The sequence below is a fragment of the Larus michahellis genome, chromosome 15, assembly GCF_964199755.1.
Source record: "Larus michahellis chromosome 15, bLarMic1.1, whole genome shotgun sequence".
NCBI lineage: Eukaryota > Metazoa > Chordata > Aves > Charadriiformes > Laridae > Larus > Larus michahellis.
In genome coordinates, this window is record NC_133910.1 from 2995954 (window position 1) to 3274908 (window position 278955).

General features: G+C 49.3%; 7 protein-coding genes and 2 non-coding genes across 22 annotated transcripts; 7 read left to right on the plus strand and 2 right to left on the minus strand.

Annotated features, from left to right (window-relative positions):
* Positions 1 to 1717: 1717 nt before the first annotated feature.
* On the minus strand, positions 1718 to 29726 carry LRSAM1 (leucine rich repeat and sterile alpha motif containing 1). Of its 8 annotated transcripts, none has more exons than XM_074608272.1 (25): positions 29657 to 29726; positions 25242 to 25425; positions 24582 to 24638; positions 22904 to 22948; positions 22363 to 22440; positions 21448 to 21516; positions 20620 to 20704; positions 19049 to 19170; positions 17778 to 17868; positions 16157 to 16287; positions 15490 to 15519; positions 14356 to 14478; positions 14127 to 14266; positions 13626 to 13670; positions 12544 to 12614; positions 11661 to 11760; positions 10668 to 10755; positions 9856 to 9930; positions 8217 to 8297; positions 5877 to 5972; positions 5201 to 5299; positions 4248 to 4379; positions 3725 to 3806; positions 3280 to 3428; positions 1718 to 2762 (listed from the first exon to the last, which is right to left on the minus strand). In XM_074608272.1, the coding sequence occupies exons 2-25, from the start codon at positions 25311 to 25313 to the stop codon at positions 2637 to 2639; spliced, it is 2187 nt and encodes a 728-aa protein (XP_074464373.1). In that variant the 5' UTR covers positions 25314 to 25425; positions 29657 to 29726; the 3' UTR covers positions 1718 to 2636. The 8 variants fall into 8 exon arrangements, with proteins under 8 accessions (XP_074464373.1, XP_074464372.1, XP_074464374.1 ...); XM_074608271.1 differs by having other exon boundaries at positions 22363 to 22489; positions 29657 to 29697; XM_074608273.1 differs by lacking the exon at positions 29657 to 29726 and adding an exon at positions 27343 to 27454.
* RPL12 (ribosomal protein L12) lies at positions 29715 to 32698 on the plus strand. The gene is made up of 7 exons (XM_074608280.1): positions 29715 to 29982; positions 30095 to 30168; positions 30562 to 30660; positions 31342 to 31423; positions 31891 to 31977; positions 32405 to 32517; positions 32606 to 32698. The coding sequence occupies exons 1-7, from the start codon at positions 29946 to 29948 to the stop codon at positions 32609 to 32611; spliced, it is 498 nt and encodes a 165-aa protein (XP_074464381.1). The 5' UTR covers positions 29715 to 29945; the 3' UTR covers positions 32612 to 32698.
* LOC141751859 (small nucleolar RNA SNORA65) lies at positions 31057 to 31185 on the plus strand. The gene has a single exon (XR_012590119.1). It is a non-coding gene; the product is annotated as a small nucleolar RNA SNORA65 (small nucleolar RNA).
* On the plus strand, positions 31617 to 31745 carry LOC141751858 (small nucleolar RNA SNORA65). Its single transcript, XR_012590118.1, has one exon. It is a non-coding gene; the product is annotated as a small nucleolar RNA SNORA65 (small nucleolar RNA).
* A 9366-nt stretch (positions 32699 to 42064) lies between the features above and the next one.
* ZMYND19 (zinc finger MYND-type containing 19) lies at positions 42065 to 53457 on the plus strand. 2 transcript variants are annotated; one of them, XM_074608809.1, is made up of 6 exons: positions 42065 to 42240; positions 42432 to 42491; positions 43993 to 44099; positions 49149 to 49289; positions 50309 to 50489; positions 51560 to 53457. In XM_074608809.1, exons 1-6 carry the CDS (start codon positions 42190 to 42192, stop codon positions 51701 to 51703), a joined length of 684 nt encoding a protein of 227 aa, XP_074464910.1. In that variant the 5' UTR covers positions 42065 to 42189; the 3' UTR covers positions 51704 to 53457. The 2 variants fall into 2 exon arrangements, with proteins under 2 accessions (XP_074464910.1, XP_074464911.1); XM_074608810.1 differs by lacking the exon at positions 42432 to 42491.
* Positions 53458 to 58181: 4724 nt separating this feature from the next.
* On the plus strand, positions 58182 to 66915 carry DPH7 (diphthamide biosynthesis 7). The gene is made up of 9 exons (XM_074608723.1): positions 58182 to 58448; positions 59017 to 59153; positions 59591 to 59678; positions 60396 to 60490; positions 61784 to 61950; positions 62462 to 62534; positions 63353 to 63418; positions 63619 to 63791; positions 64872 to 66915. Exons 1-9 carry the CDS (start codon positions 58311 to 58313, stop codon positions 65492 to 65494), a joined length of 1560 nt encoding a protein of 519 aa, XP_074464824.1. The 5' UTR covers positions 58182 to 58310; the 3' UTR covers positions 65495 to 66915.
* A 1854-nt stretch (positions 66916 to 68769) lies between these two features.
* MRPL41 (mitochondrial ribosomal protein L41) lies at positions 68770 to 69295 on the minus strand. The gene has a single exon (XM_074608724.1). The coding sequence runs from the start codon at positions 69293 to 69295 to the stop codon at positions 68888 to 68890; it is 408 nt and encodes a 135-aa protein (XP_074464825.1). The 3' UTR covers positions 68770 to 68887.
* A 218-nt stretch (positions 69296 to 69513) lies between these two features.
* Positions 69514 to 207065, plus strand: PNPLA7 (patatin like domain 7, lysophospholipase). 3 transcript variants are annotated; one of them, XM_074609343.1, is made up of 37 exons: positions 69514 to 70012; positions 73162 to 73227; positions 73654 to 73741; positions 74382 to 74464; positions 77478 to 77566; positions 77931 to 78071; positions 79433 to 79592; positions 80646 to 80726; positions 85833 to 85961; positions 87333 to 87413; positions 88016 to 88160; positions 88715 to 88807; positions 93842 to 93942; positions 94936 to 95082; positions 99332 to 99409; positions 100256 to 100461; positions 106579 to 106710; positions 107909 to 108032; positions 123293 to 123406; positions 136819 to 136879; positions 139758 to 139907; positions 145194 to 145265; positions 149856 to 149919; positions 150457 to 150625; positions 151793 to 151975; positions 153062 to 153180; positions 171217 to 171373; positions 179849 to 179965; positions 185900 to 185969; positions 187741 to 187857; positions 190258 to 190406; positions 191911 to 192063; positions 194779 to 194886; positions 200177 to 200261; positions 204860 to 204963; positions 206245 to 206370; positions 206472 to 207065. In XM_074609343.1, exons 1-36 carry the CDS (start codon positions 69953 to 69955, stop codon positions 206323 to 206325), a joined length of 4077 nt encoding a protein of 1358 aa, XP_074465444.1. In that variant the 5' UTR covers positions 69514 to 69952; the 3' UTR covers positions 206326 to 206370; positions 206472 to 207065. The 3 variants fall into 3 exon arrangements, with proteins under 3 accessions (XP_074465444.1, XP_074465446.1, XP_074465445.1); XM_074609345.1 differs by lacking the exon at positions 145194 to 145265; XM_074609344.1 differs by lacking the exon at positions 145194 to 145265 and having other exon boundaries at positions 206245 to 207065.
* A 21960-nt stretch (positions 207066 to 229025) lies between these two features.
* Positions 229026 to 276801, plus strand: NSMF (NMDA receptor synaptonuclear signaling and neuronal migration factor). 4 transcript variants are annotated; one of them, XM_074609304.1, is made up of 15 exons: positions 229056 to 229339; positions 238079 to 238140; positions 249415 to 249894; positions 254512 to 254587; positions 257354 to 257422; positions 261637 to 261689; positions 263733 to 263822; positions 265471 to 265592; positions 267199 to 267282; positions 267974 to 268007; positions 268618 to 268688; positions 269823 to 269902; positions 271554 to 271656; positions 272049 to 272124; positions 273932 to 276801. In XM_074609304.1, the coding sequence occupies exons 1-15, from the start codon at positions 229233 to 229235 to the stop codon at positions 274027 to 274029; spliced, it is 1605 nt and encodes a 534-aa protein (XP_074465405.1). In that variant the 5' UTR covers positions 229056 to 229232; the 3' UTR covers positions 274030 to 276801. The 4 variants fall into 4 exon arrangements, with proteins under 4 accessions (XP_074465408.1, XP_074465405.1, XP_074465406.1 ...); XM_074609305.1 differs by lacking the exon at positions 263733 to 263822 and having other exon boundaries at positions 229088 to 229339; XM_074609306.1 differs by lacking the exon at positions 257354 to 257422 and having other exon boundaries at positions 229120 to 229339.
* The last annotated feature ends 2154 nt before the right edge of the window (positions 276802 to 278955 follow it).

A 278955-nucleotide genomic window follows, 5' to 3' on the forward strand; every position in this document is an offset into this window, starting at 1 on the left:
TGGGGGGCTCGGCCCCCCCCGGGACCCCAATACGCCTCGTAGCAGATCCCGCACTCCCCGCCGGCCTCCGGCCCCGCCGCCATGGCACTCCGGGGGAGCTCGGCCTGGCCGCCGCTGCTTTTGAAGGCGGGAGGCGGGCGATGGCCGTGCCAGGGGGGGCGTGGGGGGGGCGAGGGCGGCCACCCCCCGCTGAACTTCAGTCCGGCCCTGGGGTGCTCGGCGGGCGCTGGACCGGCACCGCACACTCCTCCCCGCCCGCCTCGGAAAGGGGCTGCCCAAAAAAAAAAAAAAAACCACCAAAAAAACCCCCACCTGCTTTTCTTCCCCTTTCCAAATCCATTAGAGTCTTATTATTTCCCAAGCATGATGCGCAGATTTTTTTATTATTGTTATTTTATTTTAGGGCGAGCTCACCAGCAGCGGACAAGAGGCCTCCCCCCCCCACCAAGTGCATTCATGTCACACCAGACGTGGGGCAGATTTGTCCCATGGCCCCCATCCTGCTGGCCCCCCGCCCCCTGAGCTGGTCGTGCTGAGCAAAGAGCGGCTGCGGCCCACGGCGGCCCCGCACGGCTTGGGGCTGGGTGTGGGCAAAGGGCAAGGATGCTTTAATTTTTAATTTATTTTTTTATTTCCCCCACCCGGTCAGTGAAAATGCCCAAGCACAGCCTGGGGCGACCCAGGGCACGGCTTGGTGGGCACAAGCTGGGCCCCCCTGCCCACCCCGTGATGCTCCAGCCATGGTGGTGTCCCCGGCCATGGCGGGGCTGGGGACACGGGGCCGTCCGCCCCCTGCCAACGCGCCAGGAAAAGCTGGCACTTATTTACGGGCGGGGGACCTTGCCCCGGGCTCCTGTCACTCATTACCCCCCGGGGCACGAAGGCGCGCGCAACCCGCCGGCGGGACGGGACGGGACAGAGGGGACCATTTGCAGCACGGCTGCTGCCGAGCCAGTCTCGGGGCGACCAGCAGCACCGGGGCGTCTCTGTCCCTCTCCAGCCACACACGGGGGGGCTCCCGGCGTGGTCCCTCGCTGCCCTGGGGGTGTGGGGGGGGCTCCCTGCGGGGCTGGGACCCTCCCTGCTGTCCCGTCCCCCGGCAGGTCGGTGTCTGACTCCCTGCCGGGGCTCCCCTGGCCGTACCCCGAGTGCCAGCAGCCCCCGCGTGCCCCCACCGTGCCACGTCCCCACCCAAGCACCCAGCAAGTCCCTGGAAGGGACGTGCCAGCGCCCACGTGCTCAGCGTCCCCAGGGCTGTCCCCAAAGCTCTCGGGCAGGGCCAGGCAGCCCCATCCCCCGGGGTTTCTGGTGGCACGTGGCCCTGCACAGCGGCCACCTCCACGAGGCCGCACACGTGCCCCGCACGGGCGCAGCGCACACGAGGCGGCCCCAGCCGAGGGCCCAAGGTCTGATCCTGCTTGGAAAACCCCGGGGATGCTCTGCAGGGACCAACAGCTTCCGAGAAGTCCCAAATCCTCAAATTCTTCCTGGTTTGACGTGGAAGCGGAGATGACTCCAGCACAGCCGGGCACGTGGCGGCTCTGCCATCGCTCCGCAGCCCCCGGTTTCCCAGCGTCCTCCCCCCCGCCGTAAGGAAAAAGGCAGCAAACAACCACCAGCAGAAACCAGCTGCTTTTCAATAGCTTCTGCTGGGGGAAGGGCTGCGGTAGGACCGGGCTTATCTCTGCGTTTTATCCTTCAAGGTCAGGAGACGAAAGACTGACTGGGATGTTATTTATTAATGACACTGGGGAACAACCCGCACGCCAACGCGCAGAGGCCATGCAGAGCGGCGCCGGGCACAGCCCCAGCCCCCACGGCTCCCCGCGGGACTCGCACCGGCTGCCGGGCAGCAGCCCCGCTTCCCGCTCACAGCCTGGGGGCCCTGGGTGAGGGATCCCGCTGGGCTCCTCTGGCCAGAGCGGGTCCCTCGAGTCCTGGACCTGGGGCCATTGCAGACTCTCCCCTACAACAGGAGGACGAATGAGGGGTCGGGGAGCCCCTCGCTCTGCCCTGGCACCCGCTGCCCATGGCTGCAGCCCACCAGCGTCCCAGAGACGCTCCCCTGCATCACCAGAGCGGAAACCCCAGACCTTTGGTGTCACACACGGTCCCGTCAGCAACCCCAGAGCATCGCACGCCCCTGTCCGAGTCCTCCCACGGGATAGTCACCCACCTCCGGGCAGCAGCGCTCGACACAGGAGCACGGCACTGCCCCGGCCACAGCGGGGGAGCTGCAAGATCACGGTGGCTTCAGAGATGGCACTAACTGCGCCCCCGCTGAGCGAGAAGCGTTTCTGAAGGCAAATACATCAGCCAGAGAGGAAGGGGCAGAATTGCACCCAGTTCCATCACCCAGTGCTCCCAGGCAAGAGGCCGCTGGGCGGGCAGGCAGGAGGAGGGGATGCAGATGAAGAAGGAACCCGAGGCGGAGGGTGAGAAGCCATCGGGGAATATGGAGGATGCTGAGACTCCTGGGTGCAGCCGGCAGCCATCCTGGGGCCGTGCACGGGGAGGGCGGTGCTGGTCATGCTGTGCGAGTGTCTCTCTCATACTGACACGGAGCAGAAGAGGAGCATCACCGGGGAAGGGGTGACGGAGGCGGTGCCGGGCAGCCTTGCCCTCCTCTGCCCTGCCTAGCTGCTGTAGAAGATGCGGATGCGCTGGGTGATGTCCTTGCGGCACAGGGGACAAGTGTGCAGCCGCTCGCAGCAGGTCTGGCAGCAGCAGACGTGGCCACAGGGCAGGAAAATCATTTGGGTCTGGGGGAAGAGACAGAGGAGAGGACACGGTGAGTGTTGCTGTCCCCTAACACTCATCCCAGCAGCACTCTATTCCAGCACAGGAGAAAACGAGGCTGGGGGAGATGGGGATCGCCCGGGGGTGTCACAGCGTGGGAGGCAGCGCCCCGCACCCCGACCTCCATCCCCGGCACAGCCCAGCGCGGTGTGTGCAGACAGCAGGAGCGCAACAGGCCTGGGGGAAGGACTCGGGTCAGGGCTGAACCCAGCAGCCCTGCGAAAGCGTCCCACGGCGGCTCTGCGGACAGTCCAGTGCCGGAGCCCAGCAAACTCCTTCCCAAGCCCACTGGGAGCCCTGCCCTGCCTCCCTCCCTCCCTCCCCGCTGCGGTGCCTAAGCCAGGCCGTGCTCCAGAGCTGGAGGGATGAGCACCCAGGCACTGCCCAGAGCCAGGCTGGGGACACAGCTCCCGGGGATGTGCTGGATGCTGCCCTCACTCCACATCCTGCTCCAGCACCACGTGCATGCCGGGGTCTCACCTCCTGCTCCATGCAGACAACGCACTCTGACTTCTTCTCATCCCACTGCAGTGGGGGAGCCGTCGGGACCACAGGGCTCGGGGGCTCCTCGAAGGGAGCGCTGGGCTCTGGAGCTGCAGGGACCTCGGCATCCACCGTCCTCAGCAGCTCTGCAACCACAAGGTCTGAGCACCAAGAGAGCTGCCCATCTCCCACCCACCCGGCGCGCACGGGGATGGCTGCAAGCAGACAGGAGCTCAGGGCTCCGATAAGTAAGAAAGTCGATGGTACCAGACTGACAGTGCAGCCCGAGCTCCGCCAGCGGCCCCTGCCTCTCCCACTCACACACCAGCCCTGCACGGCTCCGCTCCCCAGAGGGAAGCATCTGGCCCCACAGATCTCCCCGTTCAAGGCTCAAGTACCTGCTGCGAGCGTCAAACACCAGGTGGAAAAGAACGAGTGGTACCTGGGATCGTCTTGGCCACAGCCAGGATCTCCTGGGCTCGCTTGAGGATGGCTCGCTGCAGGCCAGCCTCCGCCACGCCGATCTGCGGTGCAGGAGGAGGGCTGTTAGCTCTCGGAGGGGAAAGGAGGAGACACATGGCCCCAAGGGGACACTGCAAACTCTTGGGCCTTGCTGGCAAGACCCAGCCATGCCAAGGGAAACACCTCTGCCAGGTGTCAAAGCCAGATAAGGGAATTCCCCTGGTGCCTTTTCTACTACAAAGAGCACCTGAGGGATGTCGAACGCCAGATCCAAACCACAGCTGACCCTGCAAGTGCTCTGGGAGAGCTCTCGCCTCCTTGGATGGGGCACAGAGCAGCAGTGACACCTCTCCCTCCTGGGAGGTGACACACCAGGAGCACCAACACTCCCTCCTGCCAGACCGTGGGCGTAGCCACGAGCACAGCCGGGCTCAGAGCACGGGCAGGTTCAGTCCCAGCGCAGAGTCGGTCCCAGCCTGCACTGTGTATCTGCTGTCTCGTACCTTTTCCAGGTCACTGGCAGTCATGGTGCTGAGCGCTTGCAAGGATATTCGATGGTGCGCAAAGACTGGCATGTACCGTTCCGCAGACAGCTCGATTAAAAGGTTCACCAGCTGCCTCTCCAAGCCCTCCTCCTGCAAAACACCGGGCGAGCTCCCAGACGTTGCTCTCGAGACAAAGCACGGGGCCAGGCAGCAGCACGGCTGGCAGCACGGCCAGGCAGCGCGCTCATTCCCCCCCTCTGCCCTGCGTGAAGCACTTCTCACCCCCGAGGACACTAAAGCTCGAACGCCCAACAGCTGGAGGAGCTCTGCCCTAGGCCTTTCCTGAGCACAATTCAAACCGCTGTGTTTTGGGAATGAAACGTAACAGTTTTGGCAGCCGATGCCTGCAACAGCGCCTGCTTTGCAAACTCGAGCCACTCTGCGGCACGGGCAGAGCTCAGACCCGTCCCTTTGTGGCCACCCCCGCGGGTGTTTTAACAGCACAAAGTCCTGACTCAATATGTTAGGGCAGGAACGGACAGGAGTTGCTGCATTCAAACAGATTTGCAGGGGAATTTGGGGAGCCAAGTGGAGCTGTTTGGGGGTTTAGCTGGAACAAAAAGCCCTGGCTGGAAGGTGCTCAGAGCCCTCTGCTCCTGGCAAGCATCTGATGGTGGGATGGCAGCTCCCGCTGGCAGGGAGCTGAGGGGTTGGCTCCTTACAGACCCAGGCAGCCCCGTAACCTCCAACCCACAGGAATGAGAGAGGGCCGCTGGGCAGCCCCGCTCAGAGCACGACGGCTAAATGCAGGGCAGCCCGGGCTCTCTCCTGGCTTGTCAGCCTGTGTGAGGGATCTGTGCCCCGCTCCCTGCCTCGGCTGAGCCTGCGGGCCCAGGCAGGGCTGCCTTCGCTCCCCTGCACCCTGCAGGGCAGAGCACAGCTACGGTGAGAGCATTAACTGCAGCACCGACCTGGAGTTTCAGCGAGAGGGGCTTCTGGTTCAGCAGGCGTTGGTACTGGATCAGCCAGTAGTTCTCCTGTTTGGTTTCGCTCTTTGCCTCCATTTCCAGCTGGAAGACAAACTCATTCATTCAACAGCCCGAGATAACGCTGCAAGTGCTATTTAGGGAAGCCTGAGCTGGACGCATAGGAGGGGAAACCACCAGCCTTCAGAGCGCTGCCATGGGCACAGTCACGGTATAATGGGCATTCCCGGCCTTCTGCCGGCTGGTCCCACTTTGATCCCCACATCCAGTCTAGGGTTGTGCATCCCTCCGGTCGCTTTGCCCCAGACACTGGAGCCTGCTCTCTTGAAGCTCAGGAGAGTCTGGAGGTCTTCAGGATTACAAAACCACAGGCAGGGCCCTTGGGGGATTGCGCTCATTCCCCCGCCATGACTCCCTTTCCTGACGGGGGAGACTGACAATGATGACGGTGCCTCACACAGCACCAGGGACTGGCAGTAACTGTGCCCCTGAGAGTTTACCATTAGCACTTTCTGAAATTAAATTAGTCTCTGGACCCGGACACAACCCCTCAGAGCCCTCCTCTGCTCCCCTTTATCCCTGTGCTGACCCACGGACTCTCCCCCTGCAGCCAGCCCATGCGCTTCCTCATCTACGGCACCTAATTAGGGGCCTTCATTACCAGTATTTGTTGCAGTTCTTCTTCCCTTTGCTTCTTTTCTTTGAGCAGCTGCTGCAGCAGGTAGCCGAGCGCTTGGCGTTGCTCCATGATCACCCCCTGCAACAGAAGGACTCCGGCATCCACATCTCCGTACCGTCCAGCTGCGAGCAACCAGCCTGCCCTCACTTCCAGCAAAGCACTCACCATACCCAAAACCAGTCCCAGCAGATGTGAAGCCCAGTGCTCCACAGGCCCTCGGCCCAGCTGAGCAGACAGCCTGAACCCTCTCCCAGCAGCTGGCAGGGCAGAGCCAAGCTGAACTCATTTCTTTTGGTTCTGCACTGACCGTTATCCAGTGGTGCCAACCCCCAGCACACCCCAAGCAGCCCCAGGCCGTGTTGGCCTGCAGCAGCTCTTCATCACTCCACCAGATGTTCAGTCAGTGGCAACCCAAGTGTTCACGGTCCCCCTCCTGAACTGAGACAGACCACCTGAAACTAGGTCTGGAAGCCTGCAGGAATGCAGGACAGGTAAGGTAGCCACCTCCCCATGCCTTGCTTTCTCTCGGGTCCCACACCAAGCACCCCCGGGTCCTTGGTGTGAGATGTACTTACCGCAAGGCAAGTCATCACTGCGGTCACACCGCTGGGGAACGAGGAGAGGTTAATTGTCTCAGGAACCTCAGACCATGTGGCATCTCTGCATGGTTCAGTCCCAGGTAGCTCATACCAGCTGGGAAGACCATTAACTAGCAGAAGCCAGTAGTCATCGGCCACAAGGATTTCAGATGTCCATGGACAAAGGGATAAGGACTCTGTTAGAAGGCTGACCTCCTAAAGAAGTGTGGGGAAACCTTCAGTGATTCGCATCTGGACCCTACACAGGGACAAGGTCCTCTGTCTAAGCAGGAGACAGGAACGCCTGTCTCTCACAGGCAAAACCCACCAAAGATCAGAGATGCGTTGCCCTGATGGAGGCAGGAAAGCTCTTCTGCGTCAGGACCTCCGCAGAGGTCAGAGGGACGACTAACAACACAAGGGACCTGCTCCAGATGAGAAACCTGGGCAGCTTCAGCTCACCTTGAGATGAGCCGGGATTGCTCTCTCCCAGACTGACCTTGCCCCAGAGACCTGTGCAAACGCCCCCCTTTCTCAGGGTGCTTTTGGTTCTTCCCGCTTTCTGATGACTTATCAAGTTCGTTACTAAGGCACCTGTATACTGGGGGAGGAAGCAAGAGCCTCCTTCACGGGGGGTATCAAGCATGACCACAGAAAAGCACTTTGTGGGCCCTGCAACCCCCACCATGCACTGGCGGGGGGCGGGTTCAATCACAGCAGGGAACCTTTGGGCTGTAGATGGCCAAACAGCCGGGGGGTAAACAGAGATGAAGCTGTCTTACACCTTGCTTCCCAGCATCCAGTGCTGAAGTTGCCAACGTGCTGTGCTGCCTGCTGGGCAGAGCCCCACCTTCTGCACTCTGCTGGAGCTCCTGTGGTCACTAACAGGAATCACCTCTGCCATGTGAACTACGTCTGCTGGGCTTCCTTCGTCTTCCCTGCATGAACTTTGGGCAGTCCCCCACCATCAGGCCTCCGACACTGCAGCGTTGTATGGAGGAGCTGCATGAGTTACGGCAGCATAACCCAAATTTTACACTTCAAGGTGACCAGCACAGGCCTCAGAGTCAATCTGGTCTTAAGTCAGCGCTTACCAGCCTGCTGGGTGCACTACTCCTGGAAACCACCTGGGGTTTGCTACTGATTTTGGGCTCACTAAACAGATGACCTAATCTGGCAAACAGCACATACAAGAAAACAACTGATGCAAAGGCATTATAACAAAATTTAAAGCCAAGCTGCTTAAGCCAAACTTGATATTTCTCAACGTGTGACTGCTGATGAGGTCAGCCCATCGAATGTGGGATGGTGGGGCAGAGCAGCCTGGGAGACGAGGCTTAGAAATGAAGGGGGAGAGCTGACAGCCACCACTGGCAGGTATTTAAAAACAAAACACAACACAACAATGTCAGAAGACATGCGATGCGCGGCAGGCAGGTGTTTCTGGGACAGCCAACAACTGGATCGCAAAATACCTTCCCCACCCAGCAAACCTGGAACCACCCATTGCTACCAGCGCTGGCTCGCTTGTCTCTCCCCTGAAAACGCACCGGGGTGTTTAGGAGCAGCAGCAACGTTCCCATGTTAGCACGACAAAGAGGGTTTTGTGGTGTCCTGGGGGGAAGTACCCTGCTGCCTAAGCATAAAACCATCTGGAAACCGCAAGGAGCAAAAGAAGCAAGTGGAGCTTTTGCGATCCCAGAGCCGAGAGAGAGTGGTGGGGCAGCCCCAGAGCCCTACATACCTGCAGCGTCTCTGTGTCCAGTTCTTGCCTCTTTAACTCCAGCTGTGTCAACTGCAATAACTCTGTTTCTATTAATTTAATCTAAACAGAAGATGAAACATTTTTTACTGACATGTGAAATGACTTTAATTTATGCTCTTTTAAAATGAGGTCTAACTGCTGCCCTGGGAGGGACGGCACTGCAGAGCTGCCCAGAAGTTTGGGGAACCTGCCAATGCCCTTCCATGATGCATGCTCTTAGGGTCGCTCTTCGTCTCTTGCCTGAGGAGCTGTGTCCCCCACTCTCTATTTGTCTCTCTACTCTAAACACCTTCTGTTCAAGTCTAGAAGCGAGCTGCAATCAGTCTGTTAGGCCAAATGTTTTGCAGCCACTCTGGAAGGCAGCAACTGATTGTCAAAGTCCTCCTAGCACCACCTGCAACTGCAGATGAACTGGGGCAGGGTCCTGGTTTCTAGATGCTCCAACAAATCCCATAATGATACGTGCTCTTTCAGGTGGGGCAGCTGAGACACAGAGAGGTGAAGTGAGTTGCCCAAGATCCCCCAGCAAAGCCAAGATGAGAGCCCAGCTCGCCTATCTGCCAGGCCACCTCTACCATCCCCAGGCCGTGCTGCTTAACGTGCGCCACCAACCACGAAATTCCTGCCCACACCGGGGCTCTGCAGCAGGTGGAACCCAGGGCTCCTGCCCGTTCGCTGCCTGTGCAGGCTGCTGGTGGGATGGATTTCAATAGGAAAAGGTCCAGGGTCCAGCCACGGTATCAAGGAACAAACTCCCTTTGTTTACAGAGCAAATGTGAGCAAACTGCAGGGCTCTTATTGATGAACTCAAGCAACGGAGGGCTGTTAGACTCGTCTCCTGGGTTGTCCATGCACAATCCATAGGCTTCTAGCACAATGCAGAGTGGTCACTGAGTGACTCAATATATCCAAGCTCTTAAGTTTATCCACCAACTCCTGACCTGAGACTTTCCTGCTAGTGTCAGATCAGGAGAGGGAAGATTCTGGAGCACTTTGTCAGAAACGAGCCACCCATTTTCATGCATCAACCTCCGCTATCTTCCCATACTCTTGCATTAACCACCGTTACTTTCTCCACCAGCTCTCGCTCTTCCCCCTGAGTATCGCATTGCACCTTCTGCAGAATGGAGCTCAGAAAGGCAGGCTAAGAATGGGAAAGAAAAAGTGAACTTATGGCTCAAGGTGCAGTTCCAATGTGCTGGATGGAGATGCAGTGGACTCATGTGGAAACAGCAGCCCTGCTAAGTACATAACCTGAAGGAAATAGCAGCTGCAATTGCAGATGACGCCTACAGAGGCAATGCAGGTCTGTCCTCTAGTGACCACTCTCCAGCACTTCATCCACATTCGTGCTGAGATGATTGAAGCAATGGCAATTCCACTACTTCCACGAACCTAAAACCTGCATTGTCACTCCCTCCTACGGAGCTGGGAGCCTGTAGTTTAACCCACCAGCACTGCCCAATGCTCTGCTACAGAGCTCTTAGCAATACAAGAGCTCTTCATTTCCTCCAGACCCTGCTCTACGCTCACAGCCCTTTGATCTTCCTCAGAAGCGTCTCATCGAATGGTGTATGAGCTGAGTAGCTGGTTGCTCTTTCTTCTGTCGCTGACTCACCTGGTTCCTGATCTGCCTGTGCATAAGATCCTTCTTCACTTGGAGAGCTTCAAAGGCAGCCTTCTGCATCTCAATCTAAGGGACAGGCAAAATCCTGCTTAGTGAGGTTGCTGATGCAGCTGCAAATGGGCTGAGAACCCTGTTACCTTGCAGTGACTCATGCTGAAGCACCCGAAGAGTGCTTACCCTGGGCAACCGCGTCCTCATTACACCATGACTTAGAGCCCACAGTCCCGAAAGGTAACACCCGCTTTACAGACAGACACAGAAGTTATATTCATGCTCTTCAAACAGACATTTTGAACGCTCTGTAGGAACCCCACCTCTCATTTTCAGCAGCGCTGAGCCTCCAGGCTATGCAATAGTGCCCAGCACTTCTGAAGAATGAGCTGCAGAGGTCCCAGGTTCAAAATGAGGTATTCAAAAGGAGCAGAGGCCTTGAAAATGCTTCCTGCAGGCAGCTTGCCCCAGCTCACCCAGGAAACCTGCCCAAAAGACAGGACTTCTGTTTCAAAATCCTCTCCATTAATCATCAGACCAGTTTTGCTTCCCATGGTCTGTGCTGCTGTCTTTTCTGAAAATGTTTCTGTCTAGTTAAAAAATAAATACATGTTTCTTTCAACCACCCAAGTCAGTTTGTTAGAATACCAGAGATTCTCAAAATTTAGTGTGTGGTGTTAAATAAAGTAACTTTTGCATACAGCCCAGCCCAGCCACCATTGCTCCTGTGACCCACCCTTGATGCTGCTTTCATGTGCAGTTGCTTTCCCTTGATCCCCCCGACCCTGCAAGCAGTTCGCTCCCTCGCCTACCTGCTGCAAGATCTGACTGACAGCTTTGTTCTGATCCAGCTGTTGCCAAGCCAGGATTTGCTGGAACTTCTGGTCCATCTCAGCCAGGCTGCAAGAAGAAGGATTTGCCATGGAGTTACCGCTGGGTCTGAGACTCTCAATGCAAACAAGAGGAAAAGTGGACAACAGGGAATCCAGGAATGGAGAAATTTGTTACTGAGCAATGTTCCTGAAGGCTGACAGATTTAAAACCTCCATCCCTACAACCAAACCAAACCTGCGCCACAGACCATGCCAGAGCAGAAGCACCACTGCTGCCTGTGCACAGCTCAAAGTCCACCCAGGGGCTGCTGCTGCCCCAGCAAGTGTTCAGGTGATGAATTTGCACATCAGTGTTCCGCACTGGAAAGGGTGTGCTGATGAAGGAGACCCGGACAATGTGGCCATATATTGCCTGCACTTGCAGTCAGGACCGTGTCTGCCCACTGCCCTCCGTAGGGCAGGTCACAGGCACACAAGGGTGTTTCTGTTCGGTGCCAGACGCTGCCAGATTAAAATTTCTCACCATCTTGCAAATACAGAGAGACAGAAGTTTTCTGTACCTACATCAATGCAACAAGTCCTACATATATACAAACAGCATCCTTCAGACAGCCCTGGGAGGTGAGGAAAGGAATTCCGTGCTAGAGTTTGACACTGAACTGGCTGGGACACAGGAACAAGACCAGCCTGATTTCATTCTCCATATTTAGCAGGACGTGTAAAGTAAAATAAACAGCGTAAAAAAGTGATGGTTAATCCAAAGTGCATATTCTTGTGGTTAGAAGGTGGTTCATTTAATCAAGTTTGACAGTTTCTTTAAATTGCATTGTCACCCGCTCTTACACGGCGGTGCTGCTGCATTCCAGCAGCTGCAGGAGCTCCTGGGTGCGCATACGGGAATTACACCGGGGACTGCTGGAAAGAAAGGGACTTTACAACAGTACCACCAGCCCCAGACAACTCCCACTGTACCTGGAGCAGGCCTGGTTGACAAGGTCTTGCCGACGAGACTCGTAGGTCATTTGGATGAGCTTGTTCTTGTAGCTCTCAGCCAGCATTTGCTGCATGGCAGCTAGGAGACAGAAGGGCTGTCAGTCTGCGTCAGGAGCGGGTGTCTAGAACAGGCACTCATCTACCACTGCTGCTACAATCACTCGCGATTAACAGTGCCTTCTCTCTCATTTCCAACCTGTCCTCATTTTTTCCATTTCATTCATTTCAGAGCAGAATCATTCAGCTGCAAGAATCATAGCTATTTATTGGGAAATTAGATGAGCAAACTCCTCTCTGCCTGTGCTTGCATCTCTTCTGAGCTCAGAGGAGCCCAGTCAGTGCCCCCCTACCCCCAGACAGGCTGCAGCTCTGCCCATCCCACTGCGAGTAACCCATCCTTGGGGCGACAACACACACACACCATTTCCCTTGCAACCCCGGCAGATCTGTTGACGATCATCATGAGCAGAAAAGGCTCCCTAGCACCATTCTTCTTTACCAGACACCTCCTGCCTCGTGAACTTGATGAGTTAACATCTGTTTGGTACCTCTGAAATATGAAGCACTTTGTGTGCTTGTTTCCAGCCTCACAAACTCCTTGTGTGACGTGCTGTAGCTACGCAGGGAGCATAGCTTGCACCTCAAGGAGGACCGGCAGCGAGGTGCGGGTGGAAGCAGTGGATCACCTACAGTACACATGCAATGCTACCCCCTGCAGCTCTGCCCCACCGTACCACGCAACGCAGCAAGGGTGTGCATGTGACAGAGCACCTCCCACATGCTTGTCACCTGTTCAAGCATATCGCCAGGGGAAACAGGTCTTTCTTGCACCTTACCACCCCAAAATGTTGTCTGGACTTACAGGCCACTTCCCTTCTGCGTAGATGTTCTGTCTCCTCCTGTGTTATTGCCATCAGCTGTTCCATCCTTATTCTGCCAAACAAACAAGAAGAATTCAGCCACTCCTTCAACCAAGCACCATCTCCCTCCTCCTCCACCCACCCAGCTCGGAGCCCAAGGGCTGGGCAGATTCACCCTGCCACCTCCTCAGGAAAGCCATGTGCTTATCAGAGACACAAAAGCCTCAGCGATTTCTTGGCAAGGGGCCTCTAAATCCATGGGAGACAACATCAGTCTTGCTCAAAACCATGAGGACAGTTGCTTCTTAGACTGGAAAGCGGATCTTTCTGAGAAACAGAATATCTATACAACATACACACACTCTCACCAAACACAGTGCCAGCCCCTTTTTTTACCTTCCTTTCTCTTGAGGCTTCAGCACTTTAAAGCTGACCCAAGTGAGCAGTGTCAGAGCCTGGCCTCCATTCCCACCTCCCGTGTCCTTGTCCCAGCACAAACCCACATGACGCCACTTAACAGATCAGGAACCGGGGTGGCTGAAAAACTATCATCTGACCTACAAAGGGGTTCTTTTTCAGCCAGGTCAGTCCCCCGCCATCCACTTTACTGTCACAGCACAAATAGTTGGCTGAAGGGAGGGGGCAGCATATAGGCAGGGGACAGTTGGGGACAACCACTTTTGGTGGCAGAGCCAGCTCAAAGTGTTGGCTGAACAACCAGCCTTGTTTTCAGTGTATTTCTCCCAGCCTGTACACATTCCTTCATAAACATCTTGCTTTCCAACAGATACGAGATTTCTGTTGGTCCTTGTCAGTTGAATACAGAGGTTTGTTCCCATACTCCTTAGCTAGGGCCACTCAGAGACGAAAAAGAGGTAAAATCACTATTCCATAGGGTTTACCAGATTGGGTAAGACCAGGCACATCTAGTACAGTGTTTTGCCTCCAACAGTGACCAGAACCAGCTGCAGGTATGAGATGAACCTTCCCTGACCTAAGGTGGATTCAGACTGAAAGGAAGGTCCCAGCCCTTTTCCCAGCTTCTTGCCCTTTTTCTAAAAGAGTTTATTTCAAGGAGACTCACCTCTCATTCTCCAAGGATTTCAGAATGTCCGCACTTTGTTTTTGCCTAAAAAAGATACAACAAAAGGTTTCCATCAAGCTGAACAGGACAGCCCCAGAGGGCAGAAAATGACTTTGCTTTTCATGCACAGAGGAGCAGCTTTAAGCAGGCTGGTAACCTTGCGTCGACACCAGCCCAGCGGGGGATCCAGCAGATCTAGGTCAGCGGTACCTAAGAACCAGTGTTCAAATATGCACCTTCCATGAGGAATTCTAATTTTTTCCACGGCACTGCAAAACTCTAACAGCACACATATGTGCGAAACACAATTTTTTAAGGTGCCAAATTCCACTTCCTTTAAATGGGACTTTGGCAGTTCAACAGCTACGGCACCACCTACAGACATCAATCCTGACCAGTTCCATAACGCTCAGAAAGGGTAAAATGAACCACTCAGAACGGGACCAAATAACATGAGCCCCTGAGGGACAGAGATCACTGCAAGACACTCTGGGACCCTGCCTCTGGTTGTCCTCCAGCAGCTTCTGGATACGGCCGGCAATGCCTTGCTCCGCTTGCTTCAACTGCTGCAGCAGCTTCAGGCGCTCCTCCTCCAAATAGCGCTGGTGCTTTGTCAGACCCTCCTCCAGCCTCATCTGGTCCTAGGCCAAAGCAAGAGAGAACCAAAGGAGAACGTGGTCAATTTAGGAAAGGCAGTGTCTTGTACGGGGCCGGCCCAGAGAAGACCTACCTCTCTCACTGTCTGTAGTATCTCACCCTTCTGACTGTTGACCTGCTGAACAAGCAGAGCATGTTCTCTTTGCCCCATGTTCAGGCGCCGCTCAAATTCCAGCTTCTCCTGCATTTTTTTTTCCTGAGAGGAATAAGAAGAAAGACGAATGCCAGAAATCAGTAGACTGCTGGCTCCGCTCCTTCCCAAGCAAGAACAAATTCTGGCAAAAACGTAAAACAAGGCACAGTAATCCCCTTAACTACAAGAAAGGAAGCCAAATGGCTAATAGCAGGCTTGACTACGGGATGGAAACGTTATCTCCTTAGGAACCCAAAAACTGTGATGCAGAAGCTGCTGCTCTCTTTATGACAGTCTCCAAACTCCCCACAACTCATTTCACAGTCATGACGCCGAAGTCCCTGGGCATCAGCTCATACAACTGAAACAGCCAGCACAGACACCCGGAGGGAAGCCCAAAATTAAGGATGTGTTCAATTCCAGATGGCAAGGGGACTCCCTTGTCTGAAGACAACAGAGCGAAGGCAGCAACCCGCTACAAGCAGCTCTAGCCACAGGGAGAGGTGAACTGCATGACAGGAGCTTGTGATTATTTAAAAGTGAGCCTTGCATGGGGGAAGAGACAGAGAGCAGTGAAATAAAAAGAAAAGCAACCTAAAAATGCAGGCAGGTGAGGACAGAAACAAGGATTGCTAGGAGAGAGCAGGACTGGTAGCACCACGAGCCAAAGGGACGTACTGAGCAGCCTGTGCCTGGACTGCTCGCACACGTCTGCCCACCTCGTGTGACAAACAAACCGAGCTTTCAGCACAGAGAGGCAAGAAAAAAGCCACCTGGTGTGAAAGCCCCCAGATCCAACTCCGCAAACCCAGACTGATTTAAACTGGAGCTGCTCGCTCATGAGAGAGCCGGCAGCTTGTCGGCTGCGTGTGTCAGACGAGTCAGCCACAGCTTCCCCCACGCTCTCGCTTGCAGCGAGGAGTGAGCGGCTCTGGCAGAGTGGGGGGGGGTTATGCAAGAAATCAGTTCTCAAAACGTTCAGTTTTGGCTGAGAAACTGGATAAAGGGAGGGAAAAAAAGAAAAGAAAGTGGAGCTGTTCTGCAGGCAAAGCATTTGCAGGGGTTCATCCTTACCTTCCTCTTCTCATAATCCAAGAATTTGTTCTGAAAAATAAACAATATCAGCAGACATTTACTCCAAGGAGCCACTTTTAATAGATATTATTACCCTATGTTATATTTTCCCCTAACTGAGTAAAGACATCAACCAAAGGCACAAGATTACACAGCCACAAAGTCCAGTCATTCATGCTTCTCCAGGGTCACAGCCATTCACTCTGCACTTGCTAATCAGCACAGCTTACCTAACGACGCACCTTGCCTTTCCCAGGAAGGGCCGGACATGCCTAGCACTTGGCAGCGAATCACAAGGTTCTTCTGCAGTTTGCTGTCCCCCCAAAAAACCGCACGTGTTACCACGCTGCACACACCGTGTCACCTTGCCACCCCTGCCCCTCGACTGCACCATGGCTTTCAAGGATGGAGACAGTTCTTTGCGATGCGTCTTCCAGGAGTCACCAGTGGTAACACCATCCTCAGCCCTCAGGAAGGTGACGAGCCACCCACGCCCACAGTGCTGTGCCTGGTTCTGAGCCCTGATGCTCTCTTGGTCCCAAAAGACGCATCTCAGGGAGGCCAAGGTGATGAGGGATGATGTGCTAACTGCTGTGAGATCCACTGATGGAGTGGAGAGACAAATCCAAAACCCTCTCACACAACTTCACACACAGCAGAGCCTCACCTGCCACTCGCTCTCCTCCTCCAAGTACTTGTGCACTGCCCTGTCCACCCCATCCACTGATGTTCCTCCTCCATCATTCTCCAGCACGGGGAGCAGATACTGCGAGGGAGGGTAGTACGCAATTCCACACTCTGGAAGGTATCAGACACAAAACAAGAACATTTGGTGCTTGAAGACCTCCTTGGCAGCATGGCTGTGGGCTGGCTGATGTGTGAGACTGCTCCCAACTGTGCTCGCTCTCCCCATGCACAGACGAGCATCCAAAAGAGCTCCCTCAGCTCAGGCAGGTTTAGCAACAAGAAGCTCTGAGAGGAGATAGTGCCACCCCACCCCACCAGGAAGATGATCAAAGCTGAGAGAGAAATGCTTCCTTCACGCAAGTTCAGGCACGTTGACTTCTGCAGGGCTGCAAATGTTACTGCCCATATTAAACTAAGTTCTGACTGTCCTTTTATTTCAGGGATTCGCACAATGTCTGGCAAGGCACTTCCCCTGCATAAAACGTCTACCAAACCTTCCTGTCTATATTAAAAACTCAGTGTTTACAAACTCACAGTACGTTATTTTTGTCCTCTGAGTTTTCTACCCGGTTTCATCTTTCTCTTAACACACCATCAGTTTGCAGGCCCCAAGTTCTTTCTCATAGAAAATGAGGGTAGAAGGGACCTTGAATGACTACTGAGTCTATCTCCTTGTCCCAGGGCAGCTCTACCTGGATGATGCCTAATCACAGAATCATAGAATCATTCAGGTTGGAAAAGACCCTTGGGATCATCGAGTCCAACCATCAACCCCACTCTACAAAGTTCTCCCTTACACCATATCCCCCAACACCACATCTAAACAAGCCTTAAACACATCCAGGGACGGTGACTCCACCACCTCCCTGGGCAGCCTATTCCAGTGTCCGACCACTCTTTCTGGGAAGAATTTTTTCCTACTGTCCAGCCTAAACCTACCCTGCTGCAGCTTGAAGCCATTCCCTCTTGTTCAATCCTCCCACTTGAGAAAATACACATGAGAAAACAAAACCACAGAGAGATGCAATGACTTCTGATAGTCACTCAGACAGTTTCTGACCCAGCTCTTCCGATGTTTTAACAAAACCATTATAAATTTCAGTGTGACAGTAAGAGGCAAGTCTAAAAGAAGGACTCCTGTTTTGCTGTCTGCCAGCAAACACGCATAACCCACCCAGCAGCCTGCCACACGTGCAGAGCATCAGAAACCACCCCAAGCAGAGCCAATCCGATGTTTGTCATAGAAGCAATCATAGAATCATAGGACACCAGGTTGGAAGGGACCTCAGGGATCATCTGGTCCAACCTTTCTTGGCAAAAGCACGGTCTAGACAAGACGGACCAGCGCCCTGTCCAGCCAAACCTTAAAAGTGCCCAATGGTGGGGAATCCACCACTTCCCTGAGGAGACTATTCCAATGGCTGATTGTTATTGTGAAAATTTTCCTCTTGTGTCCAATCAAAATCTCCCCAGGAGTAACTTGTACCCATCAACGCAATTGTCCTTCATAAATGCAATCTTCGAACACGCCGCAGCACCTAGTCAGAGCACAGCGCAGCCCTCCAAGTTCTCACTGCCGTCCACAGGCCCTTCGTGCTTACCTTTGCAGAGGAACTGCTGAATGGACTCTGTACCTGCGCTGCAAATATCAGGTGATGGGTAGCTCATGGAAGAGGCATCCAGGGTCAGCGTCTCCAAAAGAGAACACACAGAGCTCCAGGTTATTCTGATGGCCCAGGCAGAGTCCAACCGCGGTTATCCTTGCAGCTCCCCAAAATTTCACTTATGGAGTGATAATTTCATGTTACCGTAAATCCTGACCTAAATACGAGGTTGCACTGAATTTCTGCTGGGTGTTTGACACCTTTCAGAGGTGTCCCTTATTTGGGAGCTTCTGAGCTGGCCCTTCAGTGGAACTTCCCCCTCATGCGGACACGTCTACTTTGTGTTTAAATACAAGAGGGCACAGGACTACTCAACTACAGAAATCTTCTACTACATTTCAGTGTGCTGGAGCCCTTACGCATGACACATGGAAGGGATGGCGACACAAAGGGCACAGAGAGGGGTACTATAAAGAACGAGTGGAAGGACCGCTTGCTGTTTTGCCCTACAACATTGGCCACCAAAAGGACCTAATGTTGCCTCCTGTAGAGAAGGGCTTAGCAGGAAGGGCTAGAAAGGAACCACTTTATCAAGGACAGGGGAGCAAGCTGCGCAGAGCCCTCATCTCAGAGACTGCCCGCAAGAGAAGTGAAGCCTAATGTCGTGTGTTTGAGACAGGAGAGCAATTATTCACATCCTCCGTGCTGGTGTCTGAGTCAGCCCTGTTGCCTGACATTTGCGCCACTTTAGTACTGACAAGTTTGGCAGCCAGAATGTAACACATCCATAAAAATCTCGATGCTTGTCCCATTTTGAATGTGCACTCCAGGGAGCCAGAAGCCCGCGGAGGCTGACAATGAGTCAGAGATCTGCCACTGCAACGGAGGCACAAAACTCATCGGAAATATCCCATCTGCTCCTTTAGAATCAGCCTTGGTGGAAAGTGGCTGAGTCAACCTGAGCCCACAAGCACAGTTCGTGCTCTCGAAGCCCTGGCAGATAACACCTGGGGGTTCGCTCCCTGTGGATTCCTTTTGTCATGATTAAGCCATGTCAAAAAGTAATCATAAAAGACTAAAGCAGGAAGGGTACGTAAAAGCTATTTCGGACTCCGTGAACCACATATAGCCTTGTTACAATCCCCCACAGCACATCCTGCCCAAGCCCTAAAAATTCACTTTCTATGCTAAATTTATTATCATATTGAGCAAGTAGGAAAGGAAGCAGCCTGGGAAGGGAAGAGAGACGCGGTTGGCTGTGTGTGTACCTCCAGCGTGCGGACGTGAGCCAGCACCCGCGGCAGTTCTTGCAGCATGTTCTCACTGATATCCAGAGTGCGCAAACTCCGCAAGCCACTCACAGTAGTGGGCAGCTCCTTCAGCTTGTTACCTAGAGGGAGAGAAAAGCCATTTAGTACCACATAACTTTTCCAAAGCAGAACCCAGCAAGTTCATCTGCTGGAGCACCAAACCATAATCATACACATGACTCATTTTCCATACTCTTGCTACAGGGATGGGGCTGTCCTGGGTCACACGAGGACTCCAAAGGCTGCCATTGCCCACCAAGGCAAATGGGGATCAAGATCTACCTGCACTCAGCCCAAGCGCAGCGGTCCAGCAGTGCTTCCCCATGCTGAAAGGACCTTCTTAGCTGAGGTCACTGCTGCAGGTTGGATCTGTGCTCTTTATCGGGAGAATATTCGTAACATGAAGTCTTCTTGGCAGTGCTAGGTTAACGGTTGGACTTGATCATCTTAAAGGTCTCTACCAACCATAACGATTCCATGATCCTTTCCTTTGGTGCAAGTACCAGAGATGGGAGAAAGGGGACTGGTGTGGGACTGCACATCTAGGGCTCAGAGGCCAGGTGCTGCAGACAGCTCTGGCAATGAACTAAGCTGTACTGCCAAGTTCCTCGCCCTCCATTTCCTTCCCTGTTTCAGCAACAACTCCCTGTAACACAGCCTCCTTTTCTCCCAAATTTATGGCACTGCGTATCTAGAAAATGCCCGGGAATCTTCACAAGAGGTACAGTTATGACCTTTGTGTTAGGGCTGTGCAAAGCTGGCAGGGCTACACAGGCTCACAGGACTGAGCTCTGGGTGCGTGTCCATGGACTTAATTGCAATTCAGTTCACCCAGGCTGACTGCTCTGCCTGTGTTACTGAACTGCTTCTGCCAGAGACCTACTACTTTTCTTACACTTGAATCTGCATTCTTAGGTTGGTCTAAATCATTATCCAGAGGGGGACAAGCCCTGGCCTGGGACTCCTCTTGCAGGACACACACAGCACTCCCAGCTCAAGGTGGGTCTCACGCTCCCGGAGGAAGACGTGTGCCTCCAGCCCTCTCGGCACCCTCGACACTGCAGGCATGAGGCAGCTGGGGCTCTGAAACGCTGCCCACGTGCAGGCACACAAGTACGCTTCCAGCTGCTGAGATCAGGCACGATGACCCAACAGCCTCTCCGCTGAGAAAAGGCAATGGGCTGAATGAAAACATCATCCAGAGCAAGTTTAACCCAAGAGCCATGAGCTGAACCACACGGCAGGAACCACGGCAGAGAGTGTGTGCATTTGCTAAGAAGCAGCCGAACAACCCTAGTTAACTCCAAATAACTCGGGGAATTTTTAGGAGTCATTTTCAGCTTAGATGATTTACCCTGCCTTGACAACTATTTGAATTCAAATCCTTCTTGTGTTCTTCCTTAGCATTCATAGTGTAAACTACTCGGTGCTTGCTTTGGTTGAAAGGAGTAATTACAAATGCAGCTCAACACAACCCAGATAATAAATGGTGCTTTGCCCAGAGCACCGACAAGAAACGTGTGTCATACCTTTCACATTGAGCATCTGGAGCTGGGCAAGGTCTCCTATAGATTGTGGAAGACATTTTAAAAGATTCCTTTCAAGGTTTAGGACCTAAGGTATTAACAGAAAAGATATTCAAGATATTCTTTATACAAGCCTCAGGCTGTCTACACATCTCCGCTGTTGGGACTACTCTCAGGCCCAGAAGGGCAACTTGAAATTGGATTTAGGCTTTAAAAAAAAAAATAATTTTCTAGAAGCCCTGGACACAGAATATGTCTAGCTACCACATGCAGCAAGAAACCCTATTCACAACCAACAGCAGCAGCAGGTGCTGAAGCCAGATGCAGGAACTGGGCAGCAGAGTGTCCTCCCCTCCAGGGCAGCGCTCCCCCTCCCCAGCTCCCACAGGGAGCGGTGACTGAACCTAAAGCCGCACGCCGAGCAGAGAGGACCCTCAGCGTGCACTATGACCCGCTGCACTGAGTTCTCCACATAATCACACCAGGGAGAATGGTAAAACCTGAGTATTTTGGGAGATCAAGAGGACTGGAAGCTCCAGCTCTGCTTGCTCACAGCACTGGTTTGGCAGCGTGAGCCATTTGGGCTGACGGCCCTTGCACTGAGCTGGGTCTATATAACTCAGTGTGCCTGCCCTTCTCCTGCTCTTCTCCTGCTCTCCCTCTCCAACAAGCCCGTTCAAGCAACAGCCAAGTCAATGAGACAGATCTGACATTCTGAGGACCATCATTTAAGTTGTGATTAATTAAAAACAAATAGCAGTAACCCCATATTCGTGCTGTCCTGTAACGTGCCCTTTACAGACACTTGGGATGCAGCTGCAAATCTTTTACCTGAAGAGATGTCAGCTGACCGATATCAGCAGGAAGCGATGCCAGCTGGTTGTCGTGCAGGTCTAGAACCTGGAAGAATAGATGGTTTCATCAAACAAGGTTGGGAAAAGAAGTCATGGTGCAAGAATGAAAGGTTATGAATTATCTAGCAATGAAAACTACTTCACTTCTAATGGGGCTTAGAAAAGTGGCTTAAGTTTTCAAGGAGACATAGGCACTTAATTCTTGTAGGTCTTTAGAAAACTCAAACCTGTATATATTGATAAAGACACAAAAGACTAGGGAGAGCGGTGACACCAAAGGAGCTGTTCCACAGAACTGGACGAGCCAACTGGATAAATCACTTCCATGGAGCCAGCCTGGCAGAAAAGGACATTTTCTGCAGGATCGGTGAGCTGAAGTGCTCCACGGAAGCTGCACTGCTCCAACACCAGCGCAGGGAGAGGGCAGGACTACGCCTGGAGACCTCCCTCCAAGGGGAGAAGTGAGCTGCTGGAATGACTCTGCCTCCTGTGGAACCACAGCACGCAGGTGGCGGAGCTGAAAGCCCTCAGCGTTTATATGACAGGTACGGCAATACAGCCCATCACACTCGGTCACCCATCACCAGTTTCGGTCCCAGTCAAACGCGCCACCAGTGCAGGAGAGAGACGGATCTACCCCACAACACACCGACCACCACCGTGAGAGGCCGTTGAGGGGGCAAGTATGGGATTGTGAAGAGGATAAATGAGTCCTGGGACCGATTACGATTTCATACAAACCGCTATTTGTCTACCTGGGAGGGAAAACTAGGAAAGGCGGGTTTCACTGATTCTTGGCAGACAGAAGGGATTTATTTGGGTGTCTGTGTTTTAATGCAGCTAGAATGCATGGAAAATAGGCTTCAGATTAACTCTTAAGAATCACAATTACCTTCACAGTTATGAGACTCAGGAGGCTGCAGGACTTTGGAACTAAAGATGTCAGATTATTCGTATGGATAATCAGCACCTGAGGAGGAAAAATCCCTTGGAAACAGGAACACAAGAGACACTGCTGTCTAGAACAAGCACATTTGTTGAGATTTAATTATGGAGGCTGTATAAGAGCACAACATCTTATTCAGTATGATATAAAATATTAAAATAATACAATTAAAACAAGAACCTAGCTCCTTACATGAGAAATATCATTAGATAGGCTACGAGAGAAACAACCATCTCGTCTTTCATGACAGAAGTTAGCTCTGAAGCACACAGACAGGATTCGCCCTACCCAAACTGCTCTCTACGTAGTAGCGTACAAGTGGCCAAATTCATTACAAGCAAACTCCTTCTGAAGCAACATATAAACAACCACATACGGTCATTTCAAACACCACAAAAGTATTCACCACATACAGTCATTTCAAACACCACAAAAGTATTCAAGCATAATAATAGAATTATCTAATAATTTCTGATTGCAACATTACCTTTTTTTGCAAGACTTTACAAGTTGCAAAGGCCCCATAAGGAACCTAAAAACAATTAAAAAACAGTCGTGTCAGACTTCTCAAGATATTATATTTGTAAGCACTTCTACAGAATCCACCTGTAAAGTGTGAACAACTAACTTTAATGAAAACACAAGTGATACTTAAAATTACCGGCCCCTGGTTTTGGCCCAGGATGCCAGTACTTCCCAGTTAGCTTCCATTTAAACGGCTGGCAATGGCTCTCCACAGTAAGCCAGTGTCGTGCATAGCAGAGAACAGACTGAGGTTTAGGCAGAAGTTCAGGTCTTGCGTGATTTAATATTCAATGTGCAGATGACTCAAGAGTTCAGGCGTATTTTCAGTTCCTCATCATACAAATGTATTCTATGGTTTTGCAACCTCGGCAAACACGCTGCAGGGGGCTAAACGAGAAAGGTGAGCAACAGGCGGGACTCGGTGTCCTCGTATGTGCCAGGCTCTGCAGGAGAGGGGCAGACAGAAAAGGGATGTGCCACCAAATACAGCCCACGCCGGCCAAGGCGGAGCACCGGGACCTGCTCTGCAGCATGGAACCAGCATCAGCCAAACTCTTGTCCAGAGTTAATTTTAAGACCAAACTGATGTCTCACTTTATTTATTGAAACAACAAAGGCTAAAAAGAAACAACAAGGTAGAGTTTTATGGTACCAATCCAAAAGGAGCCGCTGGGCACCCAAGACCAGCTGCAGCTATGGATGGAGCTGGCTCAGTGCATCCTCTGTCTGCCAGCCTTTTACCCAGACGGGCTCGCAGACTGTCCCACACAGCTCGCAAACCTACACACAAGATGCTCTTGGCTTCTGATCTTGGAACAAAACATGCCAAAGTCTCAGCAAAGCCATTTCATACTGCACAGCAGACAGCTGTCCGCCCCAGGATGGTCCCAAATCTCTCCCCAGAGAGCAGTGTAGTATCTATTAGCTTGTTTGGTAAAGGCATCCTGTGACAAAAGGTTACACGGGTACAAATGTGTTTTAGAAACACGGGACAATTAATAAAATCTGAAAGTGAAATAAAAATGGGCTTCTGCTTAACAGGATTGCCTGGCTGCCAGAATGAAAAGCTGTGTCCCCTCTGAAAGTCTGGCAATCTGTCACTAACGGCTCACACTCCAGCAGACAGCTTGTTTCTAATTTAGCTGGCTGCCATAAAAGAAACCAAGCTGGAAGTGAGATTTCCATCCTTAACCAGCAGCCTGGAACCAGGAATTTTCACTTATACAGAAAAATAAGTACAGGTGGCAGACTTTGTAGCTCTAAGATTAGAAACAGTCAGACTTTGGCAAACAAATTCCCTTATGACCAGCAAAATTAGACCATGAGGTCCCAAACTAGGGTCCTGCCAAGGTACTGGTGGAGGATACTCTGCTATTCCCACCTTGTCAAATGAAAATGGATTCCCAGGACAGAAATATCGTTGAAGCATCAGGTAGGACAGGCAATCTCCCACTAAAAAACGGGGAAGAAACCCTCACCTGAAAGCCAGAGCTCAGCAGACATAGGAAGAAGTGGACCAGTAACAAGGCCGTTTCTGTCTCAAGGCTCACAGACGTGATACTAAATCTGACAGTTGTTAATAAGAACCAGACAGAGAATTCAGACCTGTGAGCTGATAGTGGGAGTTGTGGCGAACGTACCTCTGAGAGTTCACATTTGGATATGTCAAGAATGTCACCAGCACCAGCTTCTTTTGCCTGGAGAGAGAAGACACGCATCCAGAGAATTAGACCGTGCAGGAATACACGGCCTCTTGCTCATATCGACTAAACCACTCAACTGGCCCCTCCCTAGAAAACGCAATCACAGTTCTCTGCCGCAGCTATGTAATTCAAAGATGACTACACCCAATGCAGCTGCTAACAGCAATGAAACTGGACACTGGACAAAATGAAACTCACCATAAGCAGCATTGCATCTCCGGAATTATTTTCTTTAAAAGGTACTGCAAGAGGCAAGAAAACCTGCTTGTGCTGGTGCCTCTGTTAAGTCTTCAGAACTCAATATCCTGAACCTAAACTAAGTTCATGCAATACAGAACTAATCCTGGAACAGACAGATTAAGCTATATCTCCTCAACCCCACAGGAGCTGATCAGAAACCCTCCAACTGAATAAATTCAATAAAACCGGTTTCATTATTGGTACATAACAAAGCCTTCCTTTCCAAAACACCTTACAGACATCCAACAGGCATAATTTTGCCACTTGTAAAACGCAGGTGCCTCTGGTAACGCAGGGGGCATACCAATTCACCCGGCATCCACGACAGAGAACAGAAAAGACCTTGGCGCTGCTTACCAGGCACATTTGGTATTCAAGGCGCTTCCGAGCATCATCGCTGGGTTTCTTCTTACGGAAGAAGAGTGGCATCTTTAGTTTTGACTATAGTTCCGTCTCAGTGGCACAAATGATCAGCATAAGTAAAGGCAGTGGGCTCCGGGAGCATGCATTTGCTGGGGAGCCTGGACTCCAGAACTGCGCTCTAATAAGTGGGGGGAAAAAAAGAAAAAAAAAGAAAAAAAATCACTGTCTCAGCAATTGTCTTTGTTTAAGCCCTTCCCTGGCTTGATCAAACAGGCTGGTTCCAGCACACCTCCAGGGTGGAAGTGTTCGCACGAGCCGCAAAAGCACGGCTGTGTCTCTGAGACGCGCTGGTTGCCGTGGTCATCCCTGTGCCAGATAAAGTTAGTCAAGCTGGAACCGGTACGGAGAAAGGCTATTGAGCCATCAGGAAAACACAGGGTCCCCTCTAGGATAGGAACTAAAAAACCTGTAACTGTCTCAACAGATCAAGCAGTAGGGACAAAAACTATTTAAACTCAAAGTCAATTCTGGCACAATAATAAGCCACTATAAAACGTTCCAGAATAAAGTTAGGCTAGAAATGTGAAAAACTCCTAATCCTGAGAGCAACACAGCTGCCTTCCCCGTCCAGGGCAAGTGAGAACAAACAAGACCCCAGTGAGGTTCAAAATACAGATAACTGTTTGCAAGGGACTTGACGACTACGGAGTAGAGCAGAGCCTCCCCTGGCTCATCACACAGCCCGTCCCAGCCGCTTCCCGGGACGTCACGGGGACCCCACTCAGGCACCGAATTGGGAAGCCCAAGCTAAACTTTGCTTCTCAGATTTAGGGGTTGCCTCGAGGTAAGAAAACACTTGATTCATTTGCTTTCTAGGCAGAAATATTTTCACCATTTTAGCCACACAGTGAGATGAAAGGATTCTGCTTAAACACCTAATAGCTTAAAGTCAGATTTGTAATAAAGCTAAATCAATTTCCAATAGTCTAATAACTGCCTGCAAAGCTAAAAGAACCTCACTGCAGAAAAACTCTAACTACAAACCAGAGCCAAATGCTGCTGCCCCAGCCACATGCTGGGGTGAGCTATCTGCCCCCCCAGGCACTCAGGAGCTTCCCCCACACTCCGTGTCCCCAGGGCAGCCAGACCTTCCCCGAAACGGTTGTTCCAGGTCACTACAGGATTGAGAGCTGGAGAATGTTTTTCTGTTAATTCAACTGGGCTGTATGCAAAGCCACCAGCTGATTCAAGTGTAAAGGGAAGAGAAGGTGAACCAGAAAGAGGAAAGCATGGATCGCAGTAAGATGCCTCGTGAAATCAGAACTGCAGGTGGGTGAAGGGGTAAAAGAAACCGGAGTCAGCTCTGGAAGAGTACTCTGAATCAGCAGGGGGAAAAAAAGGGAGTGTGTTGGCAGATTTTGTGGGAAGGCAGAAAGCTGAGGCTGGACAAGACATGGGCACGCCAGCAGGTGATTAGATGGGTACCAGTTGGCGTGCTGGGGACCAGCTGGGCAATAAAATCAAGGAAGAAAAGGGGTTCGTCTGATGCTGCATGAGAGTAAGGGGCAAAAACTGGCAAAGAGTCCGAGTTGCGGCTGCTGGTGAACAACAGCTCACAAAGGGAGCTGATGCAGGGACTGAGTCTGGCTTGGTGATAAGACTGGGGTAAGATGGGAGAAGAGCAGAAGAGCAGCAGTGAGCCCGAAGGGGGAGACCTGAACTAACTGGGCAGGAAGCCTCGGGGTGCACAAGGAACGTAAGGAGCCATGATCAGCATTGCACGGCAAAGAGGGTGGGCCCAGGCAGGAGCTACGGCTGCCCGAAGTCCAAATTGAGATACACGCTATGAAGCTTGCACGGAAAGTTTCACTTTGCAAGGTATTTTTTAAACGTCATTTTAATAAGCAATTTTAAAAACAATACAAAAAAGTCAGTACATCACCAGTTCACCAGTACGTTCATCAGTGAATGGCACAACTATACAACACAGTTAATTTAGTGCCCAGTGAAGCTCATGTGTTGTACTTAAAAAAGCTGGGTCTCTGCCAGCTCCGAGTCTACAAACTGGTCCCAAACTATACTGAAAAGCACCTACCCACAGGATGCAGCCAGAGACGTTCCTCGCACATGGAGATCTCTGCCAAAAACTAAACAGAGCTTTACACAGATAAATCCTTAGTGTAAAATCAAAATAGAACTTCAGTCTAAATGCATCCAAGCAACTACCCTTCATTTCACTCCAGAAACAAGGGGGGAAGGATGTCCTGTTTCACTGTACTGCTCTCACCGCTCTGCTGGAACAAGCTACAAGACGCAGAAGGTGGCTACAAGCTCACTCTGTGCGTTAGAAACAAACCCTAACAGTTTCACGGCTCTTTCCCTGCCATCCCACTTTGCTGTCTTTCTAACTAGTTCAGACTGCCGAAATGCCCCTCACGCACACCTGCCAGGAGGCAGGGTGAGAGCAAAAGTTCAGAAGACTAGGCAAGAAGGGAAGTTCATTCTCAGGAAATGTTTGGAAATGCAGGAAAGCAATCAAGAGCCATAAGCAAGGGTCAGCCATCACACATAGAAACAAAGGGAGGAATTTTATAGATAAGAAACCAGAAGGACAAGGGTGCTTGCAGCAAGGTATCCGTAACTCTGCTGAACGGGTTCAACTCTCTGCTGAGGACTTATGCATCCCCTTGTCTTGTCTTCCCTTTCTCTATTACAGCTAGATACCTTTTATTAGTTGTGTGGATAATGGAAAATCATTAAAATTTCACCCAAGAAAATATATAAAGACATGAAGGCTAAAGGACAGACAGTAGAGCAGGGAAAGAATCGTATCAGGGGTCAAGAGATCAGAGAGTTGGATTGAACAGCCTTTAAATGTCAAAACTTGCCTCAGTGAAAAGACACATCGACTCTGCAACAGCAAAGCTGTTGACAAAGCTCTGTGACATCGTCTTTGGGTGCTCTGCTGAACATCATCAATTTTAAGGGAGACTAGCACCCAGCAGTCATTAACGAGAAGGGCCTTTGACATGTGACCATATTTTATATGATGTATTTTTTACTTATTAAGTTATTGAAAAAACTATGCGTAAGTGCCTGGGTCGGCACCCACCCTGCAGTAAGCGAACATCCATGAGCTGCAAACCGCGCGTCCCTGAGGATGCGGTCCCTAAGGTTCATCTTTGCAGGCACCTGCACTGCCTGAGCAGCAGCAACGCACAAACAGGGCAAGAAAGGGCAGGGGAATGGCCACTGTGTGTTTTACAGTCTGCAGCTGTTGGGATGCTGAGCATAAAATAAAAATAACCCCCTAATTTTACAAACAAACGTAACCAAAGCGAAATAGCAACACGGATGGACCCAAATCAAACCCCAATTCTTAAAAACATTCTGGGCATCATAAATATGGCATGGCGCTGTAACAGACAAGATAGGGGTCTGGAAGAAAGAGAAATTTTATTTTCCCTGGAAAACCATGCTCAGGAGCACAGCAATGGAGCTGTAAGCCAGTGTCTGGATCTGAGCAGGGCTCCTGCAGAGATGCCGTCTAGTCCTGGAAGACAGTGCTGTCCCCAGACACCTCTCAGGCAGCAGGTCCCGCTCACTGAGAGGGAGTTATCGAGCGATAGCAGCGGTAGCAGCAAGCCTTGCAGCCCAACATGCACCGGGACAAGATTCGGGATGAAGGCAGAAGGTGAACTGCAGCTTTGCACCTGACTCTCCCACAGCACGTTTGCTCTGTGTGCTGGAGAGCTGTCACAACAGTTGTACCACCCCCTGTAACAACCAGGCTCTGCTCGATCTGGACCTCTGCTGCCAATCATCGCCTGAAACAAATCTCCTCTCTTCTTCACCAGCTCCAGCTCTGCCTCTCAGTCCTTCCTTCCCCTTACTGTCACTATTCTTCTTCTTCTTCTTCTCTTTAGGGATCCCCTGCAGCGTCCCCCTCACACAGCTTCCAAAGGCTATCTTTCTCGATCCTCCTCTTCTTTACTCTTTTATCAGCCAGGACGGAGCTGTGCTGTGCCTGAAGGCCCGAGCACCGCCCGCACCGGCCCCGGCACTTGAGGAAAGCAGCAACAATGAGCAAGGGCGGCGTCTCCTCCCGCAACAAACACACCGGCAACTTCGGGCACCGCCGGCTCCCAAACCCCGCCGCCCCTGCGGAGGCAGCAGAAGCGCTGCACCGTGCCCTGCGCCTTCCCTCGCCCTCCTGAGGAGCCCGGGCGCGTCCCGGGGGATCTCACACCCTCACGGACCCTCGGGAGGGGCAGAGGCCACCGATCCGCCGCGACACCCGGCCCCGCCAGGCCCCGCGTCTCCGCACTGAGAGAAGAGCCCCACACACGCTGCCGAGGCCCCGGGGGGGGCCGGTCCCCCCCTCTCCAGCCCGGCACGGCCCCGCTCACCGCTCCCCGCCGCCATGACACCACACCTCCCCTCCCGCCCCCTTCGTGGGGGTCACGTGACCTCCGGGCCACGGGCACCATCGAGCAAAGCGGCCAGAGCGCCTCGCTCCGACCATAGAGTTTTGCGCAGCGTCCCCGCGGCCCGCGGGCGGGAGTGTCGGCCGCCCCGCCCCTCTCGCGAGATCTCGGCGGGTATATCCGGTGCCCGCGCGCCGCCGGCCCTCTCTCCGCCGCCGCGCCGGGCCGCAGTCGCTGTTATCCGCCGCCATCCGGGCCCGCCGCTGCTGCCATGCCGCCCAAGTTCGACCCCAACGAGATCAAAGTCGGTAGGTGCTGGGCGATGGGCCGGGGGAGGTTGGAGGGAAGTGGACGGGCCGTGAGGGCGGGATGGGCCCGGGTCCGGCGGCGCGGGGCTGACGCGCGTTGCTGTGCCCGCAGTTTACCTGCGCTGCACCGGCGGCGAAGTCGGCGCCACCTCTGCTCTGGCCCCCAAGATCGGACCCCTCGGTCTGGTACGTACCGCGGCACCGGCAGGGGGGGACACCCGCATGGGGACTGGACCGAGACCGAGGGGTGGGGGGAGACACACGGGACCGGGGCACCGGGGCCCCGCACACGGGGATGGGAGCGGGACCGAGGAGTGGGGGAGACACACGTGGGGACGGGACCGGGACCGGGACCGTGGCGGGGGGGCAGGGGGCGGACACGTGGAGACGGGACTGGGACGGGAACACACAGGGGCGGGACCGAGGAGGTGATACAGACGGGTACGTGAGGGATGATGACATGGCACATGGGGACAGGACTGGGGGTGGTGGCCCTTCCCTCCTCCAGAGGGATGGGGCGGGGAGGTGGGACCGCTGCTGTGATGGATTTTGTGACAATATTGTGTGCTTTTGTCTTAGTCACCCAAGAAGGTTGGCGATGACATTGCCAAGGCAACGGGTGACTGGAAGGGGCTGCGCATCACGGTGAAGCTCACCATCCAGAACAGGCAAGCACAGGTACCCAACGCCAGAAGGGACGGCCCAGTGGTGCAAGCGCCCAGCACAAATGCACCACGCTTGCTTGAACCACAGCTGAAATCCCGGCAGGGTCGACTCAGCCCTTCATCCTTCCGAGGTGGATAAAATGAGTTCCACACAGCCACTGTGTGGGGGTCTTCTGGGAAAGACCTTAAAACACTTGCATGAGCCTTCGCAGCGCTGCTGGCTTGAATCTGTCTGTGTGTCTGCAGCTTGGGGATTGCCTGGCTGAAGGTTCCTAGCCTGTGAGCAATGGGAAGGGATCTGCTCCCGTGTAGAAGTTGTTCTTTTATCCTGTTGCAGATAAATTGTTCCTTCTACAGACCATCTGACCAGGATAAAACTAGACCAGAGATTACAAAAACCCTGTAGCCACCTGCCACTATACCTGTCCTGAATCCTGTGGCTGGTATATTCCAGTGGTGAGCTGAGAGGAAGCCCCAGTCGAGGAAGCAGTCCTCTTCTGGTTGTGGGGAGGCCTGTGCCGAAAGACTGGGAACAAGATTCTGCATCACAAAAAAGCCTCGTGTACTAGCAAGCTACCCAAAACCTCCGTGCTCTGGCAATTGGCTTTACAGGCACTGACCGCTGAGTTGAATGTCTCTATTAGTTACCCATCTCTACTTGGAGGGGGGGGAAAACTAATCTCTCTTCATTTAGATAGAGGTTGTTCCTTCTGCCTCTGCTCTGATTATCAAAGCTCTGAAGGAGCCTCCTCGTGACAGGAAGAAGCAGAAAAACAGTAAGTTTTCATCTGGCTTTAGTTCTGAATGTGTTTTGGGACTAAGAATGGAATGTGTACCTGCCTGTAGATTATTCAGCATAAACTGGGAAACGAGTGCTGTGGGGCTGTGTCTTGGGCAGCAGGAATTCCTTGAGTGTCAGAGCGTACACCAGCAAGGTTCAGTTTCTTGGAAGGTGGGGTAGGGCAGCCACCCGCCACTGTACCTGTCTTGTCATGCAGTGACTAGTGCAGTCCAGAGGTGAGCTGACAGAAAATGCCTGCTTAGGAAACAGAGTTATTCTTCTTGTGGGTAACTTTGTGCCGAAGTCTGCAAACAGGCGTGCTGATGGCAGCCCCTCTCTACCTGAAAACTCTCTGGGTTCCGTGTGGTCTGAGCACTGGGAATGGTCCTTCTGCCATGAAACACAGGGAACTGGAGGTACCCTGTGTTTACATGAACTGACTGGTGCTGGTTTCCTTCCCAGTTAAGCACAGCGGCAGTGTCAGCTTTGATGAGATAGTGAACATTGCCCGGCAGATGCGGCACAGGTCCCTGGCTCGAGAGCTCTCAGGTGAGTAACTGGTGGTGGGATTGCAGAGTCCTCCCTCTGCTGGCTCTGAGTGCCTGAGCCAGGTTCTGCTTGGGTTCCTGGGAGGGCCCCATAGCTGTGGGGTGGTGGGGGAGCTCCTGGTGTCACTTGGCATTGGACACCACAGGGACAGTGTGGCGCTGGCTGTCAGCAGCCAGACTCACACCTTCGGTGAAGGTGGTACTGGATGGCGAAAGGTACATGTGGCTCTTTCTGGTGCATTCCCTGGAAACCACTACATGAGACCTGGCTTAAGTGGCTTGCTGTCCCCTGGTGAGCCCTGTGGCTACAGCCTGCAAACCCTGGAGGGAGGAGGGAGGGCTGAGGTGCGAGGGGTCGAGTCCTCTACGTGCTCTTCAGAGTTTTCCCCTGTGGTGAAGCACTGACAAGCCCTGTCTTCCTGCTGCAGGGACAATCAAGGAGATTCTTGGGACTGCCCAGTCTGTGGGCTGCAGCATTGATGGCAGGCACCCGCATGATATCATTGATGACATCAATAATGGTGCAATTGAGTGCCCAGCCGTAAGTAGCCATCTCTGACTGAAACTTGCTGTATTAGACCATTTACTAAAAGATTGTACTAATGAGCTCTATTTGCATCTTTCAACAGAGCTGAAACTGCAGAAGAGAAGTTGCCATGCGAAGGTTCCTTAAGTATTCTGTAACACCTTAAATACTCAATAAAAGACCCAGCTGTCTGTAACAGTGTTGCTGGCTTGATTTGTCCTTGTCCCACGCTGCATGAATAGTGGGTTTTGGCTGTGTTTTAGCAGGTTTTGCCCTCTGCATCAACCAGGGTGTTAATTCTTATACAAACTTCAAGGCCGGAAGATGCTCGCTTCCCGTTTGCTGCCCTGCAGCAGTGCTGCCCTGGCTTGCTGCGGCACTGAGCTTAGAGAAGTGGAGTTCCCTCCAGCCAGCACTCCAGTAAAGAGCGGCCTGTGTAAAGCTTTCTGCGAGCTCTGGTCTTGCCAGTGCCAAATGTGCGGCTCGGAGCAGCGGGTGTTTCCCTTCGTTAGGGCAGATGCTGTAGTAACGGGTCTGGCCTCCCCTGAACCTCCACACCCAGGACACAAACGCATCCTGAGGCTTGAAAAGGGCTTTGCGGGCTGCCTGCTCATAACCCTGGGTGAGAGGTGCTGTGTGGGGGTGCGGGATGGAAGGGCCCCGAGTCCCTCTGAAATGACACCCGAGGTGTGGCTGTTCAGCCAGCATCTGCAGGAGCCAGGGGAGAACGGCTCTGTGGGCCTGGCAGTGTGTACCATGGCACGTTATTGCCAGGAGGAACCTCTGGCCTTGGTGGCATTTCTGTTGTAGAACATACCCGATTTTCTGCTGCTCGGCTTTTTCTCCTGCCTTGAAGCAGAGGAAATACTGGATTTTCTACTGGTGACCAGGACAAGTACACATGTTCTTGAGCTGAATTTATTTTGTGCTTGATTCCCTCGCTGTAGAGGAGCAAGCGTCTTAATTCTGGGTGAAATCTGTGGTCCTGTTTCATAGAGTTGTAAAAGCCCCAGTCTCATGTTTCTTGGGTCTCCTGATTCCTTGAATGGTGACAGTGGGGGAGCAGGGTGAGCAAGCCCTACCGTCCCTCTCTGCATCGTGTGTTCTCTGAAAAACAAAGCTGTGTAAGTGCTGGTGTTTCCCTCATTATGGGCATTCTGTAAATCCAGTGCTGCTGCTTGTCAAGAAACGGATCCTAAAACCTGGCTGAGCCACGAATAGCAGTGAATATTCTGGCTGTTTCTGGGAGTAACTGCACCCTCAGGAGCGATGACCTGCTGAAGAGCTGCTGCACGTAGACAAAAGGAGTTTGCCTTGCTAATGGCACCCTCCTGAAGGAAAGGCAACTGCTCACTGGGGATGGGAAGGCTGTTACAAGAGGTGTCCGTGCCCACGATGGTGTGGATGGGGTAGGGATATAAGTACAGATATTGAAAAGCGTGGTGAGGAAAGAGCAAAAGGTTTAGCTTGGTTTATTCAAAATGAGCTTTTTTTGGCAAAACTCTTAAGGCGGGGGGGGAGGGGGTGGCTTGCAAACACCACCGTAGGGATGTCATCCAATGAGGGGGGGGAAGGAACTTCTAAGCTCAGCTACAGCCCGTTTAACCCCTGGAGGGGTTAAACACATTCTGCGCGCTTCAGGCTTCATGCTTGAAACCCTTGTACTTCACAGGTTTTGGCACCTGGTTCTCACCCGAAAGCTCTCGGCTGTCACGGGGGTAGGGCTGAGGCGTGGGTAGAACCAAAGATCTTGGGGAAACCTTGTTCTATTTTCAGCGAGGGCTGGATTTTCCCTTGGGGCAACACAGCGTGAGGGATGACGTGGTCTTGCAGGCTGTGGAAAGCTCTGTTAGAAGCAAAGAGAAATTACGCTGGTAATAAGAATGCTTTAGCTGACTTGGGTATTGCTAAAAGCCCTATTAACAGCAGCATTATGATCGCAGTTTGCTTCAGCCCTAGCAGAGCAACCTGGGAAAAAAAGAGGAGTCATGAACGTTAAGTTAGAGTCGTTTTTCCAAAGGGAAAGGGGATCAAATTCTTCCCAAGTTAATCCCAGAACGGTGGGGGTTGGCAGGGCCCTCTGGAGATCACCCAGTCCCACCCCCGGCCAGAGCAGGGTCACCCAGAGCAGGTGGCACAGGAACGCGTCCAGGCGGGGTTGGAATGTCTCCAGAGACAGAGACTCCCCCACCTCTCTGGGCAGCCTGTGATGCTGAGCTGTGCGAGCCTTGGTCTCTGAAAAATGTTCTGCAAGGTGTGTTTTCCTCCTCTGCAAAGTGCTGACAGCACTTGACCAACTTTTTTCTTCAGTTTTGCCAATAACTCTCACAGTTATTCTTGCAGGGCACTTACAGCCCCAGAGGGAAACTTCCCGGCCGGAGCTCTACTACAGCGAGCGGGGCTGTGAAGCGGTGAGCCTGGCAGGAACTGGGGAGGGAAAAACAGTTCTGCTACTACTTGTAGGGGTGTGCAGGAGAGCGCTGCTGTAGGTGCTCGCTGGGCTGCTAAAATTCATTAAAAGGGGTCTGGATTAGGTACCAGGATCTACCCGAGTCCTTTGCAGGAAGAAGCCCATGCAGCAGGAGGCTGCGGCAGGGAATTGACTTCCGCGGCGTCGGACACACCGGGTGCCGGATGAGCTGAAGCCTGTGTAAACGGGGAAACTCCAAATAAATTCCATCCCCAACTGAACGGGAGGAGGTGTGCACCTGCAGCAATGTTTATTTCTAAAGTATATGCAAGTCATGCGTTATTTTCCAGTATACAAAGCACTCCGCAATTCCTAAGCGGCTGTAGTTGGAGGCTGCTTAGATGCCGAGCAATGGTGTGCTGCTCTGGTGACACCAAACCTCTGGGTTTGCCGGAGCTCAGCTTGGGCACAGGGCAGCCATGTCCCAGGAAGGCACCTCGCACCGCTTGTGAGGCGCGATGGGTACGTTGTGTGGGATCTTCAGAAATCACCTCTATTTGCACAAGATTTAACACAAACTGCTGCTTTGACAAGACTTCAGTTTCCAGTCTGCCCCTGATGAAGTACCTACTGGTGAAGCAGGTAGAACCTAATGAAGGTGGAGGCCGGGAAAGGAGAATTCTCCCAGCCTGTCCTTGCAAGACCCAAAATACCGAGGCACACCAAGGCCAGCCCAAAGGAACTGTGAGTCCTGTCTGTTTTCCACCGTAGTCCTGCTGTCTGGAATATTTAATGGAGCAACGGCTCTGGAATTGTGCATTGAGCTCATGGCAGAAGGGAGATGCCGGGGTCTTTGGAGAAGGGCCGGGCTGGCGGTTCAGCGGAGGGGGATGTGTGGGCCAAGGAGCTCGGGCTGACCGGAGCGCTTAGGATTTCTGAGAAGATCCACTTTTGTCCTCCTTTCCCTGATGAAATGCGTGTACGTTGCCCCGGTGACTTGAAGGCCACGGAGACTGAAGACCGGCTGTAGTGAAATAGGGCAAGGGATGACAAGAAAAATGAGTTTTTACCAGATCAAACCGCCATGGCAGGCACCAATTTCACAGTACATCCCAACCTGTGACTCAGTGTGCAGGGAGGAGCTGGACCCTCCTCGTTCCTAAGGCAAAAGTGACCAAAGCCTGACCCAGGTGTCCCCAGAAATTGCGTCTCCCTGCGGAACCCACGAGGTTTTGTGGCTCAGCCCTCGCTGTCCGTCTCGGCTGCGTCCCGCTCACAGGCGGCGCAGGGGTTTGTGCGGCCCCTTCGGCGGAGAGAAGTGGAAAGCAGGAGAGTTCGTGGCTTTCCTCTTTCTCTGCTTTTTCTCCTGCTGCTTTGAGGGCCTTTTTCTGAAGCAACCGGGGAACGAAGCAGAAACAAGGCTGAAATCCCAGACGCTTGCCATCTTTAATTCCTTGGCTTGGAGTTGGCCGTGTTTCAAGCCAGGAACAGAGCTTGGGTGCTCCCTGAAGCAGGGGCAGGTGGGTTCCTCATGCTGTGTGACCTCTTGCCTTCCCCACCTCTCAAAGGACATGGATTGCAACAAATTCCGATAAGGTATAGCGGGGAGGGGGGGGGAAATCTTCTGTGACGCGTGGTCACAGACGGCCAAGGGGATGTGGTGGGATCTCCGTCCTCGGCGGTACCCAGAGCTCAGCCTGACGCTGTACTGGGAGAGCTGGGCAGGGGGTTGGGACCCTTCCCAATGAAGTTACGCAGCGATGCCATGACAAAGCTGTGCAAAGGCTTGCACTGCCCGAGGCAGGACAGCCTGCCAGGGGACTGCAGCACTCTTTTCAGCAGCAATTTTAGTTTAAAGAGGGTTAAAGTGTGTGTTGACCCCCCGCTTAGGTGTGAAACCCAAGAGTCTCAGGGGTCGCCAGCCTCGTGGGTGCCCGGGGCTGTCCACGTGCCACTGCACGCACACACTGTGGGTTTTCCCCCACTTGGCAGCACTGGAAATAATTGGAAAAATGATTTCTTTTGCTTAAGGGAAATCCTCTGGGGGCAGGACACATAACCTTTCCCATGCCACCTTGGGGCACGTGCTCTGGTAGAAGCGATGTAGTGCTCGGGAGCAGGGTACTACCCTGCCAATAATTCGTTTTTCCCAAACCAGGCTGCTTAGAAAGGAGGCAAAGGGCTTGGTAAAGATAGTAACAACCTACGTTAGCTTCACATTTAAAATCCATCTTCTTCATAACTTGGTTTGTGCTCCAAAGCCAGAGGTTTTTTCCCCACTCTGGTGACCTGCAGGAGGAAGGAGGGAAAGGGACACTGAGAAGTGCTGAGCCCTTCCCTTGGCGCTGGTGGCCTGAGAGCTTGGCATGCGTTAAGGGGAACGAACTTTCTCATTTCCCTGAGACAAAACAGGCCTTGAAAAGCCAACTTTTTGGGATTTGTGGCTTCCTGCATTACAAAATGTTAGGCTAGAAAATATGAATTTTGTTAGAGCTTGGTGTAGAGTACTGAAGGCCCAGGGGGCAGCTTCCCCCCTGCTCGCCTGCGACACCCGCCGTAACAGTGGGTGCAGTGGAGTTAGTGCTGCTCACTGTGGGCACAGTGGGGAAGGGAGAGACCCCCCCTCACAGCGCTGCCTCCAGCTCTGGGAGCACCAACGTGAGAAGGACACGGAGCTGTTGGAGCAGGGCCAGAGGAGGCCTCGGAGATGCTGGGAGGGCTGGAGCCCCTCTGCTGTGGGGACAGGCTGAGAGAGCTGGGGGGGTTCAGCCTGGAGAAGAGAAGGCTCCGGGGAGACCTTAGAGCCCCTTCCAGTCCCTAAAGGGGCTCCAGGAAAGCTGGGGAGGGACTCTGGAGCAGGGAGGGGAGCCATGGGATGAGGGGGAATGGTTTTAAAATCAGAGAGAGGAGATTTAGATTGGATCTCAGGCAGAAATTCTTGGCTGTGAGGGCAGTGAGCCCCTGGCCCAGGTTGCCCAGAGAAGCTGTGGCTGCCCCATCCCTGGAGGGGTTCAAGGCCAGGTTGGACGGGGCTTGGAGCAACCTGGGCTGGTGGGAGGTGTCCCTGCCCAGGGAAAGGGTGGCACTGGATGATCTTTAAGGTCCCTTCCAATCCAAACCATTCTATTCTATGCAACCTGGCATTGCCCGGTGAGTGGGAGCCATTGGTGGGCGCTCATGGGGGTGTGGATCCTGTCCTGTCGAGCTCACGAGCAGCACGGTGGGGTGGGAACCCCTCGCTACTGGCGCTCCTCTGCTGTTTCTGAACCCAAAACAGCCAGTGGAGCATGGCTGTGCCACTGGTGCTGTCCTCGGGCTGTCACTACCGCCTGGTCCGATGCCATCGTGCTCGGCCAGCTGCAGAGTGCGTCTGTCCCCATGAGTGGGAATTCGACTCTGTGCCCCCCCCAGCAGAAGACCCAGCGCTGGGCAGATGCCCTGCTCTTTGCAAAGGGAGGGGAGGTGGTCTCCATCCACCGCCACCTGCCGCCTCTGTGGCCTCGGGAGCACCATGCCCTTCTGCGGTGTCCCTGAGGGCAGGGAACCCCACTGAGAGGGTGTCATGGGACACACAGAGGGTGGCAAAAGGAGGAAAAAAAGGCCCAAATAGGAAAGGGAGCTTTTCTGGTGTAAAGGCGGGGGGAGCCTGTGTTCAGGAGGAGCTGCAGGCAGAAGCTCTGGCTGGAAATGGGTCTCGGGCAGCACACCCCCACGGCTCACCTCCCCTGGGCATCGGAGCCAAGCAGTGCCTGGTGCTCCATGGCCCTTCCCGGGAGCTGGGCGGGCTGGGGTCCCCATGGGGGCTAAACACAAGCAGCACCACCAGCAGACTTCCCAAACGGAGGCAATCCTGCAAACCTTGTGGGGTTTTTTTGGGGGGAGGGAAGATGCAGGGCTGAAATCATGAACCCGAATTGCTGCGGTGCCCTCACGTGCCCACTCACAGCCCAAAATAACCCCCGGTGCTGGAAGGGCTGACACTAAACTGGTCCCGCGGGGAGCCCTTCGCCGCGGGGAGACCTCACAGCGGCGTTTTGTCTGGGAGAAATGTCCTCCGGGTCTCCCACCACCCCTGGGGCTGGTTGCCCGCCCCAGGCAGGGCACGGTGAGTTCGGTCACCATGGCCCACGCCAGGTGTCACTCACCACCCCCAGGCACACCTCAACACGCATCGGCGTCACCAGCATCGCTCCCGATTTCCCCCTGGCCCAGAAAATCTCTTCTCCCCATCCACGGAATAAGAAGCCCCCGATTTCAGCCCAGCATCTCCAGCCCCCGCGAGGAGAGATGTGGAGGGGAAGCAGGGCATCCTCCAGCCCGGGTGAAGGCCCGCTGTGCCGAGCACCAGACACCAGCGCCGGCAACTGCGGTACCACGGGCTCGCGTTGGTTTTCTCTCTTTCAGAGGTACAGCCACAATCATCAAAACCCACAATCATCAAAAATGAAGCGATCCCCCTGATAAACCAATGTGCATGGTCATTAATTCACTGCGCGTTCCTTTCCATTCCAATTAGCAATTTACTTTATTTATTTTTTTTTTACACAGAATCCCAGACTGGCCGGGGTTGGCAGGGCCCTCTGGAGATCACCCAGTCCCACCCCCGGCCAGAGCAGGGTCACCCAGAGCAGGTGGCACAGGAACGCGTCCAGGCGGGGTTGGAATGTCTCCAGAGACGGAGACTCCCCCACCTCTCTGGGCAGCCTGTGCCAGGGCTCTGCCACCCCCACAGCAAAGAAGTTCCTCCTCATGTTGAGGTGGAACTTCCCCTGCTCAAGTTTGTGCCCGTTGCCCCTTGTCCTGTCCCCGGGCACCACTGAGAAGAGCCTGGCCCCATCCTCCTGACACCCCCCCTTTCAGTATTTATCAGCGTTGATAAGATCCCCCCTCAGCCGTCTTTTTTCCAGACTGAAGAGCCCCAAGTCCCTCAGCCTTTCTTCATCAGAGAGGTGTTCCATCCCCTCAGCATCTTGGTGGCCCTTTGCTGTCCCCTCTCCAGCAGTTCCCTGTCCTTGAACCAGGGAGCCCAGCACTGGACCCAGTGCTCCAGCTGTGGCCTCCCCAGGGCAGAGCAGAGGGGGAGGATGACCTCCCTCCACCTGCTGGCCACACTCTTCTTGATGCCCCCCAGGATGCCATTGGCCTTCTTGGCCACAAGGGCCCATTGCTGGCTCATGGTCATCCCGTTGTCCCCCAGGACTCCCAGGTCTCTTTCCACAGAGCTGCTCTCCAGCAGGTCAGCCCCAACCTGTCCTGGTGCAAGGGGTTATTTCTCCCCAGGTGCAGCACCCTGCACTTGCCCTTGTTGAATTCCATAAGATTCCTTACATATTACCCTTACATATTCTTTAAAAAGCAAAACATTCTTTTTATCACGTAATATTTTATTTCAAACTCAACGACTTGACTGTTGTTTTTCATGAAACGCGATGACTTTTGCCTGTCCTGTTGCGCGGGTTCTCCTCTCTGGTTCGTTGTCGTGACACAAGAGGTCGGGTTTGTGCCCAAACTGCGGGCGCGGGGCTGGCAGAGTCAGGGACTCCCTAGATCTTGTGGGCCAACCCGCCAACGGGGGACTGCTCCAAACAACTTTTCTGTGTTTAATTTCCCCTCTAGCCGTAAGGTGAACCTCTCCTGTGTGGGACTGCTCCCCCACCGGGATGAGAGAGTCAGAAAAGTTTTCTGAGATTCATCTTTAGATTTATTTGTCTCTTTTCGATGCTCCTGGCACCGGTTTAAACCCCCCCTCCTTGTTGCTCATGTTCTTCAGGACACGGTTGTCCCATTCTGCCCTAGAGATGTGTAGCTTTGTACACAGGAAGGTTCTCCATCCGCCCTCCTCCACCGCTTTATCCGTGGATTTGCACTTTGAATTCCCTCTGCTCCGTCTCTCAGGCGTTGGCTGAGGAAGCCGACGCGTCCATGGGGAAAACGCGGCAGCTCTCCAGGCGTCTGCCGGGACGGGCTCGGCTCCGGCCGCTGAGTCTCGGGCACGGAAAGCCCTGCAAATCCCTTTCCCCGAGTTTTGTGAAATACGGATTAACTTTTTGGTGCTGGCGATTTTTATTGTCTTTTAGACGTTGGTCACAATTAGCTCATGGAAATAAGTAAGCGCAGACTCATCCTGCTCCCAGGGGACTGTGAAGGAACTGAACTCCCCCTGTGCGGAACCTCCATGGAGCCCCCTCACGCCAGGACGGGCCAAGCAGGGCTCTCCATCCCCCCGTCCCAGGGGTCTCCCTGGGGTGCCACGGCTGGATGGAACGTGGGCTCCTGTCCCCGCAGGAACACCCCCACGGCTGCCCGATCCCCCCGGCCGTTCGCCTGCTCCACCGGAGATGGGGAAAATGGGCGGCCAGGCAGCCTGTGGCTGGGCCCTGGCGCTGGGAGAGGATCCCTGGCCCCTGAGGGGAGGATCCCATCCGCGAAGATCCCTGGGCCAGTGCAGAGAATCCCCAGCCCCACAGGATCCCATCCCGGAGCATCCCGGCCCTGAGGGGAGGATCCCAGGCCCTGAGGAGAAGATCCCCAGCCTCTGAGGGGAGGAGCCCCGGGCTGGGGGGAGGATGCAGGCCCCGGAGATCGCTGGCCCCGAGAGGAGGACCCCGTCCCGAGGGGAGGACCCCGTCCCGCAGGATCCCCGGCCCCAGAAAGGCGGGGCTGAGGGGAGGATCCTTGCTCCAGAGGAGGATCCCGGCCCAGAGGATCCCCGGCCCCCGAGGGGAGAAGCCCGCCCCGGAGGATCCCGGTCACAGAGGAGGATCCTGTGCTGCAGGACTCCCGGCCCCAGAGAGGATCCCTGGGCTGAGGGGAGGATCCTGGCCGCAGAGGAGGATCCCGGCCCCGGGGGATGCGGGCGTTCCCGGGTGCCGCGCGGCCCCTTTAAGCCCTGCCCCCACCGCTCGCGCCCTCCCGTGCTGGCGGCACAAAGCTTCCCGCGAACGTGACGTCACAGCCCGCGCCTCCCCTCCCGCCCGCAGCCCGCTCCCGCGCCCGCGCGCCGTTCCCCCACACCTCCCCCCGCCCCCCCGCTTTCCCCACGTGACCCTGCGCCGCGCCGCTCGCCGATTGGACGAACCGGCGTCGTCGTAGGAGTGACGCGACGGCGGCGCGGGGCGCCATTGGCCGGGCCGTCGACGGGTGGGGAGGTGGCGCGGCGCCCCGCCCCCTCCTCCCCGGCGGTGCGCGAGGCGGCGGCGCGTGGCAGCGGCGGCGTCTCGCGCTCGCGGGCTGTGAGGGGCGAGCGCGGGCGGCGGCGGCCCCGGCCCGGCCCCGCCATGACCGACTTCAAGCTGGGGATCGTGCGGCTCGGCCGGGTGGCCGGCAAGGTGAGCGCGCCGCGGCCTGAGGGCGGCGGGGGGGGGCGCGGCCGGGCGCTGCGGGCCGGGCTCGGCCGCGCCGGGCGGAGCGGAGCGGGGCGGGGAGGGGGCCCGGGGGTCGGGGTCCGGCCGGGCCGCGTTGCCGGCGGCGGGGGGCGGGAGGGCCGGGTCGGGCCGCTGACGGGCGCGGTGTGTTTCAGACCAAGTACACGCTGATCGACGAGCAGGACATCCCGCTGGTGGAGAGCTACTCCTTCGAGGTGAGGGGCCCCCCGTGTCCCTCCCGGTGCCCCCCGGTCCCCGGTGCCATCCCCCCGGTCCCCCTTCCCACCCACCACCCCTCTGGTATTCTGTGTTCCTCCGTCCCCCTTCCCGGTGCCCTAACCTTCCCCTCCCGGTGCCCCCTCGTCCCCTCGGTTCCCCGACCGACCTCCCGGTGCCCCCCCGTTCCCGTCCCGCTGGTGCTGCCCGCTCTCCGCCGCCGCTCCGCCTTCGCCGCTTTATTTTCCATCTTTCTTTACTCGCGGTACCGAGCCCACTTCGGTGTCCCCCCCCGCGGGGGCTGTGCCGCGGGGCCGGGCCGCGCTGCTCCGGGGGGAGGGAGCCGCGATCTGTTGCTGAAGGTTTGTCTTTTTTTTTTTTTTTTTCCTGTGTGACATGCCTAAATAAAACTGCTTGTGGAAGCATTCTGCCCCCTAACTTTCCTGCTTTAAGGGGAAAAAAAAAAAGTTTGAATCTATAGAAATACCAATGTGAATGCTTTCCAGCAGGAAAAGTTCTGGGTTTTTTGTTTGTTTGTTTTAAGCGAGCATTAGTTTAAAACAAATTAATTTATCGTACAGTTTTTTGGTTTAAGCTTTCTATTTGTATACTTTCTGAGAACTAATAAATTGTCTTCCCTAATTTGGTTTGGGAAACTCTAAAAATTTTCACTCTGCTCTCTCTTGGATGAGAAAAACGTGTTTTCTTGTAACTTACTAGGGGACCAGAAAAAATGTTTTCTCTTAACATCCACTGAAAGAGGGTAAGTGGATTCTACCAAGACTTTGAAAGGGAAAGAGTTCTTGGTTACAAAATCCAAAACTAAGGCTTTTTTAGAGGAGGGAGCATCTTCTGCTTAGTGCCTGCAGCGCAGCGGATATTTCAGAGCTGCTGTGAGAGTTTGAGCGCTGTGGGAATGCTGCTCCCAAAACCCACCGAGCTTTCCCGTTCCTCCTCTGTGGCAGCTCCCTGCGTGCTGTCACTGAGAGGGGAAATACACCACGAGTATCCTGACTTTGTCTCGTCCGAGTATCCTGACTTTGTCTCGTCCTTAGTGTGTGAGCATTAGCACCAGCACAAAGTTATGGAGTGGAGAAAGGAGGGCAGGACCACTCCTTTCACTGGCAACCCCTAATTAGATTGGTGTAAAGCACCACTGAAAACAAAGCCGTGGTGGCTTTCTGATGGCTGTATGGAAAATCCGTGCCAGAGCAGAGGATGGATCCTGGCCCTACAGGCTCACAACTGGATTGTTGCTGTTCTTTGTCCAAGCGGGACTCCCGCTGTGCACAGCCTCCTTTCTTCCCTTTCCCATCTTCAGAAACTACAATAGCAGAGCTGGCTGGTTCCCCTTGGAGGTTTGAAACAACTCGAATTCCATTAAGGTCAAGTGACCTCTAGGAGACAAGTGTTAAATGTTGAGTCCTTCTCGTGTCCCAGTGGAGCACGTGCTCTGCTACTCGGTGCTGGATGTTCTCACAGCCTTTCCCCTTTCTCTAGGCTCGCATGGAGGTAGATGCTGATGGAAATGGTGCTAAAATATTTGCTTATGCCTTCGACAAAAATCGTGGAAGGGGATCTGGTCGTCTCCTGCATGAGCTGCTTTGGTAGGTATCGTAAGGAGAGCTAAATACTTTTAAGGGTTCACTAAGGTGGAGTTTGCTGCCCCCAACCTGTATGTAGTTTATTTCTCCATCTATAATATTTTAATTCCTCTCAAGAGGCTTGCAGCTACGCTTGGGTGGAAACTTAGCACCGAGGGTGCCCATAGATCTTACTGTGGTTTGGTTTTGTAACAAGCCTTCTTCAAACAGCTGAGTCTCTTTGAAAATGTTATACGCAGGGAAAGCAGCGATAGGTGACTGTTATTCAAGTAGACACTGTGTTAAATTTGAGAAATGCTACTAAAACTTCAGTTGGGGTGGGGGAGCAGGGGACTGGCTCCATTTAATAGGTGAAGATTAACCTTTTGAGGTTGTTTGGGTTTTTTTGTCCTGTGATAATCAGGTACATCTTACTGACACCAGTGAGAACTGTCAGAGCACTGAAGAGAGAGAACCACTGATAACTTAAAACTTTCTGTTTTTTTCTTTGGCCTTCTGGAAAGCTGCCTGAAGTGGTGCTGGTGATGCTTCATATCAGCTGCTGCGTCTTATTTTCCATAGTCTAAGAACCATTACTTGATACACTCGGTAGCTGCCAGTTTAGATTCAGAGGCCAACTTGTTCTGAGAGATTAGTTCATCCGGTGAGCTAATACCTTGCTCTTTCTAGTTTATGGGTCTGTAGAAAAGATGGGGCATGCTAAAAAGAACGGTTATGTCTTTTAAAAGCCTTTTTTGAGAAATTAAGCATGTTTTCCATTCAGTTCCATAAACTATACTTATAAGTCACAGTGCCCAAGATACAGCGGTGCTTTCCCTATTGTTCAAGGTTACTTTTTCTTCCCCAAACCAGTCTCTGTACCAGAGGAGGGAGACAGGAAGACTATCAGAGACTATTATTATTATTTACAATCTGCTCATTAAATATGGATTTTAACCTGTGCCTGTTAATGTTTAACTTTGTTGCACATATAACTTCGGTGAAAATTATTACAAAGTTGGCCGCAGTATGTGCGGTAAATCACTGTCAGCTACTGCTAACTGTGAACCTCAGACGGTAATAGTTGCTGTCTGTAAGTAGCACTAAACAGCACCTTAAAATTATTGCAGCCGACTGTTCCAGCTGAAGGCAGCGTAGATGATGACAGTCCATCTGTTTGCCTATTACACAGCCCAGTCGTTGCCTCTTCTGGTTTGTTTTACTTAATTTAGGAAATTTAAGTAAGAATTGTAACGTATTCAGTTAGGTAATTCAAATTGTCTCACTCTAGCATGCGCTGGTGTTAAAAAATCTGAGATTGTGCCTGTAGTAGGGATTTTTGAAAGTCACAAAGGCAGGGTGTAATCTGTCAGGCAAGCGGAGCTGCAGTCCTGAAGTTATGAAGTCGAATTCTTGGAATAGAAAATACTTTGTATTTCAGATGTTTCTGTAAAGTCAGTTTGATCCCTTTGAGGCTGTACGTTTTGCTGTGGTCTTTCATCACAAGCTAATGCCATGCGGGTTAGTATAGCTTGCTGGCTGGGTCTCCGAATGTCTTTAGAAAGTCTTTCGGCTACAGGTGCAATGTAGCTACTGCCCCTCCTAAACAGAACAGCCACACTGTTCAGCTTTGCTTACCTGCACTGGGGGCTGCTTTGAAAACAAAACAGAAATGTACTTTAGTGGCAGGTGCTTCCCTTTGCGAGAAGGAGTAATGCTGAAGGCTTTAGAGCCTTTGGAAGACAGGAGGGATGGGCAGTAGCAGTCACGGCTCTTTCCAGTGCCAGCCTTACATCTCGGGTAAGTCAAAGTCAAAGAACTTGAGTCACTGCAGGTATAGGAGTCCAGGTTAACTGTTCTCCCCCATACATACCCCAAAAAACCTAGCCTGATTGTGTGCTTCTGGTTTAAAATGAAGTGAGTAGGCATGTGCTGGATGCTATTGCAAGTAAAGCAAATCTTTAATTTTTTTATTTTTTAAATTTAGGTATCTTTGCTCAGGTAGTGAGGCCCTCAATAGGAAGCTTGTGCCTACCAAAGCTGTGGCAATGACAGGGACTTTCTCCCACTCTTCCCCCAAAGCCCTCCTGACCTCTGCAGAGGGTGAACTGTGGGGACCAAGATCTGAAAGATGCCCACATATGCTGCAAGTATTTTTTCAGGAAGAACTCCCTGCAGGCTCTCTTGTGCTTGCTGTGTTTCCAGGACGGACTGTTAGCTCCTCCAAAGCAGGATTTGGATGTCTCTGGCTAGGGACCTGCAGAATAAGTCTGTCGTCTTCTCGCCCTGTTCCCTGTATAGAAATCCCAGCTTGCTGTATTTTGGCTGGGTGTAGTGATGTTCCCTGGGGAATAGCAGCATCAGGAGATTAGTCATAAGTATCACTAACTGCGTGTTCAAAAAGACATCTAAGACCTGATTTTTTTTTTTTTTAAGAGTACTTGCCATCATACTGCCTAAAACCTACTCAGTTATGGCTTCAGGTGACTTGAATTGCCGTTGTCTGTACTTGGCACTTCTGTTTCAGGCCTCGGTTCTTAAGTTAGCTGCTGAAATATGAAAAGAACAGTATCCAGTTAATTCTCTGAGAAGTTTTAAGTGTTTCGCCTGGTGTCTTGTAGGAGCTCAAGTGTGTTGGGGGAGGTAGAAGCTATGGCTCTGCAGGAGAGCTGGCTGCGTTATTGAGGCTGTTTCTGTTCTGTCCCCTTCTGCAAGGGAGAAGGCAGGTTCCTCCGTGAGCCCGTCCTTCACTGCACATTTCTGATTGACTTCTGGAGATGGTCCGTGCTGCACATGTTAGAAGTGTAGGTGTAGGGAGAGGAGTGTGCGCTTCTGCATTCAAAGGTTGCTTAATTATGTATGGAGAAAAGGGACTGTCCTGAATTTGCTAGTGCTAATTCTGGCATCTCAGTCAAGCGGCGTTGTGTTAACGCTTTTACCGGTCATCAGTGAGGCCCAATTTCCACGTTTGCTTTAAGACCTTTGTCACTAGAGGTAATAGAAGAACTGACACCAATGTAGAGGAATGTGGGTTTTTACAAAGTGAGGAAAGTGTGCTCACAGTGGTAGTGGATTTTAGCAATATTTGTTTTTCGGGGGGGGGGGGGGGGGGGGGTGTGGGTGCAGATCCAGACATTGTAGGAGCAGTGGTGGGCACATGCCACTCTGCCGTGGCTTCCTGCTGCCATGAACAATCTCTCGTAATCCTCTCTCTTTCCCCAACTCCAGCCTTTCTTAAACGCTCATTATCTGATCCATTTCAATAGCATTTCTTAACTTGGTCTTAGACTCCCCTCCTCCCTTCCCCCTGCTCCTGCTCTGAACTTCTCTCTCCTCCTCCCAGATTCCTTGTTGATATCTATCCCATCTCTCTTGTTGGCACTTTGTCCTAGTCCCAGTCTAAAAACCTTAACTCCTTCCCTGTTTCCATATCTGTCTGATGTTCACCTGTATCCGTTTGGGTCTGTGTACCTCCTGGATTCCTGCTTGTAGCCCTCAGGATTCGCAGTCTCCATTGCCGGACCCTCCGCTAGCCTTTGACAACTCACAAGTAGCTTTTCCTCCTTTAGGGCCTTTCAGCACATTCTTTTCCATAGTTTGCTTTGTATGACTTGCCCCCCCAACCCCCAAAAGAAGGATTTTATTCCTTTTCTATTCAAAGGGAAGAGCTTCTCCCTGTTCTGGGAGGCCCCAAAAGACTCCTTAGCAGGAGGCTCCGTACTCTGTTCTCGTACAGGAAGAATTGCTTTGCCTACGGACTAGAGCATGGGCTGCGTGTGGGTGCTGCGTGTAGCCTCTCCAAGGGAATTGTGCTCATTAAATTCTAGGAAGTTTTGGGGCATATGTGAACTGCAAGTGTTTTTTCTTTCCCCCAAGGTATATAATTTAACCATATCTGGATGGATTTTGACAGAGAAAACAAAAGACTACATTTTTCATTGTCAGTCACATTGAAAAGAATTTCCCTGCTCTGCTGGGTTACGCTAGAGCTTTGTAAAGGGGAAAAAAAAAAAAGTGGGAATTTTTTAACTTGGGCAAATTGTTTCTCTTCAAAATGGGATGAGCCATTTGAACAGAAAGGTTCGGTAAACCCTGAGCTGGAAGCAGCATCCCAAGGAGACTGGGTAAAGTTGTCAGTAGCTGTTGGAGAGGTCTCCTAGAAGGAGCCGCCGGGTAAGCCTTGGACAGCGCTGTCAGTTTTACAGCCGCGGTGTTCTCTCTGGGCTGTGGAATTAATCCTGGCACAGCAAACGTACCGAGGCACGATTCCTCTCTAAGCGTTAGCTCTCAGGTGGGATGGGGACTCCCGCAAGAAGTGATACGGAAACTTGTCCAGGCATAAGAGTGCTTGACAGTGAACTCGACACTTGATGAAATAGAGAACGGAGAGATGAAGAGAAGGTGTAATGGGAAATGAAAGCTGTTAGAAGGCAATAGGGAAGAATCGCAATGTGCAGCCGTCCTCCTTGCTCATAGTCCTGCTCTGGTTTTGAGCACATTTCGGTAGATGTCTCCTGGCCAGTTGTGGAGTTATCGCAGGCAATTAGAGTCTAAAAAGCATTTGCATACTAGGTGGTGAAACCTCTGTCCTGTTGCTTGTGAGGAGACGTTTCTTCATAAATAACAAACTCCGTGACTTCACGCCAGTACCAAACAGGCATAAATGTGTCTGATAGAATTTCCTATTAAAATAATAAAGCAGTATTGGCTCCTTTCAAGTCTGCTCTGTGGGACACAATAATTACACAGGTGCTCTTGCACTAACTGGAGTGGTAGTCTCTGAACTTTCTTTGCAATATTCTTGCAATTAAAATATACCATGATTGTCTTGTGACTCAACTCATTTATAGTGGAAATAACCTCCTGGAACCAAGTCTCTTTCTTCTGGGAGTTGATATATCCGAAGTAGCCACTGAAGTGTGTTGGCAAGCCAAGTTTTACTGTGACTGTTTCAGTGACACCAGACAGCAGGCTATAATGCAGCGTATCTTCTGGAATGAGTACGATTCTTTGCTTTTTAGCTGTGGAGTCTTGTTCGTCATTGACTTTCACGTTGTTTTTTGTCTTCTCCAGGGAGAGACACCGGGGGGGGATTGCTCCTGGGTTTCAGGTGGTGCATCTGAATTCAGTGACAGTGGACAACCGCCTAGACAATCTGCGCCTGGTTCCTTGGGGGTGGAAACCCAAAGCTGAAGAAATCTCTAGTAAACAAAGGTACGTCAATATTTGGCAGGGGTGTGCCATCAAAAAAGTTGAAAATGTCTTAAATTGCTGTCTCTTCCCTGCAGTGATTTTCATCTTGGCAGACCCTTCTTTATCTGACCTTGGGCTACTTACGCATCGCTGTATGTCTTGGTTTCCTCACCTGGGGAACAGAGTTAACGCTCACTGTCCATGCTAGCTGGGAAGGAACCATCTGACCCCACGGTGTTGTTATGTGGAGGTCCTGCTGTGCCAGATATTGTCACCGCAGTGGAACAGGAAGCCTGCGTTCCCTTCCACTTGAGTAGTGGCATCTGGGCACACGGAATTGAGTCTGCAGATTTTACTGGCTCGTGGCTCCCATCCTCAGGCACCAGAATTCTAACACAACCAGTAGAAGCCATCAGTGGCAAAATGCTCACACTTGTAATCCATGTATTTGGGTTGAAACCAAAAGGAGTTCTGGGATCAGCTTCCATCACCTTTCACTAGTGGGTTGTGGGAACTTCCTGCACGCCATGTGTTGCACTGGTGTTACTCAAAGCGTATCAAACTTGTAATGTCAGGGTGGGTTTGGTTAATCTATGATGTAATGCAGGCATGTTCATTTTTGGTGGGAGACCCATAGACTTAACATCATGCTAGACGCTTCTCTCGAAACACTTGCAGCACCCATAAGATGCTCAGAGCTTATTAGAGTGATTTTGAGAAGATGTAGTGAACAGCAGTGATGCTCCAGTGATGCTCCTAATGGTCCTGGGAGCTCAAGAACAAGAAACAGACTTCAGGCCATTTACACAGAAATAATTTTGCTTGTTGGAGATGTTTCTTCATAGATACTATTTAACTTTTTTTTGCCTTTAGGCTAAAATAACCCTAAAAATATCCATTATACTAGCAGTACATGTAGTCTGAAGCTTAACAAGCTAAATACAATATTAGCCCTCCTTAGTTTATTAATAAATTTGGAATCAGTTTCCCTGTATGCTCATTATGAACTTACGGACCAAATTTGTACTTGTTTTTTGCAGGGAACAAAGTCTGTATTGGCTGGCAATCCAACAGCTTCCTACAGATCCTATAGAAGAGCAGTTTCCTGTACTGAATGTAACACGCTATTACAACGCTAACGGGGATGTTGTGGAGGAGGAGGAGAACTCATGCACATACTATGAATGTCACTACCCCCCATGCACAATGATTGAAAAACAGGTGTGTTCAAAAGAGTTGAAAGTGCGCATGTGACGGCTCAGGCTACTGTGTGTGTCCAGGGATTTGTGCCTTAAAACGTGAAGCTTTACACTTGCCATTCAGTGGCTAAAAGCAATAATTCTTGTTCACTCCGATTTTCTTTGGCATGAATCTTCAGCCCCTACGATAGCTTTCAGTTTGAGAGAATGTAGTTGTGAATTGGAACAATAAATGACCTGCGGGTTTACTGGGAGGAGAGTGATTTCTGCAGAGTGTACGAAAAGACAGGTGGAAGCGTTCCTCTGGGGAGCCAGGGCTGGAATGAGCAAGCAGCCGCATAAGACAGGAGGAAGCATTGTAAGGGGGTTTGGGCAGTAGTGGAATCAAAAAAATAATATGCTTGACCTCTCATCAAAAGAGGGTGAATTTGAGGGGCCTTTATTCCGAGGGAACTGTGAGGAAAGGTGGTTCCAGTTCTTTACTGTAGGCAGGTGAAAGGAAGCAAGGTACATAGTCAGAGAATGAGACATCCAAGGCTGCGCCTCTGCCAGACAGGTGTCCTTAGCCATGAATAAGAAAGGCTTTGCTTGCGATAACAAGTGCTGAGTAGGCTAAAGTCATTGTGTTTCACTTTTTTCTTTGGGGAAGGGAATGTTTGCAAGAATGATCTTAAATGCCCTCTATTTGAAAAAGAGTGAGCCTTACCTTTTATTTTCTGCATATGAGAGCTGCCTGCATAACCGTAAGTTTGGCAGTGGCTGAGCTTGTGCAGCCCTCCCGATCATTTCTGAATTTAAGATTTTTGTATTTAAAAACAGAACTTAAGTTGGCAAAACAGTAGCAGTGTGAGAACAAATGCGAAGTGCTCAAATATTTTGTCTATTAAGCCCATAATATGATTTTGCAAGAGCAACTGCAAAATCAACAAATGCAATTACTCCGAAACCTTCTGATAGTCTGCCGCTGCTGGGGGGATGTTCCTGTTTGTGATAGGAGCAAAAAGGCTTGAGCAGAAACCGACTTGAGGAACGATGTTTGGGCGCTCCTTGGCGCTGCGCAGGCTCGCTAATGCTGTCTTGTCTTCTTCCTAGCTACGCGAATTCAACATTTGTGGCCGATGCCAGGTAGCGAGGTACTGTGGGTCGCAATGCCAGCAGAAAGACTGGCCTGCTCACAAGAAACACTGTCGGGAGAAGAAACGGACCTTCCAGCAAGAGCTCGGGCCAGAACGATGACCGGGTGGCACAGGCCTCTTAGCAGCAGGATTCCTTCTCAAAGGCATTGGACTCTTGCTTTTGCACAGTAATGACAGACTGCTTATTGAAGCCGGAGGCACTGAAGAAAAAAAAAAAAACCAAACCAACCCCTGTGATGCTTGAGCAGAACGGCTGACTGGACTAAGCCAGCTCTGACTGGTGCTGTGGAAAGGGATTGGGTCTACCCTTCCAGTATTATATTCTCAAGCAAAAAGACTACTGTGGAGGCTCCAGGCAGGAAGCTTCTCATTATTTATATGTTAATACGTTTGTAAACTCATGTACAGTTTTTGTTAGAAACTCTTGATAGGACTCATTAACTGTAATGTTCAGATGAGAACATGTTGTTGGCCTAAAAGTTTAAAAAAAAAAAAAAAAAGTCATGTAGCAAAAGCTTTTCCTCCCATGTGGCTAGAAGTATCTGTGGCTGTGCCAAGGCCAGAAGGCAGGCTCCGACATCGGCAGTTACTCTGGAGAACTCTGCATGGAAGTTATATTTAAAAAAAAAAAAAAAAAAAGGCAAACAAAGTAAAGGTTGGAATGAATCATTGTCTGCTCTCTAGCTTTCTCCCGTTCCCTTCCAGCTGCTTTCCGAGCTCGGTTGCTCTTGGATGGTGGAAATGCCTACTGTGTAGGAACCAGTGCGCCAGCCAGCAGAGCGTATGGGACCATCTGGGATCTGTGCGTGCAGGCAAGCTGCAGCGTGTGGCTGCCCTCCGAGGCCGTGCTTCAACAACCAGTATTTTTCGGAAGCTGAATTGGCTTGTTGTGAGACCTTTGTCTATAAAGTAGTTGTAGGGAAGCTCAGGTGCTCAGCTGTGTGTGGATGTGGTTGCCATTGTGGCTTCCCCGCAAGCATAGCAAATACTCTAGTGATGTGCAGGTATGTTTAAATGAGCTAATATTTGGTAATTTCAGTTATTTATTCATTTTTTTTAAAGAGATGCCGTCAATCCAAGAATCACTTTTTGAATTTTTTTTTTTTAATGTAGTGATAAGCAAAATGCTATGGGAGGAGGATTTGACTTGCGGAGTACACGCCTGTTTTTCTTTTCGGACAATTTGTCATGTATAATCTGAAAGTTTTTCATTTTTGCCTTAGAAATATAAGGAATATCAACTGGGTTTCCTGAAGAACTAAATGGATAATTTAGTGCCAGGTGTTAGTCCTGCTTCACAGTAGAAGATTGTGAGCTGCTGAATGCTTAATGCAGAGCCTTTCTCGGAGTGTTAAGTGAAATAAGTATTTAAATTTTTCTTGTAAAAGCCATTAAGAATTTAATTTTTCGATCGGGATTCACTTTGCCACTTCATGTTGCAATGTTGGTCTTGCTTGTATTCAATTTGTTAGAAAAAAATCAAACTGCTGTGGACCTCCAATCTTATACTATGTTTCTAATATCTGCACAGGAAGTTCTTAATTGTTAGTATTTGGGTGGGTTTTCGTACTTTGGCTTCAAGCATCTTGGGAAGTAACAAAGAACTTCTGAAGCTTCCTGCTGGAAGTTCACTTGGTAGGCACGTTGTCAAGTTGCAACTCTTAAATCATGGTTATACTGTAACTTTTCTCTTTAGGCAGTCTAAAATGCCCTGAAGTATGAAGAAGTCAAGCAGGACCTATTTTCCTGGAATGGGCGATAGGTTTGTTGTTTTTTTTTTTTAAAGAAACATTCAATTATTTGCTTTAAATGAACTGTACAGTGTTTGATGAATATAAAATGGGACATAAGGAATATTTTTTTTTTTTTAATTTGAGGTAATCCATTGAAAAAGGCAGAAGTATGGACTGTTTGTTTGGGTTTTTTTTTCCTTGCCTTTTTACAAGGCTGTTCTTTGTTGTGGCAATTTTCCATGGCATCACCAGTGATTGTGTTTAGCAAAGTGAAGTGCAGTCTTAGAGCATTTAAACACTGAGCGGGGAAAATGGTTCTCTCCTAATGGTAATGGTTGCTGCAAGGAGAAATGAGGACAAAGGCAGACTGCAGACAAAGCCCTGGGGGGGCAATGGGGGGTTCCTCTTGAGCAGCAGATGAAGGGAATGAAGGAAGGGCGAGACTCCAGCTAAAGAGTCTGCAGAACTCGGGTGGTGGGCGCTCAGGGTAATCCTGATCCCAATGAGTGTGGGAGGGGATGGGAGGGGAGGAAGGGGGTGAAGCTGGTGGGGAGGGCAGATGCCCGCTAAGGTAGAGGTCTGTTAGACCAGCAACAGAATGAAAAGTTACAAGTTGCCCAGACATCCCAAAAAGCCTTGGTGGAAAAATAACATGGGTTCTTACTTCAGCGTGTAACCTCTGTCCTTGTGCCTGAGGAGGGAAGTGGCTACAGGGGTTTTGACTCCTGGAAAGGTCCCGGGGACTGTCACTGTCTGCAGAACAGTTTTTCCCGATTGCTGTGAGAGGATGTGTGATCAATGATTCTGGCAGAAGGTCTTTGTAGCTTCAAGATCTTCCCTTTTTGTAACGTGTGTCAGAAAGGAACTGGTTACACTTGAACATGGCAGCTCTGCTTCATATAGCCTATGTGGCTTGTCAGAGGCTGAAGCTCTTGTAGAGGACCTCCGTTCTCCTCTTATCTGTGTCAGCCTGGTTTTGATATCCTCATATGGGCAAGTATTTGAACAGCACAGAGTTAGAGTGTGTGGTTATTTATCTTGTAGCAGCATTTATCTGTGCAGTGCTGGTAAATGAGCTGGCTTTTCAAAGACTTACCCTGATGGGACATACTGTCCACCTAAGATGTTTCCCTCAGGGGGAAAAAACCCTGCATCTGTATCTTTTATTCCTCGGTCCTCTGAAGCATGGAGTACTCTTTGTTTGTACCCACCCCTCATTCACCCGTGGACTGAAACAAGGCTTAATGAGTCAGGTTTCCTAGATGGGAACAACTGGAAGAGGCACTCCAGAAGCTGCCTGGGGGGAATGTGGTCACACTTGCTGGGCTATGGAGAGTATGGAGAGAGAGGAGGAGTGCAGTGGGTTGGGATTGGGGAATTCTGCCCCTCCACAGCCTCTTGTACGGCCATCTATCTCCAAGCTGTGATGCTGGTCCAGCTGCTTAATGGTCTGGTGGTTCCTGTGCTTTTGGGAGACAATTTGGCCGTTGAGGCCGGTGCAGTCCTGCTGGCTTGGCTTTGCCGCCGGCTGTGCTGCCAGTCCTGAACGCCCGTGGCAACTTGTGCAGCTGATGGGGATGTCCAGGCCTGAAAGGGTTCCCGCTGGTGGGCCAAACTGGTTGATCTTGAGCCACCGGCAGGGGGTGAACATGTGTATGGTGTAAGCCAGTTCCGGGAGGACCCCATGGGCTTCCAGAACCTTTGGAAGAGTCTGGAGAAAGGTTTCTGTCACAGTTGGCAAATCCAGCTCTTGCCAGGAAGCTGCAGCGTAACTGATGCGGGCTGTAACAGAGGGGTGCACACACCATGTAAACACACCATGAAATACTGATATTCCCCGGTACTCTGGCGTATCAGGACAGGGTGGTGTTACCAGTCACAACATTCAAGTCTCAGTTTAGATGGATAAAGATCGCGGCTGGCTTAAGGAACACAAAATCTGAAATAACATCTTGCAGGGCTCAGCGTTTACCTTTTGATATTTAAGCCTTTAATACACCCATGGGATTATATTTTCAAGTTTTCCTCTGTGGTGGTGGTGATTTAATTTCAAATGAAGGTAAAAGGGGCAGCCGAAAGACTTAAATGCGTGCAGGTGGCACAGAGACAGTGTCAGACACCCCACTGGGCCAGGAGCAAAGGGCGAGAGGGGACAAAAGGAGGCTGGTGTGATTAAAGAGCAGTGTTGTGGTATGCTCACGGACTGAGAAGAAATCCCTTATAAATGGAACTGGTGTCCAAATGTAGAACACGGGAAGAATAAGATTTGGCAGGTGAAATGTAAAAAATAAAAACTAAAAAAAAGAACCCCAAACCCAAACAACAACAAAACCACCAACCAACCGCAAAACAACACAACCCCCACCAAAATAATGCAAAGGAAAATGGAATACGAAGAACATTCAAGTCATGAAGCTTGCACAAATAATGTTATAAACATGAGGAGCGTGGAGACTGCCGAAGTCAGTAGATGTGATGCACAGTAAAGGGAAGGTCTGACCTGAAGATAAAGCCCCAGCAGAAAAAACCCAAGTGAATCGTTTGCGTATGCGTTAGCTGTGAGAGCGCTGGGGGAGCTCACACGGGAGTCCTTCCATATGGAAAGCTCAGCAGAGAATCTGTTTAAAACTGAAGTGCTTTTAGGAGAGATTAAAGTTCAGATAAAACGAGCAGTAACAAGTTGCTGGGACCAGACGGTGCCACCTCCGGCTCTAAGGGAGCTCATGGAGGAATAAGCCGAGGTACCAGCTGGGGTGGTCACCTCTCCCTCCGTACCGCAGCAAATGTGACAGCGGCCGCTGAAATGAGTTTCAGGGCAGATGGGGCAAAATACAGCCAGGTGAGCACAGCACAAATTCATAGGCACAGCATCAATGGCTAAACACTGGGGAGGAGTCAACGCAGTCTTTGTATAGAGAAGTCGGGCTTCAGAACTCTATTGGAATTGTTTTAGTGGCATCAACGAGCAGGGGATAAAGAGGATTTGGTCAATACTGTCTGCTTGAACTTCCAAAATGCACTTGATCGTGACTTTGCTCAAGGCACTTAAAGAAAAAAGCTGCTGTGGGAAAAGGGGAATGTTGTCACGTGGACAAACAACTGTTTAAAAGATGGGAAAGGAAGAGTTAAAGGGAGGGGTGTGTTTTGGTGGAGGGAAGTCAACAGTTGGATGCCCAGTATTTTAAAAAATATTTGGGAAAAAGTAATGAATCAGGTGACAACATCCACTGACGAGGTTATTCAGTGTAATAATAATATAATAAAGGCTGAATGAAGAATTGCAGAAGGATCTTGTGAGACAGACTAGTAGATGAAATTCACTGTCAATTAATGTGGTGTTGCTTATGGGAAAACATCAAGAGACCAGCACATGGTGGACTATTTTCACTCAGCAATGAGACCTTTGGGTGGTGAAACACAGTCCTGCAGAAATTTCTGCTTGGGGAACAGCAGGAAACCGGTCTCAAGGGAAGGATGTGAGAGCAGAGACCAGCACCAGGGCATAAACTGGCTGTGTGCCACGTCCTGAGGGTGCAGTCCTCACCCTCCATCTTGGAAAGGACTGTGAGGAAAGGGGAAAGGCTCAGGGCAGTGAACAGGATCCTTCTGTGGTCCGGAACATAGAATCATAGAATGGTTTTAGTTGGAAGGGACCTTTGAAGATCATCCAGTCCCAACTCCCTGCCCTGGGCAGGGACACCTCCCACCAGCCCAGGTTGCTCCAAGCCCTGTCGAACCTGGCCTTGAACCCCTCCAGGGATGGGGCAGCCACAGCTTCTCTGGGCAACCTGGGCCAGGGGCTCACCACCCTCACAGCCAAGAATTTCTTCCCAAGATCTCATCTAAATCTCCCCTTTTTCAGTTTAAAACCGTTCCCCCTCATCCTATGGCTCCCCTCCCTGATCCAGAGTCCCTCCCCAGCTTTCCTGGAGCCCCTTGAGGGACTGGAAGGGGCTCCAAGGTCTCCCCGGAGCCTTCTCTTCTCCAGGCTGAACCCCCCCAGCTCTCTCAGCCTGTCCTCACAGCAGAGGGGCTCCAGCCCTCCCAGCATCTCCGGCGCCTCCTCTGGCCCCGCTCCAACAGCTCCATGTCTCCCCTGTGCTGAGGCCCCAGAGCTGGAGGCAGCACTGCAGGGGGTTTTCCCCAGAGTAGGGCAGAGGGGCAGAATCCCCCCCTCGCCCTGCTGCCCACGCTGCTGGGGATGCAGCCGAGGATATGGTTGGCCACCTGGGCTGACAGTGCACGTTGCCAGGGCATGTTGAGCTTCTCATCAACCAGCACCCCCAAGTCCTTCTCCTCAGGGCTGCTCTCAATTCTCTGCCCAGCCTGGATTTGGGCTTGGGGTTGCCCTGACCCGGGTGCAGGACCCTGCACTTGGCCTTGTTGAACTTCGTGAGGTTTGCACAGGCCCATCTCTCCAGCCTGTCCAGGTCCCTTGGGATGGCATCCCTTCCCTCCAGCATGTCGACCGTGCCACACAGCGTGGTGTCATCGGTGAAGTTGGTGAGCCTCTGTGAAAGCGCAGAGAACATCTCTGCTCTGGAAGGGAGGTCAGGGACAGGGATGAGAGGGAGGTCTTTAAGAGGGAGGGTGCCAAGGGAACACCGGTGCTGGTTTTGTCTCTAACCAGCAGCTGCTGGGTTGAGGCCGAGCAGCGGTCGGTCACCTCACAGGCGTTAGAGCTGCAGGGTCTCTCCGCAGGATGCGGCGGGCGCCGGAGGCGGCGTTTGGGGGAGTTCACGGGATCCCCCTCCTCCGCGGCCGCTGGAGGACGGAGCTCAGCGCGGCCCGGACCCGCTTGTGCCGACAAGCCCGGCCTCGGGCAGCGGCGGGGCCGGGCGCGGCGGGGGCACCGGAGCCCCACGGGCCGGGCCGGGCCCGCCCCTGACCGGGAAGCAGACGGGCGGCTGTTCCGCTGCGCGCCGGCCCCGCAGCCGTCGCCGGAGCCGCCCCGCAGCATGAGCCCGCCCTGAGATGGCGGCGCCGTGCCGGACGCGGACGCTGCAGGTGGTGGACACGGAGTTCAGCGCCGACGCGGTGGAGTGGTGCCCGGTGGAGGGCTGGCACAGCATCCTGGCCTGCGGCACCTACCACCTCCGGCCGCCCGCTGCGGTGAGACCCACCGACCGACCGACACACCGGCACCGCGCCGGGGCTCGCCGGCACCCCCGGACAGCGCGGCCGGGCCCGGCGGCTGCTTCCCGCCTTCACGGCCCCCCCCAGGCCGGGCCCGGCTGGCGGGGCTGAGGCGGCCGGGGGCGACCGGGGGCCCTCGGCCGCCTCAGTCCCCCCGGCCGGGCCCGGGGTCGCCCCCGGCCGCCTCAGCCCCGCCAGCCGGGCCCGGGGTGGTTTCCCGCCTTTCGCCGGCCACCTCAGCTGCCACCGGTCGCCTCACGGCGGCTCGGGTGCCCCCCCGCCGGTCCTGTGGGGCCATGCCGTGTCCCAGCTGGGCTGGCTTGAGGTGGCCGCAGCGTGTGGGGCTGAGCGGGCCCCGCCGGCCAGCGTGGCTGGGGCTGAGGGAGCTGTGGTGGATTTAATCCCCCAACGGAGGGACTTGACAAACGGGAGCCCTCTGCCCTGCTCCCGCCGGCCGGTCATGGCATGATCTCGGGTGGGGAGAGGTCTGGGGGAGGTAGAATCGCTGCTAAACCTACTCTTTTCTTCCCAATTTTTGATGCAGACTGACTCCCGAGGAAGCAATGGGGCCTGTGACCGGACCGGACGCCTCTACCTGTATCACTACAACGAGGAGCAGCCGTACATCCCGCTGACCGAAATCCAAAGGATTGACACTGCCGCCATCCTGGACATCAAATGGTAATGCTGGTCCGTCGAGGCTTGGAGCTCACAGCAGTGTGGTCTGCCCCTCTGGGGTCCTTTTTGGCTGTCGGTATGGCAGCAACAGTAATATTTACTAAATGAACTGTCCCTGGCTTCTGGGAGGGAAATATTCTCCAGTTTGCTCCAGTGAGCAAAGGCTGCGCTCATTTCTGTTATGCTCTTCTGCTTGTTTATGAACAGTTGGTCAGTGACTGTGGAGTCTTTTGTTTATAGAATGATACATAGTAGGTTTCCCCTATATATAATCCCCTCTGTGCATGTTTGTGGGAATTTGAGGAGCCTTAGATTTTCTCTGTGAAATTTTTTTGGTCAAGTACCTGCTTGTGCATCCTGGAATAAAAGTTATGACTTTGCTTTCCTCCTAAGATACAAGAAAGGTGGACATTCAAGACTTGTTTAACTTGATGTTTTAGGTGCCATGTTCCTGTTGCAGAACATCCCATGGTTGGCATTGCAAATTCGACGGGTGCCGTGGAGTTTTGCCACCTGACTGGAAGTGAGGTAGGTGGCTGTAATACCTCCTGCTGTTGAAGCTGTGCCTAACCCAGATTTCATACTTCTCTGGATTTATTAGTAGTGTTCAGAGATTTGTAGGAAAGCTGTATCGTTTCCAGGGCTTCCCCAGTATGCTTAGCTTTTTAAATAGTTCTTCTGTCTTCTCATGTTTCTCATAAATCCCACAAATTTGTTCGTGGCACCAGAGAGACTGGCTGGGCAGAGCATGGGAGATGAGAGGCGTGAGGGGAGCAGAAGCAAACCCTGGAAACTGTCGCTTGAGAGTATGGGCTAACTGATGAACACAGCAGAAGATGCAAATTTGTTAAAAAGAGGGAAGAATTTTGGAGACGTGTGTCTTCCCATTGGTGAGAGAAGGGAGTAATCCGATCCATCCCCACAGAGCAAAGGAAGCGGAAGCCAGTCTATAAGGGAATTCAGCAGTCAAGTCATCACTACCGCGCTTCATTACTCACTGAGAAGAAGCAAAGTTTAAGGGGGATTTGTTGGGAGACGGGTAGGAAATCGTGGGGATCCCTTGTACGCATACATTTACCCATCAGCCAGGACTGAGCGAGTGGGACGTTTCATCTGTTCTTTAGTGTGGGCCCCTGAAGCGCTCGTCGGTCTCTGGAAGACACCTGCTGTGGGAGCAAGCAGTACCCGTGTTGTTGTATACCTGCTGTCTGCCCAGTCTTAACCCATTCCTTTTCTTTCCAGTAGAAGAACAGCTGCATGTTGGAGCCATGCTTCAGGGTCGATCTGGGTGCACAGCGTCTGGCCTTGTCTTTAGACTGGTCCACAGGACGAGAGCAATGGTGAGGATGCGAGACAAAGGCTGGTACCGGAGGGTGTTGTGTGTGTGGCAGCTTTCAGGCATAAGTTGAGGACTTTGATGAATGAACCTTTAGTGGCTTTTTGTGAAGTGGCTTAAGAGTTTCCTGGTCCCGGCTGTCTCCCTGCACCTTCTCTAGAAGTTACTATTTCCAGAGAAGGGTAAAAAGAGCATGTACCATGGCCACTGTAACAGAGATTAAACCAGCAACAAATGTGAGGTTGTGCTCTGGAGAATGGCGGCAGGTGAGCCAAGGACGTGTCTTCTGTTGCCTTTGCTGAAAGGAAAGACCAGAATGGGATGCAGACGGATCCACTGGTTCCAACTCTGCTCTTAGAACAGCTGAAATTTTAGTGTGAAGTTCTGTTTAATAACTGCTAATAATAGCACCCGTAGGAAGTTTAAACACGCGTTAGTGAGAAACAGGAGAGACTTAGTTTGAAAGTGGCTCCTTCCTCTCTTGAATGCTCGTACATTTGATTTCAGAAACAACAACATTGCATGAAATAACATGACTTAGCCATACCTTGAAGGAAGTAGAGTATGTGTTTTCTGCAAGTGCAAAACAGAGATTGGTGCCTTTGGTGTGAGGCTGGAAACTGGGGGAAGCAGGCAGTTGTGTGCTTAATTCTGCAGGGCAAGTATCTAGTGTCCTTTGCTAATTAAAGCTGTTTCATGTCAGGGAATGTCAGAAAATCTGTGCACTGTGAGCTGCAAAACGTTTGCCAGTGCTCCAAGAACATTGTGTTCAGAAACTGCAACTGTACTGTGCCCCAGAAGAGAGCAGGAAAGGTCAGGATCTGCCAGCGCTTCGATGTCTGTGATAGCAGGGAAAACATTTCTTCAGACTCCAAAAGAGGGAAGAGACTCGGAGAGGTCCTCGTCGGTCTGACTTGGCGGAAAAAAAAATTCCTCTTCACGTGGAATTTGTTTATTGATGTAGTATCAAGCATGTGAGAAGTCAAGTTATGCATCTGGGAGAAAGAAAGACCCGAGGCTGGTTTTCCTTCCTTCACATGAGTGTGAGGGGTTTACTCCCCTCAGGCAATGGGGATCATTGGTGTAGGCAATTTTAAGATGGGATGGGCTGAAGCTGCATAAATGTGTACATTCTTTCCACCGTACGCCCAGTTTCTGTCAATGTATTATTGAATCAAACCTATGTAGTATTATGTTATGTTATCTGTCTATGCTTTGGCTGCTATTTTTCACTCTAACAGCTTCTAAGGGCACAGACTTCAGTAATTTCTAATGTTTTCTCTGTATTCCACTGTAGTGGATGTCCTTTGAGAGTGATCAGCAGTGATTCAGAGGGGAAGCTGAATCTTTTCTCCGTAGATGAATCCGCTCCTTCTGTGCACGTCCTGAACCAGTGGGAAGCTCACAAATTTGAGGCCTGGATTGCTGCTTTTAATTACTGGGACACTGATATTGTGTATTCAGGTCTGTAAGGACTGGGAATATCATTTGGGGGCATGGGGAGGGGGCACCTTGTTTAGGGATGGGTGTTCCTGGGATTTTACCTTCCAGGGTTGTGTAAGGTGCTTGCATCGCACCTCTTGAAAGAGTTGGGGCCTCTGCTAGGGGTGAAAGGCTTCTCGGTTGTGGGAAGTGGTTGGAGTTAATTAGGAGAAGCTGTGCCTTTTAAACTGTACCTTGGCTGGCTATTGACAAAAGAGATGATAATCTCTTGGGGTGTGCAAAAGAGAGTCAGAGAATGTCTAGAGTCCAGTCTTTTTATCTTCCAATTTTTTTTTTTTTGCTTAGCAAAGTGAGAGTATTTGTTAATGTAGGTCTCTTCTGTGATAAGTACCGTGAGCCTCAAATGATGTTTGCTATGTCTGCTAAATGCCATGGCAGAAAAGCATCAGCTTGGTGTTAACTGCGTGGCCTGAGTGCCCTGCGCTGGCCGTTTGGGTGGTGTTCGGGGTAACAGTGTTTTGTCTTTGTGCAGGAGGCGATGACAGCCTGCTGAAGGGCTGGGACACCAGGTGCAGCCCGGAGACTCCTGTCTTCACCAGCAGGAGGTAAGCAAGGAGTCTGCAGCTGGACCTACAGCTATCGGCTGTGAACAGAGGGTGCTACTGTGCCCAGTCCCAAGCCAGGGAGTTCAGAGACGTGCAGTGACAGTGGAGCCCTGTTTCTGCCTCCCTTGGGAAATGCAGACATCTATTCGGGTTATTCATCAGGACAGCTTCAGGTTGACACTTTCTTCTGTGGCCTTCGACATAATACACCAACTGCTCATTCCACACATGAAGATGATGATAGCTTCTTTCTAAAAGAACGATCCTGATTTACACTTTTATTTGGAGAATTATTCTGTGTGTTAAATTTGGATATCTTATTATGGAATGTTTTTTAGAAAATATTTTGTTCTCCACTGTTCACTCATTTGAAGTAATCTCTCTCTTCTGGTGGCATAACCTATCTTTTAGACTATGACCAAAACAACATACGCAGCTCTCCAGTGAAATTTTATATATAACCTGGGGATTATTGCTATGGAAATATTAATGTTGGGAGTAAAGTCTCCTGGGAATGGAGTTGTGCTGAAATTCTTACGGGCTCTGAACAGCAGTTTATGGTACAACTATTACTAGAAAATATTTGCGCTGAGAGACTGCATGAGTGGAAGTCTTGCCCTGGGAAGGCTGTTGGACTGTGCAGATGGAATTCTACCTATGTGTTTTGCTGGACTGGAATTTGAGTTCACTTTACTCTCCTTTCCTGAGACACCTTGATGCAGTAATGTGAACCCCAAATCCTTGAAATTCAATGAAGAATTTCCTCTCAAATCGTACATTGCTGTCTCTTCCCTCTGCTCTGTGTTCCTCTTTTGCAGACACTCAATGGGTGTGTGCAGCATTCAGTGCAGCCCCCACCGGGAGAATCTTCTGGCTACTGGCAGGTAAATCCCTTCCAGCTGCTCTTCACTAGTGTGACCAGCCTCCTCTGTCATTTTGAATGCGCTACTGCTGCTCGAGGTGTGGTCTCTTCAGAAATTCAGTGTGGTGAAGAGCATGCAATATTTCCTAATTTTCTTCTGTACCTGTTGCACTGAATCAGCTTTGCTGCTTCTCTGCATATTTATTTGTCATGTGTCTCCAGCTATGATGAGCACGTGCTGCTGTGGGACACCAGGAACATGAAGCAGCCGCTGGCAGACACCCATGTTGAAGGCGGAGTCTGGAGGCTGAAGTGGCACCCAACCTGTGATTTTGTGCTGTTAGCAGCCTGCATGCAGAGCGGGTTCAAAATCCTGGACTGCCGCGGGAGCATGGGTGAGTGTTCAGTGGGACAGAGCTGCTCGTGCGCTGCTCCCCTTTCCTGCCTCCGGGTTAATGGGGGAGCTCCACCTCTGAGCTTGCTAGAAAGATCTCCATGTTGTTAATGGCCATAGACTTTCATTCCAACTTGAGGTAACTCTTCCAGCTTTCCCAGACCTGTCCTTGCCGTTGGCCTGATGGGTTGTGCAAAGGCACTGTCATTATTCAGGTGTAAATCTCTCGTAACGCCTTTTCATGGGAAGAAAGGCTGTTTGTTTTGGTGGGGAGGCATTACCTGTTGACGTAACCAGTATGGTCTGTATCCATCTCGGGGGTTCAGAGAGGTTCTGAATGTCAGGTGATGGTTTACTGTCAGCAGAAGTTACTGACCTGCTGCTGCATTGGTGATTGCCTCAGAAAGGAAGTGCCGTGCAGTCTGGTTAATCTCGAATAACACGAATAAGCTCTCCGTGTGAATCAGAAGGTATTTACATGATTAAAAGCTGTTTGCATCTTCATTACAAATACAATCTTGCATAAAATGGTTGCCTTCCTGGGTTTCTCCAGGCCTTGGGCAGATCCACAGCTTGCGAAATGACAATAACATTTCTGCTGTACAGGAAAGGAGGAACTTGATGCCCATTTAATATCAGAGTCAAATGTTGAAAGCTCACGGGAAGAACACATCTGCAAAGTTATTAATAACCAGAACCTGGTCTGGCAATCTCACCAGCTGCATTTATGGCTCAGCAGAGATCACTGTGTGACCTGTCTTGTCTTTCTTGGGCTGTTTTAGCTGTTTTGAATAATGAGGCTCTTAAACCTCATGTGTGTTAAACCCTCTTCTCCTGGCTGCTTACTGAACCCGGGAGAACCAGGGGTAATGAGAGGTGGCTGAAAAATGGTCAGAAGAGGCAGTACCTCATTTCTCCTAGAGCACTTATCTCTGTTGTGGAGAAGGCAATAGCCTGAGGACTATTCCTGTAGGACATCGCCAGGGGTAGAATGGCTTCTGAGCAGTCTGCAACAAACCATTTCACAACCTGATTTCTGCTCACTTATTTATTTTCTCTCTTTTTTTTTTTTTTTCCCAAGCGGAAAACATGGAGGAATGTATCATCCTGTCATCCTATGTCTTGCACAATTCCTTGGCCTACGGGGCTGACTGGTCAAGGCTGTGTCCAAGGGATTCCTGGACTGCAACACAGGACTCTGCCGCTGTGTGCCAGTCTTCAGAGGAGTTTGTGGGAAGATCAGAGGAAGGAGACGAGAGACTGAATTTGCAGGTCCAAAACCTGAAGATAATTTATGAGTCTCCTACAGCTACTTTTGATGTGATACTGGATGAGGAGAGTGAAGGCCCTGCCTTGCCGCTCAAAGCAGGGGGGGGTCCTAAGCTGTCTGGGGCTCCTGACCTGGATAGGGGCCCCGGTTTAAAGGGGAGTTTAGATTCAGCCATGGGCCCTGACCAAGGGGGAGATCCCCAGTCAGCCAGTGGTTCTGCCTTGGGAGTTCAGAGACCCAACGGGATGGGCCTGGAGAGAAGCAGTGGCTCAGCCAAGTCTCTAGACAGCCCCAAAGAAATGAGCATTGTAGCAACTTGTTCTTTCTATGACAATATCCTCCATGTCTGGAAGTGGGAGATGAGCCTGGTGAGCCCTTTGGGGACGTCGGGTACCACATCTCCGTCTGAAAGAGCAGCTGAAAGTGTGCATTGACCAGTCCCGGGGGAGAGGGGTGGGAAACTCCTGTACTGAGAGCGACAGCTGAGCTTACGCCCTCTCTAATTTCTGCTGGGCTTTTCCAGTGTTATTGCTGAGCTTGTGAGTCTTTTAAGGCCGATGCTGATGGAATAACTGGTGTTTTATTTTCGGCACTGAGGAAAGCCTTTGCTTGGAGGAGTGTGGTCAAGCACAGATGCGTTTATTTAGTTTTCCTTTAATGTACTAGCTCAAAGTAGGAGAGCCTTCCTCACAAAGGCTGCTTGTTTGTACCCTGTATCCCTTCAAGGCTGGTTTGCATTTGTACGATTGATCTGTTAAGCCTGTTCTCCTTCCATCACAAACCAAACTTGGCTGCGCTGCTACATGTAGACACAGGATGTGGTCTGAGTTTTCCTGAATGTCTCAGGAGAGCCCATGCGTACGGGCTTCGCTGTGTGCGCACCTCGCTGTGCGATCTGTAAACCAGTAGGTACCTTGAGAAGATGCTCAACGACGGTCCAGATAGTGCCAGTGCAATGTGCTCACGGTGATTTTTAGTAGAGAGAAATCCTTTTTTAGAAGGAATTCCAGACGGACGGGTACAACAGACAGCAGCTCGGTGTCAGGAAGCTTTGTTCTGAGCAGAGCCTTTCTTGTGGGGATTCTGGTCTGTCTGCACAGTCTGATTTTTACATCAGACTCATCACCTGGTTGCAGTCGTGCTTTATCGCTCTCCAAGTTAGGCACAACCTGGTTTAGCATAATTTGTGTCGCGAGCCCCGCTGTGTTTTAGTGCCGCCCTTAACCCCCCCATAGCCTCTTGGTAGCAAACTCATGTTTTCTGCTCTCCACAGGGAGATATACATTTAGGTCCAAAGTCAACATCTTTCAGTTTTATAACGGTGAACAGCTTTAAGATCAAAACCTCCAAAAAACATAAGCAGTGTCTCCTGACATTTTTTAAGTTCAGAATAAGTAAGTAAAGAAACCAAAATCTTAACAACATTGCCCTAACTACCTCCAGGAATGGCTGCAGAATTTCTCATGGTCGCTCCATTGGCTTTCTTTTTTCACTGTGAAATATCAGCAAAACTTCGTTTCTGGAACACTTTCTCTATTATCTTCCTAAAAACAGAAAAACAGCTTAAACTAGGGAAGTAACTTCTAGCTTTCATGGTTTCTCTTTGAGGGTCCTAAAGAATTAGCTGCCTGGAGGGAAAGAAACACCAGCAACAGGTCTATCTGTAACAGTGCTGCATCTAAAGCGAGGTACCAGCAGAGAAGAATTCTACTGCTTTGAAACTCCTTTTTGAAGGGTGAATGTGTATTTTAGAAAACATTCTTGAGCGCTGTTACATGAAGATTCATATTAGTATTGTGAACAAGAGTTTTGTTAAAAAAAAAATAAAAATCACACCCTATTTTTGGATGTTTCTAAAATAAAATCAATATAAGTGATTTATCTTTCTTGGTTGTTTTGATTTTAAAAAGCCCTGGATGGTCAGTCCTTGTGAGGACCTTCCGCCTTGTCCCGTGATGGCTCAGTCTCTTTGAGGGCATTTGGTGGCATTGAACATTCTTTGGGAGTCAGAGTAGACAATCCAGTTCCCTCACGCCTTGTGAGAACACGGAGGGTGTATCCTGCAGCGACACGGCTTTTGACTATGACTCGGTCTTAAAAGGTTGTAATGGCTTTTTTTATTGCCGTGTGAGATGAAGAGGAAACAGTCTGAGGTTAGTGGAGCTGGAGTAGTGTCACAGAGTGTGGCCAGAGTGGGGCCCTTGGCTTATGCACGGTGCTTGTCATTTGCCCTGAGAAATGAGGAGTCTCCATTTGTCATCTGCCTCTATGTAGGGAAGATTAAGGCAAGTGGCTTGTTCAAGACCAAGCTGTATTTGCGTCAAAGGGTAGGAGATCTCCTGCTCTCCAGCCTCATGTTCACCTGTTCTCCAGGACGTGAAGGGTTGTCCCCTCAGGGAAGTGCAAGGTGGAGCCTAAAGAAGTGACACCTCTGAAAGAAAGGGGCGAAGCATCACCTCTGCCACCAGCCACAGCACCCAGCCTCAAGGCAGAAAACAACCCCTTCTGTATAACCATTATTCTGATGAGCTGAAAAATAAGTTAAAAAGTTGTGCTGCTGTGCTGACAACTCCTTCCCGCGCAGTTCTCTGGGGCTGCAGCACCCCCTCCCTGCCAGCACAGCCCTGGACAGGCCTGAAAAGAGGTATTTTTTTAAACAACACTTTAAGGACTCATCTGCCAATCTTCACTACAGACTGGATGCTCACAGAAAACACAGTAAACATGCTTCGTTTCTCCACAAGTGAACATTTTCATTGCAGTTTAGTTCTCTAATGCTTAAGCTTTGCAGTAGTTGGTATTTGGAAACCTCATGGAAAAAAACAAAACTCCTGAGTACCTCTTGCGAGGGCAGCAGTCACCAGACACAGAACTGCCACACAGAAGAATCACTTTCTCAAAAGACTCCAGTGCTTAGGCGTCAGAGAAAACATTATTACCAAAGACATTTAGAATTTAGCAGTTTCTACTTTAAACAGTTGCACTCAACTATGTAAGTGTCACTTGTATCCATTTAATCTGACCAACAGCAAGACACTGCTCTTCTAGGGTGTCAAAAAATAACAATTCTTGAGATATGTTTCAAATGTAAACAGTTACCTTGTAACTTCAAGCAGCTGCACTAAAGAACAGATATTAAATGTACCTATTAACTGTATCTTGATTTACTCTAAAAGAAAGATAAGCTCTAAGGCTTGGGAAAGTCTGGAACAAAGTGGTGGCATTCAATGTAAGCCACAGTTCTCTGCTCTGAGAGAGAGTTATGGGTGCAGCCATGGTTTGGCCTGGTGGGCGTCTTGCTCCTGCCTTGATGGAACGTGTCACGGGGGCTGGGGGTAAATCACTGAAGGGTTCTGTCCCTTGGTGTGAGCTGGGCAGTGCTCCCAGGCTGGGGACAGCTTGCAGCAGCCGGCTTTCCCCAGCCAAGAACACCAGACTCTCCCAAGGAGATCAGATGTGCCCTCTCTTCTTCCCAGAAAACAGCAGTTCCTTCCCAGAAGGAAGGAAAGATGTTTTAGCAGCCTGAAGAGAAACTGCCTCCTGCTAATTGTCAGCGCCTGGTCAATCAGCTCCTCTCTGGGCACCCACATGCTCACACAACCCAATTACATGCACAATGCAAGACACAAGTAACACTTTCCTAAGCGAGGGATGCAAAATTAACCCCCGATTTCCCCACAGCAATTTAAATCAGACATTGCAGAAAGAATACATGGAAGGATTTGCTTTTAATAGCCAGTGACAGAAGCTGTCCCATGTTTGCTGGTGTGGGTTGTGTCTCACAGGACGATGATGCTCTTCACCCCAGGAGCCCTGCTGCTTGCTCCCTACCGCACATAGTTCTTGGGGAAGAGCTGGAAGAGCTTGCCCTCCTGCGTCGGCTCGAAGCCATACTTCTCCAGGTTGTTGGGGTCAAAAGCACCTTCCTTCACATCCTTCTCAATGCGGGGAGCCACCACCTCAGTGAAGAGCTGCTTGGCCGTCATGGGTGGCTCAGAGCCCGGGGGGGCGCGGTACGAGACGTAGGGCTTGAGCTTGAAACCTTCCAGGTCGGGGACGATGAACTGGGGCACCATCTCCTCGACGCGGATGAACTTTCTGCTGGAGGTGAGCACACCCGGCCTCCTGGCGCCCCGGCCCTTGTTGTAGCTGCGCGGGCCGCGCTTGCTGGTGAAGGGGGACATGCGGTCGGCGCCCCGCACCAGCCCGCGGGCCAGCTCGGTCAGCAGCCCCATGGCCGGGAACCTGCGGCCTCCACAGGGCGCGGTGAGACCGCTCTGGCACCACCACCCTCACCTCACGGCGCTCCCACCTCCCCACACACCAACACCGCCCGGTCTCATTGGCCGGCAGGCGCCAGCCAATCCGCAGCGCCCATCGTAACGCCGCGGCGAGCGCGGGCCATTGGCCGCGGGGGTGGGGGCTGTGCCGCCCAATCAGCAGCGAGCAGCGCGGGGCGTGGGCGGGGCCTGCCGCTTGCCCTCGGCGGGCGGCGGGGGTGACCTTTGACCCGGGCGGCTCCCGGTGTGGCGGCGGCTGAGGGGCGCGATAGGGCGGGCCGGGCCTGGTGGGACGGCTCGGCTCGGCTCGGCTCGGCTCGGCGGACGGCGGCCCGTTAGCGTCCCGTGTCTGTTTAACGGGAGGGACCGTGGGCCTGACTGTGGTGACCGGCGGTCGCAGAGGGGCTGTAGCCGCGCCCTGGAGCGTCCGAGGGAGGTCCTGCCGCCCCGCTCCCCGGGGACCTTCGGCAGCCGGCGGTGCCGGTAGCGCCGCCTGTGCCCGAGCCTCGCTGGGTCACTCGGCCGGGCCGGGGGGACGGAGCGGGCAGGCGGCGGGGCTTCGGGTCGGGGGTGCCGTCGTCTCCTAGCGCCGTCTGCTCCTCGTTCCTTGGCATGTCAGCTCCCGCCGTGCCCCCGGAGACGGGGGAGGAGGGCAACACCACCAGCCTGGAGGTACGGTGTGCTTTGCTGTGGGTTTTGACATGTTTATTGCCCCATTAGCATTTCAGAAGCTGAAAGCCACTGCGCTGCCCTGGTCCCAGCGACGCTGCGTTGATTTCTCTTTCAGTAATGTTACTTTTCAGTAAGGTCTTTTCTAACGCTTGGGAAAACTGCACTTCTAGAAGACTCTAGTGTCTGAATTGGTGAAAGTATTTACTTTGTCGCCAGCTCTGGTGTGCGAGTTTCAAGGTCTCAGTGTTTTGGAGCTCCCCAGGTGCGGGGACGAGGAGGTGCGAGACCCGGACACCTGACCCAAGCTGCCAGGGGGGTCATTTCATACCACGAATGGCACATTCCGTAGAAATTAGAAAGTTTGCTGAGGAGTTCTGTCTCCTGAGAACTTCTCACCCCTGCGCCTTCCCTTCCTCCCGAAGCCGCAGCCTCTCAGTGTCCCACGTTTGCTGGGAGTGCACAGCTTCCTGCTGATAGAATTGTCTGAGTATAATCCTTGTCTATTTTGTACGAGTATCAGGGTCAATATTTGTTCTTTAGTATTATTAATGTTAGTTATCTAGTCTTATTCTATTAAATCTGTTTATATTTCCACTCTTGGGTTTCCTTGTTTTTCCCGATTCCCCTTCCAGGGTGGGGAGGGGTCACTGAGTGATAGAATAATTGTCTAAACAACAATAAATTGTTGTGGCTTCTTCAAACCATAACATGTCCTTAATTTCATGACACTTGGGTAATGTCTTTAGATGCTTTTACTTGGAAAGAGCCTTTCCTGATAAGAGTTTTAGCCTTCCAAAAATGTCAAGATTGGTCCCGTTTTTTTTGTGTGTATATGTTGGTTTTTTAAATTTTTTTTACTGCAAACCTTTCACATTCTGCTTCAATCTCTATGCTGTTAGCAGAATTACACAATTTAAGTGTCTTTTGCTTCAACAGTACTTTTTTAGCCTAAAGATGGAAGAATTGTGGAATTCTCTGGCAGCTAGCTCTTCTTCATCATAAATAAGTTCTTAAATCTGTTCTTAATCATAAATAAGAAACTCGTAGTCCAACAAGGCATGTGGTGCTTTAGTAGTAATGACAGGAAACAGTTACTTTCAGAACTAAATGATATATACGACCTACTTGTATGCAGTTAAGAAATGTTTTGGGAAGATCCAGTATCTGAAGCCAAACGCAGGCGCCCGGAGCCATGTGCTTGGGAGCTGGGAGGACTCTGACATTCCGGGCGATCTGAATTTCAAGGCCCTGCTCTCGGCACCCATAAGTGTTTCCCACCCCTCCCTAAATGGGGAATGTCTCACAGTTTGCCTTTGATCGCCACGTGGAGTTGTTAAACTCTCAGCAGAGCTGCTTGTTCTGCGCTTGGCACTCTGGGTGAGCGTGTACAGCGTGTAGCTGTATATTTTTGTTAGTTGCTATTAATTCTCATTTTCTTAATGAGATGCCAACATCATTGGAAAAAACAGACAAATGCTTTCTAATAGATACTCTTAGCATGTCATTGCTCCATTTTCTGATGGAGAGAGGGTCTTTTCAGGGTTGTTCCACACGCGTTTTGTGTCTGAGAATTGTTTGCGGCTGCGTAAGGCGCCTGTGAAGTCCCTGGATGTGGGTGCCGGCTGTCGCCCTGTGAAGGGAGCTCCTGTGGGCTCGGGCTGACGGGAGGGTCCTTCAGCAGCAGTGGCTTCACCCTGACCTCATTCCTTGCCCAGATGCTGTCACGTAACAGCAACTGCTTACGTATCTCCAGCATCTGTATGGTTGTAACCTGCCTGCTTCCTTTCCCTGCTTTTCTGCAGGGATTGTCAGTGCTTGAGAATATCATGTTTTCACCGGGGGTTGTAAGAAACCTTGCAAGAACCTTCCAGTTTTCCTTGGAGGTCTGGGTTTCTTCTTTCCCTCGCTGCTCTTCTGTATTGAGGTGTGAGGGCTCGGGCTGTGCCTGTGTGTTTTATTCCTTTGCTCGCGAATTTGTTCTTCTCCTCGTGTAGCAGCAATGTGACTGGCAGTTGGCAACTACTGTTTTGGATGTTATTTGAGATCACACAGGCCTGGACAGTAGCAGAACTGTGCGTGTCCCTGACACCGTCAAGGGGAAATAAATTAAGTGACCACAATAGACTTATACCACTTATAGACAATAGACTTATACCACTCTGCTTTACCCGAATGTGTTGTATTTGTTGCTACGAAAATTTTCAACTTTTTTTTTTTCCAAATTCTTGCGACTTTCAGCTACAGTCCCATTAACAATAATCTCATAATGATAGAGTTAGTTTGACTAATGCTGGGAAAATAAATTGTCGATATGCTGTGTTAAAGCAACCTAAGATGACAAACCAGAGACAGCGCTCTGTTTGCGTTGACTGGTCAGGCAGGAGTTTTATTTGTGCTGTAGAACTGGAATCAATTTCATGAGAGAAACTTGTTTGGCGGCTTTCGGCATGCACTTCATTTTTCTCTCGGTGGCAAAGCTAAGTTAAGAAGTCATCCAGATCCGAAGCCAAGGGCAAAAACAGGGACCAGAAGTGTGTGTAGTACTTAAAATTCAAGTACTTGTAAGGTTTAAGACATACAGGGGGACATAGTTGTCCTTGTACTCAGTTTTTTCCTACTCGTTTCTATTATTTGGTTTGCCTTTTTCCCCTGTTCTGGTAAGTTTTGAGCTGTCTTTATGGGACTACTTTAACTGCCAGATTTTTTTCCTGAACAACAACAGTCGGCTCAGGTCCTGGGACTCTGTACCTGAGGTCAGAGCTTTGTCCCCCATATGCGTAATTTTCTTTTTATTGTGAATTCATTTTGCTGTTTTATTACTTACTTTCTCAGTCTCATAAACCCCTTTACGTTCAGTTCTTGTCCTTGTTGCTCTGAAAAACATAGAGTCATCAAAAAAGGTTATCACCCCACTGTTTGACCCTGTTTTATGACTATTTAGGAATGTGTTGAACTGATACCAGTGTCGAACTCCACCACTGACTCCTCTCCGCAGCGTGTCTTGTGTTTACACAGTGGGCCCTAGTTGAAAGAAAGAGACTGAAATACAATCGGTTTGCATTGCACGTGCCAGGCCAGGCGCGGAGATGTCTTTATGGAGGCTTTTTGCCAGTTGTGGGCAACTAATTTCACCTTCTTTTTGGTGCCAGGCTGTGTTACCAGCGGGTGGAATGCCAATTCTTCAGTTTGTAGAAGACAGAATACAGACCACTATGGTAACGTATAGCTTTGATCAATGGGATGAAAGGCTGTGTGTAAATAGTGTGTAGCTTCTCCTAAGTTCTAGGAACTCTACTAAGTCGCAGTCAAAGTGTGAGTGTTTCTTCGCTGTTGCTGTGCGTGAGGCAGGAATTAATTCCTGTTCTTTCATGCCATGTACGTTGAGTTGATCAGCTCTCAGGTCTTTGGGGGGAAAAAATGCTAAATGTTTTGCATGCGAGCTTATGAGTGAGATGCTGATGTAGTTTCAACTTCTTGCATGTGTGATGTTTTAATTAGAGATTAAGTATTTATGAATGTGCTGGACTTTTAGACATCTTTCTGAGCTAAGTGTTCTTCACCCCCCCCCCCCCCCAAAAGTACTTAATAATTTTCAACTTTAGAAGTTACTGACTTCTTTCCCCTCCCAATTCCTCTTACAGCTGACCGGGATTGCAATTGGAGCTGCAGTTGCATTACTTCTTATAGCAATTGTTGTGTTCGTCGTTTACAGAAGAGTGAGACAGTCTAGTAAGTACTCAATAACTACGTATGTTTTAAAAACAGTTTTCTCATCTATCTTCAGCATTTTTGTAACAATACGTGGTAGATTCTATGCTGATTTGCAATAACTGCTGGCTGTGAAGCTAGTGGTTCTTGCAGGAAAACAGCTTTAGAAGGATGAAGAACTTGTGTTAATTCACTTACCCAGGCCTGAACACAGGATTCGTAACTGTCACGTGCAGGATGCTCGAGGTTTTTATTTCTCTAGTGTATGTCAGCTTTCCTGTCAGTTGGCAGGCAAATAACTTCAAACCTGCTGCCATTTCACCATTAGAGTAATGAGAAACAGGTGAGTTAGAGGTTTCCTTTGTGAGATTAAGATTACCTGATCCTTGTATCTGTTTAGAGAGCCATTTTATCTCCCCCAGTGATTAGGTAGAGCCTCAAGGCAGCTCTTCCCTGCCCTGGTTTGGCTGACCAGGGTTGGGTAATGAGCCGTCTTGTATTGGTTTAAATTCCAAAGGCCGGCCACAAGAGCTTGCTGCTTGGTAGACAGGACCCACAGCTGTTATGGAGGTGGTCAACATTGATGGCCTGTGCTGGGTTTTCTTTGCCTTAGCATAGAGGTGCGGGCGGTTTCTGATGTGATGATGCTTCTCTCTTTCAGAACAACTTCAGCCGCACGTGCCTCAGTACAGATTTCGCAAGCGAGACAAAGTGATGTTCTACGGGCGGAAGATCATGAGAAAGGTAAGTGCATCTGGCGTGGTGGGAGGGAAGTAAAGATTAAAATCCAGTTCGGGAGGTGTTGTAAAGTTTGCGGTACTTCGCTTGTTTAGCCTAGCCCAGGGCCTTCAACCTATAAAATTTTACTGGAATTTTGGGATGTTCCAGAGCTCCTGCAATTCTGCCCGAGTTGCTGATGGAACAGCAGTCGCTTCTCTTTCTGGCCAAACTTTTCCTCTTTCAAGAATATTTGCAGACATTGAGAGTAGAGGGTAAATCTAACTCCACTGTGGAGTTGATGGGTTTTATATATCTATAGTAATCTGTCTTACGTGGAATCACAGGCTGCAGGGGTTGGCAGGGACCTCTGGAGATCATCTCCTGCCAGAGCAGGGTCACCCAGAGCAGGCTGGACAGAATCGCGTCCAGGCGGGTTTGGAATATCTCCAGAGAAGGAGACTCCACACCTCTCTGGGCAGCCTGTGCCAGGGCGCTGCCACCCTCAAGGTAAAGAAGTTTTTCCTCATGTTCAGATGGAATTTCCCGTGTTCCAGTTTGTGCTGGTTGCCCCTTGTCCTGTCGCTGGGCACCACCGAGAAGAGCCTGGCTGCATCCTCTTTCTCAGTATTTAGGATTATATTCGCGATATTCGGCACCTATATTCAGGATTGTCCTTTTCAGGTAATGATTTTCAGCAGTGCCATTACATTCAAAGTCGGCACCGTCTGTCCCATGGGAGTCTGTCTGCCGAGCAGATAGACAGATTTACCTTTCTGCCATCCCCTTGTGAAGAGCACCGAGCACGTCAGCATATGAGCTCTGCTCTTCTTCTACCGAATTACAAGTAGGACTCGTCAAACTGTCTCATTAGAGACTGTTCAAGAGGGGCTTATCCCAAGATGAACCTCTTTGCTTTGGATTGTCGCAAGGAATACAACCTGTGCCCTCAGCGTCCTGTTCTCATGTCGTTCCCATCTTATTGTTCTGAAAGGGCTCCTCAAGAATTTTCCATCAGTCAGGAATCTGTTTCTGCATCACTCCATTAAATCCTTCAGATCTGTGGCTGCCTGTTGGATGTTTAGTTCTATTTCTTGTTTGTTTTTTACTTTTGTCTCTGCAAGTGGCTTTTCTTGGGAAATTGCAATGAGAAGGCTTGAGGAAATCTGAAGACGGGTGTTTCCTTTAATGGATTAGGTTAATCTCAGGAGGCATGCTAGGTGTCCAGCACCGATCGCCTGGATTTCATTTAACTGAGGAGATTAATCTTGCTGTCTTTCTCCTTAAAACACGTAGTGTGTGTGGAATGTGAGATTGATTTTTTTTCTGGCTGACAGTTACCACCACGCTGAAAAGAACTCACCTTTGCAGGGATTCCATGAGCGGCTGTGTCAGTGCCGAGACTTCCCATGTGGGTTTGTTACAAGCTTGTGCAGTAGGTCCTGGAGGTGGAGGTGACTTCCTTACTCAACACTTCCCATACCAAAATATATGTAGCAACTTCTTGGAGCTCCACGTGCAGTTTTTTTTGTATATGATGCTGTTGATAAAACCTGGATCTGGAAAGCTGCCTCGTACTCAGGTGGGGACTCTGACCCCTTTTACAGTAGCAAATGGTTATTGCTTGCTTGTAGCTGCAGATACAGATGGTCGGTGAAGGAAAAGGCTATTTGGATGGTGATAAGTGCTCCCTGCCCGCTGTCCTGTAGAGTCACAACCAGCGTGCGGGTCCGGTGGATGCTCCAACCCCCGGGAGCTGCGAGGCAGGATTGGGACTGGCGCCCGTTGGGATCGTAGGCAGAGCTGGGGCGTCCTAGCTGTGTCCTGGGGATAACCCGCTCGAGTCCAGGTGTGCTCACGGTGCCAGGGCACTTAAAACAACACCCGTAGAAAAACAAGGTACAGGTACGTGAACTTCCTTTGTTGGTCGGTGCCTGGTGAGGAACACTTCCTCTGCCGAGCTGTCGCAGCCTTCTGCCTCGCACACCGCTGAGCTTTGTTGAGGTGAATACAAATACTTGGACTTAATAATTAGACGCTGTGCTGGTTTTAATAATCAGTTGTGGGGCTGTGTTTGGTTGTGGAGGGAGGAGATGACTCCCTGAACCTGGCTTTTGCGTTGCAGATCAGCCTTTATGTAGGACTTGGCCAAAAAAAGCCCCCAGTGAAAGGAAATGGTGTGTGTTGCCAGCAACTTCTTCATTTTAATATTTTTTAACACAGTTGGCTGTATGTAAAACACAGAAGTAAAGAATGCTTAGAATTCCATATGGCAAAATCATTTCAGGTAGTTTTTGCTTTGGGGTTTTAGACCTTGCTTTGATTCCTGAATAAGACACAGAATATTACAAACTAACTGCTCTTGATTGTAATTCAGGTATTTCTGATAAAATACCAAGATTTTGCTTTCTAAAAAAAACCTGAAAAAGTGAGTCTCCAAACGAATTAAAGTTTTGGGTCTTTTTGTTTTGGGGAGAGAAACCTTTTCCTGGGATTAAACTCCCTGAGAAACAGAGAACTAGCGATGTTTAGAAAGTGATGAGGTGTTTTCTCGCTCTTGCGGCTGCTGCATTTCCCCAGAAGGTGGCACTTGGTAACTGTTCCAAACCAGTAAAAGCCTCGCTGCGCCTCTCCGGTGCTGGTTGTCACCGACCCGAAAAGGAACGCGGCCCCGGTTTGTCAGCATCGCGGTCTGCCGTAGGAAGGCTGGAGCCTTCACTGTTACTTTTCTGCTTGTTGTTGAGTGTTTCTGAGTGAGAACCGTATAGCTAAGGGGTTTTCTTCCCCCTCTACCACCCATTACCATTGCAGTAGTCGCTTATTAAAATCAAAGTATACTCCACTTGCTTTCTAGCCAGAAGGTGTTGCTGGAGTAGGTGTTGTTCCAGTCCTCCAAGGTCTTCTGTGAGTGCTTCCCTGGGCTCACCTTCTGCTGAGTTGGAGCCTTTGGAGGGTTGGAACTAGTGGGTTGGTTTGGTGTTTTTTTGTTTGTTTGTTTTGGTTTTTAGTAAATAGGTTTGGTTTCATTATTTCCTCCTAGGTTACAACTCTTCCAAACTCTCTGGTTGGGAACACCGTGCCTCGCCAAAGGATGCGGAAGCGGGCAAAAGTTTTATCTTTGGCTAAAAGGTACTTGGGCTTTTGGGAAAGGGGAAATTCACGCCCCGGAGGCTGGGTTTGTGGGTTTGTGTTTGTGGTGTGGAACCTCTCCCTAGCATAGCACTTTTCCACAGGTGCTGTTTTTTCCCAGCTGTGCCTCGGCCTAGCGTTTTGCTGGGAAGTTTGCTGGAACGGAGTGCTTTATGCAGCACTGTCTCTGGTTTTGCTGAAGAAAGGCGGGAGGGTGGAACACTACTGTTTTATCTACTAGATAATGTGTAACTTGGTACGATGTGCCGTTAGTATTGCAGTCAACCTGTGGTGTCTGTGTAGAGCCCGTACTTAAGACAAATGAGGAGACTTCCTGAACTTTCTGACCTGATTTTCTCTGTAGGATTCTGCGTATTAAGAAGGAGTGTCCAACCCTGCAGCCAAAAGAACCACCTCCCTCTTTGCTAGAGGCGGATCTGACTGAATTTGATGTAAAGAATTCCCATTTGCCATCGGAAGTCCTATACATGCTTAAAAATGTTAGGTAATGTGAAATGGAAAAACAAGTCTGGATTTTGCTTTGGACGGATGTTCAAGTGATCTAAATATTTAGCAGTTTGTCAAGTCTTTACGTCAAGACCAGTTTTATCACTGCATGGTCAGAATCTTTAAGCAGTTGACTGAAAGCTCATCTGAGCATGAGGAAAAAATAAATGACTTCTAATCTTCTAGACACATTAAGAAAATAATCGAATGTGTGGTTTTTTTTTCTTTTTTTTTTTTTTTTTGAAAAGGGACATAGATTAGTGGCCTAAATTTGGGGATAATGATCATAAAGCTTTTCTAACATGAACAGATTTCTGTTAGTACATTTTTAAAATTCCCTTTGGACTATATCAGGTAACTTTTTGGTACAGAACGGTATCGTAATTGGTACGTGTTAATTGGATACCATATTGACAGCTCTCTAAACTGCAGAATCTTTTATTTTTGTGGCTAAAAAAGCTTGCAAACAGAATCAAAGTCAACTTAATCTTCTCAGCTCTTTGGTGGGTTGAGAGGAAGGGATGGGCTTTGTGCCCCTTCAGTCGAGTTTATATTGCTGACACGGCAAAGAGCGTGAGATCTTCAGACCTGTAATTCTGGTTTTGTTTGTGTATGCTCATTTTTCTCCCAGTTCTGATATGATTTAGTCCTGAAGGTCACACACACTGTAATAAAACTGCTATTTAAATCATCTAAACTTCCTGCTGTGGAATTATGATCTCCTATGACTAATTGATGCCGCAGTAGATTTTGATTGATTGGTCCTGTTAAGTGGGAGCTAATGGAGCTGTATGAAGGGCCTTTCTGGTCCTGTGCACAGAATGATCAGGTCGGACGCGTATTTCTGTCTGCCTGGAAGTGACTGACTACTGTCAGAGTTGCACGTTACCTGCGGGAGATGGAATATTCCAAACTTACAAGGACGTGCAGGTGACGGGGATTTTTCCCTTTGTTTCCAGTATTTCTCACGTGTTCTGATTACGTGGACAGGGTAGCTGTACCAAAAGGGAAAGTTCTGAAGGGCGACTTTTTTCATGCAATGTGTGAATCTATTGCAGGTTTTTGTATTTCTTCCCTTTCAAAAGCCATGTTTGCTTAAGGAAGAGTGGATACGCTTCCTTCTGGGCCTGCTGGCATTGCTACTCAAAAAGGAACTCCAGTATTTTCAGTTTTTGGCGTTTCCCAGAGCTCCTGCACTTCTGCGCTGGGGAGTTCTGCTCCTTCTGCCGTGCTGCTGGACCGCTCGGCAGCAGCTCTGGGGTTCCGCTGCTCTCTGCCCCTGGGGCTTTGCTAATTTGGGAAGGGTTTTCCAAGGGCAGTGCCGATTTTAGGTTTCCCTTTGCGTTTTCTTTCCTGCAGGGTCCTCGGCCACTTTGAGAAACCTCTTTTCCTGGAACTGTGCAAGCACATGTTTTTTGTGCAATTGCATGAAGGTGAATACATCTTCCGCCCCGGGCAGATGGATAACAGCATCTACGTTGTGCAGGACGGCAGGCTGGAAGTTTGCATTCAAGAAAGTGTAAGAATAAACTGATCTGCCGTTCTCGAGATAAAGCTGTTGGCATGAATCATTAAGGATTGATTAAACTTAGACATTTGAATCATAGTGATTTAGAAAGGATTACTTCCAACCCTTCAGGGCCATGGTATTTTTAAAGATCAAGGTTTTTAGCTGTGGTCCCCTGTGTCTTCGAAGAGAGAGCGAAACACAGTGCTGACCAGGCATTCTGAAATATCCTCATGTCCCGTAGTTGCATAGTTCTTGAGGGAGGACGGGGTGCAAACGGGCTTTGCACAGCGCTGGAAACGTTCTCCTTTTGGCTGGCAGTTACAGACGTAGGTGTAGAGAGCAGGACAGAGCAAGTTCGCTTCACTCCAGAATATTCTTGCGTGGTAGTTAGCGGGTTTGCCTGGGAGGTGGAAGATTCAGACTCACTTTTGGGTAGACAGGGAAGAGAAATGATGGCTTGTTTTATGGGTGAGTCTTAAAATGTTGAGTGCTAGCCCTTGCGATCCCTTCTGCCAATTTAGACTTTTTTTTTTTTCCCTTCTTCCCGACAGAACTGTGACTTTAGCTTTACTATGTGAACAATTTGCTGATGGCTGAAAATGCAGGGGGTTTGGGTTCATCAATTATCCCAAATTTGATGATTTCCGTATATTTTGGCATTTTGCTGTTCTGTGTTTTGTGCTGCCTCTTGACATGTAGTCCTGCGATAAAGGGAGCTAATTTTGTCTCAGCGTGAGGAAAACTTTTTTTTTTTTTTTTAAATTGATTGTTACATAGCAAAGACAAGCAGGTCACATCTCCCCTTAGACAAAAATGCCTTTCATTTTCTTTTAATTGAGTAGATCACTTTTCGAATGGTGGTTTAAAACTTTGGTGGTTTGAATTAGCACATTTCCATCAGAGCAGAGAGAAAACAAGCATCCAAATTATAATGGGGGACCATTTCTTTTCAGGCTGCTCAGTATCTGGGAGAACGAGAGCAAGTTAAGCTTTGTGAAATGCTCCATATGTGCCCGCTGCGCTGCGGTGAGCCGGCAGTAATCTTCTCTCCTCTGCTTGCAGGACGGAACAGAAGTGGTTGTTAAGGAGGTGCTGGCAGGAGACAGCGTCCACAGCCTTCTCAGCATTCTTGACGTTATCACGGTAAGTTCTTGAACGTGCAGGTTTCCCGCAGTGCCGCTTCGTGTCATGCAGCCTGTCGGGGGAAGCAGGCTTTGAATGTTGCTAGGAAAGAATCAAATGGAAAACAGCTCTTTGATCACTTCTTTTCCTCCTCCCAGGCCTTCGCAGCTGTAAACGTAGCTCTGTGCTGTGTTAGTTGGTTGTGAAACGTGCACTTGGCAGTGTAACACTGGCAATTTCTGATAGGCAATAGGGTTTGAATTATTCTTTTATGGCTGAAAAACTGAGGTATGGTTTGACTTGCTCAAGGTCACAAAGCAGTCAGGAGGAGGACGACCAGGTTAGGGCCCAGAAGTCCAGGCTTTTACGCTGTTTGATTAGTTACTCACTGAATTTATTTTTATTTAGACTAATGAAAATAAATCTGACAGTTGTTATTATTGTAATTATGCTGTGAAACCAGTTGATGAATTTAATTTTTTCCTAATGTGTTAATGTTGCTGGTGACCATCTGAAGGTTGTGCCCTTTGGCGGGCGACAAGATGAGCTAAATGCGAGCTGGGCGTATTTATCGCACAAATTAGCAGGGTGGATTTTGTTTCAGTTGGAATGACAACGTTGGGTTTGGTGAAATTGTCACAGTGCATCTATTTAGGAATACCTCAATTGAAGGTGGTGAATTCATCATCTTCAATAATACGCAAGCGCTTCAAGTGCTTACTTGAAGGGTTTTCACAGTGGAAAGGACGAAGATAATCTGATCAATAAGTTGTTCATATTTGACCTTGTGTCATGTTTCTCTTGTGCTCGGCTGTCTCCTTTCATTAAAGGCTACTGTTACTCTGTGTAAGTAGTTTTAATAATTCTGCAAAGTGTTCTTTGCTGCTTTTAGATGCAAGCAGCGGCATATATATATATATATATATACTATTTCCATAAAACCTATCGAAAGCGATAAACAGTTTTTAAGCTTGGTCACGCTTTCTTCTGTAGGAAGTAATGGCACGTGAATAATTTGGACTGCACAAGTCTAGTTCTTGCTGTCAAATCCATATTAATAGCAGGTTTAGCGGTATCTTTGCCCTTCTTACTTTTCTTAATGACAATATTCTAAAGAGCAGGACCACCACATAGGAACGTTAATACTAGTCATGTTTTTTCCTTTTTTTTTTTTTCTTTTGAATAAATAAGGAGAAATCCTTCTTGTATAACAATGGCTTGTGGTTCTGTTTTTTTTAATGGGTGGTTGCCATTCATTTTGTGTTGTGTTTTTTGTTTTGTTTCTTTTTAAAATTTTCATTCTGTCATTTTTTTTCCTCTCTCATTAGTTACACCACTGATAAATCAGAAATTAAAAATTATTGAAAGTGAGTTGAAAAAAGTTATCAATGTGCGGAAGAGTATATAACCAAAACGTTGCAAATTTTTTTTTTTTTTTTTTTGCTAAATTAACTTGTTCTCATTTGTTTTACAACTCTCTCTTCTTCCTTGTTTCCCGGCTTTGTGAACCGGTTGTTTTATTTCCTCTTCCTTATGCTCCCTGCTGAGTTTAGGTATAGGAGTAGCGTGAAAATGGGCAAGGAAAGAGAAAGTGGCATTGATCAAAATAGAGGAGACTTCTCAGGGGCATTCCAAACTAGTGAACGAGTCGTAGAACTTCCTGCAGGTACCGTAATCTTAATAAAGTTTCACCGTACCGCCAAATGCATGGATCTGACACAAAGAAAGGATGCATTCGGAGAGGATTTGAGTTGTCCAAGCTGGATTTGGGATTTCTTTGACTGATGTTGTAACATCTGACGTCAGGCTGGTCCCCCACTTGGGTGAGAGAAGTGCAAGAAGATTGAGGTTGCTGCAAGAAGTGGTGTGACCTCTTGTTGTTGGAGTGAAAAGAAGGGTCACACAAGAGGTACTTCCTAATTTAATTTTGCAGGTTTTTTTATATTGAAAAATACCCTTGGATCTACTAAATAGAAAGATACCAGCTCTGACTTAAGAGATTTGTGTTGTATTTCCCTCATTCTGAGAAGAGATAAGTGCTGCTTTCTCAAAACTCAGAGGAGAAATGGGAGGCTTTGAATCCAGGCAGATGCCAGCCCTTTCCTGGTATTTTGGAACAACTCTGCCTTGTAATTAATCTGACTCTGAATTGATACTGCCTCTAATATTAAAGAATTGTCTGAACTGAACGTTGTTGATGTCCATGCGCGTGTTTTCAGAAGCTGTTGCCCAGAGCTCGCTCCACCCCTGCACGCAGTCGGATCTCCTCCCGGAATGGTGAATTTTCCTTCGAGTTAAATGGGATGAATAGAGACGGCATTTGATGCCGATTGCTAGGGCTTTGGGGTTTACTCTTCCTTTGTCCTCCATGTGGAGCTGGTATTTGGAAAACCGTGAGCCAGTGGCATAGCTGGAATGAAAAGGAAGAGACTGGGAGGATAATGATCGATTGCCAGTGACCGAAGGGGAAAAACATGAAAGTCTGAGGATTAGAAGAGGCTGAAAAACCACTTGGATAAATGTGAGCTTGCAGGGCTCGCATCTGCTTAAAGGCAAAGTGGACAAGGTAGGTGAGGTTATGGAGAAGTAATCGATCGCTGCGAAGACTTTGGGCTGCAGCAGTGTTGATGTAGCGTGAAGGGTGGCAGGGAGGAGCAGAGGAAGACAAAACCCAAGCAATGGGAATAGGGAGAATGTCCTGGATTTTTGGGTACAAGAAGGAGTTACCACTCCAGGTGGGAGAATGTGAGGCACCTCTGTCTCTTGTAGCAGGTTTCTGAACCAGATTCATTTGGATTTGGCCACTGGCTGTCATCTGGATTCAACGGCAGCTTTAGCTGTGACGTTTGTCACCGGCAGCACTGAATTACTCCATGGCTATTCCAGCAAGGCAGACGTAAATAGTTATCTGCACTCAGAACAAGAAGTTCTCTGTTGAAAAAAAACCCTACTTCAGTACTGATTATAACTTAACTGTTCCTTGTGACCCCGGTATGCAATCGTAAAATATTATAATTTAAACGTGGTATTCTCCGTGTGTGGCTGATTACATTGTATTTGAGAGAACTGACAATTACGGGAACACTTCCTCTCCGCGTTCCTCTGACAGCTTTTAGCGTGTTCCAGACCAATTAGATGTGGTGTTGGCCCTTTCAAAAGCGGGCTGCGCTCACGCAGGGATTTCGAAAAGGAAAAATTATATGCTGGAAAAACTGGAGGGATGGGCTGTTCTTTGGAGAAAAAGGCTGCTGCATCATTATCTGTTATTATCCCCAAACTGGCTTTCTGCGAGCCTGTCAGCATTGGTCTATCCTCAAACAAGCACCGTTCAGGAAAAACCCCCAGACGCTGCACTGGGTAGAATGTCGACCTTGTAAATGTGATACGCGGGGCTTATTTTGCCCTTTTGAATAACTGTTATGGAACACTCTTAGACTTAATGCTTATCTTTTGTCCAGTGACTAAAGACTTAATAGATTTCCTTAGTTTTTCCCTGTGTATTTGGTACAGAGGTTGGTAGGAAATAGAGTTGATGGCAAGCTGATGTACTTAAAAGCATTTGGGTACAAGGAGAATTCCGAATGACTTCTTTGTCTGAAGCCAGGCTGTAAACTAGCCTGGAAAACAGGAATGTTGCATTTATTTTTGGTACAGCAAAAGGCACAGAAATGTAATTTGCTAATTTCTGTACTTAATTAAAAGAAACTCAGGAAAACTGAGGACGCCTGGTGGCTTTGCGCTGTAGGTCAAAGAGATGTTTAAAGTTTCAAATCCCTCAGGAACGTGAAAATCAAAGCTATTAATATCATCCCCAGATTTTATAAAAAGGTCAGCTGAAGTGGGTGTAATTAAGAAATTGACTCCAATTAATTTATTTTCATTTTAGAATCTGCTTCGCCGTGACTTCCAGACCAGCAAGGCAGACAGAGCTGGAGCTTTTATTTCCCAGAGTGGTTGTGGTTGTACAGAATGTCTCCTGTTTGGTTGTGCTGTCGTCTTTAGGCAGGAGTTCTTTTGCAGTGATTGTGTTCGGCTGTCTGATGCTCTGGAAGACTGGCGGGTTTTATCGGTTGTAATCAGCATTTAGCATCTGTGTGTTTAGTGTTTGGAAAAACTTGCCTTCTGCTGCTCCGGAGGAATGAAAGCTTCAGAAGCTTTGACTGTGTTGAAGTAGAAACTCCATTTCTTCCTTAGCTCCTGCTCCATAACACAAAAGGACTCCTTTTATCTTAGAGATATTGGATAAATCAGTTTTTCTTGTATTGTAAATGAATTAATGACTTATAGGTATTCTTTTCAGCATTTACTAATGGAGTAGAAGGGGTGTTGCCTGGAGTTTTTTATGCGAGTGTTTGGCAGTAGTTCTTTGTTAAAATATATTTTGATTCAAGGGGGGAAAATCCTAAACCAGAGGCTTGCCTTCCAGGGTAAAAATCTCTGTATTCTGCCCACTTAGAGTTTTATCTTTCACTGGTTTGTTAATTCTCCGTCTGTTCTTCAGGCGACTCTGGGTGGTCTAGACCCAGTTTATCTCAAGTAAAGAGAAGCTGTTTGGTTTTGTCATTTGGACAATTTCATCTGTATATATGAAGAGATCTATCTATCTACCTTAGAACACAAGGAATCTGCCTGGGTTTTTGCTTATTTCATTATGTATGTAATTACTATACCATTTCTTTTTATATTTTTTGCTGATTGTGTGAGTCTGTGATTGTTACTGCAGCAAATAGCTTGGTTGTTGGTACAGATAAAGTCAACGAGACCTCTTTTCTCTGCAGTCTTGAATAGCTGGAAGTTGAAATACTTCTGTAGTTTGGCTTTGTAATAAAACTGTAACAGAGCCGACAGAGCAGCCAGTCCCCTTAACCTGATAGCCCTTCCTGTAGCTCTTGTTTCTCTCCCTGGGTCTCTGTTTAATGCCGGGGAAGTTGCCGGTGTGGATTCCCCTGACCACGCCGCCCTCATTACACCGCCCCTAGGTCACCGAGCAGAAGTTCAAGGCTTTTTGTGGTCAGACGATGGCTGTCAAGCATATACAAGATCAAAGGAGAAATTTGGGAAGCGATGGGGAGGAATTGGGTCAGGTAATCAGTGGATTAACCTTCTGTCTCCGAAACTTTCTGTTAGGGTCACCCTGCTCCTTATAAAACGGTCTCAGCCCGAGCAGCCGTTCCCTCCACTATACTGCGACTTCCAGCAAGTGCCTTTCAAGACGTCTTCCAGAAATACCCTGAAACTCTTGTTAGAGTGGTACAGGTAAGCTTTGCTGTTAAGTGGAATTTGGGGAGGGGAAATTGCTGTAATTTCGAAGTTACAAAGAAGGCATTTTGAAGTTCAGCAAGCTCACGGTCCTGTTGCAGATATGGAACTGCTCAGTGTAGCTTCTTTCCAAGATCTGGAACAGTTCTGCTGTTCCTCTCGCTCTTAGAATCCTAGGCTTAATGATCTCAGCACTAATCATGTACAGGAAGGAATAATTCGTATATATATCTATATACACACACGCGTTGAATGAGTTTCTGCCTGCGGCAGGCTCTCGCGGGAGCCTGTCCTGCACTGCAAGCTCTTTGGTCCTGGTGGAGTCGAATGTGCTGGCCTGGGCTCTGCATCGTGGTTAAGCACCAACAAGGCTTCAGAACGACTTAGTGTGGACGGGACTGTCGCATCTTCTGAAACAGGACTGATGTACCCCCGGAAGCTGGCTGTCGAGGGGTGATGCTTTGCAAAATTAACAAAATCCAGACCGACGTGTGAATTTCTGCTTCAGAAGCAGCTGCCAGTGCCTGAGGAAAGAGCTGTGCCCCGTGTTAGCTTTCAGCTCACCTTCCTTCGCTTTGCAGGAGCTCAGACAATTTCCAAGTCTTGTACATCCTGCAAGTGGAAGCTGGTGCAGGGGCTGGTGTATTAATGATTTCAGTTTGGAGAGTTTGCCAAGGGGCGCGTTGTTCCGCGGGTACAACAGTCAGACGGGTGCACGTGTCCCAATCAGCCGTTCAGGGCTGTCCTTTTGTTTTACTGTCGCTTCTAAATCTTCTTGCCCTTGCAAACTCTTCTGGTATCTGGATGATTTATGAGTGACACATGAACCTCCTATCGCTGATGGCTGAGGAGAACAGATCATTACACCACTTTAATTTGCTCTGTGAGCGCTGATACAAAAAAGATGGTGGTTTAAGAGTGGGACTAAGCTGGCAGGGCAGAGGAAGGTGAGGTGGCAGCGATGTCCTGTGTTCGAGTGTCTGTAGGGCAGTAGCACAGGCTCTGTATGGGGAAAGCTGGAATAGTTTGTTTTTTTTTTAATGAGGGGGGAAAAAATGGAAGCAAATGCATTTATTTCAAGGCATGTTTATTAATAATGTTTACAGAAAACAAAAAGCATTATTTGGTGTTTGGGAGGAAGGCTTTGGATTCTTGTGCCGTCAAATGATTGTGAAGTCTTGGGTAAATCACTTGAATCTGTCTTTGCCTCAATTTATCGACTGCTAAGAAGGAATTTCAGCTTAGGGTACAGACCGTGTTTTATAAAGCGCTTTCAGGTACTCTGGTACGTAGCTGTATCTACATGCAAGAACGAGTGTGGGAGAATGCTAAATCCATTCCTGTCGCTTTTTGATATCTCGCTTCTAGATCATCATGGTAAGGCTGCAGAGGGTGACGTTCCTCGCTTTGCACAACTACCTTGGTCTGACGACTGAGCTCTTCAACTGTGTAAGTTTGGAGACATTTTATCTGCTCTTCCTCTGCAGCCTGTCTGCGTCTTGGCACAGAGAGGTTTGCCTTTTTTCAGAAGATCGTAAATCAAGCGTTACATATTAATTTAATAATGACAGTACTTGAGAAGTAAGGTGCTTGCTCTAACCAGCCCATAAAATCTAGCCTACGCTGATGCCTGGGGAATGGGGGTGGGGGGAAGACAAGCTTAAATTTCAAGAGTTTGCAGAAGTGCATCACTTCACACTGGTGTCTGCACATCACTCTGCGCGTACATCAGTGTGTTTCAGCAAATCCTGACACGGTAATGATCTGGAGTCACTTCTACCTGTAACAGCTCGAAGGAGGATGTGCCCTTGCTAGAAGAGGACCAGGTCAGGGAGCGCTTAGGCAAACTGGACGTACATAAGTCCGTGGGCCATGATGGGATGCACCTGGGAGTGCTGAGGGAGCTGGCAGGTGTCACTGCAAGGCCACCCTCGATAGTCTTTGATCATCGCGGGTGGGAGAAGCACCCCAGGGGTCGATGCAGGGTCCTGTCCTGTTTAACGTGTGTGGGTGCATGGTTTATGTTTGCCTCTTCACCTTGCTGCGTGCAGCAGAGCCAAGCCATCCCGCTCACCTCTGTGGCAAGTGTCACATCTGGAGGAAGTTCCAGCAAAGCGGTGAAAAGACAAGTGTCTAATGTGTCAGAGGAAGATCGGGGAGAAAAGCTTGAAAAGGCTGGGGAAGCACTGGAAATAGGTAACGTTTCTGGAAATGTGCAGTAACTGTCCTTTGTGACATTCTTTAATTGTTGTGTTATTCTTCAGATGATTTTTTTTTTTTTTTAATTAGAGTAGTTTGGGTTTATCTTAAATCAGTTTCAGATCTGAAGTTTTTGGATAGTCTTTAGCTTTAATAGGGAATTATTACTGTGGTGTTAATGATATCAAGGGGTGAGGGGAAGGGGGAAAAAAAGTGGGTCCTAATGTCGACTTCACAGGAGGAGCTGTGGAAATTCTGTGCTCTAGGTGCTAGCAGAAGCGTTGCTAGGTATGCGTAGGCTTTTGGGTTGAGGTGTCGGTATGCAAGCTGAACCTAGGAAAATAGATTGAGTTGAATTTTGTTTCTGAACCTGATTTTTTTTTTTTAAATTATATCGTAAGCAGGAAGCAGGTCTAAACAGAGTTTAACATTGGTGTTTCGAAACCTTTAACATAGGCTTTAAGTTTTAAGAGTGTGTAGCTAATGAAAGTTTATTTTATTAGGGAGTACTGTGTGTTGACATTTGTGTAACTTTTGTTTCTAAATTTCAGATACGTTGAAGGTTTCTGGTACAGAAAACTCTGAGCCTGTTTTCAGAAGAAGCCTTTCTTCACCTCCCTGCGCAGGGTCTGCGGAGGCTTCCAGTAAGTGGTGCCTGGCAAAATTGTGGGAAATGTGTATCTAATCGTGTAGGGGAAGACACATGCTCTCTGGAGCACTGGGTTTGATAATCTTCCTGTTTGTGTTAGATAACCATCTTGCAGTAGTGCTGCTTCCTAACTCATTTGTCAAAAATTTATTTTATGAAGTAACAAATGGACTATTATCTAAGAGAGCGTTCCCTTGCTGTCTTTATTAGCCAAGGGGAACAGTACGGTAATTTGGCTACTGAGAGACTTGCAAATGAAAAGCTTTATTAATTGATATAACTGAAACAAAGTGAGTTATGATGATATGCTGTCATCTGTCATGCAAAAGATGACACACGATTTTTTGCTTGGCTGATTGTTCCAAAGAGCACGTTACATGGCTTTGTTGCTTTTAGAGGAATGTTTTCTGAGTGGGTAATAAAGGTGATTTATCATTGAATGCTCTGATGAGACATTTATAAGGCTGAGCTGTTTTGATGCCGCAGCATGCATTTCGGTGAACTTCAGTCACCTGCACTGTAGACATCTTCCTCTGAGCCGGCTGTTGATGTCAGCTTCATGTCCAAGTTGGAGAAACCAGGAGTTCTTGGGTGAATCACAGAAGGCATCTGTCTTTGTTAGCTGAATACCAAAGTAACCATCTCGAGGGAGTTGTGAGGTCACGCTCGGATACTGTAGTCATTATGGAGATATTGTTAACAGAGAAGTCACATAAAGTTTGGTCAGTGGAATAAAGGTACCCTGGATACATGAGAAGACACACATACTGCTTACATTGAGTCTTACATGGTTTGGGAGATCAGAACACACTGTGAGGGGTTAGAGAGTAGGGAGGAGGGAGAGAGGATGGAGACAGGCTGAGGGGGCCTTTAGCGCTGAGGCCTTCCCCCACTGTAAGGTTTCTAATGCTTGGTGCTATCACGTTAAGCTGGTGGTACGTACAGAAGAGAAGAATGGGTAGTTGCTTAATTTCTAACAAGAGAGAGTTGATTCACTTCCTCTTCAATTCCTGCTATACAACGTCCCAGTTACAGCTTTTCATACCTCCCACGTTACTGTCCAGAGGGATGCATGTAGCAAAGAAATCGTATTTTGGCTAGTGATGAGTAGATCATCTTTCTGAACTAGAGAAACAAATTAAGGGAAAATATTGAACTGACCCATGGAAGTCTTGGCTTTATTTTCCTGTGTATTAGGTTGTTTTGCACTGTGCATTATAAAATGTACCAGCAGACCTGATTTGGTGGTGCTCACTTGAGCCTCTGAGCGCAGCCGCTTGCCCGTGGTGGATGTAGCAGCTCGGTGAGATCTGCCCCAGCAGCCCTGGAGCTTTAGGGCAGAGCCCGTGCCTGTTCCCAGAAGCTTTCGTGTGGAAGGATCCCTGTGTACTTAACAGTGGATCTGTCCGTTTCATAGAATCACAGAATGGTTCGGGTTGGAAGGGACCTTAACGCCCACCCAGTGCCACCCCCTGCCCTGGGCAGGGACACCTCCCACCAGCCCAGGTTGCTCCAAGCCCCGTCCAACCTGGCCTTGAACCCCTCCAGGGATGGGGCAGCCACAGCTTCTCTGGGCAACCTGGGCCAGGGGCTCACCGCCCTCACACCAAAGAATTTCTGCCTGAGATCTCATCTAAATCTCCCCTCTTCCAGTTTGAAACCCCATGTCCTGTCATTACACTCCCTGATCCAGAGTCCCTCCCCATCCTCCTGCAGGCCCCCTTGAGGGACTGGAAGGGGCTGGAAGGTCTCCCCGGAGCCTTCTCTTCTCCAGGCTGAACCCCCCCAGCTCTCTCAGCCTGTCCTCACAGCAGAGGGGCTCCAGCCCTCCCAGCATCTCCGTGGCCCGCTCTGGCCCTGCTCCAACAGGTCCATGTCCTTCTTGTGCTGAGGGCTCCAGAGCTGGACGCGATACTCCATCAAATACTCCATTTGTCCTTCCTTTCTCCTTTTATGTGTCATAAGAGTTATATCAGGGTACACAGAGCTTAGCAGAGAGAGCAAATTAATTTTTACTGACAGAAGAGTGTATCTAATTGGGTAATTATGATTTGCCTCCGTTAACAGAGCTGATTTCTGCTCACTGCACTGAGGTTACAGTCACTCTTTATCTTGCACAGAAAGTATCTTGATGTCTGTAATGAAAAGATCAAGATCTTCCTCCAGATTCTATTCCTTTCCCATAATGTGTGTTCAGACTCCATGGGAATATTGATTATGACGATTATTGATCCAGCGAAGTGAGAACTGTCTGTTATTAGAGTCATACAGGTGCCATTATCTCAGCATCTGTTTGATTTGCTTGGCTGATTTGAATTAACAAAAACTGCTAAAAATTACTTTGGGGAAAACATTCTTGCCTCGGTTGCCTCTGGGGTTGGGGTGTGAACTGGTTCTTCTGGTTTTTGTGTCGTTATCTAGCTTGAAATGTGGCCACTGTGTAGGTGAGGGCAGTAAGTGGTGAAATAGGGTCCCCTCAGCTCCTGCCGGGCTGCTCTTTAGGTACCATAACCCTTCACGTTAGGGTACTTCATGGAGGGGTAATGAGGCCACGTGGAGTATCTGGGCACAAGAATTAGATAAATGATATAAAACAATGGGATCTCTTGTATGTGATAACTTCATCGGTTTTATTGTTCTTGGAAATAAATATTCCCAACTTGACTGCCATTTAACCTTAAAAAAAATTATCTTTTATTGGTTGGTTTGGGTGGTTTTTTTGCTTTTCCCTCTTCAAAACTGAAGCCATCCAGACAGGCGCGTTGGAAGGATGCGTTCTAACAGGAACCCGCGTTAGGAAGAGCGGGTGTTTCGGTGAGCGCTTAGAAGGGGAAAGGCTGCGGGGACCCTGTCACCTGCCACTGCTTGTGCAGCCACTTCCACCCCAGCAGCGTGTGGGATGCCGGCGAGCGTGTGCTCATCGCACAGGACTGCGTTCCGCTCCCTGGTTTCCCACTGCCTTCTGTTCTTTTGACTCAACAGTTCTCGTTAAAGCTCGTTCCGCTGGATCCTTCCTAACTCCCATTTGAGCAACAAGACAGTTTAATTAATCACTGTGTGGGAAGCTTATATCTGTGACTGAGATGAAGACTTCTACTTTGAATAGAAGTCTAGTAGACATAAGCTTTCACTCTTAGAATGCCTCCTCTTTTTCCTCTCTCTGATTATTTTTTTTTTAATACGCAAAGCTATGTAGAGGATGCTTTTCGTGCCTACATGCCCATTATCAGATTATTTAGGTTGAACCTGAGAAGCGTGTGTTTAGATTTCAAATGCACTTGGTGTACGGGGGCTCAGTAATTACGCTGACACTGTGATTTGGGGGGCAGTGTAATTGACGGGGAGTCAAATCAGCCCATATGGAGCTCCGTGCTGCTAGTTCTACGGGCCCAGCTTTTTTTTTTTTGTTTATAACTAATTTAGGGTCTTTAGTGCTGCAGTGTGTATGAAATTGGGGTAGTAGCATCAACAGCTCTTTGGTGTGTGTCTTATGGCTTGTATGTTTTGCTGATGACAATCTTTGGGGCAACTTGCTGGCTTTCTTGGCTGGAGGCCGCTCGTTAGATGATGTTGTGACCCCAGTGGCAGATGTGGATTTACTCCGTGCAAAGATTTGCTCGCATTTGTAGATAACGTGGCAGAGAGTACTCTGAGGTGGATCTGAATCGTTGTGACAGCCGGATTCTCTCCTTGTCCTAGCTGGGGTGGAGATAGGAGCCAAGCTCCTTCAGAAATGAAATAATTGTATTTTTAAAATTAAATTTATAGACAGCTGTTCATGGGAGGGTAATATTTTTCACATGTATGTAACAAGGGTGTAAATACAGGGCAGCTCCATGCTTCCAAAAGCTAACTTTTCAAAGATCGGGGAAATTCTAGGCAAACTCCAGTGTGTGTGCGTAGAGAGGGGACGGGGGAGAAATTGAAAATTCAGAAATTTGAACCCCATTCAACAGTCAGCAAAGACAGTTGCTTTTCCTGAGGGCCTATCCTATTTTTGAGCAGCAGTTTGTATTTAAAAAAAGCAAAAGTATAAGAACAATGTAGTAACAGAAGGAAAAAGGCGTAAGGGAGAAAAGTTAAACTTTTCTGATCGCAGTGTATTTTTGACGTATATGAGGCATAGAAATATGATAGGAATGATTATAGGTTTATTTGTTAAAGGAAATTGCAATCCCTGCATGATTCTTAAACTCTCCTGTAAATCGTCAGGCAGGTATGTGGGTGTCCCATCCTAGGTAATTACTGAAGCCTTTCCCAGTTAGGGTTGTGTTATTGATTATCTCGGAGAAGTTCCTGGAAGGTGGACGGGACAGCCAAGGAGCTAATATAATATAATTAAGATGTATTAAAATTGGGAAATAGGGAATAGACGTTGTTAGTGACTTCAAATTCATGAATTAAATAAGTGAGAGCCGTAAGGGAATTCCTTACGTATCTCTCGGCACATGACGTGCACTGAAAATTTGGACAAGTTGTAGAGAAGGTCTGAAATTATTTTTGGCATTGGAGGGAGGATGCTTTCTATGGAGAGACTTTTAAGAAGTTGCTGATCATAATATTCTCCTTATGAAAGCTCCTGCAACATATCAGGAACAAAAAAACTTCTTTGATTTGGTTAATAAGGTTAACCGAGGTTAACCAAAGGTTACTACGACTCATTTCCTGCAAACAATGAGGAAAATCTGTTTGGTGGACTTGCCCCTTCCTGATAACCTTTGATCTGAATGACTCTGTTTTGTCGACTCCAAAATAATAATTGTTCTCTGTACGGGACTCGGATGTGGGAATTCTGGGACACGTTAGGACACGAGCTCAGATGAGAAGATGTAAAGTTCCCATCAGATCTTCCAGGTCAAAATGAAGTAGGGAATGAATAAGAATATGAAGATGCTGCTTTCTATTTTATCCTCAGCTCCAGAAACGAACAAACAAGCAAAAAGTTGCTCGACTTCATGGGCTATCTGCTATTTTTGAGAAACTGCAATAACGGAGGTGTTTAAACAAATGGTTTTTATATTGCTCGTAGATAACTCCAGCAGCGCAAAGTCAGACATGGGCATGGCGTATGACAGAGCCCGGGTGCACTTCGGCTTGGAGGAGGCGGCCAGCGCTCCTGTGGTGGGCAAGGTGGGTCTGGGTTCACCTGCTCTGGGTGACCCTGCTCTGGCAGGGGGTTGGACTGGGTGATCTCCAGAGGTCCCTTCCAGCCCCGACCATTCTGTGATTCTGGGTCTGGTCCTGCGCGGGCACCAGCGCGGGGCTCCCTCCCAGCCTCGCTCCCTCCGGCTTGTACGTCTCTTCTCCCTGAGTTGGAAACGCTGCCCTTGCAGCTCCGCACGAGTTGCGGTATTTGGTGGTCTTGTATCGGTGTCTTTTAACTTACAGCTGTTTCAGTTGATTTTTTGGTGAGTGTTCAGGCTTTTCAGTGCAGATCTTGAAATTCTGTGGAGATTCCCTTGGCAGGGAATGGGAAAGCCCTGCTGCAGCGTCTCCATTCCAGGTATTGCCTTCCTCTGTCTCTTGAAAAGGATTATTTGGAAAGGTAAATTTCTCAGACCGTGTTTTGTGAGAACTACTTTGCAGCAAGGAATTACAAACTTGTATCAGCCCGTGATTCCTGTAGGTTTTCAGTCATGGTTTATAAATCTGATTTTCTTTTTGTGGTCTGCTTTTTATGAATACTCACCTGGACGTTAAGAGCACAAAAAGGCTCTTGAATTATACAACTGCAACCCAAAATTCAAAGAGAAACTGTGGCTCAGTGTGACCTTGATGGACATTTTATCTTTCCCTCCATCTTTGTATACAGTGTTGATTGAGGTTTAGTTCTGTCAAGCTGGCAGCTGCCCACTTTCTGGAAAGTCTCTTGTTCTTCCCTTTCGCAAGCTGTGATGAGTAACTTTGTTTGACTTGAGCGTCAAGCTTTGCAGAAAAGTACGAGGATAATGAAGTTAGCAAGCTGTTGTTTTTTTGGAAACCTAGCCTTTTTTTTTTTTTTTTTTTCTTTTCTCCAGGCCACCAGTTGTGGTGGATGGAGAACACAGACGATACGGCGAGTTTGTGCTGGGCGGGTGCCAATTCTAATGTCTAACCCGATACTTGTGTATCTGCTCTTTGCAGTCCATACTGAAGAAGACTGTGACGGTGACAGAAACTCCTTCAGCAGTTTTCCATTACAGTGCTGCGCAGGATTCCTGCAGTAGCAAACATGTTGATGCCATCGTCGAAGCAGCAAAGAAAGACCTTTCCACCTTGATGAAACTTGACGTAAGTGATTGCAGGAAGAAATGGCTTTGGTTTTGCTTTTCGTCTCATTCTGCCGGGCACTAAAAAGTAAATTGCCTCCCTAGCACAGTGTAGACTAGCTGAATGTTTTATTCTCTAGGCACTTGAAGTTAATAGCGGGACTGAAATAAATCTGAATTATTCTGCCCTTTGAAAAGACCATACTGAAATGCACTGCTTGAATCTTTTTCTCGCTGTGTACACGTCTTTCCATGGGAGAATTAAACGTGAAATTTCTGCCGCCTTGTAATTTCGCGCTCTCGCGTACTATGTGAAGAAGTTATGTAAAGTTGTTCAGGCGATTGCTGAATCTGTTCCCCCTGTTGGCGTAGCATCCGAGCGCCTCGTTGGTTTTTGGGATGGACTCTCTGTGTTTGGCCTTTGGCCCTGAGCACGTCTCACAGCTGAGTGACCGCGTGTGCCCGTTCCGAGGTGACTGCCGGGTGCCCTCGCAGTCCTTGCTGAGCGCGGCTCCTGCTTCGCACCTTCATGTCGTGAGAAGGAATGAAAATGTTTGTTTTCATCGTTCCTATGAATTCCAGCTGCATTTCCTTACAGAGGTGTGGCTGTTCGTGCAGCTATCGGACAATCTGGGAAAATCGTACACCTGTCTGTATCGCTCACAGATATCCTGGTTTTATTACAGCGTGTGTTTCACGAACTTGAGCCTGTCACCGCTGCCAGAGGGCTGGGCACGGCTGCTGCCTCCTCCGCCTCGGCTGTAAGAGCTCTCGCCAAACGGCGCTTGCTAGAAATGAAAGGATTTTACTCTTGGATTTTAACATTCCCTGCTGACTTCCGCATTATTCCCCTTGCACCTTCAAAACCTTGGTCGTGATCTTTCAGCTGCCAGCGGAGAGGCTCCACATCCCGCCCTGTGTTGTCGCTGCATTGACTAAGGGTGCGGAACTGTCTGTGAGTCCGCAGGGGACGTAGCTTGTTACGTTAGTTTTCAGGTTTTTCAGGCGTTTATATCCTCCTGAAAAGGCTACGGACTATTTTAGAAGCAGTTCTCGTTACAGATGGGGTAATGTAGGACTAGGTGCTTTCATCTGTTCTGTTCCGCCTTCTGTTCTCCGTAGGACTGGCCTCAGGCTCCGCTTGTGACACAAGTTTGTATCCAATATACAACCGATGTCTTCCTTCTCAGACGTATCGGCTCACGAGCCAAAATTCCAAGATCACTACCCACTACAGCACCTTTTTTTTTTTTTTTTTTTTTATTTTTTGTAACATAGACTAAGTTTCTCAATAATTAATAAGTAAACAGATTAGAGTTGAAGATGAATTGGAACAGTATCCTTAAAATGCATCACCTTTTCATGTGTATATACACACACAGTATTTTTAACATGAAGATCTAAATAGTAATTAAAGAAGGCAGGCTTTTCAAACTTTGTTGTTACAACAGCTCTGTTTTTCACAAGCAAATAAGAATCTGTTGGACCACAGCCAAATGCTAGAAATCTCATTGAAAGGTCAACGTTAATTTTTATTTTTTTCTGTGCGGTATAGCAAAAGTCGATTCTTCTACAGGCAATGGAAGAAAAGTCTTATTGTGTTTAGAATATTTGTGTTCAGTACTGCTTACATAAAGGAAGAAAATGAATTCTGTAAGCTCTTCTCTTAAAAAAAAAAAAAAAAAAAAAAAATTAGCTCAGATCTTTTATTCCTTAGCTGGCTGGAGGCATTTTAAGATGTCATTTTTCAGAGCAGCCAATCAGTGTGAAGAAAATCAAGACCTTTTGACGGCAGATGGTGGTGGTTTGTTTTTTGGTTGTTTCGTTGTGGTTTTTTCCATGAGACTGAAAGAGAGAGAGAGAGAGGAGGGGATGATTTACGGTAGGGGAGAGGCAGTATTGTTTCAAATAACCCTTAGGTATCTGACTTCATAATTAAGATTTCCTTTTTTTCCTTTTGTTGTAAATAACTTGAATTCCTTGGGTCACCGTCATGCATGGTTTTCACTCTCATACAACTTTGACATGTTCTCAGCTTTATCTGCCGTTACGAGAGTTAAAGAACGCTGCAGAGCGTACGTTCTTGGGAGTTACGAGGGGATTGGGTCCCTGCCTTGGACAAAAAAATAATTTGTCTGTCCCAGTTCATTACTGCTTTTGTTTATTGTTTATAAGTGGTTTGTGCTTTTGCTTCTGCATCGTAACCCCCTGCTACCTTATTTTCTGTTATAGTAACCCAAAGAAACTCGCTGTGAAATGGGTTTTGTTGCGCCAGCGACTTCTTTTCCTGAGAGCTAGTGGCTGGAGGGGATCAGTGCGGAGTTATTTAGCTCAAACCGTGTAACCGTGCCACGCTGAGTTTGGGGGGGGTGGTCTTGCCCATTCAAGAGAGAAGATACAAGACAGGATGGATCTTGCCTGGGATCTTGTTCCTCAACTCCTTTGTTGCTTAATCAGGGTCGGAACAGCCCAGAAAAGTAGGATTTCAAGGGCTGCTTGGAGGTCGTTCAGTCTCTTCTCATGCCCAAGGCAGAATCAAATATTGCTAAGTCATTTCTGGCAGGTTTTTGTCTAAGCTGGTCTTAAAGATCTCCGATGCTGAGGGCTTCGCAGCTTTGTGTGCAATCTATTCCGAGGCTTCAGAAGCCTTAGATGTGAAGAAAATCTTTGCAATAATTTCTGTTAGAGCTAATGCCGCCAAAAAACCCACATTGATAAGTCAAGCTCGTTAGGGAGATTGTATTCTCTTGCTGTGAGATACTTTTCATAGTTAAAACTTTAAGTATAGGTAATACTATACAACCATAAATGTATAAATATAGGAAAAAAACCATTATAGAAATTAGTTGAGTTGATATTGCTGAACTGAAATATTTTGACAGGTGCTTGTCAGGTTCTTTGCATTGGCTACGTTCCCATGAAACAGATTGGTTTCAATAAAACTATTTTTTGATGAAAATCTGTTCTTTTTATCAGCTGTAGGTGTAAAGAATAATTCTGATGATTTCGCTTGCTCCTTTCCCACCCCCCCCAACTGAAAACGAACCGAAAATGTTATGCCAGGTTTTTCTGGCATAACAATTACGACGATAAAATGTTTACATCTCTGTGATGTTGTTTTCCTGCTGTGATAAGGTTAATGATTCTGGGCTGATTCTGCTGTGCTGCTTGCGCTGAATTGTACCGTGCTGTGCCTGCAGCTCTCGCTTTTAGCGGTTCTGCCCCCGTGGCCAAATGCTGGACACCGGAGCGTCCGCCTTTGCCCCGCAGAGGTGCTGCTCGGGGCCGGGGCTGCACTGTCCTCTTTAGCGTAAAGCAAGAATCACATAATTGAGCCTCCGTTTTTTTCCTTACCCATCTGGGTGATGATAATAAGACGTTGAGCTCTTGAAGATTTGCTGGTTTGAGTGAAAGTTTTGCCGAAGCAAAGGTGGCCTGAAGCGCGAGGGCTTGATAGGGACTGTCTGTGGGACACCAGATTGCGTGGGCAGATCTTTGAGAGGCAAGAAAATTCTCTCCGTGCCTGGTGGTGTTATGTATCTATCCCGAGATTGTGGTGGTGACCACCTTCGGAGCTGGGAAGGAGTCGGCTGACGCACGTGTAACCAGATCAGCGCCTTGCCCCACGGGCAGGGTTTGGGGTTGAGCCCAAGCCCAGGACAGGCTCTTGGACAGCCCCTGCATCCTGCGTGCTCTTCCATCGGGAGGAAAATTCCCACTCTCCTGTGCAGTCCACGTGTGCACGCACACAAAAACTCATTACTTTGGGGAAGCTTTTGGTCTACAACGTGTATGAAAATCTGCTGCGCCTGTGGAGCTGAGCTGTGTGACCAGGGAAGGGCTGAGATAACACAAATGGTAGATCGTCTTGTCCAGTTCCCCCATGGTGTAGGCAGTCTCTTCTGGCTTCACTGTCCTTTGAAAACAACTTCGTATTTCATGATTTTACTGACAGCTTATATAGGTCTCCCTTCATTACAGACCCTTAAAAGAGTCTGGGGGCAAAACTGACAAATATAAAATCCTTTACGAATCTAAGTCTGAGCAATTGAAATGTATTAGACCTTTTTTCTTCTGGAAGAAACATTTGTTGGGTAAAGAAATATTAAAATCATGCACCATATTTTAAAGAGATTCAAGTATTTGCGATGTCATCTTCAGTAATTATTATTACTTTATTTGCTTTATTTCAATGCTTCCTCACATTCTTGGATCTTTACATGTGCACAGACAAGTAAATTGTGTCCCCCCCCGGCCCCTTTCTTCTCCAGGACCCTTTGTTGCTCAATGGCAAAGTGACGCTGCATCAGGTTACTGCTGGGACCGTGCTGTCGCGGCAAGGAGATCAGGTGGGTGAGCGTCGTCTGGGAGCAGAGAGAACGTAAGTCTGGCTTAGCCTTTCCTCCAACCATAAGGTTTTATGCACATTGATGATGATAAATAACAAATCCCCCCCGACCCTTCCCGAGCCTTCTCTTCTCGAGGTGAAGCAATCCCGGCTCTCGGCCTTTCTGCGCAGATGGAGCCACATCGGAGCCAGCGCCGAAGGCTGGTGCCCGTCTCCGTTCGGCTTTCGTGTACCTTCATGTGAAGGTGTGGGGTAACAGACCTCCGTCCTTCCTGAGGGTGTATGGGGACCGCACAGCCCGTTCTCGTGCCCTGCACTGCAGCCTTTCCCTGATGGCACTCAGTTGCAGTATTTCTTTTTTTTACCCCCGTACAACAGAAATCCAGTGTTGTTTGTTTATAGCAAAGTGTCTTTCGGATATAACGAGATTCATTTCTGGTATTACAGTGTAAATAAGACAAGCTTATGCAAAGCAATTGAGGGGTGGCTTCAATTACGGTGCTGAAGTGAAGCTGCTGACCTGCGATGTCCCTCGTCCTGCTGCTGCAATTACCCCATTATCTCCATTTGCAATTCTGCTGTTATTTCTTGAGATCGTACAGATGCAGCCTTCATTTTTCATAACCATACAAAGAGAAACACGTTTTTCAATATTGTGGCTGCTTAGTTTTAAATATTCATAACCTGCTTTTAATAATTCACCATTGTGTCTCATTTTATCACCTAATTGTTCAAAAACTATAGGGAGCTTTCTGGAAAACAAATCGGTCATGGTAGTACTGTCACTGCGATAATTGCCTTTAAAACCTTTGGGGATTTTATTGAGCTCTCTTTCCATTTTCTGCAGGATGTTAATGTTTGCTTTGTGGTCTCGGGCATGCTTCACGTGTACCAACGGAAGATAGACTCGGAGGAGGACACCTGTCTCTTCATTACCCATCCCGGAGAGCTCGTGGGCCAGCTCGCCGTCCTGACTGGGGAACCGCTGATTTTCACCATCAAGGCCAACCGAGACTGCAGCTTCCTGTCTATTTCCAAGTCCCATTTCTATGAGTGAGTTCCGCCATGAAGCAGATAGGGATTTTTTTTTTTTATTTTTCATTTTTTTTTTTAATTTTTTATGGCCCTTTTGAACGAATGGGAGTGGTGGATGTATGTGTGGCATAGCACTGCTACGATACGCCCTGTAACAAACCAGACAGCTTACGCGAGGGTTTTAAGCGCCCAGATGAGCTCTGACCCATCTGTCAGATGGTTTTATCTCCAGCAAGAGGTAATGCAGGGAGCGTGGTCATTTTAAATGGTGGTATCTTTGTTCCAGGTTCATAGAGCACTTAACCCAATCAGGTGTGATTTATGACCCAAGGCTCATACACTTCACAATCCAAACTAAGAAAGTCTGGCCAGAGCCTGTGCTTTGCTGGTTAAGTGCTTCTTTGCCAGGCCCTTTCGCTTAGATCCATTATTCCTTTTGGCTGGACAACCACCCCAGTTCTGTCTCCAAACACAGCCCGGGCCGTTGGATGTGCTATGAATGATTGGTCTTGGTGTAACTGTAGGTTTTCAATGCTCACTAATAGAATAGGTCAAAGAATAAAGCCTGCAAGACACTATTTTTTTGCAAGGCAGGTTCCTTTCTGGACTTTGGAAGTAGTGTGTGACTTGTGACTTAATGCTTAAACAGGGATATAGGTATTTCTTAATTAAAAAACACACACTCAAATCTGATATGATGACTGTGGATAGCCTCGTTGTCCAATATTAATGCTTAATGCCCTTGATTTAGTCCATGATCCTGTTGTTAAGACTTACTATTTGTTCACGCGCTAAAAATAATCAGCGTCAAATACCTCTATTTCCTTTTCTAATCTCCTTTTTCAAGGAGGTTCTGCTTGAATCCGCCATCAGTCCTGGGTTAAGCGTGGGCCATTTTGAGGTTGTGTTTTCTAGGCCGCTATTACGTTGTGTATTTCTGTGTGCTTCTTACTTTCGACATAATTCTGCTTGTTTGTATTCCTGATCAACTCTACCACAGAATCTTATTCTGTGGGGCATTGGGGCTTTTTTTTGGTGTTTTGTTTTGGGTTTTTTTTGTTTTTTCACCTCAGGCAGAAGGCTGTACGCTGTAAAACTGAACACGCTGTTCTCAGCAGTGGGCTCGGGTGATTAGCTGGGTTTTTCCAAGTCTCTGCGGTGGATGTCAACGCTTTGACCTAGTTCCTGATAGATGCTCCCCACTTGTGCCGTTCCATGCGGTATCAGATCTGTTTCTTCTAAGCTCCTGCTTTTTCCTTCTTTCTTCTTCTCCTGTTGTTTTCCTACTTGTTTCTGGCTTTAAGTTTCATTATTTTGTCTCAGCCAACCAGGCAGATTCCACCTTTTCCTCCTCTTTTTCTTTTTTCTTTTTTTTTTTTTTTTTTTTTTTTTCTTGTTTTGGTACTCAGTCCTGGATTAACTCTCACTTGCTTAAGCCCATTTTCCTAAGTTTTCTCTTCTCTCTCAAGAATCGAGTTATCTTTTGTTTATTCCAACGTAACCTTTTTGCTTCCGTTAATCCCTTACCAGCCAGTGATCTCGAACCCATCCGTGTATCATCTCCTCTTAATTTTTGGGACCCTTCCGGATTTTTGTTTTTCTCCTTTAAAAAGTCTGTTGCCGGTTCTCTGCGTTTTATGAGCTCTGTGATCTTTCAGCGTTTCATCTTCACAATTTCTCCTGAAACCCGAGCTTCACATCACTTCTAACTCCTGTTCCCATGTTTAAAGAGTGCCATTGTAGAAAGTCTTTGAAAAGCATGAGGTTTCTTCAAGTTTGTTCATTTTTGCTTTGAGCTCTATGAAAGAACTCTATGAATGAACTCAAAGAAAAACTTATTGATAAAATTAGAAGTTTTATCTTCTACTTTTTGTGCCAAATTCTGTGCTCATAGCCCTACAGTGCCAGGCTTTCTCCTTCACTTGGAATCTCCTAGGAATGATTTTTTTTTTAATTATTTTTTTTTGTTTTGTCTCTTATCTATCTTACTGAACAGAAGAAATTTGACAAGAACCTCCATTATTCTCCAAAATTCCTTTCTTCCTTTCTTGTCAAACCTATTACTCTTTTTCTTTGAGCTGCCCTGAAACATTGTACGTATTTTTTCTCAATAATTAATGAGAGGGCGAAGCAGAAAGAACGTGGTCAATAGTTGCTATTAGCCAAAGAGCACAGTAATGGAAGTAGCCCAGGGTTTAGAATTGCACGTTGGATGTTGGACAACAGATTCAGTCCTTTTCACTGAAATTTTGGGGCAGGAGCCTTTTACGTGGTATTACCAGGACTAAATAACTACCTGTAAATGTAGAGTTTAAGTATAGGGGTGATACAAGCTAATTATATAGTATATACCTTAACCGTGTTGCTATTCTGCTGCGCTGCTGCACGGAGCGTGCAGTGCCTACGCGGCAACTGTTGGTGTCTCCTGCCGAACAGGGGAATCAAGTTGTCACCAGAGTCTGGAGGGGACGCGCTCAGGTTCTGCAGTCCTGGGGACTCTCGCGTTTTCTGCTTCAGTAAATGCCACAGTTTGGAATCTTAATCGTGTGTGCTTGCCAAAGAAGCGGGAATGCTTTGATTTTTTTTTTTTAATTTTTTTTTTATTTTCTATTGCCAGCCAAGCTGAGTATTGAAGTGCATCCACAAGAATATCTGATAAGTCTCAGGCTTTCGCAGACACTAGGTTAGCCTTTTCATCACTGTATTTGCTGAGCTTTCTAATAAAGAATCCTCAGCATCCCTTCAGAAACAGGTTTCTGTAGTACAGAGCTTTGGGTTTTTAATTTTCCCAGTGCCAGGCAGGTGCCGAGCAGGAGAGCAAAGATGAAAATGCCCAAGGGAGAGGAAGGAAACCTGGCTGATAATGGGGAAAAAAACCTGCTTTTTCTCTTCTTGTGCCTAAAGGCGGGCTTTTCCCTTCTATGCCAATGCTCTTGTGGAAGCTCTGTAGCACTGAGTGAAAGAATAGAGAGCTCCAGATGGAAGTAAAAGCCGCCTGTTAGTAGTTTACATTTTGAATGCATTAAGTATTAAGATAGTTATCTTGAGGGAGGAAAAGGAGTAAATGGCTTTTATTGATCACAGCAGACAGCCTGTGTGGGAGGAGACTTTGAGGGCTAAATAAGCAAGTAGGGTAACAACAATGCGCTAAACCATCCAGGAGCTGTCAGGGGGTTATTTAACTTTTACATCAGCCAAGCAGGGGGACAGGGCTGGGTGTTGCGCGTGTGGGGAGGGATTAGCATTGCCTGTTTATTAGTGCTTATCCTGGGGTGCCTCTTCCTGCTCCTTTATCCTTTGCTCAAAGTTACGTTAGTGTGGTGAAGTTTCCATAATGTCACACGTTGTTTCTGCATGCAATCACGGAATCTTCAGAGTTGGAAGGGACCTCTAGAGATCATCTAGTCCCACTCCCCTGCTAAAGCAGGATTGCCTAGAGCACATCCCTCAGGGCTGCATCCAGGCGAGTCTTGAAAATCTCCAGAGAAGGGGACTCCACACCCTCCCTGGGCAGCCTGTTCCAGTGCTCTGTCACCCTCACTGTAAAGAAGTTTTTCCCTGTATTTGAATGGAACTTCCTATGTTCTAACTTGTGTCCGTTGCCCCTTGTCCTGTTCCAACTGGGAACCATTGAAAAGAGCCTGGCTCCGTCCTCCTTAAACCCACCCTTTAGGTACTTGTAAACATTAATCAGGTCCCCCCTCAACCTTCTCTTCTCCAGGCTAAAGAGTCCCAGCTCTTTCAGCCTTTCCTCGTAAGGGAGGTGCTCCAGTCCCATAATCATCTTAGTTGCCCTTCGCTGGACTCGCTCCAGTAATTCCCTGTCCCTCTTGAACTGGGGAGCCCAAAACTGGACACAGTACTCCAGTTGTGGCCTCACCAGTGCAGAGTAGAGGGGGAGAATGACCTCCCTCGACCTACTGGCCACAGTCTTTTCTATGCAGCCCAGGATGCCATTGGCCTTCTTGGCGACAAGGGCACACTGCTGGCTCATGGATAATATTGCTGTCTACTAGGACCCCCAGGTCCTTCTCCTCAGAGCTGCTTCCCAGCATGTCCGCCCCTAACCTATACTGGTGTTTGGCATTCTTCCTTCCCAGGTGCAGGACCTTACACTTGCTTTTGTTGAACCTCATTAGGTTCTTCTCTGCCCAGCTCTCCAGCCTGTCCAGGTCACGCTGGATGGCAGCACGGCCCTCTGGAGTGTCAGCCACCCCTCCCAGCTTGGTATCAATAGTAGCTTAGCGATAGCGAGGTAGTCTGTGGGTGTCGTGGGTAGGAGACGGGGGGCACGGAAACCTCAGGGCAAGAGGAGAGGGGCAGGAGAGGAAAGCAGTCCTGCTTTTCCCTAACCCTGTTTTGATGGTTGGATTTTAAACCGTGCTAAATGTGAGAGCTGGTGTTCAGTTTAACTTACCCACTAGCACGTAGGAGCGCAGCGGGACGATGCGATCAGCTCCCTGTGGGGTAGCGATATATCCCTACCAAGCTCTTCCATTTCAAATTCAGGGCTTCTGGCTGAAGAAATTATAAGCTTTATTGAAAAGTAGTAATTTGAGGCACTGGGTAAGGAGAGGAGATAAACACGAGAGCTCCCTGCCAGTGCCCCATGCGCTGCGCTTGGCCCGCCGTCACCGTCGCCTCTGGGGCTCTTGCTGCGGCAGTGGGACTAAACATGAGCGGTCTCGTGTTTTAGAGACTTTTGGGCAGTTTCTGTGCTTCATCCAGGTGAGTTTGCTTTTGTTATCACGTCTTAGGATTGTGGAGTTCTACTTGGGCTTTCTCGGATTTCTGCCGGGATACAGCGCTCCCCGAGGAACCGCGTTTCAGGCAGGGAACCCAAACTGACAACGCTCCTTCCGTGCCTTTCTCTCCTCCCTGTTTTTCAGGGTGCGAGGTCAGATACGAAGCTCACGTGATTTGTGCTTAGCGAGAGTTCCCGCATACAGGGGGGTCTCCTAAATAGATAATCTTACATAGTCTGGTACCTTCATTGTACAAGGAACGTTGATGCGGAAAAGGTTCCGAGTATTTATCCTTTTCTCTTCTTTGTTTCTGCCCATGCGTGGCGTTAACGTAGCTCCCCCATCTCCGACTGCATCCACTTCACGTACCGGCTCTGCGTACACTTACCTACTTCTTCCTGAATTGTGCTGCCTCTTGTGAAATAACTGTTTTTTAGTAGCCTGCCATCGATTGCTCTTGATGCTGCGCAGGAACAGAAAAGGGAAGATGTCCTAACAGGTACACTGCTTAGAGACGTGCGTGATCCGTTCACTCCCGTCAAGTAGTGCTTCAGTAAGAATGGGAGGGCTTACTCACGCCGTAACAGGATGCAGTGACCTTTAGGCTAAAAAAAATGAGAAATAAGACATTAACGAGCTGTTATCAGATGTTCCCAGTCAGTGTCGAGTTTGCAGTTATCACAGAAAGAACATTCTTAAAGTTTTTCAGTTTGGGAAAAGTACTGAATTACACGGTCTCTTTACTACTAAAGACTTAAAACATCACTCAAAAGATTCGGTGTGAAGATCAGAAGCTTTATTAGGAGATGTTTCAGTTCTTTCTGGCCTTTACAACAGGGAGAGGGGAACATTTGAAATAGAGGGCTTATTTTGAAGAGCGTCAGACTTCATGTATAATACCCGAAATAAAATCGAGGTGAAACCGTGAGCATGAGTGCGAGACTGAGAGTGCAGAATGGCAGGGAGGGCCAATCTTCTGGACAGTGCAGACATCTTCCTGAGTTTTAAGAGAGCCGAGTTTAGGGGAGGTTTGGAGGGTGGCTGATAAAGCAGAGCTGGCCTGGCTCCCGTCCATCCCGCTGCTCGCTTAAAGAAGGAGAGTGGGCCAGACCGCAGGACGGACTAGCAGCCTGCTAGCCCAGTCCTACTGCCACCAGGACAGTGTCACCTTTAAGTGACCTTTAATTTGGGCTGGGCTGGCAGGCTGCTTTGTCATATTTTGTCAAATTCTCACTGACGTAGTGAGGTACGTGCTAACTTCTGAATTAGCGCCTCTGTAACTGCCCCGCTGCATTGGGATGCTGTGTCTGTGGGTGCCTGTTCCTGAGCTGGGGAAGTACTCAAATAATACTTTTTTTTTTTTTTTTTTTTTTTTTTCCTCCCCCTCTAGGATAATGCGGGAGCAGCCAAGCGTGGTTCTCGGCGTGGCCCACACCGTGGTGAAGAGAATGTCCCCGTTCGTTAGGCAAATTGACTTTGCCCTGGATTGGATGGAGGTTGAGGCTGGACGAGCTGTTTACAGGTGAGATGTGGACAAAATTGCCTGCCGAATATTTAAGTTTTCAGAGTTAAGAAGCCGCGCTCCCTTGGGGATATATGGAACAAGAAACTCATTGGACTAAACTTATCAACCGGTCCATCAGGTTTTTGCCTATTTTGGGATTATTTTCTTTCTGCATTACCCTTCGACATTGCTTTGGTCTCCTGTCAGCAGGTGTTATTAAAATTCTTTCATACTATTCCTCATCCTTTACATTGTCTTGGAAAGCTTTTAAAGGGACGTGTAATTGATGAAGACACAGACAGTTGTATGTTCTGGTGGTAGTTCCTGCATTGTTAAGGGCATGAATTGGCTTCAAGCAATCTTGAAGAGTTTTTCAGCCTTTCTAAAATAAACAACAGAACTCAAAGGTAATTCAGTTAGGCTTATTCAATAGTAAATTGAAAATAGGCACTGCCCTCTAAGGGGCAAAAGTTATCCTTGGGAAAACTTAGTTTTAAGGATTTTTGTACAAGGATGCATTTGAGCCATTATATGGCTGCTGCAGTGGTGGGAGAATAAAGGTCTATTTAGCACGTGTTCTATATAATTGTAATTTTAATTTTTATAACTATACCTGCAGCACTAATGCTAATGATAGTTTTGGATTGCGTTGTGCATCAAAGCAGTCATAGCTGTCACTATTTTGTTAAAATCTTTCAGAATTCCTTGCATTGGTTTTAACTCCGCTGCCAGAAGTGTGGCGTTTCATCCCTGCGCTAGGTTACGCTGGAGACCTGCCTGCCAACCAATATAACAAAACCTTCCTGGTTGAGTAAGGCGTGTGCTCCGAAAGGAATCCGGATCCCGATCCGCTCGGGAGATTTTTCTCTTTGACGTGCAGAATTGCTCTGTGCGTCCACAGTGACCTCATGCTGGCAACGAGCCGCTGTAACCGGTCACGAGCCTGGTGTCTCCCCTGGAGACCACTCGCATCCTGGTCGTCCGCTTCCAGGGCGAACATTCACTCGTGCAAAGCCTATACGTTTAAACGTATTTCCAAATCCCCTTTTAACAGATGCCCGTTGAGTTTCTTGTTCGCCTGTTGGGTTTAACTGTTGGTTAAACGTTTTCCTCTAAGCCGGGCAGGGGAAGGCGATCAACTTATTCGAAGGCTCTGGATGCGTTTGCTGAGCGAAGATGCTTCTCTGATCCTCGTTATTGATTATTCTTCCTGCAGGCAGGGCGACAAGTCGGACTGCACATACATCGTGTTGAATGGGCGACTGCGCTCGGTCATACGGATGGAAGATGGAAAAAAGCACCTGACGGGTGAATATGGGCGAGGAGACTTAATTGGAGTGGTAAGAGCCAGTTCTCAAAAACTTAATTGTTTGGCGGAGAAATTGGTGTTGACTCCAGACCAACAAACAAAATCTTGCTCTGATCAATTGCTAGTCTTAGTTAAGGACTTTCACAGGTTGCAAAGATGGAAAGTCTTTTCTACCTGGAAACTTGTGTAATAATACATGAGTGGGATTGTTAGACTTGGGTTAAAAAGAAAGGTAAACAGACAAACAAAAAAAGGCACAACCAACCCAAAAAGCGCTGCACAACGCTCTGGTGTGGTACGGGTTACTCTCTTTCACACCGAGAGGAGCGCAGCCTGTCAGAATAGTTCGGGAAGAATTGCAGAAATGTGCATGAAACAGCGATTTGAACAAATTTAGTGTCATAGAAAGACGGAGTTTGGCTGGGGCCCCTGGAAGCCCCAACACCCTCCGAGTGCGCAGAGCGAACTCCAGAGCTGCACCAGGTTGGTCAGGGAACGTGCAATTATTAAAAGGTATTAAAGCAACTTTTGGTTTCAAAATTGTAGTTACTTATCCATGTTTAATTTCTCTCCCATGTCCGTTTTTTGTTTCTTAGACCTAGTTGAGCAACTGAAATGGGAGTCCTGTGTTGTAAAATACGCGTGGCTTTTTTGAGTCTTATATTTAAAATTAGAAGGTTTCTGAATTTTGGAGATTGTTGTTCAGGCCCTCCTCTGCTTTCTGAGCTGAAAACACAACACTTAATGCGTATCTGTTTAGAGCCAGAATTAGTGTACCCCTGAATAAAGAAAGCAGGAGTTGCTCTTAGTATGGGGAGAGATTCTTGTTTATAGAGGTCAGGAGGAAGAGGAAGGAGAACAAGGCTGGTTTCCTCTGGAGAGCTGATTCCACATTGCGCTGCTTGCAAGAGGTGGTAATTTTGGAAGTGGCATGGTCCAGCAGTTGATTGTTGTTAAGAGGTTCTCCTCTCTCCCTTGACCCCGCTCTGTCTCTGCAGCAGGAGCCACACGGGCGTGCGAGAGCCGGGTGTCTCTGGCGGCAGGGGGTGACACGCTGTGATTGCCAGGTGTTGGTGGCAGAGCTCTTGTGCATGGTGTGGGACCGGGAACCGACCTAGCGTCTGAGCTGGTTTTCTTGAGAGAAGTAAAAAGTTTTCTTGTAAGGAGGGTGAAGCCTCTGGACCTTTGCAATGCGCGTTCATGGCTCGCTTTCACTTGTCCAGTAACTTTTAAAATAAATTGTCTGTCATTCAGAAGTGTCTGTATGGCCTGTAAGAGGCAGTTCTGGTGCTAGTCCCAGCAGAAGACTGCTCCGTATTCCCTGAGTTCTGTATGGACAGTGTTTAAGGAGATCTTGCCGAGGTCGGGGCTGCTTCTGGCTGAGCAGCTTTGCTGGCTCGGGACCGTACTTGGAGAGCGGGTCTGTTCTGCTGCAAGGCACGCTCTCACCTTTTCCTGCTGTGTTTTTCTTTTTTGGGCTACCTTTTCGGGCCGCCTCGAGTAAATGTCATGGTTTGACAGGGAAAAAGCTGAGATCTTATGTGACTAATCATGCTGGTATGAGGCCTCTTAGTGTGTGAATAAGGGTTTGTCATCTTTGACACGCACAAGTGTTTCCCTGCTCGTTTCCCTGCTCTCTCGCCAGCGGTGATCTGCAATTCCACTGTCAAGCTCCCGGAGTTTTGCAGAGCTCCCAGGTTAAAACAACGGAGCTGCTGTTCTGAAAGCAGTTCTGAGTGACAGGGGGGTGCGCGGTCTAAAGTCTACCTCCTGTTCGAGCGCCAGCGCTGGTTTGGGCGGAACGTTCCATGATGGCTCCGCCATTTACCTGGTGAGGAGGGAGGTGGGTTGGGTGGATGGGCTGGGACGTGTTTGCCGTGCCCTGTTTGCCGGCGTGTCCCTAGGCACGGACGCAGAGGTACCCATATAGTTTATGTCTAAGTCGTAAGCCACTTTTCTGGACCCATGTTATGACATGAATCATTTTGAAGACTTTTGTGACTCGGTGGACGTCACCTACTCCTTCCTACCCGCAGCTCCCAGCCCCACTGACTCACGCTGCCATTTGTTGAACGAATCGTGGTGCTCTGGCTGGCGTTCGAAAACATGGGGGAGGACTTGTAAAGATTGCCAAGATTAATGTAGCCGTTCTTTGCGGAGGGCATTAGGAAAATGACATTTTTCCTTTTAAAAAGATTTGTTTATCCCCTTCTGCAGGATCTGTTATAAACCTTTAAAAGCCTGCTCTAAGCTTGAGTGGGTTTTTTTGCCTGAAAGTGAAGTTAATTGGAGGGTTCGAGGTGCTCGCAGGGAATGAAATTAGCAGTGAGTATTGGTAATTGGTATTTTGGTCAACTGGTGGCGTGTTCCTCCCTGAAACCCCTCCAAGACCCCCCCCACATAATTTGGAACTGTGGGCAGTAATGAAATAGAAGCATCTTGTAGTCAATGTATTTTTGTTTATTGCCTTTCTTTCAGAACTTTAAAAATGCTGTGTGCCATATGCATATGAGTATCTGCCATTTCTGCTTTCAGAAGAAAAGCACTGAAAAATGAAAGATTTCAGACAAGATGTTAATTTTCAAGCATGTGCGTGTGCTCCCAAGGCTGAACGCGTGGCTCGAACCGTTTTGTTCCTTATACTGACTCAATGGCATCTGTTTCTGAGGTCTGTCAGTTCAGGGGGAGGAGAAGAACAAATTAGAAACTGAAGATTGCCTTCCCCGCGCGGTTCCTTGGAGAGCTGAGGAGGGTGGTTACCTCGGGGAAAGTGGTCCCTGCTCCCTGTGAGCCTTTTTGGAGGGACGCTGCCGGCTGCGTGCTGCTGCTCACCCCGTCGATGGGCAGCTCCAGTTGCTGTGTTGGGGCAAATCCAGCCAAAACTTGAAGGCCTTGCAGGTAGTTCTTAAAGGACAATGATGAATCTCTTAGATAATTCCCTCACATTTGAAATACAGTTGCCCACTTGAAATACAGTTGACAGACGTCCTGTTGTCTAGAGACTATGATTTGACCCATCTTGGGGGGGAATTTTTTAATTTGTTAGTGCTGTTGCTGCAGAAGCATTTGTGGAAAAATGTTGAAATGTTAATTTTATTAAGCGAGCTAAAGGGTAACTCTTCTAGAGTCACTTATACTGTGCCCGGGTGACCCCAGGGCAAATCAGAAAAGCCCACTCTGTGTTGGTAGAGTGCAAGGGCTTCTCCTCACCTAGTTACTTGTTTAAAATACTTGCGTTAGTATCTCATTATTTCCTTGATGGATTTGCTTTAGTTGTCATCTTAACTGCTGCAAATTGTAGTTTTTACTCTTGTTATCTTAATCTCATTAGCACATTGTTGTCTGAGAGAGAGGATTCCTTTTAATTCATTTATTTGTTATGCCTATCAATACCAGGCAAACTGGCCTGGGCTCTGACACTCAGTGTTGTCCCTCGCGCTGCTGAGAGACTGGGACGGTTATTCAGTGTGTGTGTGTATATGTGTGTGTGTATATATATGTGTGTGTGTGTGTATATATATATATATTTTTTTTTTTTTTTTTTTTACAACCTGCAAAATGTGTTGTCGCAGACGGGTTACGGGAGCACAACTCCAAGCGTCTGCTGAGCTGGGTGTTCGTTGCTTTTTGCGTTGTTGGAAGGACACTGATGGGTGAGGGGAAGGGGGGAAAAAAAAACTAACAGAGCTATCTTACAGAATAATCTTCTGCTGAATAAAAGTTATTTGTATACTGTCAGCTCCCTACAAATACCTGGACGTGATAGAACCTTCTATGCAATTAGCTTTTTATGCAAGTCAACACTTTGTCTTAGTTGGGTTCCCAAAGGATGGCTGCAGTGTTGGTAAGACGACTAAAAGCCAGGCAGTTCTTGGGGGCCTCAGTGACAGCTGTTGAACTTACAATATTTTTAAAAGCTGGGCTCTTACGTAGTTTATAGCAGGACTTATTGGTCCCCCCCTGCCTCATAGAACTGCCGTCTGCAGTGCCTTACCAGCAAGCTTTCAAAAACGCCCTACCAAGTGGGAAAGGTGCAGCAATGTCTTCATTAATTCAAGATCTTTTCTGTTTCTCTTTAACAACCAGCATGCCCCTTAGTAGTAGTAGGATTATGCCCAGTCATTTTTGGGTAGCAAAATAGCAAAACAAGCGCAGAAAGAATCATGTATGGTTTGGGTTGGAAGGGACCTGAAAGATCATCTCGTTCCACCCCCCTGCCCTGGGCAGGGACACCTCCCACCAGCCCAGGTGTCGCGTTAAAAGGGCTGTAGTTTCGATATTTGTCAGTCAGAGTCCCAGGCCTTTCACTGATTTACTATCAGAGTCCCACCAAAGGACTTTGACTGAATCAGATGCACAAATAATCGAAATTAGTTATTTTTGTGAGAGTGACAGTTGCAGATTTGAGATTGCCGTTGATAAATTCACGAACTGCAATAGCCCTAATTACTTAAGGTTACTATCGCTAGCAACAATAACGGTAGTACAACAACCCGGGGTAACATTCCCCCTAGGGTGAAAGGCGCAGCGCTGACCCAGAACGGCGTCCCTGCCTGGGGTGGGGGAAGAGAACGCAGCCCCTCCACTGGTCCGTCAGGTATCAAGTTTCTTCTCTCCCAATTTAACAGTCATTTTTCTCCATCCTTTTATCCCCAAAATTACAAGGTCTCCCTCCCCTAGGTGACGTGTAGTATGATTTGGGTGGAGAGACGAGTGCTATAGTCATGTATGTTTAGCATGATCTCTAAAATCTTCATTAGCATATACAGGGGTGTCAACTTTAATATGCATGTCACAGGTAACGAGGCAAAGGTCCATCACCGGGCATGGCAGCCTCTCGAGGAAACAAGGAGCTGCACAAGGTCTCTGTTATCTTGATTTTGCTGTCTGTGCTGATGAAAAGCAGGGCTGTCCTGGCTCCCCAAGACTACCCCGTTAATTATGTATCCTGTGATAGCCGGCCAGGCCTTCACTCCCCTGGGTTGCACAAGAGATAACAAAGCCAGTCTTAATCGCTCTTTGAGCACAGAGACTTCACCTCGTTATCCAAATTCCACACCAGGTTGCTCCAAGCCCCGTCCAGCCTGGCCTTGAACCCCTCCGGGGACGGGGCAGTTGGACACTGACGCTTTCTCTTAACGCCGGGCAGCACGAGGGATAAATTGCAGAAAAGGAACCCTCAGCTGCCGGTGCTGCGGCGTAGCGGTTCTGCTGCGGCAGAAATCACGCTTTACATTCTAGAAATAATTGCTCTTTTAAGTGTTTTTAGATGTTAAGCTGTTCATCTCGTTAATACAGTTAAATGTGCGTGGCTTTTTTTCCTCTCCAAAACGTTGAAAACCAAGAAGAATCTGTAAATGGCTTATGATTTCCTTCGGGCTTTGGAGCATTGTCCTTTTGAAATGTAACGCTGTTAGAAATCTTTAATTGCTGAGTAATCCTCAAAGGAGACGCACCAGTACGAGGATTACACTTGTCAGGCGTCTGTTCCTTATCAGTATTAATGTTATCACACGCCGCAGTCTTTTGACACTACCAAAGCTGCTGAATATTATTGTGCCCCTGACGACTGCGCTAAAACTGGGCAAATTCTGCTCTTTTAAGGCTGGTTTACTTTGTCATTTTTAAGGGTGTGAATGTTTCTTGCCTGTTAGTTGCACGTAACTTTTTCAGACTGTGAATTCTTCTGTTTCTGAAGTGTTAAGTCACTAAAAACCCAGATTTCGGGTTAATTCAGGTTAGTGGCGCCTCGGGTGCTCTCGGTGCACAGCCCGGGTCTGTGGGACCTGGAGGCGGATGAGGTCCAAGACCTGAGCTGGAAGACGTGGGTCTGGAAGGAGGTGGTCTCTTTCCATCTCTTCCACCCTCTGTCTTGGTGAGACGCTGCTGAAAACTGTTATTTGCCTAGCAGCATCTTAGGTGTGAAATTGTATTTTAAAAAAAAAAAAAAGAACCAAAACCAAAATCAACCAAACTAAAAACCCCAACCAACCAACCAAACCCCAAAGCAGAGCACAAACCGCGCAACAACAGAAACCTCAGTGTTTACCACAGCAAAGTGAGAGGGAGGAAGCTCTGAGAAATGAGTTCGCATTTGACAGCTCAGCTGAAACCAGAGGCTCCATGTCCTGATTTCCAAACCCGGTCGCGGCTGAAGTCACTGATCTGAGCCATCTGAACCTCAGTTTCCTACGAGCATCTTCACTTAGGCTGTGAGCTGCTGAGTACCATCTATTTTCCCGATTCTTTTCTCTCCACCAATTTATTCTTTTACCCGCAACAATTTATCTCTTATCTTTATTTACCTCAAGTTCTAAACAGCTGCTGAAAGTACGAGACCATTCATGACTGGCAAATGCTGTGGTGCAGTTCAGTTGTCTTGTTGCTGGCTGGGGAAACCACAGGCACAGTTTTGACAGGATCCGGTGTTAAATTATCTGGCATTAATGTTATGCGGGCAGGTCATTTGGCTTTGTTACTGCCACAGATAAAACTGCAGAGAGCTTTATCTCCTTAGCCAAATTCTTTGATGACAGATAGCGATTGAAGTTGTGACCCGCTGGGGCTGAGATAGGTGATTTAATACATCAAACTGTCATTCCTTAAGCTATTTTGTGTCTCCCTCCTGCTTCCAGCTGAACTCCCCTGTGATAATATCATTGCTGGTGTCGATACAACTCGTGGTCCCCCTCCAGGACCGTCTTGCCCTTCCCTTGCCTTCTGCTCCTGCTCCCTTCCCCTTGGAGAAATGCTGCATCCAACTGGGCTGCTTTGTGAGCGCAAGAGAATACCGCATCCCTTTAACCGCTGCAAAACACGAAATCTAGCTGGTAGCAAAAGAGATATAGATTTTTTTTCTTCATTAGAACTTTTCTTTTTTGGCAAGCATCATTAAGTAAGAGAGAAGTGTGACCCTCTTCATCATCAGGAAGACGCTTGGAGGCCAGGGAGGAGCGGGGAGCAGCGTCCAGCAGAGGCGACGGGGGGTATTTGTGGGGCAGAGTCAGCAGTGAAGGATGGGGAGGGATGTTGCTAAAGTTCCGGCCAGGTTTGGTTATTCTTGCAGTGTGGAGCTGAGTCAAAGGCAATCAGATCTCTCCCTTGTTGGAAAGTATTTGAGCGGGTTGTCACGTTCTGTTATCTCTTCTTCCATTGTTGAAATTCAGGCATAATTTCACCGTACGAGGAGCATGCTGCATGCCTGTCAGTGGCATCGAACTTCAAACAACTGGATAAATTCATTGGATTTTATTGTGTGTGTGCCTTTCAGATAACCTTCCCTATATTTTTTGGTTTCATTTTGACTGTAAGGTTGGATTAGGGGAGCGAAACGTGCGTGCAACTTCCCATCTTTTCTACAGCCGCATGTAAATAAGGAGCGAGCTTGAATACCCGAGGTAGGGCTGTTATCCGTTCCCTTCCCCAGCCATAATCCTTCCCTTTTCTGTCCCTTAACCACGTTCACTGCTGCAACAAGGACTGTCGCTGCACTGCTACAAAATGCAGGCTCAGTCCTCTCCGGAGAACCAGTAGCATGACTCCCACTGCCTTAATTACAAAAGGCAGCAAGCTCAGTCTTGTTTAATTTTTACAGGTATTTTATGTATACACTTACACATACACACATCTAAATACACAAAGTAGGACTTGCATATCTGAGTATGTAAGTCTTATTTTTTTTTTTTTTTAACATATATATAAATGAGAGAGGGAGGTTTGGATTCTTCTTTCTGCACAGCAGAAGTGCTGGATGTCCTCAGTCACGGGGTTAGCTTGGCACAGGCAAGATTGCAGAAGGTGGTTGTTAGAACAACTTTCAAGAGTACATGGCGTACTGCATTCATCCGCTGGCTCTGCTCCCACAAATAGCATCGATTTGCAGCTTGTCTGGTTGCTCTTCCCACTCATTCACCGCTTCCAGCAGCGTCTCCTCCTTTGTCCTTTCCTGATACAAACAAGTTAATGTTTGGGATCCTTCCGAAGGGCTGGCTGGAGGGAACACCTTTGCGATGAGCATCCTCTGCTGCTCCAGGTGCAAATGAGCTGAAGAAGGCTCTGAGAGCAGCTTGTTTAATCCAGAAAAAAATAATTCCGTGTAGCATTCGGGTGCCCTTCCTGTAATATTGATTGTGTTACATCGCTGTCTTCAGTTGCAGCGGCATCAGCATCTCCTGTCCGTGTCCAGCAAGAGCGTTGCTGTGAAAACCCACGCGTGGGTGACTCTGGTGCCTGCGGTGTTCCAGTGCTTGTGTTGGTCGTTGAGATACAGGTGTGCTACCTGGTACCTGGGCATTGACTTGTTGCCCGTGCCTTTCCTTGAGCCTCCTAAACTATCAGCAGATGTCAGTGTTGGTATTTCTTCTTCTTATGCCTCCACGGGTGTATCTGCATTTCCTCGTGCAGGGTATTTCATCCCCGTCCCTTGTGTTTCCCGCTGTTGCGATGGTTCTCCCCAGCGCCCTTGGGTGAGCCGCTGGCTTTGCCTGGTGCAGCTCGTGGTGGATGTTGTATAAGGAGGGAGCGAGGAGGCAGTTTTGGCAGGCGGATCAAGGAGACGTTTGTCTTTTCCGTGGGGATCCGGGGTGTCCGTGCATGGGGTGCTGGGCAGCGTCTGTCTGAAACGCTGCACCCTGCCCAGGACGGCCCCTGCCCCCTCCCGAGGTGCTGCTGCTGAAGGCTGTGCTTGTCTTGAAGAGGGGAAAAAAAAAAAAGCCTTTTTACTATTTTTGACTGTTATCAGAGTTCTCACTTCGAGTTAGGCGTGATGCTGCGTTCGTTGAAGCACGACTGGATGTGTCCTGACCGACCTCCCTGGCGCTCCCTGTGAGAGGGTGCGTGTTGGTGGGCTGATGGGTCTTGCCAAAGCGTCTTGCGTGAACGTGAAAACTCAAAGCCTAGAGATACCAGCCGAACTGACAGGCTTTCATGAATGAGGATTTGGAAGATGAAGAATTTAAGCTACGTAATTTAATAATCCTTGGGGTCCTAACCTGCTTCCCAGGGTCTCGTAACCCATGCTTTCATTCCTGTGGCTGCTGCTCCCTCCTCCTGTGCCGAGGCCAGCACAAGGGCCGAAATGCAGCGTACCTGCGACGTGGAAGAATTACTGCTCTTTGTGAGCCGGTAGCAAAGAAAAGATTGTTGTGAGAGAAAGAAATATGATGTATGAGAGAATAAAAGATTCTTGGGTGGAATACTAGCCCTAATGAAGAGAGACTGAAAACAATATATTACAAAATGGGTGGGAGGGGAAGGCGCAGGAAGAGCCGCAGGAGTGAATAAATGTGCCAGTGGTTGGAGGTCGGGGAGGATGGACCTCTGACTCTAGACACGATCCTGTTGACTTGCATCGCTAATTCGGACTGGACCCGTCTACTCTTGCACTAGGCAGACTCAAAAACTTACCTTGGAAAGAAATAATCTACATGAGAAACTGTATTTTGAAATTATTTGCATTTTACTGTTTGCTAACTATTAGAAAAATCACTCTATAATTTGTGAAAGTGGGGCTGCATTTGTGTGGAGAAATGACGTTTCATCGGGCCAGCAGAGACTCATGTAAACCAGCCCCCGTTTTGGTTAAGTCCTCCATGAAGTCTGAGAGGGGCTTAAGGCGAAGGATGAGGACAGCTGCGCTGGGGCTGTGCACGCGCGTAAAGTGGAGCAAAGATTCGAAGTGATTTGTTGGATGTAGCTCAAAAAAGAATTTGGAGTAATTAGACCAACTTGCAGAAGGCAACGCTTGCTAGATTTTACTTTCCAAGTGTGTAATTTGGAAAGCTGTAAGAGGAGCTGTCAGGAACGGCTGTTGAAAATGAAGTCAAAAGAGGTCATGAGAATATAAATTGCTTTCCCCCCCTCCTTTTAAAAGATTTATGGTAAGGCTTTCTCTTTGTAAAGCGCTCATAAGCCTGGGGTGTGAATCGTGCGCACTGTACGTGATGGATGCATCGTACGTGTGTTTGTCACTATTTAATAGTGAGCTAGGAGGAGACAGGAGAAACCTAGCTGTCAGGATTAACTGAAACAGTAAAAAGAGCATAGACCTACTTAGAGTTGTTTGGGGTTTTTTCATTTTCCTTAAAGTTAGGAAGAACGGAACTGCAATAGTGCAGGAGGGCCACTTGTGGTAATATTATAGACTCATAGAATGTGTTGGGTGGGAAGGGACCTCTAAAGGCCATCCAGTCCAACCCCCCTGCAGTGAGCAGGGACGTCTTCAACTAGATCAGGTCGCTCAGAGCCTCATCCAGCCTGGCCTTGAATGTCTCCAGGGATGGGGCCTGCACCCCCTCTCTGGGCAACCTGGGCCAGTGTCTCACCACCCTCAGTGGAAAGAACTTCTTCCTCATGGCTAATCTAACCCTGCCCTGCTCCAGTTTAAACCATTGCCCCTCGTCCTGTCGCTACCTGCCCTTGCAAACAGCCCCTCCCCAGCTTCCCTGTAGGCCCCCTTGAGGGACTGGAAGGCTGCTATAAGGTCTCCCCGGAGCCTTCTCTTCTCCAGGCTGAACCCCCCCAGCTCTCTCAGCCTGTCCTCACAGCAGAGGGGCTCCAGCCCTTGGATCATCTTTGTGGCCTCCTCTGGCCCCGCTCCAACAGGTCCATGTCCTTCTTGTGCTGAGGGCTCCAGAGCTGGACACAGCACTCCAGGTGGGGTCTCACCAGAGCAGAGGAGAGGGGGAGAATCACCTCCCTTGTCCTGCTGGCCATGATTCTTTTGACGCAGCCCAGGATGTGGTTGGCCTTCTGGGCTGCAAGCCCACGTTGTTGGCTCATGTCCAGCTTTTCACCCATGAGTACCCCCAAGTCCTTTTCCGCAGGGCTGCTCTCTATCACAATTATAAGAACCACAGGGTATGTAACACTCTAAATTGGTATGTGCTCCTTGATGCCAATTGTTACAGCATGTGAGGCATTGCTTCATGCTCTTGGAGGAAATGGAAGTAAAGGCAAGGACAGACAGATTCTGGAGGGTGGGATGGAGGTAGAGAGGAGAGGTTGGTGCTTGCCGTAAACCAGGAGCCACGGGTTAGACCTCGGAGACTAGTGAGCGCTGAACGGAACGTTGAGAATTTTTGCCTGGGTGCTAAAATAAGGCATAGCAGTTGGGTTTCAGAGAGGGACAGGTTTCAAAGTGGAAATAGCACTGTAACATAGGCTTGCTGAGTTTACGGCGTGAGGGAAAGGCGAACACCAGTAGATAAGATGGCAAAGAGAAGGCTAGCCAGTCCAGCTAGAGCGAAGGAGGTGATGGGCTCAAGCCTTCAGTCAACTCCGGGGAAAACTGGAGGGTTGTTTGAGAGAGAGAGGGAGGAAGAACAAGGATGGCAGATGGGTGAATTAAAAATTGAAAGAGAAGACCAGAAATGAACTTGTTTAGAGGCTTGTTAATAAGGAGAAGGAATGACTGTTACGGGAGAAGAACCAGAGGTGTTGCCGCAAGCAAAATAGATCATGTTGACTCGAATTTGAAAAGAAGTGGGAAAGAGTCCACTGATTCTTTCTTGCGCTGGAACACGTATTGTAGCTGTGTTCATGCTGGCACCAGTAAATGGTGATTATGGTAGTCTGGGAAGGAGCTCAGACACAGCCTTGGGTGATATATACGAATATATCTCTCTTTCAAATATACAAATATTCTTATATATATGCTTCCCCTCCCCCAGGTTGTGTTGGATAAGACTTGGAAGGTACTATTATTTCTCGAAATATTTGTTTATTAATGCTATTATGGAGGTGTGTTAGTGGTGTTTGACTACTGTAGCTGTGGTGGGTGAGCAAAACACTAAATTTGGGGTTTACAACCAAAGAAATAACCTTACGGGGTTCATCATCTGATTGCGGGTGGATTTTATTCGTATTAAAGTTCAAGCTAGATCTTTAAGCCTTGTACTACTTACAAACATGGAAAAATAAGAAAACTTGTTCCAAAGGTTCACTGGACAGGGGAGCCAAAGGGTTTGAGCGTGGCTTAAGAGTAGAACAATTTTAAGTACTCATGTTGCATGAAACTTCTTTTTTCTAAGCAAGAAGAGAAAACTCCGAATAGATGATGTCTCAAACGGTTTATTAAGAATAAATACAAAGAAGAAAAGTATAATTTACAGGGGAGAGCTATGACTCAGTGTTAGAATGTTTTTCACCTCTAAAAAGGGTGAGAATAGCCAAATATCTATTTGATTTGGCAGATTCCCACGTGCAGAAAAGCCAAAAGTGGTGCAAAGGCGGCTTTTTAACCACAGGGTGTAAAGAGGGGAGAGGTGAGAATGTAGCGAAGATTGGGAATAATCCTACTGATGGTCCAGGCTGCCCAGGGCAGTGGTGGAATCACCATCCCTGGAGGTATTTAAAAGCCGGGCAGACGTGGGGCTGAGGGACATGGTTAGTGGTGGTTTTGGCGGTGGTGGGTTGATGGTTGGACTTGATTATGTTAAAGGTCTCATCCAACCTAGATGATTCCATGAATCTATGGTCCAAATGTTCAATGAGAGCCCTCTCGCGTCCAGCAAAAAGGAATTATTTTATGAATAGTTTGGGATAACTAATAAGAATAGAGATTTGGAGCTGAGATGATAATATCCAAGGGGAAAGCAAAATTGGAATTTCTTGGTGTAGAGTGTCTGGGACCCAGATATTTTCCATGCTGGAATACCGGGGCATATTTGCATGAAAATATCAAAGCTAATGGCAGGACTTGTACAGTACCGGTATGTAAGAGTAGTACAAGATCGGGTTTCTGTAACCGTTTGGGAATTACATTCATCAAATGCCCTGCAATTGTGGGGGTCCGTAACACTGGTGGTGGTGGAAATGCCACTTGCTCCAGAGACTTGGATGGCTCCTCATGCAGGACGTTCTGAACAAGGTCTCCATCTCCTCTGCCCCAATCTGCCTAGGGAACGATTCGAAAAGACAAAGTCAGCGTTTGGAGGAAAAAAAAAAAAAAATCCCTGAGGCTTTGTTTTAAAGTTAAAATTTAATTCTCTTTTTTACAGATCTCATCTTTTCTGAAAGACTTGTGAGCCCTTTGGAGCACAGTTGATTTTATGCACTCGTATATCACAAAAAGAGTGGAAAAGGATGTTAGGCAGTTGGAGTGTTTTTCTTCTTTATACAAATTAAACTCAGTCGGGCGATGACTGGAGAGAAGAAACGTTTTATTTTAACAACTGAAACTCTTAACCTGCTTTCAGGATAAGGAAGCTAAATTACAGAGCCAAAAACTGCGATAAAAAGCTGGCAATAGGGGCGAGAGATAAAACAGGAGCTAGGATACAACCATTTGGGGAACCTAAAGGGGACTCGTTTCTCCGTAACTGTGTGTACAAAGGTGGCGTGACCTCCCCCCCCCCCCACCCCGCCTCCATATAATTATTTTAAAATGTGATTACATAAGAAAACATCCCTGGCACCTGAAGAAAACCCAAAGGCCAGGTCTTGCAAAGTGTTCTCACTTTCAATTTACTTGGGTGTTATTTTGTGCGTCGCAGTTGGTGTTGGTGGAACTCTTCTGGACGAGCTGGAGTTAATGTTGGCAGCCTGAGCTCAGCTTTCTGGACTAATTGCCAGTTTTTGAGATCTAGCTGTTCTGGCTGCCTGAATTGTGCATTTTGTGCACATGTCGTCTTCCAGGAACGCGCTCTTGTTGGAAGTGGGGTCATGGAGTTGCGTCTTAATTTTTCTTGTAGTGTGGGCAGAAGCCGACGCCTGGGCCCCTGGCACAGCCCAGCGTTGTGCGGGGCGTTACGTACGTTGCGTTAACTTCTGGTGTGGCTGAGCCGCTGGTTCTATAATAACAGCATTGCTCGCCTTGGAATTTGCCGTAAACATAAGCTTTGGAATGAATTCTGGAAAAAAAACAAACAAAACCAACAACAAACCGCACCAAAAACCAACCCAAAACCCATCAAACCCCCCAACCTCAAAACAAAATGAACAATTATAAACAGATATATTTTCTGTTTCTTTTTCTACTGGAAAACTTAAAATGAAGATTCTAAGTGTCCATAAAATGCAGTTAGAGTGAGGATTTTTTTTGTTTCCATTTTAACCTCAGTAATTACAGCCACTGCAGCGACAACTGTTTGTTTTTTCCCCCGAGAGGACCGATGGATGGATTTCAAGCCCGGCAAACGTTGCCCATTGCTAAAACCTGCAAAACTGAGCACCGACCTGTTTCTAAGCAATTAAATGTTGTCGCTCACGCCTGAGCTCTGAATGACGCCATCTCGCCCGGCAGGAGATCTCATTAAGCGTGTGAAGATATTTCACTGGGGAATTTGATTTCTGTGTTTCACGCCCGAGCAGCCGGGGCTTGGGGGGGTGCATGCATTTTGCAGAGGGGGCTTTTAGAACCCGGTTTTGTTTCTGTTGTGTCAGGTTCTCTCCGTGAAGGAGAATATCTCTGTATTAATGTTGATTGCATCATCATTTTCATCTTTAAACTTCTGCTCTCAATAAAATCAATGTTTCTAGGTGAAATAATTGGGCGCTCTTAGGTAGGCGCGTCCTGTCCCGCGTTTTCCTGTTCAGGTAGCACAGATGCACGTGCATATGTTAAAAAAAAACAAAAAAAAAACCCAACAACATGAAAACCAAAACCTGCTAGAAAAGCAAAACTCACTTCTGGCCAAAATATGTTGATTTGCTGCTCATCCTTTTCTTTAATTTTTAGGAAGTCTTGATTATTTCAAGGTTGCCGGTATTTAGCTTCTGAGAGTAAAATGGCAGCGTTCCAGGGTGGCATTGGGGAAAAAAGAAAGGGAAGAGCAGTAGGGAAGTGGGTTTTTCTCTCTCTCTTAGATGGCTTTATCACAATTAAAACTGATGGATTAAAAGATGCGAGTGCTGTGATAAATGAGTCCGTTGCGTGTCTCTGGCTGTTGTTCTGGCACGCATTAAGAGCGGTTCTTACCCTCGCTCCAGAGATGCGCCGTGTGGGCGAGAGCGTGCGAAAGCTCAGGCAGAAGCGTCTCCGGTAACACTGTCTGCCCGGTGCTGCCCGTCCCAGCTGGGGAGAAACTGGTCCGGTCCGAGGGCAGAGCGTGTGCCGGGGAGATACGGGTCCGAGAGACGCCGGCGCTGGCTGCGATGGACGCGCTGGCTGCGATGGACGCACCTGCCCTAGGAAGCGGCCCTAGGGAAAAGAGCGTTCTGTTTTCTATGTCTGTGAGCAACAAGTACGACGGCCCGGTTCTTGGGAATGGTTCTGTTTCTTCGTCCTGACATTTGATTTTTTTGCAACATGTTGTGAGCGATCTCTAATGTTTGGGCTCTGTACTCTTTCAGGTAGAGGCGTTAACCCATCAGCCTAGAGCCACGACGGTACACGCAGTCAGAGATTCGGAACTTGCCAAGCTCCCAGAGGGAGCACTGACATCCATCAAACGCAAATTCCCCCAGGTAAGAAAATTAAAAGTATTTTCTGTCTATCTCAAAAGACGTCTGAGGAGCTGAAGCTCTCTGTTAGCATCGAGTCCTCTGGGTTTTTTGTATGATTGATGCCCGCTGAGAAAACATTTTGCTCTGTTTGTCTGCCTGAGCTGATCTATACCAGACTTCCACCAGCTTCTCTTCCTGTATCTTCTCATCCATTAGAGCATCTTTTATTGCAGGGCTGTTGTGTGTCTCTGGAAGAAGTTCATGCTAAATGCAGGAAATGCATATTTAGCAAAGCGGAAATCACTTAGTGCTATTGATAGCGAATGAAAGTTTGACTTCTAAAATCCCTTTAAAACGTTGTTATTTGGTTGTTTTGCTCACTGGGACTGGAAGTCAGCACTTGGGTAGATGTACCCGGGTTTCCAGAGCGTTGATATTTGGGGGTTGGGTTTCCTTTTCCTTGCGTTTCAGGCTCAGTCCTCGTTCTGCAGCCACCAGGCCCGTCTGTGTCCTGAAGACTCAGATCGCTCCCTTTGAATCCATCAACTCATCCATCTTCTTTAATTCCCTTGACATTATACCTCTCTCCTGCAAAGCTGGAGACTGACGGACTTGAAATTTAATTCTTTTGTCCCTAAGTACATTAGGGACATTATACTAAGCACTAAATCATTGCACTAGCCTTAAAGGCAATTCTTTAATGCTCTTACTTCAGATTATTTCTGATTTTTTTCTTTTTGCTGTCTTTAAGACATATACTTATTTTACCAGATTTCTTAAAAATACCTGCAAAAGTAATAAACCTAATTAAAATACTTGTATTCTTTTGCCTTCCTGGGACCCACAAAAACATTTTTGATTTTTTTTTTTTAACTGTATAATACAAAGCCTCTATTCACGCATTCTCATGTCAAAAAAACCCCAACCTGTGGGGTTCTGTCTGTGTTATTGCTAGGGTAATTTCCTCATTGCGCTACGCGTTCAGAAGCGCTGTCAATGAGAAATAATCTTCGGGCTTTCCCTGTAAGCGTTATTTTTGCTTAAGGGTTTCTGAACTTGTGTTGGGGGTTGTCGAGGCGCTCCCGTTCTCTGGGGCTCTCTTGAATACTCCTCTGATTCCGCTGTTCTCCGTGCGGCGGAGATTTCCTGCCCCGATGTAGGAGCTGGTGGCAGCGTGTAACCTCTGTGCCTCACCAGCCACCGCCGGGTCCCGCCAGGCTGCCGTCCTCCCTTGGGTTGTTCTTTCTCCTGTCCCGGTCCTCGTGACTGGTCAGGGCGTGAGGAAATGAGCCGGGTGGGATTTAAAACCACCTTTTTCCTTACATGGGGGATGATTTTTAAATGTTACTGGCAAACATTTAAACTGTAAATTACTGGGAAGCACCGAACACGTCATATTTAGCAATGCCTTGAACACAGCCTTTGTGCAGACCAGCGCTGTAATCCTGCCTTCTTTTCTGGGGCAAGAACGGATTTCAGCGCCTCCTTTCTCTCGCTTCCCGTTTCCTATTCTATCAGTTGGCAAAACTTACGCGTGCTCTCTGTGGAGACGTAAATCTTTTTGCTTTGCAGTTAAAGTTGAGCTCGAGTGTTACATTTCTAGTGCAACTCAAAACATTTATTTGTAATAGAATTCAAATGTCTTCCCATCAGCCCGTCAGCCTCAAATTCCTGGCCTTTTTAATATGGAATTGGTTTTCTCTGGACGTGCGTGTAGTTTGGCTAATTAGTTGCAATGAAACAAAATGCCAAAATAGAACTTTTAAGGAAACGTGTTGCAAAAAAGGTTGTTAGAAAAACACATCCTTGCTGCTGTTTGAGATCTCCAAATTCTAAATAAAGGTTAAACTGGTATCAAAAATGTGAGAGCTTACTATCGGATTATTTTAGAACAGGCATTAGAAATAGAAAGAGGAGTGTGAGATAGACTTTAAGTAGGTGATTTGTGTGGTTAATGCTGCCAGACTGGCTTAAGAACCTAAGATAAAGTATTTATTTATTTTTTTTTTAATATGATCTCAAAGTTCTTGTGTCTTCTCTTTTTGTGCGTTTGGTCCATCAGATAAGAGAGGAAGGACAGAAGTGAGGGGAAATTGAGGTGACGGAGGAAAACAATAGGGCAGACAGTTTGAAGTCAAGTAGAAAGTACAAAATCAAGTTTCAAGTTAAAGGAGTGTCCTGGGGAGAAGGTTTTGAGCTGGGAACTAATGAACTGCACACAGAAAAGGGTCTGGGTAGCTGGTTCTTAGAAGAAGAAACCAGGCATTGGAGGATCAAAAGCTGACCGTGCCCGAACGATGTCATACAGTTGAGAAAAAAAATAACGATGTCAACAGAATGTTTTCTGGAGTGAAGAAATCCTTGCATTCTCCCTGATATTGGAAAAGCTTCAGTACCAGTGGCAGCGCGTCTGAAGGAAGAGACAGACCAAATGAAGAGAGTCGAGAGGACAAAAAGGCGGCTGACTGGTGTTTAGAAATATTTATCTATAGAGGCAAAAAGACTGTGAAAGGTGAAGGGAAAACACGGTAGCTATTTTCAGATGTATAGAGTTGTCTTCTAATAGCCGGGGCATCGGCTGCTCGCCATACCGGCATGGCAAATGGTAGTGTCCTGACATTGCAGCGGTTGGATATTAAGAAAAAGCTGATTCTACTCTCTAGAAAGGCTAAAAGATTGTTACTCGTTTTTATAACCTCTTAAAAAATTGTGTTTGAGGTAGTGCCTAGTGCTGAGCAGAGGGATGGGCCGGATGAATTCTCCCGGTCCTGTTTTCTCTCCTGTTATTCTAGGAGAGTGATGTATCCACCGGATTTATGATGTTGTTTTCCCCATCCAACCAGAAGTAATAAAGTAATGAAGGGATAGCAGGTGCCATAGTTTTGAAATAATTGACTAGGTAGCAAGAGCTGGCTTGTGATTCAGCAGCATGCCGAGGGGGGGGGAATCTCCCTCTTAGTCCTCTGCAAAGTAGAGAAACGTCTTTTAAGAAAACAGGGGAAAAAAGCAACTCTGCCTCTGTCAAACACTTGCTGTCAGGAAGGGTCAGTTAACCGGAGTCTCACTGGGTGGAACAGGGGTCAAACATTGGTGCTTGTCCCCCTGAGTCAGGTGAAATGTTCTCTTAGTTCAGAGGATCCCCATGCCAGGGAGAACGGCTTTGTTGGGATCTTCCTCTTGGCAGTCAATAGCGTGTGCCCTAATGGCCAAGAACCAGGCAGTTCCCGAGACGGAATTACCCTCTCAATTAGTTACCCCGGAGATGTACTATTTCTTGTCAAGGGCAAAAAGCCCTTTAATTCGAGGAGTTAGCGGAGAGCCTCCATCCAGCATACTTCATCACGCGTACAGTCGTGACATGTTTGTAGATGGTCCAGAAAGGGATCCAACTCTGGAATGCGCCGTAAGAAACTATTACCCGATGGGTAGGAAAATGGTAAACGTGGGTGGTACTTGCTGATGAGAACAGCATCGAATGAGGGAAATCACGCTCTATTAGTCCGTACAGTAATTCAGGTTCTTGAGCTGTGATGTACAAATGGGCAGCTGCTGCCCGGGGAAGCACCGAGCGCTCGCCCTGGTTTGTCCCCTCCCCTGGGCATCGGCTGCGGTCCTGTCGGGCAGGGTACTGGTCTGCTGGGGTCTTTGGTGGGACGTGCTGTAGCCGCTGTTATTGTGTGGGCTGAAACAGACGGGTGAGCATGGGGAAGCTCATCTCAGTTATAAGTACCAGCCAAAATTTCAGAGTGTGTGCCCAGAAGTGGCAGATGTTGACTTGTAGATCCTGCTCGGTTTGCAGAAGTCACATCCACATCTCCTGGCTTCTCAGTAAAGCATCCCATCTGGGAGTCACTCTGGTATGCCATCCTGGACGTTCCCAATCGGAAGCCGTCCACAGTGCCAAACTTCTCCCTGGTTTTCTGGGCGCTCCTGCCCGGGGGCCGCAGCTCCCCCGTAGAGCCGTCGGGGCACTCGGCCAGCCGGAGCGTTTGCTGCTCCGACGGCCCCGCTGCTTCTGGTGCCGTCTGCGGCTTTCCAGAGCTGCGGGAGCAAAAGGGAATTGATTCTTTCTATTTTCATCCCTGCCTTCAGTTCAGAAAAGTAGGACAGAGAATCAGCTCACGATTTTTGGCACCGCAAAGCGGTTTCGAAGCAGTAGCGAGAGCGCAGAATTTGTGAACAGATTCCGGAGATGTTCTAACATCAGTGTAGAGCTTGGATCGCGTTTCGTAGAGCAGCTTTGCCTCTGCTGAGCTGAGATTGCTTTTGGTTTGTTGGTTGGTTTTTTTAATTTTTTTATTTTTAATTCTAACTTGAAATTTAGACCTGCTGTAGCTGATGGAAATCGCAGTGAGAAATTGCTGCGGAGCTGTGGGGGGGTGATGTGCAAGACAAGCGTTTGCGTGCTGGAAATGCCTGCTAGAAAATACTGAGTTTTTCCTGCGTCCTTCTTTTAATTCTCTAAGTCTGCCCTTGGGGTTTAAATACATTCAGAACCAGCTTGAGCAGCGAGCCCTGCTCTCTCTGTACGCGGATTTTAACCAGGGCTTTTCTGCAGTGGCTGGAGCCTTCCCGAGGGTTGTCAGCCCTGCGCGGGAGCTCGCCGCTGCGCTCCCTCCGGCTCTGGGTGTATTGTGTATCACCTCGTTTCAGCTCCACGTGACGCTGTGGAATAGGTCAGGAGAGGCCACGCTTCTAGATTTTTCTGCATTCGTCCTCACGGCCCACTGAAAAAAGTTTTCCTTGACTGTAGGAGAAGGGGATGTGAAAAGGAGAGAGGGTTCGGTGGGAGCGTGGCCGGGGGCTGTGGCCGCCCGACGCGAGGCCGGCGGGAGCACGAGCTCAGTCACGGCAGTGATGCAGGGCTGATGTTCTTCAAGACACAATTGATCACAAGCATTAGAAGCTCAAACAGCCCCTGGATAAAGCTTCAGTTCTTCCGTGCGCGTTAGCGGCGTTTGTAAAGGTGCCAGAAATTGTGGCGAGCGAGGGTTTAAGATGCGCTTTGTCACGGCGGGTCTCAAACCGCCCGGAGTTTTCATCGGAGCCCCCTTGCGAAGCTGCCGGGTTCTGTGACAAGCAGAGTGTTTCATCTGAGCTGGGGCTGTGCAAAGCTTCAATAACCCCATGGTTTTATTCAAGTTGGTGATCTAATTTCCCTCTCCTCCTCCCTTGTCCCTCCAAAAAAAACCTCAAGAAACCTGCTGCAGAATAATGGCAACTCCTGGACGAGCTCCACAGAAACGAACCTGCTTTTATGTGAATTTGTATGGATAAAATGGCTGTTATTGCTATTTTACCCCAATTTCATTTGCTTCGTAGAATAGAAAACCCTTGGCAGCCCTGTTTTTCCACACTTGCTTATTCACGTTGGATCTCAGTGTGGTAGAAAGCCCTCTTACGTCTCCTTTAACTAAATCACTTATGTATGTGAAGGTTTATAATGTCCTGCTATGAAGGTGGCAATAAATTGTTATTTAACATATTTAATTTAGAGGTGGCCTATTGGATGACTGATTTGAAGTTTTAAAGGCTTAACTATTAAGTATTTTATTTTTAAACTTCAGAGTACAGAAAGTACTTGGCTGACCCGCAAGCCGTCCTGTTGAGTGTGAGAATAGTGGTCTCTCGGATCTGGGTGATGTCAGAGGATCCGCTGGAGAGGATCGGAGCAGGCTTGGAAGGAAAAGCACGTTTGGATTTGCGGGGCTGCGTATCCGCTGGCTGTACAGGGTGCAGACGGGCACGTCGGGCTGCTCCCTGCCTGCTTTACCCAGCGCTGCTTTCCTAAAGCCGGGACCTGCACGAAGGCACCGGCGAGAGGGGACGGCGCTGCCCGGCCCTTCACTGTCTCTCACGGCAGCTGGTTCCTTAGATTTAAAATAGCGTACGATTAAACCTGAACCTCCGCAGCGCGGGGCAGGGTTGATGAATGTGTTGTTTTGGGTTTGTTCTTATGTCCCTCCTCTTCTAATAGCGATGGATTTGTGCTACCCGGTACCTTTCACATCACTTAGTTGTTGCTGTGCATTTGGATGTTGGTGCAGATTTTGTGATTTCTCTAAATCAGCTTTGTTGAAAGTTAGCTAAGATGGGAAAAATCTTTGTTTGGTACCGTTGTTATCTATTAGCAGATAGTCAATTTGCCAAGCAATCCGTACTCTTCCCAGAATGAAATAAATATCCATAGGGAAGTATTTCACAACTGAATTCTCGTGAAAATCGCTGTCAAAAGGGCTTATTGGAAAGCCGCTGTTAAGTTTCACAGTGGAATAGGGACAAAAGCTTTAACTAGAACCTGGCCTTGGAAGATCAGCTGGGTGTGGATAATAGGTTGAAGTATTTTAAAGAATTATAGGAAATAAACCGCCTAAATGAACGACTTGGTGTGGGAATTCTGGTAGCTGTGAAGCAGGCGGTGCTCGGGATCCAGCACCCGGGAGCTGAGGCAGCCGGACCTCGGCAGCGTCGCTGGACACCGAGCTGTCGCCCTGCCCGGCCCCATCGCTGAAGGACGTTTGTTTTGAAACCGAAATTAGTCATCCTAAAGCAGGCGAATACACTCCCCTGGGGAATGCGAAGTTTCTTCCTCGCCCTGCAATGCAGAGGCTGCAGGTCTGTTGAGCAGTTTAACATCAGTTAAAACAGAGGGAAAATGAATGGTTTCCCAGAGCCTTCTCTGCAGCAGAAGCAGTTTCCCCTTTGGTATCACAGAATCCCAGACTGGCCGGGGTTGGCAGCGACCTCTGGAGATCACCCAGTCCCACCCCCGGCCAGAGCAGGGTCACCCAGAGCAGGTGGCACAGGAACGCCTCCAGGCGGGGGTGGAATGTCTCCAGAGACGGAGACTCCCCCACCTCTCTGGGCAGCCTGTGCCAGGGCTCTGCCACCCTCACAGCAAAGAAGTTCCTCCTCATGTTGAGATGGAACTTCCCATGCTCAAGTTTGTGCCCGTTACCCCCTGTCCTGTCCCCGGGCACCACTGAGCAGAGCCTGGCCCCGTCCTCCTGACACCCCCCCTTTCAGTATTTATCAGCGTTGATAAGATCCCCCCTCAGTCGTCTTTTTTCCAGACTGAAGAGACCCAAGTCCCTCAGCCTTTCTCCATAAGAGAGGTGTTCCAGTCCCCTCAGCATCTTGGTAGCTCTATGGGGGGCATGGGGGGAGCCAGGGGGGTTGGAGGCTGCTGGGGGCTGGACGGGGTCTGACTGGGGATGGAGGCGGTTCGGAAACAGCCGGGAAGATGACAGATTTCCAGGTAGATGGGGTGGTGAGCGGTGAGCCGGGTCAGAGGGGTGGAATTGTGCTGAGCAGAGCGCTCGCTCACGCCGTCTCGCAAAGGGAAACACTCTACGTCCTGCTCTGCCCTTCACGGAGTGTTCTGGTGCGTTAGTCTGAGAAGGCGAGGAGGTGGAAGGAGGAGGAGCAACGTTTTATTTCCCTTGCAAAATGTTTGTCTCGACCGAATGTCCTGCTCTGGGCCAGGTTTGATGAATTTATAGTTGCAGAGGGTCCGCGCGAGCGGGAGAGGCTTCAGGGCTTTTGGGGAACGGTACTGAGGCACCTGGAATCCCAAGTAGCTTTTGAGGTAGAGAAATATTCAGGTTTTTTTTTTTTAGCCCTGTAAGGTTAGTTTTCTTCTTCCTGTCCTTTTGCATAAGCTCAGGAAAGTGAATATTTGTTTGCTTTGGGTTATTTGTTGGTTTTTTTTCTTTGTTTGGGGGGTTTGGGTTGGGTTTTTTTGGTCCATTGACATCCTTGCCTTCACAACCCAGGCAGGATCCCCATCTCCAGAGCCCAAGCTGGCGCTCCCAGTCCCTGGAGGTGGATATTGAGGCTGCTGGCGAAGCCCGGTGACCTTTCCAAGCCATTGCCCAGCCGGCGGTGGCAGCGGGGGCAGGACAGGACTGTGCTCTGCGGCACAGGGACACGTTTTCCCTGCGCCGTGGCAGTTTCAGCGGCGCCGCTCTGCTCACAAGAGAAACACCTCATCGATGTCTCTGGTCCTCGTTAGTGGTTGAGGTGATTAACTGTGATTAACCGAGCAGGATCCACTCACCGCGAGCGCGGTTTCTAATCGCGAGGGACGATAAATATAGATCCAACTTCCTCACAAACTGAAACAAGTTTGGCTCCATCCCTAGTACAAGGGGTCAAAAAATTGCATTTACTTCGCAGGCAACTGATGATTCTCGTCTAATGTGGAAACCTCCCGCTGTTCTGGGATAAACCTGCGTTCCGACTCGATGGCTTTTTGCAGTGCGGATTCTTCTTCAAACCTTAAATCCGGATGGCCTGGGCTGTGGGGGGGGCGGTGCCCGGGGAGGATGGGGGGTGTCTGCGGGGCGCTGGAGGAGGCTGTGAAATCCAGGATGCGCCGGAGGGATGAGCAGAGCAGGCGCTTCCCGCTGTGCTGTGAAGGCTGTCTAGCCCTGGGCGACGGTGACGCCGCAGCAATGAGACGGTTTTGCGTGTAGGGATGTCTGGGAAGCGCTCTTCTGGCACCGCGCTGGGAAAGGCGGGCGTTTGCGGGGACGAGGGGCTGGAATTCCTGCCTGCTTGTGGAAAACCAGTACCCAGCCCATCGCTGGCTCAGCTGTGCTGCGGGCAGTGGTGGAGGCTGGGTGGCACCTCCAAAGGATTGAAAACTCAGCGTTTCTTCCAGCTAAATCTGGTTTTCCCAGCAGTGCTGCCAGAGCTCCTGCCTTCCCCCTCTGCCCAAACCCTCACTGCCAATTCCAGAGCTTTTCCTATGAAATACGGCTAAATAGTGGTGCTCGGTGACAGGACAAGGAGCAACCGGCACAAACTGGAACACCAGAAATTCCACCTCAACATGAGGAGGAACTTCTTTGCTGTGAGGGTGGCAGAGCCCTGGCACAGGCTGCCCAGAGAGGTGGGGGAGTCTCCGTCTCTGGAGACATTCCAACCCCGCCTGGAGGCGTTCCTGTGCCACCTGCTCTGGGTGACCCTGCTCTGGCCGGGGGTTGGAGATGATCTCCAGAGGTCCCTGCCAGCCTGTGATGAAGTGAAATAAGTAGGGGGGGAATAAGTGACTGCTGAATCCCCTGCCCAGGGGTCTGTGCTGAGGGACCTGCCTGCCAGTGCCCCGTTACCTGCCTTTCTCCTGCCTCTCTCTCTTCCAGGCGTACTTGGAATAACTCTTCAGTTTTCCCTGCAATCCCGATCCAAGCCCTCCCAGCCCCAGGGCTAATTTCTGCTTCCTCCTCCTCCTCCCCTCCCCAGGCTAAAGCAGCCCCCTCCATGCCACCCAGGTCCAGCCCTGCTCCCCTGGCTTCCTTCTCAGCGTCCCTTGGGTTCCATCGAGCTGTGCTGCTCCTTCTTCTGGTGCCCTGTTCCTGGAGGGCTTAGAATAAAGGGATTTGGAAACCCGAAGGGCGATCTCTTTTTAATCCTCCCAGTTGGACTGAATTGGGGAGAGCTGCTCTGCACAATCGTGGGGGTGGGTCAGCGATTGAAGCTTGGGTCTGTTGTCGATGATGAGATGTGATTTGTGTTGGCTTCTCCCTCAGACGGATGGACAGGTCTTTTTTTTTTTTTAAAGAAACACATTGCTTTTTTGTGAAAGAAAATTTAAGGTACATAATATAAAACTCCAAGGAAATTTCAGGCCAGTTCTTAGCTCTGATCCCAAATTGATGTTCCTTCGACGTTGCCATGACTGCGACAGAGTGACTCATCCCGTTATGGTTAGCAATTTGCTTGTCTTACAAAGTCACCAGGGAAATAATTTTTCCATATCTATATGTACCAAGGCTGTAAGGTTTGCTCTAGCAAACAAGACAAATAATATTTCCTGGTAACAGGAGCAGCCAACTGGAAAATGAGACCAATAGGTTCTATTCTTAGTTCCGTCATTAACCTTGGACATTTTCTTTAACTTAGCTAGAGCTCTCCTGAGCAGAAAAAGTTATAAATACAGGAGATGGTTTTAGTAAGTAATTAAAATTCTGACGTTTAAAGTGGTTCAGAAGTGTATAATGTTCATAACACCTTCCAAAACTGCTTAAGGAAAGCCCTGGTGTGCAGGTACGGGTTGTTGGGTGAAGGCACGTGAGCTGGGTGTATGAACACTCTTGAGGGGCAGGTTGTCTCCCATGGGAAGGGGAGGCAGTCTCATATTTTTTTATTAAGAATTCCCTCTTTCCCTCCCTGCTCCCTCTAGTTGGGGTAATTTTCAGTACTACACCAGTGCCATTTTCCCCCTGAGAGTGGTGAGCCCCTGGCCCAGGTTGCCCAGAGAAGCTGTGGCTGCCCCATCCCTGGAGGGGTTCAAGGCCAGGTTGGACGGGGCTTGGAGCAACCTGGGCTGGTGGGAGGTGTCCCTGCCCAGGGCAGGGGGTGGCACTGGATGGGCTTTAAGGCCCCTTCAAATCTAAACCATACCATGATTCAATGATTAATTGAATCCCAGAACTGCAGATCTTGGCGTTATTAAAGTGGTAATGAGTCATCTGGGTGATCGTCAGGTCTTGTTGTACTTTGGACATGTGGAAGCATTTTAGCTCCCATTTGAGATTCCTGGATGAGGAAGGAGGCTGAAAGCTCGCCTGCAGTTGGAGCTGCCCTCGTTCCGCCATCGCTCCTTAGCTCCATGGCCGTGCCATATCAGCGCTCTCAGCGAAGCAGGTATGGGTGGTTGAGTCCACTATTGGTGCAAGTAAGAGAAACGTTAAAGAAGTTGGTATTGGCTCATTGAGGAGATGGTTGATGTGGCATCTTTAAGAACTTACAGTGATGACTGTGGGACAGAAATTGCTCAAATAACTTTGATGAGCAACTGACGTCGTTTACCTGGACCTGAGCAAAGCCTTTGACACTGTCCTGCATGACATCCTGGTCTCCAAGCTAAAATACGGCTTTGATGGCCTGACAATTCAGTGGATAAAGAACTGGCTTGACGCCACACCCAAAGAGTGGCTGTCAATGGGTCCCTGTCCAAGTGGAGGCCAGTGACAAGCGGAGTCCCTCAAGGATCAGTACTGGGACCGGTCTTGTTTAACATCTTTGTCAGCGACATGGAGAGCGGCATAGAGTGCACCCTCAGCAAGCTTGCCGACGACACCAAACTGTGTGGGGCGGCTGACACGCTGGAGGGAAGGGATGCCATCCAGAGGGACCTAGACAGGCTGGAGAGGTGGGCCCATGCCAACCTCATGAAGTTCAACAAGACCAAGTGCAAGGTCCTCCATCTGGGTCAGGGCAATCCCAAGCACCGATACAGGCTGGGCAGCGACTGGCTTGAGAGCAGGCCTGAAGAAAAGGACTTGGGGGTGCTGGTGGACGAGAGGCTCAACATGAGCCGTCAGTGTGCACTAGCAGCCCAGAAAGCCAATCGTATCCTGAGCTGCATCAGGAGAAGCATGGCCAGCAGGTTGAGGGAGGTGATTCTCCCCCTCTACTCTGCTCCGGTGAGACCCCACCTGGAGTACTGCGTCCAATTCTGGAGCCCCTACTACAAGAGAGATATGGACGTGCTGGAGCGTGTCCAGAGAAGGGCCACGAGGATGATCAGAGGCTGGAGCACCTCTCCTATGAGGACAGAGTGAGCGAGTTGGGGTTGTTCAGCCTGGAGAAAAGAAGGCTCCGAGGAGACCTTATAGTGGCCTACCAGTATCTTAAGGGGGCCTACAAGAAAGCTGGGGAGGGGCTTTTTAGGATGTCAGGTAAGGGTAGGACTAGAGGGAATGGATTAAAACTAGAGATGGGTCGATTCAGACTGGACGTTAGGAAGAAGTTCTTCACCATGAAGGTGGTGAGGCACTGGAACAGGTTGCCCAGAGAGGGGGTGGAAGCCCCATCCCTGGAAGTTTTTAAGGCCAGGCTGGATGGGGCTCTGAACAACCTGATCTAGTGGGAGGTGTCCCTGCCTATGGCAGGGGGGTTGGAACTAGATGATCTTTAAGGTCCCTTCCAACCCTAACAGTTCCATGATTAGCTCGTACTCCTCGCTCCCCTTTAGGTCACACAGTGTTGGGAGCCACCTGTGTGCTCTTCTCCCTTCCTCCTCCAGGCACTGTAAAACTACTGGCAAAGCTGTGGTGTTTCATAGTCTAGGGCAATTTATTTAATTTTTTTTTTTAAAGCAAGATATATCAATGATTCTGATGGGCATGCTGACCTGCCTCGATGCTTACTCAGTCTTTTATTTGAAAGATACATCCTGAAGTGCTTGTTCTTACGGGAACAGCGTGTCTGTCTTTCTCCAGAATCCAATGTAGCCGTTTGCTGCTGCTTGTTTGGCTTGTTACGAGTTGGGAGAACTTTTCTTGTCTCTTTTTTTGTGTCCTCCCGAAGATTAGAGTTATTTTGACCTTGAATTATTTGTCTGGGGGAGAGTATCTGATAATTACTCTGTTAATTCTTAATGCATTTAAATGTGTCTTTTCTTATTTGGTAAAGCGTGCGCGCAGAGCTTTTCAGAATCAAAGATGCATTTTCCAAGTCTGTCGCTCCATGGTGTTGTGATTATTAGTCTTCTGCTGCGCCTCTTGTTGGGAATTCCTGATGTTAATGTTGGAGATAAGCTGGTCGGCTGTCTGAATATTGGTTTGTATCCATGTTAAGTCCCGGTGGAAAAAAAAAAAAAAGCTGGGGAAAAATCTGTCCCTTCAGAGGTGCCACACAAACGTGACTGGAGGGGAAAGCGACTGCTTGGTTTGTTCTGATTCTGCAGGAGTTTAGAGTGTGTATTTATCTCTTTTATTCAAGATGTCTTAAATTGGTTACTGTAAACACTGACTAATTCAACAGGGGGTCAGGAGGAAGAAAGACTGGGTGGGGGGGAGGATCTGTTTGAGCCCAAATTGAGCCTGTTTGAGCCTTGAGTACCTACAGAGGGTGGAGGGGAGCGACGGCTGCCGAGGAGGGAGAGAGACCCAGAGGTGCCAGCGCCCTGCAGAGGGAAAAGAGGACTGAAAATGCAATTTGACTTTTTTCCCAAAAGAATTGGATTTTTTTTTTCCTTTTGCTCCCAAAGAGAATTAAATACTGCCTTTTTTAGTTTACAGAATGATTCGGGTTGGAAGGGGCCTTAAAGCCCACCCAGTGCCACCCCCTGCCCTGGGCAGGGACACCTCCCACCAGCCCAGGTTGCTCCAAGCCCCGTCCAACCTGGCCTTGAACCCCTCCAGGGATGGGGCATTGATAACTTCCCTGGGAAGTTTAGTTTTGTTTTGTTCTCTTGTTTCTCCGGACTAGAGTAAAATAAGGTAAAAGAAATTAAGACAAACGATGAGTTGCCACACGTTGCGGCCAGGAGAGAAGCTGTGGTTGTAAACCCTGGTCTCTGTATGCTTCAACTGGAGATAACGTCTTACAAAAGTTTGAAAGTGTCTGTTTAAATGCATTATTTTTAGTACATTCTGCCTGAACGTTTGTTTCTTTTCTTTTTCTTTCTCTCCCCTCGCTAGGTTGTGACTAGACTTATTCACTTGCTGGGCGAGAAGATTCTTGGCAGCCTTCAGCAGGGAGGTAAGACTCATTCCTGGACGGTTCCCATTGATGCTGGGGCTTCCTCGGAGCCAGATTTGCATCGTTAAATCTGGAAACAGAAAATGCATACTTGAAAAGAGAGTTCGTCGCTAAATATTTTAGCTGTTGTCACAAGTGAATGGTGATTTTATTATATATATGTGTGTACATTTTATTTTTTTGGTGGAGCGTGGCTAAGTAAGTGTGGGAATGGAACGATCTGCAGTTGAGATAGAAAAGTACGGCTGCATATGTGCAGTGAAATCTTTAAATTTCAAGAGATTTCAATTCAAAAATGCAAGAGAAGAGCTCAAAGGGAGGATTGGAAATAGCAGCTATAACAGACCTGACTCAGATCATCCTGCCGAGTGGCATCTGCGTATAGACTGACTTAATACGGCTGTATTTGCATTCTCCTAATGAGTTGTCTGCAGGCAGGGCTGCTGTGGATTGGTTCTTCAGCGTTGTGTATGTGGCAGAGGCAAAACAAAGTCTGTTTACTGATGGAATTGAAGTGAGTAGGAGGAAATTTTCCAAAATTTCTTGAGCAGCTTGTACAAGAAAACAGATGCGTGTTAACTCCCGAGGGTGTCGTGGGGTTCTTTGCTGTTGTGAGTTGTTTTGTGTTTCTTTTTTTTTTTTTTTAATTACTTTTTTTGCTGTTTTTAAATATTGCAAGGAGACTGAAAGTGAGGTAGCCCGCTGTCATGTTTTGGTGAGTCTCAAAGTCCACTCTTCGTGTGCTCACCTTTCTGTAGGCAATCAGCTGTGCATGAATCCCTGGTGATAATTGTACTTAAGCTTTTGCGCGCGCTGAGATGCCTTTGTGGCCTTGGGCAGAGTCCGCGCTGCTTGGGAAAGGTGTGAGCTGGAGAAAAGGGGAGGACGATGAGTGACAGTAATAGGAGTTCAATCAGAGACTCGTCACTGAAGTTCTGAGGAGGGAATGCCTGGCAGAGATGAAGGAGCTGAGCAGGGATGTGTAACTCGTTTGAACCTACGAATATCTTGAAGATCGCCCAAAAAGAGTGGAAAAACCATGTAATGTTCTGTGCAGAGCTATTTTAGAAGACTTGAAATGAGTAACTCAATCGCTGAGTATGTTTGAAAAAAGTTTATCTGATATTTCTTTGTGTCCAGCGATGTCCTGTCAATCTTGTGTATAGACTTTGAGTGAGTTTTCATATGGTACATCAAATGTTCCCATGTGTCCGTCTCAAGAATTCATCTTTGTAGTGCATCTTAGGCCTTTGGTGGGTGAAATGCGCTAAGCAGGACACTAAATCCTGACTCAGGTAACAATAAGTTCATTGTGTACTTCGAGCCGAGTTGACCTGGGGGTGCTGGTGGACGGCCAGCTTAACATGAGCCAGCAGTGTGCCCAGGTGGCCAAGAAGGCCAACAGCATTCTGGCTTGTATCAGGAATGGCGTGGCCAGCAGGAGCAGGGAAGTGATGGTGCCTCTGTATTCGGCACTGGTGAGGCCTCACCTCGAGTGCTGTGTCCAGTTCTGGGGCCCTCTGTACAAGAGGGACATTGAGGTGCTGGAGCGTGTCCAGAGAAGAGCTACCAGGCTGGTGAGGGGTCTGGAGACCAGGGCATATGAGGAGAGGCTGAGGGAGCTGGGCATGTTTAGCTTGGAGAAGAGGAGGCTGAGGGGAGACCTCATTGCCCGCTACAACTCCCTGAAAGGAGGGTGTAGAGAGGTGGGTGTTGGCCTCTTCTCCCAGGGGAATAATGACAGGACCAGAGGAAATGGTCTGAAGCTGTGGCAGGAGAGGTTTAGATTAGATATGAGGAAGAATTACTTTACTGAAAGAGTGGTCAGGCACTGGAACAGCCTGCCCAGGGAGGGGGTTGAGTCACCATCCCTAGAGGTGTTTAAGAAACGTCTAGATGTGGCACTTCAGGGCATGCTCAGAAGGGCAGAGATTGTAGGTTGTTCGGTTGGACTCGATGATCTTAAGGGTCCTTTCCAACCATGAAGATTCTGTGATTCTGTGATAGGCATTAGCAGCAAAGTAAGGTTGTCTGAGAAGGCTTGGTTTAAGAGAAATGAGATAGTATCAAAATAAAACGAAGAGTTTGTTGAACACCCCTATGATCGATCTTTTCCTGTTCTAAGCTATCTAGAAAGATCTTAATCTTTGTCATATGCATCGTGTGTTTCTGTCAAAAAATGCTTTCCTCTGCCCACGCTCTTTGTCCTTACTCAGTGTACCATGTTGTGTTGGAAACGCTTCCACGGTTACTTTGCAGCTACTTCAGAGGTTCCATATTTTATGTCAATGCTCCTCAGCACGTCCCTGTGAAGCTCCCCATTTTCCCATCTCGGAGAGGAGTGAAAATAGGTGGAGATACACATTCCCTATAGGGATTTTGTTGAAAGCAGGTCTTTTATTTCCTTGATCAGGGATACCATAAAAAGTGAATGTCAGTTTTTGGAATATTTTGATACTGGCAACAGGTTTGGGGGTTTTGGTAGTTAAGCTAATTCCTCTCATGGGCTAAATTGATGCCTGTTCCAAAGTTGTGGCCGTTCAAAGTGATTCAAAGTGCCTTTTTATCTTTTTCTTAACAGCTCAGGTAAGCGCATGTTGTATTTGATTTGTTCCTGGCATCCAGATATTTTACCATGGCCTGACTTTTCCCCACGCGTGCTGTGTCAGCAGCCAAACACGGTGGAAACTGATCTTCATCCTCTTACGAGTGAAATACGTGGGAGCTCTTTTCTTTTACGTGACACGGAGGATGTTACCTTCGTCTCGGGATAAGCGATTCAGCAGCGCTTCCCTGGCTGCCTGGCCATTGGAAGCAATGAGATGGCGCCTCGCTTTCTGGGCTGGCTGACGGCCAGTTTGTTTTTCTTTTCGTACAGGACACCCTCTTGGATTGCACAGCTCGGGTAGCAAGTGGGACGCCGGAAACCCTGCCAGCAATCTCTCCACGGTGGCCATTATGCCGGTGTCTGAAGAGGTGCCACTCACGGCTTTTACCCTGGAGCTCAAGCATGCTCTCAGTGCTGTGGGTAAGAAGTGTTTACATGTTACTGTGTCGCGGGAAATAAACGCTGCTTTTTTTTATTATTTTTTTTTTTTTTTTTAAGAGGGGTACGGCCGGGTACCCGTCATTAGTCAGAGATGGATTCATGCTGCATCGGGGGGTAGCGGCACAGCAGTGCTCAGGAGCAGCCTTTTGCATCACCTCTTGCTTCTCTGTCCCCATCCCTAATGTCCATTTAATTTCAGCAGAAAATTTCATGGCCTTAATGACTGAAAAATACTGTCCGGCCTGTCTGGCCTCTCGCCTTGCTGCCATCAGCACCCCTAAGACTCTGGTGGACACATCCCACCACCGGTTTCCGTCTGACCCTGGTTCTCTCTCTCCTGTGTGAGGGTCTTTCAGGCTTCCTCAGTTCTACAGCTTCACCTGGCAAAGGATTTCTCTGGCAGTTTCCTTTCGCTGCCGTAGCGCGGTGAGCAGTAAGCATAAGGCTTGATGGAAGAGGCTTGTGGAGAAGATCCAGTTTGGCACTGGAAGTCCAAACTTAAATAATTTTCCATTTGTTGCTAGCTTGTTTGTGTCTTGAGCTCACAAAACAACGTATTCGGCTCACGGTTGAGTCATTAATTGCTTTATCTGTTGGTCAAGTTGTGTGTGCAAGTTCTGGTTGCTAAAAAAACCATGTATTTAATTCACGATTCAGTTCACGCTTGGTACTACGGTTTGACATTTCCTGAACATCCTCTTCTCGTCCTCGTACGCTGTCACAGATCTCTTGAGTAAATCTCCTGGAGTCCTTTGACGAATTGCTAGTCTGCTATCTCACGGCTTATTATTTCGAAAAGTACAAGTTCCATGATGCTTGAGGTATAACCACTTACCTTTATTGGTTATTTCCTTTTTGACCTTAAGGGTATCTGGAGCTGGCAGCTATTATTCTGCTTAAAAAAAAAAATCTTCCAGGTGAGCAGGCACAGAAAAAAGCTGTTGATGCTTGAACCCTTTAACCTTTTGAAATACGGATTTGTGTGTGGCTTATGGCGGAGATGCGTTACAGTGAGAACTCGTTTGTGGGCTTTTGAAGATTCCTCTTATTTGGAGACGGCAGAAAAACTTTACATCCGTAACGGAGCAGAGATCTCAGCCGTAGCTGTATTGCTAATGGGTACTTCTTATGGATTGCTGCCAGCTTGTTTTGATGCGTGACAGCACTGGGAGCCTGTAAATAAACAGAAACTAGCGTATCTAGATGGACTATTCCGAATAAAAATAACCGCGCTGGTTGACAGCAGCTAGAGCGTAACAACCGAGGGGTTTTGTTTTGATCGCTTGGCCTTTTCCTCGTTCACCCTTCTCTTTCTCTTTTCTTTTCCTAAACTGGCGCCTGGCTGGTGCCTGGCAGCTGGAGCTGGTAGTAGACAACCCTGGCAGCCCAAGTTCTCGCCAAAGCGGAGCAGCCGGCTGCGGTGGGAAGGGGAGTGTGGTGTGAAAACGCAGCTGGGAGAGCAACTCGACGGCCTCTCCTCTCCATCCCGCCTCTGGCTTGCTCAGCCCCGCGATGCCCTGAGACAGGAGTTAAAACCTTCAAACCTTCTGCCCATGCTTGGCTGGGCATTTTTCCATACTCTTTCCATACTGTGCGGAGGGGTTTTCATGCTTCATGCAGACTTTTTTTTTTTTTTATTAGTATTTTGTCTTAGCAGAAGCAGCATTCTCTTTTTTTTTTTTTGGTTTTTTTTTTTTTTTTGGGTAGCTTTTGTATTTTCTGCTTTATCCTATGGCTATAAATTGTTCGGGTATTCCTTGAAGTGCTGGGAGCGATGTGCCAGATGGTGCTTTGCTGTAAGGAAAGGGGCTGGTTTTTTTTTTGGAATGATTTTTCTTCTGACTTCTTGCATCCAAAACCGACACAGGTAGTGAAGTTAGCCTCGTGAAGCAACATTTCAGTTTATTTTTAGATTGTCTTGGTGTTCACCTGAGCGTTAGAACTGGGTCCGTTTTGCATGTGGGGAAGTGGAAAGGGTGCATGGAAGGATTTCGTTTCGTTTCGGGGAGCAGCTGGTGTGTCGGAGCCTGGTGCCGCTGCCACCTGAGCGCTTCCCGGCTTCTGACTTCCAAATTGGCTAATTACCGCTTGGGGTTTGGGTGCGAACTCTGATTAGACCTTCAACGTATTTATGGAAATGAGAGGTGTTATTAAATATGCTTGAGGAGGCTTAATTGAAAACCTTTCTCTTAAGGAAGTCTCTCTCGGTGCCTGTGTTCCTAATTCTGGCAATAAGGGGCTCTGCTCTGTCGATTTGCTGCTGTGAGCGTATTTTTGTTGTTTATCCTTTTGGTTTTTCTAGAACAAACGTTTTTGTTTAATTATAAATTGTAGCCAGATGTTGCCGTTTAACACTTGACTTAACATTTGATCCCTGTCGTTTCATTGCTCTGGGCTTGAATTATGTTCCAGAGCGGTGGAGGGCGGCCTTGGCCTGGGTGAGCTTGTGTGGGGCTGAAGCAGTTGGGTTTAGCTTTCTATTGCAACTTGATGTATTATTTTAGAAAATTCTTTACTCTTCCTGTTAACGTTAACTTAGATGAATGTTGCGGCGATGCCTAGAATCCCCTTGGTGCAGGCTGGAGACAAGAGGACAGAAGAAACCGGGAGAGGTCGGGCAGCGATGGGGTGATGGTTGTTGAAGCATCGGGAGGTATCGGCTCCTGCAGCCCTTGAGGCTGCCCCGCGTCCCTGGGGAGTGCGCGGGATGCCGGCTGGGCTGTGACAGAACCTGCAAAATGAGATTAGAGGATGGCTTTTCTTTTCCTGGAGCTGGCATTAGAAGGCTGCTTGGCAGTGCTATGAGTTGGAGCTGGTTAGAGGTTAATCCCTTTGACAGGATTATTTTTATTTTTTTTTTTTGTTAATTTTTAACTGCTTTCATCTTATTAAAAGAATATAAAAATAATGAGAAATGGAATACCTCAGCCTGATAGGGGAAGTTTCATAACACCATGAATTAATATATACTGTCCACAAGAACTGGAAAAGTATTCAGAATCTTCCTCCCCCTCCAAATACTTTTGCCTGTAGTGAGGCAGGGCTTATCAGTCTGGTTGCTTGATTCTCTTGTGTGGGTTTAATTATACATTTTTCCATTTTTATTTTTTTTTTCCTTCGAAATCCATAATGGGAAGTCCTCACGTCACCAGACTGCTCTCCATACCGGGCGTTCTGGGCCCCAGCCCGCGCTGGCCGCTCTGTGCCGTGTTCTGCCCTCGGGGATCGCCAACCTCTGGTACCACCCACGGCTTTGTCCACCCACGGCTTTGTCCACCCAATTCGTGCTGGTTTCTGTAAGATTTGGTGTCTCTGTGGTTTATGATAATTCAGACCCTGTTTCTGGACAGTGTGATCATGTCCCAGTTCTGTACTGAGGGATGTCCATGTTTCCGTGGCGTTTGTTCTGTTAAAAGCTGGATGGTGGAGCAGTTCCTCGGTACCTGGCGGCAATAACTCTGCGTGAATCCACCTTCCCCTTGAGACCGGGATAAATGGAAATCAGGATCTGAGCGTTGAGGAGAGAGGAAGGTCCTGCAGAGCGTGGTGAGCCGGGGGCTCCATCGCTGCTTCCGTGCTGCAATTGCTCGGACGCTTCGGTGTGAAAGCCCATTCCTTTGCACCTTGGTCTTTGGGTCTCCAAAGAAAAAGATGTAGAATATAAAACTTCCAAAAGGCAGGGACAGAATTTTCTACTTTTAACAGGCATGAGATGAAGGCGGGCAGGTTTTACCGCTGTGAAAAGTTTCAGGTTAGGATAACCATAACGATGAATTTTGGTCAAGGTTCATGATATCTATTTTTATTATTAATATTTTTTTCCCCTTAATCCTGCTAGAGCGGAGAGCATTTCTGATCAAAAAGCTCTTCTGCAATATTCATATTTTTTAAAAGTGTTTGCCTAACTGGTTTTTTTTTTTATTCTTTTGCTGAGACCAGCTAAATGATACCACATGGCTGTGCAAATTCTAATTATATGTGGGAGCCCTCTGATCGTATATAATTTCAAGCTGAAGTAGAGAGGGATGCAAATCCAACATATGTGTCTCTCTCCTTCCTTTCTGCCCTTTAAATATAAGCTTTCTTTTAATTTCTAAAATCGTGTAGCGTATTGGAACGCTCACTGAAATATCTTTACTAATAATTTATTGGAGTTTTTAATTGAAGTTCTGCCTGAACTTCTGCCTGCTTTACGCACAGATTAGATTTAAATGTGAAGTGTTTAACGTGCTGCCTGGACCCTGGCACAACTTGGTATTTTTTTGCTGGGCGAGATCTTCTGACCCTGGGACACTAAACGCGTTTCTCAGTTCTGTCTTTTTGGCACATAATTCTGTAGACTTCTGTTAGGCCAAATATAAATTCTCCTTTGACGAAGTAAGTTTGCTGTGAAAAATCTTTTCCTCAGTGCGTTTCGTACTGGGCAGTATCTCTTTGTGTGAGCGTTTTTTCTAAGTGAGGTGGTTTTGCGACCATTTCTGACCATCAGAGATCGGTCCTTGACCTCCGGACCTCCGATTTCTCTGGGCAACTTTTTGACCACGTTTTATTAGACTTAGAACTAGAGTATCTCTATTCCCACTCCTTCACGTATTATGAGATTGGTGTTATGTGGGGAAAAAAATTACAAAAGTGAATAGCGTGCTCATCTTTGGCAAGAACGAGAGAGTCATGTCTCTTGTGTGATACTTCTGTCTCTTCCCTGGGGCAGGATTTGAGTGTGGAAGCCTTTCTGAAGGGCTGTCTCAACCTTTTTCTTGAGCGCCTTGCATTTTTAAAAGATAAAATGAACTAGACTCTGATATTTGCGAGCATTTTTTTCTCCTCACTTCTCTTTCATGGGCTTATAGTTCCATACCGAAGAACAGCCGGCTCTGGAGAACCAATTTCAGTGCTCCGTGAGGTTTCCCCATGAATCATGATCCTCTGTGCCTGGGGGCAAGATGCTGCCACGCCGTGTTTTCTCACCTAAAGGATATAAAAGCTGAAATTATGAATCCCAGCAAGTTTGCCGAAAGAAAAAAAAATCCCCCCGGGGCTATTAAAAGTCACCACCTCTGGCTTGAGGAATTCATGAACTGCAAATTGCTGGAGGCTCGGAGAATGTCATTACGTTTTCCTTGCTCTAATACTGTTCCCCAGCAATCTGCTGCTGGTTGCAGCCAGAGAGTTGCTCTTGGGCTTAGATAAATATTTAATGTTACCTCATATCACCTCTCCTATGTTCTTAACTTTGAGCTATTCGCCCCGTGTCTAATCCTACAGAAAGAGAAGAGGCCCGGAAGGGTGCAGGCGGCTGCTCCAGGACGGAGGGATGGAGGGATGATGCCGACAGCAGTAAGTCGCCTGCGAGGCTGATGTCAGGTGTGGAGAGAGTGTCACTAGAGGATGGTGTGTAGCTGTGACAATGTGTGGTGAGGGTACGGTAACGCGTAGCCTCGGGCACTCCTGCCGGCTGGTGTGGCTGCGTGAGGGGGTATGCACTTGAGAATGGGTTTTATTACTTCCTTGCTCTCAGCAGTTTAGTTTAAATAACACTTTTGGTCATTCTGTTTTATGTGCCTGAGAACGCATATGTTGGTGTTCTTGATCACATTAATGGAGGGTTATTTAATGGTTGATTAATTGGGAGCTCACTAGAAATTGGAAGTGTAGAGCAGATGGTTGTTATTTCTGAAGCAAAACAGAGTTGGTTTGGTTGGAAGCATCACCGTGTTCTGTGCTGGGGATAAATAAAGGTCTGGGTGCCTTCGTCCCGCGCTGCGGTGCGCAGGGGGGATGCTGGGCAGACCCCTCCCGAGCCAGCACAGCCGTGTCTCTGCCTCTACACACGTGTTTGTATCATGTACTGGGAACGGCTTCTTTTCCACATGCAAAAGTGAAGTGAGTGGACATGATTTCTGAAGTCATGTGCCTCTCCAAGGCTCTCTTGTTGCTTGGCGGGGATGTGCTGTCCCCATTCAAGCTATCTGTGGGTGAATACCCATCTCCTTGACTAACTGTCCTGGTTTCAGCTGGGACAGTTACTTTTCTTTCTAGTGGTTGCTGTGTTTCAGATTCGGTATGAAAGGGATGTCAGTAATGCATATTGTTTTAGTTGTTGCTAGGTGATGGTTGTACTATTGAAGGACTTTTTTTCAGCTTCCCATAGAAGCTGAGCAGGAGCATAGAATGAACAACGGAATGGCCAGGGGAATATTCCGTACTATAGATGCCACGCTGGGTACAGAAATGGGGGTTGGTGGGAAGGGGAGGGGGGAGGATCTACAATCGCTGCTTGGGATGGGATGGGCAACCAATTCCCCAGGTGGTGAGAATGACTTGTGTTGGATTATTTTATTTTGTATGTTCTTTTACCATCATTATTATTGTTATATTTTTCTGTTATTGTTCTATTAAATTGTCTTTACCTCAACCCACAAGATTTTTCCCCCTTCCCTTTCCCCTCTTCTCCCTGCCCTTCTCGGGGGGAAGGGGGAGAACTCCACGGTCCTGGCTGCCGGACGGCGTTAAACCACGACACGGACATAAAGATGCGCCCAGCTCTACAAAGTCTGCCCCTCGCCTGTATAAAAGGCGTTCTGGCTGGTGGGGTCACGGGGTTCGATGGTTTCCCCTTCGGGCATGTGCCCCCGGTCCATCAGATGGGCGGGTGCACTCCAGGCTCCTGTGCCCGTGACCAGGGGAAGGCAGAGGTGGAGCACGCTGTTCCCCGCTCGTTGTTAGTCTCTCTTACTTGACATTTTTATTGTATTCCTCAGCTCATTTTGCATTCCTGGCTGTTCGTTCTTTGCCTACTGAACTTCCACCGCTGTCATAAAGCTTTGTAAGTTGCATGTCCTGGAAGAATATTTGGTCTACATATCACTTCTATTTTGCTGAGAACTTTGACACATTAATGAACACAAATGATAACTTTGCTGTTGAATGCATTTTCAAAATTGACCTGCCCTCTCTCCCTTGCTGTCTTTATAGCACGCAATGTCAGGAGTATTTCTTCTAGGAGACCTCTCTTAATCCCATTACCTCATCCAAAGTTGTGCTAGCCCAGCTGTTTGTGAGGCCGAATGCTGAACCAGATCAAAGAATCGACCAATGTTAAAAATGAAGTGGGTAAAAACCCCCCGAGCATTAGGTCTGTTCCCTGCAGACAGAGGGTTCGAGCAGCGCTGATGCCGGAGTGAAGGGCAGGTTCTTCTCTGGAGATGCTTAGGAACTAATTCCCTCTGCTTTGGACTTGTGGCTTTTGTGGGAACCAACTACCATAACCTTTATTGGAGGATGAGGAAATGAAATTCTACTCTTGAGTCGTCCTCCTTTTGGTGCTTTCTTACCAGCTTTTACTTTTTTATCTTTTGGTCTCAACTTAGGGGAAATTTTTGTCCATTTTTGATTGCTCTTCCTTCATCATCAGTGTAACAATGAGCAAACATTGTTTGGGTGTTTGAAAATGCAAGATGAAAAGATCATAGAATGGTTTGGATTGGAAGGGACCTTAAACACCATCTAGTTCCACCCCCTGCCCTGGGCAGGGACACCTCCCACCAGCCCAGGTTGCTCCAAGCCCCGTCCAACCTGGCCTTGAACCCCTCCAGGGATGGGGCAGCCACAGCTTCTCTGGGCAACCTGCGCCAGGGGCTCACCGCCCTCACAGCCAAGAATTTCTTTCCGAGGCCTCATCTCAATCTCCCCTCTTGCAGTTTAAAACTGTTCCCCCTCATCCCATGGCTCCCCTCCCTGATCCAGAGTCCCTCCCCAGTTTTCCTGGAGCCCCTTGAGGGACTGGAAGGGGCTCTGAGGTCTCCCCGGAGCCTTCTCTTCTCCAGGTTGAACCCCCCCAGCTCTCTCAGCCTATCCTCACAGCAGAGGGGCTCCAGCCCTCAGAGCATCTCCATGGCCTCCTCTGGACCTGCTCCAACAGGTCCATGTCCTTCTTGTGCTGAGGGCTCCAGAGCTGGACACAGCACTCCAGGTGGAGTCTCCCCCAACCTGAGCAGAGGGACAGAATCCCCCAGCTCGCCCTGCTGGCCACACTTCTTTTGATGCAGCCCAGGATGCGGTTGGCTTTTTGGGCTGTGGAATACATGTTGCCGGCTCATGTTGAGCTTCTCATCAGCCAGCACCCCCAAGTCCTTCTCCTCAGGAGTGCTCTCAAGCCATTCTCTTCCCGGCTTGGATTTGGGCTTGGGATTGCCCTGAACCAGGTGTAGGACCTTGTACTTGGCCTGGTTGAACTTCATGAGGTTCTCATGGGCCCAGCTCTCCTGCCTGTCTAGGTCCCTCTGGATGGCATCCCCTCCCTCCAGGATGTCGACCATGCCACACGGCTTGGTGTCATCAGCAAACTTGCTGAGGGTGTGCTCCATCCCATTGTCCATGTCACCGACAAAGATGTTAAACGGCACCAGTCCCAGTACTGACCCCCTGAGGAACGCCACTCGTCACTGGTTGCCACTTGGACATCGAACCGTTGACCGCAACCCTTTGAGTGTGGCCATCTAACCAGTTCCTTATCCAGCGACTGGTCCATCCATCAAATCCGTGTCTCTCTAGTTTAGAGACCACGATGTCGTGCAGAACAGTGTCAAACGCTTTGCATAAGTTCAGAACTCCCATTTCTGAGTTCTTTGCAAGTCTAACACTGAAGCATGTTAAAGCAGAGAGAAGTCTTTACAGGAGGAAATGAGCGCTTGGGGGGGGACATGAGTCGGCCCTGGAGCTCAGGATGCCAACGCCAGACGCTGTACGGCTGGGTTGTGCTTTTTGAGCATGTAAGTGTGAAGCTGTGACCTTTTGCTGTGTTGTTCGTTCATGGTTCCTTGATTTTTACTAAACACATTAAGCCACGCTGCTTTATTAATGCCTTGGGAGACTTCACATAATTAAGCGTTTTACTATTTTGCACATAAATTTCAGTGCTCATTAATGAAAAAATGAAGGATTACGTTATGAAAACATTAATACAAAGCAACTGCCCTTTCGTGTTTTGTAAATGTGCGTTTCTCTCTCAATATGAGACAGATAACCTCACACCTAAAGAAAGGATTAATCCCTTAAGTTTTCTTTCCTTTGCTTTTTTGTATTTAGCTGCAGTTGTTCTGCAACCTCCACCACAGATGGCATGTATTGCTGCCGATGAAATGGAGTTGGTAGTAAGAAAAATAGACTTAAAGTGCCTGCAAGAAACTTTACGTGCACCAAAGTTCATCTCTGGTATAATGTTGATGCCAGATGTGCGCATCTCGGTAGTGGAAGTGGTGTGCGTCGGACCGTGGCGTGAATACGGATTTGGGATTCTCTGCTTGGGGCTGGTAGCGGTATAGATTCGTGTTGGCAGGTTGAAAAAGAAGTAGTAATACTATAGAGAGAGCTTGAGGATTTTTTTTTTATTTTTTTTTTTGGGTGTGTGTGTATGGTTGGACTCGAGGATCTCAAAGGTCCTTTCCAACCATGAAGATTCTATGATTCATCTAGGGAGTCGGTTTAGGGCAGGATGAACAAATGATGTATTTCAATACGTCAGTGAGGTAGCTTTTTTTTTTCTTTGAAACCAGATTCCTGGGCTTTCTATGGCTGGGAAAGGTACGTGATATTCTGAGCGTTGTGTTTGTGAAAATGCAGCTGCAGTAGAAAGTGTCATCCTGTGTGACTGAGGGATGCAATAAAAGAGAGCTTGTAGGCTGAGCCTAAAGCAACAACAGGGCTCAGGGAATACGGAGAATGGGAAAATGTTATATCTAAGTGTGAAAATCTCTGTGAAGACTTTGTGCCGGTTCTTTCTTCCACGACAGCTCTAACGGATGCAACTGATCCATCGTGATCTTCAAAGCGCGCTCACAGAACTGCATTTGTTACAGCTACATTTAGTCGATAGAGTTTGGCAGGAGCCGAGTGGCAGGTGTTCACGTGTGAAACTTGTTCTTCCAGGTCCTACTTTGCTGCTCACCAGTGACAACATCAAACAGCGACTTGGTTCTGCTGCCCTGGATAGGTACCTGCCCTCGTTATTACTTATTTCTTGTGAAAGAATGCAGAAAGATGCTGTGCTGGCCTTATAAATGTACAGTATTTGGGAATAAAATCCTGTGTTCTGACATATATTGTGCTTTCTTACCGAGGTGTTTGAGACAACAATGTTTCAAGAGTATTTGGTTCAAATGTGGGTGGTTTTTTTCCATCATGCTTTCTCACTTGTGAAATGGGAAAAGCGGGATTGCTGCAAGTGGGTGTCGTGTGCTCGTTCTTAGGGATGCCGTGGAAGTCTTGCTGAAGTTAGGCACCACTGCACCCTCTTTCCTCTGTGTACAGATCTAATGGGATAAATAATGGAGAAATAAAGCAAGCAGGAGCCTGGAAATGTGTGGAGATAAGGTTCCTAGACTGGAGGAGCAAGAGATGCAGGTCTCCGATGCCCTTCAGATTTTGTGCTTGGCATGTAACATTTCTCTCTACTCTGTCAGGAGCTGTGATATAAAACCATTTGAATTTGTTCGTTTTTTGTTTTTTTGTTTCCCTTTTCTGTCCCCAGCATCCATGAATACCGACTAACCAGCTGGCTGGGGCAGCAGGAGGATATTCACCGTATCGTGCTCTACCAGGCAGACAGCACCCTCACCCCCTGGACCCAGCGCTGCATCCGGCAGGCGGACTGCATCCTCATCGTGGGGCTGGGAGACCAGGAACCCACTGTTGGAGAGGTGTGGGGATAGCTCCTGCCTGGATTGGCAGCGTTAGTGGTGCACGTCAGAGGAGGTTGTTTCATATTCATGAATTTTCCCGGGTTTAATACCCAAGGAAACATAAATAATGAAATATTCCCGAGACAAGTGTGTTATAAATAGAAAAAGAATTGAATGAGGAGCCTCTGAAGTGGCAAGTTTTATACAGAAGTGTTTCCAGCTAAGTTCCGTTCCTCTAAAGGATCATTTTGGCCAATGGTAAATCAGAAGCCAAATTGCGTTGAAGCTTTGCCTTTCCGTCCAGAATTTCTTTACGCAATATCCAGATAGAGAGAGAAATTCTTTTCTTCCTGGATGGAATTCGTGTTGTGTGCCTAGGAAAAAGTAGATATAAATTGTATTGTATGAATAATTAAGTATATATTATTACAGATTGGAAGCTGTATTTTTTTTTTTTTTCCTCCTTACTATCTATTTTTATTTTTGATCTTTCGTTACTGAAGTTGTTTGACCAGGCGTATAAATTCTGCGAGAAATTTTAAAAATGAGGTCAGCAGGGGGATTTTTAGGATTGTGCAAGGCTGAGTCTCACCTCCCGAGAGCCTGGGACTGGGACCATCTGCAGCGTTCCCGTGTGTCGCTTTGTGTTGGTTCTTCATGACCGTACGTGGGAGGCAGGAAGCACGGCAAGAGCAAGTTGCCATCGGTTGCCTAAAACAACAACAACAAAAGAACAAAAATAAGGAATGCGAGGAGGGAAAAGGGGTCTGATTGGAAGTGAAAGAACAAAACATGCTGAACGTTTGTAGGCTTAGGTGTGACTGGGGAAGGGATCTCATTTTGCATGAACAGCGTGTGTCTGTGCTGTGCATTTAATGGTCTCTGTTTAGGTAAAAAGCATTCATTTTTAAGTAGTCGGGTTTGAATCCTTGTCTGATTTTTTGGAGTTCTGTATGCCACAGAAGCCCACAGCTAACAGCGTCGTTGTCTCAATCCATCTTGTTTGATGGTTCTTCATGTGTGTAGCTGTCTGCAGATTCAGATGGGAATAGGGCTCAGGTGTGTGTGTGTGTATATATATATATGTGTGTGTGTATGTATTTCACAATACATTATTCTGTTAAGCTGCTTCTGGAGCAGTCCATACCTGACACCCTCCTTGCTTTGGTGTGTGCTGTGCTGTAGCTGGAGAGGATGCTGGAGAACACGGCGGTCCGAGCCCAGAAGCAACTTGTCCTGCTGCATAAGGAGGATGGGCCTCTCCCTTCCCGGACCGTGGAATGGCTCAACATGCGGAGCTGGTGTTCTGCACATCTTCACCTCCGCTGCCCACGCAGAGTCTTTTCCAAAAGAAGCCTGCCCAAGCTGGTAAGAGATTCCTGCTTTGGTGGCCGATCCCTTCGCTGTTGTACTTTACCTTTGACAAATTAATCTGACATAGTGATACTACGTGATATTCCGATGTGCAACTGACCGTTACACGGGTAGTGCTCTATTTGAATCATAGAATCGTAGAATGGTTTGGGTCGGAAGGGACCTTAAAGCCCACCCAGTGCCACCCCCTGCCCTGGGCAGGGACACCTCCCACCAGCCCAGGTTGCTCCAAGCCCCGTCCAACCTGGCCTTGAACCCCTCCAGGGATGGGGCAGCCACAGCTTCTCTGGGCAACCTGGGCCAGGGGCTCACCACCCTCACAGCAAAGAATTTCTTCCTCAGATCTCATCTCAATCTCCCCTCTTCCAGTTTAAAACTGTTCCCCCTCATCCCATGGCTCCCCTCCCTGATCCAGAGTCCCTCCCCAGCTTTCCTGGAGCCCCTTGAGGGACTGGAAGGGGCTCTGAGGTCTCCCCGGAGCCTTCTCTTCTCCAGGCTGAACCCCCCAGCTCTCTCAGCCTGTCCTCACAGCAGAGGGGCTCCAGCCCTTTGATCACCTTCGTGGCCTCCTCTGGCCCCGCTCCAACAGGTCCATGGCCTTCTTGTGCTGAGGACTGCAGTGTCCTCAAATGTTTGGCTTCAATTTACTTTAGAAAACACAGGGGTAAGGGGCTCCTGTCATCTTTATGGATGCACGCTTGGCTGGAGACAGTAAATACCACCTCAAGGTCCTGTTGATAGGTGTGTGCAGGCAGCAGAGTCCCCTTCATTGGGAGGATCCCTGTGCTTGTGAAACCCACGCTGAAGGTAAAGCAGAGGCAGACTTGGGACGCTTCCCGGTAACTTCAAATCCTTGTCAAGAAAGAGAAAGATCTCCAAAGAAAATACCGTACTCCAATGGAATTTTCCCAGCTACTATAAAAGTGTGAGAAACACATATGATCACTAGAACTGTTTGGATAATCCATTAACCCTCTTTCCTTGGAAGAACAGCCATCCACTTTTAACAGTATGTTGTTGGCTGGTAGCGTAGACTCTACCCCGCCTTTAGAGTGACCATCTTCTGCCTCCCTTCTGCAGATAGAGATGTACGAACGCGTATTCCAGAAGCCACCAGACCGTCACTCCGACTTTTCTCGCCTGGCTCGTGTTCTGACTGGAAATGCCATCGCGCTGGTGCTGGGGGGCGGAGGAGCCAGGTAGGTGGCTTATCCTGGGCACGCCAGTGTGTTGCTGCCAGATCCTAGAGCAGCACTGTCACCGGGCTGCGACGGATCCTTCAGGAAAACTGAAATGCTGTAGAACCAGGACTGTTCTGTAAGCAGCATTTGGGGGAGACACTGAGGAGTTGCTTTTGTTACACAAACTTAACCTGCTGCGCGGGATTGTGCTTGGATGTCTGCAGAAGGAACAGGAGTGTTTATGACCTCTTGAGACCACTCATCAGTTGGGCTTAATACCAGGAGGTGACCAAGGCACTAAGTATGACGCTTCTTTCTTTGTGGGCCTACACTGTGGATTTTTGGTTCCATCCCCCCCCCTCCGCCCCCTCCCAGATTCTTCTATTAGAAAATGGCTCACCGTATTTCAAAGGCCCCCAAAGCTCTTCGAAGTTTGGGCAGCAAGAAGAATTATGTCCCCTAATGGGAGAATGTTCTCGTCTTTATGATCACCCAAAACCCCAGGTACCTACGCGCTTCAGACAGCCTCACTTTACAGAAAGATTGTATTTTTGCAGGCGTGGGGGCAAGGTGTGTGCTGAACACTTGATTAGAATTCCATATGAATTCCTGGTGAGCTTTGGAAATAAATTATTACTGACATTTTTCTCTGGAATCCCTTTTTACTTTGAGAGTTTTATGTTGAGACAGACACAGAATTTAGTAGCCCTTTGTCTCAAGAGAGCGCTGCCTTCGTTGTCTTTGTCACCATGTGCTTGAAGCCCTTCTTTAAAAGAGTGCTTTGAAATACCGCTCTCAAAAAAAAAAAATATAATTTGCACATAGTCTGTCTATTTAAATCCACGGAAATATCACATTTTTGTCTTTGGGCCAGTGCGTGCTTTGGGGGGGAGCGTTTGTTACGGTAAAGGTTAGAGCTCCGTGGTGCCAGCTTGTTCTGATTAGTCACTTGATGCTGAGACAGCCAGCGCCGTGGCTCTTCCTTTGAGTGTCTGCGAAGATGCCGTTATCCGGCTGCCTTTCACGCTTTCCTCACCTGGGATGATTTCGGTGTCTCGTTGCTGAGATAAGCACTATCCCGTGGAGACACAAAGGAAAGCAGAGGAGGGGAGCTTCTGCTCAATCTGGGGATCTCGGGAGGCTTCTAATCGACTGATGCAAAGCACTCGGGGTGGGGTTTTTTTTGGCTTAGAAGTTATCTGATGTCTCTGTCTCTACTGAAGCCTGTGTCACGCTAAAATATGTGCACTTTGATATTTCTGGCAGCACATTTTGCTCGTTCCCTTCCTTTCTTCCTTCTGTAAACACTGCTGTAATTTTTGCCAAACTGTTTATTTATTTTTATTATTTTTTTTTTGTTCTACTACTTAATTTGCAAGCTGCCACCTGCTGGTTTCCAAGAGCAGAGGTAAGAAAGAGGAGGATTATTGAGCCTGTTCGTTGTTCCTGTGTCGTCCTCCTCCGCGGGTCTGAACCGCTGCTGTGGTGGCTTCAGGCTTTCTGGATGCTCGGCGCCCATTCAGCAATGTCACCGTGTCCCATCAGCCGCTAATTTGCTAATTTCTTCATCTGCGCAATGTGGAGGACTTTAAGAGGGTTAAATGGCAGAACAGATAAATAGGATAATTTCTGCTTTCTCTGAAACCCTATTGATGTCGTGGACCAAAATGGTTTTTCTGGGGGTTCAGGCTGACACGCGGGTGGTGTGACCGTTGTGTTCTTAATGGAAAGGTACGGAATGCTGTTTCTGTAGCTGAATTGTCATCTAAATCGTGGCTAGATGAAAGATTTGGATTTCTTAAAAATTTATTTTTAAAGTGAGAATATAATTAAGACTCTGGGGCAAGAATTACACACTTACTCTGAAGTGTGTAAAAAAAAAAAAAAAAAAAAAATTAAAAAAAAAATATCTCTGCCTTTGGAAGGTTCACAGCTCAAAGTGAGTTCTTAGGTCCCCGTCTCTGCTGAGAAGGGAACTTCAAGGGATTATGCACGAGGTACTTAAAGTCACCCTGTGATTAAAGCCCATTCCAGCCAAAAACACTTCGATGGGTCGCTGCACAGCTGCCCGACCGTTAGCGCAGCCTTGGGATAACACGCGGCACAAAGTAACCCCCTGCCTTGTCGCAGGAGCGTGAGTCGTGCGGGGCACACAGAGCAGAGCGGGACGGTGGTTCCTGGGCGCTGCCCGGTGGTTCTTTCCGTTAAAGGTACCATGTTCTGTGACCCCAGTAATATCAATTATTTAGTTGTTATTTTGGGAATGTTTGGCTTCCCAGCGACAGTGGGTTTGGGAGGTTTTACCAGAGCAGCTTCCTAGTAATTATCTTTGTGGTTTGTCATGACAAAAGGCTCGTAGGAACTAAAGGTTTTACTTCTCTTGTGAGTATAAAAATAAAACAAATTGAAGTGATACAGTTCTAAAATTATAGCGTTTTGCTTTTGTTGAGTGCTAAGTTAATTTCAGTTAGAAACATAGTGGAGTTTGAGGGAAGGAAAGGGGATTTGCGCTTAAAAAAATAATACCTTGGAAATGTAGCTGCAAGCATAATGACGCATCAAACCCTGCAACAAAGGCAGAAATCCTCCCATAAATCATTCTCATGACCTTTAGCCATCCCACGTACAGCCCACCCTTTCTTTGGTTTTTCGGTCGCTGTCTGAGCAAAGCTGTTTGAAAACTAAAATTTATGGGGAGTAAATAATTAATACAGAAGTATCTGGGAATCCCTAGGGCTTGGGGAAAAAAAAAAACAACTGAGCGTGCTGTTTATGGAGACTGACTTGATGAAAACGGTGACGACAGGCTTTGTTGTTGATTATAACGTCGTTATTCTAGGAGTGAATTTTGTCCGACGTGCCTGTTCCACGTAAGCGTAATGGGGAAACGCAAAGCATTCGACCTGTTCCCGTTTGGTTATTTTGATAGGGGTCTGCATTTGCAGTAACACACGTGATACAAATACGTGACGCCCGTGAGATATGCCTATCGAGAAGGAAAGAGCTATTGTTAAAAGAAGTTACCTGCCTTTTTTGGATGTGCTGTCCGGAATAAGGCACAATAATGAGCTGCATGTCCGCGCAGGGAATGAACGCCCGCGGTGCCAGGGACCTTTACCAGCGGGTGCTGCTGGTGGCCGCGTGTCCTGCCCGGTCTGTGTGACGCGGTGGCCATGGCTCCGCAGCACGTCATGCCTTTCCCTTCTCCCCGCTGCCCTCCCGTCAGGCTGAGCAGCTCGGCTGTCCCCGAGGAGCTGCTGTTGGAGGGTGTTTGTCCATCAGGGCATCTTTTCTTTTCTCCTTTTTCCATTTAGTTTTCTTCTCGAACTTATTATTTTACCTCAGCTCCTGATATGTCAAGTAGTTGGTTTTTTTCACAGCGTTTTCTTGCTGACTCTAAGGATTTGACTTGGACTTTTGCCTTTTCATTTTGGGCAGTTCCCGTTTCATCAACCTGTTCTTTCTGCCTTTTCTTCTTTGCTTTCATCTCTGGCCCCCTGAAAAGGGAGGATAAAAGCAGCGCTGTAGGAGAAGCAAGTGATGCCTTTCTTGTTATGGAGATATTTGTGTCTGATGAACCCACTCGTTGCCCCGTCTGTCCGTCTGTGCTCCCAAAGCCCATACCGCACGCAGGGCGCTCACATGCTGCGCTTTTAGGGAAGGCCAAAGGTGCAGGTCCATCCACCGCCCCGTCACTTACTGGCTGCTGCCCTGAGCCCAACCTGGGTCTCTGCGCTCCTCAAAGCCTGGCTTTGTCTTCCCATTCGGTGGCTTTACCCAATGTAGATTGCCCGAGGGGCAGATCTCGTAATTGGTCTGCTCTGAGGAGGTCACGTTTGCCTCTGCACCCCCAGTGTTTGACTCCAGGACCCCCAATTCCATGAAGAATAGAACAAGGAGGCTTTACTGTCGCTGCACCCATTGTGTTATCTTAAAGTCTCTTCCAACCTAGACGATTCAATGATTCTATGTTTGGTTGCAACTCTGATTTATTCAGGCAAGTCTGAGTAAAAGCCCGTTTATCAGCCTTGCTTACCTTCTGTGCCACCAGAGACTGATCCCTTGGCACTGCCATCCATCCAGGGGGCACAAAGGCAGAATTTGTTTGTGCTTTGCCTGCATGGGACAAAGACTTGCAGCTTAGGAGTAATCCCTAGCACAGTCAGGTTGGGCAAAACCGCATTATGCAGTCGGAAGGAACCAAGGGACGTACGGCTTGGATTGTCCTACGCACATGGGTGAAGCAAGGAGAAGGTAGGGCATGCCCACAGCCAGCTCGGGATGTGGCAGAGGCAGACGTGCAGCTCCCGGGGCAGGTACAAGGAACTCCTAGTTGAAGGCTGGTCCAACGTGGCGGCACGTCGAGAGGTTTCCCAGCTGTCGCTGTGCCCCTTTTGTGTTTCTGAGCAATTGTGGTAGAGAAGGATTGATGACAAGCTCCCAACGTCACGTAAGGAAAAACATGAAACAGTCATTTTGAGAACTTTAGAAGGTCACATTCCTCTTCTGAATGTAGGTTTGGCTAGGAGCTGAGGAGCCCTTGCATTATGAACAAACTGTAGTGCTTCCCCTGCTCCATCTTGTTTAAAAAGGAGTTGAACTGGGATAGTGATGACCTGGCCTATCCACGTAAAACACTTGAAAGCGAGTAAATGCTCTGCTCTAAGATATTTTATTCCTGCTGTAGTGTCTTTGCACATTGGTGTCCTCCGGGACAGAGCCTTCCAGGCAGCTCCCGGCTGCCGTTAGCAGACGAAGGGACGTGTTGCTGATGTTCCGTGGCCTGTAACGCAGTACTTTAATCACAGTCTCAGCAATTAAGCGGTACCAGAGTTGGCATAAGTGCAGAGGCTGAATTTGCAGTATGCTTATGTGAGGAGTCAGAAATGATTAATAAAGATACTGGTATGTTTTGGGGTTTGTTTTGTTTTTCTGTCTCATTTGTTATTCTAATTTGGAGAGGAGCCTTAAAATGCACAAAAACCTTGTGGTCTCATCCCGGGTGAGGGCAGGCCGATTCTGTCTTTTTCCCATGATAACTGAGGACAGGAGGGCGTTTGTGGTTACCCTGTTATTTAGTTGCTTGATGTTTCCTACCCAATTGTATTTTGCCATCTTCCCTCTGAGAAACTTTCCCTTCTTCATTGCGTGATGCAGATCGTCGGTGTCTGGCAAGAGGATGCACTGCGGGCAACAGAAATTCTGCTTCCACCGCCTATGAAATTCTCATCAGCTTTTCTCTGGGAGAAGCTGTGAAGTCCCTGTTTTCTTTCCCTTGCTTGAACCGGTTAAGAGAAAGTTGACAGGCTGCCAAAACTAATGAATATGTGAATACTCAGCAGCATAACATGGTAACACAACAGCTGGACTTACGGGGGCAATGCGCTGCAAGGAAGGGATGTTAGAAATAAAACCACTTCTTTTTTGGGGCTGTTAGCTCTCCCAAAGACCAAGGCTGAACGGCAGCGCAGGAGGGTCTGGTTTCCAGCGCTGCTGCCGTGCAGGGGAGCACTGGGAGCTGTAGCTGTGCCATTACCCAGCCACTGAGATCCCTTCTGGGCTGTCACCTTTTGCCCCCTGGTCCACAAAAGCAGAGGGAAACACGTCTGTTCCCTGAAAATAGGGAAGACTGCCCAGAAAAATGCCTATTACACCTTAGAAAACGCACTAGGCTTAAAAGTGAAGTCTCCCGGGTGAGGACTGGTGTTTGGAGCAGCGGCCGGCAGTGCAGCGGGGGAGCTGACATCTCATACCCTGGCCTCCAATACGTGAGGAAACATCTGAGGAATAAAAAGCTGGAATTTGAGGTGGAACCGACGTCCCGATGACAAAGCGCTGCCCTCGGGATGGGCAGGTTTGCTGTGCCGCAGCTCCCTGTCCTGCGGCGCGGGTGATGGCAGCCTCGTGGTTATGAAACCCTGATGCTCAATCCCGGCAATAACAGAACCTCCTGGGGACACTGCGTGAGGTTTTATGGTGCAGGTGCTTCGGATTCAGTTCCAGCAGTTAAGGAAGATTAATTCTTATTCCTCTGCGAAGACAGATAACTAAGGACATGAGACTTTTTACTCCTATCAGAGGGAGAAGTGTGTGTGCGTGGACACTGTCTTAAAACGCCCACTGCGGAGCTGCAGCACTTGAAATGGGGGCGGTGGGCTCCTAAGGTCAATTACCGAGCCTCAGATACAGGGTAGGAACTGGAAGCACGAAGAGAATTGCTTTTTTAAACTGTCAAATTTGACCACAAGCCCCCAGACGATGTGCCTTTGGAAGAATGTGGCGGGAGAGGGAAGGAATTTGGTGCCTGAATTCAGAAGCTGCCTCCAGAGACGTGTGCTGAAAATCCTGCCATAAAGAACACGGAGCGGCGTTTTTCCCTATGGGATCCTAAACATACTCAATATAAAGATCACAGAAGGGATGAAAGAAAATCCCGTGGGAATTTCCTGGACTCTGGATGTTCCTCACATAAGTTGGAAGGCAGTAAATGTTTTTCAGCTCCTTTGCTGGGTTCAGAACTTTACGCAGATGGAGTCGGCTGAGGGCACCCCGAGGTATGGGCACAGGGATCTACGGAGCCAAACGTGCTGCTGCGACCAGTTCCTTGTGCTGGAGAGTAAAAAGTGCTGCTCAGTTTGAGAACTTGCTTAATAATGTTGTCGTTATGCTTCCATTCCTATCTAAATCGTACATAACCTGTTTACCAGGCCATCTCTCTGTTGGTCTGGAAGTCCCCGTTTCCCTTTCTGACACGTCCAAGCCTGAAGATTACCCCGTTTCTTTGCACCCTTTTCCTTCCGCTCTCATTCCTGCTCGTTTTCTTTACATCTGCCCTTTTGTTCCTTTCCCAGTCTTTGCTTTCCGGTCCTGTCTCAAAGGACCCATTGCAAAAAATGTAGTTTGCCAACTGCTTCTGCCATGCTGGGCAGTGTCCGTATTTGCCGACTTAACAGAGATGCACTTGGCTTTGAAATAATTCTCGGATCACGCAGTGAGTTTCAGGATCACGCTGCGTTCTGCAAATAGATTACCGATAGCAATGTTTAAGGTTGGTCTCAGTGGTTTGTAGTGGGGTACGGGTATTCCCTTTGTTATCTCTATCTCACAGTGCTTAAAATTCACAGTAAAGAGAGGGCTGACAGCTTGAAAAAATGTGTAAAAGAAAAAAAAATAAAAAAAATTAGATCTTGATTCTTTGAAGTATTTGGAAAACATCATGGGATAAAACAATTGTTCTGAAGTAAATTTTGAAACAAGATTCTTGCTAAAACCATCGTTCTTCATTCTGACCTTGGCCAGGGTAGTTCTGAAAGAGCAACACCAGCCTCTCCAGGGTGCTCGTGGTGGCCTGAGTTGCTGCAGCTGTTGGGGGTCACCTCTCTGAAGCGAGGGGTGGGCAGTCAGGGGTTCGCTTCGCTGCTGTTCAGCTCCTCATGTTGCGTGGGCTCGGGCAAATGGCTTAAACCCTTATAACTTGGATTTTCCTTTTGAAAAACGAGGCGTTTCCCATCTCGGCTTTGGCATCGGTACGGATCACCCTTGATAAATTGCTCTTGAGCATTTACATAGAAGTGAAGTAATAAACTGTTACCATTAACAATTGTTCAGGTTTTTGGGAGGGTGTTGTTCCATCTAAATGTATATGGATTTATGCTCGTCTTATGGGTTGGATGTGTTTGGAGAATTTGCTTGAAACCTGGCATCCAGCCCAATTATTATGATAAACTTAACTCTTTATTCCAACGTGCGGTGGCTGAGGAATGACCAGGCTGCTGGTAACCCTGGTTGTGCTCTCTGGGTACAGTGCCAAGACACGGTCAAGGTGTTTGCGGGAGCTGCTGAGGTTTGGGACTATCCCTGCCTGTTCTGGGCAGCAAAGAGCCCACACAAGCAAAGCCTGTAGTCCCTGACCAGTTCTGGGCAGGGATGTCTTCTGTGTCTCCTCTGGTGTGTTCTCCAGCAGTGCAGAGGAGCTGTAGGAGAGGGGCTCTGATGGACGCCAACAGGTCCCTGAGTAGCCTCCTCTGAAACCCAGTCTGTAGGATGTGCCGGATCCTAATGGGCTTGGGAAGGTGCACTTGCTTTCCTGGTATCGTGGAAAGGTTAATGGCTGGTGAGCTTGGAGAGCTGGTGTGGAGAGCGGTGTCCTCGGGCAGCCTTGGTGGTGTGGAGAGCAGCAGTCAGCGGTGCCGGGCTCTGCTTGCATCTGGCCGAGATACCTGTCTCCAGCTTGGTGTCTGGCGGTCCCGTACGGAGCCGGTCTGGCACAGATTGGGTCCTTCCGCACTCACTTCACACCATTTCCTGATTTCTCCTTATGCAAGATGGGAGTGAGGATTTTTTCTGGAACTCCTGTTTTTTCTTTTTCTCTCCCCCGATGCAGTCAGGCAGCATCCATGAAGTTCGTGTGTCATTTCCGATTCCTTGCTCAAGCCACTGAGGTGGCCATAAGGACTCTGCTTTCCTTTTCTACAGCAAGACAGGTCTTGAAGAATATGCACCGTGAAAAGGATCCCATCCCTCATCCTGATATTGCTGCAAAGGGTGTCAGGAAATGGAACTGAAGTATGAAAGAAACCTGAAAATGCTTATTCCCTTCTTTTAAACGGAAGAATGAAGCTTACCGTCCAGCATCTGCAGTCTGTCAGTGGCCAATAATGGCTGATGAAGCAAGATTTCTGCAGTATGGAAATGTCAAAATGATATGGAAGAGACCGAATCTGCTTTGTGTCATGAAAAAAAACCCCTTGAATGCTTGAAATCTCCTTCCTCCAACTCCCTTTCTTCAGAGTAATCCCTTTGTAGACCAGGCCAAATCTGTCTTTTGACATTTGGAAGGGCAGAAAGTTGGCAGCCCCGAGGTTAATCCTCGTGACCTCTGCATTCGTCAGCCCACGCTCTTCGCCCTCCTTCACGCACGGTTAGCTGGCTGCTGGGGTGGGCACGTTTCAGAGGAAGGGAAGCTATCTGATGACCTGCAGTAAGTTTTTGTGTGCGTGGATAGATACCTGTATCTCGGTGCACAGCGGAGTTGTAATTTTTCTTTATTATATCCCTTATAGGAGCTCGGATTGATGTATGGGGGCTTCAGAGCTTGTCAGGGTTCGTGTAGGTGTTTGAGAAGTGGCCTGTGCCCTGCGTGTTTGTGCTCTCGTCGTGACTAGAGCATCCATTGCCACGTGCAGATAAACCAACCCCAAATCTGAATTCCAGTGTCAGCCACGCAGTCGGGCTCCTGGATTCCCTCTGTCTTTCAAAAAGCAGATTTGATTTCTGGGCAATATCCAGGAATGAAAATAACAAAGAAGAATATAAACTCTTTATCCTTACACCTTCGACTTGTGGTTTTACTTTTGGTGCTGCTTTGTAGAGGCTGAAGGAGAACGGTAAAGAATGTGGACTCTTCCTTGGAAAAGACGATGATAACTTCTGTTTGGATACCTAATTTGAGTCTTGTCCAGGTCAGCCCTAGAGTATATCATTTTGAACAAACAAAATCCAAGTCGTAAAAATAAAATGGTGAGTTCTGAGTGTTTGCTTTTGTTGAGAAAACCTCATGAGACGCGGCTGTGAACTCGTACTGAAGGCTTCAGATGTTCTGTTTGCCAGTGGTAGGTAAGAGACCGCAGCGTAATTGCTCCTGAGGGGCTTTGCTTTGATTTCTTCAGGGACGGACCATCTTGTGTGTTGCCCAAGAGCTCAGCCATGCGAATCGTGTTTATGCATCAGTTCAAAATTCTGTCTCAAAGTGCAGTTGTCTTAAACGTGGACAGAGCTGCGTGGCTGTTATCAGATCTGAGTGCTAATCGCTCGGTGGGTTGTGTAATAGTTGGGTCATCACGTGCACATAAAAGCCATGTTCGTATGGCTTGGCACCCACATAACGCTTAATGATCTGATTTTTCTTTTTCCCATCTGTAGCACCTATGTAATTGCTCATTTGCTCCCATTTGCCATGGAGGTTGAAGATTTTAATGGCTGCTATTAAATCCTCCAAGCAGCAGGAGCTTGGGAGCCATCTCCTTCAAAGTTATGACTTAAAAAAAATAAAAATTGATTGCAAGTGGTTTGTTTGGACTGTCCCGTCCTAATCTCCAGTCTTCAACCCACCAAACTCATTTAGTCATAGCAGTAAGTACTTTGATATACAGATGAAATTAAACAAGGACATGGTGGAGTCGTGGTTTAACTTGTGTTACTAGTTTTGCACCTCTCTTTATCAGCTGAATAAAGCCATGCGTGGTGTTAGAGAGCTGGAAGTTTGAGGGAATGCTTTCCATGTAGCAGTCGTAATGCTCTGCTGGCAAGTCCCCGTGCTTTCAGGAAGATGGGAAAGCTCTTCCGTTGTCGTGATTTTTTAGGAATCTCTGTCTAACCTTATCGGGGCAATGAGCTTTCCTGTTAAGAAAGAGGAGATTGGAGAAGTTGTGAGAAGTAAAACCACAGTTAAATTCTTTAAAGAGCTGTGCTTCAGTCTTTTATTTCTAAAGCTTCCAGTCTCCGTGCTCAAAAATGGTTCTTCTAAAACTTTTCACAATTAACGCTCAAAGGGGTGGGGGAAGGAGGGAGGATATATTTGTTTTCCAAAGAAATTATCTTTCTTTGCAGATAACGGAATTGTTTCTTGGCTCAGCGTAAGAGACGGGATCTTGTTTGCCTTCCCCAGGCAGGGAGCGATGGGGGTGCAGTTTGCCCCCCAGCCTCTCTCCCCTCCTTCCTCCTCCTGCGCACACCTCCCAGCGCGTGCTGCTGGCAGGGGGGATCTGAAAACAAAAACCCGGGTGCATTTTCTGATTTACTTCTACTCTGGCTTTATTTTGTGTTTTTTCTCCCCTCCAATGCCTTACTCGTGTATCCCTTCACACCACAGGACTGGGTAGACCTGACAGCCCTCCCGGGAAGGGCTGAACAATTTTTGCTCATTTACTTCTGCGTCAGGCATAAATACCTCTGTTTAAAGTTTGTTCTGGAGTTAGTACATGGAGCAGAAACAAGATCAGTGCTAAAAGGGCATTGTACTTGTATTTTCTTGCAGGAAGTTAGTTTCACCGGGGTTGTGATAAACAGGAGTTGCTTTTTCTGCCCCTTAGTGTGCAGGGTTAACGTGAGATCTCTGGCGTGGGGGGGCTAAAGGGAAAATGCCTCCTTATCTCTGAGTGAAGGAGATGGTAGGAATCTGAGGGCAAAGCTAAGTGGGAGGATGAAAGGAGGCTGTTGCTAATGGAGGGGAAGGCAGGATGAAATCAGGTCTCTGGATCAATACGCGTGTAACTGGGGATGGTTTTAGAAATGGGCAGTGGAAGGGGGAAAGCAGCTGCTGGGAAGGATCCTGTTGGTAGGTGGATGTTGGGGTGAGAACCAGGTAGTGTGGGATTATTCCCTCTATTTACCTTAGAAGTGGGGCTTAATTGTTGTTATCCTGATTGGAGACTTCCTCGTAAGTGTACAAGTAGTACAGCAGGAGCAGAAACGCAGCGGTCTGGTTTCTGTTATCCTTTTGAGCTGACAGCTCAACCACTGTAATTATTCTGGCAGATTTATGACAGTGGGAAGTTTTATGGTGGGGAAAGCTGAGAAATAATGTTATTGGAAAGCCACAAGCGTGATTAGTTTTCCAAGCGACGTTTGTACGTGTTGTCGCAGCTGCAAAAGATTGGAGGTGCCAAATTTGAGATAATACAGTTGCAACTTGTAGATGATTTGCTTGATTTCTAAATCGGTGACCGTGCCACTCAACAGTCGGGATTAGCAACAAAATATGTACCAAAAAATGCTTCTTTTTATATAAAGAAGGAGCTTCTTTTTACCTCAGATTTCCAGATAACGCTCTATATAGCCCTTCATTTAAATAACATCTAATCTTCCTCCTGCCCTGTACAACGAGCACCTCCAGCATAACTCTGAGAAGGTGTCCAACACCACCACTGCCACGCTGTTATTCGGGTAAGAGTTCTGCAGTGGATCATAGACTCATAGACTGTGTTGGGTTGGAAGGGACCTCTAAAGGCCATCCAGTCCAACCCCCCTGCAGTCAGCAGGGACATCTTCAACTAGATCAGGTTGCTCAGAGCCTCGTCCAGCCTGGCCTTGAATGTCTCCAGGGATGGGGCCTCCACCCCCTCTCTGGGCAACCTGGGCCAGTGTCTCACCACCCTCAGTGTAAAGAACTTCTCCCTCATGGCTAATCTAACCCTGCCCTGCTCCAGTTTAAACCATTGCCCCTCGTCCTATCGCTACATGCCCTTGCAAACAGCCCCCCCAGCTTCCCTGTAGCCTCTTCAGGGCCTGGAGGGGGCTCTAAGGTCTCCCCGGAGCCTTCTCTTCTCCAGGCTGAATGTCGCTGTGTTAGTTGGAGACACACTACTTCAGTAACCCGCCCCATTTCGGGGACCCCGGTCCAAGAAGCTCAGGTGAGCCCTCCTGCCGTACTGGGCGGTGGTTTGGGATGTGCTGTCCCTTCCTGTCGGCAGGAAGCTCGGTCGCCATCCATTTGTTTCTGGCGCTTTCGAAGCAGCGTTGGGGGAATAGCTGCCCAACCTGCCACTTCTGCACATCTCTAAAATGTATACAGTAAATACGCATTCGTCTGCGCCCCCGCGTAAGCTGGGTGTTCTGACAACTGCTTGGAACGTGCTTTGAATCAAAGCTGTTATATGAAGGAAAAAGCTGGTTTTATTTGTATAGCTTTGCTTCTTCGTTAGTTTTAAGGTTATGAGGGAGCCTTAATTCAGATTTGTTAAGCTCTAGTGGAGCTCGGTAAAGTCCCCTTGGCAATTTCTCTGTTTTTCTACCTGCTTTGCTGCCTAACTACATCAGGAAGGAGGAGCAGCAAGCCGTGTGTCCTGCTCCGGGGGCTTTGGTGGGAGACAGGGTAGAGCCCTGCAGCAGCCATGGCCCTAATCCTGTTTTTAACCAAAGGGAATAACAGCGCGTTCAGAGGGACCCCCTTCGTCCTGATGAGTCAGTCGGGAGGAGAGGCGGGTGCTGGGGAGGCCGAACACCCGAGCTGTGTTTTCTCTTCCTTTCCGAAACCGCCGTGGACTTAGAGGTGTGCGGCGCGACCGAGCTGCAGCCCTGCCTGCTCCCGGAGTCACCGGCTGAAACACCAGTGTCCCCTCTCTGGGTGCCCACAATTTCACCTTTATTCTTCCGAACCCTGACAGGCAACATCCCATTGAAGTGTTAAATGTGGCTTGTGGAGAAAATATTGGTGCGCAGTCTCTGTTTTTGTATTAATTGTATTTTCTCCAGCCCCCGACCCGAGCACAGAAGGCAGCCTGTGTTCCTGCCGACGCTTTAACCGGACCTGTCGGGCTGCATTTGCTCGCTCCGTCCTGAGAGCCGTGTCTAATCTGAGCTCCGGCAGGCACGTGTGGAGCAGACACATGCACGTCTCCCAGAAGAATTTTTCTTTTATCAGTTGTGCTCTGGCCTTTGTGCGTTACTGTCACATGCCAGTGGCATTTCCCCGGGGAATGAAAGCAAGGGCTTGTTTCAGGAGCAGGAATTTTCCTGCAAGACCTTCTGTGCTCTCCGCTTGCCGTGCCCTGTTGTTTCAAGGAAGCATGTCTTCACCCCCGTAACTCCTCTCCCTGCTTCCCGGTCACTTATTTGTGATTATTTGTACAAAGAAGAGATGGTGCTTGAAGTTTAGGAAGCGCAGCGCTGCTTTTGGAGGCTTTTTTGAGCGTATTGTAAGCACGAGCTCGGTACGTAGTGCAGTAAGCGGCACTGCGGGGCGGACGATGTCCAGAGCAGCCCGAGACTTGCCTGGCTGGGGTCCGGTTGCGAGGCAGTGGCAGGGGTGACAATGGAGCGTGGCTCTTATTTCCAGTTCTTCCTCAAACTGGTTGGTGCTGTTTCCACTCTCTCTGTGAAAGGCCCTAATTCATCCGGCCTGTCCTAGGGACCGATATACGATGGAAAAGAGGTTTTGTTCATATGTAGACTCTGCACTTGTCGGGCAAATCTTCAGGTTCTGGTGCAAGTTCTTTGAAAATAATCTTCTAGGTCATTTGTCCTTGGTGGCAGGAGTCCCTGTCACTGGCCTGGGGACAGGCGTTAATCCTGGCAGGGGAAATGCTCCATCCAGCTGCACCGTCGGGCGGCTCTAAGGCAAAGGACAGCTGCCTGCGCAGCCCCTCTCTGCGACTTCCTTCCTCCCACCTCCATGGCCTCCCTCCTTCCCTCTGGAGTAAGGGGACGTTCGCTCCCTATCAGCCAGGTACCCGGAGATTTTCCCCATCCCTTCCCCTGCTCTACACGAGTGCTCCGGCACTGATGTGTACATACAGCATTGCCACAAGCAATCGTCCTTCGTACTCCGCTTGCCAAACACTTGTATTCTCACGTGTTGCCCTAAAATGGGACAGATCCCCTGTGAAATTGTGCCTGGTATTACAAGAAGCCCATGATCCCTGTTGTTTTGGGTTTGTTTTTCTGCGCTAGCGTTAACAGGGATGTAGCTCCTGGCTTCGATTTCTTTTCTTTTTCGGTCGTAGTACGAGAGCTGCTCGCCCCGGCTATCGGTGGTGCACGGGCAAGTCGTGAGCATGCGGGATGCTGCTGCCTGGCAAAACGCCGGCTCCGGCACTCGGCTCCTCGGCAGCGCGGCCGTGTCTATGTATCCGGGAGCTGGCAAGGAGGGGCTGAGAGAGAACCGACAGTGAGGTGGCATTGGAAAATTTCATGGCGTAATGTGAAAAATTATTGGGGTAACGATGGCCTAAAGCTGTAGGGAGGGGAAAAAACATTTAGGAAGAAGTAATGTCTGTAGGAGGCTGGGTGGTGCCTGGGGAAACTAGGTGGGTTCGGGCACGTTTGCCTTTTCTCGGGATTTCAGTTTGCAGAAATAGGTTCAACCGCAAACTGTTGAGGCTGCTGGAACTGGAAGAATCAGCTTTGCAGTCATGTATAAAGGAAACATAACTTAGTCTGGCAGTCAATGGAAGGCTCCTTTTCAGAGCAAGAAAAGCACTTTCTTTCCCATTTTGCAGGTCAGTGCTTTGCGATCGATGCGTCCGTTGGTGATACGGGGCTGTTCCACAGTTAGCTGGGTGTTGGGGGGGACTCTGCCGACGCACAACACAGAGGTGATGGCTTGCCAATAGAAGTAATAATAATCTGTTGTTATTCATGCACGGGCATCATCCAGCAGAGTAAAAAGAAATCTGAGTGATCACGTCAAATCCCTCATATTTTATGGATGCAGAAACGCGTGAACGAGGAGATGCAGTTTTGGAAGAGGTTGAAGGGAGACAATCCAGTCTGGAGCTGGTCCTGGCCAGTTTACAGTTGCCCTCCAAGCAGGAAATGCTTTACGGGACTAAATGTGTCTTAACAAATCCACAGGACGTAGGCCTTCTCCGGAAAGCAGCTTGGATAGCGTAAGGTGTGTTCCTCAGCGAAACATCAGCATTGGCTGGTGCCTGACGCGCCGGGACGCGGGAGCAGCAAGTGCCCGGCACAAGAAGCAGGTTGGAGAAATAGCTGCCATCTCAAAGCCTAAAAACAATGGGCTCCTCTGGCAGGGGTGAAAACAGAATTATTTTAACTTAGGGCATCTTTTATTTTAACTTAGAGCTCTGCTCTAGTGAGACCCCACCTGGAGTACTGTGTGCAGCTCTGGAGCCCTCAGCACAAGAAGGACATGGACCTGTTGGAGCGGGGCCAGCGGAGGCCACAAGGATGATCCGAGGGCTGGAGCCCCTCTGCTGTGAGGACAGGCTGAGAAAGCTGGGGGTGTCCAGCCTGGAGAAGAGAAGGCTCCAGGGAGACCTTCCAGCCCCTTCCAGTCCCTGAAGGGGGCCTACAGGAAGGATGGGGAGGGACTCTGGATCAGGGAGTGTAATGACAGGACATGGGGTAACGGCCTCAAACTGAAGGAGGGGAGATTCAGATGAGATCTCAGGCAGAAATTCTTGGCTGTGAAGGTGGTGAGCCCCTGGCCCAGGTTGCCCAGAGAAGCTGTGGCTGCCCCATCCCTGGAGGGGTTCAAGGCCAGGTTGGACGGGGCTTGGAGCAACCTGGGCTGGTGGGAGGTGTCCCTGCCCAGGGCAGGGGGTGGCACTGGGTGGGCTTTAAGGTCCCTTCCAACTCTAACTGTTCTGTGATTCTATCATCTTATGAGAAGAAGCAATAGCAAAGCCAGGGGAAGGAGAATTTGGAGAGGGAAAGCTCAAGAAGCCGTTTTCTGCTCTTGGGTTACACCAGCGCAGATCTGTCATTGAAGTCATTCGCACCAGTACAACCGAGAACCTGTCTCAAAGCGTTTCGGCAGCTGGAGGGGATTTATTTGGATGGAAAGAATGTGTTCAACATAGCTTGGCCAAATGACACCTACGGTGGACTTGGCAGCTGTTAGCAAGTATTTATAGGATGTAAACAGCAAGGCTACAGAGGACGGAAATAGAGTGAACCGTGGGGGAACAGAAAAATGGGATGAAAATGGGAAAAGGAGGATTTTACAGCTGTATGGGTTAGACTGCACAGCAGCCATCCGGGTGGAATTGACTTGCTTGGTATTAGTTGGACAAAGCGTTTGATACCGGAGGTCATAATTTTGTCCTGATCAGAAGGTGATCAGCCTCCGCTGCTAATTTCTAAGTTTCTGTAAGGGTTCTGTAGGGCAGGGAGGGATCCCTCTCCCATTAGGGGATCGCTGTTTATAAGATCAGCTCAAACGTTGCACCTCTGCTCTCTTGCTCCTGATGGTAGGTGGGAGCGATTGCTTCCGTAACGAGTACTTACAACAATTAGCAGCTTCTGAGCTTCCCAAACGCAAGGTTGCACCTCCATTTTTCACGTTTCATGGCCACTGACAGCCTGGTCCCTTTGATTCGAGCCCACAGTTAGATCCATTTGTGATTTGACCTCTTCAGCGGGTGGTAGCAGTGGGTTCCCCAATCTGTGTGTTACGTACACGTGTCTGTGTGTAAATTCTTTCCTTTAAATTAAACTTTCTTCATGGTGATTTGGCTGGCCCTGCGTGTCTCCTGTCAGTCGTGATCTTCCCCAGTTGGAGATTTTGACTCTAGTTTCTTCTCATGTAAAGTCCTCTCCATATTATGGTCATTTTTCTGCTTCTCTCTGTCGTTTTCTAGTTCTGCTATTTATTTATTTTTTTTTTCAGTGAGAAGTCTGAGCTTGCTTGCAGTTTTCAAAATGCTGGTGCATCCTGGTTGTATGTTCTTACGTTTTCTGTTTTATTCCGGCTTCTTTGGTTTGCCTTTTGAATTTCCTTGAATGCTAGGTTAAGATTTTTCAGGGAATACCCACAGTGGTCGCAGAAGCTCTGCGTGGGAGCCGAGGTGGTGAAGAGCTCATTGCTGCAGGGGCAGCGCTGCTTCTGTTTTTCTATTGTCCCATCAGCTCAGAGGTTCATCTGTTGTTTATCGCTTGGTTCCGTCATTCCTCTGAGTTCCTTCTGCACTCCTTGAAATCAAGGAATACATTTACTATTCTGAAGGAACTGGTATCATCCTTAAATGTTGCCTCCTCCTCTGCCCCTTTCCTGGGTGTGTGTGCAGAATGAAACTCCAGCCTTCTCATCGCTCTTTGTCTCTTCTTGTTCTTGTTTTCCACCTTCAAATTCATTACTAATCCCTGCGGTGACCCATCCCCTCATCCCAGCCCGGATGAATTTCTTTGAAGACGCACTGGAAAGGACTCTTGTGGAAAGATCCCTGAAACCCAGCCGTTCCTGGCTGCTTTGGAAGAACCCTGGTAGACTTTTTGATGCGTTGCTCCCTGAAAGCCACGTTGACTTTCCCATCTCATGTCCACCGGCTTGGTTCTTGGCTGTGGTTTCCCTATCGCTGCCTTCCGTACGGAAGTCGGGCTGGCTGCTCTGTATTTCCTAGGATCCTCAGAGGGTCTGTTTGAAGCTTTCTGCATTCATAATGTTTGTTTCTGGCACTGAGGCTTGTTTAGCGAGAGAGTGGCAGCTCAGCTCGCGCACGCTCGAGTTCCCTTAGAAGGTGGCATTCGTGTCTTTATGCTCTTTCAGTGGCCGTTTGTCTGATAACATCTTGCCTTTTTCTTTTCTTGGCACAGGGGATGCTCCCAAGTGGGAGTTATCAGGGCGCTGATCGAAGCTGGCATCCCCGTAGATATGATCGGAGGAACGTCCATCGGTGCTTTCATGAGTGCCCTGTACGCCGAAGAGCGCAGCTACAATCAGATGCGGATCAAAGCCAGGCAGTGGGCCATGGTAAGCGCTGCAAATGCTGCACTTCTCCCCTCGGACGGAGCGCGGGAGCGGAACTGTGAGCCCAAGCTGGCACCTGAGGGAAGGGCCACCGTCTGCACCTCGGTGTCTGCCCGGCTCCAGGGCAGCGAGCGGGGAAAGCTGTCACTGGCAGGCCACGCGCGCGCCCCGGGAGGCAGGAGGCAGATGCTTGGCTTCGCTCTGCACAAATCCTAGTCACGCTACAAACGCAGAGCGATGTTGTTTAAGTGTGTTAGCCTGTGTTTAACTCTGTTTTATCTTCTCTTTCGATGTGCTGGAATCTGTTTCCTTTCCAACGCTCAACAAATGTGTTTCTCTTTTGTATAATTTTCTCTCTTTCGTTCTCACATGCTGTCATTTTTCAGTGGAACTGATTGACAGAGGTAATCCTTCTCTAAACTAAATACAAAATGTGTAATTCACGGTGTAGCCTGAGAACTCCAGGGCGGTGGTACTCTGGTTCAGGAGAAAGTTTTAACTTGAAATGTGTATATAAGTATAGAAATGCATATTTTCAGTTAAACCAAGGTTTGGGAAGGTTGTTTTAAGTAGTGACTTCTGTGGGTGAATTTATTTATTCATCAGATGTTGGGGGAAAATTGTACGAGCAGCAGATCGCACTGGTTCAGATTGACTGAAGGTGAAGGTCAGCGTTATTTCTGAAGTTTGCTCGTTACACCTTTGTATTGTTCACGTGAAAACCACGTTTTCCTCTTGGTTTTCTTACTGAAAGGGAAGCAACACGGGGAATTTTCTAAATTAGATTAAGCTGTCGGTCTGCTTAGATCTTGAGTTTTAGGGGGAAATGGGAGTCTGTAGTTGGCACATGTATACTGCTTTCCTTTCCCAGCTGCCTTCTAACCTGCCACGGCTTCGAGACGAAATCTACTGTATCTTGGTGAGATACCGCTGACTTTGCAAACTACGTGGTCTGGGGCATTAAAATATATATTGAGGCCCCGGCACGCTCGTGCTCTTCTGGAGGGCAGAGGACCCTGTTTCGCCTCCCTGTCACTCTTTGAAGAATGGGGATTTTTGTGCTTTTTATTTAAGAACTGCCCGTGCCTGGCTGGGTCGGGAAGCACCCGGAACATAAACTGTTTATGATACAGAGCGGTTTGCTGGAACCGCAAAGGTGGAGGAGGCTTGAGATTAAAGATATAAAACCAGCTCTGCTGAATGCTGTCAGACATCCGTTTAACCTTGCGCTCTTTATCTCTCACGTTGGTCGCTACCAGATGCTTATGGGACAGCACCGGGGCAGGGCGAGCGAGTGCCGGTTGCTCCCCGTGGAGTTTTCCAGCCCCCAGCGCTGGGGCTCTGCCCTCTCTCCCTTGCTCTCCGTTAGGCTGGAGCGATGGAATTTTCCTCCCTGCATTTGTCCGGAGGATTATCTCCTCTTGTTCGTTAACTTGTCAGATCTCTTCTGCACAGGGGGGTGATGCAGAGCTGGAAAAGCTGTTTTCTGGGCGTCTCAGGGCTGGGCTGCCATCGGAGGAGCTTCGTTCCCAGCATTGCAGCTCTCGAGCTTGAGCAGCCTGATCTGGCATCACACTGGCTTTTACCAGGAATAGTTAAAGATGAAATTTAATTTATGGATTAACTTTTGAATGCAAATTGCAAAGCTCAGAGAGCATTTCACAAAGGAAAAGGCAAGTTTTGGCCCAGCCTTGGGTTGTTTCAGGTGTTTCGGGTACCTTGAAACCTGCAAATAAGTAGCTGGAGGAAAGGTTAAAGTTTGTTCTAGCTGAGGTCTTTTAATCTTATTAATGAAGAATGGATTTTCTTGAGGTTTTTCGTGAGTGTTTTGACAAGCTTGCCAGGTCCACATCCAAACCAGAGGTTGTTCGAGGGTTTGAGAATGAAGAAAGAAAAGACCGCTCTGTTTGAAGCCCTTTTCACTGTTGACAGCACCATCCAGCCAAATGGCGGCATTGGAAATGGAAGCCATGAAAGCCCTCTCTCCCAGCTCAGATCACAGCTAATGCACAAAGTAGCTTGAGGGATTATAAATCTTTTTAACAGCGGCTATTCTGAGTTATTTTCTCTTATATTGTGTTGCAGCAACAGCAGCCTGAGCACGGAGAGGGGCTGCTTTCACTGCGCCCCGTGTGCAATAGGAGGGAGGTTTGTTGAGGATTCATAGCAGATCCGCCTGAGGGGACCGAGCGCAATCCATCAGGAAAACCCCGAATTCCCAGTGTCCAAGAGATGCAGGGCTGTTCCCGCTGTCCCCCGGGGCAGCGCCGCTGCGGGAGGCGGCTGCTGAGCAAGGGATGCGCTGGGAGCGTCCTTCCTCAAACCGACGATATTCCGAAAGGCGTGAGCCCTCCCTGCTCCAGAAGCTGCTGATTCCGCTCCTCTGAAGCCTGGGGGCTCTTGCTGCTGAAGGTTATTGCTGAGCGCTCTTTGTGCAAAACCTTCCAGCCTGGCTTGGTTAGCCCGGGGGACTTCTTGAAATGTCTTTGTTGTGACGGATTAGGTAACTCCCATATTTTTTAATTTATTTTTTTTTTTTATCCATCAAAACAAATGCTGGTTTTGTCCTGCAGTATTTTTTGGGTATTTTTAGAATCGGCCTATCTCTAGTTGTACGCTTGAGGCTGGGAGAAAGGATGTTTCTAACGGGATGTGTTTTCTGGGCCTAATGTGTGTGCTGAATGAAACTCCGACCTTCTCATCGCTCTTTGTCGCTTCTTGTTCTTGTTTTCCACCTTCAAATTCATTACTAATCCCTGCGGTGACCCATCCCCTCATCCCAGCCTGGCTGAATTTCTTTGAAGACTCACTGGAAAGGACTCCTGTGGAAAGGTCTCTGAAACCCAGCCGTTCCTGGCTGCTTTGGAAGAACCCTGGTAGACTTTTTGATGCGTTGCTCCCTGAAAGCCACATTGACTTTCCCATCTCGTGTCCACCGGCTTGGTTAGCCCGGGGGAGTTTTTGAAATGTCTTTGTTGTGATGGATTAGATAACTCTGATATTGTTTAATTTTATTTTTTTTTATCCATCAAAACAAATGCAGGTTTTTGTCCTGCAGTATTTTTTTGGGTATTTTTAGAAATCGGCCTATCTCTAGTTGTACGCCTGAGGCTGGGAGAAAGGATGTTTTTAATGGGATGTGTTTTCTGGGCCTAATGAAGCTTGCAACGAAATAAATGACTTTTTTTGTCAAAATACGGAGAAGTATGAAAACTACCAGTCAGGCGAGTTACAGTGTATTGCTTCTGTGTGTCTTCTCTACCTGTGTTTAACCAGCAAAAAAAACAAAGAAAAGCTTTTGTGTTTCCAGATTGTTGGGTTTTCTTGTTTGTTTGGTTGGTTTTTTTAATTGGAGGATTAATATTTCAAAGTATAAATATTTCACAAAGAATGGAATATTCCGCTGTTGAAGGGAATATGGTTATAGGAATGTGTAGCTAAAAAGCTTCCTGTAATGAGTTAAGAATTGCGGGGTAGGACGCTGCAGTCGTTTGCTGTCTGTGATTTGCACGGCAGCTCAAATAAACCCGGGGGGTTTCTGAGGTTGTGAGGTTCTGCCCCTCTGGCCAAAATTCATCACTTTTTTTTTCTTTTTTTTTTTTTTTTTTTTTTTTCCCCTTCCTTTTTCCTCTCCTCTCATGCCAGTTTGTGGCCAGTGCAGCTGCTGGCGCTGCCCGCAGCCGTGCTGGGGAGGCAGCACCATCGGCCCCACTTCGGGCCAGACGAAGCTGCTGTCGGGCTGGATCCCAGTATTTTTCTTGATCTGTCACATCTGTTGTTTTGGGGGGCGGGGGGAATCTGTTCTGTGGTGTAGTGGGGTGATGCCGTTCCCGTAGCCCGGAGGGGAGCGGGTGCAGGGGTGGATGGGGGGGAGCACCCTGCACCCACCGCAGAGGGTCTGGGGGGAGGGCTGGGATGCCCACGCCGTGGGGACCACAGAGGGGCCTTTCCCTGGGGAACTGACCGGGAGGGAGAGCATCGTCAGCATATGCCGTGTTTTGTAAATCACTTCACATCCCACATGGTTTGATTTTGCTCATCTGCCAGATCCTCCCGTATAACAACAGCTACAGGGACAGATCCCCGCAAACAAGCGCAAACTCTGAGCGGAGCAGGCGAATGGTGCCAAACGAGATTGGTGTGAAGAGCGGGAAGGATATTATGGGAAAGATCCCTCCTGACCAGAGGAGGTGGGCAAAATAAACTGGTCTCCCAGTCCCCAGGTGAAGGGAGTCTTGGTTCACAGAATCCCAGACTGGCCGGGGTTGGCAGGGACCTCTGGGGATCACCCAGTCCCACCCCCGGCCAGAGCAGGGTCACCCAGAGCAGGTGGCACAGGAACGCCTCCAGGCGGGGTTGGAATGTCTCCAGAGACGGAGACTCCCCCACCTCTCTGGGCAGCCTGTGCCAGGGCTCTGCCACCCCCACAGCAAAGAAGTTCCTCCTCATGTTGAGGTGGAACTTCCCATGCTCACGTTTGTGCCCGTTACCCCTTGTCCTGTCCCCGGGCACCACTGAGAAGAGCCTGGCCCCATCCTCCTGACACCCCCCCTTTCAGTATTTATCAGCGTTGATAAGATCCCCCCTCAGTCGTCTTTTTTCCAGACTGAAGAGACCCAAGTCCCTCAGCCTTTCTTCATCAGAGAGGTGTTCCATCCCCTCAGCATCTTGGTAGCCTTGGTAGCTGGTGCCTTAGCGCTGGTTCAGGCTCGGCAAAAGGTAATACGGGCTAAAGCAGCTGTAAAGCACACAGCAAATGCTAAATAAATGTGAGGTTCGTTACAGATTGCACGTAAATGAGTGTGCTCATACTGACTCTTAAGTGGGGCTGATGAGCTGCAGCAGAGAACCTGCCCGGGGCATCCTCCCCCCAGAGCTGCTCCAGGCCGGCGGGGGCCGAGGCCGCTCTGTCACCCTTTGCTGCTGCTTAATCCCATCTTTAGAAGTTTATCAACCACTTTGGAAGGTCTTGTTCACAGAATCCCAGGTTCACTAGGTCTCTTGCAAGAATTAAAACGGGGCAGGTTGCTCTTCCCTTGTAAGCCAGACGAAGCGTTACCTGCGGTTGCCTTTCAGATGGAATCTGTATTTGAGAGCGTGAACAACAGAAGACAAAAATACTGGGTGTGGTTTTGTTACATCTTAAAGAAATGGAGGTATCGAGGCACAGGAAAAATCTATTTTCACGTAGCGATGAGGCGTGAGGGTTCATATTTACCATTTCAATCATATTATCTGGGGTGTTGAAATTAACCCTAAATAGAATCACAGAATGTGTTGGGTTGGAAGGGACCTTTAAAGGTCATCTGGTCCAACCCCCCCTGCAGTGAGCAGGGACAATCAAGCGTTATAAAAATCAAATCAAGCATTGTAATTTGGGAACCTCCGATGAAAGGTTGCACGCAAAATCCAGACGTGCCTATTGCTTTGAAATACCCGGGTAAGGCCCCAAACCGTCCTGCTTCTGCCCCGTAGCGACCACTTCAACCAACGATCCCCCAGATGTGAATGTTCCAGGATCTGGAACATTCCGAACATCTGAATCTGATTTTAAAAGTACGTTTACTTTCCTTGTCTCTCTCCTTCACCTTTCTCTGAGATGGCTCCAATTTCTTATATGGATTAATTTTAATTTTCTTCAACTCTGAGATTTCTTAACAGTTTGCCTTTAAATCTGAACTTCCATTGTCTGTAACTCCTGCCTTTGGGATAAATGGATCCCTGTAGTGCTGTTTATCTGAAACTGCTGGCCTGAGTTATGTTTTTATTTTGTCTTTAACATCTTTTCCTCTGTGAATTCCTTTGCGCGTTCCATTGAAATGTGAACAGTGGAAAGGCACTAACGGGAATTCTGGATGCTATCTCTAATAGTTTTAAAAATATTTTATCTGTTCTGCTGTTTTAAATTTTTGTTCTTGCAACTAGTTTTCCCCATACCTTTTTTTTTTTTTTTTTTTTTAATACTCAGGAACATTGAAAAATCCTGGGATTATCCTGGTTTTTTTTTGGAGCCCTTCTGCATCAAAGAATGAAATAGCACAATTCAGGTTCTTTTTTTGCCCATCATCACGTGCGTTTGCTCTTGTTCTGTGAGCAGAAGAACCTTGTCCCTTCCTTGTTGAAGTTATACCATGGGGGAGCTAAAAATAATTTTAGGACTGAAGGTCTTTTTCATAAGAAAGCCCATCTTGCAGCAGAGCTGTGGAAACGAAAGTGCGTGAGAAGTTCACGAAGAATTGCAAGATACCCGCTCTCCTCCAGGGGAACGGGGAGAGATGCCGTCAGGTTGGGCTCCCCATCGCTCGGCTGCCAGGAGCCGAAGCCGTGTCCTCCTTGGAGAGGCCGGCGATGGCCTGTGAGCTCCTGGTCAGGAGCGGGGAACGCAGCGGCGCAGCCGTGGGGAGGCTCTGGCCGCCTTTCCAAAGCCTGATCTTTAACTTAATTTATCTCGGGAATGGTGGGTGGTAGCAGCTATTCTTGGAAGGCTGAGGGAGGCTGTTGGCCATCAGCGTCAGCTAAAAGGGCATCTTCTGGTTATGAGAAATGAGAATATTAAGAAATAACCATTAATTAGAAGTATTTTGTTCATGTACAAGATTACCGCGAGCATTAATAGCGGGGGAAAATGTAGAGGCTCAGCATTGTAAAGATCATTTGCAGCAAGGGTAGCCCGGTATTTGGTGCTGAGTTGGAGAGATTTTTCTTCAGTATTAAATAAAGGACTTTTTATAAATGCCTCTTTCCCCGATTTAATCATTCTAAGTAATGTCAGAGACCAAATCCCTATTTGAAGTACAACACTAATTCCATTTAACTCGGAAGCCGCAGGTAGCGTCTCTACAGTCGGGTTGGCCGGCTGTCCTCGCCCCGTCACGACCTACAGCGAGGATGCGAATGAAGGGGATGGGTTCATTATTGGGTTTGTGCTCAGGCTTTTACGTTTTACCATGTTTCCTGTTTATATACTTGATTTTAAGGATTTTTTAAAAAATTTTTTTTTTTTATATATACTTGGACATGTATTCTCTGGGCAGGTACCTAATATATATTTCAAGGCAGCTGGGCATGGCGATGTAGGCTAATCCTGCTCGCCTTTCAGTCGTTGCTAGAGGAAAGCAAAGGCCAGATGTTGACCTCAGATCCTTTAATAGGCGGCAGGTTTAGAAGCTGCAGCTTTCTGGCGGGGTATGATGCCATGTTGCTGTTAAGTTATTTCTTAAATTATAGAGAACGCCTGGAGAGAGAAGATATTTCATCTAACAGAAATGCTTCATCCAGGGAAACCCTATTTAATTGCGAATGAGTTAATTGGGGTTTTTCATCTTCTGTTGCATTTCAACTGAGTATGATGTAATATATTAGGCGTTGAATTTTGTTAGGATTTATTAGGATTTATTAGGATTTCATAGAATTATAGAATGGTTTGGATTTGAGGAATGGATTTGGTTGGTCCCACGGTTGTGGGACCAACACAGGGGCCATAATGCCATAGAATTCAGGTATTTCCATCATTTTATCTTGTAGGTTAGTGCGCTCGAAATGGAAAATAAAAAAAAAGAATCCTTGAAAGCTTAATTACAGTATAGGTGTGATTAGAAGAGACACATCTGACAGTGCCTGCCACTCTTCCGTAATGGAATGAGTATCTCTGGGCTTTGGGAAACTGCGTGCGGTTTGGATTACGGAGCTGCCGTGGGGTGCCCTGGCAGTACCCAACCCTGGCTGCCGAGCAGCAGGCGGAGAGCACAGCAACTCGCTTTGGGAATGAGAAATACCGGGCACCAATACATAAAAAATGGATTTAAAGCTCTTTAACGTGCGAGTGACTTAACCTTGTTGCAGTCCCAGAGAATCACATACGGGTTTTTGTAAGTGCTTCCACCGAGGCAGGCACAAGATTTAAGACTGGAAGAAAAATGAGGTGGGATCCCCAAATGAGAAGAGATGTATGAAGATATAGATTCCTGGAGTACAGATTTATGATTTCCTTTTCATGCCAGTGAACCACATGTACGCTGTGGAAAGGATGATGAAGAGGGAGATAACTAATAATACCTTTTTTGCTATGGAAAAAAAATATAAATCAAGAATTAAACTGTATGATTCATGTACATTTGTTAAGGCAGAGACCGGTGCCCGTGCGCACTGCTTTAGAGGGACGTTTTGATTTATGGGTAGAAGCGAAGCAACACAAATGTACGTTCTTCCATAGCCTTAATGCAAACTGGCTACAAAGTTTGCTGCTTTTTGTTTTAAATTTGACACCGTACAAGGAGTTTCTGGTTGTAGTTTTGGTAGTTGTATTTCTGTCCCCTTGGCGACTTTTGTACTTAGACAGGCAGTGCTTCCAGCATGTTGGCCTTGGCCATAGAATCTGGAATGTGATGTCTCTCAAATTGCATACATTAATGCAGACATTAATACGGATCCTTGCATATATTTACCTTTTAAATGCTTTGCTTTTTTTTTCCTTTTTAGGTTATGAACTCAGTGTTTAAGACTTTTCTAGACTTGACATATCCAATAACCTCTATGTTTTCTGGAGCAGCTTTTAACAGCAGCATCAACAACATCTTCAAAGATAAGCAGATAGAGGTAGGTTGCTCGTTCGCTTTACGTACAGAAAATGATGTCACTGTATCTGTTGCAGCAGAAATCGCTTTCTTCCGTGGTCATATGAGATACGGGGCTGGGGGATTACTGAAAACATGTTAAAACCGTGAATGTGATGTTACATGAATATAGGAAGGAGCCTGTACTTTCATTTTGGTGGATTTGGAAAACGCAAGGAGTGGATTATTTGTAGCTACTTCTGTTCTGTTCGACAAAGGGATCCCATTGTCTGAGAGCAGAAGTTAAAATTCTGTCCCTGAAGTAGAATTGCTGAGGCTGGTTTGTCGTTATTTTTCTGCAAATCAGAAGAGACCCTTAGGGCACACCAGAAGAAGGGCTTGGAGAGGGTAGCAAGGGGTTTGGCTTTTTTTGTAATTTTTATTTTTGAAGCTAGAGTGAGCTTTTAGGAGCAACCAATTGAAAACTGCAGTAACGTCAGTGTGTGGTGTGTCCTGGTTTTCACGTGGTGACCTTTTGCAATGGCAAGACGTCGTATGGTTGTATGCCTGCGCTGATGGCCGCGTTCCGAATCCCGCCTGTCCTCTATCCCTCAGCAGCAGCAGTTTGTGAAGTGCGTTGTCCATGGTGGCCTTCCCGGATCACCGAGCTCAGGGAGCATTTGGGTAGTCTTGCAATCTTACCTTGTTTGCAGTTTTAACCAAATTGTTCCTGTGTTTGGAATCCTCGTGGTGAAAGATTATGTAGCAAATTCACACTGTATATACTTTAAATATATGTTTATTAAAAAGAATCTAAAACATTCCCTACTTAAATGTGAGTATGAAAGTAAGTGATTAATCATCATGTGGCTTAAAATAGCATTTTGCTGTGCAGAGGGGACGGCGCTGGGAGTTTTAGAGTGATAAGTCCTTCTGAGACTGGAATTATTTTTGTTTAGTTATTTCGGCAGCAGCAGCCATGCGCTCAGGTCTTTGATCACGCGTGTCCCCCTCTCAAGCACTCCAGCTCCTGTCTTTGGTTCCAGCCGAGCCTGATAGGAAGATGTGTGGTTGTCCGGTGACTACCGCAGCTCCTCTCCGCTTTGACGTAGCCAAGGAGCTGCCTTAGCAAAGCACTGGGACCTTCTCGGGGGTGCGCAGCGTGGTCTTCTCTGTGCTGTGAGCTGTGGATGGTACGTGGCAGTGTCAGGCTGTAGGTGACGCTGGGCAGAGCTTTGAGAAAGAGCGAGTAACAAAATGGAAGAAAATCTCCTCTGAGCTTAGGTGGCCCCAGCTTCCCCTGGTCTGTCTATCACTGCTTTGGATTTCAGCAGTCAGTTTATTGAACTTCCCTTCAAGATGCAGTCGATTCCTTCCTTAGGATTTTTAACAGCTGTAGTTGTATCATAGAGTCATAGAACCATAGAAGGTGTTGGGTTGGAAGGGACCTCTAAAGGCCATCCAGTCCAACCCCCCTGCAGTCAGCAGGGACATCTTCAACTAGGTCAGGTTGCTCAGAGCCTCATCCAGCCTGGCCTTGAATGTCTCCAGGGATGGGGCCTCCACCCCCTCTCCGGGCAACCTGGGCCAGTGTCTCACCACCCTCAGTGTAAAGAACTTCTTCCTCATGGCTAATCTAACCCTGCCCTGCTCCAGTTTAAACCATTGCCCCTCGTCCTAGCACTACCTGCCCTTGCAAACAGCCCCTCCCCAGTTTTCCTGGAGCCCCTTGAGGGACTGGAAGGGGCTCTAAGGTCTCCCCGGAGCCTTCTCTTCTCCAGGCTGAACCCCCCCAGCTCTCTCAGCCTGTCCTCACAGCAGAGGGGCTCCAGCCCTCTGAGCATCTTCGTGGCCTCCTCTGGCCCCGCTCCAACAGGTCCGTGTCCTTCTTGTGCTGAGGGCTCCAGAGATGGATGATCTGTTCTAACTTTGCGGTCACAGGAAGGTTCTGTCCGAGAGAACCCCAGTTCTGAGGCATCTCTGCCCACATGCTGAGGGTCGCAGGCTAAGTTGGATGGCTTCCATCAGATAAATAAGGAGAAATGCCGTGTGGCTTTGCAAGGACAGAGGCAGTTACTCCTTCATTCGTGTTATCGGCACGGGTTCACCGCTCGTGTCACTGGACAGCTGGAAATTGAAAGCTGCCGAAGTGTAAAGGGTCACTTGTAAAGTAACAGAAGCTGAACTAAGATGTTTTAAGCCTCGAACAAATGTTTTCTTAAAGCATTATTTCAAAGCATCCAAACGGCAAACATCTATCTTTTCTCAGTAGCTGGCGTGGTTTTGGAGGGGGGTGGGTGGCAGGCAGTCACTTCCAGCTGGAAATACAAATCAATAAGAGTTCGTTACAAACACAGGTTGTGTCTGGATGCGTGGCCACGACTGCCCCTTCCTGGGGGGATCCACAGTGATGGCAGCAGAACCTGAGACCTTCCTCCCCGAGGGGCTGGGGTGAGGACTGACCCTTGTGTCTCTATAAAAGCTTAAAATTAGGAAGCTCTGGGCCAGATCCTCCTTTTTCCTACCCGTGGGTGTGGGGTGGCTCTCCTGCACTTCCCACGCGTGCCCTCATCCCTCTTCTGCACCCGAGCAGAAGTTGAGCTGTTATTTCTGACATTGGAAGGGAGGGAGGTTTCCATTTTCTCTTAAATTTGCTCTCTAACATCCCCTGTAACGTAGGTGTCTCCCGATTCCCACAGCGCTGTTTGTGGGGTAGCCCTGGTTACCAGCAACCCCCGGGATTGCTGCTGCAGATGTCAGCCAGAGGCGGTCCACGACAGCAGCCTGTGCAACTTCTGCCAGCAAAACATGCAGAAATCCAGGGCAGGGCGCTTGAAAGAGATTTCTCAAGAAACAGAGTTATTGCTCCTCTGAAACTACCCATCCTTCCAGCAGAGCGCTGCGCCCTGGAGGTTTTATCCCCGACACCAGGAGCACAAAATGCTCTTGCGAGTCATGGCAGCGGGAGGTTCAGGTGTGAGGAATCGGAAAAGATTTTTATCAGGTCTTGTTTCAGACTTGAATAACGCTCTGTCCCCAAATTAAATGAAATGATGTCTGAGAAATGCAGTCTGTTACTGCCTGGTGGGCCTTGGGTTAGTTTCTTTCATGCGTGTGTTTGCACGAATATGAAGGGAAGCGCCAGATAGACTTTTTTCCCCGCTCCCCTGTTTTTGCTTAAAGTGTGGCTGCTGCACGGAGATCTGCAATCATCAGAGTATCTTTAGCATGGAGAGGCACCCCTAATACTCTCGTAGTCACACTTTATTCATCCGCCCTCCCATGGCATTTATACCAGATGGGTTGTAATACTTGTGCAGCATCTGTTAGTCCTCCCCGATTCCTCCGTCTTTGCAGAGCTGCTTAAGAGATTAAACTCGCTCGAAAAAACCCTCCTTCTCGGCAGTTCGGGATTTTGTACTGAACAGCTCAGAAACTTACACCAGAAATAGAGGCTGAGCAGAGAGGGAGCGCTTCCCAGCTCGTACCGATAGCTGGAACCCAAACCCTTGTTCGGCTTGAGTTTGAGGCACATCAGAGCTGTGCCAGAGAAGACCCGGACACCTTGTCCCGTGAACAAAGAGGCTGGCTGGGAAAGCAGGTCTAACCTCTTCAGTCTTGATTCAGTTTTGCTGACTGACAGAGAACCATCAGCTGTTGTTCTCTGGGCGTAAGTTCAATTTATTCAGGCAAGTCCTTCTCCTTCCCCTTTGCAGGCTGCGCTTTCACTGGGCACCATGGAGACGTTCCAAAACTATCCTCTCTCCAACAGAGGCCTCCGCAGCCAGGAGGCCAGTTTTTCCAGCCAGAGGGATGTGAGTTCAGACATGGCTGAAACAAAAATGAGAACTTCCCCTGCTGGGAGCAGGGTTTGTTGGCTTGGTCTAGCCCCATTGAATAGACCTGTAAAGCACTTAGGTCAACCATTCTCCGTACCAAGCAACCTCTGGGGTCTTCACAGAATCACAGAATGGTTTGAGTTGGAAGGGACCTTAAAGATCATCTAGTTCCAACCCCCCTGCCCTGGGCAGGGACACCTCCCACCAGCCCAGGTTGCTCCAAGCCCCGTCCAACCTGGCCTTGAACCCCTCCAGGGATGGGGCAGCCACAGCTTCTCTGGGCAAACCTGTTCCAGTGCCTCACCACCCTCACAGCAATGAATTTCTTCCTGATATCCAATCTAAATCTGTCCTCTTTCAGTTTGAAACTGTTACCCCGTGTCCTATCATTACACTCCCTGATCCAGAGTCCCTCCCCATCCTTCCTGTAGCCCCTTTAGGGACTGGAAGGGGCTCTAAGGTCTCCCTGGAGTCTTCTCTTCTCCAGGCTGAACACCCCCAGCTCTCTCAGCCTGTCCTCACAGCAGAGGGGCTCCAGCCCTCTGATCATCCTCGTGGCCCTCTGCTGGACCCGTTCCAACAGGTCCATGTCCTTCTTGTGCTGAGGGCTCCAGAGCTGGATGCAGTACTGCAGGTGGAGTCTCCCCCAACCCAAGCAGAGGGACAGAATCCCCCAGCTCGCCCTGCTGGCCACACTTCTTTTGATGCAGCCCAGGATGCGGTTGGCTTTCTGGGCTGCAAGTGCGCATTGCCTGCTCTTGTTGAGCTTGTCATCCACCAGCACCCCCAAGTCCTTCTCCTCAGGGCTGCTCTCAAGCCATTCTCTGCCCAACCTGTATTTGTGCCTGGGATTGCCATGACCCATGTGCAGGACCTTGCACTTGGCCTGGTTGAACTTCATGAGGTTCTCATGGGCCCACCTCTCCAGCCTGTCCAGGTCCCTCTGGATGGCATCCCTTCCCTCCAGGGTGTCAACTGTGCTTGCACAGCTTGGTGTCATTGGCAAACTTGCTGAGAGTGCACTCTATGCCACTGTCCATTTCACTGACAAAGATGTTAAACGGCACCAGTCCCAGTACTGACCCCTGAGGAACGCCACTCGTCACTGGTTTCCACTTGGACATTGAGCCATTGACTGCAACCCTTTGAGTGCAGCCATCTAGCCAGTTCCTTATCCACTGAGTGGTCCATCCATCAGCCTTCTTGAAGATCTGCCTTGAGGTCGTCTTGAAGATCTACCCTGCAGGACCCTTTATTCCTATAGGAAATGCTGCAAAGATTTGGGTTGTCCTCTTTGAGTCTAGGCAGCTTTGCGTCTCGGCAGCATTGCTCTGCGTCTCCTGCTGAAATGACCCCTGGCTTCATCACCACAAGGTACAAATTGAATGTCCCTTTAGTCAAGAGGCCGTGACTTGTGCTCTTCCCTCTTTTTCTTGGGCTCTGGTGGCTCAGGAGCTGAGGCAAGGAAGATGGTGCCTGCTGGTTTTCGGTTGGGGTTAGGGAGAGCTGAGCAGTTGTGTGCTCATCCATGGTGAATGCGATTATGGAAGACTTGCTCTGTGTGCTGGATGAACTCCACCTTGAATGGAAACAGTTGGGTGAAATGCAAGAATGGCTGCACTGGGTGGGATCAAAGGTGTCTCTAGCTTAGGGTCGGGTCTCCAGGGGAGGCCAAAAGCAGCAGTTATTTAGTGACCTAGATAAGAACCGAATATATAAAAGGCAAGTCTTCCCTTCACGTTGTCCTCCAGCAGTAAACAGCCTAGGGATCTCTCTAGGTGAGAGTTAGCATCAGACCCCCACGCTTCATTGGAAAGAAAAACAGATACCAGAAAGAAGGTGATCTGTGGTTTGAGTCATGAAGCTTCTGTGCTGCTCTGTGTGCCGGACAGTCTTCTGCAACAAGTGTTTCTTGCTATTAAAAAAAGGAAATAAGGATTTTTGGCTGCCCTGGTTCTGAACAAAATGTTTGCGTAAGAAACAAATTTATGAACTTAAACACGGGGCTGATGGGTTTTTCTCCATCCATGCAGGTGTGTGTGTCTGCAGCTCGCTCCGTTAGGACACGGGGGTTGTTGCTTTGGTTTGTGTTAGGGAAGGTGACAGATTTAGTAAAATTGGGGCCTCCTCTGTTGCAGGATCTGTGGATTCCTTACTTCACCATCACAACGGATATCACTGCCTCAGCCATGAGGGTCCACACGGACGGTGAGTGTGTAGGCGGGCTGTAAATAATGGTGTGAGATTCAGTGTCACCCCTTCTTCCTGGGATCTTCCTCGCCTTGAAATTTGTCTTTCCTTTTGTTCCTCCCTCCTCTGTTATTTGCTGAGCACCAGAGTGGTGGTACGCAGATAACAAGGAACAGAGCTGTTGGGAAGAAATTAAATGAGATGCTGTGTTCACGAAAATGGGTCCATTGGCACCATTCTGTTTCCTTAAAACATCCTGCAAAGTGCGGGTGTGTTAGCCATAAATCATACGTAACGCAGCCAAAACACTTTAAGATTCAAATTCCCCGTAACTGAAGCTGTTTTCTCAACAAAGAGACTCCTGTGCCGGAAGCAGAGGCTGGGTTAGGTTCTCGTTTGTGTCCAGTCCTCTTTATTCCTCCGGTGGAAAACTGTGACGTACTTTACTGGTGGAACAGAGGAGAAAGGTCGGAGCTGTGGGCTCCGCTGCCAGGACGTGGTGGCAGCCCCGTGGGACACCTGCTTTACCTTTTGTCTATTTGGGATAACGGTGCCGTGACTCAGGCTCCAGCGAAGCCGGGACAAACCCACCGGCTGCCCCAGATATTTCCGTGGGCAGCTGAAGCCTTTGCTGCCACGTCTCTGATGTTTTGTCTTTTGAGCCGGCGCAGGTTAAGACTCTCCGTTCCTGCTGTTAGGGCAGGAACCTCTTGGTTTCGTCTTGTCTTCTGGCGAGAAGTCAGCATTTTCCTTGGGTGCAAGTTCCAACTCAACTAAAGCTATTAATAAAAAAGCCCAAATCCGCCAGCGTTGACCTGTGCTAAACGGAAGGAGGGCTTAGGTTATAATTAGAAAGGGAACGCTAAGTATTTTAAAAGGAAAAGAAAAAAAAATAAAAATCAATTCCTGGTTTGCTGGAAAGAGCTGCTGTTTGAAGCACCGTGTAGTTAATTATTGAGAATTGAGCTAACACTGCAAGTCTTATTTATTTTTGATATTTTAAAGATTCGCTTCTCAGATGAGACTCTTGGCCTCTTTGGAAACGCGGTGTCTCCTCAATTCAGCTGATGCAAATGTTAATAGAGAAATAACTAAATAGGAGCCTTAAAGCAGAATGTTTTCCAGGAAACAGATCCAATCAGTTTCTACTTGATTAAACTTTCTGTTTCTAACAGCTTAAAAGATTATAATTTTCTCCTTACAGCCCTATTAACAGCAATGTCCTAAGAAGAGATAAGATTGCCACCACGTACTCACGCTGCTTTTACGAGTGAAAATGTTTGCTTGTTACAGAGCAGGGAAAACAGAATTTTTGGTCTTCCACAGTATACATTTTTCATGTTCAGCTCCTGCTAAAAGCCTGGTTTTTGTGGATCTCTGTAGAACATAACGGCTTTAGCTGCACTTCAATCTGCTTATTCTTTCTATCCCTTTGTCCCCGGAGAAGCCTTTTCTTTTCCTTATCGGTGTTGGCTCAACAAAGCACTAAAGATGATTCCTGCAGTCAGGCATATGCCGAAATCTCCTTGAAGGCCATAAATATGAGGCGTGGGCTTAAAACGGTGGTTCCTGAGGCCTTTGCCTGGCTGTGTGTCTGCATGGCCCGGGGTTTTTTGTTTCCCCCTCACCAGGATTATGGTATAGAAAATAATAAACTGCTTTAATAACTTTCTAACGGTATTCTCCGGACAGCCTCTCTCTCCCCGTTATTTTAACGAGGGCGAAAGCCTACCCCACCTCTGCGGCAGTAATTAATGCCGTTGCCGTTCCCTCCCTCCCGTTCCTGCAGGCTCTCTCTGGAGGTACGTCCGTGCCAGCATGTCCCTCTCTGGGTACATGCCTCCCCTCTGCGACCCCAAGGACGGGCATCTCCTGATGGACGGAGGTTACATCAACAACCTGCCTGGTAGGTGCACTCATCCGTTGGGAAGAAGTTACTAAGAACACAGACTATCAAACAGCCTGCACAACTTTGTCCTTTTTTTTTTTTTTTTTTTTTTTTTTTTTTCCTTTTCCCCCCCCAAAAATGAAGCAAGGAGAAATACTGCAGACACCTTTATTCTCCTGATGGTTACCAGGAGCCATTGTTCTCAGTTTCCTAGGTGTTTGCTTTGTCCTGGCTTTATTAAGACTATTTTTTGTTACCGAGTATTTCCTAATAGGCATATTCTGAACATATAATTCCAAGCTAATTTTGAATTCATTTCAGTGCTCACTGAAAGGAGAGAGCAGAAATTAAACTGCAAACGTATAGTCTATCTTTGAGTTTCTTTTCAAAAAGTCTCAGTTGAATAAGAAATAATTCTGAGAAAGCGGCAGCATTAACGCTTCGTTGTCCAGACTGGTGTCCCCCAGGGTCTGAAGGGTTTGACTGACGGCATGGGTGTCGCGGTGAGCTGCTACCACGTGGCAGAGGTGGGCTCTTGGGGCGTTCAAAAGGGCGATGTGGAGTTTTGGGGTGTTGCGAGGACAGAACCCAAAAGGGCCCAAGGCGTGTGAATTCACTTGTGTGTGTTCGGGGTGCGTTTGATGTCAGGACTGTCATCGCGGTCGGAAAGCCCCGGAAGGCGGGGGGCTCAGGAGGGTGGCCGAGAGAGGACAGAGCTGCGTAGTGTCCTTGCAACTGTGTACAAAGAGGAAGGAATCTAAACTAGAGACTCCGCATCTGAGCAGCTGAAGCCATTTACATGTTCCAGACACACCCAGACTGCGTTTTCCCATCATGGCTGGATTTGCCTAAAAATCAGAAACGGAAATAAGACAAAACTGCCCCCCTAAATCTGCATCTAGCATTCTCTGTGGCTGTAAGCAAAAGTATGAATTGCAAATGGAGGAACCTCTTCCACCTGTGCATATTGGAGAGGGCAAAGAGCACACACGCGGGTGACACTGGCTGGAAAGGACACAATAGGCTGAACAAGCCCAGGAAAAAAAATCCAAGTTACAGAACAGATCTGATTTAAATAAGTATCTAAATTAAGCATCTAAATTGGCTCTTCAGAGCTATGGTTTTCCTACGCATAACTGTTCTGGAAACTGCAACTATCTTGGACTCTGGGGGTGTGGAAGAAATATAAATTCACTCCGTGAGGTACATGTCCTTCTCTTCCCTCCCTTGGCACTTCCCTAAATCCTCGCCCGAATCCAAAGGCTGCAGCGAGTCCTTTTCCTGACCTTGAAGTAGGAAATGTTGCCTCATTTCTCTCCCACTTCCAAATATGAATCTTCCTCTTGGCTCCCAAAGCTTTTCTCAGACCGCAGTCCTCCCAGCCTCTGCTGCTACGGGTTCCGCTGCTGCTCCTTCCCTTCATGGCCTTCTGCCCAAGGCTGACCCCTGCGCTGCTGACTCCCCCCTTCAGCCCAGCTGCCACTTGTGCTCCCTGCATGTCCCCCACAGCTTTCGTTCTCATGAGAACCGCACACGGGACAGCTAACGTGGGTTTAATGTGCTCCGTCACAGCATGCCTACTCTGTGGAACTGTGGAACCCAGTGGTGTGTGTCCCACCTCTTCCCCCTTCCCTGCCATACGGTTTTGCTGCCGCCTTCACGTTGGTGACAGCATGGCCTCAGAGAGAGTCAGGTCATCCCACCCATCCGGGGCAAAACGTACCCCAGAAGGATGTTTTGCAGCAGTTCAGCAATGGGAACTCACCCTGCGGTTACGCGGGGACTCGGTCGGTGTAGAGCGGCAGCACGCTGGGCTCTCTGCGTTATGATGGAGCAGGCAGGGTGGGACCTCCCCGAGGGGGAGCAGATTTGCTGCAAATCAAAGAATCACAGAATGGTTTGGGTTGGAAGGGACCTTAAAGCCCATCTTGTTCCACCACCCTGCCCTGGGCAGGGACACCTCCCACCAGCCCAGGTTGCTCCAAGCCCTGTCGAACCTGGCCTTGAACCCCTCCAGGGATGGGGCAGCCACAGCTTCTCTGGGCAACCTGGGCCAGGGGCTCACCGCCCTCACAGCAAAGAATTTCTTCCTAATATCCCATCTAAATCTCCCCTCCTCCAGTTTGAGGCCATTACCCTGTGTCCTGTCATGACACTCCCTGATCCAGAGTCCCTCCCCATCCATCCTGTAGCCCCCTTCAGGGACTGGAAGGGGCTGGAAGGTCTCCCCGGAGCCTTCTCTTCTCCAGGCTGAACCCCCCCAACTGTTTCAACCTGTTGATATCTGAGGCTCTTCAGAGACGCTCGTGGTAGGTACGATGTTGGGTTATACGCTCCCTAGCTGTAGGTCCGTAAACTCTGGCTGAGCAGCCCCAGGGTCGGCAGCGCTGGTACTGATACGACCTTCCTTCCCACCAGCTGATGTCGCGAGGTCCATGGGTGCGAAGGTGGTGATTGCGATCGACGTGGGGAGCCGGGATGAGACAGACCTCACCAACTACGGCGACTGCTTGTCGGGCTGGTGGCTGCTCTGGAAGAGGTGGAATCCACTGGCCGAGAAAGTGAAGGTATTGTAGACTATATTGAAATGGCAGCTGGTTTTATGGCCGGAGCAGGAAGCATCCCCGTGTTCCTTCAGGGAATGAGCCTGGTCACAGACTGTTGTCCTTTGGTTTGAGCTCTCACCGTGGACAGCTGAGCAGTGCCCTGACACCAAAGGAAAGGCAGTGACATGGGAGGGCCCCTGTCTGGGAAAGCGATAGTAGAATTGTTAGAGCAAAGAAACCTTTTCTTAGAGGTGCATTAAGTTTTGATAAGGTCAGGATTTACAAATTTTACCAACAAAAGTAGTAACTTTGTCCAGTTGAGGGTTTCTATCCTATATATCTCTGAAGTCTCGATTTAGGGAGATTTTAGTGCTAGGCAGTAATTAACTTTACCACTACTGATAAACGTGGGGCTGCAGAGCATGCTTGGGTTTTTTTCCCCCGTGTTGCATGCAGTCAGGCCAACTCTGTTACTTATTCTGCATTTCCTAAATTATCTGGCTCTGCAGCTGTTCCCCAAGTGAATACTGTTGTTTCTTCTTCCCTCCCAACCACAACTAACGCATTCCCCTGTTGGAATTGGACGTTAAATACTTGCTTGCACTTCCCGAAGCTGCGGAAAATCCTACAAACTGTGGGTACTGCTCTGTAATCTAAAGTTTTTCTCTGTGATAACTCCCTTCCCCGAAAAGGCCTGGTGTCCCTGAGAAGTGGCCTTTTGGAGTTGGCGCCGCTGTGGAGTGCCCTGCTGTGCCTTGGCAGGGTTGGCCACACTCCTCCCAGCATGCAGTGGGAGTGTTTGGTGGGGAAAATGGAAGACCCTGACTCTTCTCTAAAGGTGCCCAGTGAAATATTTCAACTGCCCAAATGGCAATAGGCACAGATGGAAACATGGGATTCCTTCTGAACACCAGAAGAGGCTTTTTTTTTTTTTTTTTTTTTTTTTTCTGGGGTGGTGAAAGAGTGGCCAACCAGAGAGATCGTAGTGTCTCCATCTGTGGAGATGTTCAAAGCTCAGCTGGACGTGGTCTTGGACAACCTGCCCCAGCTGACCCTGCTTGAGCCAGGAGGGTTGGACTGGGTTAGACCAGATGATCTCCAGAGGTCCCTGTTGACCTCAACCATTCTGCGAAATCTCGGCCCTGGTACTGTAGAGATCATCACTGATTTCTGCCGTGAGAATCACTGTGTCCCTCTCGCCTCGGCACAGATCTCTCTCTCAAGGTACCGCTGTATTCTGGAATGAAAGACTCAGTTCAGCCTTGAACCGCAGAAATACGTTTGAAGGCAATTCCCTTTCTGCGGCAGGTTATGGAGACTCGTTGGCTACCTGTCCACACTGCCTGGGAAACAGATGGAGCTGCTGGTGTGTGAAGGCCTCAGCAGGCTTTTGTGTGCTCCTGGGCAAAAAAAAAAAAAAAAAAAAGGATAGATAACTTGCTTTTTCTCCATTCTGAATACAGAAGGTATTCCGAAATGAAATTTCTGAATTAACCCTGAGTGGTGCGTCTGGCCTCCTCGGCAGGTGCTGAACATGGCAGAGATCCAGACGCGGCTCGCGTACGTCTGCTGTGTGCGGCAGCTGGAGATGGTGAAGAACAGCGATTACTGCGAGTACATCCGGCCGCCCATCGACCGCTACAGAACCCTCGACTTCGGGAAATTCGATGAAATCTGTGTAAGTGCCTCCTGGGGAAGGCAGCTCCCCCGGATTGCCCTTCCGCAGAAATCTGCGGGCTTGTGGCGCTAATTAGTGCCTAAGCTGTTGGAGGGTAAGGGAAGTCAGTTGGCACAGGGTGAATAATTGACGCTAAATAATGCTGTGGGATGATGTCATGGCTGTGAGGTTGGATTAACAGCAGAAATCGAGTCAGTAATCTTGATTGTATAATGAGCTGCGAAGGGATCAGTTGCCTCGCTGTGTTTCACGACAATTCTTGCTCAGCTGCTTGGTAAAAACTCTTGGGTGTCTGAGCTGCTTTGGGCGGTTGGGGTTTGTCAAATGGTGTCATTTCCCTCCCTTTGTTATGTGGCTTGTTGTCGCATGAAAGATTTGAAGAAGTCTGTAGGGGAGGCCGTGAATCACTGAAATGGAGGGCAACATGCTAAAATATCCGGCTCGGTTAACGTTTCAACACTTCTATTAATAAAACATGTCGTCCGCAATTCCTCTGCACCTGATAGAGTATCAGGAAAATGGCACCAATGTCAGTGGAAGGGCGTTGGAAAAAGGGTAGGACCAGGTTACACGTCTCTGGGATTTAGTTTTGTCTGTGTATCAGGAACCAGCACGGGGGGAACCGCCTCCAGATGTGCAGTTGAATTGTCTTAGTGACAGAATTCAGCATTCGCAGCAAAAAACGTCTCTGCCCGGGCTGAGCTAATGATAGCAATTCTGGCCCGTTGTCTCTTGTCGAGGAAGTTATTTTACTGTCTTTTTCCATTCTTCGCCTCCTTCAGCCATGCAGGCATCTTGCATTTTCAGGTATTTCTGCACGGCTTTGCTCTTCTCCTGGGTTGGGAAAAAAAACCCAACCTCCGCCAATTTTCCTTTAAGTTGATCTTCCTTATAGACATAGTGAGAACCTACATTAGGCTGCAGGTTGATTTCTCTAATACCGTCTTACAAATACTAAACAAAACCAGTAATACCACTAAGCCCTGCACATTTGCATTTGGGAGGGTCCTTAGGACTGCAGCTATTCCAAACCACCGGCTGATTTCCCCAGTATAAATATTTTCTCAAGGATATTTGGTGTCTCTCAGCTCCTGGGCAAACAGTGCTGTCTGCAAGGGTGGATCTAAGACTTCGCTGATAAATAATATCCTTCGCTAGATGGAGTGACTGGCCGTTTCGAAAACCTCGATGGAGGGGTCTGGTAGTTCATCACAGTGACAGACCGTAAGCTGTCACATCATCGTCTGTCTAATTTGATGTCGTTAAAGAGATTTAAAGACGCCAGGCACATTTTTTTCTCAGTGGAATAAAACTCGAGAAAAGTGCAGTTTCTCAAAGACGTCACTTTCTGTGAGCAAGTCCTTGGCCCGAGAGGCTGCGGGTGCGGAGGGTAGCACCCTCCTGGACCTTCATTCCCTGCAGCACAGCTAAATAACTTCTGTCCACAGGGAAGATTTAAACTGTGCTGACCTTAAAGGAAAGGGCATCCTGGGCATTCCTTTGCCGTTAGAGGCTATGAAGTAGTGGGGTTTTTTATTTCAGCTGTGTACCTGGATTTTACAGAAAATAGAAATGGGCACCGTATAACCAGCACGTTCAAAAGAACAAAAATCCCCAAATCCCCTCCTCTTGTCAAAACTCCTCTTCTGTATCTCCTAGAGCGGTAAGTCGGCTGCGTGTCACTTCCCAAAGCTCCGGTTCTCGCGGTTATGTTGGAGCAGGCTGACCCAGCCGGCTGTAGAGCTGTCAGGTCCCTTTTCCTCCCGAGCAACCGCATCCACCCTGGGCCGAGAAGCTGCGACGGATTCCGAGAGGTGAATTCCAGCCCGAGCGCCTGCCGTGTTTTGAACCCCGGTCCAGAAACCAGCGGAGAGACGGTGCCAGCTCGGCCGGGGCTGCTTCCAGCACTCGGGGCTTCATGCGCCCGGAGGTTTAGTGCGTGCTGCCAGCGCCAGAGCTGGAAACAGGATCCAGCGCTCCCGGCACCTGTTGCTCTGTCCTTTCCATTTGATTTTTCAACACAGTTTCTACCGTCTTGTTAGAAAAAGAGGAAAACTTGGAGCAATGGGTTTATTTTTTCTGGTGTTTCCATCCTAATGTTATTGTTCCAAGTGCAGATACTTTATACTGTTAAATTAGAGGGATGTGGAGTTTGTGGGTTTGGTGTTGCCATTATCCATCCTTTCTGTTCCGGCAAACTGGCGCTTGCATGTTCGGTGCTGTCTGCCTTAACTTACTGCAAGCGATTTTGGAGCCGGCTGCCCTACGGTAACTTTTTTTTTGCTAGAAAAGTTTTCTTTTCTTGGCTATTCTTGAGCCAAGAGGGGAGAAGACACAAATGAATGTGTGGTGTTACCTTCTTCCAAGGAAAGAGCCAGTACTGGAAGGGTGTATCCGTAGGCGCCCTAAGCTTCTCTTTATACGGCGTTATTCCGCGAGCAGCCTGCGCGAAGCCGCTGCTGTAAAAATAGTTGTGTCAGGTGGCACTTTTCATTGCATACCCTGGGGTCAAAGGGCAAGTTAGCATTTGGACTTAAAATAGCACCTTGTTTGCTTAATCGTTCCCTTAATTCTTAGGCTGAACAGCTTGTGGAGCTGGAAGGTAGCGCAAGTACATCCTGGCTTTGGGGTGGACCTCTGGATTTCCTGCTGGTTTGCAAAAAATGTGACATAATGGTTTTGTAGCTATTAATTTTTTTATTTTTTTTTTTCCAGGAAGTGGGATATCAGCACGGGAAAACGGTATTTAATGTCTGGTGCAGGAGTGGAGTCCTTGACAAGATGCTAAAAGACAGGCAAGAGACGTGCAAATCCAAAACTGATGTAAGTGTTGGGTTCAAATGCGCTGTTCTGGCAGAGCTACTGACGCACGCCGGGTTGCGGGCTGCTGCGCCGGGGTGGGAAGGAGAATGATCGATTGCCTCAAGTCCTTATTGTGAGCATGCGTGCATTAGTTAAAACTGTATTTTAGGCAAAAAAAAAAAAAAGCATACTCCGTTTCTCAGAACCTGGAATCACCCACAACACGACTGTCCTCGAAGGAAGGCAGGATGCTCACCAGTAACCAGCGTTGTCTGAGAGGCGCCACCGACGCATACGCGTTTACACGCCCGGCTTTCTCGTCTCTTCCCGGGGTGCCTGGGCAGTCCTGAGGGCGCTAAAAGCTGCTGGCTGAGCAGGTCCTGCGAGAGAGGATGGTCCGTGGTGTCGGGCGATGGGCCACATTTGCGCCCATCGTTTGCACGCGCCTGTGGCCTCTGCCTCCCTGCGTAATGCTGGGTAGGAACGAGTAACTCCCTAAGAATTATTTTTCATTTATTCTTGTGCCGCAAACTTTCGGTGGTGCCTGGATGTTGTTCTTGCGACTAGAAGCTGGTCTGCCGGAGCAGTGGCGCTCTCCCACCAGCTGCCCGATGCTCGTCTCGGAGGATGAGAATGGGGATGGCTGGTATTGATCTCAGCCATTGCTGAGGTGCTCAGATGCTTCCAGAAAACCTGGATTAAACCCTTGCTGGAGATGCGTTTTTAGCCAGGAGTTAAAATCCCTGCAAAGCCATAGATTTCTTCCTTTGTTGCTTTTCTTCCTCACTCCTCTATTAGAAAAGACATTCGGTAGAGCCGTCACTGTGGCTCCGCGGAATCTTGCGGCGCTGCCGAGGCACCGGGTTCCACGCACCTCGCTCTGCCCACTTCACACCCCCAGCAGTTCGTGTGCGGTTTGGTAAATGCCTGATTATCTACAGGCTACATAGTGTTGCTGTGTGGGTCCAGTCCCGTTAAGATTTCTACTTAAAAGTAGGATAAAATTCTCTTGGGTTTGCAGTTTAAGGATTGAGGTCAGCTTCTCGAGTTGGTTCGTAAGTCCCTGGGCTGACTGAACGTCTTGGCGGGGAAGTTTTCAGCTGTTTTTAAGAAACAGTTATCAACTTTTTGAGGACTTGGGTACAGTATTATAAAATACTGGCTTGTTATCCTCACCCTTCTTTGAATTCCTCTGATTTAAAACCCAAGTGCTACAGAAGCTTCATGTTTCACCCAGCAATTCATCTTTATCGTCTTCTAGAGATGGGGAAATGAGCAGTAATAATTTAAGTGATTGCCAAAATGTATCATAACTGTAGTGGGCCTCGGGAAGGAAAGTCAATAGAGGTGAAAAATGACATTGAGGATTTGCGGCTCTTCGACGTCGGTGGTCGAGCACTTTCGCTAGGAGGGAGGTGGCGTGAGGAAGGGCAGTACTTGCGGGGATGGACGTGAGCCCGGCAGTCGAGGCGTGGATGGTGCCCACAGCTGAGCTAGTTGCCCTCAACCTCAATTTGTCACTGGCGAGAGATGAGCCTCTGTCGGGTGTGAGTCGCTTGGTGAAATGGGAATGGCTCCACTGGGATAAGACGAATGGCGCCCTCGGCTCCGGCCGCGTGAAGGGAGCCAAGGGAACTAGTGCCGATGGCTTCAGGCGTCAGATGAATCCCACCCGAGCTCCCTGGCAGGGTGGGTGGCCGTGGCAGAGCACCGAGGGACTGGGCTTTATGGGAAACGAGCCAGTGAGCCCAGGAGCCCCAAAACTCATCAGCTTGTTATTTCTCACTGGGAAGAGGACCTGGCCTAGGAGCTGCAGTCGTCTGAGCTGCAGAAGACGGGTCCCATTCTGCCCCTGACGCCGTGTGTTCAGAGCAGTTTCAAGCTGGTCTGTGTGTGTTTATGTGTAAGAATAGTCTAAGAATAGTCATCAGGAGAAGCCAGGGGAGAGAAAACTGCTTATTTTCTCCCTTATAAGCATCAGAAATGCTTATATGTCCTATTTCATCCTCTAACTTTTATCACCAACTGGTAACGAGCTCAAACGCATTAATTGCTGTAACAAATGCCTCTTTTTAAAGAAGACTTCTTTTAAAATTGCCCATTCTATGGGATACGGTAATCCAGGCTAATATTTCAGTTAAATCATGGTTTGGCAGCTGTGCCTCGAGCAGCATGTTGAACATTTATCCCAACCTGCCCTGGTTTTTGTGGCCCCAGAGATCAAATATGTCACGTACTCATGGTAGACAGAGCCTGGCGTTGCAGTTCCGTGTGGGCACTTGATAACAAGGCAGAGCGTGCTGATCGCTGAGCCACCAAGGGTGTGAGAAGAATGGGTTCAGGAGAGTGACTCAACAAACTGCCTGGGTTATGGAGCCGGAACCGTCAGCTTTGTGCGTTCCCCAAAGTGCCGCTAAGGCTCAGCGCCAGGCTCTGCTCCCCGGGACCTGGGAGGTCTCCTGCTCTTCCACTGAAAACTCTCGCGTCCAGTAAAAACCGACATTTTTTTCACCTGTCTTTTGTTTCAGTAGATGTCTTTCTACAAAATAACAAGTATTGCAGGTTCCCACTGGGGTGTTTTATCTTTTTTTTTTTGTTGTTGTTGTTTTTTTCTTAGTCCATTAGAGTCACTAAGTCCCTTAGCTCTGCTGTCTTCCAAGGATAACAGCTGATATTTTTAACTTGCCTTTCATTAGCGAAGGTTTGATCCTCTGTATGTTTTAGTTCTTCAGCTATTTCTGGAGTGTTCAACATCTGAGCGCTGAGCGCGGCTTCTTATCATCTTGTTTCCATGTTGTGAGCACTGAATTTTTTACTTTAAAACTCCCGATATTTAATCATTTAGATACTTTTCCTTTGCTTTCATCATTCTATCACTGTTTATCTTGTCTCAGAAATGCAAATACTGAAGACACAAACAACAGGCACCTTACCTAAACTTCACCTGAGCAGCCCTTGCTCTTCCCCAGCGCAGAATAACGCAATGCCGTTAATTGGATCTCCTCGGGGAAGTTTTGTCTACTGAAGTGTTATTCCTAGTCAAAGCTAAATATAACCTAGCAGACTACAATAGTAACTGTCTTTCTCCTCTAATTTATTTAATAAAGATTGTGCCGAAGAGAATACTTTCCTCCTTGGAAAAAAAAAAAAAAGAAAAGGCAGCAGAAAGGTTTTAGAGTAGGTTTCAAATGAATCTGAGACACTTCTCTGCCTTGTGTTCACCGATGGGAGTGTGGTTTTGTCCTTAAAAGCAGTAAGAGGAAGTGCTTAAATGTTAAATTCCTGTTTGCAAAGCGTCAGACGAGCGTGGGAAGGCACCTGGTTCCCCACCAGTCGCGTTCCAGTGCTAAGACCTTGGGGTGCAGCTGCCTCCGCAGCGTCCTCCAACAGGCGTACGCGGGGATCGTCCCGGTGTCAGCGCCCCGAACGGATGCTCCCGCGCGTACAGTCACCCTTACGCTGCCCTTCCGACTCCTCTGTCCTCGCAGCTCCCCTGCGGGACCACGGCAGCTGATGCTGGTTTTCCTGAAGCACCTTTTGGCGAGGGTCGCTGCAGGGTTTTGTTCGGCTCTTGGTGCAGTGCCCCGGGACTTTGGTCCCCGCCCCCACCCCCGGCAAAGCCGGTCCCCGCGCTCCCGAGGCCGCGTGGCTGCCCCAGCGCTGCGTCCAGCTCTTCGTCCGCGCGGTGAGAGCCCACCTTTTCGGAGTATGGGCCATTGCCTCCAACACTGCTGTGTCTGCTTGGGGCACGGAGTGTGTATCTATCCCTCTCTTAGTCATATGGCACAAAATGAAGTTATAGATGCTTTTTTTTTTTTCCCCACCCCCCATCCCGGGGAACAGCCTTCTGCAAACGCTTCACTGGGACCATTCAGGTCGGATGTTCGAAATGAGACAGGACTGACTCACCCTTCTTGACGGTTCCTTAATGGTCACACCGAGCTTCTGAGCTTCCTGACTTTATATTTTAAAGCGTGTGTCCTAAGCGACTGCTGTTCCATTTCATACAGGTATTTTTTAATTCCCTCTGGGCTTTTCTCTGTCCACCGCTCCCCACCAGCTGTTTGTCCTGGATCCGCACCTCGCTTTAGCTGTACTAAATTACATCAAAAGTCCGTTACGGATTAAAGGTCAACCGAGAGCGATCTGCTGCAGCTGTAATGGGCTTCTGCTGTGACCCCCGCAGGGGCTGTGTGATTCATAGGATCAGTGCTCTTGCCACAAGAGCAAAGAATTGCTCATAAAAACCCGGTGTTAGGAACCTGCCCTGGCTGGAAGCACGGGGCCAGGCCTGGGTGTACAGAAAGACGGCTGTCGCAGCAATTCCCGGCAGCCCAAGTGCTGGTAACAAGCCCCCTGCCAGCTCTTCCCCGTCTCTCCTCTGGGGTGGGGGTTGCTGTCGTACTAATTAAAATCACTGGTTTTAAAAAAAAAAAAAAAAAAAAAAAGGTGAGAGGTGTTGAGGTTTCCATCTGGTGCCCTTGTGCCTGGCCCCGAGGAGGCAGGTAGGGCTGCTCACGGCATGGCACGTGGGAAGACCAAAACGGATCTTAAATGCCAAAGTTGGGTTTTGTTGGAGGAGAAACTGGAGCAGGGAACTTCTCAAAATAGAGAACACTCAGCCCACTGCTTGGGTGAGACGGAGTGAAAATAGAAAGGGTGTATTGAAAAGAGGAATGACAGTGGGGAAATATTTCTCCTTGTGGGCGGACCACGTACCTCAGTCTCTTGCTCACGGCGGCACCTCCGGGTTCCCGGGTGGGTCCTGGTCACGCCGGTGCCTGTCCGTGCACCCCCCGTGGCATCGCTGCAGGCTCAGGGCTGGACCACGTGCGGTGTCCCGCCGACGCACGGCAGCCCCTTCTCCTCCTCCCGAGGGGAGGCGAGAGCTCCCTGGGGGCTGCACCTGGCCCAGCCAGTCCCTCTTATAAAGAAATGGGAATGGAAAATACACAAGTGAAATAAGCACTGTCTGTCACGGCGTCCAGGCCCTCCGGTTCCTGTCTTTCCGGTCTTTTCTGTAGTTTGCTTAATTTTTAATAAGGCTTCTTGTCCACGGATGGAGAAGGGGCCATTAGAGGTCGTCCCATGGTTTGCACTTGGGAATCCCGTCTCTGCCACCAGACCTACGTCAGGAGAGCTGCTCTGTGAATTACTTGTCGATGAGTAATGGCTTTTGAGGGGGCAAAAGTGGGGAATTTGTGTGTCCGGAGCTTTCTGTCTGTTCAATGTTATTTTTATATGATAAAAATGTTTGGATTTTTTTAGTGTATATTTGTTAACATCCCTAAACCATAATGCTGTGTTTCAGAACGTGACCTGTCCCACCACCTCTTTTACGGACCTGGCAGAAATCGTGTCCAGGATCGAGCCCGTGAAGGCCCCCGTGGCAGACGGTGAGTGGGGATTGCGGCCGGGGCTGCGGAAGCCTCGGGAAGGGCAGGGAGGCAGGGCCGGCTGCTCGCTCCTCCTGCTCTCCCTGCTTTCCTCTAACACCCCTGCAGCTGCACGCTGTGATGATCCAGGGCTGGAGCTGCCGGCTCCGGAGCCTGCCGAGCAGAGCTGGCAGTGGCGGGCTGTCCCTTGTCCCCCCCGGCTCCATCCCCAGCCTCTGCCCGCAGCTGAGCCCGAGCTCAACCCTCCGTGTCCCCGCTCTCGGAGAGGCTGGGAGTTGGAAGCTCCTGCCGAGCGAGTGGGATCTGCAGTGACTCACTGGCTCCGTTGCTTTTTGCACTCTCCCGTTACGGGGAGCACGGGGCAGCTGACGAGGAACAGGTAACGGCTCCCCGTCTTCACGCGGAGGCACTCGGGTGCCTCAGCCGTGCCCTGCGCCACCGTTCCTGTACGTCTGTGCCCAAAGTCACTTACCAAAAGGGACGAGAGCTTTGCAGGCCTGAAATCTCCGAGCGTTTCACCGGCTCTGGAGCTCTTTATAAACAGTCTCTCCCCCTCCTCCCCATTCCTTGCTCCTGCAGAGGGAAATCTAAAGTTAGCAGCGCTCCCATCTGTGACTGTTTGGAGAGCTGTCCCTGTGGTAATTTGAAATGCTAATTGCAATCATATGCCTTATGAAGAAAATATTAATCAAACGTGGCTGAAACAGCCATTGTGAATAGGAACGAAGAGTTCATGTAACATGGTGATTTAAGGCGCAGGCATTGAGACCTGCTAAGGTGTAACCAGTGTACTGGGACGGATCTTCTGCCTTTATATAGTTTCCGATTACTCGCCCCCATTAGGAAGACCCGCTTCTGTGGGGTGAGGCCATGAACGCGAGTGTGACCAAGAGACACGTCTCTCCGAGAGCAGATGTGGCAGATTTTGGGCTGAGAGACGTTGTTTGCGTGGGGCACTGGGGAGGGGGTGGGCAGGTGCCACGTGCTGCTCACGGACACTGGAGGCTGTTGGTTGTGGAGGCTCCGGAGGAGGGGGGAGGATGGCAGGAGAGTGTCGGGCGTGTGGGGGCCGTATCTGGAAGGACCTTTTGTATTGGGGTTGTGGGTGGCTCCACGCGCCGCCCGCGGGGACCTGGCCTGTTTTTTGGTGAGCAGGGGCTGTAAGGGCACTCCTCTGGTGGCATCGCCTCGGTGCCTCCAGGATGGCGTCCCCTCTGCTGAAGAGTGTCTGGAGCGATGGGGGAAGGGTCTGCACCGAGGGGAGCTCAGGTGGAGGGTGACCGCTCCTGGCAGCGGCCGCGTGGCTGTCAGATGGCTCCTCCTACGCGCTGGCGAGCCTTTGGGTTTGTCTGCTCCTGAAGATGGTCTGACTGCTTCTGTCCCACGTAAGAAAGAAGACAGGGTCGTGCTTGGTAGCCTGGCTGTGAAACGGCACTATCAAAAGGGGAAACCTTTTTTTTTTCTCCCTGGAATTCCCTTCCTGAGCGAGATCTCGGACCACAGGGTTTTAAAGGGCTCTGCCTGTCCTGACAGCATACTGCAGGGCTCAGGCCGGGTGGAGAAATTGTGTCAATAATGTTGTTCCGAAGAAAGAAAATGACAGTGATCGCGTTGGGATTGACTGGGAGAAGGGGGAAGCGTCGGTACCAAGGGTGAAAGGCCCGGACGGGCGGAGGCTGGCGGAGCCTCCGGGTCAGGAGCCGCATCTTCTCTGGGGGGAAACGGCAGCGAAGTCTCTTCTCTGCTCTTGAGCAAACTGAGAGCAGTGATTGAAACCATTAGAAAACAACCACAAAGGGAGCGTGTCGCTGGGGAAGGAGCGAGGAGAGGGAAGCTGGGCAGAGCCCTGCGCTGGACGCGGGTACCTGCGCTGCCGGGGAGCAGGTCGGGAGGCGGCTGCAGCAGAGCAGAAGCTCGTTTTCACTGAGCTGAGCCACTGCGGTATGTGTGTCCGCGCTCTTGTTCTGCATCCAAACGCTTCCTCAACTGGGATTTTCTGTCTTTATTCAGCTGTAATTGCATTTTATGTAGCCGTGGCCGTGGCCAGGGGAGCACAGATGCCATCCTCCGAGGGTGGCTCAGATGCGGCTCTGGTCACACTCCCACCCGTAAGGGATTTCTGAGGACCAAAGTTGCGCAGGCTTTTGGCTGATTTCCCACAGCAGGTTTTATGTCCTATTTTTGAAAGCAGCGATGTCCCCAAGGCCAGGTTTCTCGGTGTGAGGTGAGGTGACACACTCACTGCACACGATGGATGAAGGACATCAGGTTGTGTAGCAGAGTAATTGTAGGAACAGCCATTTGAAAGAGAAATGTTAGTTGTGGTGTCAAATCCCTGGTCTGGCAATACAGCTGAAGCGGGAGAAATCCCAAAACCCCTCTAGGGGCATAGTTACCATAGAATCATGGAATGGTTCAGGTTGGAAGGGACCTTAAAGATCATCCAGTGCCACCCCCTGCCCTGGGCAGGGACACCTCCCACCAGCCCAGGTTGCTCCAAGCCCCGTCCAACCTGGCCTTGAACCCCTCCAGGGATGGGGCAGCCACAGCTTCTCTGGGCAACCTGGGCCAGGGGCTCACCGCCCTCACGGCAAAGAATTTCTTCCTAATAATCTCATCTCAATCTCCCCTCTTTCAGTTTAAAACCGTTCCCCCTCGTCCCATGGCTCCCCTCCCTGATCCAGAGTCCCTCCCCAGCTTTCCTGGAGCCCCTTGAGGGACTGGAAGGGGCTGGAAGGTCTCCCTGGAGCCTTCTCTTCTCCAGGCTGAACCCCCCCAGCTCTCTCAGCCTGTCCTCATGGTGCTCAGGACCCTTTCCCTGCCGTGACCTCCTCTGCGCTGGCTCGTTTTCCGACTGCGGCGTTCAGGCACTGGCATGGTGAGCGGGGCACCGAGGCCTCGGTCCTGCCTGATGCTCCTGGGGGAGTTTGTAGCATAAAGGAGCCCCTTGAGCCCCAGGCACTCAGCCGCGAGGGGGGCGATGGAGGGTGGTGTTTAGGGACAGCAGGGCCACCTTCTGTTCTCCTCTCCCCTCTAGCCCTCCAGCACCTGGGGCTGCCGCGTGAAGGACGTGAGAGGGGACGCCCTTCTCCTGGTTTTTAGTATCTGTATAAAGACCTGTGAAATGCTTGAATAGCGCTTGGAAAAATCAAGGAGTTTGGTTTTGACGGCAGTCAGTTTTATCGGAGCTGTAAACTGCAAACCATTGTTCGTGCTACCCGCTGCTGTCCGGATGAGTTCCCAGCTTCTCTGATGTGTTTTGTCAAAGATCATCAGTCGCGGTTTTAGTATAAACTAAAGATAATTCTCTGATCCACAGAAAAAAAAAAAAAATAATTAAAAATAATAAAAACCCAAATGTCTTTAATCCTAATGTTCTAGCAGTTGGTTGTAGTTATTGCGTTAGAAGAAAACGCCGTGGAACAGACTGTGCTGTTGTCTTCAGCCCGGAGCAGATGCTACTGACTGTTCCCAAAAGAAATACTTAATCAAGAATCTGGTTTAAACACGAGCCGCTTTCCTCACCAGTGGGCTGAAAACCAGGTATTGCTTCAGCAACTCGAAGCGCCCTTGGGTTAACTCGTGAAAGTGGCGGAAAACCTAGTGTCAAAAAAAAAACGTAATAAACATTTTCTGCCGTTTTAACTCGCTTTGTGAAAAAACCGGCGTGCCGGGAGCTGTGCGGAGGGAAGGTGGCCCATCTGCCGCTCGCTTTGCTCCGCTGCCCGCGTGCCGTGGGGCCGGGGCTGGGGGGCAGGGGCTGGGGGTCAGCGTTGAGCTGCCGTGGGAGCGCGGGGGCTGTTGGCAGGTGACTCTCCCGCTCTCTTTTACAAACCCTACAGCGATCTCCAGGTGCTGGGAGAGGGGTCGACCCGGCACCGGTGTGTCTCGCTCCTTGGGAGCGGGCTGGGGGCTTGGGGGCATGTCCTGCTGCTGACCGCTGTGCCTCCGCGCACGTTCTTCCGCTTCCCTGAATGACGTTCCTCTGCTGGATTACCGGAGAGAGCAGGTGGTTGTCCCCTGGGGAGAGCAGGGGAGTGTAAATGTCACTGTCCCCCGTGGACCAGAGGCGGTGAGGCAGGTAACTGTCACCTCCGCACCAGGAGGAGCTCGCCCTGTGCCTGGGAGTCCCTCTTTCCAGTGGGCCTGGGACTGATGCGTCCAGGGGAGGCTGGAGCTCACAGACTTGTCTTCTGGAGGTATTTTACAGCTGGTGGGAGACAGCAGCTATTCTGGGAAGAGCATTCACCAGGGAGCATCTCCCTGTTGCCAGCGTTTGTGTCCCGTTGGGCTGGGCGGCCGGCGGCCACCAGAATATTGTGGACAGTTTGTATCTCACTGCTCTTGCTCCAGGCTCTTGTCGGTTCTGGAGGGCTCCAGGCCACCAACTCACAGACAGCACACGGTTTATTTTGTGATCTGCTTGGAGAGCCGCTGCCTGTGTTTGAGTGGTCCCAGTTCCCAGAGCTCAGCGATTGTCCTGCAGTCACCCTGCCCTGCGCCGTGCTCCACGGAGACAGCTCTCCTTCCTCTGCCGGGTTTCTCTGCCTCTCCGAGTGCTAGCTAAAACCGGTGTGTTTTCTCTCCTCTCTCTTTAGATGAGTCAGACTACCAGACTGAGTACGAGGAAGAAATTCTGGACAACCAGAAGGACGATTACATCGATTTCGTAAGCAACCAGGTTGAAGAAGACTCCGACTCGGTACGAACTGCCCAGCAAACAGGCAGTGCCTGCGTCGTCGCTGCGTCGCGTGTGAAGGGTGTGCGGTGGGCATGAGACGGGGGTGTCGGGAAGGATTCTGAGAGAAGCACCTGGAAGGGCCTTGCTGAGGGTGGTGAGACATCGTCCCAGGCTGCCCAGAGAGGGGGTGGAGGCCCCATCCCTGGAGACATTCAAGGCCAGGCTGGATGAGGCTCTGAGCGACCTGATCGAGTTGAAGATGTCCCTGCTGACTGCAGGGGGGTTGGACTAGATGCCCTTTAGAGGTCCCTTCCCACCCAACACCTATGATTCTATGAGGGCTGTGCAGAAATAAGTTTGCTTTTCGCGTAGCACGGGCACTAAATGACGCGTGCTCACCCTGTTCAGGTCAGTCATTTACAGTGGTGCTGTGTGGGGCAAAACCCAGCCCCGGTTAAAACCTGGCCCCGCAGCTCGGTGGGTTTGCTCATGAGGGGTCGGGGCTGGAGAACGTACGGCACGAGGAGGGGCTGAGGGAGCCACTTTCTCCAGCGCGGAGGAGAGGACCTGCCTGCTGGGTGGTGATGGAGAAGACAGCAGCAGAGGTGTGCAGCAAAAAGACGAGAGGTGGCAGGCATAGCTGGCACTAAAGGGAATCCTCCTTGGGTACAGAGGGAAAATATTTCCCAGGAAACGTGGCTGAGAACTGCAATGGGCTGTGCAGGGAGACGGTGGAAACTCCATCCTTGCAGATACCTGAAAACCAAATAGATGCCTGAAGAGCCAGATCTAGCGTGCGAGACAGCCCTGCTTAGAGCAGGAAATTGTATGATGTCCTCCAGCGGTTCCCTTCCAACCAAAGCTGTTTGATTCTGCGGGGCCTCAGGTCCCCCCCGAGGAAAACCTGCCCTGAGGCCAGACTTCACGTGGCGTTGCCCGCAGCCCAAGAAGCAAAGCTCGGGAGGGTGGTGTCCCCCCTGCTCTTGCTCCGGCTAGCGCGGACAGCAGGTTTGCAAGGGGAAGCCGTCTGTTGCGTTGGACGTGAGCAGTTCCTCAGTGGGAGCACGCGAGCAGTTCGGGAAGGTGCCTGCCCACGCGGGGGTGTAGGATGGCTTCAGTGCCTTGAGTGGGGAGCTGGAGCGATGGCGTGAAGATTTTGTTTGTGGGGCTGATTGCTGGTGGGTAATGGTTAGTGGACAAAGAAGGGGTGGAGGGGAAGAGGACAGATTTTTATCCAGCTCAGAGGATGCTGAAGAATGAATTTGTATTTTTTTTTTTTGTATTTTTTTTTCCCTCCCTCAGGATGAAGACATGCAGATAAGAAAGCGCAGGAATCTCCCCAGTGTGGGCGGCCAGGCGAGCAGCACGGGAGAGCCGGGCTAGCGCTGGGCAGAGTCTGACCTTGCCGGCTGAGAGCTACAACCGTTGGTACTGACAGCAGCCGCATTTATTAAACATTTAAAAAAAAAAAAAAATCCCCAAACAACGTCTAGTTGAAATTAAGCAAGCTTTCGTCCTTCTCCGGACAGGGGGATGGGGCATTCAGCTGCCAGCACTGAGCACAGGTGTCTGCATCGCGCCCGAGTCCCTTTGGAGCTGCCGCGAAGGGTGGCTGGTGGGTGCCACGCTCCTTCGTCGAGGCGCCAGCGTGAGCGGCCGGTTATTTATCCCTCTGGGACTGGTAGAGGGGAAACGTGCTGGGAACGTGCAGTTAAACGCTGCCTTGATTTTTGCTGCTGTATTTTCTGGTCGCTGTTTTTACTGCGAAGGCCCAAAGAACAGCGGGGTATTGTCCTGATGTGCGCCAAAAAGGTGGGTGGGTGGCAGCAGCAGCGTTGCTTTCTTTTCATATGAATCAGGTAAGGGCGTAATTAACTCCTCGGTGACTTTCAACCACGAACTTGTGAGCAGTGCTCTGACAGGAATAAGTCTTGAATGTATTTCACTTGAAATCTAAACCTAAGAAATCAATTAACGTGAACGCTAGCTATAGAGCCCGTATCCTCAAGCCATCAGCAGAACAGTTACTGGCGGATCATGGAGCTGACACTTGCCGGGCAACTCTGGAATCACGACTTGGCTGTACTTGCCCTGTGAAATAAAGTTCTTTTGCTGGATTGAAATGTCTGCATGGTTCTTTGTGATGAAAGATGTCAACAACTAAGAGCCCAACTCGCCTCTGCTTATATCAGACCTGCAAAGAAACACGCGCGTCTTTGGTTCCTCGCCCCAGCAGGAGTCACTCGGCGTATTGGAAAGAAATCTCCAGTGCTTTTCCCCGCCGAGGGCAGCGGCAGTCGATGTGAGTTGGACCGTGTTCAGAAGTCCCCCGGTGCTTGCTCTTCTTGTCTCGCATCTGTCGTTGCCGATAGTTCCTCATGGCCGGATAATCAACCTCATTCTTGCTTTATGTAAACCCTTCTGCTCAGCGCTAGCTCTGGGTGCTGTTGCCTTGAGGGCGTTTGTCATCTGCCCAGGGCACTGCAGACGCTCCTCCGAGCTGCCTCCTTTGCTGAGCTCTCCTGGCCCTCTGATGTGCCTCAGCAGCCGGCAGCGATGCCTCCAGGCATGACCCAGAGCTGGGCAGAACAACCGTGAGGCCAGAAACGCATTTGGTGGCACCACCGAGAACCGTGGTGGTCGTAAATGCTGTGAAATGTGACCTGTTCTCCGCGTTTAACCTCCTCTCCTCTGGTGGCACAGGCTCTCCTTCTCTACCCGCCCTGCATCGTGTTTTCCTCCATCGTGTCCGTGAATGTGCAGCCTTTACCCAGGGAGCCCATTCCTCTGACACAAAATGGTATTTTCAAGTGTCAGGGCCTCAGGTCAGTGTTTTGTTCGCAGAGAGACCCCAGCGCTCCCCGTGGCGAGACCACCCAGCCTGGCTGCAGCTCCCGCTGGCCCCAGGCCCCTCCAGAAGCCATTGGAGACCTTCCTTCTGAGGACCATCCAGATCTTTGGTGCAGATTTTGCTTAATGCAATTGTACAGCAAATGTTGCAGTTGCTGGAGGTTGTTCCCTGCTATTGAAAAGCATTAATTCTTCTAAAGAAAACCTAAGCGTGGTTTCTGAAGTGGAGGCAGAGCCGCCAGCAGCTGGCACAGGCTGCCTGTTGGGCTGGAGAGCTTTAATTTCTGTTGAGGTTGGTTACAGGGTGGTGGTGGTGCCTGTTCCGGGGAGGGCTCGTAAGCTGGGGCCGGGCCTGGGAAGGCTGGGAGCGGGTGCAGGTGGGCGCCCACCGTGCCCTGTCTGCCCTGGGTCTGCAGAGCTGCTCTGAGCAAACACACGAGGAGAAAATCTCCTGCAGCAGCACAACTTAGAGCTTTGCTTTTCGGATGGGAGGGAAGCAAACCAGATGTGAGCCCCTTTAACATCTGTATTTATAGGTGGTTACAGCACAGGAACCTTTGCCTGGGAAAGCGAGAATAGGGCTGGAGTACAGACCAGCCCTAGAGATGACCGAGGTCCTCTGGTTGCCCTTAGAGAGCCCATCTCAGACCAGTGGCCTTCAGCTGTCAAAGGGTATGTTTAAAAACAAAAGTTCCTTCAGCAGAGATTGGATCAAACCTGCTGATGAAGGACAGATTGTCGTTTGTCAGACGCTTGCATTGCACTTCCAAAGCAGCAACTGGTTCTGCTGGTTCCCTTTTTCCCAGCAGCCGAGTGGGCTGGGGCAGGATGGGACCACGGGTTGTCCCAGAGGGATGATGGGTCTGTCAGCATGAATGGCTTGAGAGCAGCCTTGAGGAGAAGGACTTGGGGGTGCTGGTGGACGAGAAGCTCAACATGAGCCGGCAATGCGCACTTGCAGCCCAGAAAGCCAACCGCATCCTGGGCTGCATCAAAACAAGTGTGGGCAGCAGGATGAGGGGGGGGATTCTGCCCCTCTGCCCCGTGCTGGTGAGACCCCACCTGGAGTCCTGCATCCAGCTCTGGAGCCCTCAGCACAAGAAGGACATGGACCTGTTGGAGCGGGGCCAGAGGAGGCCACGAAGATGATCAAAGGGCTGGAGCCCCTCTGCTGTGAGGACAGGCTGAGAGAGCTGGGGGGGTTCAGCCTGGAGAAGAGAAGGCTCCAGGGAGACCTTAGAGCCCCTTCCAGTCCCTCAAGGGGCTCCAGGAAGGATGGGAAGGGACTCTGGGTCAGGGATTGTAATGACAGGATGAGGGGGAATGGCCTCAAACTGCAAGAGGGGAGATTTAGATGAGATCTCAGGCAGAAATTCTTGGCTGTGAGGGCGGTGAGCCCCTGGCCCAGGTTGCCCAGAGAAGCTGTGGCTGCCCCATCTCTGGAGGGGTTCAAGGCCAGGTTGGACGGGGCTTGGAGCAACCTGGGCTGGTGGGAGGTGTCCCTGCCCAGGGCAGGGGGTGGAACGGGATGCTCTTTAAGGTCCCTTCCAACCCAAACCATTCTGTGTTCCAGGAGAGCGCTTCCCCTCTCTTCAAACAGGGAACTTCCAAGTTGTGGATCCTGACTCTACGCTTCCCAGCAGCCAGTCTCACTCCCGGGGCCAGCTGTGGGCCGCTGGGCTCGTGGCTGCTTAGATGCACTGAGTCAGAGAAAACAGAAAAATACTGGGCTCCTGGCTGTGCTCATTAGAGCCTTTATATTTGCTTTGTGCCCTGTTCCATGGGGAAATGGCGCTTAGTTCAGATGCACGAAGACAGAAAATAGACCTCTGATGTGAGACTGAAAGTCTCTTCTAAATAATTGATCACAACTTTCCTCCCCAGCTGCACCCTCCGTGGCTGAGCCCTGGACACTAAAACAATCTCTCCTTCAGCGCGGAGGAACGTAAAACAATTATGGTACAACTTTAAAAGCAAAGTTGTTTTTCCAGCTTGGTTTGCTGCTGGCTGTGGTTTGCCCAGCTGCCTGGTCCTGTCGGCGGTTCAGCCCCATCCGCACCTCCTGGGAGCATCCCAACGGTCACAGAATCCCAGACTGGCCGGGGTTGGCAGGGCCCTCTGGGGATCACCCAGTCCCACCCCCGGCCAGAGCAGGGTCACCCAGAGCAGGTGGCACAGGAACGCCTCCAGGCGGGGTTGGAATGTCTCCAGAGACGGAGACTCCCCCACCTCTCTGGGCAGCCTGTGCCAGGGCTCTGCCACCCTCACAGCAAAGAAGTTCCTCCTCATGTTGAGGTGGAACTTCCCATGCTCAAGTTTGTGCCCGTTACCCCTTGTCCTGTCCCCGGGCACCACTGAAAAGAGCCTGGCCCCATCCTCCTGACACCCCCCCTTTCAGTATTTATCAGCGTTGATAAGATCCCGCCTCAGCCGTCTTTTTTCCAGACTGAAGAGACCCAAATCCCTCAGCCTTTCTTCATCAGAGAGGTGTTCCAGTCCCCTCAGCATCTTGGTAGCCCTTATCCTGCCCTTATCCCAATGATCCTGCGCTCGCGTGTGCAATTCCGTGTTTGGAGGCTTCAAACGCTTGGACTCCCAGCCCTGCGCTGGGGTGGGGGCTGGATCACCCCTTCATGCCCTGGGCTCCACAGCGGCAGTCCCCTGGCTGCTCTGCTGGCAATGGAGCGGGAAGAGGGTACTTTGGAAGAGCCTGAGTCTGCCCGTCTCAGCTGTCCTGGCCTGGGCCACCATCCTGACGGGCATCGCTGGCCTGGTGGGTGCTGGCTTTGGCTGGAAACCGCCTGCTCGCCCTGCAACTTCTTCACGGGTCTTTACCAAAAGGTGAATTCTGCCCAGAAGCTGGATGGGTTTGGTCTTGCTGGAGGAGACGATCCAGCTGCTGAGGCTGTAAGGTTTCATCTTGGGTGAAGAGGACACAGAATTTGTTCCCACAACAAACCTGATGCTGGCCAAGGCCAAACATGAAGTAGCAGGATCGGAGCGAGGTCCTGAGGAACCACGGCCATGAGTGGTAGCTGTGGTGAGAAAGGTCCCTCAGGAAGCCTTTGACTTGACGCATCTGATTGTTGCCAGCTGCTGGGGGTGAAGCCTTGACTGAGCTTTCAGAAACACGTCCCAGTGATGGATTGACAGCAGGTCGCGCACCGCCCCTGCTCGGTGGCCTGGGCTCAGCCCCTCCAAGCAGCCAGCATGGAGAAGCGGGGTGAGAAACGTCCCCGGGCGCAGCCTGTGCTGCCCAAGGGGACAGTGACTGCGGCTGCTGCGCTGAGGGGACAGACGTGCCCTGAGTCAGTGATTTGCAATCTAGGCATCCGCTGGAGCGGGGAAGCCGTGGAGGAGGGAGGGTGTTGGGGGAAATTTGTTTGCAGGACTCCAACTCCAGCCCCAGTCCCTGCGGGGAGGTGGCCAACAGCGCAGCTGCCATCCACGCCGGGTGAGGGGACGGCGTAGCCGGGGTCCTCCCGTGCCGGCGAGCCGTGGCACTCCTGTCACCACGGGGCAGCACCTTGGGGCTGACCTGCTGCAAATGGCTCCGTGCAAGTAACAAACTTCGTTGCTTTATTGACGTGGCTCTTAGCGACAGCTCCGGCGGGGCTTGGGGCGAAGAACGAACCCCTGTTGCCCAGGTGGCAGCTGGAAGCACCAGTCCAAGCTCTCCGGGAAGCTTTGCCTGGGCAAGGGGAGAGCTTTTCTCTCGTGCCGCGTGGCTCTGGCTTGTGTACGGCTGTTTGCGATGGCTCCTGCTGCCACTCACCAGGTTTCTTGCCCTGTGCGGAGCCCGTCGTGTCTGTGCAGCCCCTCCGGGCTGTGCTCCGGGGGCAGCGATGGCCGGGGCTGTGGTGGGACCTGGGATGCTCCTTCCCTGGCAGATGTCGTTCTCGCTGCGTGTTGTTCCAAAATTAATCTCATCTTATTTATTCGTGCTCCCCTGACCTCCGACGTGCGATTTTCCTTGCGTGCCGCCTGAGGACTGTGTTTAAGCTGTCAAGATGCGGGGGCTTTACTGTGCCTCTGGGTTTAATTTACTGTTGCTGTGAGTAAGAGCCGGTAATAAAATCAGCAAACGAGGAATACAGCAAATATTTTCCTCTCCCTCAGGGGCTCTGCGAGGCCAGCCCGGCGCCCGCTGCTGCCCGCCGTGCCGAGAGCCCTGCTGAAACGCGGCCACGGGATGTGAGGTTTCGCCATGGGAACGTGGCTTCCCGGGGCAGGAGGCATCGGGGTTATGACGATGTTGTTCGTTTGATGAACGTAATTTTGTGCTGTGGCTTTTGCTGGCACCAGGCTTGACTCCCGTTAGCGGCCCCCTCCCGACTGATGGCTGATTCCCCTCCCATCGGGTCTGGCGGGGTTTGTGTCCGTGCTCCTTGTCCCCGTCCCCTCCTTGGGTCACGGAGGGTCTGACTCTCTTTTTCCCGATGGCTTTAATTTGCGCTTTGGTATAAACAGTGCTGAAAGGAGCTGGCAGGGCACCCACGCCTGCGCCCGCATCCCGCACCTGGGATCTGCCTTGGGAAATCGGGATGGGGTGCAGCTGCCTGTGGGCGCCGGAAAGCTGGGAAATGCCGGCGTGTTCTGCTCCCCCGTAGCCTGGGGACATCCACGCTGGGCAAGTTAGTGCTGCCAGACCCCCATCGCTGAAATCAAGGCTTTTAGGGGGAACAGTGGCACTAGCAAAAGCAATAAGAGCATTTGCCTGTTGTTTTTTAAAAAAATAATAATAAGGAAAAGCAAAACCAAAGTGGTATTCACGTTCATCCTGGTTTTAGAAGTGAATATACCATAAAGCTATTTTGTGTCAGGCTTGTTCCTGCAGACACGCTGCAGGAGCAGCGTTCCGAGCGCTGGGAATGCACCTGGGGCCTGAGCGTTACTTAGTGCAAACGTGGCATTTTCACAGGTAATTGGCAGAGCCACCGTCACCGTGCTCTGCCGCAGCCGGCACCAGCAGGGATGGCTCTTAATTAAACCTCACGCCGTTGGGGGGTTACGGACAGGAACGAGCTTCCTGTCACAAAGCAGCCGGGCCTCCAGCTCTGGAAATGCAGAGGTTTATCAGTGTGGTCCAATGTGGCCTCGATACAGAATTGTGCTGTGCTGAGCCCAAGTTGCCCCGGATGGCATGGGACACCCCTGGCACCAGGCAGGAGTTGGTACGGATGAGGTACAAACGCTTAACGATGCTGCTGGAAATACTTATTTTTGGCAATCTTGTCTTTAGCGGTGGTTTCTGTCGGGGAGGGCAGGCTCAGCAGCACCGGCGGGCGATGCCGTCCTCGCAGGGACGAGCACAGCTCTACGTTAGAGCACTCATGCGATGAGTAATTCGGGATGGGAAAGAACACTAAATGTGCATTAATTTTAAATGTACCATAAATGACACATTTTTTCCTCGAAGAAGGCAGATTAGATGCGATGCACGGCCCCAGAGGAATATGTCAGATAAGGCTGGTGCCTCGCTCGAGCAGCGCTGACCTGCCCGGGCAGGATGGAGTGAGCCGTGGGCTGAGCCCATGCTTGAGCTCGTTGCTGCTGCGTGGGCCACTATCAGCGGTCGCAGGTAGCCGCATGTGCCCTGTTTGCCCTTGGCGTTGGCTGCCAGGGTGCTCTGCACCCCGTGGGGCCCAGGGAGGCACAGCGGGCTGTTGCTGACACTGGCTGTGCCCACAGCTGCATTTACACCCAATAGATTTTTTTCACGCCATCCCGGGCGCGTGTGCATCCGCTTCCACGTGGGCTGAGTTGCGAAACTCTTTTTCCTCGCGGTGACTAATGGCTGCCTCGAGGCACAAGCACTCGGTGGCAGTTTTCAGCCAGTCGCTCCCATTGCCAGAAGGGTTGGTTCTGCTCTTGGCATGAGAATTTGCCCAGGCCGTGCGGTGTGTTGGCTCTGGCGTGGTTGGGGTGGTGGGGAAGGATGTGTGTGCTGGCTCTGTCGTCCTTGGCTTCATCATTCTTAGCCCTGTCTTGGTGCTTTCTCCTCTCCAGCGGCTGTGGGTATGTTCTTCCGACGTGTGACCAGGCTGTTGCTGCTGCTCCTTTCCCAAATTAGGTGCTAAATTAGCTGGAAGTGGCTGGTGGGGGACCTCTCTCCCCACTGCAGAGCTGGGGGATGCCAGCCTGGCTCGGGACACCCCTTGAACTGCTGCCCCGTGGTGAAATCCCTGCCCTCCGCTTGCTTCCGTGCTGGAAATAGAAAGCTTTTAAGGAAGCAAAGTTCAGAAAAGCTTTTAGAGCGGGGCTGACAAAGTGGTGCACCCCTGGGATTTCGGGGTAATGAGGTAGGAAAGAGCTGGCGTAGGAGGCCGTGCCGGCCTCGTGGATCGGTGCCCGGGCTGCAGCCAAGAGCGCTGGCACGGGGCTGCCCGACCCAGCCAGCCACGGCCACCTCCGAGGCTCCTGCGGGGACACGTACCTGGCGGTGAAGGGGATTTTGGTCCCTGAAAGCAGAGGGCAGAGCTGAGCCTTGCGAGGGTCATTGAGGGGAGTGTGCCTCTTGCTGGGGCTCCTCTCCCGAGAGCAATGAACCTTCCAGTGCACTCCAAGTGTCAGGAAAGGGGTTGTCTAAGTGCCCGAGAGCTGCCACGTTCATGGAGATGGTGTCTGCGCTGCGGCCGTTCCTCGGTGCGACATGGGCGGTGGGAGGAGAGCGCTTCTGCTCATGTGTCTCGCAGGAAAACTGGGGTCACAACTGGGGATTTTCAAGTGCTGGCAGGGGATGGACGATTTAAAATAGTACCTGGCTGGCGTGGTTGGTAGCACCCTGCCAGCCCCCGTCCCTCGAGCACCAGGATTGCACGGAGTCGGGGAGCCAAGCCTGCCATCGAGCCCCCAGCGTGGTGGCTGCCAGGGGGGCTCTACAGAAGGACAAGGCAGAGGCAGCAGCTGCCGAGTGATGCCAGGGCTGAGCCTGGTCCCTGCCGGAGCCGCGGGGTGGACACCAGAGCCTGGGCACGGACCGTGAACCACAGCAGCTCCGCTCCCCATCACCAGTCAAGCCGGCCGGGGCTCCACAGGGGACCAGCCGGGATGGCTCCACAGTTTGGCCGGCTGGGAAGCTGAGCTGCTGAAGGCAACTCCCTTGGGGACCCACATCCACGCTGTGTCCGTGCTGGGCTGGGAGCTGCTGATTTTGCACAAGGCAAGAAAAAAGTGGAATCGCAGAGCCCCAACAAAAAGGCTGTCAAATCCCCGTGGAGCAGCGCCCACCCGGGGGCCCTGCACACGTCCCCGCTGCAGGCAGCCCTGGCTCCCGCGGGATCCTCCCCCTCCTCCCCAAAATCTGCCCCTGGGTCAGCTGTGCTGATCCGCAGGGAGGCAAAGCACCGTGTGCCAGGACCGCGGTGCCCGAGGGGAGCCGTTCCTGGAGCCATGGGCGTCCTCCCCAGCACGGGGACCCGGCAGGGCGAGAGCTTTGCCTTGCCAAAGTAGGTCGCGCCGTGACCTCCAGCCATGTGGCCGACGGAGCTAAAAATACCGGCAGAGCCGAGCGTTTCCCCAGCAGCTGTGAAGGGCCACAGCCTCGCTGGGTCGGACCTCGGCTATGAGGTTCCTCAATCCTGGCCCCATCCAGGAGGGTCGCCGGGGCCTCGGGCTGCTGGGCCGGGGGCGATTTAGGAGCAGGTGGTGGAAAAGCCCCTCTGGGGGTGCAGGTCCAGAATCCACCCAAGAAAATGCCCCTCTGCTGGTGGTGTAAATAGACATGAAGAGGCAAATTCCAGTCGGGCCCCTGCTCCTTGCAGAGACCCTCCTGCGAGCCTTGGATGTCTCATCTCCAGCTCCTCATCTGCCTCCTCAGCAAACCACCTCAGCTTCTCTTTATGATAAATGTGTTAACAATTAGCAGCAGAAAATAATGGCGAGTGAGGGGGAGGACGTAACCCAAGCCTGATGCAAGAACTCAGCAAACCAGTTTATTTTCTCTTGGGAACTAGAGCGCTTTTAGCATCACTCTTTAGGAGGAAACCAAGAAGACGGGAAGGAGTGGCCCAGGATGTGCTGCTGGGAGGAGCATGGCCGGGTCCCTGCGCTGCCGTGAGGCAGAGCTGGCGGCAGGTTGTGGGCTGGAGACCATCCACAGCCCCATGGCTTGTACCGAGCCCACGTGGCTGCTGCCTGCAGCTTGGTGACTTTGTCTATCCCCTCTGTGGGACTTTGTCTGTCTCCTTTGGGACTTCAGCCACCCCCTCTGTGTCCACAGCTCCTCGCACTGTGGAAAAGCACAGCCAGGACGGTCTCGCTTTTCTCATCCTCTGCCTCCAATTTCCGCACCTGGGGCCGGCGCTGTGTCGCCAGGGTGTTGCAAAAGCAACTGCCTCCGACTTCCCTTCCCCTGGCGATGTCTAGATTTTTTGCATCCCACCTTTTTTGGATGAAACGTTTCCATCGTTCCTGTTAGAAGGCTGGCCTATTTTAATACTGCCAAGTGAAAATGGATTTGCACGCAGAAAAGATCCCAGTTGCTCTGTATAACTTCTCTGTCATAATTATTCAATGCCAGTCCCTCTGTTTCCAGCAGCTGTATAATTTATCAGCTGTGTTTTGTGCTCATTTCTCAATCAATGATGAAAACATTGATTAGTGTCAGGCTGGGACCGGCTCCTGCAGAATCCCTCTAAATCATCTCTGCTCGCTGATGACTCCTTGTTTTGGAGATGGGCTTGCAGCTCTCCATCCAGTTAATGTGGGCTTTATTGAGATTGTATAGTGCTAAATTTGTAATTAGGGTGTCATATGATATTAAGTCAAACGTGTTGCCAAAAGCTAAGGAAATAATGGCTACATGGTAACCTTTATCTACAAACTTGTAATTTTCTCAAAGGATGAAATGAGGCTCATTTGACAAGACATTTTCCATTTCACCACACCAATGGGTGTATTTTTAATCCTTGAATTCTATATTAATTGAATCCTCTGTGTCATCTCCATTTTTCAATCTGAATGTCATGCTGGACTGTTAACCAGGGCACCCGCTTCGCCTGCCGAGCGCCACATTAGCATCCTGCCAACCTTGGCGTCTCCCCAGGCTTTGAACTTCTCCACAGCGAGTGACGCCACGGGGCTCGGCACGCTGCTGGAGGGCCCTCAGGTGCAGGTCATGTGGATCTGCTGGTTTAGAACCCCCACAGGTGTCACCCAAGATGCTCTTGGTTGTTAGTAGACCAGAGAGTATTTCATCATGCTCATGTCTTACATTCCCATCCTTTCTAAGTGCAGAAGAGACGCACTGAGGGCCCTGTCCCTAGCAGCGTACCTCCTCATCTAGGAATGCCGTGGCTTCTCCGTGCTTGGAGATTTTCAACATTCAACTGGGCGATCCCTGACCAAGGCTGTATTGCTTTGACATTGGTCCTGTTCCAAGCAGGAGGTTGGACCGGAGACACCCCCAAGGTTGGTCTTGACCAAGATCTTTTTACAGAATCATAGAATTGTGTAGGTTGGAAGGGACCTTTCAGATCATCAAGTCCAACCATCAACCTAACGCTGCCAAAACCACCACTGAACCATGTCCCTCAGCACCACGTCTGCCCGGCTTAAATACCTCCAGGGATGGCAATTCCACCACTTCCCTGGGCAGCCTGTTCCAATGCTTGATAATCCTCTTGGTGAAGAAATTTTTCCTGCTATCCAATCTAAACCCTGGCATAACTTGAAGCCGTTTCCTCTTGTCCTATCGCTTATGCTTCTCTAAGTCTATGAAACAAACCTACCACATCATTAACATTTCTTTTGTTTCTAATATATTTAGTGAACAACTTCTTACTTGTGGCTTTGCCAGGCATAGATTTTCCTCTGTCCGTTTACCCTCTTCTATCAATATCTCTGCTTCATAGCTCATTGTGATGATTGCTGCATATTGATTAGTATCTGTTCCTTTCTTCCTTTTCATACATATTGTAGTTTTGCTTCCACTTGCTGTTTTCAGGTGAACAACTTGCAGGATGAGCTTTCAGCCAAAGTTATATTTACTTGACTCTGCAATATTAACTTTTCTGCCCAGTTGCACACTCTACTCAAATACTGCTGATTTCCCACTCTACGGGGTTGGTTTTTTCCTCTTCAATTTTCCTCATAATTGTCACCATGTCCATGAAGTTTCTGAAGCTGCTGGTTCCATGAGTGATGAAGAGACCAACGAGCTATCCCAGTCCAGGTGACTCCGCAGGACACTGGCAAAGCGGGCTGGAGCGGCTGTGCCCAGGCCATCCCGCCTGACCTGCTGCTTGAGGGAGGTTCTGCTCCGGCTGGTCGCACCCGATACAGCACCTGAGCTGCTCTGCCCATGCTGGAGCATCTCCGCTCTCCCTGGCAGCCTGTTCCACTGCTTCACTATCCTTAGCCAGGTCTTCTCTAGGTCTAACCCAAATTTCCTCACCTCAGTTTAATCCCGTTGCTTCGTGCCCTCTCCTGCCTTCAGCCTTGCACATAGCTGGAGCGTGTTGCTGTGGCTCCCCCCAAGTCTTTAATTTTCTGGGGTGAATCGGTCCCGCTTTCAGCCTTTTGGCCACAGGCTGCACTTTTGCACCATCTGACCCCTCCCTGTGCTCCCTCTGAGCTCTCTCCAACCAGCCCAAATCCCCCCTGAGACGCCGCAGCCGGAGCTAGGCCAAGTCCTCCAGCCAGTGTCACATCAGACCTGCACAGCCTGCGCACGACGGCACATTTCCGTATTATTTCTCACACTGTGACATTCACCTATTCTGCACAAGCACAACACTGTTGGCTCTGGTTCAGCTGAAGATTTGCTACAGCATCCAGGTCCTTTCCTGCAAAACGCTGACAGATCCAGCTGCTGCCCATCTCAAGCTCCCTGCCGAATCTCCTGCAGCACCCATCTGATTTCACTACAAACCTCTGAGGGCTCCTCTTCCTCTCTGCGGGACAGCTTGGAAGTGGGGCTGGAAAAGCAGAACAGATAACCCCCTCCTACCGCACACATCCTAGCCCCTCCTTCCCTGTACCCTGGGCTATTTTATTTGCAATTGTGGAATTTGTTACCCTTGTCAACAGGGTCTAACCTGGAGGCTCTTTACTGCCTGTGCCTTTGTGCGATGCCCCAGATGAAGCAGATGGCGTGTATTTTGCTGCACCCTCACCACGGCCAGGAGCTGGTGATGGCCCTGGATGTGTGTGCAGCCCCAGCGTGAGCCTCCCTGTGCTGCCCGGAGACGCTTCTTGTCACCAGAACAGACGCAGGTATGGACTTCTGGCCAGAGAGAGGAGCCGTGGAAAGCCCTGCAGTGCCCACAATACAGCAAAGCCTGGCTCTGCTCTTTTCCTCTCCTCCCTTTCAGCTTCTCACTCCTTCTGCCCCAACCATCACAAATAGTTTCCTTCTGCCCACCAAGAGGGAAAGGCTAAATCATAGAATCATAGAATGGTTCGGGTTGGAAGGGACCTTAAAGCCCATCTTGTTCCACCCCCTGCCCTGGGCAGGGACACCTCCCACCAGCCCAGGTTGCTCCAAGCCCCGTCCAACCTGGCCTTGAACCCCTCCAGGGATGGGGCAGCCACAGCTTCTCTGGGCAGCCTGGGCCAGGGGCTCACCATGCACACAGTGAAAAGTTTCTTCCTGGTATCTCCTCTAAATCTCCCCTCTTCCAGTTTGAAGCCATTCCCCCTCATCCTGTCACTACATGCCCTTGTAAAAAGTCCCTCCCCAGTTTTCCTGGAGCCCCTTTAGGGACTGGAAGGGGCTCTAAGGTCTGCCCGGAGCCTGTCTCCCTGGAGCTGAACCCCTCAGCTCTCTCAGCCTGTCCTCACAGCAGAGGGGCTTCAGCCCTTTGATCATCTTTGTGGCCTCCTCTGGCCCCCCTCCAACAATGCATCCCTCCTCATTCTCCAGATGAGCTTTCTGAGTCATCCTCCCTGTACATTTCTGCCTGCGTCTCTCCTTGCTCCTTGGCCTCCCTGCTCCCTTGTGCAACCTTGTGGTGGGCAGAAGCACCGTGTGAGAGGGAGCTGGCCCTGCCGTGCCCTGGGCTGCGCGGTGTGGGGGTGCTGCATTTCCAGCTCTGCCTGAGCCCTTTTGCCAACAGTAATAGCAAACACGCTGGAAACTGTCTCATTTCTGTGCCCAGCTCCTTCAGATACAGCAAGGGTTGGACATGGTTGGGGTAGGGTTGGACATGGTTGGAGTGAAGCTTCAGGAGTGAGAAGTTTCTAGGGACACAGTCACACAAACTTTCCGTTAGTAGCAACAGTTTTTCTTCCATCTTAAATAAAACACAGATGCTTCAAAGTTCAGCTCTTCTTCTGCTGCGTGGTACCAATGTCAGGACAAAGTCAGACTGTTATTTTGCCAAACGATGAAATACTGAGGTGTGGATGGAGCAAAAACTGAGTAATCACTGAATCATTGAGCAATCAATTACCAGCAGATCTGTTCCTGGAGCTGTTGCGGGAATCCCGACCTTGAGGAACCTCCATTGTAAGGGCCAAATCCTGCATCTCACCAGCTCACCAGTCCCTGATGGTGCTGGGGGCTCTGGGAGTAAAACCTGTCTCTGGTAGGTGCAAAATCAGTTTCCCTTCACCAGGAGGGTGGTGCAGCATGGGAACATGTCACCCCAGGGAGAGGGATCACCATCCAGCAAGAGCATCACAACTTGGCCAAGCAAAGTTGCTCCTCCAGCGTAGGCAACAGTCCTGCTTTGAGCAGGCAGGAGGACCAAAGACCTCTGGAGAGCCTTTGCACCAGTGCTTCCACCTCTCTGTGAAGTTAAGGAATCTTTTCCCTGTATGGAATATCCACATTGTTTTTTCCTTTGTTACATCAATTGGTTTCATTTATTGTAGTTTATTCTGAGGGACTGGCTTATGTCAATGTGATGCCACTAATTTTGCCAACAGGAGTGAGATAATGTTACCATCCTGCTCAGACCCTCCCTCCTGCTACAGCCAATCCTCGTTTCTTTTGTTTCTCTCCACCTGCTTATCATTTTACGAAAAAAAAAGGTATATAATATTATGCTGCTCTTGAAATGCCCACTCTCCTGACTCAGAAATGCGGTGTCTCATCCAGAGTCTTCCTCTCCTGGGCAGAGTGAGTTCCCTCGCAGGGATTTAGGAACACACTTTCGAAATGATCCCACCCAAGGGACGGACGCAGAGCACAGCAATCTCCTGTGCTGCCGCTGTTTCCTTTCTCTGGGCTCTTTGGCAGCTCTGCTTGGCTGTGTTGGTTTTGAACGTCTCAGACTCTATGCACAGTTGCCCAATACTGGTGTTCAGGAGCTCTCGGGCTCAGCAAATAGGCAGAAAAGTGACTTGGCAGCAAGGAGCAAAGGCCTTCTGCTGTCACGAGCTGGAGAGCAGGACCGCGTGGCTGGGGATGCAGGGAGTGGGAAGGAGCGATGGGAAACACTGGCTATGCTCAAGATGGAGCTTGGGAAAGGATAGAGGGATTTGGGAAAGGATGGAAGGGTCTATGTGGTTGGTGGGGTCAGATATGCTCTTGTCCTTCCTTAAGTGTCTGAACCGTATTATTACTATCATGACTATTGTTAACACTGTTATTAGTTTATGAACTGGTGTGCACGCATATTAATGAGGGTTTGCACAGGACTGAATCTGCCTGGCTCCAATCTACCTGGCACAGGGAATGGCTTGCATTTAGAAAATTATTTTAGCCTTCTGGGGCCGCTTTTTAAGGCAAATTTGTTCAATACTTCACATTTCAAGCCCTCAGTCCTGACTAGGCTTCCCATTTGCAATACAAATCTAATAAACAACAGGCATGGTTGAGAGGTGAGACATCTTTGTGGCTTGCACGTGAGCTTGTGTCACCTGGCTGCGGTAATGCCAGTGAGACCTGGATGGAGCAGCCTTGTCGGGAAGGCAGCTCAAGATTTCAGCCAGCAGAGTAATAGCTAATTGAGTGTATTTCAATCATGAGATCCACAGAAGGAAAGCAAACTCCACAGAGTAGAAGGAAATTGCATCTTAGAGTAATCTGAATGTGGGTAGATAATTAGGCCTATATTTCATGGGAACATTTGCTGGGCAACATAATGAAAAGGCCAGCAACATAATTTTCTTTAAGTAGTGTGATGCCTCCCACACTGGGCCGTGCCAGTGCTGGTGCTGCAGTGCAGGGGGAGCAGGGGGAGGCATTGCCTGGCCAGAGGGGCTGTTGGATGGTGGTGCCAAGCTGAAGCCTGTCCTCTCCGTCTCTAATGTCTGCTCAGAGAGCGCTGCTAAGGCTCCTGCACTGCTCTCGGCAAGAAGGCGGCAAAATAAATCCCGCAGCCTCATCACCTTCCCGTCTCCCCGAACGGCAGCCGCAGCGAAGTCTGTTCAGGTTGCGCTTGCAGAGCTGGACAGACTCAGGAAAACTCAGCGCTAGTGTGGGAGTCTCCCAGTGGGAAGCCAGGCTGCTGCCACTGGACCCAACTTGGAAGAGCCCCTGCTCTGAGTCATTGCTTGATCCAGCCTGGAAGGTCAGCGGGGGCTGAGAAGCGGCTCTGTGGCTGGGCTTCAAGGTTCAGGGCAGCCCGGCTCTCCGTGCGCCAGCCCTCAAATGCCCCTCAAACTATAGCTATGCATGGAAGTAAAACTCCAAGGCCTTTTTTGAATGTTTTTTCCAAATTTGGGATAGAAAGGCTCTGCTTTTCCATGTGCTCCGCCCCCACCTAAGCACAGATGCTCCTTTCCAAATCTCCAGTCTGAACCAGGGCTGCCTCTGGCTTGCCCTGCCAGGGACCCTGCTGCCTTGTGCAGGAGCAGACAGGTAATATAACATAATATTTAGCTTCTTCACAATGCTGGCAAAATTAGAAGATTTAGGAAAGTGCAGTGACTTAGGAGAGTGGAGAAGAGGGTTTAACCTTTGAGCACAGGTAACCCTGTGACCAGGGTCTAAGGGGTCTGAATTCCTCTCCCACTAACGCTGCGCTCGTTAGCACACTGGGGCTGGCACATGTCACGTAACAGAAAGAAAGGCTGAAAGGCTGTATTCAGCCCTGCTAATTACTGATTAGGTCTTTTACTAAAAATAGCTGGGGGTAAGCCAGCCTAACATTGGGTCTGAGTGCTCCACATCCCAGCCTGTTCAGAAGAACTGCTCATCCAGTGATCAGGACTATCTTTGGGACTGCATTTAAACGAGCTCTTATTTTCTGATGTCAAACGCTTGGCCATTTAAGAACAGCCCTGTCCAAATGAATCTGCTCAAAGCGAAACCATAATTCTTGGCTAACTCCAACTTGTTAGCTATTGATATTGCTTCTGTGATGTATTGCCTAATTTTAATTATGCCAGTGTTGAAAAAGTTATTTTCTTACAGTGCCTCATTAGAGCGAAGTTTCTAAACGATGAATTCAACAGGAACATCTTGAAGTGACTAAATTGGCCAAGCAGGAAGGTGGTTGGATGATATTTCAGAGACACCTGGGAGACCTTGAGCTGCCCAGTGCAGTTGGCCATAACTGATGTCCTCAAACTCTTCCCAAGCAACGCTACGCAGATAAGCCCCAACAGCTCCCCCAGCTTCCCCAGCACCTTGGTTTTATCGCCATCTCTCCGCGCCATTGTGACTTGTCAGAAGAGCTGAATTGGGACACTGTGTTTGTGGACACATCACTTTGGCTTCTCTTTTCAGTCTGGTGCTTCGCCCCTCGGTTACCACCGCACTTGGGCTGGTTGTTTTGTGCAGAACGACGGGGCTAAAGCCGTCCCTGCCCGAGCCAGTCCTCTCCCTACCACTTCTGGGGTCTCAGCACATCCTGCGCCTGGGAGACACCCGCACCTCGGCTCATGCTGCGGTAACGTACAGCCCTGGGAAATGTCCCTGGGGAGGGGGGTCCCACTCCTCCCGCGGCACTGCTAACCCTGTTGTTCTGCCCTTCCCAGTAACTGAGTAACCGACTGACTGCAGGGACCACAAACGACCCTGGTCTCAATTTGGACCAAAGAAAGTACAGCCTTCTCACACGGCCCGTTAAACATCCTGCTTTGTCCTGGTTTTGTGCTGACCCTACTGCTGAGTCCCCAAAGCAGTGACCAGTGTGTGAGGCACAAATGCAGCCGGGGTGGGGACAATATTTAGAGGAACCTGGGAAAAAAAGAGGCCATTTCTGAGGATAAGGATCTGTGCAGAGCCCAGTACTGTGCCACTGAAGTTGGGATTGTTTTTCTCCTGTGTGCCTATCTTTGTAATTATCTGCTCTGGATGTCCTGAGCCATTTTATTACCTAGTTATTCACTATCATGAGGTCCTTGTATAATTCTTTACAATGGCTCATGTATTTATGACCCTGAATACCTTAGCATCATCAGCAAGCTTTGCCATCCCTTTCTTCAATTCCTTTTCTAGATTATTTCTGAATATGCTGAAGCGAGCAGACCCCAACGCAGGTCCCCATGGGGCTCCATTCAAGTCCTCCCTCCATTCAGGAGCCTGCCTATTGATAGCTGCCCTTTGAGAATCCTTTAACCAGTTATTTATCTATTTCAAGCCTTTACTGTTAATCCCATGGTAGCTGCACTTCTGTAAGAAACTCCTCCAACAGACCTTTTGGGAATCCAGGCAGACCGTACCACCTGCTTATTAACTCCTCTAAAAAACAGTAATAGATGTATGAAGCATTCCCTTTTTCAAGGAAATCCACACTTTTTTTTTTTTTTTTCTTCCCAGTATTTCATACGTATCCAACTATGAACTAATCGTACTCTTTATTACAACTTCTATCAGTCTGCCCAGGAGGGACCTCAGACTTCACGGTCTGTAATAACCCCAAACCCTTCCCATTTGTCACCTTGAAGCTCTCGGACACCGAGGCTATGTTATGCACAGTGATTACATGCTACAATTAAGTAATTAAACTGTTTCATCTCTGAGTTCCTGAGCACTTAGCTGAACCATCTCAGTCTGGTGAATTTGCCCTCTTTGGTTTGGCTATTTATTCCTCAATGTCTTCTGCTGACACTTGAATATGAGCCAAATCCAATGCCACGTCCATATAAAGATGGCTTTTGGCACGGGAACTTCTCTGAGCTTTTCCTCACTGACTACAGATGCAAAATATTCATTGTTTTTCTGTTCTGACCTTATCTCCTACGAATGCTCCTCTTGCACTGTGGCCAATTTCTGACTCTCCAGACTCCAATAGGCTTCCTGTGCTTGATGTGTTTGAAGAAGTATTTATTATTATTTGCCTTTGCCTTTTGCAGGTTGTCCCTGTGGCTGGTTTTAGCTTGCCTTATTTCTCTTTTTGCATTTAAACTGTCAGGATACACATTCTTTCGCGTGTTTAGACAAAACCGGCTTTTCTAAACATAAAAAGACCATATCCTTAAAGTCTGAGAATCGTCAGGCCATCTCATCTCAGCCTGATCTAAGACCTAGGCCTAACGAGGTCTAGGGCTCTGGGTTTCCCACTAGACGGAGGTGTGCTGTTTGGTTTGAGAGGATGCTGAGATACCAGACTTTTCAGGTGTGGCACATTTATATGGACAAAAATGATCACTGATCAGGATAAATTTTGCCTGGCTTGGGCTTCAGGATATTGCACCTTCACCGGTGGAAGGAGGGAAGCATTTCTCTGACCGGCTATGATTATTTTGGAAGCTGTTTTTTGGGGTGTGCTTCCCAAGGATGACGTGAGTTCAGCAGAGAGAGCCCCATGAATAGAGATTTGGGGCTTGGGCGGAGGGACCGCAGTGCTCCCTGCCTCCTCGGCCTCTTTGCCTACGTGCGTGCGTCTGGAAGGCCCGTTGCCATGGAGAAGCGATGGAGAACAGTCTGCCTGGCTCGCCTGACTTTTTTTCCCAGCACGAAGCAAAGGCGTCTCTCCAACTGTAATGAGCAGGAGGCCCACTGCCTCCTCTTCCGTGTCACACTGGGGTAACCCAGACCCCCAAATGCCTGGGAGAAACCCAAAGACAGGGAGAAAACCCTAAACAAAGGTAAGGAAGGAGCAGAAAGCAAGGGGGAAAACCGCAGGGAGATGGACCAGTGCTTGTGGAATGGAGACAGGCACTTCTCAAGGCCACACAGACCAACAGGCTGTGGGCATCTGTTGCAACAAGGGAAATTGCCATTAGATATATGGAAAAAATCTTTCCCTGTGAGAGTGGTGCAGCCCTGGGAAATGGACCACAGCGGTGGTGGCATCTCCATCCTTGGAGGTCTTCAAAACCCATCTGTCCAAGCCCTGAGCAGCCAATGTGCCTTTGAAGTGAGGCCTACACTGGGCTGGACCCTCCCCAGCCTCAAAGAGTGAGTCTTGCAGGGGAATGGACAAGGGAGACTGAGAGAGCTCCAAGAGGCACAAATGTGCTAGAGTGTGGTCTGAAAACGGGATGAAGGTGGAGGCATCCCTGCTTTTTAATTGGGAATTGACAGCGCTGGACACTGCTTCGCTGAGACTGTAACTGCTTGCACAGCTCAAGTTCTCTACAGGTTTTTTTTTTAAGGTGCTCCCTAAAACCAGATGGGTTTTCTCTCATTTTGTGTTGTAGAAATTCTCTGGTGACATGACTGTACAACAAAACCTGGTGCGGGGGGATAGTCATGAGTAGAAGTTTAATGGGAGTCATCTTCTGTGGGAAGAAATCCAATGCACTGACGCTGGGTTTTGTTTTGTACCTGGAAAATGTCACTGTGAGCAACTCTGGGGTGTTTCCAGGTAGACCTGGTGGGGACTATGTCAGGGATAGAGTAGACCTGTCTGTTAGTTTGGGATTTTTTCTCTGCATTTTTAAAGAACAGCGTTTGCCACAACTGACAAAATATTTAAACATAGACATAAAGAGTACTTTCCCCCTCTTATTACACAGGAAAAAGGGGGGAAAAGCACAGTCAAAAGGCTCAGGCTGACTTTATTTTTAAAGTATTCCCATGTGTTTCTCTTTTCTCCGTTCGTTTGACTATGTGCGCACCTTCAGATCTCTGTGTCTCCGTGTTTCCAGCGGTATGAAGCAAGGCTGGGCATCGCATTAGATGAGCGTGCATCAGCTCTACCACACTTGCTTCCAGCACACAGGACTGAGGCGAACCTGCCCTAAAAATCTGTTCACCGATTTTAGCTCAGGGGGATCGAGACCGTAATGTTTAAAGAAGTCTCATCACCCTGTTCAGCACTGTATAACAGCAGAGCCCTGTTCGTCCTGCTTGGTGGGTCACAAAACCCCACGGGAAGAGGAGCCACTCTCATCCCCAAGCGCAGTTCTGTGGAGCCAGCAGGACACGGAGGCCAGCTCCCTCGGTGGCAGTGATGGAGCAGCCGATGTCACTTAGCACCTCTCCTTCGGTCAGCTGGTCCAAGCTAAAAAGCAGGGCGACGTCTTTATTTTGCACACACGGCACTTTTTCCACTCACAGCTTGGCTCTAAGTGAAGACCCATTACTGAAGGTTTGTTATTCACAGCGAATTCCCCAGTGTATGATAAAATTCCAGCTGATGAGGTATTCACATCCCGCTCCTTGTGTCCACACACACCCGGGTAATTGGGTAGCTTATTCATCTTTTTTTCTGCTCTATTACATGAATTACTTTGTTTTTCAATATGTAGATTAATAGATCAAACAGGTAGACTTAATTTGTTCAAATATTCGTATTTTTTCTTGCAGATTTGACTTTGGAGTCTATGGAGAGAGAGGATTGACGCTTTCCCCAAACTTTCGGTCTCTTCCATGCAGAGTCTCTGAAGGACAGTAAAACAGGAGCTTATGCTGCAGCCTTTCCCCAGGTACACACAAGACAAGGTGTGTCTGTTTGTCTGTCACTCCCTCCTTCAGCCGCCTCTTCTCACAAAGCTTGTAGGAAGCTTAATTACCTATAAAACTTCTACCCCTCTGTCAAATATTGCTGAATGAGTTGGCTCTGAATTCCTGGGAGCCGTGCACTCCCTTGCAGAGCCAGGGGAACCACTTAAGTGCTTTTTCTGTATATATTGTGAATAATATTTAAAAACTTGCTGCCGCCGCTCACTCAGGTACCCTGAAAGCAGGTTTATAAAACACTGCCTCAAGGAAAAGCGCTTTTCCAAACCCTCCTAGGGATCAAAATCTACATCCATGACATTGGTCTGAGGGCTGGAACCCCTCTGCTGTGAAGAAAGGCTGAAGGAGTTGGGGTTGTTCAGATGGGGAAGAGAAGGCTCTGGGGAGACCTTCTTGCAGCCTTTCAATATATAAAGGGGGAGTATAAGAAAGATGGAGAAAGACTATTTACCAGGGCCTGCAGTGACAGGACAAGGGACAGTGCTCTTAAACTGAAACAGGGTAGATTTAGATTGCACGTAAGGAAGAAATTTTTGATGATGAAGGTGGTGAGCCCCTGGCCCAGGTTGCCCAGAGAAGCTGTGGCTGCCCCATCCCTGGAGGGGTTCAAGGCCAGGTTGGACGGGGCTTGGAGCAACCTGGGCTGGTGGGAGGTGTCCCTGCCCATGGTGTGTGGTTTTTGAAGGTCTCTTCCAACCCAAGTTCTGTGATTCTATGAACTAAACCCCCCCCCCGAGGCTTAGCTGACCGAGCAGCTGATAAGCTCCTTGCACTGGGTTTGTTCTCAAGCATTCGATGACCCTGAGGAAAGTGTTTGCTCTGGCAGGTGACACTGGGGATGGAAAGGTGTCTGGATGCCCAGCTTTGCCTCATGCCTCTGCCACCTCTGGGAACTCCCGTGCCACCGTGGACCTGCTCTGGGACGATGGCAGCACGCAACCACGAGCTGAGGGGACAAAGCAAATGTCCCTGGCCAGCGTCTCCTCAGAATGGACATTTGTGCCAACCCTTCAGAGACGCCACGTTCAAAACCCGACAGCCCGACCTGTGTCGAGCAGCGGGACCCCGGCGCACCCACCCACCGACAGAGCGCCCGGCTGTGGAAAACCGACCGTGCATAAAACCTTTCACCGGCCCCTTCAAAGGCAACCTATAGTTTTATGTCAAAATGACTGGGTTTTGTGCAGGTTGCCGGTCCGTTTCCCGCCGGGAGCAGCCCCCATGGCCTCCCCTCACGGCTGGACATTCCCCTCAGGTGCGGGCAGGGACCGGGGAGCGCAGGACGGCGGCGAATGCGGGACTTGGCCGCGAGGGCGGAGAGGACATCGCCGCCCCTCGGTTCCCGGGCCGAGCCAACCGCCTCCCCCGGCCCCCCAGGCGGGGCCGGCGCACCCCCACCAGCCGCCCCGCCATGATGTCAGGCGGGAGGGAGGCGGGGGCGGAGGAGGGAGCCGCCGGCCAAATATAGCGGCGCTTCCTGGGCGGCGGGCCGCGCCCGGGCCCTCCCTCCTGCCGCAGTCAATGAGGAGGCAGCGGCGGCGGCGGAGCGCAGCACTCGCCGGGGGCAGCGCGGCGGGGCGCGGGGGGCGCCGAGCCATGGCGGGGCGCTGAGGGGAGCCCGGCAGCGAGGGGCGGCGGCGGCGCGCCCCGGCACCCGGCCCCGCCGCGGCATGGGCAGCCGCGGGGTCGTGCGATGAGCGCTCCCCCGGCGGCTCCCCCCCGCGCGAATATGGGCACAGCCGTGTCCAAAAGGAAGACGCTGAGGAACGAGGCCATGTCGTCGGTGGCGGCTAAAGTGAGGTGGGTGCCGGGGGGCGAGCGGGCGGGCCCCGCCGTGCCGGGGACCCTGCCCGCCCCCGGCCGTGTCGGGGCGCCGAGCTGCGGGGAAGGCCCCCCTCCCCTCAGCCCCTCAGGACCAGCCGAGGCGGCCGGCACCACCCCGGGGATTGTGCCCCGGGGCCGGAGTGCAGGGCCGCCGGGGCAGGATGCTGTCCCCCCGGGGCTCGGGAATGGCAGAGCTTCGGAGGGACCCCGGTTTGTCCCCCTCGCCCGCTGCCGCGGTGCCCCCAGAGCAGCCGGCTGGTGGCTGTGGGCGACCGCGCTCCCCCCGCACGCCGCCGACCCTCGGCCCTGGGAGAGGCAGTTTGTCTCCAGAGGTGTCCCCGCTGCTCGCTGCCGCCCCGGCGAACATCATCCGCAGGTTTTATTTGCTGGGCTGGCAAGGAGCAGGTCAGGAGTGGATTTGTAAGGGCTGGATGTTTCTAATCTTCAGGAATTGGGAGCGCGGTCGATGTGCTCAGTGGTTTCCCACCAGCTGAAATGCCCGCTGCCTGTCCGAGGGCAAAGTCAGCAGCTTTCGTCAAGGGGTCTCGCACCTTTGAATGGAAATCCTACTGTGTGAAAATCCAGACCCACCATTTCTGCCCTCTCCGGTAGTGCCCCAAGCTGCTGCATTGACCACTTAAAAGATTTGGGTTGTGTATTGTGCCTGTTACGTTTTTATATTGCTCGTCCTACAGTGTAGAATTTCACTTGCTGTCTGGTCCCAGCGCTTTTCAGTATCAAACATGGGAGATCCTAGAAAATCCATTTGCTGCTTGATTGTACTTAGGTTTAAAAAAGCTGTCGCAGATGAGCTTGGTTACAGTGCCCTTTGCCCAGACAGATGGAAAGGACCCTTCTCCCACGCTGCAGTGCAAGTGTCACGGCAATCACCTGGTGACTATTTGGGGGGCATTGGCGCAGCTTTTGGCTGCCCCTACGGCACAGCTGTGCAAAGGGGTAGGTCTGTCAGTGTCTCTGCTACAGTTAATCTAGCTCTTTGCTGCTGGAAAAAAATAGGAAGAAATAAACTTTTCAGCTGCATTATATAACGCCTCCTTTGTGTTAGACAAAATTGCATTAGAATAACTTGGAGTCATGTGTAGGACTCGATCAGTGCTTCTGAGAGATCTCAGTCACCTCTCTGTGACTGTAACTCAGCGTTACGGCATCTCCGCTGTGCTGGGAGGAAAGGCAGTCCTCTGGCTTGAAGTGAGGAGATCCAGAGATGTCTATATATTGCTGTCTGTTTGTGTTATAAAGAAATATGTCCTTCAAAGTCTGGAGTGCCTCTGGAGAAAGGTGTACGGGCAGAGCCTGGAACTTTTCCCCTTGTTGTGATGTACCCTGTTCATAACCAATAACGAAACCGTGCGCGCTTGCAACGGCATTCAAAGATCTGGAAGTGGGATTCTTCCTGGCAGATGTCAGCCAGGTGGGTATACAGAAATGACACAAAATGCACCATAACTGTTGTAATGGGGTTCTGGGAGTAGGATTAGACAGCCAGTCACACAGCCAACATAGTTGGTAATTGGTAAGATTTCAAATGCTAGTGTGGGTGTTTGGGAGCGACTAATGTGTGTCAAACGCAATGGCTTGTTAGCCCATACCAGGATGGGCAGATGCTACTCAAGTAGCATCAACTGTGTAGAGTTCAGGAGGTGCCTCTGGGGTTCTGGTTTGCTGCCTGCTGTAACTGTTGCTGTTACGTGGAGCTCTGTGTTTCTTGGTGATGTGAATTGCGGTGGTTTGACCAGAAACATTAGCTGAGTGGACTTGGGCTGGGCAACATAAAGTCCTTGAGGAGTGTCTGGTCATGTAGACTATGGCACAGGTTGCTCTTATGTGTCGCCCTGTTCATGCCCTGCTCTAGAAATGCCTAATTAAAAAGCCTTTGGGGAGGGCAGAGAACTTGTTGAGGAGCTCCTTGCATTGCCTCTTTGCACGGAGAAAGTGCTGGTGGGGACAAGTGCTGCCGGTGTCCCTCCATCCTGCCGCTCCAGGCACGTCTCAGCCCCTGCCTCATGAGGGCTCTGCCACCCTCAGTATTTCTACAGCGGTGACGACCCACCTGCTGAAAGGTTTCCCCCAGGCTTCCTGGAGCATATCGCACACAGCTCCTCTGCTCTACCCTGGGTCCTCCTCCGTGTATCTCCCGTGTCCTTATGTGCAGCCAGGAGAGTCTGCAGGACAGTAGATAAGGCTACAAAGAGACTATTCTGTCCTTCCCAAGAGGGTTGGCCGTTGGGTCACCTGTGTGGGTAGCACTGCTGCAACGATCATGTCCCCCGCGGCTTCATGTAAGCAGCTGTGGGATCCTGTTCTCGTGCTGCAGCAGGAGATAGATGCCCTGGGATTGTTTCTCTGCACCTCCTGAGCTCTGCCCTACTCATATTTCTCCTGGCTTTTCTTTTTGAGAGAAAAAATGAGCTCCTGAAATTCGCTGCAAGTCCAAGTGCCCGCTGATGTATATTTATTACGTGCGGCTGAAGTGTGTGTGTGTGCATTTGGCTGTCTTACTGAGCAGGGACCATCATTTGTTTGTTGTCGTGAGTAATGTGATCTAAGCAGAAGGTGCAAGCTCCCTAGATTCTTAAATTAAAATCTCTGCAGAGCGACTCAGGGGAGTCTCCTGTCCCAGGAGAATTAATTAAGCTCCATGCAGTTTGTTGTGTGGTAGGTCCTTTTAATAGCTTCCTAGAAAATAATGGCTTAGTTGCTCTGTGCTAGCACTGTTGAGAGCATCTGCGGTGCTGCTAACTTTGGTCTCTGTGGTCTTGTCCTCTCCTGAGAGAGTTGCAGCAAACTGTGCACCGATTCCATGTCTGGCACCCGGGAAGCGACTGAGGCTTAGTGTGCTGTTGCTGTGATCAGATTTGAAGTGCTTGTATGTGAGATCTCACTGTGGTACTGCTCTTTCCTTCCAGCACGTTCTTTTTCGCCTTGCTGCTCCCAAGGCATGAGTGCCAAAGGCAAGGGATGACGCAGTTGTCCTTGAGTCATGACCTTGGTGCTGCCCCTCCGCTGGCGGCTCCCCGGCTGATGCGGTTTGGGCTTGTGCAGGTTCTCCTCAGGGTCCTGGCCCGCACGATGTCTGACACACGCTCCTTGGCTTCCTCAGCACGCTTTCAAGGGCACAGATGAACCAACGCCTTTAAAAATGATCTCTCTTTGCCCTTGCTGCCTTGACGCCTACAGAACAGTACTGGCACCCCAAATGTGGTGATAAAGTAAGTCTTTTCCTGCGGCTCTGCTTTGCGTTGCTCTGGCCTACGGCTTTTCTTTGAGAGCATGTGACAGTGTGAGCACACAGACAGAAGACTTTTGCTGGGTGTTCCAGAACCATCTCTATAGTTAGGACAAGAAATATTTGAGTTGAGCGTGTGGTTCATCTTAGCCAATTTCAGGGCTTTGGTGTCTAGTCTAAGATAGCCCACAGAGAGATAAGAATTTGGTCTCACTCCCTCTCTTCTGACTTAGAGAGGGCTACAGAGTGACTTCAAACAAGGGCACGAAGTGTTAATTGCTGTGAAAGGGTAAATCTGACAAAATGCCGAGGTACTTGAGTGCATGCCTTATCCCAGGTTTTCTACTGCAAGACCAATTTTTGGCTTAGATCGGGGTTCTTCATGGAATCTAGATATGTTTTTTTTCCACTTACAAATTTTCCGGTGAGTGATATAAACTCTATCATGCTTTGATTACCTGTTTTAAGTTCTTCCTGCTCTGTCCTCTCTTCTGTCCAAGCTTGGTGACTACAAATTCCTCCAGGACTCTGGGGTCTTTGACTTCAAAATCCATTGCTGACATCCCATTTCCCTTTCTTGAGGGTGAGAGTTTAAAATTTTAAAACTTAGAGTTAATTTTTTCCAGCTACCATCTCCCTACATAGACATTTCAGAAAACTAATTTTTGTCAGGGTATTGTTACTGTTAGGTTTAAACAACGTAGGTGTCAGCGGTCTTTAATGACTGAGGTGTTAGCTGTGGATATGCTGGCAGCGTTCCCCTCTCTGCTTGGTGACAAGAGCAGGATTGCAGCTGTGGGAGGACGTTAAGTCCTGATGATGAAGGAGGTCTCTTCTCTCCTGTTTTCCTCAGATGCAGCACTGTCAGATGCTGTCACAACAGATTCCTGCTGCAACTCCTCTGGGCATTATTTCTGAAGGAACACTAGAAGGTGGTGGGTGTTCTTTATTTTTCCGTGTAATACTCCTGAATAGTCCAGGTTTTGCTTAGCTTGCTGCTGTGCTCTAAATGGAGTTATCTCAGGTCTTTCCTGTGTCTCCGAGTGTTTCGATACACATTTCTTCCCTCAGTTCAGCGTCAGTTTGGTGGATTGCATAAATTTGTGTGTAGCAATTTCTCATAGCTGCTAGTATGCATCAAGGCCCCTCTCATCCTGTTGATGTGATTATTTCAGAGACGTGAAGGCTATTCCATGCTCATCACGTTGTAATTGAGATCTTTGTTATTTGGCGGCTTTCCTCCTTCTAGCAAATGTATCTCTAGATCTATGCTTCTTCACAAAATCTCACTCAGTTTCTCTTCCAGACCTGAGTCCAGCTTTGATGCCTAATGCGCAGTGAGGACTGAAAAATGCCCTCAGAAGGGCAGCTGCTTTTGCTGCCTGTGTTGTGCTGCCCCATCCACCCTCCATGCTCTTGAAGTCGTTTTGATGGAGAAGCAGCCGGAGAAGATGGTGGTGTTTTCTCTGAGGCAATGGCAGTCTTGTCTGTACTGGTTAGACTCAGTGGCGCAGCGTACCAAGGTTGCGGTCCCTGGTTGATGTTCTCTTGTTAAATCGGGCTGTGCTGACTGTGTAACATGCAGGTCTGATCTGCTACTAAAATGAAAGCCTCTCTCCAGATGAGTCAGGGCTAAACTTGTCGTGTCATTAGCTGATTACCTCTCAGTACTACCTGCTCATTTGTATGCGGCTTTTGCAGTGTCATACACTCAGGGTTATAGCTCATCGGCCCGTGTATCTGTAAGGCACCTTGTACTTCATCACATTTATGTGAAACAAGTTTCCTTTTTTATCTCTTGCCAGTTAAATTATCCTGAGGTGTCTCTGCTCTGAGCCCAGTTGAAGGGTTCTTTGATGCCATCAGGAGGCTTGATGGGACTTGAACCGCGTTGGGCTGTGGTAGCGGAGGCAAAACTGAGCTGAGAGAAAAGCACGATTGTATGACTTGTATCAGTACAGTGCATTGATAAAAGAAATAGAAAAGAATGGGATGAAGAGAGCAGCTACCATGTGTTTGAATTCTGCTCTGGCTTTATTTTGACCAAGTCAATGGGTGGTCAAGGAGAGGGGGTAAGTGGCACGTTAACGATAGGGGCAGAAGCTGGTAAACTGGGGTGGCTGCGAGCACAGTGAAGGCAGCGAAGGAGCACAAAAGTCTTGGCAAGGGGAGACTCGGCATAAGGAGCTAGTGTGGCCAGCAGAGTCCCCTTGGCAAAGGGCACATGCAGACATCTGTGGGAGATCAGCTGAGGCACAGCCAAGGAGAAGCCAGTGGCACTTGGGAAGCAGGAATGTAGAAGGGGACTACTGAGATAATAGGCAAAAAAATTAGTCTGAAGTTTGCAGTGTAATTGGCTGGAAAACCCCCGCCGCACATTGTACTGTGCAGGCTTCATTGCGTTATTAGCTGTTGCTAGTTAACTGTGATCAAGCGTCCACGTTCGTTTGCTCTTAAGTTGGCCTGCAGCGTTGGAGAGCAATGGAAGTGGAACAGTAGTGACAGAACTGCAGGTTCAGCTTGGGCTGGGCAGCAACGTTTTTGAGTAGCAATGTGCTCCTTGACCGTACTTCTGACCAGCGAGGAGAGGGCTGGGTATCGCCTGTTCTCCAGGAGCTCTGGCGGTTCGGGTTTTATCCTCCGACCTCATCTGCCTGGGGAAACAGGAGAGCGAGGTTAGAGACACTGCAGCACCTTTAAAGTAGGGCCCGTAGTCTGAGTGACACAAGGTGGGATGGAGGGTGGCGGTGCTTCTGTCTGGCTCCGTGTTAGCCATTTGCAGTTTGGGTCTTAGCAAGTGCTTGATACTAATTCTTTGAGCTGGTGGTTTGCAAGCTAAGGGTGAAGTATTGGTTCAGATTTTAAGGCAGACAGATCGGCTTTGGGCCTTGGCAGAGAGATGAATGGAGAGAATGATGTATGAGCTAACGTGCTCTTGGAGCTTTTGAACTAGTTACAGACTAAATTTTGTCATCGTATTTTAGCATTTTTGTGTAAATCACCGTGTTCTCTCACTGATAATTTGCCTGAGACTTGCTTGTTGTTATTTTTTTCTACATGGAGTGACTGCTGATGCACAAAAGAAGCTTCAAAGTCCTTCCCAAGGGTGTAAGTGCCCTATTTGTGAATTGTGTTGATGATGCCTTGCAAGGGCAGGCGTTTCCATGGGAAGCCTTGGAGTCACAGAGGTCTCGGTGGAAAAGATCTTTTAAGTCTTGAGCTCAGCCATCCGCTCAAAGTGGAGCTGTTGCCAGTGCTACGTGAGATCAGCCGTGGCTTTGGCTGAGCCATAACCACCTCTAAGATGGAGTGCGGGAGTAGCTCAGGAGCGCTCTTGCAGCTTCATAGCCTGATGTTAGAATCACAGAATCGTTTAGGTTGGAAAAGACCTTTACAATCATCAAGTCGAACTGTTAACCTAAAACTGCCCAAGTCCACCACTAAACCATGTCCCTCAGTGCCACATCTACATGACTTTTAAATACCTCCAGGGATGGTGACTCAACCACTTCCCTGAAGTTGCCACCCTCCACCTCCCAACTTTACATTTGTGTGTCCCGCATTTTGGCCAGACAGAATGATAGTGGGTGCAAGGAACATCCACGAGGCATTTGCCCCCCTGTATGGGTGAACCATGATGGTCATCTCTTTGTTCTTTGTAGCGGGGATTGTGTGCTAATTGTGCAGTTCCCCAATGTGACAGCCTCTGTGTGACCATTTCTGGGAGTGCTTATGCATTGAGGAAGACAGTTTGGGCAACTGTTACTCCAGACTAGTATCTAAAGGTACAGCCTGGTACTACACAGGCAAGAATCTGGAAATAGAAAAAACCTCAGCACTGAATGTTAGCCTGTAATGACGCAGAAGGTTAAACCTTGCTTCTTGCATAGCTCCAGCTGCACTGCTCCAGAGCATTTTGCATTTGGCTGTGCTGAAGTTTAGTCCCAGGGAGATCAAATTACTCTTTTTTCATCGTTCGTATCGATCCCCTGTTGCTGGCTGTGGATAACAAATGGACTTCTCACTCCTTCCAGCTCTAGTCGCTCCGGGAGGTATATTGTAGCTTTGTTAATCTTTTCCATTTTGGGAGGAGGTGTATAAAAGCAGTGGGGGGAAAATGCTGGCTACACGGGCTGGGATATGCTGCTGCATCGGGTAGCAAAGCAGAAGGTTGTTTTGGAGGTCAAAGCCATTTTGCACTTAGATGTTTAATGGCCGTTATGAGCGTGGCTTTTTGTGGCAGCATGAGCTGGAGAGGGATGTTCTGAGGTTGAGCACCTCTTTCAGAGGACGATGATGGTGGGCATGATGCCTTGATATGGAGAGTCTTCCCTGTTGCAGCGGGTCTTCATCTCCTCCCCCAAGAGCTGCTGGTGTGCTTGCAGGCTGAGGGTGCTTGGCTGCTGGGGTTTGTTGGCCTGGCTTGCCAAGGAGGTGGGTGGCTGTTCCATCTCACTGTTTGCGAGCCTCAACCCTGGACTGACCGTTGGCAGATATCAGCCTGATTGCGATGCTGCAGACCTTGGAGAGATCGTTCTACAAACCTGGAGAAAATGGATGGCTGGGGAAAAGCTTGTATTAGCTCTCTTGAGTCACAGGTTTGTGGGGTACAGGAGAACAGGCACAGCAGCAGGATTTTACGAATGTTCTGGTAATAGAAGACTGGAGATTATCTTTAATGTATACCAAGGAATGCATGCCTTGACCAAGGATTCCTTTCCTGTGTGGGTTGAAAGCAGAAAGCTTTTCCGTGGTTGGAATATTCATAGGTTTGCTCTCTCATGTAGGCCTTGATGTGGGATAAGGGTTGAGCTCACCCTGCCTGATTGATTCTTAATATATTTCAGTAAAATCTCAGTCATCCACAGGACTTGAAATCCATCAGAGAATCAGGAACTGCTTTTGTGGGGTGTTGTGGGGGTCTCTCAAATAAGGTTGTGCAGTTGGTGCTTGAGAGCGTAGGGTTAAGGTGGGTGAAACGGGTGTTAGCATTAATGTCTAAGCTGTGGTAGCTCACGGAGAGGAGCATTCAGAACCAGAGTAGAAGGCTGGGGTGGTGGTTGGGACTGCCGTGGAGATACTTTCTTCCCTGGGCTGCCAAAAGAGGTTTAACTTAAGGTGGTTGGAGACAGCGATCCAGTTCCTATGTGCATCACAGAAACAAGACCCAGTTTAATGCAGGTGCGTTTCAATATTTCTTTCAGTTTTAACAGAGAAGCTAAAGACTAAAATAGTCCTGGCCTTGTAGTCCAACTCTGTTTTCAGCTTTGGCCAGGGGAAAACGGAGGTGTGTTAACCAGGAAGCCCCCACTGCTATTGCAGCAGGTTTAAATTGGTGTTACCTGAAGATGAGGGAAAGGCAAGAAAACAGCAGTATATTGAACTGTTTTTTCTTTCTTTGGCCTTTAACCGTTACCCATCTCTTTCCTTCTCTCCTTTCCTGCCTCCTGTGGTGCCTGGATGCGCAGAGCGGCAAGGGCTTTTGGAGAATATCTTTCACAAAACCATCCTGAAAGTAGAAACGGCTCAGGTAAGAGAATTGACATGCCTTGTTTATACCCGTATGTGTGTGCACCTATTTATTAATAGACCTTAAAACGAAAGTGCATTTATTTATCATAAAGGGTTAGCGTGAGATCTCATCAGCAGAGAGACGGGAGGAGTCACCTTCTGGATCCGTGAAGCCCCTGAGGAGAAAAGGCAGTTTGGTGACTCAAGGGTTGGGTGGGCTGTGTGGGGACAAGTTCAGTTTTGGTGGACAAGTGCCCTGTCATACATTCACCCCTAGAGCTGATAGGGGTGACTTCCAAGAGTCCTTGGAAGAAGTTTCAGCTGGGAAATGAAAGACGGCACTGCCCAAGGCTTCTGCACTGGCTTGTCGCTCCTAGGCCTTGCTTTCCCTAGGGAACGGGGAAAAAAAAAAAGTGAGTTCCAGTGTGTTGTTAACTGACACGCTTAGTGTCTGTGCAGCAGTCTGTCTTTGCTGGCAAAGGTAACCTCTGCATTTATTCCCGGCGTTTCCTTCAACAGGGGTTAAAACGAGGTTTTGTTTGAGGACACCAGCATGTGCTAGCTATTGTGTTAATTATTTAGATGCAGAAATTGCCCTCAGCCTATGACGTGTTCTGCTTGATGGGCAAGAGACCATGAGAGAAACTCACTTGACTTTGAACATGGCCGTGTCTTCTCTGTGAGGAAAGAAAACATTTTGCAGACGATAAATTCACTACGAAACCTATAGGAAATGCTGTGGAATGTACAGAAAATCCTGTGTGAACAAGTAGCACATTGTTCTGTAGCATTGAACTGTTTTGCAGGGGATAAGGTTATTAAATAGAATGTGATGTAGAGTGATGTTACCATTTTAGGTAAACTGTCTGTGTTTAATTAAACCTCTATAGGCAGGAAATGCCTCTTGCTAAAAGAACAAGCCCAATCACACTAGTCTTTGACAGCCATCTGAATGAGTCCCTGTGTTTTTTCTTGGATCTGTTCTAATGACCTTCAAGTTGTCCTTGGCTGAATTGTGCTAACTTTGTGAATGGAAGGGCTTTAAAACTATGTACTGCAGTTTTCTTTGATTTTTTTTTTTTTTTTTTTTTTCCAGGCATGAGAAACTCCAGTGATACATTACTTAAATTATTTGGTCTACCACCCATGGTGGTAGGAAGGGATGGGAAGGAAAAGGGAAAAGGCTGGGTTTAACGCAGCTGAGGTGGAGCGTCTGTGAGGCAGAGGGAAGGAAGGGGTTGTACAGACAGTGCAGAGACAGGCCGGGCAGGTCTGAGGAGGCTTCCCAGAATGGCAAAAGCATCCTTTCGTGGCCATTTTTGCAACTGCTTCCATCATCTGGAGTCTGCTGATCCTTTTCTGTATTCCCCCACCCCAGCTTCCAACAGGGAGAAGAAGGGTGGTCTCCTGCTCGCTTTGTAGTGCCCTCACAGTACGGGGGGGGGGGGGGGGAGGGGGGTGTCACATTAAGGCCAGATATAGAATCTCTGATGGAGTTGAGAGGAAATGGCAGATCTGTTTGGCTGCCTGAGACCGGGGGAGTCCTTGGCAAAGCCAAGGAGCAGGAGCCTCTCTGATGTGCGCTTACAAAGCTGTTGTTTGACTCAGCCTTATGGGTGCTCCTAGCGCTCGTTCCTCTCTCTGACTGTAGGTAAGGAGAACATGGAAACAGAGCTGGTGTGACTCCTGGATAATGTGCTGTTATCAGGGTCCCCACACCAGTGCTTAAATGCTCTCTGTGCTTGTAACATATCCATACGCTCTCCAGCGGAGCCTTTTCCTACCCACTGCCCCCGTGGTGTCTCAGGCTGAGATTGTATTTGAATCCAAGCGAATTTAGTTGCCACAGGTAAGAATCAAGCAGTGAGAGGTACGCATGGATATACCACAATCCTTATGGGATCCTTAAGTATTGACTTGGAAATAAAGTTCCCTAGAAATTACTCTAAATGTTTATAGAAGAGGGAAAAAAAGAATCATCATTTTTTAAGTCATCTTTTGAAATTCTTCAGTGTATAATTTAACACAGTCTGTAACGTTTCTTTATAAATAACCATGGCAGGAATGTTGCTATCCTATAAAAATGTTGACAGTAGAAAATTTGGCTCCCTTTTGTTTGTCCCAGTGGTCCAATAACAGAGAAGTCAATTCTTTTCCTTCCTGTGGAAATTCTCGATATCTCAGGATCACTTTTGCAAGTTTCTGAACGCTTCACCTTTGGCTCAGCAGAGCGCTTAAGCAGTGTGATCGGCCTCATGCAGTGACTCCAATGAAACAAATGAAGGGCCTCTCCTACATAAGTGGAAGATGTAGCACACCTACAGAAGTACCTGAATCTGCTCCAACTCACCAGCTTGGCTGAAAAGAACAGGGAGAGGTGGTGTTAGGGCTGTACAAGCCCACGGGTATCCTGTAGTTAAATTCCTGCTTGCATGTGTTGCTGCCTGAGGTCCAGAAAGCTCAGCACACTGAAGAACTGATGCCTCAGTCCATGTACGTCACTGTTCAAGGAAATCTGGGCTTTCACCATGAGTGTTTTTTACCTGGTGGGACAGGCCTGCTTTCCGTTGGAATAACCCCAGCTGTATACGTGTGTGCTCCCTGCACTGCCGGCAGACTGCAGCTGGGATTAAGGCTCTAGTTGATATGGGAATGGAAGGAGGCAGGCCTTGACTTCAGTAGTTCATAGTCCAGGAAAAAAAAATGGTTTAAGAAAAGTTTGATTAATGCATTGAGGGAAAATGGTTGTGGTCTTTGAGGAGCAGGAAGGTGGCAGAGCCTTCAGTGGGACTGTGGAGGCCTAAATGGAGGAGGGAAGGGCAGGATCCTCCTCTTCTGTGGATCCAGGAACTAGAACCCTCCTCTCTCCCTGTGAAGGACAATCCTCATGTGGAAGATGAGGTGGGTGTGAACCTTTGGGATGCTAGCTCTTTTGCTGATTTGCCTCTAATTCAACTCCTCGGCAGAAGGGTGGAGCTCTGTAACACCCCTGGCAGACACAGGAGACACCATCTGCATGGAGATGCCAGGTGTGCAGAGACAGCCCCAACTTACTCGGTTTCTGCTGCACTTTGCTCTCTGAGGATCGTCCATTTTTTTTATCTTTAGAGTCTCTTGACTCCAAGGAAAGGAGGTCGTATAAAGGCTTTTGCATCCCACCTCTTACTTCGCATTCCACAACTGATCAAAGAGCTTCTTCTTTGGTGGTAACTTCTACACCCCAGAATTTATTTCTGGTGTCTCTTCTGGAGAGCTTGTGTGTATGTGTGTGGCAGAAGGGCTTTGAGAAATTGGGGAGTGGCAATGAAGAACTACAGAGGAATTGTATATCAGCATCACGCTGCTATGTCTGAGTGTTTTAATGAGGGGTGAGTTATTTGCAAGGCTTTGTTTACCTTCTGTTTTCAATAAAACTGCAGTCTGTCCATGCTCCGTTTCCTTCAGTAGGGCAGTGGGTGTGGAGTTGAACATCAGCAGGAGGTAAAGAGGATTGCAGAGTACTGCGGGGTGTATAAGTAGTGAGAAGAAGGTGAGGGAGAGTATTTGTTGTTGGTTACAAATACTGATTCTTCCCGATGTGAGGCCTGAGAAGTTCATGGCTCAGAAATATTGTGTGACTGTCCCTCTGCAATGCTTCGGTGTCTTGTTCTGGAAGGAGGTTTTTTTCAGGTGACTTGAGAGGTACATTTACTTCTCTGTCGCCTGGCTCAGAGTGCTCTCGCCATGTTCTGTGAGGTTACAGCAGGCTGATGGCAATACGGATTTTTCTTCTCTTTGTTTCTCTTTTGGAACACGGAAGCTGCCTGGTGACGGAGTATGAGTTGTTGGCAGAGGATGAAAGGATTGTCCCCTTGGGATCACTTGGATTTTTTTTCTCCCGATCTTTAAGATATTCTGAGGAATTAGAAAAAAGGGAGGATTGGACTCTGCCATAGCTGGCGGGACACGGATCTGTTAAGGAAGCTGGTGCCGAGGTGGTAATTCACCTCCTGCTCTCTTCCTGCCTCTGTTCATTGCTGGCTTATTCATGCAGGCTGAAGGTCGGGGAAGGTTCCCAAGAAGAGCACTCTCCCTTGGTCATCCATAGTCCTGCCTGACTCGTAGCCTTCTGGTACCTTCCAAAGGCTTTCCATCTTGTCTGTGGCGTGGTTTTAGTGTAGGAGTGGGCGTCCCTTGGGACAGACCTAGAAGAAAGACAGGCAAAAGGATTGAAATGTTGTGAAAGGGAAGTGTAAAAAGGCTGCAAAGAGCAAAATATAGAAGAAGTAATCACTTGGAGCGATTGTTGGATAAAGAGTTTTGGACATTCCCAGAGTCCCCTTCTCCCAGGTTAGATGTCAGAGGCCCCACACTGAGATACTGTTTTAGATATGTTAATCACCATGTGCTGGAACTATGAGAGGAAAAAGATACTGAGGGCATGGGGCAACGAAATTAAAAATGACAGCAAGTGGAGCATTTGAGAAACTTCTCCTCTCTGGGGGAGCAGTGGTTGCATCCTGGTGAGGTGGGATTCAGACACAAGGATCCTTTGCTGTGGAAAGGAAGGGAGGTTGTGCTGGGTTTTTTCCTGGTCCTTCTTTTTCAGACAGTTTCTAATTTGCTTGCTTGGGTTATTTGGAGCTGCTGCTGGAGTGCTGGGACTGTGGCTGTAGGACACAGCGCTGCTCTGCCTGCTGCAGGGTGGCTGCTCCGGGCGAGCTGCGCGTGAAGGGCTCTGGAAGCAAGACGGAGGGAGAGATCCCCGCGAGTATAAGGTGTGCTTGGTGCTGCGGAGGTGACGGGCCTTGGGCCAGAGCTGCCTTGCAGCTCTTGACCCAAATTTGCTGTCGTTATTGCAGAAACAGCATGTCTACTCTGACTGGTTTGCATCAGTACAAACCAAAGGGGATAGTTACCTGAAACTGGAAGAATCTTCCTTTTAAGCTCAAAAGAAGTCATCTTGACTTCTTCCTTTTGTTTTTGCCAGATGTTTCAGCCATCAGTGAAAACATTGTGTGTAAGGAGAAGAGGGGACCCGTGAGCTTCCTCAAGCCAAATAGCAATGGGTAGTGGTGGCAGGAGGAAAACATATTAGCTGAAGCTATTGTGGCACATATAGAGACGGCACCGAAGCAACCGCTTGCGTTTGCACCCTGGGCTGCTGCCGCTTCAGAAAGAGCGCATGAGGGCATGTGGAGAGCAGCAGCCATGCAACGGGGTGGTTCCTGACACTGCCAGGAGCTGACATGGGGCTTGAGAAACTCCAGCCTGAGGCTCTGCAGGTGCTTCAGGCCAGGCAAGTGACCTGCGACCCATGTTTTTTATGAAGCCGTGAAGTCACAGCAGCTGTACAGTGCTCTAAGAGGGACCTTCAGTTTGCTGATGTTCAGACTGTGGGGCTGGCAGTGGAGCCTGATTCAGGGTAAGCACCGAGTCTGCCTTTTTCCCTGGAGGTTGCTTCCTGGTCCCCAGGACGGACCCCAGCAGCGCATCTGGCCCAGCTCTTGCTGTGTCCCTGTGCTCATGTGGTATGGCTGGCCTTGAGCGGTGGAGGTGGCCTTTTGAGAAAGTGCCTGTGGTCTGGAGGGGTTTGCAGGCAGCCTGAATTCGGGGGAGTGCAGGGATCTGAAGTCTCATCTCTGAGGGTTTCAGGCTGCTTCCACGATCGGCCAGCACAGGTATGGTGTGGGTGTATCCTAAAACTTGCTGTGGAGTATGTTTTTTGCTTATAAAGTGAATAAAAATGTAGGTCACAGTGTTACCATGGAAATGCTAAGGCTGGTGGTGGAGCTGCCACTTGCTCCTTTGGGTCGTGTCTCACAGTAACAATTTCATCTATTCACATTAATGTTACAGGCCAGATTAAAGGTTACTCATCTATGAGGCACAATGTCAACAGTGTCTTCAGTTTGTTTGTTTTCTAGGCCCATTTCAGTGCAGAAGACTAATTGGAACCATTTCATCATAGTTAAGTGACCTTCTCTTTTCTCCAAGCAGCTCGCTTACTGAGGCGGCCCTTGCCTTCTCTCGGTGGCTTTGCAGAGAAGTGTGTGACGTTCCTCCCTCGGGAGCGGTAGCGTCAGGGTGCTCGATAAAGTCACGTTGGGGCTGGCTTGCTCAGGCTTCGAGTAATCCCATAGCAAATGTTGTGCATGTCACTGCTCACTTGACTCTGAAACTACTGCCTGGCTGAAATGCCACTGTGACCTTTTTTTAAATTGTTGTATCTCCATTTTTATCTCCCTACCTCATGCTTCAACATTTTGAATAAATCTTGTGGGTTTTACCAAGCCTGTTTCTTGACTACATCTCAACCCTGCAGACCGGCGAGGTCAGCTGCCAGCTGGTCCCTGGAGGCAGGAGCCCCGTGCTGGCAGGTCCCGTTGTGGTACGTTGGCATCGGGAAGGACAGAGCTGACATGGTAGGGAGCTTTGCATTACGGCTGCGATGCACGCTCAGAGAGGGAGCAGAGGAGAACAGGACCTGACAGCCTCTTAGCACACCTGCGGGGCAGTGGCAGGCATAAGGGACATCTCAGACTTAAAATTGGAAGAGAAACTGCTCAGCTCTGCTGTTTGAAAAGATGTTACGGTTTTTGCGATGCCCTGGGCTCTAGCCAGTGCAGCCATCCGCTCTCATTGAGAGCATCACCTGGACTCCCACTGGTGTAAAATAAAAACATTAACTTCATTCCTCCTCCTATGAACAATGATGCACGTCCATATACTGTAAACCTAAAATCTTTACATTCCTCGTCAGTGGCCGAGACAGTTCTTTCGTTTAAAGTTGGTACCATGAACACCAGGTGCAGACAGGTCCAGCTGAGGTGGAGCAGGGAAGAGAGAACTGTTTCTCTGAAATTTATTTTTCTGAGACGACAGATTTTTTTTTTTTAATAGAGTTTATCTGGATTTCCCTTTGCCACTTTGCTTCTGATGCTGGAGCTGAAGTTTTAAATCTATAAGGTACTTTAATCATCAGCTTGGCTGCTAAATACAGTAATAAATTAGGGACTTTTTTTTTAAGCTTCTCTCTGTGCCTTGTGGCTATGTTGTGCCTTGATTTATAAACTTCTCATCCCGTGGGGTTACAAGGCAGTCTGCATCAGATACGAATTTGGCTCAGTGAGTAGCTCCACTGTTGTGAAGGGGCATCAGTCAGCTGAGGCCTGTCCCAGCATGTTACCTGCTCTCAAGAAATGCTGTGACAGCAACAGGAAATGTGACAGTCCTTTCACGGTTAGTTACCTGGGTCAGAGCACGTGCTCAAGTTAGAGTTACTGGATGAGAACGGACGTATTGTAAGTATCTAATAGTAATAAGTACCTAATTATCAGGAACTACATGTACCAAGAATGTGGATTATTTCTTTCCCAAGATACTGCAAATTAACCAGTGCAGATTGTCATTGCTGTCGGGGGTCATGTCTTTGGTGATCCGCATGCCCTAACAGCGGCATTGGGTGGTGCTGCTTGGAAGGTGGAGAAAGAAATATTGGAGAGGAGCAAGTGAAGCCAATGAGACATGAGTTCAAGTAAACAGCATGGGGGTGAGAAGTGGCTTGGCCCTCGGGACTGGACCATCGAGCCCCCAGGCTCTGGACAGGCTGTCAGACTCGCCTCAGGTAGACAGGGAAGTGATGAAAATATGATTTGGATGTTTCACTCTACCATTAGACACATGATCTACAGATCAAGCACGTTGGTCATCTTCCCTGCGTCTTGCTGTTAAATATCTCAGGCACAATAAATCCATGTAGAGCACGCATCTAGCCAAAAAGAAATCTTTGTGATTTGTCTGCTTCAAGGTAGCTTTGCAGCTGTGTGAGACAAGGTGTTGCTGATGAAAGCAGGTGGGAGAGCAGAGGTGTTGCCAGGTCAGCTTCGTCGGGGTGGCTGGAGAGGACGGCGCTGTGCCAGGCTTCCCGAGTCACGCTGTCCTGGGCTGGCATGGCACCGTGATGGAGCAGCTGGTTGTGGGACAGGTGGCAAGAGCAATGTGAAATGAAATGAAGCAGAGCAGCAGTAACCAGGCAGAGGGTGCTGACGGCAGCCTGCTTCAGCTGGCTCTTGGAAGGCAATTGCAGGTACTGCTGAAGTCCCCTGTTACTGTTTCTTGGTTCTCTTCACTGAATACCTCTGCAGCTCAGACTTAATTCAGCATTGATTTCTGGACCAGCTCGACTTCTTTCTTAGTCAGAAGCAAACTATTCACCTTAAATGCCATAGTAGCAGCAGGTGCAGTGCTTTGGCACCTGAATCGAGTTCACTGCAAGCACAGACAAGGGAAGTGGTCACTGGTAATGTCTCTGGGCTGCTGGTGTGCGTGACCGTGTGTGTGTGAATGCTAGTGCAGACTTCCTCCCTGAAATGGTGCAGGTTCGTTTTTAGAAGCCAATAATTCATTATGATGAACGTTTGAATCTCTCTTCCTTCCATACTATTTTTTTTTTCTGTAGATAAATTTTTTATTAACTAGAAGTCTTGAATAAAGCTTCACATTCCCTTTCCTTATGAAGTTGCTTCTCCAATGTGTAGTTACTGAAGGTGCTAAATTGGATGAAAAGAAATAATTATCCAATTGTTTGACAAAGAGAAAGCATATTGGTGTGGTGACAGGCCTTTGTAGTGTAGACCATGGAAACTCCTAGATAAGTACAAGTGAAAACACCTTGAGTTAGGGACAAGTAAGGTAGGAAGAAAGGATTATCCTTGCATTTTGCATGCTAAGTCAGACGGGTAGTTTATGTCAAATATATCCAGTCAGGAATTGTAACCCTGCCATGATTTCAGGAAACAATTGACTCTTACTTGAAACCAGTCATGTCCCACTTACATGTCTGTAAATTTTATGGGGCTGAACAGACCTCAATGCTTATAAAGCAGAGACGGGAATTGGTTTCTCTGCACTTCTGATCATCAGCGTTTTCAGACTTACTATACTTTGGACACTTCATTTTTCCACTTACCCACAGATACCAAGAGTTCAGAAATTGTCAGATCTCTGAATTGCAGTGGTGTCAGTGCGTGGGTAAAGGTGCACGATCCTGTGTGTTTGCTCTAACAAGGCTATACGTCTTCCATAGAGGTATTAATTTCAGGAGGAACAGGGGCAGCTGTCAGCCGCTATTTTGTGGTGTCTTAAGAAATATGTAGTGTCATCGCGCCCACACAGATTAGTAAATTTGACAAGCTGAGTACTTAGAACTGGCCTTTGTTTTTAATTTTAAAAATGGTGTGCTTGGCACTATTTGCCAGCACAGATTTTGGCAGATCTTGAAGAGTCATTTGGTGGTGTTTTCCCAAGGCATGCCCACTCTGGAGCACAGTTAGACTTGGAACTGGAGAGGGTCTGAGTCGCTGGAGAACAAATGTGGTGGCCTGCTGCTGCTTGGGGGGTGACAAGTGGTTGGAGAGACTTTGGAGCCTGTGAACGCTTTCTGTGTTGGTTGGTCCATGACACCGTATCCTGCAGCTGGTAGGACTTGTGGACAAGCTGTTGAATGACAGCTGGTGGAGCAGCTTCTTCCATGTGAATGGCTTGCAGTTGTTCTGGTGGTGGCCCTTGTTGTCCATCAGGCTTTCCTCCTGGAGGAGGTGCAGGCGTCCATGCTGTCTCTGTGCAGGAGACCATGGGTGAAGTAGACCACTGCCTGCCTTTCATACTTTACCTGAACAGTATCAGTGGGTTACAGGACTCCTCACTACACCTGAGCATACATTTTGGATGTCATGTGAAGTCTGGAAAGACAGCGTCAGCTATAGATTCGGGAGACATAGCTCTTTCTCTAAGGACTCCTACAGGCTCCTTCTGCTGGTCAGCCCCAGGAGTCACACAGCCGCCAGCTGCAGTATCTGGGCACTGTGAGGTATCACTGGGAGACACATGAAACGAACCTGAGTTGTGTCCTGACAGTCACTTCTTGGTGCTGGAGGAAGTTGTAGCTCAAGCAGAAAAATGCGATATGGGTGACACGCTTTACCAGCACCAGCTAAATTCAGTTCAGCCCCAGCTGTAGACAGAGCAGGAGGAGAGGCCCTTGGCAATGTGAGCACAATCCAGGGGGGGCTTCCAATTGAAAAGCTGAAAGTGCGCGTCCTCGGCTTGGGAGGGCTCTTTTCAGAGGGGCACAAGGGCACTTCATAGGAGCCAGAATGTGTCAGCAGTGAAAGGTCCATGTTGCACACATACATCAGACTTGTCCTGGGATAGGTCTCTTCCTCCTTCATTTCTTCGTAGCCAGGCCTCAGATTGTTGCTGAGTTCTTCCAGGTCATGGCTCAGTAGCTAAAGGAAAGATGTTCATTAAATGTCTGGTGAAGTAAAGGCTTGGGTTTGCTTTCTGCCTCTGTTTAAAATGCTGCTGTCTGTGCTGGACACTAATGATTTTATTTTTTCTGGGGTACTAGTCACATGAATAATGCATTCCCTGCTGAGCCTTTTTACCAGTCCCCTAGCTGCTTCCCATCTGAAGGGAAGTGTAAGAGGTAATTAACAGCCACTTGAAAAAAAGGATTAGCCAGGTGGGTGGGAGCTACTGTTGGGTTCATGCATGGAATTGCCATGGAAATGCTGAGATTTCCTGGCACTTCATCCAGTGTGTGGGCTCCAAAGATAGTTGCACTCATGGGCTTCTCTCCTTTCCATCTTCCAACCCGACAAAGGCAGCGGCTGCATTTTCCTTCAGGATGGCTCCGCAGGCTGTGCTGTCACCATCTGCACGGACGACGAGCCCTGCTAACCGGGGGTGCTGCAGGGAGCGGGATGCTGTGCCGTAGCTGCCGGCTGAAGCTTTTTTGCATTTCTTTCATGTCAAACCAATTGGCAGAAAATCGGGGGAGAGGGGGGGAAACCCTCGCACCTTTCCCTTCTAAAAAATGGTGCACAAAACACAAGAGTTTGTCACTTCTTAGAGAAGTCAGTGCTTGTCCCTGTCCTGCAGACCTTCACCAGCTCAGCAGCCTTTGCGTGGCTAGACCTGCAGAAGCAGACAGGACTGCGCAGCCGAACAAGGGCTGTTTCGTGCCTAAGCATTTTCAGGCTGTGCAGTGAGACCTGCATTTGCTTCCAGCCTTGTTTGGTGTCTGTGCACGCTTGAAATATTGGGCGTATTTGTGAGAAATGTCTCTCGTTTCAGTACCAGCTCTGGAGGTTTAGAAGGCTATGGGCATGTGTTCATCTGAAAAGGTTCCTGGGGGAACCTGCCATGTATCTCTCCCCCTTTCTCTTTCTGCAGCAGTAACAAAGAGCCTCCTGAATTTGCCTGTGTCTGGGGTGCTTTGGTTTTAAGGAAAGTGTGCCCTTTGTTTCAGATCACCTGCTAGCAGACTCCTACATTGGACAGGAGGACTCCCCTGAGATGCAGCAGGCGGCACAGAACAAGCGCCGGCTCTCTGTCATCTCAGACGGCAAGTTTGAGAGGAGCTTCTCCGAGGAGCAGACGGAGAAGATGCCAAGCGAGGGACCGAAGCCACGAGTCTACACCATCTCCGGCGAGAGGCCGATGCTGTCGGATCACGAGAACGAAAGTATGGAACTGGTGGTGATGAAGGGGGCTGCCCAAGAGGAATGCCACCACGGCCACCAAGTGCAGAGTGCTGGTGGCTCTCACGGCGTTAGCAGGCATTGCAAGGGCTGGCCCGGCAGCCGGCAGGGCTCCAAGGAATGCCCAAACTGCACCCGGCTGGCTGCCCCTTCCCAGCATTCCTTTGACCTGGAGCAGCATCAGTCTGGCGAGACTGGGTGGCACAGAAAAAGGCTGGAGAGGATGTATAGTGTCGATCGAGTGTCTGGTAAGTAAGGGTGCTGGAAGGACACAAAGGGACTCATCGACACAGGGGTGATGGGTGACACCATCTTATCCCAGCATGGAGGTTTCGTTGCCATCTGCCCCAAGTTGGGCCCTGTAGTGTTTGCCCTTTGGTACCTTGCACTAGTGTCCGTGGAAAGGGATCGTCAAAGGAAATAAGCCCAGCTCAGTTTGAGGCCAGCTCGTCCAAGCTCCTTTGTCTCTGCTTCTGCCTCGTCAGCAGCGGATGGCCCGGGGGGGTTCACGACAGCTTCATGTAGGTTAGTGGGGGTGGTCTCTGGGCTCTCTTTTTGGTGAAAGAAGAGCAAGAGAGGAGGGGCTCTGTCAAATCACCTATACTGATGCTCATCCAGGAGGCAGTTGAGAGCGGGACCTTCCCTCCTCTGCCTCATGTGGGGGCAGGCGGAATCTCTGTGAATGTGCCGGGTGCTCAGCGGGAGCCTCAGCTCAGGTACAGTGTTCTACACTTCGGTGCGTCTCCAAAATGCCTGTCTGCGTGGCTGGAAGCAGTTCAGCAGGGTCCCTTACGTAGTGCCACCACACGATCTTTCCTTAAACACTAGCAAATAACACAATACTGGACTTTCTTCCCCACTCACTATCCATTTGCTCAATATTTTCAAGGGATAATTGTAATTATTCAAATTACATTAAAAAATTAGATTGTCATAAAAAACTTAACTATTAATCAAATATATGTCACAATCTATGTGCTTTGAATTATAAACTAGTACGCAATCCATCTTTGCCTGTCAGATCTATATGCAGCTGGCAAAGAGTCTGACCTAATTTGTCTGATTTTTTTTTTTTTTTTTTTTTTTTCTTTTGTAAACACACATCAAGGCTTTTAGAGCAGAGTGTCCAGCCAGGAAAGGTCAAGGTTTTCTCCTTGAAAATAAATTGAGTGTAAGAACTGTGGAGATCAAACTGTACATCTTTCCTGGGTTCATAGTTTTCTAGTAAATATCATAGTGATATTTACTGCAGGTAAAATCACAGAAAGCTTGGGTTCTGGACCATATTTTCATGCCTAGATGCTTGAAATTCTTTGACCAAATTAATATATGGACTAATACTGAAGAATAAGAATGAGAAAATAATTGGTTATCAAGTGTGCAGAACACCTACAGTTGCCGCTAATTCCTGCGCATAGTTTTTTAAGCATTGTTCCTCTGTTTGTTCCCAGTGATTTTTGGGCTTTGCATCAGACACTACATGTGCAAGTTTAGACTTTATTATTTTTATTGCTTAAGTGCAAGAAAAGGAGTAAGAAGAGTTTTCCTGTATGCAAACCTTCTATGGTTTTACTTGTTTTACCTGCTAAAAGATGGCTCTGCGTATGATGACACAGCCAGAAAGCTTGTGTCAAGAAAGAAAAAAAGCAGGTCATTTCAGTGCCAGCCTTTCGGGAAAGGAGATCACAGCCCCAGGGGCTTGGTCGTGTGGAGATCAGGGTGCTGACTTGAATCGGTTGCAGACTCATGAATTAAGAAAGTGAAGATTTCCTGTTCTAATGCTGATGGATTTACATTGAAAGCTTTCCCGAACAAATCAAAATTGTACTCTGCACCGTGGGACTGAGGCACTTAGTACAGAACCAAAGGAAAGTTCCAGATCACTAGTGGAGGAGTTTAACTCCTCATAGCTGGAGCTAAACATCTCTTTTTGATGGAAGACACACTAGCAAATGCTACAGAGAGATGCCATGTTCTGTTTCTGGGCCTTGGGATTTCTAATATGTATTTTCAACTAGGCAGCAATTTTTGTTAGGGACAGTTATCAATGTGAAAAGGAGATCAGCCTTTCAGAAAGTATACTTAAATGGGATCAGAGTTGACAGCTCTGAACCTGCAGGTGCCTCCATGAGTATTTCATGTTTGGCACGAGCCGGCAGCAGCTACTCTCGGTGCCTGCACCAAGCTTCTGAGTGCCTGCACGTGTGGCAGCGCCGTGCCTCTGAGACCAAACCCCAGCACGGCAGTGGCATCGTGGAATGAAAGTTTTCTCAGCTTGCTCTTGTTTGTGCTCTCCATCCAAGTGTTGTTACTCAGAGAAAAAACGAGAATTGAATGGCACAACTGTCGCAGGTTGCAAGAAATATTTCTTGGAATGTCCTTCATGCATGGCCAGGCAAGAAAACAGAGCGGAGATGAATGGAGGCGAGAGAGAGAGACTAATTTCCCCGGAGGTTCACTTTGCTGCTTTCTCTGTTTGGATTTACACAACACATTATTGCTGCAAACCAACACTCGTGGCAGTTGGGCCAGATTGCCATAATTTAATATGGATTTTTATGCTGAGTTTGTGATGCCAAACACCATTCCAGAGAAGCACAAGCTGTCATCTCCAGCGCTGCTCCCGGCATCTGATACAAACACATCCTGGACAGAGGTGCTGAGATCTGCCTGGCAAGTGGCTGGAGATGCTGAACGTGGTGGTGGTGTTCCTCCAGTCTTACCCAGGCCCATGGTTCCTTGACTATTTCATCACAGTCAATGGTGACAAGAAAGGAGAATGAGATGCTTTGCTTGTCTAAAAAGGAGCATGGAACTGTTTTGCTCCTGGAAGCAAAATAACATACTCATAATCTGAATTTTAATTAGCTGGATGAGCTCTGGAGCTGAGCTGTGCTCCCTAGTCCCCAGCCGTGTGCTGCTCTGCTCCTCTTCTGCCTCTGGCTGGTAAAGAGGCACCTCTGAAGGGTCACAAATCCTTTATTCTCCCTTGCATGCTGTAGGTAGGGGCATGATATCTTTCCTATGTTGACTCCTGTCTATCAGAAAGAAGAGGAGGCTTCCACCAATTGTCCAGACAAAGCCTCGTAGGGATATTAGCTGTTGTTCATAAACTCTGCTTTGAATCAAAGCTAGTGGCTTAAAAGCTGAAAAATATATTAAGAGATTGTCAGTCCTTTGAGATGCATAGTCCCTGAGAAGTCTGTACAGAACTGTTGTCTAAAAAGGAATTTGTACAACTTCTCCTCCTTCCCCACTTTGTGGGTTTGAGGCTTCAAACAAATAATTCATTTACAGTCTGTTTTGCATTTCTCTGTTTTTTGGGGGAGAACAGACATAGAAACTTCATAATAAGTACTTAGCATACTAGCATGCAGTTTTCATTTAACGTATATTTCCTTAGGGTGCCTTTACGCAAGGCTTGACATAAACTGTTGGCTGAGAAGGGGTGTCTGTTACAGCTTTCTGTATGATTTCTTGGAAGCTTCACTTCAAAGGAAGTCTCCCCAGTTGCATTTAGCATTTTTTGCATCCGTAATTGCAGCCACTTTTGGTACTGTCAGGGAGCAGCAGGATCAGTCTGGAGTAGATGATGGTCTTGTACCAAACAGTTGGTAAGATAGCTGGTCTGTAGTAATTATGTCTGCAGTCGGCATGAAGGCTTTGATTGGGTTTTGGCCAATGAAAGTGAATAAAAAAAATACTCTTGACGATGTCAGAATAATGATGACTAAGATACAGTGGTTGCTAATGATCTTAAAACTTGAATGAGTGAAGCAAGACATGATCAGCAACATGTGGCAAGGCATTAAGGAAGGACGCCATAAATTGGGAGTGAAGCAAGATGAAAAATCAGGTAGACCCAACCCCCCCCCAGATTCACTGAGATCTCGCACGTCTTGTGTCAGTGGATTTTATACACCTCTGCTCCCCTGCCTGACCGACTTCATCCCGAGAGGTCTCAGTAGATGCTGCTGCTTGTTTGGATTCCTCCTGGTCACCAGCATCCCACACGCATAATTAGTGACTTATTTTGTTGCCTGCTTTTTGTCTTCGTGGGCATTATGTGAAGATGATGCGGTATCCTAATGCAACGGAATTAGGAAATAATCCACAGGGTAGTTTCATAGAATCACAGCATCACAGAATGGTCAGGGTTGGCAGGGACCTCTGGAGATCACCCAGTCCAACCCCCTGCCAGGGCTGGGTCACCCAGAGCAGGTGGCACAGGAACGCGTCCAGGTGGGTTTGGAATGTCTCCAGAGACGGGGACCAAATAAGCATGGAGTTACCTGCAGATTGTACAGCTGATGTGCTGTTTAGCTTCTAAAACCAGGAAAAACTCATGAAGGCCAGGTCATCAGGAGCAGGTGCGAGGGGTTTATCGAAACTTCAGTGGTAGAAAAAGAGAGTCTATCTCAGGCTTGCAGTTGTGAAGAGGGGAAGGTCAATGCTTTTTGTCTTCCACGGGAGGAAAAGAAAGAAAGAAGTGGATGACTGGGACATTTCAAACTAATGGTACTAAGGAAAAGGCAGAGGCTAGAAAATGCTTTTAATGAAAAATGTTTCTTTCCCCTGCTTTTTTTTCTTGTTCAAATGTCTCTGCTGTAATTCCTGGATTAGTCTAATCTTCCACGCTTAGGATAGAGTTTTCGTTCTTCATTTAGTAGCCTGATAGACAGGCTTAGCACGAATTTACAAAACACTCGGTGGTAGCGTGCATGTATATGCAGAGGATGAGAGTCTCCTGTTTAGTACAGGGCAGGATGCTGAAGAAAAGTACTAAGAGAAGGAGCTTGGAAATCCTGCTGTCTGCACGGTGTGTCTGTCCGCTGGATTCTCAGGTTTTGCTCTTTCTCTTCCAGATGATGTCCCCATACGAACCTGGTTCCCAAAAGAGAACCTCTTCAGTTTTCAAACTGCTACTACAACTATGCAAGCGTAAGTGAAACTGCTGCTGTAGCTTTTATTGTGTATCTTCAAGCTTGTGGCCCACTCAAAGCTGCATCTGAGAGCCTGGAGCAATCCAGTTGTGTGTTTGGCACCACAGTCTGGGGGGTGAGAGAGAGAGACAGTGCGCCTTGTCTCTTATTAATTTCTTTTTCGCAGTTATTAGTTCTCTTTCCTACTACTCCCACTTGTTTGGTTTTACCTTCTTTAACTCCTTGGGCTACCCAGCTCTTCTCTGCTTCCCTTATTTTCTCTGTGGCACTGTGCCCTGTCCCTGGCTGCCTCTGCAGAGCGAGGGTCTTGTGGGAGCACCAGCTGAGACCCCCCACCATTTGCTTCTGCTGCAGCCACTGCCCCGAGGGAACGTTATTCCAGGCTTGCCCTGCATCCATCGCTCCAGAGGATGAGATATAGCCCTGCAGCTTCTGTGCTGGTCTGGTCATTTGAAGAAGGTGTCAGTAAAATCTCTGCAAAGTGTGAGCAGCTCTGAGTGAGGAACGGCCTCTCCCTCCACGCTCCATGCGGGTTTAGGTGCCCCTGGTTGCAGTGTGTTGGGAGGAGGCAGTTTTGGAAGGACTGAGGAGAACAAGGGCATCCTCATTTCCAGGTTGTACCCAGCTTGTCAGGAAATACCGTCTTCCTGGTGTCAAGTATTTCCTACCTGGCTGGAAAGCCAAGGCAAGCAATGCGGGAAATGAGACACTGTTCTGCCTTCTCAGGCCCTTCTCGAGCTTTGTCACCTTTGTCGTGTGTCTCACCTTCAGCTCGACTGCTCTCTTTATTTCTCCTTGTCTAATCTGGTGTCCTTTTCGTAATCTATTTCTCTGCTATTTCTTCTTTTCCTTTTACCTTTCCCTTCCCAAATCCCGAAAAGAGGCTGATTGTTGATGCTGGGATAAGCCAGACTGGCTCAGGCCTGTAAGGACTGATGCAGGGACAGCTGGATCCGGCACTGGGGAGAGGGCTAGCTGCTGAGATATTGGAAGGAATCTACATCCCCAAGAGAAAATGCTTATCTCCATGTCCTTCCCCTCGGGCTCAGCTGGAGGTGTGACACACCTCCCAGCACGGGAAGAGCACAGGGGTGTTCGCCTGGTGCCAGTCTGCAGAATCTGGTGCGTGGTGCCGGGGTGCTGATCCCACCCTGACGGGGGAGCGAGGAGCCTCCGTGGGCTTCTGCCCTCTCTGCATTGTCCTAGTGCTGCTTCTCTTACCTGACCTCTATGTCCCTCTGCCTCTTCTTCAGGGATTGTAAGTCCGGTGGCACCCTGGCTGGTTAACACTCCTGGGGGCAGTCTGAGGACAATTTATCAGATGCTTTGCTCTTTAGAAATGTTGACTGGTAACAGTGAATGGTATTTTACGGTTCTGATCTGACACACCAAACCATGCACAAAATTGGCACATTTCCTTTGCCTTTGGGCACGTCCTTTGCTATCTGAAGTCATCTTTGCTGTGCACAAGGTTTGTTCCAGGGCAGTGGCCCGTGGCAGGGTTTACAAGGCTTGGAGCGCTTGGAGGCCAAAGGGAGGTTGGTTTTGGGAATGGTGCCCTAAGGAAACCCTTGAGGAGCACAGCCCCCTTGGTTAACGTAGCTCCCCAGTTAATGTTTCTGGAGATTCTCTGCTGCCTCTAGAAATAGCACAGAAACATCTTGAAAAGTTCAGGGCACTTCCCTAAGCTGGTTGGAATGGCTCCTCCAGGTGCCCCTGTCCTCCTGGCCTCTGCTCTAGTGTTTTCAGCCCACTGTGCTTGTTCCTTCATAGACCAGGCAGTGCAAGCTGACTTTGCAAGTCTCTGTCGCTGTGGGGAAGGTCTCCCTGCTCCAGAAGCCCATGGGGCTGAGCTCCAATCATAGCCCGATGGGCCACATTCAGCTGTCACTTGTACATCTGCATGTTCTCTGGGTCTACATGGAGTTTAATTTGCATCCAAGCCAGATGCCAGCGCTGCCACAGGGAGGATTTAGCTCGGTCAAACAGGAGTCTCACCACTGAGAAATGTTTAATTTAAAAATCGATTTCCTTCCACCTAACAAGAAATATTCCTTCTGGAGTGAGAATTCCCTCAGAACGCTGGCTGGGGCTGAGCACTAATGAATTCCTCTTCTCTTTCTTTTTTTTCCCTGCGTCTCCTGGAATCTCTAGCATCTCGTAAGTATAATCTTCTCTCTCTCTCTCTTTTCCTTTTTTTTTTTTTTTTTTTTTTTAAATTTCCTTGTCTGTTGGTGTCCTGGATAAACTCTCCTCTCCTCTCCATCATATTCACTCATGCTTTCCATATGTTAGGGCCGTTTGTCAGCTGGCAAGAGGTTAGATGGCTACACCTGGTAGACCTACATGGATCACACTGCAACCATCCTCATCTTCAAAATGGAGATGACAGTTGCTAGCATGCTTTTTTACCCTCTTGATCCTGGTGTACAGAGGTTTTGTGTTTGCAGTCTCCTAGGTCCATTCCTCCGTAGCAGGGACGATGGCTGCTCGCCCCCATTCTTTGGGCCACGCTCTGGCCACACTTACGTTTGCTTTAGGAACAACTGCTTGTCCAGCCACCTACCCTAGAGAGTGAGGACCCTTGGTTTGGTGAGTCTTTTGCCTGCCCCCTGACTCGCACGCAGTCCTCCAAGGGTTGGCTGTCTTCCTGGGGCAGGCGCGTCTCTCTCTGTTGTCTGGTGAGAGCTTTCCTGTCTGTGTTTCGTGTCCTCTCCAGTTCAAAGCTGTGTAGTTTGGTTAATGGCTTAAAATGGTTTCCCAGGGCATTCAGGGGCTACGCAGAGAGGAAGAGACGGAAACGAGAGAATGATTCTGCAGCTGTTATACAGAGGTAGGGCCCGTTTTGTCCCATAGCCCTAACCTTGCCTGGTGTTGCATGGGCCCTTCGGGTGTCATTAGTGACGCTTGATGACGTTGAACGTGGTTGTCCCTGTCTGTGTTGCTGTTCGTAGGGACACTAGCAGTGGCTGTGTTGGAAATGCGGAGGTGAATGATGCTGCAGTACTCAAGATAGCTGATCTCCATCTTCTTAAAGGAACACTGTCGAGTGTCTTTTAAGCTTTGAAATATACAGGATCTGCATCTCAGGCAGAAAAAAAAAAAAATATATATATATAAAAAGAAAGATGCAGTTTCCCCAGCCCTCTCCCAAATACTTGGAATTTGTGTGAGGTTAGCTGAATATCTAACCGGTGACTTTTATTATGTGTTGTTGCTGCGTCTACAAATGCACGTCAAAAATCTGAGACCTAAGCAAAATTAACATCTCTGGTGACCAGAATTCTATTTTTTAAAATCTTTTTTTAAAGAGCAGAAAGGAAAGAAAAGGGAATGGGGACTGATTCCTTGTCTGGGTATGACAGGAGGGCCCTGGCTTCCCTCTGCTGGCCTCACAGGGCACATCACCTAGCCCCTGGGGCAATCAGAGCTGTGCTGGTTTTTCAAATGTGCCAAGGCTCCTGTATTTCGGCAGCCTCCTGAGAAGGATAACACAGCATTTGTGTCATTGATTAAAAACTGCCATGATGGCTTCAGCGCTGTTCGAAACAAAGTGTGAGAAAAACATCAGGTTTTCTTAACTGGGAAATTGCCAGGAAGACGATTTTATTTATATCTTTTTTTTAGCAACTTTAAGGTTGGTGGTTTTTTTTATCAATAAGGAAGAGAAATAAGAATCAAAACTAAAGATGCTGTAAATAGACAGTGTATCTTTAAAAAGAAAGAGGTTTCTCAGAATTTTTTTAGACAGAAATGTTAGAAAGTGGCTTGTTCACTTGGCTTACAAATACAGGAGTAGGAGTTGAACACCTCGGTGATGCTGAGCGGTCAGGGTGGAGGATGGACTCGTGTCATCCTTGCTTTGAGCAGCCAGCGTGTCCCCTCACCTCCTGTGGACACTGAAGGGCTAGGCAGGATTGTGCAGTGGGAGCCTGTCTGCATTTATCTCGTGATAACGAGGAGATAGGATAGCAATGATGGGCTTTTGTCAGCGTGGGTTTTTGGCTGTGCCATGCAAGCAGTCCCTGGCCAGCTGTAGGGGTTGCTGGCAGTTAGTGTTCAGCGCTCTTCTCCAGGGAGTGAGGAGGACCCCAGCCCCATCGCAGTTTCGGATACTGCTTGGGGAGCCCTTCATGGCTTCAGGTGTTTCGGAAGCTCCATTGCTATCACACAGCCCCTTCAGGGTGTCTGGTGCATGGGGAGGCCGGTTTGTGTGGCACGGAACACGTGCTGGTGCAATGGATGTTGCCTCGAGAGCGAGTGGTGCCCGGTGGTTTGCTGAACCTTTTGGCCACGGCAGGGAGGGAATGGGGAGCATTGATGTATGTCAGTAATTCTGTTGTTGGCCTCTGTTCGGGTAGTGAAAAGGCTTCTTTGCAGAGTGCAAATGAACCACTGCAGGCAGAGCTGCAGAGTGCGCGGAGTGGGGCTGCTGTGTCTTGGAGAGCCTTTGGCTGGGATAGGTACCATGGAGGTGGCCTGGGATCGTGTGGTGAGCTGGAGCCTGTCAGGAGGTGGACTGTTCAGCAAAAGGGAGTGCTAAGGACATTTTGTCACAGTAACTTGAGCGATGCTTGTTGAATTTTGATGGGTGAAGAGATCTTGCTAGTGATGAAAGAACACTGGGTTTTCAGGGTGCAGTTGCAGGAGCTGGGCAGGAAGACCGGGCAGGTTTATGTGTCCCCACTGCTGAGAGCAGAGTGTGGCTCCCCCAGGGGTGCTGTGCCAGCCCTTTGGTGCTAACATGCACGCACAGAGGCGCCTGAGGACCGGTACAGCTGCAAAAAGCCCTCAGAAGGATCAGATGGCCACAGGATGCCCACATTGTGAGGCAGTCCCAGGCTCGCACCTCCTTTCCAAAGTGCTTTGTTTCTAGAAGAGGTGAGGGAAGGAAAAAAAGGCCTTTGTCCCATTCTTCGAGCATTTAGTGCGATGGTTAACCTTGAGCAGCTGGATTCTCCCTGGAGCTGCTCTCAGCGGTGTTTAGGAGATTTATCGAGACAGCTGCCCTCGGCCTGCACTCATGGGAGAGACCAAGCTGTCCCAGCAGCTGGGAGCATCACTCTTCTATGGCAAAGACGGCTTTACTCCCCTTCCCCACAGGGGCCGAAGAAGCTCCTCTGCAGAGAGGGCAACCGAGCATTTAACAGAAAAATGTTTTTTACTCCAAAATGCCAAAAGCCCAAGGATGTAACAGTGGCCTTGGCAATTAGCATTGACACTCAGTGACTGGTATGATTTTGGTCTCACAATGTACCATAAAGATTTTAATTCCGATGAGTTACAACGTATGTCTAAGACCTTTTTTGTGTAAAGAATGACCCTGGTTCCCTTAAAATTTTATATTTATATGGATTTGAACCTAATGTGCAGTAAGACAGCCCACATTATCTGTCATCACACGCCCCAGAAGCCTTTGTATGTAGAGCCCATCCAGCATGTGTTAGTGAAGCCAATTGTTTTCGTCACTTCTCAAAGGGGGCAGTTGTCTGATCCACAGCACTGACTCTTCACGTACCCAAGTAGAGCTAAAATGAAGCTTTGTAAAAGAACATTAATAGCACAAGTGCAGATGGAAATTTGTCATGGAATAATGTTGCTCCCAGCTTCGCTACCCAGCTGCTAGTTTTCCTTCTTGAGTTGCTGAATTTGGATCCTGATGGCGGCGTGGGGGCCATAGGGGGGCCAGTGCAGAAGGTGGTGTGGGGTTGGGGTAAGTGCTCTCCCTCCCACAAGGGCCGTGTTTGGGTTGATCTCTCTGTATCGGAATAGACGTATCTGACTAGCTCTGATAGCTTCGTGTCAGTGCTGGGAGTGTCTTCTAGTCCAGTTAGCTTGCTAAAGCATCTGCATGGTTGTAACATGTCCTTACTCATCCCACTAACTTGTGTGTGAGCCAGACAATTTACCATTTTACCTCTTTCACCAGCAGTAGTCTCTGTTGCTTCATGTCTGTGGTGTATGTTGGTGGGGAAGGAGGGACTCTAGGAAGGCTCCCCCACTCCATGCAGGCTCACTGACATCCCATGGGGGCTGCACTGCAGGGTGAAGTCACCCTAAGCAGCGTTCACGGAGGAGTCACACTTTTCTTGCTAGTCCGCCTTTTTCCCCTATGTCTCCCCTGGTGTCCTGTTTGGTTCCTGTGCTGTTTGGTTCCTGTCTAGGTGAGTGGTGAGAAACAAAGGGAAGTGAGTCCCTTGCACTCGGAGGGACTGGACAAAGTGTCCCTTTGCCATGGTGTCTCAGGAGTGGCCAGGAGAGTCTGTTTTACACAGAGCTATCAGGTGTAGCTGCTCCCCAAGGTTTGTCCTCTGGAGCTGTGTACTCCGCAGCTCCACTGAACTCTGCCCGTGAGTCCTGGGCAGGGACGCACGCGGTTAGGCAGCAGCGTTAGCAGGGAGCAGGTCCATGAGGACAGTCAGCCCTGCTGAACGGTGCTATCCGAGAAGGAAGAAGCTGCTTCGGTCTTTGCCAGCTCTTTGCCCTGGAGAGCAGTACAGGCTGCATGGCTGCTAACAGCACGAGTGGGATTTTTGCAGCTGCTGTGAACGTGTTTGGGAATGAGCACAGCCACGAGCATGGTGTGTGCATGCTGCCAAGCAGGGCAGGGCCCGGGCACCCCGCGTCCCTGCTGAAGGAAAGGAAAAAGAAAGGAGAGAGGGGAGCAGTTATTACTGCTTCCCGGGAGAAGAGGGAGCATTGCCAGCATGGGCATGGCGATGTCTTCAGCAGAGTTACAGGTGCCTTAGTCATAGCAAAGTGAAAGCAGGCCGTGAGAAGGGGACTGCCGTGTGGGACCTTGCTTGCCCTGTGCCACCAGCCCGGGGAGTTCAGAAGAAACAGCCACGCTCTTGACAAATGTGACCGTCCCCACTGAGTAGGCGCAGGATGTGAACCTCACCTCCAGCTTTTGAATGCCCAGAAGGAAATACTCTGTCTTCCCAATTTATTTTTTTTTTTCCTCCCAGTTTCCTCCTCAGTCCTGCTGGGCCCAGGTATTGCTTTGTATTACCTTTCTCAGAGGTGGTGTTTTGGCCTTTCTTTCAGGAATTTTCGGAAGCACCTCCGCATGGTCGGGAGCCGAAGGGTTAAAGCACAAAGTAAGTGAGCACCTGTAAGATGTGGCTGTGAGGAGTTTGTGCTGGTGAGACATGGGGAACCCTATATTGTATGCAAATGTGGGTAGAAAGGACCTAGCATTGGGCTGGAGAAAGGATTTGACCTGCTGATGCCATTTTACCGTACAAAAAAGAAGGCCAGGTTGTTGTAAGCCTCCAGGATGCACGGATGCCTGCAAGCAGCCTTTAAGCTATTTCCGAGGACCCTCTGCCTTGGCTGTGGGAGATCTCTGTGGCCTCACGAGGAGTGGAAGGAGAGCTGCAGCATCCTTGTCCTGTGTGCATGTGGTTTTTGGTGATCACCAGCGTGGATGCTTCTGAGGAGAAGCAGAGCGGAGAGTTCAGCAGAGCTAGCAGGGGCTGCCTGGCCTCCTCCCGAAGCTGTGGACGAGCTGTGGCTCCCTGGGGACTGGCGGTGCTTCATGTGCCGTGCAGACTGGCAGCTTTCTCTTCCCTCCTCCCCTGTCCCACCACCATCTCTGCAGCAGGACCTGGGGGAAATTTGCCTGGTGGGAGCTGAGAGGATGGTGGAAAGGCGAAAGAAGAGGAACAGGGAAGACTGGAGCAAGGGGGAAATAAGGGAGTGTTATGCCTCACTGGAGAAGAAATCACCTCTTAGGCCTGGGAAACAGCAGTTCCCTGTCCCTGAGGAAGGCGACACTCCTCCATAGCTTGGTTGGGGCAGCACCCTTCACACTGTGAAATGGGCTGAGAATGGTGTAACCAGTTCCCGAGAGCTGAGGATTATTCCAGAAGAGGAAACAGCTTGTTCTTCCCACCCCCTGGCCAGGCATCGTGTGCAGACTGCCCACAGCAAAGCATTACCAAGTTGAACTTGCATTCTTTCCTTTCCTTTCTCATATGCTGTGGGAAGTGAACAGCAAACAGCATTGCCCTTTAAAGTTGTCTTTATTGGCATCTGAGTTAGCGCTGCCTGAAATGAACAGGGCTCACCTCCCCCTAGAGCTGTCTGGAAGTTCAGGCATGCTTCTCTGCCTTGGTAACTCTCGGGTCATGTTTTCAAAGCTTTCTTCACGTGCGCAATAGCTAAATGCCTGGTTTGAAATGAAAGCTGAGGATGGAGATCACCTGAAGAACTTCCTCTGTGACTTGTCTCCCTGGACATCCACACTTGGACACATTGCAGCAGAGGACAGGTTGCCTCTCAGCTCTTGTAACGCGATCCACAGTGAATTCCCGTCCTGCTGACATGAGAAGCTGTTACTAGATACGCTGCAGCAAACTTGCTCGGTCTGCTACTAGAAATAGGTATTGGTGGCTATAAGTGGCTGTTAATCTAGGTGTAATGGCTCTCACACCGGCTTGCCAAATCAGACATTGTGGTTGGCAGTTTGCAGGAATTTGCCTGTGGTGCAGCCAGCTGGGCCAAGCTCCTGGGATTCCGCTTGGGAAATGCCGGTACAAACAATATAATGCCCATTGGGGGGAAAAAAAAGAAATACCCGAGGGGGAGTGCTCACAAGAGTGCATCAAGCAAAAACTGAAGGATTTCCTCTTTTGCAACAAAATTTAGAAAGCATGAGCTTTCCAGAGCCCCCCCTCTGTTTGGTGCAGCTCTGATTGGGGTGTCACTAGAACACGAAGGGAGAACTGACTGGAGAACTGCTGCCTTCTTCTGGTCATGTATGTGTCATTAGCTGTTGAGTACATCTTCCTCTGAGGCCTTTGAGTCAGAGCATTTACACTGGGACACTGGAGTAGCCTTGATTAAATCGAGGTTTGTCGTGTGCATTTAAGAGAAAGACATCAAATGTCCTCCTTTTTCTGTGTTGCCTACCCTGTAATGGTCCTGCTCAGAAGGTGCGCGCTTTGTCTTCTGCCGTCTAGATCTTCTAGACCCTTGTTTGCTGTGTGGAGAGGAGTTACGTTTGGCAAGCGGAAGCACAAGCACAGGGGAGTCCATGATGTGTGGCTTTGATGGAAATCTACTGGATGTTTTGTTTTGCTGGCAGCAGCAGAGGTGGCTTTGGAGTCTGTTAATGTCGTGCTTTGGTTTTATCCTAGCATTTGCCGAACGGCGTGAGAGGAGCTTCAGCAGGTCCTGGAGTGACCCGACTCCCATCAAAGCTGATTCCTTCCATGACTCTCGAGAAAGTGAGTTCTGAGCCCTTTGAGCTTCCTCTTGTGGCCAAACCCTCCAGCTGAGGTGTTGACTGGAGTCCCACTGGAGTCACTCCTCTGTGCCCTTTTGTCCCATCTGTGATCCTTTTATTTTCATGATATCTGAGCAAGTAACACTCCAGGTATATGCACCTCTTCATCCGTGTGTACCTATATTTATTTGTAGAGCACAACGCATCTAACCTCACGTTATTGTCCAGTTGCCAAAGGATACCCAGTGGTACAGCTCTTCCCATCATCCCTTATTCGCTTGGGACCAAAACAACCTACCTGGAAGCACACCAGTCCAAGGCTACACTCACCGCAGTGGGGCTAACCTGCCTGCCTTTCCATGTGAGAGCCCCTTCTGAGCGCTTTCCTAGGCTAGAATAGCTCAAGAGCACAGCTGCAGCGCTCCGTGAGGTGTAGCTTTGATTTCCTGGCCGTGCTGGCTGCGCAGATGATAGCTTGGGGCAATCCGATCTTCGTTTGGGCTGCCAGGAATCCCTCTGGGAATCCCCAGTAATGCTGCCATGTTCTGCTTGTGGGGAGTGAGATGCTGTTGCGTTAATTTACAGGAGGAAATGCCAGCATCTTCCCACTGCCTTTTTATAAAGGTAATGGATGTTTTACCTAGACGTGAAATCCTGTAGGCAAGGGACTTGGTGGATATGAGTCTGCCCCTGTTGCAATGGGTTGTATTGTAAATTAATGTCACTAAGGAAATAGAGTGACCTACCAGGTAGGCAGGAGATCCAGCCCTCCTAGCTGTAGAAGACACCGTACCAGGTTTTAGGGGGAGATGTATGAAAGGCCAGGTTCAAAACATGACCCGATGGTTCCTTTGCAGTCTGATTCCTCCCCGCTCCCTCAGCTAACTCGGAGGCGAATGGAAAAGACGTGGTTCAGACAGGCTCCGGGCACTGCCCAGTGACACTCGGACATCCCAAAAAGCACAAATAGAGGCATCTCAGTTCTCTTTCCTCAGTCCCTGGCTTCAGGGAACCATCTCTATTTTTAACCTTTAATGGTCAATTATATTCCTTCCAGATGTTTTTTTCCCCAGGAGGCATTGAAGGCCGACAGGTAAGGTCAATATGGAGAGCAAATTCAAGTATACTGTTGCAATCCTACTGTGTTTGCTACGGCTGTCCTCGCGCTCTGGGACTTCTCTGCCAGCATCAGTTTGACCAACAAGGCAGAGTTTCTTTATAATCACTCAGAAGACGTAGTCAGAGCAGTAAAAAAAAGGAGACCAGCTTTGAAGTCTTTGGAATTTTGCTCGTCAGCTTGGCAATGTTAAAGTGCAGAGAGTCTGTCTGTGTTCTGTGTCTCCTTCTCCATTTCTGAAATGACAGGGTGACTGTTGTGAATTAGCATTCGAAAGCTGAACATGGTGACTGTGAGAGTGATGAGAAGTTCTGTGATATGTGGTATCGGGCTCTGTGTGCGCACTCTTCATTCGTTAAGTGTTTGTCTGTTCAGAGACGCCAGCCCCGAAGTGTGGTGTCTGTCGCTCTGTAGAAGAAAGGAGGGCACAAGTCTCATGGCTTGTGGTGCTTCTTGCGAGGGAGCTGCCAGACAGGCTCGAGTGGGGAAGGCAAGCTGTTCTGCCCTTGTAATGCACACTGTGTTCTGGCAGGCCATGACCTTCAGGATTCCTGTGGCACTTTGGATGGTGACTTTGACTTGAACTGGGAAGCAGAAAAGGAACTTGAAGCCATGGCATGTGACGGAGAAGACTTTATTCCACCAAAAATAATGGTAAGGGTTTCCAACTCAGCTACCCGTATCTACTCAGGCTCTGTCTGTCCTTTCAGAGCTGCTAAGTTTAGGATCTTCATGGGAAGAGGTGAGTCTTTTGTATAGGCAACTCTTCAGGTGTGTATGAGGGTCACTCAGAGATCAGCCAAGACACAACACGGTATTCAGCATCTGTTATTGCTGGGGATAATGTGTTGAAAGAAAGCTAGAAGTGGAAGGACCTATAGTCCAACCCCAAATCAGAGCAGGACTGTCACCAACACTGAATCGAGTTAGCCTGAGTCTTGATAACCCTGACAATAGAGACCTGAGTCCGCAGTCCCTCCCTCCTGTTGTGACTCGCCTGATTTGCTTTGGAGCCGTATGCTATCCCTTGAGATGCTTTCTGCTCTGTTACCGCTCCTTGGTGCCAGGCTCCCCCCGGCTCTGCTCTGCGGGGTTTGGCAGACAGGACCAGCTTTTGACACATCCCTTCTTTGGCCACAGGCACAAATGCTCAGGCAAAATGGAGTCTCAAGCTTCTAGACTGTTCTTAGGGCAGCATTGCCAGCCCAGCGCAGCGGTACTGTGTTTGAATGGGTCCTGCTAAGACTTGGGCAGGGTGAAGGGCATGGAGACAGCCTGCTTTTATACGTGTTCCCAGGCTGGCCGTGCAGTCTCAGCACGAGGCACTCTCAGGGCAAAGAGGCCAGGTGAGACCCAAACACTGGGAACCCAGCCCTTGGGTTTGCTCAGCCCTTGGTACCTCCCGCGTGTCTCCCCAGGTGTGTGTGTGAGGGGTGTCCCTCCCTGGACTCTGTACATTGTGCCTCTTCAGGCACAACTTTACATTCACTACCATCTGGCCAAGGGAGTGGCTGGGGCCCCACCGGGTGGGAGAGCTTTGGAGGCAGCCCAGTCTGGAACCCAGGCTGCCCGCTCCACTCTCACAGCGTGGAACAGAGGTGCCTGAAATCACAGCACAGGCAAATTGCCCGTGTTCCCATAGCCCTTTGGCTTGTGCTGATGGCAGGCTCATTGTCTCGGGCTCTCGTGCTGACGGAGCCAACTGAAGCTTCAGCCAGAGTTGCCAGGCAACCTGCATCTGCCTGACATCCTGCGGCTCTGTGTCTACCTGCACCTGATGCCGTTTCATCCCTTGGCTGGCTCCTGTTCAGGCGTGCAGCCACCTCACCACCGGCCAGCTGAACGTGCCGGTTTGAACAATCCTCTACAGCCGGAAGCACAGACCCTCGGTCAGAGGAAGGCTGTACAGAAGTGGTCTTTACTGGGACACAGCCATTCCTCAGCCTCTGCGCACACCGGTCTGCCCTTTACAAGCAGTTATCTTGGGCTCAGTCCTGCCTTTTGGGCAGCGCCGTGTGCTCGTTTGTTGGGGGTCGAGGAGACTGTGACACGTGGGGTACTTGGCAGGCCTGGGCATGCTCTGTAGTGGACCAAAGGCTTGGAGGACCTTCTACAGGGATGCAGATAGGCTGGATTAGCTGCTAGTTTGGGTAACACCCGAGAGCAACTGAATAGGGCACTGTTATCGTGGCCTTTGTGCTTCTGTCCAGACTCTACTGGCTTCTCCTCATGCTGTTGCACTTCTTTTTTCCCCTTCCAGCTCATTTCTTCCAAGGTGCCCAAAGCAGAGTACGTCCCGACAATTATCCGCAGGGACGATCCCTCTATCATCCCCATTCTCTACGTAAGTATGTCACTTCTGCTGTGTCTGGATGTGTGGGAGCAGGCTTCATACAGTGAATTTCTATTTTCTTTTTGGTCCCTATCCCTAGTTCCTGTTACAGTGATTCCGAAACACTGATGTGCTTTGGAAAAGCTGTCAGGAAAGGGCTGGGGCTGTGCTGAACCCAGATTTGGGATCTGGGGCAGCTTTGTGGAGGCTCAGGTCTAGGTGGAAGAGTAAGGTGGAGTGAAAATTGCCCATGTAGTCTACCAGACTATGCAGGCACAGCCAGGCAGCACGGGAATGTTAACACGGGAAGGAGGGCAGGCCTGAGCACAGAAGCAGAGCTGTGTGTGGCCAGGCTCAGGGCTCCTCCTTGTGCTCATCCTTAGACAGGATGAGCAGGACCTCAGAGCTCTGCAGTGGATGTGAGCCCCATCACCCTGTGGACAATGGTGCATCCCTGCCAGTGGTTAATTTAACCTTGATTTTTCACTAGGAGTCCTGCCTGAGCTGGTGTGTGAAACACCACCAAGGAGTCATGGGTCTCTTTTTCTTAATCGCTTTATATTAACTTAATTTGAAAGGGAAGGGTGGGACTGACAGCCCAGGAAAGTCCAGCACTGCCTGCTGCACATGGAGACTATAATAATGTCACGGGAGCTGGTGTAGCGACAGTGAACCCTGATATATCTTCTCTCTTGGTTTCTAGGACCATGAACATGCCACCTTTGATGACATCCTAGGTACGTGGGTGTTATTCCCTTTTCTTAACTCCTACCCATTGCAGATGTAACTGATCAATACGTTGAAGTCATTCCACTGCCCTGTGCTTCAGCTGCCACTCATAAAGGTGTTTTTATCACCCCAGTGACACCTGACAGTCGGGTGTCTGTCCAAGTGATGTCCAGTCAGCCAACTGCAGCTGCTGTTGGATGTGCTCGGTAATAAAACTTCCCTTCTTTGGCTGATTTTCCCATTTATATGTGGCCACATAAGCTCACAGTTTATGAAAGGGAACCTGAGGCACAGGGCAGCAAAGATACCCGCTCATTGTACCCCCGTAGGTGAGCAAGAGCGCTAGCAGAGGGTCAGGACCGCTGGCTCTGGTACAGCGCTGTGGTCACTGTAGAGCAGCGTCTGGTGCTGCACCGTCCCTTTCCTGCCCTGTGATATGCTGCAGTTTCCTGCTTTCCACAGCGTGAAACCAAAGGGTGTGCTTTGACATCAGTGGGAACGTAGGTGCTGAGCACCTCTCACAGCTCAGCCTCCTGCCTTCGGGACTGAAGTGAGAAGAAATAAGATTAGTTTTTAGCTTCGTCTTTTCTTCATCTTTTCCAACATGTTTTTTTGCAGAGGAAATAGAGAAGAAGCTTAACATTTATCGGAAAGGCTGCAAAATCTGGAAGATGCTGATATTTTGCCAGGTACGTGAAAGTTGTTAAGTGCTTGGGTGGTTTGTTAGAAATTTGTCTTTTTCTACAGGGAAAATTACATAGAGGAACCAATACTCCAAAGTCAGGTTCTGTTAAAGTAACTGCATGCGTACAGCTTTCGCTTCTCATTTCCCCGGACACCGAGCAGTCTCAAGTTGCTGTGACAGCAGGAAATAAAATCTGATTTAGTGTGGCCAACTCCAGAGCTGGGCTGCTTCGTAGCAGCTTTCAAAGAAACCAGGCAAACCAGCGTTAGTGCAGACCTCAAAAGGAGGATTTCAGAGAAAGGAAGAAGCATTTGCAATGCGATGGTTTTAGTTTCTGTACAGCTTCAGTGTGACAGCGAACAGCGGTGGGTGTTGCGGATCAGCCCAGCAGATGGCACAGCTTGGAGCTGGAGGCCAGGGTGCGCTGCGGGAGGGGGGTCAGGGTGGGACAGATTCAGGCCCTGCTGGATCTGGGCCTGGCCGGGGATTTCCTTCCCAAGTCCCTTGTTCCTCAGGGTGGTCAGCTTTGGACTTCCCCGGCAGCTGTGCCAGGAACCCTGAAATGAGAAGTTTGGGAGGTAACCCAACTTGAACTCCCTCCCCCGTGCCTAATGCTGCGGGGCAGCAGGGTGTGCAGCACGCTGACCTGGAGATGGCCACTCGTGGTTTTTCCTGAGGCTGTGCTCAATCTTTTTATGACTGTTACTGCCAAAGTCCAGTTCTACAGTGATGTCTCACCTGCTTATCCCTGCTTTGCTCAGCTTCTTGTCTGCCTATGACGGCAAGTCCCCTGCCACCCCCACAAGAGAGGGACTTTCTCGTCTTCCCTATTACTCTCCAGCCACCCACAATAAAGATTTTTGTCTATCATTGTGCCTTTCTAGTGTGAGGTGGGCATGTAACAGTAAAAGATGGAGAATCCAACGCCCAGCACACTCCCCATATGTGAATATTTCCCCAGCAAGTGCCTGCGGTGTCTGCTGGGGAGGTTGCTGCAGTCGTGCCAGCCTGGCGTGTCAGCTCCGCTCCCTTGTGGCACTTCTGGGTATGGCTGTGCAGGACAAGAAACGTATCCAGGGGTTGTTTTCTTCTTCAGGGCCTGTGCAAAGTGGTTTTCATCTGTCTGTCTCTCTTGCAGGGAGGTCCCGGTCACTTATACTTGTTAAAGAACAAAGTTGCCACTTTTGCCAAAGTGGAGAAGGAGGAAGATATGATCCTGTGAGTGGCTGCATTACGTTCTGGACTTTTTCTGCTCGGTTTGTGCAATGTTTGTAGCACACGGCCCAGAAGGAGAGGTGGAAGGAGCCGGGGTGGCTCGGTCAGGGGAGGAGGAGGCTGAGGGGGGACACAGCAGCTTACAGCTCCTTCAGGGGGAGCCACAAAGATGACATAGCTGAGCTCGTCCCTGGGGTGGTGCAGCCCTGGGACAGATGACCAGAAGATTTATGCTTTTGTCCGCTGTTTAGTGTCTCTCTGGACTAGGCACTATCAAAAGAGGAAGAAAAAAACCAAAAAACCCTGATATTTCCTCTCCTAACAAAGGCTTTGCTGACCAGAAATCAGAACGTGCACCTTGTGCCTGTGTTGCTCAGAAGTGGCTGAGATCGTATTTCTAAGCAGGTGACTGGTGGCAGAAATCCAGACTGTTCCCCCCCAGCTGTCTCCGGTAACTGCCCTCCTGATTGCAGGGGGAAATGGAATTTATCTCTGCAAAACCTGCTTAAAGTCCAGCAGGTTACTGAGGAGCGTTTTCACTGACACGCCAGCCTGTCAGCCAGGCTTGCTGAGGCAACTTTGCCTCTCCTTGCAGAGAGTTAAGCTTTGCCTGTTTTGCTGCCTGCTCACTCGTGCTGGCTCAAACGGCCTTGGCTAGCAGTGCTGCGTTGTGGGGGAGAGGATGTATACCAACCTGTTCCTACCCAACTTCTTGTTGGCGTGAGAACTGAGTATTAAAATCAACATCTGTTCAGCGCGCTCATGCTCTGGCACAAGCACTGTCAATAAAATTCTTCAGCACGTGTGTGCGTACACGCTTCTGAGCGTGTTCCAGGCAGAGCTGGTTCCAAGCTGGTGATTCAGGGACCTTCAGAAAGCTGTGAACACACAGCTGAAAACTTGGATGCTTGGAAGTGACTGTCTCCATCCAACCCCTACGTGCCTGGGAGGCACTCCTGAGAAAAGCTTAGGCTGCGATCTGCTCGCAGAGCCCGCAGGGGGGCTGCTGGGCTTTAGAGCCCACCAGAGGTCTGCTGTCACGTGCTGCGCAGGGGAGGCGGTTGTCCCTCATGTCCCTTAGGCACGGTGTGCCTGCTCAGTAGTCACAAAACGTGAAGCGGGTCTGACTGGTGAGCAGCACCAAGCACTGGCTCGCGTGGAACAGCCTGGTCTGGTGGTGTCTCTCTCGCTGTGTAGAAGAACAACCTCTCCAGCTGCTCTGTGCCGATTCCCTGCCCTGGCAATGAACTGGTAACACTCACATTGGGCAATTGTTGCTAGAAATGGGAGAGAGGCAATTGGAGAGAACTGCTACAAGAAGAGGATGCTTAGTAAAACTGTCAGTCTAAAAACACTCCTGGTGGACAGTGCTCCCTTCTCTTCACCTTGGAACCTCCTTGGCTCGATGGGCCACTCCTCCTTCTCTGCCACATGACATGGACCTGCTTCTCGGGCCCTTGCTCTGCCCCTGCTCTTCCTAGTCCAAGAACCAATGGCTCTTCCAGAGCAGCTTGCTCCTCCGGCTGCAAGCCTCAAGCCCCTTCTGAGCAGTGTGTGCACACACGTCCTTGTGATTACTCATGCATGTGAGGAGATGATAGGAAAAAAAACAGAATACATAATTTAAAAAAAAAAAAATATCTATTTCTTCCAGCTTCTGGAAGAGGTTGAGCCGGCTGATGAGTAAAGTCAATCCTGAACCAAATATCATTCACATCATGGGCTGCTACGTTCTTGGAAACCCCAATGGGGAGAAGGTAAGAGCCTTCTGGGTCTCATCTTGGAGAATGTCTGAGCCCCAAGCACCAGGGAGGCAACAGTCACACTGTGAACTCTAAACCTTCCTCTTCTGCTGTGTGGGAACATGCTGCCATCCTGTCCTGTGAGGGGCTGTGAATGGGCCAACCACCCTATGGATTGTGCCTTCCCCAGAGGGCAGGGGAGGAACGGGTAAGCGACGTGCAGGACAAAGACTGAAGCCTTTGAGGAGAACAGTCTTTCAAAGCACTTTATTTACTGCAGAGCTGGATGTTTTAAATGACACGAGTGGAAGGTTTTCTAGAGGTAGGGAACAAAGATGGGCAGTTCCGGGTGCCCTGGAGTTCATTTTTGTTTTCAGCTGCTAACTCTCGATATGTTTTCCTTTCAGCTATTTCAGAATCTGAAAAACTTAATGAATCCTTATAGGGTTGCCTTTGAGTCTCCACTTGAACTATCAGCTCAAGGTAATTTATTTTCTGTACAAAGGCGCATACCTTCCTTATCAGCCTGCCTGCTTCAGTGGGAATCTTCCTGAAAAAGCAATTTTGAGCTCCTTTAAGTCCTGCCACGGTTTTCATTTTGCTTGTAAGCACCTTGTCTAGTTCAGTTCCTGAACCTGGTTTTCCCCTTGCAGTTCCTCCACATTCACGTTCCATTTCTCCTGTTTGTTGTGCCTGAAGCTGCAGAGCCCTCTCCCAGGCTACTGGCCCTGGCAAAGTAGCCTAAAGAGTAGGTGGCTCTCCAGGCTGAGTTTAGGAGACTGGGGGTGTCGCTGGGGCGTGTGAAGTCCGTGGGAGAAGCGCACATGGGAGCGGAACCTTTTCCGTAACCAAGCGTGCAGGGGTCTCTTCTCCGGGACTCAAACCACTGGTACCGAGAGAGTGTGTCATCATCAAGCGACTGGGATATAGCCCACTAGAGCCTTTCTACATCTCGGTCCACTTTGCTTGGGGTTTTTTTTGGGGTTTGGTGTTTTGTTTCTTTTTTTTCCCCTGTAGCTCAAGATATTTCAAGGGGCTATAGAATTTTTCCTGTTCTTTGATCAATGTAAGTAATTATGGGTGCAGTTTCATAAACGACACACTCTGAATTTGCCCTTGTTATTTTATCTTTGCTGTAGTCCTTGGTACCGTGTTCCCTTGGAAGATGAAGAACATGCAGCATTAGGCTATAAGCGCTGTGGGTTCTTCCTCTGCTGCTCGCAGCTGGGTTATTCTTAACTCCCGCTTACCGTCACAGCAGTGTACGGGAGTTGGGCACAGAGTTCTCCGTGCGTGTCCTGACGACGCGTGGACCCAGCTTTATGCGGTGCTTGCACAGATCCCACAGCAAACATGCTCCCACACGCGTGCCAAGAAGCAACTTGCAGGAAAATTCCTGGTTTTATGTGGCTGGGGAGGCAGTGGGTTCCGCGCGCACACATTTAAGCAGTTGATCTTTCAGGAGGCTGGGCTGAAGGATATGTCTGGATTTATCCCCTTGATCAATCTGGGATGCGCCAATAGCGTACCCTCTCTAATCCTTTGCAAAGTCATCTGAAACTAATCTTAATCGGGCCTCAAAAGCGAATATCCCTACTTGAGCCCTGTCTCGGAGTCCGGGGTTGTTTGCCCTTGCGTTTTCGATTGCGCTCGCTGTCCCCAGCGCTGGGCACAGCTTTCGGTCTGTGACTGCCTTCTGCCACCCCCCAGGTGCCATCAGAGCTGCCAGCGGCGCAGAACTTGCGTTAGCGTGTCCTGTTGAGCTCGTTGCTGTGAGAAGAGACGGCTCTGCAGGACAGAGACAGCCCGTTGACATTAATTTAAACAAAACACAAAGCCATTTTTGTCTTGAGTATTCAATGTGAATTATTTGCAATGTTTCCCACAAATCTTTACAATGGGTTTACTCTCGATTTGCAGTTTTCTGAAGTCCCTGTGTCAGGTTGCCTCATGCAGGCTGTTGGAGCTGTTGCCTGAGGCGCCACAGCCCCCGGCCCCCCCTTTCCGCAGTCAGCGCCAAGCGGTCAAAGTCTGGAGACAGACTTTGTGCTCAGTTCCCGCCCCATGGACAAACCCCGCCAGGGGATTATAAGGAGCCTTTCACGGTTTGAGGAGATCCAAAAGGATGTTTGCTTCTCACGGGCACCTTCACACGCTCCGGGTCGGTGCTGAATGTCAGTGTTCTCCCCGTGAAGCACATGGGTGGGTTCTCCTGTGCCCCCACCTATAGGTGGGTTGGAGTTTTTTTGCTGCGGGGTGTAACCCCTCTGCCTCCTTTCGCTTCTCCTAGGTAAGCAAATGATTGAGACTTACTTTGACTTCCGCCTTTACCGCCTCTGGAAGACCCGCCAGCACTCTAAACTATTGGATTACGATGACATTTTATGAGCTGGAGAAGACTTTGCAAGAGGAAGTTGATCACCGGTGTCCAAGAAGTCATGCTTACTGCAGAGAGACTTTTTTATTGGCACAGGGAGCCCTTTGAAGCCCTATAGGAGGCAGCAGTGCTAAAGGGAGGGAAGAAGGAGCCCTCGGAAGTGCGTCGGGAGGAAAAATCTCCTGGGTCAAGAGAGACTGGAGGGAAAGGGTTTGAGACCTCACTCGCCTCAGGTCAGAGCCGTGGTGTCTCAGGAGGAGCTGTGTGAAGCGAGGACAGGATGGAGTTCCTTGCAGAACTGAGCTGTTTTGGGTCAGAATGGGCCAGATTTGATTCCAGGTCCTTTTAAAGACTTTTGAAGCTCAGGTTTTCTTACAAAAAAAATAAAATCAAATCAATTACCCGTGCACTACAATGAAGAAGTGACCGGAGCACAGAGGAAGGAGGGGGTTGTACTGATGGGACCTTCTGTGCCCGGGGATCTCGGAGAGCAAGGACCGCTACACCTACTCCTGCAAACTTAGGGCAAGACGATCCAGTTTCATTGTGAATATATACTGGAATATAGAATTGAAATCTAACTTCTTTTGTTTTGTTTTGTTTAATAGAAAATAAGTGCAATTTTTATAGCAAGAGGGGTAAAACCCCTCCCAATATTTAATTAGTTAAAAAATAACACACCAGTAACCAATAGATGAGGTATTTTTGGTCTGCTCGAAAATATATTCAAAATGGTAATATATCTTCTGTAGACATATTTAATCACCAGCAAACATGTTTTAAGGTAACTTAGCAGACCCTGCATGTCTGCTGCATTGATTAATCCGGTTTGGTTCGTTACTTTCAGAGTAGCTGTGTTGCACTAATTGTATGTGCTCTCACGAATGTATATTTCTCCTCCAATTAGACACAACTTTGTTACTTTCTATTTTGCTGCTTGCAAAACTACTCGTTTTGCTGAAATACTTTAGGTTAGAACTACGGTACCTGGCTGAGAGGCCTCCGTCAGGTTCACTATGGTATAAAAATGAATTAGAAATTAATAGCCATGGTAATTACTTGTTCATGCCAGTGTTTTGCCGTGTGTTGAGAGACACGTTCTCTTGCCAGTCCGCTGCGTGGAGCCCCCAGAAATCCTCCACGGAGACTGTTCACGGAGGCATTTGGAAGAAATGCTTCTGGAGGAATACGGCACCGGTTTGTAGCATGAGTTTGAATCTTCCCTGTGTTCACTTGATTGCCAGTTCCTTGTGCATAAACCACCTCTTTTCCAACGCTCAAAAGACCTCTTTATTGGTCTGAGCTGCTCACGTCCCTTCCTGCGTAGGACAGAGTAAACCCAGGGCTTTGTCAGAGCAGCCGTCCTTTGAGAACCCAGATTTGTACTTCGTATTTGAGGATATATTTTGGAATATATTTCCTTTTTGTTTGTTTAGGTCGGGGGGTTGCTTTTTGTTTTGGGAAGGTTTTTTTTCATCTTCTACTCTCCTGTTCAGAGGATAAATATTACTTACAGTCTGTGTAGGTCACTCTGGCAATTCTGGGAGGTGATACAAGCTATTTTATTTTTTATAAGTAAAATATACTGGAGAATAACCAGGAAGGATCACCTTGGTTTCCTGATTTCCTGGTATCTACAATTAGTTGATTGTGAAGTGAAGGAAAATATATGTACAAATCTTCTTTTAAATACTTGCAAAAAGAACTAGTTGTTCTTATCTGTGGAGTTCTCCTTCCCCTGTGACATATCTGTGGCTGTAATTCTGGGGGGCAGGCTCTGGCGAGAGCTGCCGACCCCTGTACATTGATAGCAATTTTATAGCAAAGCTTGTGAAGAAATAATGTACATATAGTAAGGAGAGGAATAGGTGGAGAGAGATGGTTTAAAGTCATTGAAAGCAACGTATTGAGCCAAACGGGCGTGGGCTGTCGCCTCCCCCTCTGGTTGGCAGCTGGTGGGACGCGGCGCTGGCCTGACCTCGCCGTTTGGTGGCTGCGTCTCGTCCCTGGCCGGGCTCTTACCCTCTTGACTCGGTCACCTTTTCCAGACTTGCAGTGAAGGGGATAATAGGCTTCGGTCTGTAGCTTTTGGGAGAAAATGCCAGATATAAAAAAAAGAAAGCAAAATTGATGCCCATTCTCTATTATTTAGTATGGTAGCCTCCGCCAGCTGCGCGCGAGAGAGGTGGGGGCTGTAGGTACGATGAAAGCAAGAAGCCATGTGTTATTTGGAGAAGGAAACGGTGGGGGCAGGATTAAAATGCTGACATAACGCTCTCTCCCTTTCTGACCCTTTTACCTCCTGTGGTTACGCTCCTAACTGGAGACAGACAAACTGTTCTTCCCTTCTCGTTTCTAAAGTTAAAATCCCCATTCAGTGAACTTGGTAGCATGAATGTAGCATTGTGGAACTATTGAAAATTCTTACTTCACTCCGAAAGGGCCCGTTTATGTATCCACTTCAGTGATTTCTCTGTAGAACTATTGTGTATCTATTCTCATTGACCACTTGTAGAAGTAGGGGAGCAAAGTAGAAAGGTAAAATGTACAGTTGCGTGAGTTCTTTCGGAAGATGTACGTTGGAATGACCATTGCGGACTCTTGTACTGGTGCCGTTTGACTGTAGTATAGTATGTGACAAACGCTGAATGCATTTCTCTCTTTTCCAAAGATCTATATTCCTCATAGTTTGTGATGTTTAGGACATGAGCGTATTCTTTCCTTTGTAGCGTTCATTTGACTAAAGCGATGAAATACTCTAAAAGCTGTGACTGGAAAGACAATAGTGTTTTGATGTTTCAAGTCCTTTGTGCGAACAGCGTCGTTGAAGCTAATCATTTCTGAAAGAGGAAAACAAATTTCTTTCCCTTTTCTTTTTTTTTTAACCTGTTGAATTTTGCGAGTGGCTGCTGGGAAAGGAAGGGATCAGTAGAGGATGGGAGGCAAAAAAAAAAAAAAAAAGAAAATAACAAAAAAAAAATTATTTGAACTTTAGAGTTAAAAATACAGCCTGTAACTTCCTCACTTGGACCAGCCTGGAAAGGATGGCCTGCGGGTGTGCGCTCGCCGCCAGCCCACGGCACGCTCACGGCCAGAACGGTCCCCTCCGCAGGCGCCGAGCACCCGTTTCTCCTCGCAGCCCCAGCGCCCGTCCCTCGCGCTCTGCCGTGTCTTCCCCGGGGGATGCTGAGGGCAGCCCCAGGCAGCGCCTGCTGAATGCGGCTCGCCGCAGGGCGCTCTGCCGGGGGCAGCTGCGGCTGCTGAGTACACAGGACAATTTGTCGTTCCGCTTCTTGCTCCTTCCAGCTTTCAGCTCCCTGCTCTTGCGGTGTGTCTGTCTGAGGCCCCGAAACCCCTTTGGTCACGCGCGGTCCGTAATTGCCGCCTGAATTGGCTTGGTGGAGCTCACCCCTAATGAGGGCGATCGGAGCGAGCGGTTCGCGGTGCGGCTGAGCTCCCGTCCCCGCCTGCCCTGTCGGAGGATCCACAGCCCCGTCGCACCGTTACGCTCGGCCCCACCACGGGGAACCGCCGCTGCGGCTCCTGCGCGGTCTGGATTTGCTTTTAGCAAGGGCAGGAGAAACAGGGACAGCTGGTTAACCCTGGGAAGAAGCGGATTAAACTGGGATAGCTAAATGGGGTGTCAGCCTGGCTGTTCACCCCAGGAGTTTCTGCCGCTCTTGGTGTGAGGCAGTACTGGATGTCACCGCAAACCCCGCACCTGGCCCGATGGCCGTCAGCAGAGCTCTGCGGGGCTGCGGTATGGCCTCAGCTGGGACTGTCACCTCCAGGGGAGGAAAAGGGCAGGTGGCAAGTGTCCAGTTTGCTGCTCCCCAGCCTGGCGCACACGCGGGGAGCAGCCCCCGACCATATTCTCTGGCGCCCACAGAGAATATTGACCCAGCTGTAGAGGCTTGGTTGAGGGGGTCTTCTTGGATGTGGCACTTGTCTTACAGAGGGTTTTCCAAAGAGGCTGTTCTCTTTTCCTCTCGTTTGGCTGGAGAGGAAAGGGAAGAAGGAAATTCAAGTTGCCTGAGGGAATAGAAATAGGTAGAAAATTGAGATCCAGCTTTTTGCACCTCTCCTCGCGCTGCAGCCACCAACTTCCCTTCACCGCTGACCCCCAGGCCTGGGTTGGGAAACGGATGAGGGAGCAGATAACCCCTTCCTGCATTTAAAAAAAAAAAAAAAAAAAAGACCACAGAAAAATCCTTGTAGCTCTAGCAAAACATCTGACTGCGAAAGGCAACCAGCCAACCCATCCTGCCCCCTGTGAGGGCTCTGCGCCCATGGGATCCCTCCTGCTTCTGCCTCCCAGTGCCTCCGGAGCTGCCCGAGCCACGGCCCATCGCCCCTGGGGGGGCTGTCTCTGCGGGGGGCACTCTGGAAATGAATTCGTTCTTCGTTTCTCAGCCTGGACTTGTTGCCTGGAGCTCGACACAGGTTTCCTGCTCCGGTGGCTTCTGGAGCGCATGTGTGCGTGTGTGCTCACGTCGTCTCTTCACACGCAGGCCCTTTCCCATGGTCTGGGGGAGATGCTCCCCCTCGATTGCCCCCGCTTGTCCTGCCACGTGCAGGAAAGTGTGAGGCAGCATTATCGCTGCTGCCCGTGCTGTGTTAGCGTCTCTCTGGCTCCTGGCACGCATCCATCTCACAAATAGCCACTGTTGTTTCGGGATGTGACTGGGTTGGTGACCTGTGGCTGGGAGTTCCTGTTCCCAAGGCTCTGCTGGCGGAGCGACTGCGAGCGCTGCTTTGTCACCTTCAGGCAGCACAAGTGGGGTTAGTTGAAAGAATGGAAAATGCTGATTTTTAAATAGCCAGCCTGGCTGGATCTGGAAGTGGGAGTGTGTCCTGAATCCCGGCCCAGACAGGAGGTGGAACGACAGGCTCACTCTGTTCTCTTGGTGTAAGTGCAAACATTCAAGCCATCAAAA

What these genes read in the sequence shown, in the direction of transcription:
- MRPL41 (XM_074608724.1), bottom strand. Translation starts at nt 69,295, where the DNA reads ATGGGGCTGCTGACCGAGCTGGCCCGCGGGCTGGTGCGGGGCGCCGAC.
- ZMYND19 (XM_074608809.1), top strand. Translation starts at nt 42,190, where the DNA reads ATGACCGACTTCAAGCTGGGGATCGTGCGGCTCGGCCGGGTGGCCGGC. An exon ending in TCGGCCGGGTGGCCGGCAAG is followed by an intron (nt 42,241 to 42,431) that starts GTGAGCGCGCCG and finishes GGTGTGTTTCAG; the next exon opens with ACCAAGTACACGCTGATCGA. An exon ending in TGGAGAGCTACTCCTTCGAG is followed by an intron (nt 42,492 to 43,992) that starts GTGAGGGGCCCC and finishes CCCTTTCTCTAG; the next exon opens with GCTCGCATGGAGGTAGATGC.
- NSMF (XM_074609304.1), top strand. Translation starts at nt 229,233, where the DNA reads ATGAGCGCTCCCCCGGCGGCTCCCCCCCGCGCGAATATGGGCACAGCC. An exon ending in CTATCATCCCCATTCTCTAC is followed by an intron (nt 267,283 to 267,973) that starts GTAAGTATGTCA and finishes CTTGGTTTCTAG; the next exon opens with GACCATGAACATGCCACCTT. An exon ending in AAGGAGGAAGATATGATCCT is followed by an intron (nt 269,903 to 271,553) that starts GTGAGTGGCTGC and finishes TATTTCTTCCAG; the next exon opens with CTTCTGGAAGAGGTTGAGCC.
- LRSAM1 (XM_074608271.1), bottom strand. Translation starts at nt 25,279, where the DNA reads ATGATGCTCGGAAGCGCCTTGAATACCAAATGTGCCTG. An exon ending in TTGAATACCAAATGTGCCTG is followed by an intron (nt 24,639 to 25,241) that starts GTAAGCAGCGCC and finishes TTCTCTCTCCAG; the next exon opens with GCAAAAGAAGCTGGTGCTGG. An exon ending in CCAGATGCTCAATGTGAAAG is followed by an intron (nt 19,171 to 20,619) that starts GTATGACACACG and finishes CTCTCCCTCTAG; the next exon opens with GTAACAAGCTGAAGGAGCTG.
- RPL12 (XM_074608280.1), top strand. Translation starts at nt 29,946, where the DNA reads ATGCCGCCCAAGTTCGACCCCAACGAGATCAAAGTCG. An exon ending in TCCAGAACAGGCAAGCACAG is followed by an intron (nt 30,661 to 31,341) that starts GTACCCAACGCC and finishes CTCTTCATTTAG; the next exon opens with ATAGAGGTTGTTCCTTCTGC. An exon ending in CAGGAAGAAGCAGAAAAACA is followed by an intron (nt 31,424 to 31,890) that starts GTAAGTTTTCAT and finishes TTTCCTTCCCAG; the next exon opens with TTAAGCACAGCGGCAGTGTC.
- PNPLA7 (XM_074609343.1), top strand. Translation starts at nt 69,953, where the DNA reads ATGTCAGCTCCCGCCGTGCCCCCGGAGACGGGGGAGGAGGGCAACACC. An exon ending in TACATGCTTAAAAATGTTAG is followed by an intron (nt 78,072 to 79,432) that starts GTAATGTGAAAT and finishes TCTTTCCTGCAG; the next exon opens with GGTCCTCGGCCACTTTGAGA. An exon ending in AAAGAAGCCTGCCCAAGCTG is followed by an intron (nt 151,976 to 153,061) that starts GTAAGAGATTCC and finishes TCCCTTCTGCAG; the next exon opens with ATAGAGATGTACGAACGCGT.
- DPH7 (XM_074608723.1), top strand. Translation starts at nt 58,311, where the DNA reads ATGGCGGCGCCGTGCCGGACGCGGACGCTGCAGGTGGTGGACACGGAG. An exon ending in ACCTCCGGCCGCCCGCTGCG is followed by an intron (nt 58,449 to 59,016) that starts GTGAGACCCACC and finishes TTTTTGATGCAG; the next exon opens with ACTGACTCCCGAGGAAGCAA. An exon ending in GCCACCTGACTGGAAGTGAG is followed by an intron (nt 59,679 to 60,395) that starts GTAGGTGGCTGT and finishes TCTTTCCAGTAG; the next exon opens with AAGAACAGCTGCATGTTGGA.